Source organism: Phoenix dactylifera, chromosome 16 (genome assembly GCF_051530095.1).
Source record: "Phoenix dactylifera cultivar Ajwa chromosome 16, Ajwa_hap1_PhDact_Kaust_v1.1, whole genome shotgun sequence".
NCBI lineage: Eukaryota > Viridiplantae > Streptophyta > Magnoliopsida > Arecales > Arecaceae > Phoenix > Phoenix dactylifera.
Window position 1 is genome coordinate 21,406,051 of NC_143205.1, and position 286,466 is coordinate 21,692,516.

A 286,466-nucleotide genomic window follows, 5' to 3' on the forward strand; every position below is an offset into this window, starting at 1 on the left:
TAGGACCCAAAATGGATGAATTTCAGTTTTGAAGTACAAAACCACTGAGAAAATGAAAGATGCAGAATGAAATGAGAAATTTCTTCAGATACAATTAATAGACCATTAAACTACCTGCATAAGGAAAGAAATTTCTTTCCAAATGAGTGTGCTTAGAGACATCCATTATCAGTAAGTAGTCATGCTGTCAAATTTTCTGCTTCTATCTTTGAAGTTGGAGATGTTGAAAATGCATCATGCATGCAACGGAACTGGCATTGGCAGAATTAGCAGAAGGTTAAAAGATTCTTATGAATACGACATGAATTTCACCAAAAAAAAAAAAAAAACACATGAATGGAACCAAACATTCTAAAAATCTTTAGGCAAAATATTAATATAAACTTACATCAATATTTACCCGCAGATTTTTCTTTCTAACATTTTAAACTGTACAGGCATAAGAAGATATTTCAGCAGAGTAGCATCCACAGATTCACTTTTGACTTCCGACAAAAAATTGCAGACTCCACCATTAAGGCTTGAAAAATCGCCCTACATCCTATCTTTACAGGAGAAAGTCATTATCAATAATGAGATAATCCTATGTGAATGCGATATGGAAGTATAAACAATTCAGTGTGACCCCATATGGCCAATTATGCATAGTCATTAGTCATACCAGTACACACCAAACCACTTTAAATATAAGCATGACCATACCTGTAGATGGCGCAAAAATAGGGGCAACTGTTCTAATGCCTCTTATCCATAACCACAGTTTCTTTGTAATGGTTATGTCCATGGAAAAGAAAGATGATTATTTCTCGAAGATTATGGATAACAGAAGGCAATTTGGATATAATTATGGTTTATTCAACAGCCAACATTCCACAAAAAATTATAAAATGTGTATGAACTTGGTCAGCTTGCATTCAAAGTCCGGTATACAACCTTTTAGACAAACTGATCCTGTATATGTGGTAAAATTTCTTCGACTAATAACCAAAATATTGTAGGCACCTCGGTCTAGCATAGCCACAGAACCCGTACTTACAACAGACACCACACGATGAACAGCACAGCGTAAAATATAAATTAATGACTTAGGATTCAAATTCCTGCCAAGCCTATGTATTGCTTGTAGCAGGAATCTCCGAGAAAGACATAAAAGCTTGATTGCACAGAATTCCTAAATTCTGAAATGCAACAAAGCCTCCATTTCAGGCAGCATTCTCCTGCTCCTTACCCTGCCTTGGGAAGCAGCACGAGCAGAAGGTGCTACTCTGAAGGCCGGCCATGGCCAGCAGATATGCCTCACTCTCCTGCGGCTACCACTTCTCTCCCTTCTGCCACGATCAGCTTCTTCCTCTAACTGTCTTGTCAACTCCTCAATTCGTTCCCTGAAACCAGCAGATCTGCTGTCTGCCAGCCTGAGGGTGACTTCTGCAGCAGCCTGAGCAGCCATTGCAGTGGCTGCTAGCTTTTCCTTCAGCTTCAGCTTGTTATTTGCAGCATTCAACTCTGCCTTTGTCCTCTCGAGCTCTTCCCTGAGCAAATGAACCTATGAAAAGAAAACAATTTAAATTCTATGATCAAAATTGGGTCAAGGTAACAATCCATTTACTTGACCATAGATATGTCCATTTTTTGGAAATAATGGCTACTACCTTGATCTTAGTTCTTTCTTTACAACTATAATCCTACGCAAGGAGACAAGACTGCATAGCTTATTCTTAATATATGGTGTCAATAAGTATTCATTAAGTACTATGACAATAACTAAGATATGAAAAAGTATTGAGACCTCAGAAGAAACTTTTTGATTAGGAGGTATAACTTGCTATAAATATTATTTCTGTATTTCATGTAGTATAAAGATAAAATTTTGAATAAATTTTTATCAAGATCTATAAAACGAATGCTTTAACGGCTGAAATTTAATGAGACTGTCTCAAGAAATGAATTGAGTCTAATTCACAATGTCAAGTAGCTTTGAGGGAATAAACAGTTCTAGACCAAGCCCAATGTGAAAATTACATGACCAAGCAAAGCAGGGTATCCAGATTGTCACCTCCTTCTCACGTTCTTCAATTGCAGCTTTTCCAGCTTCTACCTCCAATTCACATGCCTCCCTCCATCTTGCAACCTCTTCCCCTGCTTCTTTTATCTCTGTCATGAGCTCTTCAACCTTGTAGGTGGTAAGAAGAGAAGTAAGATACTGTTTGACCTAAAAAAATGACATATATAGATGAAGTGTGTGATTACACTGTGTGCCAGCATATTCACTCTTTCTTCCAGATCTTTAATGTATAGTTGACTCTCTGTTAAGTTCTGAGCTTGTTTATCAACAAGAGTCTGCAAATGCTCGTTATCTGACCTGGTAATGCATAGATAAAAAGACATGAGTAGCAAAACACTAAGAAGAAAAGAGAATTTTTTTTAGAAGAAGTAAACACTGGAATGTATGCACATGTAACTTGCTGGTTGTGTGCAAATTCAAGGAATACATAATTAGCAGCACCAAGTACATAGTAATTATAGTAGAATAATATTGGAAATCATGCTAAGATTTACGGACAAGATTATTAAAAATGATTACTTCAAAAAATTTGGTCCTGAAAAGTAGGGAATCATAAGAATACATATTGCACCATGTCCTAGCTATATGGAGTTGGTTGTACTAAAGGATAAACACATTGGAGAAAAAAAATAAATGAAAGGAGTTAGGATGCCCGTCAGTGCAAGAAACAACTTCTAGTGAGAGAAGTCTTTTGAATAAAGTATAGGCTACAATACACCATCATCACAGGGATTTCACTAAAATACATTCTAGAGTTAGTTTCGCTTATATGATTTCATCAGTTGACAGCTTTGTAGAATGTTTTGGTTTCTATTGTAGATGAGTGCGCTTCTAGGCTATGCATGAAAAGATGCAGCTCAACATATCGATATTGGTAAGCTGTTAATGGTATTTTCATTCCCTTTGATTCAATGTATACTTCTTATTCACATGGAGATCAACATAATCATATTCAAGCTTTCTCTGCCATGCGTTTGTAAATCAATACAAATTGATGCCAAGAATATATGGTAACACTTAGAAAAACACATGGATGGCAATAACCAACTATAAGATCCAAAGCTGCTGCATGAACAAAGTACCTGGACTCATCCAAAGTTCGTCTTAATTCAGTTATCTCACGCCGTAGATTCTTCATTATAGTTTCCACGGTTGACGTCTGATCAGAAAAAATCCAGAAGCAACAAATCTGATGGTTATCCCACAACATAAAGTCAATTCATAGTGACAAACCATGATATGAAGAGAAAGTTAATTGTTCTTCATAAAGGATCAGGAAATTTCTAGCAGGCAGCATGATTTTAATGTTTTGTGCCTATCTTTGATCTTGTGGAAATTAATATTTCAATACACAAATAGAACATACGGAAAATTTTTCATGTAGTCAGTTTCAAGGGCAGAAATATCTTTGTGCCTGAAAATACATTATTCCTGACTGATAGTTCAGCTTGAAGGTATTTGAGACATAACATCTAGTTTCTCCAGCACAATAAGATATTTTTGTTTTAAGGCCAAAGTATGCTCAAGGTTTATTACAAGGAGAATAGCAAAACCAGCTGCAACATATGGATGAAGGTCGATCAATAAAGATGGCTAATGCAAATAAACCCCAGAAAATGAGGGTGTTAAGGTTAACAAAAAGTAGAGACATGTGCAACAAGTGAACCTTAGGATTTGTACTGATAAAGAATAAAGCAATAGTGAACAAATGTGGCTTATTTGATCGATTGTAGTGAATGCTCGAGATAGTCTTCATGAAGAGGAAAATTAGATAGTCGATTCTAATCAATCAGACTCCAATTTCAGACTATGCAGGTATGACTTCGAAAGGCTATGGGATACATATAAAAAATGTCACTTTAGAAGTAAATACATAATTAATATTACACCAGATATCTTGAATAATGTAGTGAAGTTTCATTACAGTTGGAGTTTAAGTCTTAGAAAAGAAGTTAATGTGTTATCCATACTTGGACTGCATGTTACATATGTTACGAATGCCCAATATGTTGCGTCATAGTTAGATTGATCAAGGAAAAATTGAAAAATAACCGATTTGTATCCTTTTGTGATGATATTTAAGTATAGTCATATTTATGCAGACTGCCACTGCCTTCCACTTCTTCAATCTAGAACTATACACACTAACAACCATAAGCTATGAAGGCAAGTTCAACTGACACAAGCAGAGACAAATTCCAGTAGTTCGAGGAAAGACCAGAAAACAACAAAGGAGTAGATTTCAAGTGAAAAAAACGTTACCCCTCCCCTTCCACCAATGTGTAATTTATAATAGTTTCCCAAAAAATAAATATTGGAATAACCCTATTTCGATGAAGTTCTGAAAATGCAACCTTCCATAAGGGCCCATCCATACTTCCCAATATGCAATTATGACTAATAATATTCTGGTCAATCAACTTTTAACAGTATGTCCTCAGCTTGCTTTAAAGATTTGCTTATAGTAGCTTAAGAAGCCCGTTCATTCTCTGCTTGCTTGCATTACTAAAAATATGCTACTCAAGAACAGGCTAAGTTTTATGAAATTTGCCAAAACGAATTAATGCTAAAAATTTATGAGATAATATAAGATGCCATCTATAAGTGCTTGATTTGTAACACTTCAAGATTGGGTATATTTTTAATTAATCTTTAAAATTTGGTAATCATTGGTAATAGAAAAGGTGTTTTGATATCATATAATGAACTAAGTTCTAAAATTCCTATTCACTAATTATACCACATATTATCTATCCAAAATTTACAAAGATAAAATTGGGAGAATTCCAGTATAGTCAACAGAAATGCAGATTTGGGCTCAATAAGACACCATCCTTCAAAACAGTTTTCAATAATTCTATTTTGATGCAAACAAAGATAACATCAGCAAGCAGAAGAAGGGGAAATGAAGCCTTCTAGCACTTCAGATGCTAACAGATTCAATCATGATTACACTATATAATCTTATTAGAGCTTTTATATCATAATTAAGCTTCATGCTTAAAATTAACCCTATTAAAAAAATAATCATCAGGAGGAAGCAGATTCAATTACCAGACTGATGACCTCTTCATCACATTCACTACCATCAGATTTCATGCTTGCATTAGAACTAGTTATCTGATCTGTTTGCGAGTCCCCGCCTGTCCCCCCCATCATGAACCCAAACCCAACTTTCTGCAGTCCCTTCTCAGCTATCTGCAGGATTACACCCTTCTTCTGTTCTGCACTTCCCCTCAGCTTATTAAGGCTCTTTTCCACTGCCTCCTTCTCCATTAAAGCTATCCTCAGCAGGTTGCCGATATCCCTATTCTCCTCTGTCAAACTCACAATGCTGTTCCCCAAGTCCTTCTTCTCCTTTCTTATTTTCTCTTCATATTCCAAAAACTTAGACTCCACTGTCGTTCCAAGCTTAAGCATCGACTGGGTTTCCAACATTGAAACCTCCAGTGCATCCTCCAAATTGGATTTCTCCTCCGGACTTTCCTCCAATTTCTTCTCGCATATCCTCTCACCAATCCTCTTCAAGCACTCTTTTGCCATCAGGATAGAATCAAGAATTCCAGACAAGGCTCCATCTCTCTTGCTCCTTTCCTCAAGCAACTCGGAAACCCTAGCCCTAGACACCTCAATTGCGCAACCAAGTTCCAATCTTTCCCTCAAATTCGCCTCCTCCTGCTCCTTTGCCGAGTCCTCCGCCTCGAGGAGCTTGATTCGGAACGAGTCCCTCTCCCCCGATACCTCCTCCAGAGCCTGAGAGAGATCAAAGTTACGGGCACGGAGATCTGCTTGCGTTTCCTCCAAGGCCATGCATCTAGGCTGGAGCTCATTGTACGAATTTCGAAGGGATTCGAGCTCGGACAGGAGGGCATCGCCCGGGCGAGCGTCGCCATTGGGAAGAATAGGGTTCTCGATCGAGGAAAGCTCGGGGTCTCGATCATCGGACGGACCTTCCATGTCATCAAGAATCCAACCGAGATATATCTAGGGTTTTGGGTCGCCATTTACACGGGGGAGGAGAAAACCTTAGAATTCGGGGAAGAGTAAACCCTAGCTACCAGTCAAAGAGGAAGGGGGAGGAGGGAAGAGACGTTGGGATGGAGCGGGGCCGTTAGGTTTGAACTTGGGATGGAAGTATTTACAACCGTTCATCTGGTGAGCCCCCGTCTCCCGAGGGAGGAGCTTATAATTTGATTAGTCAGATATAAGCTAATCGTATTTAAAGCTTTGAATGGCACTGATCAAAAGTTCAGAACAAATTTATATAAAAATTGGGCTTGGGATTTGATGGAGGCCCACAAATGTTGGCCTTTTTATACTCTCTTCGCCTAGTCATTCGATTAGGCATGTTCAGAATTTTGCTCAAACTTTTCGCAAAAAAAAAAAAAAAAAAAACTTAAGCTGAAGCATGGACCATCCCACAATTGGATTATGAAGTGGGGTGTGCATTTTAGGGTTTGAGGATTTGTTTTTTTATTTACAAAAAATTGGTGTTTTTCAAACATAAAATTGAAATTTATTTCACTAAATCCGGTAAAAATCATGATACAAGATTATCTTCCTCGAGTAAATCTTATAAAGCATCTCATATCATCCACATGCAATCCCCTTCATTTTTTCGGAAGGCATCTTCTTCATTAGATTCATTTTTTTTTTTTTTGTTATTGATCGTCAAAATGATTTCATAGGCTAACATTTCTTTAAAATTTGTTTGCATGGGATAAGCTGGGATCATACTCTGAGTTGAGCTTCAAGGATGTGCCTCTTGGGATCAGCTCCAACACCAGTCTTGCCACTCAAAAGTTGAAAATACAAGATGGCAATAATCGATTGTAGAAGATAACAAGATTATTCAATCATTTACTCTTTTATAAATGGAATTCTATCGTTTACTTTCTATGGGTTCGATCTCTTATGTGCTCTAGGCATGTCTTGTTTGTTTTTGTTACAAATACTTGATCATTACTATAAATCGCATTGAGGACCTGACAACATAAATCTTTTTATGTATCTAATTATCTTATTGTCTGACTGAAAATTGCTTATGGTATTTTGTATCGTTTCTCTTTTTCATGAGCATTTTTCTTCAAAAACTATTTATAATACTTATAATTACATCCAATGATAGTACAAATGAATCAATTTAGAAGGCCGTAGTAGTATTATTGTGCTAATCATGATATTTGTGGCATTGATGAAATTAATGCATCTTTATTTCTTCTCATGTTTGCGTACTGCTTGATGAGATTATCTAAAAACCATTTATCAAGTTAGCCTTAATATTACTAATCTAGTTGATAATGGGTTTGTAATGTCCTCCCTTTGAAAAAATAAGCTAGGAATAAAAATAACAAAGTTGCATGGCAAAGCAACAAAAGAGCTGGCATTTTCTACAAGGTTCGCACTGGTGTCATGCAAGAGCAGTACCAAGTTTGCACTCATCTCACATCTTTACTTTCTTATGAACTGAAGGGGTGGAGATCAAATTTTAGAGAAATTCATAATTTGCAGATGACAGTTAAATTTATTTTCCCAAAGTTGTTGACATGTTCCTTGCAAGTATTTAGATTATTGCCTATTTCCTCTTTTAATCCCTGATAAACATCTGACTGACGATGAATTTCCTGCAAAATTTATGCTCATCTCCAACAACACTAGTCTTGGCAGGCTAGGCATTTATGCTTTAATTTGAAGCTGGTATCAAATAAAAGCAGGACTTATATTGGCAGACTTTAGTTGTTTAATGGTAGTTTTAGAATAAAATGTGTAGTTTACCTGCCATCACTTCATCTCTCCTTGTTCAATTCTTGCGAAGAAGTTTGGCAAATCATCTAGCTAAACGATCGCTTACTGTAATCTCCTTCGATAATCTCTTAAAGTTGGTTTAGCTTCTGATTCTATATCTGCAGCTAGCCTATGCAGATCAAGACTGATTAGATCAACATGGTGTTCTTCTTGGTCCGCTACAAACGCCACCATCCTACCATAAACTAGTCTTTGTTCTTGGAAGATAAGAGCTAAGCTGATCCCCTAACTAACTTCTCCAAATCTTTACGTAGCATTTGGCTAGAATTTACTAGCTTTTATAATTTAATTCCATCTTTCAAAGCACTGTTGATTATTTTATTGTTCTCATGCTTCCTGCAGTCAACTTTGCTAATCCACAGAATCCATTGCTGAAAGTGGATTCAAGATAAATTCAGATGTTTGGGCCATGCGCTTGCCCAACTCCATTGGAAACTCCTATACATGGATGCTGCTATCTCATCAGATATTCTGTGAGGTTAATTTAGTATGTCCATCTATATGACCATCCCAACAAGAAGGGTTGATGGAACAGTCCAAGCTATACCAACACAAGTAATCTTTGACCCTTCAAAATGCCACTGGTACACGGCACAAGAATATTTGTTGATTGGTACACAGATCTTTCCATCTTCCATCCTAGGCCTATGAACCTGGCCGGTAAGGAAGATACCTGGCAACTGGAATGCACCTTCCATTTTATATGACCATCCACAAGTCCATTTGCTGGGATATTCCTGGGGCCATGGATAGGGAAGGCTGCTCTGAGAATCTTACAGCAGCGAAAGTGCTCGGAGTCTTCTCGCGGATGGAAATAGTTCAAGTCCAGCCTTGGAGGCCAAGTATAATTGGTCATCTTAGCAGGGTCAGAAACAAAGGGAGATTAGATTCTCTCTAAGTAAGCTTGAGGCAGGCGTCACCATACGTGGTGTTGTCTTATCCATAGAGGTTCTTCATAATACCTGGAAGTCAGTGCAGATATATAGATTCTTCTTGAGATCTAGAAGCCAGTGGGCCAGGTCCGGGATATGCCCTGCCAATTGACTGAAAGGAGCTGGTCCTCAGACCTCAGAGATCTTCTGAAATGAGTTTAATTAATATGCTTTAAATCCTAAACCGTGCGAACTTCTGATCTACATACGCCGTACCTTTTGTAACCAGATGACACCACAACAGGCGTACCTTGTGATGATCCTTGATGGCTTTTCGAAATAAAAAAGGTTTGTGGTTTTCTTTTTTATTATTATTATTAGAAAGCAAACAGTGTAAGCCAGCATGGCTGCATGATGGCTAGTTTCAGCATTAGCATCACCAACTTGTAGAAGCATGGACTTATTCATATAATTCCAAGAGACCATCGAGAAAACGAGCAACAGCCTAAAAGAGTTTAGGAAAAATACTTAGGCAACTGCCTAATATTTAAAGAATTGTACACGGACTAAGACTCATCCGCAAAAAAAACAAAAAAAAGAAAAGAAGAAGATTACAATGCCACACAAACTTGATCATTTGAGATTGATTTTGGCTGCCACTCTTGACTGGCATCAACGATTGTCATGTGTGCCCTCCCTAGATGAAACCGGCCACCTTCCTTTTTTTTTTTTTATTTGAGACGGCAACAAGAATTATAACATCTTGAATAAATCAATAGGATGTATATTTAGGAAGAGATGGGCCTTTTAAGGACTTATTTGGTTTGGAGGATGAATTTTTCTTCACTTGATGCTTAAATATATAATCTAAATGAGTGATTTTTGCTTGCTTGGTTGACTATAGAAAAGTGACACATTTTAGAATGACTTATCTTTCTAGAAAAGATATGTAAAATACCTGTTATGCCTTTAATAAAGGAAAAGATCTGACCATTTTCTATTTGAAAGCTTAAGAGCACTTTTAGAAAAAAAAATTGCCCCAATTCCAAATTGGTGAAAATTGGACTCTTAAATATTTTACATAGATTTTTTTTATAAAATATGAAAATTTTATTTCATGAGAAAGCTACTTTCTCATATATTTTTTTAAAAAATTCCAACCAAGTATGAAATATTTCATCATTTTTTTTTTTTGTTGACGATAATTCTCCCTCCCTCTCCCTCTCTCTCTCTCTCTCTCTCTCTCTCTCCAGTCCCAATTGGATCTCCTAGTTGTTGTTTTTTTTAATTGTGGGAAGGGTTAATGCTAGAGGGGCCCAAATAAAATGGTAAAGAAAGAGAAAGGTGGTATGTCATGCGTGTAAGGTAGAAACTCTTTTTAAATAAGATCATTGTGAAAAAGACTGCACTCGCTACGAGGGAAGTTGTTACTTTATTAAACATTCTCATGCCTTTGATAACGATCTAAAGAGCCCTGGACCAGGTGCATCGGGGTCAGAATGTCGTTGCATGGTAAACCCTTTTTGATGTCCCTTTTCTGAGACCACTACCTTTTTGAAGTCATTGATAGTAGTTGGATCAAACTAAATGATTATAATTTGATGACATCAATTACACCACGAAAAAGGTGGAAAGGAAACATTTTGCTCCAAATGCCTCCGAATCATCAATCTTATCGAGTCCTAATAAAAAAATCTTTAAAATAACCACTAGAGGAACATTGTCATGTAAAACAAATTGACAAAGGAGAAAAAGCATGGCAAGAGACATGTATAGTAGAGTTTTCCATTTAGCAAGTAATGTTAAGATAATTTAACAGTTAATCATTTGTTATCTCACCAAAAAGGAAGAGCCCCTTCTTTGGTTCATTTGTGTTGGAAACTAGGCTATGGAGATGCTAATTTATCAAGTTGGTGAAATATTTGATAGATGAAGGTGCTAGCTTAATTTCCAAGCTGCTAAAGTTTTTGACAATTGAATTGAATAACTTGAGATCAAATCTCATCTTTATCGGAGTTTGGAGGGTTAGGGATTAAAAAAAAAAAGAGGTTATCATGTGATAAAAAAGATTTGGGATCAAATCCTTATTTTCATTGGGAGGTCAGAGAGATTCTTGGCTACCTCCTTGGCCACTGAATTCCTATTATTCAGATATCTTGCTGAGCTTCATGAGTGCTAAGAGCCTAGGATGCCTCAATAGAGGAGCTCTAACCCAATCCACTTTTGTACCCATCCTATTCCATCTATATCATGCCCAGTCCTCCAAGCAGAACAAATCAAGTTCATAAAGTTGGAATTTTGCTGATAGGAGGGTCGAAGCAAAGATTGATGGTATTAGGAATCATATATTTATCTTATCTTTTGTTTGAAGAACGAGAGGTAATACCATCCTAGCAAGCACTCAATGGCTCGATATTTTGTTTTACTTTCTTATCGACAAGCAAGCAAATGCTGTCATTTTTCTGAATCACTTTTTAAACTTTTTACCATGTAGATCACTTCATTATTTTTCTACACGCATTGAGTTTCTAGAATGACCTTAAACCACACCGGCTCGTAAGACAGCAAGGATAAGAAGGCTGTCACCAATTCATTTCTAGTATAAAACTTCAGGTTATCTATTTGGCTTATCTCACCACATCTTTCAAAATTCTTGGCACCAACCATCTTTCAAAAAAAAATGAAAGAAAGAAAGAAATAAAAATCTGCATACAAGTCAATATATAGTAAGCGGATCTTTCAAGTAGCTACCATGGCATATTCCCGTAGCTTCCCTCATTTGAAAATGAAAAATACTATAAATGAATTGGACATGGTTGGTCGTCCTATAATTATCTGTTGGTAGTTGGATTCGCAGGTCAACAAAAGCAGGAAGTTTTCATTCTCTTGTACCATGTTCATCTGAAAATGCAGCATACCATACTATACGCTGAATTCACAGATAGTATAAAGTTTTTCTCAGTCTTAATCCAATTATTCTAATTTATGTATGATATATATATCTTTAATAACTCTCTTCTCCTATCTTCTAATCCATTATTACAACCACTCTTGGTGCAATAAAGTTTATAAATAATGACACTTGTCACTAACCAAATAAAACATCTAAATTTATGGCTACCTTTCTTCCCAAACTAAGTGGATGTGGGCATCTATATAGTCTTCTCCATGACTAGAAGACAGAAAGATGTAGATAAATTTGCACCGGCTCGGCTAAGGATTGGATGTTAGACACGCCCTTCTAGATAATTTTTTATAGCAAGAGCAGCAATACATGAAAGAAATGGTTGCTCATGTAATAATAAGTAATGAGACACTACCTGCCTTTGTCCTAAACTAACCATAGTTGCAGAGCTTGGATGGATATAGGATTTAAAAGCTCTTCGACAAAATGATTATGAAGGCGTTGAAACAAGAAACCTTTTATAGATATTTCCTTCATCTGTAGACACACAGTAATATAGAGACATTAATTTATTTTTAATCCTTCGTGCTGCTCTTTTTTGTCTATCATGACATGGCATGACATGCATGGATCTTTGTTTTGACATGCTGGAATCTGCCAATCAGCGAGCCAGATATTGGCATCGGGTGCCAGTCAGTTATGATTGAGGTGGCCAAGAATTCTTTTTCCAAAGCACGCACGCATGCATAGAAAGAGAGAACAAAGAGAAAAATAATATCTTCTTCATGCCTACCTTAGGGTTTTGTCAAGTCTAATTACAAAATGTTTCAGAGCACCCATTAATACACATGAAAGTTGTTGGCTTTGCAATTCAATATCCAACTATACCTACACTCGATGTATTACATCGATTCCTATGAATGATGCTAATCCCCTCGCCACATGATATACGGATCTATTTGCTACATCCAATGTTTTAGAGCTCCAAATTCTTTTTTTTTAAAAAAAAATATATAGCACTACCTACTAGTCTTGCTTGATAAAGACCAACATCTAAGACTTGAAGCCAGAATCTTTCATTGCTGAGCAAAGAGAAACGACTATTGGGGCAAAGCTCCAACTCACAAAAGCCAAACTATTTTAATAAAATATATCCTTTATCACTTCTTGCCATGTAACATTTTTCCCACATACTATCAGTAAGTTAGGCGGGCATGGTCGTCACTTGCATGCCTGGAGTTTAGTTTGAGTTCGTTTCAACTCAATTGAAATACGTCAAATCCAATCGACTCTAGTTTAGAACGTGTAATAGACTCTCTTTCGAGGTTCTTAGTTTATTATGTCGATTTTTTCTTTCCTCTCTCTCTCTCTCTCAAAGTAAAACACAAACTATAGTATCCATCTACCTTCGCAGCAAACATATGCATCAATCCATCAATATGCCGTCATTGTATGGCACGAGGGACATCGACCAACAAGTCAAAGGACCTTACAACGCCTTAGTTTATCTCAGTCATGAGTCTAAGACTTCAGCCCAGGAAATAACATCAACATTTAATGTTTAGGACTCTTGAATGCCCAAGCATGATATTGTTGCATGAAATCCCACTTAGCTTGGGATTTCACCATCCCTAAAATATCAGAGTACAGTCCTGAGTTATTAATCATGCTATCCTACATATCAATGGATCGAAGACCCAATCCCAAAGTTCAAATAGAGAAAAAAAAAAAAAAAGACCCCAATCCCAATTAATAGATTCAAACTTCCCCGTGTTCGGTTTCATGTTTGGCTACATGCTAAATTCAACAGCAGACCAGGACATTCAAGCACCTGAAGTAAGGTGGGTTATTGGCAACCATGCGTTCAACTTGTATAATAAAATTGTTGCATGTTTAAGAATTCTTAATGGAGAGTGCCGTTGCCAACTGGGTTGAGGTTGTACCTTTCACGCGATGGATCTTCTTTCACAATATTAGCTGTTGAATCGTATCTTGCACAGGTTTCAAAGCACTTCAATTTTTTTTAATCTACCTGCAGAGCTCTCGAAGCAGCTATTGTGTGATCCAACAGTTGATGTAGCGAAAGAAGAAGAATCATTCTTTCGCGTGAAGGATGTCACCCAAATCTTTTGGCAAGCATTTTTCTTGGTGATGCCAACAAAGCAGCAAGCAAGCACCTACTATTTTATAATGCGGTCGATGGCCGGCTCACCTACATTGTAGCCATCTATTTGCTTTGTATATGGGCTTGTTGCGGAGAAAGAAAACATTTAAATTGCTAAGTCTTGAGCATATGGATATTTGGTTAATGGTATATTCTGTTCACTCCCTAAATCGAAAGAACATGATATCATATAACTGTCGAAGGAAACTAGTATTAAAATTCAGTTGATGTACATTCTTCATTAAAGAAATGAAGTTAAGCAAGATGTTACAAGAGAGGTGACCTCAAAGGAGGATATGGAATCATAAAGTCCATTCTGTGGAAAAAAATGGATTTCTGCAAAGTTGTTTAATGGTTAGGTAATCAGATTGGGACTCATTCTAGGGTATTGAAATGGCCTGCACATTTTGAAGACTTGGTTCCCAGCGTGGCATTCGTAAGCTACAAGTAGACTAAAACAAGAAAATGGTTGTACACATGCAAGTACAGAGCACAAGGCTAGTTTTGATGTTTCCATGATCCCAAACAATTAGAGAGCGTCAAACACTTCGCCCTTCAAAATCTTTTGATAATTGTACAATTAGGTCTAAAATCTTCTAATCCTATATTCATAGGCATCTCGAGGGTCTAGGGATATCAAGGAGCAGTGCCCTTGTTGTGTAACTCGTTGACAAAAATAACAAACGCAATAGCCTAGGTTACGATGCCTCCACATCTTGAAAGTCCAACCAAACCATATAGATGTGAACCAAAATTTCAAACCCTACCCCAAATTTAGTATACCGAGGTAGAGCCCACCGAATTTAACCTAAAAAACTCAAGTTAGTTTGAAAACATAGCAACGATTTCTATACCGTGTGGCAATCAGGTTGGATCGAATCAAATATAGCAATCTATCAATTTAAATTCAACTTATTTTTTAAACGGATCAAAAAATTTATACTCAAATGGGTTAAGTATTGACCTCACGTCACACATGCGATGCATGGATAGATTTCGTGTAGATCCAGAATTCTAACGTAATTTAACCTACCACGCTTGGAGTGATCCGGTGGGCCCAACGCTTTAAATCCATCTCACGTAGACGTACGACAGCGTTGTCGGTGCGAACGCGACAACCCTCCAAAGTCTTCTGCATGGGCCCACGGAGACGGAGAGGAAGCAGGGTGAGCATTGGAGTCCTGCCGCCTCTCACTCTTGCCCATGAGAGTAACTGCAACAAATGAGAAAGTTTTGACTGTAGAATATATGAACATGGCGTGGCTCTACTTATCTATTATCAGATAGATGCAGCCAGGGAGTCATAGCAACAAATGAGAAAGTTTGATTGTAGAATATATGAACAAATGAGAAAGTTTGATTGTAGAATATATGAGCATGTGAATGAGTGTGATCATTTTTATTTTTTTTTTGCCATACAGCCAGGGAGTCATAGCAACCCCTGAAAGAAACAAGAAACTGAAGCTCGTAAGTCCTACTTACTCCGGAGTTAGGGAGCATATAGTTCAAAGATTGCGAAGCTGACAGGACATACGAAATATATGGTACAGAGAGTTTCAAAGCATTTAGCCCAGGGTTTGTATCATCAACTATTGATTGCTTGACTTCTATTTCCTCAAGTCTCAATAGTAGAGGCAGCAGTGGTTTTGAGCTATGAGTCACAACTTTTTTTATATCGATAGCTAGTCATTTTTTAAGATCATTGGCAATACAAATATATATAGTTTTAAAAAGCAAGATTTGTGACAGAATTATGGACCACTAGAAAAAAATGATGAGGGAAGGTGATATGATGTTAGATATTTTTCTCATCAAGGATAGTAAGATGTGCATATCTATCAAAAGTATGATAAAAATTCAGCTCTCATCTTTTGCACGAAAGAATGATAATTTTTTTAATATGCATCATTGGGTCTGCTATAAAATTTATGCATAAAAATAAAAAAATAAATATTTTGTGATCCGTACAAGATATAGTTAATGGTTAACATTGCGGAAAAAAATAATTATTTTTTTTAGGAAGATACAATCTGAATCTGCCCATCACATGGTCATGCTATATCATTATCGATGGACTCCAAGGATGAAAACTATATTGACATCATTGTATCCATCTGAAAACTGCTTCAAAACTATTGGTGTGGAATTCCTTATAATAAACTATTTATGCCAAGGAATTTTAATAGCATTATTTCGAGTTTGAAATTTGTGTTGTCACCGACATGCCCTGACACTCGCCTTAAATGCCATCATTAATAATCTCACATCTCATCATAAATGTGCAAAAATTAAGCACCTGCTGGTTTGTCCGCTTAGCATATCTATTTCTGTGCCACGCCTGGAATTCTCATGGCAGTGGACTTTTCTAATTTTATTTTTCTTTTTCTCAATAAATGATTTTAAAAATTTAAGATAAATTTTTATAGAATCTTTCTATGCCTATTAAACTGAAAAAAAGAAAACTAAATCCCTATTTAAAATTTTTAAAAATAAAAAATAAAAAATCATCTGAAATATTTACAGTTTTTTTAGAAAATTCTATCTCTCTATCTATACTGTTAAATGGAAAAAACAGAAAAAAAAATGTAGAAAAAATATCTCAAATATCCATATTTTTTAAAAATAAAAATTATCTTAAACATATATTTTAGAAGAAAATATTTTAGGAAGCTGCAGATATCTAAATATATTAAAATCACTATGCATAAGAAACAAATATTTTAGAAAGTGAAATCTTTCACTACTAGATTAAGAAAGTAGGTCTTCATTTGTTAAGAAAAAAGTATTTTACGAATCCATGTATATCTATATATATTGGAAATTACCATACATAGGAAAAGAATATTTTAGAAAGTGAATTCTCTCTCTATTGAATTAAGGAAGATGATCCTTTATAAGATCCAACTAATTGTTAGAAGAAAGAATGAAGATTGTAAAATTCTCCATTTTCTATAGAATCTAGGTAATTGTAAAGTTCTTTTTTGTCAACATATGATCCATCCTATATGTTATAATTTAATTTAAGAATAACGATTTAAAAAAAATCTGCTGAAATTTTACATTGAGTCTAATTTAATGATAGCATTTAAATTTAAATGGCATCTATGATCATTCTAGAGCCCATCGCTATTCCATCAATTTTATGTTTGGTAAAAATGGTTTTGATTTAATCTTAGCCTAGGCTTCTTTCGAGCTGACCACTCGAAGAATTAAGCTTGACTCGGGCTTAGCTTACCATAAATAAAATCATATTTCTTGTAATATAATTTCAAATAACAAAATTTGAAATATGAAAGTAAAGCATTATTTAAACTTTTTGGCCAGGAGAAAGAGCAAGGGCTAAAAAGAGGAGAAGATGTCAAAATATGGGAAGAAAGTGGAGTAGGGAGAAAACTTAAGTATTTAGTTTTCCAATTGAAAAAATATTGCAGGTATGAGATGAGAAAATTGATGGCGATGAAGAAAATTCGATAAAAAAAATATCACAATTTTAGGATCTATGGAATTTTGTCCTTTTTATTTCTGAAAAATAAAAGGAGTCCAACCTTCTACATGGCCACACATCTTTCTATATGACTTCTTCTTAATTTCCATCTTATTTTGATTTTGAATTTTTTTAACATAAATAGAACTGCTTGGTATATTAATTTTATAAAATAACTACTCAAATAAAAGTTCTATTTATTTTGTTTTTATAGTTGTCCAGTTTATAAAAGTTTGAATTTATCTTCTTTAATAAACGTTAATTTTTTTTTGTTAATGAGACGTCTCAACCAAAATTATCAAATAATTATTAAATATATTATATTTAAAATTTTTATACCATTTTTTTAAAAAAATATTTATTCTTTTATTATATAAATTTGTATTTTTAATTATTATTCTTGTCGTGCTGTTCGGATTATTTTTCTGACCGCCACATCGTACCTTAAAGAAGAATCTACATTCACTATTTGCATAGATCTCGAAACGACCGTTGCACGATCCAACGTGGATTCGTGTAAACGAAGGTGAGTCCATCCTTCGCCCGCAGAATACCACCTTTCTTCCCCTCTCGCATATCTCATAGACATGAGCCAAGGGAGGAGCGGAGGAAACAACGAGCCGTCGACGGAATAAGGGAATATTCCCCCGGGTGGACCCATCCATCCGTACGTTTGACTAAGCTCACGTGGTCCCGTTACCTCCCGGCTCGGCACTTGGGAGGTGACCGGAACCCAACCCCACCCCCCAAACCTAAAAATCCAGCGTCCAGGGCCTTAAAAACGAACGCAGAAGGTAAGATTTAGAAAGAGAACAAAAAAAAGAAAGACAGAGAAGTTGGTGGTGCTGCATCGCGCGAAGCACGACAAGATACTCCTTTCTGCTTCCCTCCACAAAAGCGTAAAAGAAGGAGAGAGAGAGAGAGAGAGAGAGAGAGATCATAAAGAGAACGTAAAGAAGGTCTCAGTTGTTGTTGAGAATGGAATAGCAGTAGAAGCGGAAGAGCTTGCTCTTTCTTTGTTCTTTCTTCTTCTTCGTGTCTGGATTCGGTTACTTGAATAGAGCGATGGCGTTGGTGAGCTCGTCGGTGCCGGTATTTCTCCAGCAGCAGCAGCAGATGGAGAGGAGGGGGTACCGGCGCACCGCGAGCGTGCCGTCGTCGGGGGGCTGGAGAAGTAGGCTGATGGAGATCGTGGAGGAGCCTGCGGTGGAGGAGGCGGCGGCGGAGGAGGAGGAGAAGGTGTACGTTGCGGTGGGGAAGGAGGGGAAGGAGGGGAAGGCGAATCTCAATTGGGTGCTTGAGAACATCTCCAGGAAGAAGATAAAGATCGTCATCGTCCATATCCATCGTCCGGCACAAAAGATTCCAATGAGTGAGTTTTTTTTTGTCTTTTTTTCTGCCCTAAGAGCTCCCAAAGAAGGGGGGGAAATCGGGGTTTTCCCCCTTGTTTCTTGGAGGTTTTCTTCTTCTATTCGATTCGGCGAGAACCAAGAACAAATGCCTTGTTGCTCGATTTCATTTGAAGTTATTAATTATTTTTTTATAGACAAAGGAACAGCTTTTGCTAGGGCTTTATTTGTTCTTCTTTTCTTTCCAAAATTGGTTAAAGCTCATGGCTTGGTGATCGATCTCAGCTGGGCTGGGCAGGAGAAAAAAAAAGAATATATTTTTTTCCCTTTTTTTCGAACAAAAAATTATGGTTCTAAATAATGGAATATAAGTCTCCGTTCAGGATACTTATGGAAGATAATTTAGAACTCTCTTAACGGGCGATTTGTCTATTGTCAGAGATATCTATTTCCTTGTGTCGGAATGGGGTTTTCAATTCTGCAAAGAACTCACTTCTGAACGTGTGAGAGAGAATTTTTCATGTTATCATGCACACCTCCATTCTTTACATTGATTATTCCATTTTCACCAACTTGGCCCGCGTATATTTTTTGAACTTTTTTCTTAAAAAAAAAATTGTATCATATATTGTTCTCACCATTTTTGCTGCGATTTTGATTGCAGTGGGAGGCTGGTTTGCTGTGAACCAGCTAACAGCGCGTGAAGTCAATGCATATTGGCAGGTTGAAAGGGAGAAGTTGGACAAATACCTAGATGAATACATCGTGATGTGTGCACGTTCCAAGGTGAATTTGCTGCTTCCAAGAATTCTCTATCCCTCATTTTTTTTTCTCACTTATAAGTTTGTTAGCTTCTGAACGTCTTAATGCAAGATCAGCATAATGATATGGGCTTATTTTTTTCAATCAAAGCTTCTGTCGTTCTTAAAAAAATAAAGGGTAGAATGGCACGTAGACCCAAGATTCTCGATCTTAGTATTAGATCCCGTCCCAATATCATCTTGTGTCATTAAACTCCGTCCGAGATTAGTTCGGCATACCAATACTTAGTACACCCCATACTGCATATCTATTTGATACCGATATGATGTGTTATGCCTGTTATATGGCGGCATGGATCGGTACAATATATCATGTTTAGACCAAAATTTTGATGTTGGAATATAATTTTGAGAGAGTTCACTCAAAAGGGAAAAGGCAAGAAAATAATAACGAGGGAGGCTAAAAGGTGGTGATGTTTCAAGTGATGTCTTAAACAATCTTTGTCCTACAGGTACGAGCTGAGAAACTAGTAATTGAGTCAGATGACATTGGCAAAGGGCTTGTGGAGCTCATAGCACAGCATGGTATCACCCAACTGGTCATGGGAGCCAAAAAAAGGAAACTGGTCATGGGAGCAGCAGCAGACAAACATTATTCAAGGTGTGCTTTGCATACTCTTGTATATTATTTCATTCCAAACATAAATATCACATTCTTTGCTGCACTTACAAAAATTTAATTATCTTATATGCCATTTAAATTTAGAGCATAATGGTATGTGTTCCATTTCAAGGTAGAATTCTTGAAGAAGAGAGGAGTTACAAATATATCTTTGCATAAATTCGTAGTCCGGGCACATCTCTTATTTGCAGAATTTCTTAAATTCTATTGTTTATTTAGAATTTTGAGGAAAAATATTGAATATTTGCAAGTCTTATACTAAGTAATATTCTTGGGGTGAGTGAATCTTATAGTTGTGCCAGTTTAGTTATGCAATTTTTTGTTTTATTTTGTAGGACAAATAGACATAAAAGAAGGGCATTCTTTATTTTAATATTAAGTGGATATAACTGTTAACTTCCAAATTTAATTTGAGGCCTTGTACGCATAGGAAAATGAAGGAGCTAAGGTCCAACACAGCACTCAGTGTGCAGCAGCAGGCTGATCCATCATGCAAGATCTGGTTTGTTTGCAGAGGGAACCTGATCTGCATAAGGTATGTTCAAAGCTAAAGAAGCATTTTTGGTCTCCTTTTCTTTTCTTAGTATACTGGCTTCTACTTTATTTTGCCTATCCAACTTGGTGAGTTCTGATGTGTTTTATTGGAACAAAGTTGAATCTTATCATCTAAGCCTTTTCACACTCTTCATTCAAAAGCAAAAGTTATACCTCTATCATAAAAGATTTATGGATTTCGTTTGATTTATATAGAACTGCTGAAGTCATTATTTGTGCCTTGCTTTTGTTTATTCTCCATTAGACAACTGTAGGTTGAATCTGCCAATAAGATCCAAAATTATTGTTTCAGATGCATTATTGCAATCCTAGTTTACATAATGTGTGCGCATTCACTTAAATGTCATGCTTGTTTCGACTATTTGCTGTATATCTCTTTATGAAATTCCTAGTCTACCCCCAAAGTTATATGCTGACTGTATACTTTACTGAGAATAAGAGAAAATGTAGAATTCGATAATTAATTATGTTTTTGTTATTAACTTGTTATAGATTTATTTCTGAAAATAATCCATTTAATCTCAGGTGGCGGCTTGAGTTGCATATTTTTTTGCATGAGTCTACAGCATTCTTTCTTGCTGGACAGATACCTCTGGGAAGCTCTCAAAGGAAACATTTTTTTATTGAGACATGAAATTCAATCGTCGATTCTAAACCTTAAATGTGTATTATTTTGTGGAAATGTCTAAGTATAAAATATAGCAAGCAAGAGTCATTTAGTGCACTGAGATAAGTTCTAGGAAATTCTGCTGCCTACCTGATCATAGTATGAAAACTAGTTAATTATTTCAATTGCCTCATCAAAACATAGGATATTTTCCCACTCATTTATTTTCGGCTAGAAACACCACTGTCTTGATAAATCCAGAAGCCTGTAGAGCTTCAGTCATCCCAATTGGCCAAAACCACCATAGCCACTTCATTTGTATTTTGTGCAGTGAGCCAGCAGGTATATCTATTGGATTTTGTTAATTTTCTTTGACTCATGTTTCCATTATCTTTGATTAGATTATAGATGCTTATTATCTCTCATTCCTGCACGCTTTGGGATCTTATTTTCAGGGAGGGATCACAATATGCCGATTTCAATTCACAGGGGGAGGCAATGCCCCTAGCTTTGCCTCATGAAGACCTCGGTAGAATATCAAGTCCAGGTCGCATTAGGAGGAGTGTTAGTGATCCCTGGGAGGGGATCTCAAAGAGCTCAAGGTGTTCAGACCAGAGTGAAGAAGGCCCAAGCAACGTGGTTTTGGTCCCAGCTCATAAGGATGAGGGGAGAGAAGAGGGATCATCAAATTTGCCATCAGTTCATGAGTCTAAAGAGAATCATGGGTTTGCATCTTTACATCATGATTTGGTGGGTACATTCTTCCAATTAAACTATATTCTGGCATTCGAAAATTTGAGGAAGATGACATTATTATAAGGTTTAGTAACATTAGTTCAAATTCTTTTATACTATGCATTAGATATGTGTAGGCAGAATTCACTTCTACCTTAACAGTCCCAAGTTTTTTTTTTTAATTAAGGAAAAAATTCTTCAGCTAAAATGCTAATTTGTTTCAGGATGATATCGTCCAGTGAGTTACATATACCTGTCTTACAATCAAGATGAATATGTAACTGCTCGCTAGTACCTTAGCAAGCTATGAATCAGGACAAAAAGATGATAGTCCTATCTTGTTTTCATATGTAAGGAATAAAAGGAAACTAAGATACAGCGACCTTTCTGGTCATGGGCAGGATGATGATGGGATAGATGATGATGTATACGAAAAACTGCAACTTGCACTCGTGGAAGCAGAGACTTTGAAACGTGAAGCTTACGAAGAGTCTTGCAGGCGTCAGAAAGCTGAAAGAGACTTATATCAGGCTACCCGAAAAGTAAGACCCTGTTATAGATTTTTTGTAGTTTCGCCTTTACATTATGATTTGTTACCTGTCATCCTTATTCGAGCATAGCCACCTTGATCATTAGATAAATGTGAGATTAAAGAGAATATTGCAGTCATCCAAGTGGAGATTAAAGAGAAAAATATCAGGAAAACAATCTTTTCATTCCATACCTGCATCCCGTCATACCATCTCTCTTGTGCAGGTCAGAGCAGCAGAGAATTCATACACCAAAGAGATGAAACAGAGGAAAGAAACTGAGGAAAGACTGGCAAGAGAGAGGACGGAATTGGAGAAGTTAAGAAAACAGCGAGATGATGACTTTGAAGAATTCCACAAGCTTTGTCAGCAGAGAATGGAGTTGGAACTCCAAATCGCTGATTCCGGCCGCATTGTGAAGGATTTTGAAGAAAAACTATCAGAAGCTCAACATCTCCTCAACTCCCTGCGATTAGAGCATGAAAAGTTGCGGGGAGAGCGGGATAATGCGGTTAGGGAAGCTGAAGAGCAGAATCAAAAGAAAGTAGAGGTTACTGATGGCACTCATGGAGCAGCAAGCTTCTCAGAATTCTCTTACGTGGAGTTGAAACAAGCGACTATGGACTTCGATGATTCATTAAAGATTGGAGAAGGAGGATATGGAAGTGTGTACAAGGGTTTCCTTCGCCATACGACAGTGGCCATAAAGATGTTGAATCCTCAAAGCAGGCAAGGACAGTCAGAATTTCATCATGAGGTAGGACACATAAGAGATCAAAGAACGGAAGGTTATTTGATTTGCCTGTCAAAAATGATGATTATAGCATCATAGTTCCAACTTTGGATTCTAAACAGTTTGTTCTTTGATGTTGACGTGAAGCTTTCCTTCTTTGGATACCATCGCAGGTTGAAGTTCTGAGTAGAGTGAGGCATCCTAACCTTGTCACGCTAATAGGAGCATGCCCAGAAGCCTGGGCTCTCATCTACGAGTTTCTTCCAAATGGAAGCTTGGAGGACCGCCTTGCCTGCCGAAACGACACCCCACCTCTCTCTTGGCGGACTCGCACCCGCATTGCTGCAGAGATCCGCTCTGCGCTGCTCTTCCTCCACTCTAAGAAACCCCACAGCGTGGTCCATGGTGATCTCAAGCCAGCGAACATTCTCCTCGATGCCAGCTTCACTTGCAAGCTCGGTGACTTCGGCATCTGTCGCTTCCTTGTCCAGTCCAACACCACCGCCACCCCCTACTGCCGCACCAGTCCCAAGGGCACCTTTGCCTTCATGGACCCTGAGTTTCTTACCTCGGGGGAGCTCACGCCGCACTCCGATGTCTTCTCCTTTGGCGTCACAATCCTGCGCCTTCTGACGGGAAAACCGGCGCTCGGAATTATCGGTAAGGTGAGGGACGCACTGGAAAAAGAACGCTTGGATGAGATAGTGGATGCTTCTGCAGGGGGCTGGCCTTATGTGCAGGCCAAGAAGTTGGCGCAATTGGGATTGAAATGCTGCGAGGTCGAAAGGAAGAGACGTCCGGATCTTGCGGGGGAGGCTTGGAGGGTGCTTGAGCCCATGACGAAGGCTGCTGCTTCTTCCATGGGGTCATCTCGTTCATCAGTAATGTTGAAAGCTTCAGAGGACTGCATCCCATCCTACTTCATCTGTCCAATACTTAAGGTTAGAATTACTTGGTATTCACTGTGCATGTCTTCAGGTTTTTCACAATCCAACCTTTCAGTTTTACCCACTTGATGTCTTATGCATGCTATGCCACAAGCATAGTCATCCTCCTTTTCTCCGATCGTTACGAGGCCTCCAACCACTGATCATTACAAGTTCTTCAAAATCCTTTCACATTGCTTCCGACTATATTATGTTAGGTCCTTCCTTTTTCTTGGATTCCATTAAGATGATGAAATGAGAACAAGGGGAGGGTTTGTTTCAGTCTTCATGGCACAGGCCCATACCATATCAAGTAATTCTCTGCCATTTAGTTCTCACCAATGTTTCAAGATAAATCCACCTTATTGTTTGTGTATCGTCGTGCTCATCGAGTTTTTATATTGCATGCTGTATAAAATCATAGGCCTTGCTGCTTTTCTATAGAATTTTCCATAAGAGTCTCAAAGGCACGTACCAGTTATGTTTCCCAGAGTATCTCCCAATTTATCCAAGCCTATTCTTATTTATTCACAATTTTTAGTATTCAATACTTTCTTGCAACTCCTTATTCGCTCTCTTTAGCAAAGCTCCCGGTTCAATTTTTTTGTATTCTTGAATGATGTTGCAGGAGATCATGAAGGATCCACATATAGCAGCAGATGGCTTCACATATGAAGCTGAGGCAATAAAAGGATGGTTAGACAGCGGTCACGATACATCACCCATGACCAACCTCAAGCTTCCCCACTGTGAACTTGTTCCCAACGATAACCTTCGTTCTATGATCGAGCAATGGTTGCAGCAGTGAAATGATTTCCCTAATGTTTCTTCGGTTGCATGTCGAACCCTACTTGAACTGGTTGCACCCCACTCCACATCAGAGATGTCCTAGGTTCTTCCGTCACAAGTATTTGGTGATATAATCGGTGATTATAAGCATTTTTTCTCTCAAATTAGTTGCGTACAAAACAGTTTTAGATTTGTAGTATCTTGTATATGTAAGTATATATACATAGAGAGAGAGAGAGAGAGTGTTGTCCTTATATTGAAAAGATATAGGATGTATTGTACAAAAAAAAAAAAAAAAAAACAGAAAATATATGGGATGTATGAGTTTGTTTTGTGTTTCAAGTTCATCAAAGTAGTTCATTGCCTAGTACATCTCCCTATTAATTGCATGATATATTAAGCTAGAATGGATTCTCTGATCTATGAAAATGTATGCTATACATCTTCTTCATTCTTTCAACATAATGAAGTTTGCATCCAAATAAGAAATGGCTAGTATCATAATTTTACGTACTTCACTCCATGTCCTGAGGAGAACTCATAGCAAGAGATCTGGGTCGGGGACAGTGAGAACTTCTCATGCACAAAGTATTCTTTGATGCAATCTTCACGAATGCACAAAAAACTTCTCATATGTGTTGACTAACCATTTAATCTCAAAATTTTGAAGTGGTTAAAAATCAGTCAACAATGTATATATACCAAACTTAACAAAATGAATCATCTTGAGCCATTATTAACTCGACTAATTTTATTTCAGCTAGTTGGCATTCCTTGCCACTTGGAAGATTTTCAGGTTCAAATAAAAAAAAAACCTTTAATAAGAAATTTTACTTGGCCTCTCTCTAACAAAAGGGATCCAGATTAAAAAACTTTATTTCATATTCACATATCTTTTTTTTGAGGTAATTCATATTTATACATCTTAGAATGATCATAGGTCCTAGTGCAGTAGCATCTCTAAATTGAACTCATTAGTGGCCTCCAGGTCCCCCATGTTTCCTTGGCCCTCATCCCGGCCGCAATTATTTGCATCAGACTCACTGCTAACAAAGCTAGAGTGAATTCTCTATTCAAACCTTCTGTTCCAATCCGATTCCACTGAGGTCCATCTTTTCTTACCAGCTGAATAAAAGTTTAGAAATAGGGAGTCCAAAGAACAGTCAGACAACCAAGCATCTTCCCATTGCCTAGTTTATATTTGAATCGGTTCCAGAAGTGAGGCAGCAAGGCTACCATATTCTTCCAGATTGGAAGGACATTCATGGGAGCATGCACTTCAGTTCAGGCTCTGGATTGGGTCTCTTATGATCCAAAGTTAGCTCATAATTGAAATGAGTCAATTCTTCAATAGCAGGTGGAAACCAAACATAACAGGCAGGCTGAACCAAACCAAACAAACAACCCAATTCACTATTATTCAGAATTGATTCGGGATTGAGTCGCGTTTGAATTGATTCTGAATTTAGAATAGTAACCTCAGCGAAAGGCTTGCCTGTGGACTCTCATGGCAGGACTGCTTCTGTGTCATCAATGAGCAGCGTTCTGCCCTCATCTGCCTTCACTCCAGCAAGCTTGATGCCATAATTCATGTAGATATAAAATTTGGAAATATACTCTTCGATGCTAATGACATCATCCAGCTTCGAGATTTTGGTACTGCTCGGCTGATACATGTATCAGGACCTATCACAGGAAGCAACAATCTGCCATGAGACAAACCCAAGGAGAAAATTTGGATACATGGACCCTGTTTTCCTCAACACTGAGCAGCTGATTCCCGAGTCTGATGTCTATTCTTTTTGGATCATAGTCCTTCAGCTGTTGGCAGGACTGCCAGAGTTGAATATTGTGGAGCAGGTGAAGGAGGCATATGATAGGAGGGTGGTGCACCAAACCTTCGATGAGTCCTCCGGGCATTGGCTATTTCTGCAGGCTGAGCAGGTTCTCTGTCTTACACTGAGATGCTGCGAATTTGAGCGAAAGAAAAGGCCAAACCTCATGTCTAAGTAATGGAGGACACTTGACATATTACAAACAATGGCAGGTAACAACTTCAACCATTTATGATTGCAAAACAAAGGAATTTTTGAACTTCCAAAAACAAGGTGCACAACAAAGCATGAAGAATATATGACCGAACACTGATACTGCTGATGAGCAATTCCACTATATGAGTCATTGATTTTATAGCCTCAATTAACTCTCACCATCAGGAAACAACAGATCACCAGGGTGGTAGTGCTGCCAGTTAAAACTTGGCTGCACCAAACAAATTTGCTGAATGATTTTGTATAATCAGACATAACGAACCCAAAATATTAAAATAACTTCCTGGAGGAAGTAACTAGTTTGTTTTTAAAAGACTCATACCCGAACAGTCTGCTGGACATTGTGTTGTACGTCTAGCATCATATCTATTAAATACTATAGGCAGACTATATGCCTGCCTTGAAGTTCAAATGATTCGACTACCTATTTTTAAAGTGATAGTACGCCAGACAACTTTCGAGTGCAAACAAAAACTTGAAAGTTATCCTGGCTATAAGAGGAGATGGGAGTTTCTGGCTGACTAATGTACCAGTGGAGAGTTACCTGGTGAGACAACAAATGCAAATTTACCACCACAAAATCATGTATTGGGAGTTATGGTGACACTGAATACAAACATCAGACATGTAATGTGATCTGGTTAACATGCAGAAGAGATCACCAAGGTGGAGGCTTGCAGAGGACATGTGCACATTTAGGATATGACCTGCATATGCTTCTCTCACTAATAAGATCACCCAGTTTGCCTCTCCAACTTGCTTAAGCCTGAACCTTTGCCTTCAAACAAATTGCAAAAATGCATCAAACATCTCTCCACCAAAATTACTGGTCTCATCATCGGCCATGGTTATGCTATGTGCTATCTAGAGTATCTAAAAATAATATGGCAACCGAAACCTACTTATTTATTATAAAAGATATAAGCAAACCATGTCTCAATATAAAATTTATCATGTAGATATTTAACACTTTGATGCAGACAAACTTTTTGTAGAGATAAGACCTACTTCAGATGGTATATCTTTTTGACGAAAACTATATTTATCTTACTAAGAATAACAATTCCTTTCTTTCTGGTAATTTGAATAAGAAGTTTTTTTTAGCTGGTAATTTAGCCGCATGCATATGAATAATTTAAATATGATCACACCTTGTTTTCCTGAGTTTCTTCTTTTTCTCCTTTGATTTGCAGGAAACCAAGAAAAATTTGACAGTGCAGATGCAGGAGAAGGAAAAGATTAAACATCAAAAGGGAGCGCAGCCATGAAAAGCATCTGGTAATCAAACCATGCCTAAGGTGTAAAAATATGTTCAGACACATAAAGGTGCAGGCTAGGGTGCCATTTTATTAAGGTATTAATATGCTATCTTAGTAGTTTTGTTCATCTACTTCATTCTATTGCTATTAAATGATTGTCTTGATATTTTGCTAAATATGTTGGTCTTTCTGTTTTGCAGCTCATGCTGCACACTTGTTAATCTTAATATGGAGGCGATGTCTTAACATATGTGACAGAAATATAACCACATGATTTTTTCTTCATAGGACAGATCAACAGACATCTGTGATGTTGTTAATTGCTAAATGGAATATCATTTAATTGGTGTTCTAGTTTTGTGGGAAATATTGCCAAGAAACCAAGAAATATAAAGAATGGTAGCATGAAAAACTTTCACAATTTGGAAACACATTTACAGGGCAATCTCTTTGTCTTCTTTAACTAAGTCATAGTCAACCAATAGTGTAGGGGCTACATACAATACTGTACCTTACCAATTGTAGGAGTCCTCTCAAGTTAATCTTCAAATTAATAAGACAGCTAGAATACCATGATTTGCACTATGTGATCAGGTGCTGCTATAATGGGCACTCTGGAACTCTATGTAGTATCATTTTGTTTTTTGTTGTGGGTTTGCTGGATGAGTGCTTCTGGCTGTCATGTTTTGGATTCTTTTCATTTTTGTTTGTCTTGGAGATAACTTAGGTTCTGTATGATACTATGGAGTTATTTGGGTTTCCATGAAGACAGGCTGATGCTTCTGTAGCATGTTGCTTGCCTCTTTTAGGAGGCAACTTTGTTGTTCCATTCAATTAACTTGGATAGAAGCTGGATGGGGTCCTCCCATCTTCTCTTACATATATATAAAGTGATATCTGATATTATCTCAGAATTCATTCTCAAATCCTCTCTATGGCTTGACAAAATTTTTGTCAGAAGAATTCCTCTTGTTACCTCTCCACCATTTCTGTGCCTCCCCCTTTTTTAGGCCTACAAAAGCAGCAAGACTATGCAAAAAGTAAAATTTGTATTTATCATTTACTCATGAATCAATTATAGTTTTTTGAAGGCCAAAGGTAAAAGAACCAAAAAATGCATAACACTAAACAAAGATATTCACGATATGTATAGCTTGGTTAACACAAAGCACATTTCTTTTTAACTTTGACAAAATGGTGCAGGGAGTCCAAAATTTCCAAAAGTAGTTACTTCTAAACAATAGGTCCACTCACATTGTTGAAACCCCATGTTGTAGTTAACAAGGATTGCATGATAAGAATGCTTTGAGGCAATTTGGATTGCTTGAAGGCCATGAATGGCTAGATAAGCACCTATCCCAACCACGCATCTAATAAAATTTTTGTGATTAGACTAATAAATGATCTAGATCATCCCACCTATCAATTGACTTTCCTGTCTCAATTAAAATGTATTTAGTAGAACAACAATTTAAAAAAGGCACTTTTAGTATGTCACCAGTTGGCTAAAATCTAAATGGCAACTAATACACTCAGGTTTGCTAAATATTAACTACATAAATTTACACCAATACACAAATTGCACTTCATTCGTTACTCCTTCAGACTATCATTAAAATTTATGGATTTTAGGGAAAAAAATAACACGGCTATCAAATTATAAAAATAAAAAAGGGGACTTGATGGACATGGAGACCATCAAACGTATTATTCTAAGCATTAAGTTTCTGGAAATTTAAAACAAACTGGAACCAAATAGAACAATAAAGAGAATGATAGACCGCCATATTAAGCAAATTCATCGATGGGCATGCCATACCAAATGAAATTTTTCCCCAAAAAATGCTCGAAAAAACAAGAGTAAGCCACAACTCCACGGAGAGAGAGAGGGGGGAGGCTATGGAGCAATATTAGTGAAGGAGTGGGAGGAAAAGGGCTTCATTACTCGATATGACATAGAAATGGAAGCTCTGATCCTCGCAGCCGCGGTCTTCATTCCCTCCACCGGATTTTCCACTTGGGAATCCTTTGGATCGGAGATAAAGCCCCCTAATTTTCTCCTCCTCTTCAGAGACTGGAGCCCTACGAGGCGAGTCCTCGTAGGCCTCCGGATTTAGGAAGAGCGGCGGTCGCCATGGATTGGAGGAAAGTGGACGAGGGAGAGAAGGAGCCCCTGTTCCTCGTTCGAACCGCAATAGATCTAAGAGATACGGGAAACGTTACACGCAGCTCCCTGCATAACTGTATATTATCCAAAGGTTCTACAGTCCGAGTTTTTGAAGCAACGACAGAATCTTTTTTAGATCGAGGGAAAATTACAAAAAGCTCATTAATTTAATCTCTAGGTTTTTAAAAGTGGTGGGGCTAACAGTTTCAGTGACCTGAGAATGGTTCTGCGACGTCAGTATGTTAAGACGAAATTGTTAAGAAGCCCTTAATTGAACCTTAATTAGTGATAGGTCATTACCAAGCAAAAATTACTACTAGATCCTCCATTAGACCTTTAGTTACTTGCAAATTATTAAGATCAAGTTTATATGGAGCCTTCCAATACACTGCTTTGTTAATCCCTTATTGTGGGCAATGAAAACTCCAATAATTTATTGGACAAATTTATACATAGTAGCAAAGGCTGAAGTCGGTTGGGCTTACGACTTCATTCTAAGATAGACTTAATTGGATCGGGTCTCACATTTAAAATGATTAATACTTTGTCATAACATTCGATCGTTTAGTTTCTTCAAAAAAATCATAGAGAAACACACCTTCCTCAAGATCAAAGAATTTAAGTTAGGAAGAAAGAATTTATGAGAGTACTTGCGCATAAAATATTTGTCGTGTAAAAGGTCTTAAATAAAAAATGCTTGCAACAGTTTGGAATTCGGCGACCACGTTGGGTTGCAATTTAAGCCATTGTCGGCATGTAATATGCCGACATATAGGATATGCTGTCCCAATATCGGCGAATAATGCATGTAGTAATATGATCAGATTCCGAAATATGTAGTATGCTTACAATGGTCCAGGGAGCGAAGAATCGCAACTTATATTATTCCGCAGGAGCAGTGTACTGCTAGTTCCACTCCGCCAGTCCGCCTCCCGGTTTGCCCACTCACGCATTGGGCCGTCCCATGGAATATTTTTTCTTCCTCGTTTCCAACTTTTCGCCTCCCCGCTATATAAGCTTCAGCTTCCGCCCTCGTCATTCGTCTCCTTCGAGATTTCTCCCGTTCCCTACGCTTTTAGGGTTTCCTCTGCCTCCCCCTTTCCATCCTCGACGCTTTTTCTCGATCGCCGCGATCCTCTGCCGCACGTCTCGTCTTCTTGGAACGATCTATCAGACCCGTACGGACGCCGGCGGAGTTCGGCGTCGCTCCCACCTGCGGCGATCCCAGATCCCGAGATTTGGATCACTAGAAATTTCTGTTGCTGGCCGGGTTGTTCTTGATCGTCTCTGCTCGTATTGGGTTTGGTTTTGGCTGCGTTCCGTAAGTCTCGGCCCGCCGTTTCTTGGTTCGCTTTTGAATTTTCTTCGGCTCTGGGCTTTATTAGATTTATATTTGTCTGTTTTTTCTCGAGGAAATCTGCATTGGAGTTGAATCAAGAGTTGTCAGTTGGTCGCAGAACGTCAAAAAGTTTTAACTTTTGATGGTTATGTGTTCTGTGATATTTAATTTATTTATTTTGATGCGAGTTAGGGCGTTTGTTTCTTGTTTTTTCTATCTGCTGCGGAAAATCTTTGTTTGTGTAGGTTCTTGATGTTGGCTTATATTTCCTTTCTAAGATTGATGGATTGAACTGGCTTCATGGTCATAGATCTATAGTACGGGATATCAGTGGATCGAGAAAAATCTACTTGGAATCAGAATTGATTCGTTGATATTATTAACTTTCCTGGATCTTGATTTCCATGAAACTTTTCTGTTATAATCATCCTTTAGTTTCTTGTCCCTGTTGATTTGCATTGGTATTGATCTTGTTGCAATTTTCTTTTCTTTAAATGCTTCTGGATTTCGATTTGTTTATAAGAGACTTTTTTTGCTCGCGATTTGGAACTGTAAAAAAGTTCACTATAAGTTCTTTTGTCATTGTAGTGCTGATATTTTCCTCATTTGCTAGACGTTTGCTCTTTTTAAGGGAAGTTCTTGCTGTATGATCCTTATCTCCTCCCCCCAACAAATTCTTCACCTTTTCTTTTTGAGGATATTTGTGCATTTAGAAACTGATGCTACTTCCACATTAGGATAAAAAATTGAAGAAAAATAAGGGCATTCTAAATGAATTTTCATTTTAGATTTAATGGTCCAAAACAACCTATATGTCCTATATTGGTTTATGTTGCATTTTATATTCTTTAATGTCTGACGTAGAAAAAGTCTTCCTAGTAGTGTTTCTGAGATTTTTCCTTTAAAAAAGAATGGGTTGGGAGCATACAATTTTGAGAGATTTTTGATGTCAGTCACTAAAGTGAGAGCTTGTAGCAGCTTTGGTGGTGCAATGACGCCTGAGCAGAAGATTGTGAAGCCAGAGAGGGAAGGACAAGATCCCCTTGACAGTATCATCAAAGAAGCAATAGGAAAAGAGCCATTACTTTCATTCTCTAGAGCCGGTGATAGCCCTGTTCAATGGATACAGTTGCTCCATGCACTAGACCAGCAAGGAAACAGCAAAGTTTCTAAAGGTTCATGGGTGGACAATGGTGTTGGAGGGAAGGAGCACTCTCTAGAACTCTGCAATGGTTTGAGTTCTGAAATGAATGGGGTTAAGGAATTCATTCATCCTCTGAAAGATGGTGGAGCCCCTGCAAAAGGGAAAAAGAGCACATCTGAACAAATGCAAACTCTCAAAATTCCTGAAGCTGTTGTTGCCTTTGCTCAGGCTGCTGCAAAGGCGAATGGTGAGCCTGAAAAATGTATGTCAAGTGTCAAAAGCAGGTATTTTGGGTTGTAACTAGTGATAGGTTTTTATTTTACTGAAACAAAGAGGTTGTTTGGGTTGATAAACAAACTTGCATCTTCTTTTGGCAGATCTTCCGGGATGGCCCTTGTTGTCACCATCTAAGGTGCAATTGCTTAAATGCGACAAGTGCTCTCGAGAATTCTGTTCTCCAATAAACTATCGACGGCATGTACGTGTGCACCGTCGGTCTTTGAACATCGATAAGGTCCTTTTCTTCTCCTCCTTTTTCTTCATGCTTGATGGACTTACCAGTTTTGTTCTTGCAGCTTTATTCTCTACCATATACTTAAAAAAAATTAGGAGATGTTATGATTAATTTTATGTCCCTTTCCTTTTTGGAAAAAGCAGATGACTAATTATAGCAATCAGCATGCCATGCATCGTATATTTCCTAACCAGTGTATTGATTGGAAGGCATGATTGTTTTACAATGTTAACTTGAACTCATTCAATTTCTTCATGTTTTATGTTTTCCACCAATATTCGAAAAGAATTACAATCTGCACATTTTGTAAGGAGTATTAGGTTGTTTAATTTTAAATCTAGCCATAGGGTTCTTGACAGGTGTATGGCGGTCCTGGTGACCTGTTTTGTCGCATGAACTTCCTTTTTGTCTTTTTTTTTTCCTGTTGTTTTTTGAGCAAAGAGCATCCGTCATCACTTACAAATTTTCTGGTTTGAGTTACCAACTACTTGCATAGAAACATGCAATTTTGAGTTCAAGATGGTTTAGAACAGCTGATTGGCATTTACGTTTCTTTAATGGAGAATTGTTAAATTCCATTTATTTTTTCTTTATTCAGAGTTAATTTTTACTTTCCTTCCTTTTCTATAGATATTTGTGCTCATAGATTGCTGATGCTTAGCTGACTATTTGTAGGACTCTTCTTCTAAGAATCGGGAATTCTTGGCTGCATACTGGGATAAGGTAATGCTTTGCCTAAAATACAAGTAACAGAGGATGTGTTTGGTTGAAATTTATCGTTCCTGGAAGACTCACCCCAACAATTGAACTTAAAAATGATAAACCAATTAAAGAGGCTTTAGGCCTCAGCCAAATTTCCTTGCAAAGATCTAAGTTGGTTAAGTCTTGGACCATGCATCAACTAGATTCACTCCATCCATTTGCAGTGCTTATATGCTTTGTTTATTCTTTATTTAACAATAACTTAGTTTTTTTTTTATATTTCAGTTATGCCTGGAGGAGGCAAAAGAAATCACATCATTCACGGATATGGCTATAGAGGTGATGAATTAATTGAAATTCTATATGTTTAAATCCAATACGTAAAGAAATAAAATTTAACTGTAGACTTAGTGTGCTCTTTATAGTTGACGCTTCTTGCCTAACAGTTAATTGTTATTTCCAAGTCATGTTATCTTTCTAATTGTTCCCAGTATGTTATCTCTTCTATGTATGTGGCTATATAGAAGTGATGATCTCACTACATCAATCATTTATATCCTTGACTATTTTGTTGGTATCCATTGCTACTAAAGTAGGAAGGAGCATGATTATACATGCTAGAAACATCTTTTATCTAAACTTGGGAATTTCTACATATGTGCAAGGCCTATATTGGTTAGAGGCACTTTCTTGAGAGTAGTAATTGTTTTGTAAATGAAGAACATAAAGGAATATAATGAGTTGCAAGGCCATAATGTTCCCTACTTCTTGTTGGGTGAATTAGTTTTATTGCCTCTAAAAAGTGTTGGTGATACCCTTGTTACCCTATGAATTGAACTTCCAGTTCTACCACATTTTTACCCTTTTCAAGATATGGGTTTCATAAGCTCAATTGCGTGTGAAATGACGGATTTTGAAAGTTCCTTTATGATTGAATGCTTTGCTCTGTTTTTGAAGTACAATGAGTCACAACATCTTAGTTGTTACATCCACCTTTTGACTGATCCTGCTTCCTGGCAATTTAAACATATGAGAACATTTAAAGAAGAGTATTACTAAATTGTGAGCTTCATACTAGTAAGCATCATATTTTCAGGAAGTTGCTGGTTCTTCTATCATAAAAGCATTGTCATCTTGGATTCGAAAGCCAGGATTTTCTTCTCTACCACAAATCTATGTCAAGGCTGGTTTCACTCTTTTGGTAAGTGGATGTTTGTGTATAACTTGTAGTATTTTTATTGATCTTTCATGATGTACATGGTATGCTAGACCATCAGCCAGTATGGAATCATGAAAATTTTATTTTCCATAATGCAGGATATTGTTCAAGCTAAGCCTTCCAGGTTTCCTATGTCATCAAGGGAATTATTCAACATTCTTGATGATGCAAGTGAAAAGACCTTTTTGTGTGCTGGCACCGCCGTGTCGCTGCAAAAGTTTGTCTTTGATGGAGAAGCTGGGAAGATTGCTATGGAGATGAAAAATCTAGTTGCGTGCATTAGTTTTCTGCTTGAACAGAAACTGGTATAGTTAAAATTCTCCATAGTTGCATATTGAATCTAAATAATCTGGCTTGTTGAGAAATTTGTCATTGTGATAATTTAATGTAATACAATACATAGGTTAAGGCATGGCTTGCTGACAAGGATGCTGAAGCTTTGAGATGCCAGAAGTTGCTTGTGGAGGAAGAGGAAGCTGCTCAGAAAAGGTATTCATGTGGTGTAGCTAATGCCTAAGAGTTACTTTATGTTTTTGATTTTTTTTTTTGATGAAAAGAGTTATCATAATGTTGATTACCAGATTCCATAACAAAACAAACACCAATTACTTGCTTATCTTTTTGACTATTTTCTTTTTATTTTGTTTTCTTATTGGAGCATGTGAATGTCCTTTTAGCGTTTTTGTTTCTGTTTATATAGCTTGGCATGTAACTGTGACTTTTCAAAAAGGTGTGTTATCTTTTGTTTGTTATGTTTTTAGTTTGTGTTGAATGATTAAAAGGGGATTCTGTCAATTTATAAGGCTACCTCATACAAACTTTTAAACCACATAACCTGTGGGTACAGTTTTTTTTTCATATATTGTTCTATAAGTAATGCTAAGTTCTCTATGTTTACCCAACTTCAGCATAAATAGTGAAGAAATTTTTGTGTATATGTTAAGATCTTTGCTGCACTTAAAACTGTGAAGAGAAAGTAACCATTACTGCTGTTGCCTCTTGACTGTCTTTCTGGAAAACTCTTCTCCTCTTTGATTCCCATCTTCATGTAGACTTTTTATGAAGGGAGTACCTGTGAGGCTGTAACATCTCTCGAGAGATGCAAGTATTTCAATATTTTCTGATCCTTAGTCCAAGATCTGGCGGGAAGACTATTTGTTTCCAGTGATATGCTACCTTAGACACTTCACTTTCGAGTTTCAATACCATCTCAAAATTTGGTATTTTTCTTAATAAAACTTTACCCTGCACATAAGAAAAATAAGATTTGCCTTCTATATCCAATGATTATTAAACATCACTCAGCAATGAGAATACTCGCACATAAACCTGATGTATGTTATGGACTCATGCATTCATACTTCATAGTGGTCTAGAGAATTACATTAAACTATTTTATTATCATGTACCATATAACAGGAAAAGGCTTGTGTTTGGTCTCATCACGTCTTTTGTCATCATTTTTTTAATATAAACCCCAATCTTTGGGGACTGAGTTTCTCCCATCGGTGCATCTCAATAATGTCTTCCATTCTCTCTCTTGGGAATTTCTTCTCTTGCAGTTCTCTTGTTTTGATGGGAAGGAACAGGAAGGGTCTTGAGTATGGGTTCAAGTGGTCTTTTAGATGGATCAGTTTCTTTAAGGCACTGAGTATGCTTCTCTTTTATTTGCATGAAAAGTCTGTCTTCATGTGGTCTTCAGCTTCGTGTGCCCTTCAAAGAAATGAGAGTTCACAACTATTCATGCTTTCTCTCACGTCATAGCACGTGTCAAACACTTAACATATTCCTTGCCTTTCTGTGTAGGACACTTTGCAGTTATTGCGAAAGCAGAAGATGCTGTTGTATTCCATAGGAGTTGGAAGCATTCTTTTAAAACACAATGCATAAGGTTGTATATGCATATGCAGTCCCCTACCACTGTGCATACCTATATGCGGCTATCATTTACGATCAGGCCACATATAGGCTGCAAAGATAGTTTTCTTAGCACTTTAAAGACATATACATAGCAGTATCAGCATGCGACTACATATGCAGCCTACCTATCATTGTGCAACAACATATGTGGCCCTTTTAGCATTGCCCAACCTCACTCTATGCAGGCTCATGCGGATAAGGCATGTTCAAGCTAATGGTTGGGTTGGATGTGGCTTTCGAGCTGGTTGGATATGTCAATACGAACAATGTCGGTATGCTATATCTATTGCAATTAAGAATCAATTTACTAAGTAGCAAGCACTAATTGTTAGATGTTATTATTATTATTAATAAAAATATTGCTATTATTAATATATAATTATTTATAATTTTATGTTTAAAATATTAACTGTATATGGGCCTGTAGGTATGCAGCCTGCATAATACATATGTGCAATGTGGTCCCTTGACTGCCCACATAGCACAGCTGCCGTTTAAAACATTGGTTAAAAGCATGTTTTCCATTTCTATGTGTTATTCACAAGCTTGAATTAAGTTTGAATCAAGATTTCAAATATCGGTATTGAACCTCATACTATTTTTCCATGGAAATGGTATGCAGTTTGGTACGATACCAGTGCCAACAGTATTTACAGAAATTGAGATATTTCAAAAAATTGGAAACCATCGATAACGACCGGTACCTGTAATAGAGCGGGAGAGATTGGTACAGTTGGAATGTACCAATACAGTTGTTTCAGCATCACGGCACCCATACCTATGCCGGTTTTGCGCTGGAATGGTATGGTATCAATCGTATCATCCAGTTTTGGCATTTTTTGAAACCAGAATGGTTCTATTAAATCGTAAAGCCTTCTTTCATTTGATATAGTAATGATTGACTAATTTGAAGGCACAATAGAGATGTTACTGACATGATTTTGATTGATTTCTACATTCACATACATAGCATGTGTCAAACAATAATCAAAGTATTATATGGTAAATTTGTTATCAATGAATAAAGGTTGTTTTCTGGGAAGGTGAAGCCGTTCCATAAGAAACCTATACTTACAGATTTAACATGTGTTATGTTCCCTGCCTTTCTGTTGTAGCAAGGATACTTTGCAATTAGTATGAAAAGTAGAGGATGCAGTTCCATAGGAGTTAGAAGCATGATTTCTATTTCCAAGTGGTATTAGACAAGTTTAAGTTTCATTGGTTCTATTATTCATAAAACCTTCTTTCATTTGATATGCGTTGTTTCAACTTTCAACTAATGATGGACGAATTTGTAGATGCAGTAGAGATGTTACCGACATGATTTTGATTGATGTTTTATATCGTATCGTCCGCACTTGTATGCTAGACCTGTGTTCCTCTTGGTGATACTTCTGATATGTCCTGGAGAGTCAAGCTTCAATTTCAAGTAGCCTTGAATTTTATGGTTGTTGAGATTTGAAAACAGAGTTTTGTTTCAATTCAACAGGTTTGATTTGGGTTAGCTGTAAAGGCATTGACTTCTAGAGTTTACTTTAGGCAATACAGTAAAGTTCTGACTGGCTGGTATCACTTTGAGTAAAGCTATCCAGATGTTTTATTTGGTATTCAGCTTAAACATGATCTCAATATTGACATTTCAATATTCAAAATACTCCTAATGATATCCTAAATTATTTTTAATTTTTTCTTTAAAATTTGTTTCTTAATTATTTTATGACTTGAATGAAATTGTGCATCTTGTTTTGTAAAGCTTCGTTTCATGTGTAGTTCCTATTCTTCTTCCCTTTAGGTCGTTTGGGTAATTTGGCAGGATTGGGTTGGATGTTTTGCTGGATTCATAGATTGGGCTGCCCAATCCATGAATCCGACAAGAAATTCAGTCTAATCCTGATGGATTATCCAAAAAGGCCCTTAGATGCTTGAACAAATCTATAGATGGGATAAAACTTGATGCTTTGGTGAAATTGAGTATGACGTTAACTCCTCGGTTGATCCTGAGATGTTTTGACGGCAATTTCATCGAAACAACTTATTTTATGATTCTACTGTCTGTCTATTGTGGCATCTATTTTCACTGAAGTCACAACTCAACATATTATGTTGGGAAATTCAATGAAACCTAAATTATCTTTCATTATTTGCAGACTTTTTTTTTTTGGTGTGTGTGTGTGTTGGGGGGGGGGGGGAGGTAGATCTAAATCTTTTATTTGAATTTATTGATATCAGGTGATGCTTTCAGCTCCGGTCAACTAGAAATTTTTTAAAACAGCACATCTCCTCGTTTAATTTAAAGTCATATTTAAATTGATTTCTTTGCAATTGCAGACAAGCTGAGCTCCTGGAAAGAAAAAGGATGAAGAAACTTAGGCAGAAAGAACAAAAGGCAAAAGACTTTACTGATGTAAACAATAAGGTTTCTTTTCCTGGTACTGTTGAGTGTCCATCTGGTTCCACTGGAACACCAAGTCCAAGGGCTCCATCGGAGTCTGAGTTGTACACTCAAGAAGCATCACTTCATGAAGACCCATGTTCTTTGGAGCCCACTGGATCACCTGATCCTGATGCGGAAGCAAACTTCAGATTGAACATGCACGCTGAGGATCCTGATCAAAATATGGATCACCAAAAGCAAATGGAAAATAGCATGAGGCAGCCAACCACAGTCCAGCGTCTACTATCTAAACCGGCAAGAACTTTTCGGAATGGTTTCAACTCAGGTCAGGTTCCATCTTCAAAGTGTTCCATTTCAATGAAACATGGCAACTACAAGGATCCAAAGGCTGTTGCATCAGCCAATTGGCATAAAGTTTGGACACGGAAATCCAAGCCTGATAATGAAGAAGGTTCCTCTGACAGAATAGACAGAAAACATAGAGATCAGCCAGTTATAATTGATAATTCTGAAGTTTTAATAGGTTCTATCAGTGTCATACTTGGACAAAGAAATGATCATTGCCAGGACTCGAGCTCTGTGAGATCTAGTCATTATCAGGAGAAGTTGGCTAAGGCTGATTCCATTATGACTGATATCAACCACTCGGGAGCAAAATTGTGGAAACCAGTGGCTCACGAAGAAAATTGTGATTGTGCCACAACAAGAAGTGGCAAGAGAGAGAACGAAATGGATGGACACACCGCTGAAACTGCTAGCCAGATTTCACCTGATAAGAACTGTCCTGCTTCTGGTGGAATGGATGACAGTGGTTCTGAGAGGTGCAAGGATATGTTGGTGGTGCACAGAAGCGCAATTTTGTCAGGACCCATGTTATTCTCAAGCAAAGATGCAGAGGCTTTTCTTGCTCAGAGTAAGGATCCCTCTCACTGATGTTTCCCTTTCTGAAGTATGCGATAAGTCTTACCATAGGTGCTCTATTGCCACCACCAGCAACTGTTTATCAATGTGAACCCTTTGATCTGTAGGTCACCTGATGAGAGCTTTAACCTGAAATTGTCGATGTAATTGGATTATCATGACAGCTTGGTGAGTGGAGCGTTTGGAATCATTAGCTTTGTACTCTTATGACCGCAGATACCATGTTCAGTTGTTTTTGAGCTCTCGTCTGTTCATTAGGTGGCTGAAACATCATCTGGTTCAGATTGATAGAGCTGTTAGTTGGGGTGCTACAACGATGTTGCAGCCTGTGTGGGTGGCTAGGTTGTCTGCTTTTAATTGGATAGGCAGAAAGGAAGTAGCAAGGTGTTGTACTATACCGTGAAATCAAGATCTAACGGCGCTTTCATATTATGCAGGATGGAAGGAGGCCACAGCATCTGATCATGTTCAGCTAGTTTTACCTCCAGAAACTGAAGCATCTTATGGCTTCAACAACCCTGAGCATAATTGCGCTGGGGTACCAATGAGGTCTTCTGATTCCTTTGGACGGAGCATACTTGGTAGTGCAGAGAAAAAGATGGCTGGGGTGGGCTCAACCGAGCTGCAATCTGGTGCTTCCAAGCCCAAATTCAGATTAAAGCCTGAAAAAATTTGCAAGCTAAAGTATGTTCCCAAGCAGAGAAATAACGCTTTAGGAGAGTAGATTCCACTCATTCTCGAGTTTCCAGCAGAGGTTCCAGTTTTAGCAGAGGTCTTCTGTGATTACAAAATCGCTCCTTTTTTCTAGAATTTGTTTGATTTCTGTTCTCTACTCTCAGACCTCACAATCAGCCTTGATTATTGCTTACGTTTTTGTCTGTAATAATTTGCGTTCTGGTGTTATTATTCTTGTTCTTTATGCATTTTCCCCTCGTCTCTTATTTTATCAGAAATTCTTTCGTATTTGTATAGCGTGGTAATTATCTGTATTTCTTTTTTCTGGTTTGTGGTGCTCTGGCTGAGTTTTGACGATACAGATCGCTGGTTACTTATTGGTCTTTAAAGTTTATTCATTGGCAAACAAAGAAAAATTCAAACGTTCCAACAGCGCAACATCAGGTGAGTTTCTTGCCCGCATTGTTGAAGAAAACATTGCCAACGTCCATGTAATTACTACCTCGAGGCTCTATCAGCTTATCATCACTTAATCCTGTATGTTGCACCCAATGTCTGTCATGGGTTCGTTTCTTAAGCAACACTGGTTTCTTCAGCTATACAAATTCTGATATCAGGCAAATCCGAAATCTGGATGTTTTGTGCCACACTTTAAGCACAGAACTTCATGGGTAGGTTACATGGCAACTGTCTTGATGCAAATCGAAACGTTCTTCATATGGAAGGTAACATTTAGAATCTAATTCCTAAATTTTGCCCCCTCTCAGAAAGATCCTTATGTTGTTTTGGTAGAAGAATTTGCATCTATAATCTGGTTATGGTTTTCGCGATATTCATGCTATCACTTTTTATCTATATTTCTCATGGGTATGATTAATATTAATTGCTTTTGTTTGGCTAGGATTGGTTTCTAAATATCAGAAAATCGATGACCATGTTCGGGTTTGTGATTTCATGTGTTAATTTAATTTTATTAAATGTCGAGAGTTGCCACTTAGGCCATTGAAACCTAGGACGAGTGCTGTAAACCGGTATCATGTTGGTCATATGGCATTGAATGCACAGCTCTTTCTTTTTTTGGTTCTCATTGCATGCATGTGTGCAGGCACAAGCAGCTGCGTGCATGGATTTTTTAATAATTTTTTGAACTAATGTAGAAAAAAACTTGTCTAAAATCAGGCCATAGCTTGACTCAGGCTATTGGTTTCCAAAAATTAATGACTTTACCTGCTCAACGAGTGAGCACCTTTAGTACCGTACGTTGATTGTTACAGTGTATGCTTATTAGGTGCGAGAGGATTTGAATTCAAATCCTCTAAATCAGACTGTAGCTCCACTTTATATAATACTTATAAACATTTAATGCCATTACATGAAATTATCATAGGCAAATAAATTTTTGAATGTACTTACTGAAGTCCAACCTATAAGTCCCAATTTTGGTTCGATAGTATGTCCTAATGGAGGACAGCAACTTACCATTTTCAACTTTGATGCCATGAGGCAGGCTTTGAAAAGTTTTAGAATAAGAAGAAAAATTTACAGATCCTCGGAAGGTAGAGCTTGTAGGTCTTTAAACCAAACACATAATCTACAATAAAAATAAACATGTTTGTAATAGAAGCTTCGCCAAAAAGATTTGAAGGATAAGCTACATAAACAATATAACTGATTTTTTCACATAACGACGATTTCGATAGGGTGGTATCATCCTTTGTAACAGTCAAGAGACAAAAGCTATAGGTTTGAGCCCTATTAATCCTGAACGAGAATACGATGAATTGATAAATTTATCTCTCCATTTTCAGTAAAAGAGAAGAAATGCAGCACGATTTAATCCCGTCGTCGAGGGATTCTTATTTCATTTGTTTTTTGTTTCGTATTTATCATCAAATAAGTGTGGAAATTTTAATTTTTTTACTAGTACCAACCGATAAGGAGATATATATATAAGTTAGTACAATTGGTGGTATTAATATATTAGGTATTATATCATACTCATCTGACTTTTTTTTTAAAATTATTCTTGAACAATGGAATATAAATAACAGCATGACGCGAACACGTCCCAAAAGAAGAATGTCCTACATGTAACTATGTAAGCCTACTAATAAAGTAACAATTGATAATTATTAGATCTAAATTTAATCATTTTACATACGATCAAAGTGGATCGCGAAGTAATCATTTATATTTTTCTGAGAACCAGGAGAGGATGATATCCCCTTTCTAATCTTGTCAATTCTAATTTAGGCCGTAGTTCAGAGTCCTAGCCTATCAAACCAGTTCTCGTCAAATCAAGAATTTTACAGGTTAAGTGAGGGCCTCGACCATGGAAATAAAGGGTGGGCCCTCCGTCAGCTCATCTTGCCATTTAGCTTCAAATCACTGAAATCATAAGACTATCTATAGCCACCAAACTCGTCCATCTCATTCTCAATCCTTATCAGAGCTCCATTAAAGCAATTAATTAACATATCTCACCATCGCCATTAAACCAATTAATTAACATATCTTACCATCGCATTCTGTACTGCCCCCCTCCGTACCAAGCTCTTGCATCCGGCCAAACCCTGCTGACAACCTATCCCAAAAAAAGTTTAAAGAAAAAGAAAAGGCTAAGCATCGCCCGTCATATCACCGCTTTTCAAGAGCTAAATAAAAGTCGGCAATTGGTGAAACATACCCCAAATCTACCCGGTGAAATGCACCGGTTCTCGGCTGCCACACAAGACGGCCAGCGCAGAGTGATTTGAACGGGCGATCCGTAGAAGGTCTCTCCGATACCCAGATTCCGCCGTCCAACCCACTAGGGCCACGACACCCCCCCCAAGAAAGCAACCACCGAAATAAAAAAGCGGGAGTGAGGAAGGGAACAAAAGAGGGGGAGGGGGGGGGGGGGACGAGGGGACTTCATTCAACCCATATTATACCAGCTGCGAGATCTATTCCTGTTCTCTATTCCCCTCAATCTCATCCTCCCCGCCGCCTTTTCCCTTTCTTTTGTTCTTGTTCTTATTCCAGTTTGATTCTGCTGAGATTAGTTGGAATTCGTGATGGATTGGGGGAGTTCTTGGGGGGCGCTGTGGGCGCTGCTAGTGATGTCGGTTCTTCCCGGGTTGGTTCTTGGGGGGGATATAGTCCATGAGGATGAACGGGCGCCGAAGATCCCCGGATGCTCGAATAACTTCGTCCTGGCGAGTCTCCTCTTCGATTCATCTCGTTTCTTGAAAATTTGCGGTTTCCCTGATTGGAATTTTCTTGTTTTGAGGGTTTTCTTGATTTGTAGAGGCCGTGAACTATGCTAGGTGTGGGGGTTTTCTGATTCTTTTTGTCGCTTATTATTTTGTATGGAAACTTTTCTATTTTTAGGGCGGCGGTAAGGGGGATGTGGAATGGGAAAGATAAGCTCTGCAGATATAATTTTTAGCTTAAATGATTGAATTTTTTTCCAAGTTAGGGTCGAGCAAATTAACCCTCGCCCCATTTTTCTTGATGTAGTTCTTGATTGATTGCTATAGGAGGGTGGGCTTTCGAAAACCAGGAAGTATAATGCTGACCGTTAAAGCGCTTGAACTACCAATTTACATGCTGAAAAGAAGACGAAAGAACGAATTTATTTGTCCGGTTTGAGCACTAGATTCTTGGGACTGAGATTAAGTTGCTTGTCCAGGTCTTCAACACGATATGCCAAATTGCAATACGTTTTCTTTTCTTTTTTCAATTAATGTTTCCATGGGTAATAATTATTTATCTTTCTTTGTTTGTGCAATCTTTTCTTATTGCATTTTGATGAAACTTTTTACCCTTGTCGTTACAGATTATGAGCGTTCCTACTGTTTCTTTTCCTTTGAATTAGGTCTGATGAGAATTTTTGATTTTTAGTTATGAACTAAGGTTAGTCTATTAATTTTGAGCTGTCTGACTCCATTAATCATTTCTTGGCTTGGGCATGTTTTTCTATCCAAGGAAGAGAAGTTTTGTTGAATATTGTGCTGTCTGTGAATGTGGATATCTGGAGGTACACTGAATGCCATTGAAATATTCTTTGTTGAGAAACACATTATCTACTTGGCATGGCAAGCATAGTTTCGTGCTGCCAACTTTATTGCAAAGGTACTGAATTTGGGGAGATCCACATGGAAAAACCTTCCAATAATCTGAGCCAAGGAACAATTTAGTTGAATTTGAAGTTTAGGACTCTAATGGACTTCTTATACAAAAGCATTTGTTGACTTTCCTAAAATAGGGATTTGTTTTTGTGGCGGCATTCAGATCAAAGCACAATTTGGTGGAAAATGCCAACAATTGCTAATCATCCACATAGAACCAATTATTAAGTCTTCAGTCTGAGGCCTTTTTAATTTTGTTGCCAGCTTACAAAATTTGCATGATTGGGTAAGAAGTTTCTCAAGCAAATCAAAGGATAGGGATAGAGAGAGTGACTCTGTTTTTACCTTTTTTTTGTTTGGCTCAACTATAATAATTTTGCTCCTCTTCAATATCGGATGATACTGGTTTTCATCTAGTGGGTTTATCGTTAATGGGTGTTAGAATCTTGAATTGGTTCATCGCTGGATCCCATTTTTGCCTTGAGTAGAGTGGTTTCGAGAAGGATCTTATAGCTAGTTTGTATATTCATTCATCTGCTCAACCAAAATATGTTCCCCTTTATTAACTTTCTCGAATTTGCAGTTGCAGTAAAAATGACCCATATAAATATTTGTAATCGCTCCTGATCTTGGTTTCATTTTTTATCTTCTCAGAGAAACCCGGGGGGTTTCATGGTTTGCTTTTTCACACCACATCATTACTGCTAATGGTGCATTGTGGCTAGTCTCAATTTTTGTGCTTTGTTTATTATTTGCGGAATGTCGCACATTCGAGGTACACAGCTAGTAAACATTTGTAGTGGAAATATGTTATAGGATACTATTTATGGTCTTTAGTCTTTACTCTTTACCTTATGCTTGGTTTGTAGGGATGGGGAACAATCTCAATTTCATAAAAAGTATCTCTTACCAAATTATTATGTTGGACTGTATCTATTGTTGGGTCCCTATGCAGGGAATATGTGCTTGCCGGCTAGCTAATATTCCAGGTTAAGGTCTAGTAGTTTTGCACAAATTAGTACGGTGTCAAGTTGTGGTCTGCCATTATATCAAATCCTGATGTCCAAGTAGGTTGGTCGGTTACATGTCCTGTATATCAAACATCTTGAAGCATGTCCAGCCTGAAGGAAATACTGATTATTATAACATGTTGGTTGTCGCATAATAAGGACTTGTGCCAAATTGCAGAAAGTTTTTACAAGGTTCTTGCATTGCCAGTACTCAGGGGGGCCATGTTTGTTTGTTGCCCCTTTCTACCCTGTTGTGTTGTAAAAATTTTGTTAAGGTTTGCTTGTCTTCTAAACTGGTTTATGATCCATTTTCTCTCAAGATTTCAGGAAAACCCTGAGTGCCCATCTTTGTTGTTAGGAGTGTGCTAGCAGCATTTTGTGTTTTGCTCTTTGCAAGGCTTCATATTACGTATGCTTCTTGCCAGGTAAAAGTGCAAACCTGGATTAACAACAGAGAAGATGCTGAGTTTGTTGGTGTTGGTGCTCGATTTGGCACTACAATTGAATCAAAAGAAAAATATGCCAACCGAACTCGGCTTTCTGTGTCAGATCCTCCTGATTGCTGTACTACGCTTAAGAAGAAGGTTCTTTTTTATGTTCATTTCTTGCAGTGTTTTTTAACATTCAGTAAAGGTGTTTGAAACTTGAAAATCTGTTCCTCTTGTTAGCTTGCTGGAGATGTCCTATTAGTGCACCGAGGACATTGCAAATTTACGACCAAGGCAAAGGTTGCGGAAGCAGCTGGTGCTTCTGCGATCCTTATTATAAATACCCATAAAGGTATGGACTTTTCTTGCTCAGTAGATTGTGGTTATATAATCTAATTTGAAATATTAATCCTGCTAGTTCAACAGTATCAGAGTAGCAGTTGGCTACTGCACCTATATGTAAAATTGCGATTCAAATGTTTCAGCTGTAAGTTCTATCCATTAAATTTTGTTCTTTTTTAACATAATATGGCCATTTGCTGTAAGGAAAAAACGATTCTGTACAATAATCAGAGCAATGCTGCCATTTCATCAATACAAAGATGATAAGCTCATTTCATCCTTTTTTTTTTGTTTCCTCTTTCTCTTTTTTTTGCTGGTTGGCTCTTTATATTGACAATTTACATGGTATTGGAGTTCTTGAAGGGCCAGATTAAAGGCACTATCTTCAATACATATTCCTGCCATTCATTTTATTTGCCATTCCCTTTTGTACCTACATTTAGTACCATTTGTTTCAGGGGAACTTAAAACCCTTCTGTATTTCGTCCCTTTCTCATGAGCAATCATGACTCCTTGATTTCTGTCACAGTCCAATTAAATTTTTTTCTTTTCCTTAGCCTGTCTTAATCTCTTATTTTACTGTTTTCTCATTGAGCTCTAATAGATGTCTTTCTCATTTTTCATCTCCACTTTGATCCCTTAGGTTTGCTGAATATTTTAGAAAATACGATAAAATTAGTCACATGTCAGTAGTTCATGTCATCATTCTTTTAAGTTGTCGTAGTAGCTGACTGTCAGTTATTTTATCAAAATGGATTATGTAAATTCTCTTTAATGTAATCTTTCACAAGCGACTGGCCCCAGCGACTGTCAGTTCTTTTTCCTGCACTCTGCAGTTATATGTCATCTCAAATTCAACTAATTAAGCATCTTCATTTTTTCTTTCAAATAACATGTTGACGTATCCCATGGATTTGGTAAACCTCTGTGTAATGAGTATAGTTCCACAAGATTGCTCAATAGAGGACCAATTTCTAATCTTTCCATGTAGGATGTTGATTCTTTCAGTTGTTTCTGCTTCACTTTGTCACTAGGTTTTTATATTATAATCTGTGTCTATCCTGCAGAATTGTACAAGATGGTCTGTGATCCCAATGAAACAGACTTAAACATAAGCATATCTTCAGTTATGCTGCCACAAGATGCAGGTGCAAGCTTAGAGAGCAGCATCAAGAGTGGTGCCTCAGGTGAGTCTTCTATATGGTGCATGGTATTTAAAGCGCATATTTTATTTCACAACAATGATCTTTGTTATTCACTGATATAATTTTATTTGAACGATTCTCTTGTTATTTTTTCTTATATGTGTACGCTATAATAAAGTAGAATTGGAGCTTTTACTCCCTTCATATTCACTGTTTATAAGGGTTTGCTGACTCTTGACCTCATTTTCCATTTAGAGAATTTCATATAACTTTTTGTTTAGTAGGAAAGGTGGTTCATGCATCTGAGTTACCTTAAATGCATAAGATCTCTGGATGCTAATAATTGATTTGTGATATTTAAGACATTACAAGTCATGAAGTGTTGGAAGCGCTTGCTTCTTTGATGCATTCATATAAGAGAAAAAGCATATTTGCAGTTGTTCACCACCAAATCTAGGCCAGAGAAATAGCCATCTACAAATCAAATGAATTTTCTGGTTGAGATCCTTTGCACGTGAAAAGTTCATAAACTTAAGAAATACTGAATAAGGACAACTCTCCTGGCTTTGTTTAAACATGCCATTGTGCAAAGTGTGCTTGATGTGAAGGAAATATCTGGGTGAAAATGCTGCCTCTTAGGCTCTCAGATCAAAGTGAGTGCGTGATCAGATAATATGATTCTCAAGCACTTTTATACAGGCAAAAAGAACACACTTGTGGTTGTTCTTGCTGATTTGAGAAACAAATTTTGCAGGTGGTTGTTCATTAGGCTGAAAAATACTAATACTCTGACAGTTGGATATCCCACCAGCAGTTATACATGCCAGTACAGTGATTATATGGTATAAGTCCATATGTTATGTGCAGTTGTGGAGCACTTGGTGAAATGAAGTTATCTACACCACATCCTTAAGTGCCTAGCATGTTTGGGAACCTTGTATTTGTTCTGGTATTTCTTCCTTCTGAGCCCGCTGTTCACAAAAAAAAACTATTTGATGCTACTAGAATTGATTAGGATTAGCATCATTTAAATCAGTTCGCATTTTTTTTTCCTTGGTCATTTGTTATAGAGTCATGGAACTCTTGGTTTTAAATAATATAAATAACTTTGCCAATTCACTATGACATTATACATGCATTCTAAACCTGCTGTCTTGACAATTGGCTCTTAACCTGATGCCCACCCTCCTCTCTCTCTCTCTCAACCCGCCCCCCTTCTTTTGAGTAGATATTTGTGTAAAAAGAAAAAGGTTCTATTACAGCTGTATAGCTATCTTGAAAGAAATACATGGTAGGTTCCAATCAGGTCTTGGTTAGAGGTTTCCATCATTTTATTAGATGTAGTTTACGTCCTTGAAGATATAGACAAAGACACCTCTTGGAAAAAGGAGTTGGTTGGATGAAATACACGTGCTTCTGTAAATTTCTCTCATGCTGGTTACTGGTGAGGGATTGCACAAAACAAGAATGAGTATGGTATAGATCAGACTGCAGGCAAAAGAGAAGTTAAAGAGACAACAGCACCCTCCCTTCCTAAAAGGAAAAAAAAAGGAAAAAAGGTGCATATATGGCTAGCTGCATTGAAAGATTGGAACAGTAGGCAACAAAGATGATGCACGTATGAGCAGGAAGAAGTATTGAAATGTGAGTAGGGAATTACAAAGTTAAAATTGAGTACACTAGGTGGAGACCATGTGGAGCCAAGGGATATGGTTTAGGGGATTCAGATTTGGTTGAGATGACATGATAACTGCCTAGTAAGGTTTGGAGCCTAGGAGATCGAGGAGGAGGAGGCATATCAGATAAAAATCTTGAAGGAAATTTTGAGGAAGTGATCAACAATATAAAGTTTTGTTGCTTGAGGATTTAACCCATAGTCGTGAATGGCAATAAGATAACGGATTTGTAATAGGCTGCAATACTTGATGGTTAAGTTTTGATGATCCATGTAAGCTCCTCAGATTCCGTGAATAGTGCCTCTTTATTAATTGTTCAAGTTTCTGATCTTATGTCTTTCCTTCAATGGGTAGTTGCTTTGAGACACATGGATGAATAGACATCTATCATTCATGTTAGAACCTTGGCTTTAACATGCATTAGATTTTTCTCCTAGCAAAAGGACTTTGTTAGCCACAAATTTTAACTGCATGGTTATATTTAAGCGGCTTAAGTCTAATTAAATTCTGGCTCACCTATCCAAACAAACATATGTTTTAGAATATATTTGAAGTAACTTTTTGCCTCGACAGGGGCATACCTCTTTCTGCACTCCTGTTATGTTGTACTTACTATGACATTCTACTGCTGTATTGGGTTTTGATGATCAGCATGAGTCGTGATTCCTCTTTCCACCACCATAGCTTTGAGCATAAGAGTTTCTTTACTGCAAAACATTGGTTTGTAATTTAATTTTCATGTGTCTTATAAGATGATGTCATGGCAACAAATCTACTATGCACAACATGAAGCCAAGTTCTACCTCAACTGCAATTCAGGTTTTCAGAAACTCATTAGTTTTAGTTACTTTTCCAAAAGAAATTAGTAAAATATGTTCGATTGATCTCAATTCTTCTCTAAGCAAGGATGGCTGAAATTTGGTCTTATGATGCTTCTCCATCAACCATGATTACTTTTAATTTTAAAGGTTTGATAATTAGGACTGTCGTAAGACATGCAGATTCAGACCTGATTTAAATCCAATGATGACCTCTTGACCTATGGGTTGGGCATGGGTGCCAAGATGGACCTGTAAAATTTTCAGGTCCATCTCTAGTTTACTGTAGGTGAACTTGACTTTGACCCGACTCCACTTGATCATATAATTCATTAGGTTATGTGACTGATTTTTGGGAACCTGACCCGGATCTGATGGTTTACTCACAATATATAACAAATATAATATATTTGTAAAGTTTAACCTTATATCCTTTGGATTTCTTATGACATTTATTAATTTGTTTTGAAGATATGTCAATACGAATTGTTTGAGGACATTAAGTTATTTGGTATCACCAAAATTGGTGCCCGCTTGGACCTTGTCCTGATCCAAACCTTGTAAGTGCTGGGTAGAGTATGAATCTTAACATACCCAGACCTAACCTATAAACCGGTGGGTCTTTTGAAATCTCATATCCCTGGATGTAGACTCAACTTGTTTTTGGATGGGTAAGGGCCGAAGACATGACTTGATAGTGATACCCCCCTTCTCTCTTCACCACCCTCCGTAGATGCACTGGCTTTGTGTGTCTGACTTTCGCAAATGATGGTTGACTCAGTGAGACAGAAAGGGGGAATTTAGAACTTGAGAAAGCATACCATAACATGTCTTAGACCTGCCTCCCTGCACTAGCCAGGCCTTAATCCCATCTTCTTTCTTATAGTCTACAAGAAGCACCTCTCTCTCTCATGCACTCACATTCAGCGTCAAGGTATGCCAGATCGTACCAAACTGGACGGTATAGAGCTTACCGTACGGGTTCGGTGCAGATATGTGGAAGGGGGGACGTACCAACACTCAGTACGCCTAATTGGCCCCTATATTGGGCGTACCGACATAGCAACAAGGTAGCACTGGTATGGGGTCGGTACCAAGACAGCGTACCTTGTTCAACATGGTGCATTTGATGATCGGTTATATGACTTGATTGCTCTTTTTAATACTTCACAACTTCTTCAGCTGCGGTGCAGTTATACTCTCCGGATCGTCCTCTTGCTGATACAGCCGAGGTGTTTCTGTGGCTTATGGCTGTTGGTACCATCCTATGTGCATCTTATTGGTCAGCTTGGAGTTCTAGAGAAGCATCTATTGAATATGAAAAGTTAATAAAGGTCCTTATTAATTGTTCGCCCAAAAGGCACTTGATCATCTTTGCAGTGTTCGAATATTGCCAAAAGTTTTCATTGCAACTGACACATGGATGATGCTTATAGGATGCCCCAGATGAGATACTCAACATGGAAACTACAGGCACCAGTGGTGTGGTGGATGTAAACACAATGTCTGCAGTATTGTTTGTTGTGATTGCATCATGCTTCTTGATCCTACTTTACAAATTTATGTCCCACTGGTTTGTGGAGCTTTTGGTGGTTCTATTTTGCATTGGGGGAGTCGAGGTGCAAATTCATCAACTTTAGCCTTTATTTCTCATACGACTGCACTTAGATGTTACATTGCTTAATTTCAAGTTATATATGAAGTCTTAAATTGTATCAACAGATCTACTAGTTTTGCTATGGACTATAATTTTGACATAGGAGAGCTTAGAAGTCTCATTAGATGCTCATGTTACAATAGTGCTGAAGCATGTCTTTCTACTATTGGTTAAGAACTTGATATAAGCTATGTTGCTGATATGGTTTGTTAGTGAGCAATAATTTAGCAATGCATGATTCTTATAGTGGAAGTTGTTACTCAACATAAGCAATGTGATGTCTAGAATCTCGTGTTTTTATCTTTTTCTCAGCATGAACAATACTTCCATATCATTCTGACTTCTGGTGGTGTCAAGTTCACTCCTTAGTTGCAGGATATTGATAACTTTTTTGTTAAAAACATCAGGATACATATGATCTGCTTACTTGTTCTAATGATCTCACAAAACATTGTCAAATATGTCTCCTGTCCTTTGGATATATTATTTTTTCTATTGCTATGTTCTTGAAATTCAAGTCTAAATTACACATTCTCAAAATTCTATAGGGCTGATGAAGCTTAGGGGTTTTTTCTAAATCTCATATTGGGAAACATTTTGCTTGTACAAGAACTTATTACTTTTTCACCAAAGAAAATCTGTTATGTGATACTACAAATCACTTAGTTATATGAACCACAAGTTGTGGTATAAAAGATTTTGCTGTGATGCTTTTCTTTTATGCTTAACTATTGAATACAAGGTCTGCAATCTTAGTACTGGGTACCGTATCGGTATCTTATCGGTTCGGTACGGTATGGTATAGTAAATCTCTGTGCCGAAATAGCTCTCTTACCTATTTTCTCAATTTTCATCTCGGTACACCTCAATATGGATCAGTACACACCTCGGTACGCTTCGGTACAAATCGTTTTGCCTCGGTACAGGGGCAATACGCTTTTGTACAGGCTGTATGGGGCTTGTACCGACTTGAATGTACGTGTCGTACTGGTCTTTTTTTGGTATAGTATGGTACACCTTGTATCGGGCTGTACAGGGTGTAGGTAGACCTTGATTGAATAGTTCAGCAAATGTTTACACTACTCATACTACTATTTCTTCTTTCAATAATTTTATTAATTGGACATTTTTGTTGTACTTCAGGGCCTACAAACATGCTTGGTAGCTATAATATCACGGTATGCCAAATGTTGCATTTTCTTTCCTGTTATGCATATTTTTCATTGCATTGCGTATTTTTTTTTAATAAATGGAAATAAATAATTGTCATAGAGGGTTTGGGACCATTTTGTAAGATCCCATCTTTGTTGCATCAATTGCTAACTTGTTGACCCAACGTTCTGGGAGTTAGCAGTTTCTCTATAAACATAAGATGTAATATATTTATGTTACATCTAAAAACCCTTCTGTGGCTTTTTAATAAAATGCTTCTTGACATTTACACTGAGATTCAATTAGTGTTCAAATGCCACATGTCTTCCTACCAATACTTTTTTGATGCATGCTTGAACGTGCGGATGATGATGTTGGATCACTAGTTAATGCTTATGCCCATGAAGATAAGCATCAAAGTGGCTTGCTTAAAAGGATTAATCATGAACGTTAAGCACTGCTTTCCAATTTTGATAATGAGAACCTTCCAGCAGGTGTCTTGCAGCCGCTTCAAATCCTCCCTCTCACCCACATCTGCACCTGGTTCCATAAACAGTTCCAGTAATCTGTTGAATGAAACCTTTCCCTTTATGTACCATCAAAGCCAACTGTTGGAGTGATATAAGTAAAATATACAGCTCAACTCAACCAAAGCTTTAATCCCAAACTAGTTGGGGCCGGCTACATAGCTGGTCAACTCTGCCTATGTTTTGTACATATCTGGTTCCAAGCCTCGATAAAGGAGGGTTGTGGTAGGTTGATGGCCAGCATAAAACCATAGTCACATCATGTGATCATGGATCCGGAGAAATAAAAATATATAATATCAACTTTTTTTTACCATATATCTTTTGTGAATAACATTTGTTTGTATTTGGATGCTTTATTGGTGATCGACTTCATAGGCTTAAATCTCTGATTCTTCACTCCTATAACTGCTTCCTTCTTGAACTAAAAAGCTAGCTACTCCGCATTTATGAGATACACATTATGAGACATGTAGAAGAATTTTTTGAGATGTATGAGAGCGTTGACTAAATTCTTGATCCTGGTCTTTCACCTCTAGGTCAAGATACATTACTTAACATGAAGGTGGAACTGGGTTCAGATATTGATAACAATGATAACATGCTGTAATTATATACACAACCTTGCAAAAGCTTGTGCTATCACTTTATTTGTGAGTACGTTATTTCTGCTAATAGTTGGAGGAACAAGTATACTATAACATATATATGTATATATTTGTAAATATATTGAAGTTTAGTAACTTGGATCACTTCATTATTTATCCAAAAGCTCTCTCTTAAATAGTATTTGTCTGGATCATATGCATCAAGATCGGGATCAAGATTATTACCTATATCCTACTTTTTTCCATGTCTTCTGTTACTATTTTTCCCTGCTTTTCTGCAATATTTGGTCATTTTTTGTAATCCACAAGCTTTCAGCTTGATTTTGAGCATTTGTGACAATGGATGTTAGTTCCATTTACTTGCTTCCTGTCACTTATTCCAAGTTGGGAGGCAAACTCTTGGGCTGCCAGGGACTTCTTTTATGCTCCCATGTTTTCACTTTATGATTCCTGGTTATGCTGCTGAGTTTGGCCTTAGTTCAAAAACTACCACCAGAGATGTGTTACCCCTCCACCCATGATATCCTATTTTGTAGATTGCTTCTTGACGTGCTGCCTATCTTGGACCATTACATGCTTAAAAACTAAGAGTAGATGATTAGAACTGTTAGTTCAGTAAGTTCCAGATTATCTCATGTATGAATTTGCCCCTGCTATGCATTTCACAGCAAAAGAGTTGACCTATCAAAGTTTGAGAGGGCACGATGCTTTTGGATTGTTACTAATAATTGATATATGGATTTTGGCAGATGGTTTAAACGTACTGGGCAATCTTTCCTTAAAGTGCCCTTTTTTGGAGCTGTTTCATACCTTACAGTAGCAGTCTCACCATTCTGCATTGCTTTTGCTGTTGTATGGGCTGTTTATCGCTCCATATCCTTTGCCTGGATTGGCCAAGATATCCTGGTAAGAAAAATAAAAGTCTTCTGCTTTGCGTACTACTCAAGAATCACCATATGTTCTAGATATGTGCTGCATTGATAATTGGCACATATATTTTTTGAGCTATAACAAGATTGTGCATGAACTGCATTGCAAATATGGTACCTATTCTCATCTGTCGATTTTGTGGAGGCACACTTGAAACTAATCTTCATCCCCAAAATCATATACTTTAATGACAATAATTGAGTTATTTTAGTCCACTAAACTGAGTAAAACTTTTTAAAATTTTCTTTGAGGTAAGCAAGTTGGAATCATGTATTACAGCTTACTTTCTCAATCAAAAATTAGCATCCACTTCTACTTTAGTTATCCCCATTAATATTGTTAATTGTTTTGGACAATAAACATTAGTTTGTTTTAACATCCACAAGCAGTCTTGTTATTAGTTGATAAGGACCTAAGACAGGTTTAAATGATCTTTAAATTGGCTTTGATGATGTGGTATCCATATGCGAAAACAAATATTTTTTAAATAAATGCAACATTGGAGTTTGGGAAAATTCATCTAAATGCAAACAAGTAAACATAATGTTTCTGTACTATTCCAAGAAGGATAAAAGTCACCTCTGCACTAAAACAAGATGAGATGCCTCAATATTATTGAATTACACGGTTAAGATATATGCTATTTCTCAAGTGATGAATTGTGTGGCTTATGAGTAATAATTTGTAAGTTTCAAATCTTAAAATATGCAATATACTGTAGACTTGTCAGCCATAAAACTGATGCTTATCCTTGTGAGCGCCCCTTGAAATCGGGAGTACTGTCTGAAAAATTGAGAACTGGTTGAGATTACCATTTCCAATAATGACAGCAAGGAGCCCCTCACTTGAAAAGAGGGAAGTTCAACTAAGCAATTAAAGTGGCATGATGTTCTTAGAGCGAGATTGTGTTATCTTTCCTTATAAACCATCTCTATCAGACATTTGAGCATTATGGATTGTTCTGTGAAAGTCAGTAGAGCTAGATGTTGGCTTATGTGTGCCACCCTTTTTTTAGAAAAATTGAAAAAGCTGAAGTATGATTCGGTTGAAGTCATATTTGATGAACTAGCATGTTTGAGTGGATATTACTCCATTTCTTTTTATTCTTGGTATTGGCAGCTGCACATGTAATTCTTCTGTCCTGGATTTTTTGTAGATTAAGTTTTACCTATTATAATTTGTTTTGTTAACCATTATTTTTTTCTTGCTACCTGCCTTTTTGATCAGGGTATTGCTTTGATTATTACGGTTCTCCAAATTGTTCGAGTACCCAATCTCAAGGTATGATTTTTCCCTTCCCAGTGCTCCAAGAGCTATATTAGTGCTTTTTTCATAGGTTATTGGCTTATATACTCTTAACCATGGATTGAAGTACGATACATACTGATCCAGTGGCTGTACTACAAGTAAGATACTGGTACTAGTATGACTTTCAGTAGAATCAGTACTGTACCGTGCGTACACATGATTCCATATTGCATATTTGCTGTCTTGGTATGGTACCCCACCATACCAGTCCATACTATTATTGGTAAAGTACTGGTCCAGAAACTTTAGATCTTGCTCTTATCTAAGGCATACTAGCTGCAAAATAAATCAAGTGTATTCTGAATCTTTGGAAATCTTTAGTATGCTTATATCCTTTCATACTGAAAATAATCTTTTTTCAAAAAGTAGAAAGTTGTGTGATGTTTATGTCTGCATTTTTCTGGCATATCAATATAAAAATTATATGCAGTAGTTTATATAGTCTGTTATTTTTTTTGCAAATGTGATTCAAGGTGTAAACTTGCACTTTAAAGTTCGCCGAATCGGTACCTGGACCCATACAGGTTGATGGGCAGTATGGTATGTTACGGATTGGTACCATGCTATTTCGGGAGGCACCTTTTTTTCTGCCAATTTCAAGTGAAGTCGACAAAGCATTTACTGACTTCAGTTCGAAAATGGTAAAAAAAAAGTACAAAGCATCCCCTGTTTCAAAAGACCCCTCTGTCGATGAGATGAGAGCTTTCGAGCACTCTCTTTCTCTGCCTCTCTCCTCCCTCTCTCCCTCTCCCCTTCCCTTCCTCCCTCTCCCTCTCCCTCCATCCCTCTCTCTTTTCCTCTTCTCTCCTTCCCCATCTCCCTCCATTTCGAACCAATGGACTAAACCATGCCGGTATTGGACCAGGCCAGGACGGTACACCCCAAACTAGCCGGTTCGGCATGGCTTAACCTTCCATGCTTTAAACTTTATATAATACAATGTCCTTTTCTAGGATATAGTATTATACTATTTGCATAATTTTCTGGAAATTGATGGGAAAAGCTTGTTAATTTGTTTATTACAAACTTAGATGCATTTCATGTAAATGCTACATGAAGAATTTTCGATTGGTGGCTTGAGATTGTTCGCTCCAAGTTGTGACTTGAATATGCTCATGATTCATGTGTGCAATTAATATTTTTCTTTTGTACAATATATTGTGAACCTATGGGATTATCTGGTAACCATAAAAGAAGAAGAAAGATGTGAGCAAGCAATTACGGCATCTCATAGACCAAAGCGCTGGGGAAGCAGTTCCAGCGAGGAAGACAATTAAGAAGGCATCTCAACTGACCCCGACAAGACGGGGGAATTCACCAGAGAACCCATCACCTCTATGCAGCCTATTGAAATTACCAGGCTACCAGAGGGCCTCATCAAGCCTTTGGCTAAATTAGAGGTTTCTAGAGTTGCGGAGCTAAAGACTTTCTATGTTCCTCCTTCAGGAGATAGTGGACGGGGAATACTATTCTATAGGTCGGAAGCACAACCCCTATGGCGCGATGATGATATCCGACTATAAGATCTAGATGAAGAGATCTTCAGGGATGTCAGGATCCCCAGGTACTACCCACCAAAGATGAGGAAGTTGTTGGAAAAGTCCGGATGCAGCTTCAAATAGTCTCGGGCTCAATACAAATTAATTCTTCCAAAGGATGTGGAATCCACCTCAGAGGCGGGCGTCTAATGGTCCCATTGCATATGGACTCGACTCGCACCAGTGACGCTGTGCTATGCACATATCCGAAAGCGGTGATAGCTTTCTAAGCTAGGAGAATTGACTTATGTTGTCTCGCTTTGATACCGCTTTCACCCCCCCTTTCCTTTGGGCATGGTCGGGGTACCATTATCTCTCGTTATCAATTGAATCAGTCAAGAATACAAAAAAACGTTTATCGCTTTTGATCGCTCCTTGCTCGCTTTCGAGGCGAGCCTGCACTCTCGCTTGCTTCCTGGTATGAAGGCTATGCAAGAGTTTTCTTTTCCGTGGATGATGAGGCTTTGAGTTCCTATTACTGCAGCTAGCTGAGACAGAGACCAAGGACCTGTTGCTCCAACCATTCTAGTGGACCGTTTCAGCTATGATCAAATCGCCTCTTTGCGAAAATCTTTTAAAGTTAGAAAAGAAACTTTTGTTTGGGGCTTTGCTAAATCCAAATATCCATTAAATTCCTATTTCTATTTGAATAGGTTGGCCAGTGGAGTATAACTTCTATTACATTAGATCTGAGTATTCTTGTAGATTTGCAGCTGGCGTGGTATGCACTTACATGACCTGGAGAATATGCTACTAGGATGCAAGTATTTATTAAAAACCTATAGGCTTATTATATTATATTGCCATCTAGCTGGATATACATAGCATGTGAATGCGCAGACATGATTGCTGATCTTCCTAAACACTATAAATCAAACCATTTCATTGCTTATTAAACCATCCACAGCATATCTCTTAGTTATGTTTGTGATATGGTCATATGTCTAAACTATAGATGCGCCAAGGAGTACAATGTGAACAAATGCTTTGATCGTAGATTAGATTTGCTAATGATGAACCTAGAGGCAAAGAGAAGTGATATAATGACAAAGTATGAGTGAGACGATGTTAGGTTGGAATAATGCAATTTTCATTTGATGAGTTGTAACGATGCTTAAATAAACATGATCTTGGTAGATGTGATGTTAGTGAGCAGGCATGTCAAGCATACTGGTAACCAGTGCATAATGAAGGTGTCATAATGAAGGCAACTTGATAGAGTTCACCTCAAGTGTGGTCCACTCCAAACTTTGGAGGTCTCAAGTGCCTATGCAGAGAGCTGAGTGACATGCTGAATTTACAGTATCAATGATAAATAATTATTGAATGATGAGATTGACAAACTAAGCTATCAATTCGGTGAACTGGTTGACAAAGTCAATTGGCAATGGTAGCCTTTTGGTTGTGGGGACAAGGTGAATTGATGTTTGATGGATGGAGCCCTCATATGTCACACATAGCAAGAAAATGTAGCTAGGCCTCCTTGCAAGAAGTTGATGAGCAAGAAATGGCTAGTCTGGATGCTTTGTGGGCCTTGGAGTTAGAGCTAGTGAATTATGTAGTCGCAAAGACAAAATGTGCATTGAGCCTTATCATGGACTGGCTTGCACTGGAAGTTTGAAAATCATATGCCATGCGGTGTGGAAAGTCTTGAGCTGTTTAGAAATAGGCTGCTCTTGGACTTGCAATGGCTGGTTCATCTGGCTCTTCCATACTTCTGAGTTGGTATTGGCATTATCATAGTTTCCAAGTCAAAACCAATTGCATGTTAGAGCTTGAAAATGCAAGGCTTTTAACTGTCCACTTTATTTTCCAAGAAGTGGGATTAAGATGCAAGCAATCTGCAAAATCCGCTCAAATGCTGGACAGGGAAGAGTCTCAGTCTAACAAATACGTGCTTCATAATCACATATTGGCCTGGCTGTAATCATTGCTAAAATTTTGAGGATATAAGGGGGTTGGGTTTTAGGGTGCTTACATTCCAAGGGAGTAGGTTGGACCAGGCCTTTACATGACTTCAACTATGGATCAGTTCAGAGAAAAGCTCGGCTTGGCTCAAATTCAGTCCTTTGTATAACCCCTTGCAGCATATTTGCGTTTTATTTTTCCATAAGATAATTCCACAATCTTAAGAATGAGAATTTTATAAACTAGAATTCCAGCTACACATTTTTTTAAATTTAATTCTATTACTACTGGTGAATGCTAAAAGATATTGTTTATGTTCAATAATTAGGACAGTCCTTCTTATAACTCAGCAAATTATTGTATTTAATACTTGAATTAATTGTTGCAGTTCCACATTTATGATGTTTATATATTTTTGTTCATTGACATGTGTATGTCATGTTCATTTTCATTTTTTTACTTCTTGGTTGCATCAGGTGGGTACTGTGCTTCTCAGTTGTGCATTCCTATATGACATCTTTTGGGTTTTTGTTTCAAAGAGGTGGTTTCATGAGAGTGTGATGATTGTGGTAAGTATTACTGTATTAGTAAGTGGTCCTATTTTTGTTGGACAATGGTGACAATTTGAAGGATTAACATACTACATATGCTCTATTTTGTAGGTTGCACGTGGTGATAGGACTGGTGAGGATGGTGTACCCATGTTACTTAAGATTCCACGCATGTTTGATCCATGGGGTGGTTACAGCATCATAGGTTTTGGTGATATCCTCCTGCCTGGGCCACTAATTGCATTTTCATTAAGGTCAGAACCTCCATGTTCCGACTTTGGTTTTCTTTTATTCTTTCCATGGTTAGTGTTTTACTTTTTTAATTTTAGGTATCCTTATCTTTTCTGTTGCTTAGCGTATCTCTGATTACTGGATAAAATATTACAATATTGTTCTGAAGGTAGACAGCTTTATCTTGTGGTATGGATATCAGGTATTAGAGCTTGCGCACCAAGATGTGTGCATGGCCATTGGGAAATATTGATTGCATATCACAATTGATTTGTGGATGAAATATAACAAGTATGTCAGCGTATTGAATTCTTGTTTGCATTCAGTGCTAAATGCTGTTGCAGGATAGGTGTTTAAAAAACTTGACACAGCTTCTCGCTTATGCTGGGCTTTCATCCTCTTTCCTGATCCTCTGGTACAAACTGAAGTGCTCATCTTTATTGGGATTCTATCCTATCATTGCACTACAATGCCTCTGTGATCCCACATGGTGCTGTCTCCATCATTTGACTCATGAGCCTCTTATAAATGCTCATGTTTTTTCTTATCCTCCATGGTTTTATCGTATCTTGGCTTAAAAATTCTTAACTATATTAAATGATCTTATGTGCCTAAATTGTAACTGTTTCCTGATATTCCAATGCGTATTTTAAAAAGCATTGTTGCTTGGAGATTTTCCTTATAGGTTTGTCACAATCAGACCATATTCTTTGGATGGCATTTCATCCTTTTTCCTATGTAGTATGTGATTTCCTTCTAGCAGTCCAGATGCTTTGTTACATTTATCAATTTGAAACATCTTGTTGTAACAAAATATTTTTAACAGATTGTTGGGCATGTTTCGATGCCTTCTGCTTGTGCACATGGTCCTGTATATCGACTCAAACCTCCTGTTTTGAAGCTTACCGAACCAAACCGGCGCGGAATCACAACTAGGGCAGAACCAAAACCAATCCAAAACGTTATTTTAATATAACACCACTCCTACCCCATGAGCCCTAATCTCTCTCTTACGTTTTCTCATCTTTGAAACTATAGCCTTCCTTCACTCTGATGCCATCGCCGCTGACCTTGAGCAACTCCTTGGCCAGTCGCTCTGCTGATCTCTCTCGTCAAACGCCCTCGTTGGTCACCCTCACAAACCCCCTTTCTGGTCGCCCCAATCGATATCGATCACTCTACCGATCCCCCTCCCTCCCTCCCTCCTCTCTCTCTCTCTCTCTCTCACTTTCGGGTACAAATATCTTACTGGTATACTATGTATCAGTACCATACCGACTTGCTTCTTGATCAATATGGCACTTGGTACCGATTTTGAGAAACTTGCTTGTGCATGTGTAGAGTATGAACCAATGGTTGTTGTCTCGTCTCGAAGCATCCGGTTTGAGGCATACTCACCTGTACTAGATTGGAACTAGGAGGAGATGGGGTTTTGGCTCGGTACATGCCTTGAACCAACCCATACCGGTTACTGCTCTGTATTAGGGTGCATATCATATTGTACCGTACCAACCCGTATTGTCCAGTTCCAGACGGTGCTAAGATAAAAAAAAGTGAGAAAAGAGGTCAAGAGTTGTTTCGGTACGGGGTGCGTACGATACCGTACCCGACAGTATTGAACTGGTAGTGTACCAATACAGTATTCGGTACTGAAATTGTGGAGCTTGGTACCAACCTTTTTTTTGGTACAACGGCTGCTCACCCTACTCTAGTGTAGGTGCAGCCAACCGAATCAAGAACAAGAACGTGGCACAACGGTGCAGGAGGGACCCCATGGTGAGTGCAGAGGATCTCTCCGGAGTGCTGAGCCACATAGGTACCAACCTTTCTAATCTATGACACTTTCTTTTAAAGGGCATTGATTAAACCCTGTTATTGCCCTATCTTTGTAGTCTGGTTCTTTGAAGGATCTGTGACATCAGTGACCTGATTCAAAAGCCTCAGCTTGACCAATGTTATGAAAATAAATCGGTCTGTGTTCTCTATGTCCTATGATGTTTTTGTTACCCTTCATGTAGAAATGAGCTTCTCTTCCAACTAAGGGCCAGTGTGGTTACCATAGGATCAGCCCAAACCCCATGAGTGAAGAAAGCTAGTAGCATGAGTGGGAATAGCTGTTCGCTGGTATGGATTCAGATAAAAATATAACAGCATTGAGAAAATCTCTGGGAAATTAAAAATTGCTCTCCAGCATTGTTTTTTCATTCCATTGAAACCAGGCCTTTGTTCGTGCACACTTTAGTGCATGATTTGCCCTCCCCCCCATCCTCCTCCCCCCCCCCCAACAAAAAAAAAAAAGTTGTCTCATCTTGGTTATATCAATCTGTTGCCTCTGACCTATCATCCTTCTCCCTCCATCCTCCCTCTGTCTGTGTCTGTGCGCGCGTGTGCATAAGCGTCTGTGTGGTTGGTTGGGTGGGTGGGATGGGGTTGGGGGAGGAGGTGGGCGTTTTCTTGCACATGTGCCTAAGAACTATGTGGTCCTTCATTCCAAACAGTCCCCTGTTGTTCTCTATTAGCAGGTTGCAGCTTAAATGGGATTTTAGGTGTCATCCCCTGTGTGGAATCCTGTCTATGCTACTAAAAGGGCATTTTAGTGCATGAGGCTCCGGGCACTATGGTTCTAGGGGGGATCAGATGTATGCAGCCTTACCCTCACATGTGGAGAGACTGTTTCCGTGTTTCGAACGCATGACACTCTAGTCACAATGGAGGTTACTGCTAAAGAATATTTTTGCATGCCTTTTGATTCTTGTGAAAGTTATTATATAGAATTTTTCTTTATACCTTTGCAAAAGTGCAAAACAGTTTAGTGAAACTGTCTGTTTGTTGTCTGCAGATATGATTGGGCTGCAAATAAAAATCTACGAGCTGGCTATTTCTTGTGGTCCATGGCGGCTTATGGTTCTGGTAAGACAAATTAGTACTTATTCTAGTCTTTTAGGAAGATTAGCATGGAATGTCAAAGCTAATGTTGGAAGTAACCAGAGGATAATCTCATTATTGGTAATGTAGCTTCATGGATTAGTTACATTTATTGATTTGTTCTGTTTGTACTTGCACCTCTAATAAGAATCGATGTACATTTATAAATTGATTTTATTGCTTCAACTCTTTGAACAAAGAAAGATGATCTTTGCAGATAACACCTTCATGTTATTTGTTTCTGCAACAGAAACAGTAAGGGTGGTTGTTAGTGCTCATTTTAATGGAGCATCATGACTTAAATGTTTTTGCTTCTGAACTTGATAGGTCCACTTTATAGTGACACAATATACATGTGTTCTAGTTCTCATATGCAGATTACCAAGATTAAGACATATCGACTTTTATCCACCATCGCAAAATGATACAACTACTGAAATGGATATTTGGACAATAGAACAAAACATTTTTCTGCTGCTATCAGTCATTTCTGAGCATTGTGCTTGAATTTATTTCTGCAGGTCTTCTTATTACATATGTTGCTTTAAATCTAATGGATGGACATGGTCAACCAGCTCTTCTCTACATCGTCCCCTTCACATTGGGTAAGTCGTGATCTGATAAGCGCATAAAAGATAAGGGGAGAAAACGACTGGAGGAATATATAACTTGGAGGGGAAAAAACTGATCAGGAGTTTGGTAATAGATAACTTGCTTTAAAGGGGTGATTTTGGCTGAGCTGATGGCTCTTATGATTCAAAAGCATATAAGCCAATCATCCCATCTTTAACACTTTACTTTATCTTGAATTTGAATCATGGTAGCTCTGCAAAATTTGTTGAAAGTCTTTTGCTTATAGAATGCAGTTTTTGGCTCCCACTATCCTCTGTTGATTTTTCTGAATCCTTTGCAGGCACCTTCTTGGCTTTGGGGCGGAAAAGAGGTGAACTGAAAAATCTATGGATAAAAGGAGAACCAGAGAGAATTTGTCCACATATTCAACTTGCTCAATAGATCTCTGTATTTTGACATCAAATAAATAAATAAATCTCTGTATTTTCATCCAACATTAAATAGATAGGCAGCAGGCTCAGCTTTCAACCTGTAAGGGTTAATAGTCCAGAACTGGTGGAGATTTGGGAAGAGATTAGCTCTTATTGTGCTTTTGCTCAATGTTGCATTTTACCGTCTGACTCGGTTTCAAAAAATAGCGAGCTATTTTCTTGTTTCTACGCCTAGGAAAAGAAAAAGAAAAGACAAACGAAAATAAAAGTCATATGGCGTGCGTGCTGATTCGTAAAGCATGTTTTCTTTGGACCTCAAAACTATGTGACTCCGATTTCCATACGATACAGCAGGTCAAAATGTTCATCAAAATCGGTCATCAATACTTGGCGATCCAAACCTTAATTGTAAAGTTTATATTTATATAGTTTGACTAAGGTTTGGTATGTATGATGTTTGTGTGAAATCTGAGTGATAAGCGGTTGAAGTATTGTACCCCTATAAATTGTTGCTTGTATATTGTGGGCGCAGTTCTGAGGCCTCAGGATGTTACTCGTTCATATGCTGATACAGATATAGTTACTAAAATTGGTCCTCGATTATATAGAGATAATTCTGAGATGCTCCTACTAAGCTTTGGCCGACGAAGAATCCTATTTTCTATGAAATGCTTAAAGTTATAACTTGTCCAATCGATGTCCTGCTTATATAACGATGATGTATAGCGCTTTGCACATCATTTTGCACCTTCATTGTCTGTCTGTCTGCTGCTGCTGCTTTATTCTTTTTCCCCCTCGTGTCTTTGGGTGTTATTGCCGGCCTCTATGAAACAAAATAAACCACTCCTTTATCTACCCTTTAAATATTTATGTTTGCTACACTCAACACAAGCCGAGCAAAGAACGCACAGCGTTTCAGCATAAAAAGCTTCCATGTTTCATGAAAGATGATATATACTAAAAAAAATTCTCATTTCAGTTTTTACTGCTATGTACCAATCCGTTGACTGCTAAGAAGCACCTGCAACAGAATATTTATGTGCGCACATATCGCCATGCACTCTCAGACGGGTGTCGTTTTGCCATCGCAACTCTTGCGCCCATTTTATTCGCAGAGAATTAGATCACATGCCTAAAAAAATTAGATGTTCCGGGACGTGTCAGCGAACAATTGGTCGGTCCGCTATGCCGACGCGCAGTGGTGATGCGTTGGCGTAAAATGAGGTGCTGGACGGTTGGACTGAGGTAGGTGGCTTGGTCCGGTCGGTGGAACTTTTGTGGGTTTCTATTTTTCCGTCGTTTCCATCTGGCTTGCGGCTTGGCGTGGGGCGGGGGAAAACGTGTGGCGTGGAGTAGCGGGGCGGCGGACGGCCCTTGGAAGAGAGTTTGATTTTGGAAGGCTTCTCTGGGCCACAAAATAGAGAATGGCTTCGTCTCCACCACCTCCCAATCATGTTGGGCCACTAGAAATGGGCGAACGTAGACAATTACCAAATGTCCTTGTCGTTGGCCATCACAATGTGCACAAGGGCGACATAACATACAGTCAATAATGTGAAAATTGGACTATGGCGACTCGTTTAGTAGACTTCGGATACAAAATAGACGAGTATGGGTTCAATGAAAATCCAGGAAGTATTTGCTGTTCTTAGCTACTTACTTTTGGACTATGATATGTTCATCATGTTGAGGAATTTTAATAGGATATACCTCGAATTCATACTATGTCACGTGGATTTAAATGTTAAAGTTAGATTTCTAGCACTCTAATTCAAGCCTAGCTGGCCAACTTGGCTAGTAACATATCAAACTCATTAAAACTATTATATCTAGCTGGACTAAGAAATGATTCCCGAAATTATAGATTCAATTATTGATCACCCTAAGCAAAGTAATGTCAAGGATGGAAATGCTTGGATGTCTTGGATCGATTGAGCAACCTTGAAAGATGCATGGTTTATAAATTTTGGTAAAATGTATGCCAAGATAATGCCACATCAAATTTTTGCCAAGATAAAACTAGATAAATATATTTATTTGATATATATGCGCATACATATAAGTTAAATTAGAAATTTATCACATGTATACAACACAGTGCAAAGTGTCAATAGAGGGAAGCATTTGAAGAATCATGCAAAACTATGAAAAAATGGTTCAAAATAAAGAAAGAAAATTGACCAATATTATCCTTTGTGGTGAACAATGGAAAAACACACCTTTTAATTCTCATTGCCAAATATTTACCATATAAATTATATTCATATGTTCTACCAAAAATTATAAATTATATTCATCTTGTCTTCTCATCGGCTTCATTGCAAAAGATCGACTCTGAGTGACCACATAAGAGTCAGCACCATTTCGCCATGCATGTATTAAGGGTAACTCATCTTTCTATTGAAGTACATATATCAAGGAATATGGTCTAATTGTATCTGACATTACCAAGTACTAATTACTAGCACTATGCATACATATATATAAATATATTAAAGCTGTGTGCCTGAATTGTTTTATTGGCTTTTTGTGATGGTGACAACACCAAATGAGGATGTAGCTCTTGGCCGCGTGCGAAAGCGAGCACCAACTTTTGTCACGAGTCCTCTCACAAATGATTCGATTCCAAGCTGTCGCTTTCCATAACGGTCGTCTTCGCATCGCATATATGACCCTGCTCTCCGGACTGGTGTCCTCACCGTCGGTAAGCGTAAATGAGCTTGACCCTTGAAGTAACATTCTGGCATTTTGGTGCACCTTAATAATTAATTGTTCGTTTGTTATTACTAAACAAATACTAAACGGAAGCAAATACTAAACAGAAAGCTTCTGCCATTCTTTCTCCCTCTTCTTGGGTGGAAAATAAGTTGAACAGTAAAAAGAATAGTGAAGTATGCAAAGAGAGATAGATGATAAGGAGTAAAGGAGAAGGAATTAGGTAGGTTAAGAGGAAATATGGTTGTGTCACAAACACCTTTCTAATATACTTGTGAAGAAATCTGTTGCTTGGCCTTTTTATTAATGAATTAGAAAAAATCCACTTACTTTTATAGCCATTCATGTTGCAAGCATAATATTAATGGCTTTACTTCACAGTCCATCTCTATGCAAAGATAAACCTCTGAGATTGAATCAAGAGTCAGATTAGAGCAGCTGCTGGCCTTCATTGATTCACTGCAAAATGTCGCGCAAAGTATGGTTCTCAATCCAAGTAATTTGGACTCCAACAGCCTTGAAGTTGGGTGCATGGCTGGCATTACAATTACTGATTGTCATATGAAAGCATGAAGATGGATAAGAGTTCTATAGAGGATCCTGTATAATAAATAATACATCAATAACAATTCCTCAATGCAGCATCATTCAGATCATATTTGAAAAGCAAGCATTTGATAAAAAGGTTGCAAGCAGTTCATGAATCAGTCTTTTTTAATTGAACCAAGGATCTAAGATGAATTTTTGTCTGTCAAGGTTGGAACCGTTTAGTACACTAGGGAAGTGTCCTGTCCTTGTATACCCAGGGCCATCAAGTGAAAAATCTCTCTTCTCTTGTTCTCTTCTTAGGTTATACAGTAAGTGCAGTTGTATAGAGTGGCCGGTATGAGACAAGATAAGGCCAAGCCACCTCCCTGTCCATATTACGTAGTATATAAACCCTTTCCAGAACCATCTCTAAGCCACCCCCAGAAGCCAACTTGTATTTTAAATTAACACATAACCCTATCTATTAAGCCCTTATAAAGAAATAATATGAGTTAAATAGCACACCACAAACTTGAGCCATCTGTGTGTCTATAAAAGCCCCCACCCATCCTTGGATTCCACTCGAGTCGCAGGCTTTTCCTTCTTTATTGCTCACATTTTAGGAGAATAGAGTTCTTAGGGAGAGAGGGAGGAAGATGGAAGGGAAAGAGGAGGATGTTAGGCTGGGAGCCAACAAGTTCTCAGAAAGGCAGCCAATAGGGACGGCAGCTCAGAGCCAGGACAAGGACTACAAGGAGCCCCCACCAGCTCCCTTGTTTGAGCCAGGGGAGCTCCAGTCATGGTCCTTCTACAGGGCTGGGATAGCAGAGTTCATGGCCACCTTCCTCTTCCTCTACATCACCATCCTTACTGTCATGGGTGTGGTCAAGTCCAACAGCAAGTGCTCCACCGTGGGCATCCAAGGGATTGCTTGGGCCTTTGGTGGCATGATCTTTGCCCTGGTCTACTGCACTGCTGGGATCTCAGGTCAAGAAACTAGCCCCCTTCCTTCTTTTTCTGTTTTTCTTATCTTTTCTCCATTTTCTTGGTCTCATCTTGGCCTGATAGTGTCATGTTGCCTATTCTCAAGTTGGTATCATCATTACAGATTATATAGGTTGTAAGTTATAATTTTCAGTATTAAAAGGAAGGTTTATATTTGTTTCATATGCCTTTTTCAGTTCTATGGTTTTATCCCTTTCACTACAGTAGGCGCAGGTTAATTTTTTTTTAGTTTTCATTTTGTCAGGAACAAATGCGAAATATTTTTATAAAAAATAAAATGCGAATATATGGCTTTAGTAATTTTTCTCTAAAATCATCTCACCGCTTTTTAATTTTTTAAGTTATTTTTTCCAAAAAGAAATATTGCTTGCTTTCCATTTTCTCTCTTTTCTTTCCATTTATATTATTTATCATTTTGCCAACAATTAATTTTTTTCCATGTACCTCATTTCCACTCCTGAAGGCTTGAACCCCTAGTGTGTGTGTGTGTGTATATATATATATATATATATTCCTCTGGCCTGTTGCTGTAGTTTGGAGCACTCCTTCATTGTTTGAAGGCTGGTTTTGATTTAGTTATTTCCTTTTGCTGAATTGGCAGGTGGCCACATCAACCCTGCTGTGACCTTTGGGCTGCTGTTGGCAAGGAAGCTCTCCCTGACCAGGGCTGTGTTCTACATGGTGATGCAGTGCCTGGGTGCCATCTGTGGTGCTGGTGTGGTCAAGGGGTTCCAGAAGGGGCTCTATGAGAGCAATGGTGGAGGAGCCAATGTTGTGGCTCCTGGCTACACCAAAGGTGATGGCTTGGGTGCTGAGATTATTGGCACCTTTGTTCTTGTCTACACTGTTTTGTCTGCCACTGATGCCAAGAGGAATGCCAGGGACTCTCATGTGCCTGTAAGCAACTCTTTCGATCTCAAGACATGTAGTCAGCCTTCCATTTTCTTTGTAGTGCTATCAATTTATCCATGCATATTTTATCTTTAACTTTGCAGTACTCTTCATGTCTTTATAGACAAATCCTGCTTATATGTATCCCATATTAGTGCTTAAATATAATGGTGCTTAAAAATGGTCCTCTCTTGTTTTGCTTGCTGGGATTCTGTAGCTTTTGAGACTTATTAAGATTTTAACCGTTGCTTTCAAAAAACTATTTGATTCTACAGTTTGCTAATTTTCTGAAACTACTAGAACCTCACAGTTTGCCAACTTTTAAATTTATTATATAAAGATGCTCTCTCCCTGTTTTATTTGGTATGTCTTTGTTTTTTCTTCTCCCCTCGAATTTAAGCTAATAAACTCTGGTGAAATTTACGCAGATCCTTGCTCCCTTGCCTATTGGGTTTGCCGTTTTCCTTGTTCACCTGGCTACCATCCCCATCACTGGAACTGGTATCAACCCTGCGAGAAGCCTCGGGGCTGCCATCATCTACAACAAGGACCATGCTTGGGATGACCAGGTAAGCAAGCCCCTCTTGGTGTGATAACGAGTTCTGTATACTACTTTGATGATAGCTTAGACAACTAATTACATATTCTTTCTCTCTTCCCCAGTGGATTTTCTGGGTGGGACCATTCATTGGAGCTGCACTTGCTTCTATCTACCACCAGGTGGTCATCAGGGCAATCCCATTCAAGAGTAGGCCTTGAGCCATCATCACCGTTACTTATCTCCCCTGTATCTTGTGGCTTGCAACTTGTCTCTCTATCTTCCTATGTATTATTCCAGTACTTTGGCTGTTTATTAGAAGTGTGTAAATTAAGTATGCTTGCATTGCTATCTTATGGAGCAGCTTCTGGAGCATATGCTGCTTTTATTCATTCTCATGTTTATCTTCTTCCAATACACTGATATATCCACCTCTTAAGTCTTATCATAATCCTTTGATAGAGTAAACTAGTTAGAAGTAAGCTTGAAGAAAGATATAAAATTAAAAAGCTAAGATTATTTACAGCTATGGTGATGATGGGGGTGGTTGGTGATGCAATGGAAGGACAATGATGGCAGGCAGAGGATGGATGAAACTTTGGGTGGGTGGTTGGGTTGGTGGTGGGAGCCCACCATCATCATCACATGGAGACTGTGGTTGGAGGATTTCTTTGGCCGGCTGGCTTTGCACTTTTTTGGTGTGCTTTGAAAGTTTCCTCGAGGCTCGAGCACCCTTTCCTCTTGGATAATCTTGCTTAGGCTTTGGAAACTCATGGCCACAGGCCATGTGAGGGAGGATATCTCTCATGTTTCCTGGTTGTCACACAGAGGAGGGCCATGAGACAAGGCTCAGAAGTTTGGTTCTTGTTTCCAACGTTTATGTGTACATTTGGTAAAAATAAACTACTACCTAATCTTTTATATGTTAGTTATTGGAGTGCAAGCGAAGCATCGCAATAAAAGCTTTTGTTGCCCCATTAGACAGCCAAACAAGGGGCCAGAACCATACAATTCGTTTCAAGCTGCAAAAAAATGATTCCAATTTCTAAACTTCATGCCTCTCTCTCTCTCTCTCTCTCTGTGTTTAATTGGATTATTCTCTGAGACCTCCCGTTCCCCTTACCAATTACCAGAATTTCTCATTCAGTCTGTCTGACATGTGATGCTGCCAAAGTCCGGAGCCTAAACAGTTTTTCACCCAAGTCTTAATGGAGCAGAGAACGGCCATCCCTGCCACATTGCAGACTTTGATTCAAGGCGCTGCCCGCGTCTTCTCCTTTTGTGTTATGGAGACTCTCCTTTTATCCTTCATCTCAACCTTTTCCTCATTTGTGCAAATCTCGAGCGGCGAGGGAACCTCAAGAAGCTATGTCTCTGTCAAGCATTTTATCGAACATTTATCGTGCCTCGCAACCCTAGAGAAATAGGATGGGAGATGGAGCGGCTGCGCACGTGGGCACCAACCAGCTCATCCTCTACTAACCTCACCCCCGTGCGTATGTTAAAAAGGGCATGAAATGCGGCAGTCCGCTTACCCTTTCTATGCGGATTTTCTTTCTGCATAGATGCTTTATGCCATGTTCCGTACAGAAATATTTTGGGAATATTGTTTGCGGATTACCGCATGTAACTTCTTATGCGGATTTTCGTCCGCATGGGAATATTTATGCGCGTCCTCCTGTGCCGCCTTCCTACGATGGATCATGCGTGCAAATACCCATATATAGTTTCTATACGGATTTACGTCTGCATACAATATGTATGCGAGAGCTCGCACATGACCCAGTTCCCTAAAATTGTATGCAAATGACCGTATATATGTTTCTATACGGAATGTTGCGGTTTTTTTTTTTTTTTCTAGCAGCTCGCGACTGCTCGCAACAGGTGAACGGGACCCGATAATAGGACCACCCATGGACGGTGGCGAGTTTCAACTCCAACGCCCGTCACCGCCGGAGCGCCGTCAATCGCCTCATCACCTTTCCGATCCCGTTGTGGCTTGCCGGCATCGCCATTGCCATCCTCTCCCTCCCTCCCGCCTCCCCATACACACACACTCTCGCCGGCTCCCGCCATTACCGAGAACTGGAGATCTCGGATCGATCAAAATAAGGGGGATTTACGGAGTTAGGCTGTCTCGGGCCAGGCCAACGAATTTGCCCTGGACTTGGGCCCGGCCTAAGCCCAGCCTAACCTGCTCTTTGCCCAGGTTGCCACGTCATCACGCAACTGATTAAATCAAAATATTACAAAATTTTATTATTTATCTGAAGTGATAATGTTTATTTCCGTAAACTGTAACATAGAAATGAAAGTGCTGTTTTTTATTTCCCAGTTATTATCTATTATTTCTTTTAGTAGTAGCTAATGGCAGCATTTATATATTTATATTATGATCTTATTCCCATTACTTCTGTCATGACAGAAAATAATAGTGTTTCTTGAAGTCTGTTATTTGGAGTATTGACTCAAACAAACCTTGGGCATCTAATAAAGATGTGAACCCATTACTAATAATATGAACATAATATGCATGAGAAAATCTTTATCACTAGATCAAACCTTACTCCAATCACATCACGAAATTAGATTCCAAGGAACAAAAAAAGGCAACTAATAGAAGTAAGGTCTCCCACTTCAACATTCCCACCAAACTGTGGTGAAATCCATGACACCGTATCTTGAAATTTGAGGTTATTTTCCATCCATGAATCGTGTACCATATCTGTTAATGGACACATGCATTCTCTACTTTCTTTTTAGAAGGTATTTGTTTCACTGGATTTTTCGAGAATACCATATTCCTTTTATGTATGATTGAGAAGATTCGTGAGCTACATGTGCATGCACCTTCAATTTTGGTAGTCCCTATAACACCATTATTCAATCATGATATAATTTATGTCATTAAATGAATGATAGCATGCAGGTTTTTTCTTCTTATCTTTAATTGGTTTATGAATACCTCGTAGAATTATGTGTTTTTATTACAAAAAGGACCACCAAAGAAATTTATTATTAGAGCAATTAGTTTAATTTTATGACCCGGAACCTGTATTACCATGTTAATAGCAACTTAGGAAAACCTGGCTAATGTACTACAGATCAAATTGATGTAATAAGCAGAAAAATAGATAGGGAAAAATATCTTGAATTTGTTTTTAGCATTTTAATGGTGGCGCTTGCTTCAAACTTTTTTGTTTTTAATATGGTTATTTGTCATCGTATAAGAGAAGTAGCAAAGATTAATTTTGGCTTGAGACTTGAAATATTATGTATCTCGGCTTATTTCAGAATTGAACAACAAAAGAGGAGTTTTCTATAGATTGAAATGCACTAGATATACTGTGTTTATCATATTTTGTTTAAAACATGGTGTGCATCAAAAAATTAGCCATGGCCTAGCAGTTACATACTCTCTCCAAGGATAAATTATACTGTACACCATATGACGGTGCACCACGCCAATCATATGCCTCGGTTCCAGTGGGCTACATGCATCATGCGTTCGTCTCGAATTATCCCCCCTCGCACCTTATCTCCAAGTGATTTTTGTTGTTCAAACAACGAAACATGTTTCCTTGAGTATCGATCCATGTACATTATCAAGTGGCTAGTCACACTTTCCTTCCATGTGGATTTTGTGGTCAAAATGTGGAAGGTGTTTCCTCTAGTCTTTGATAATTCTCATTATTTTCTTACTTAAATGATCGATAAGATTCTGATATTTATCCTTGAAAGCATTAAAAAAAGAAAAATAAAAGAAAAAAAGATCAAGAAAAAGGAGCATGGCATATGCCCACAAAGAATTAGGGTTCGATCCTAGCTTATCCCACCATTTTTTTTTTTGAAGAGACTAGACTTCAAACAATTAAAGAAGCGGTAGGGAGGAGAGAGATTATACCGATGATTACAAGTCGCAAGCAAAGGCTTTTACACCATCTTTTACCCCTTTTTTTAGCGGGAAGGCTAGGATTGAACCTGATTCTCAAGCTACAATAAACGTAACCTTATTTAAATAGTTACATACTATGACTTAAGAATCAGGGTTCGATCCTAGCTTATCCCACCAAAAAATATTTCACATGCATAAAGAGGAGTAGGGGGAGGGATGACAATCTTGGTTTGGACATTGTTGAGTAGTATTTGAAAAGATAGTGTTTGCTAGCTAAGAGCTTGGATATTTATAGAGAGAAAAAGGTAGAGGGTTTCAAGAAAAATAAAAAAGCTATTAATGCAACGAAGTGATAAGCACAAGTGGAGTGGCATCAACAAAAACAAACACAGTCTTGTTATTTTAACACCAGGATCAGTTACAAATTTGCTGGTTTTGGCTTTGATGGTTTCAGAAAAAACAGGAAAGGCTTTTCCAGTGGGCTAAGTGTATTTAATAATGACATCTAAAATACTATTTCTATCCTTTTTCTAGTCTAATATTATTCTTTTTATTTGGTGAGTAATAAGGTTGCTCTTGGTAATATTTATTTATGTATTTTTTTGTTAAATTTCACAAAAAAGTGCGCTAAAATCTTAGAAAATCAAAGGGCAATAGAATTCATTAATGAGTTCTAAGTTGTCAAAGTTAATGAAAATATTATTTTTTTTTATTTTATGGTTATAATTTTTTTTTTTATTTTATGGTTATAATGCAATCAAAGATGAACAATGTTATTTGTTAAAAGTTATCTTCAATAGTTTTTAGATTTTGCAAATGAAGTGACAACATTTAGTTATAACTATTTTTAAAAATTACTTTGGTGGAAGTCAACATTCTTTTAATAATTTTTTAGCATAAAATCCATCTGTTTAGTGTGATTGTGATCATGAATAATAGAAATTTTAAATGCACTAGATGATGACTTCCTTATAATTTGGAAATCAATTTGTAATTATAAGATACAAATTTATTTTTAGAATGGATAAGTCAAAAAGATTTGTCAATCATTTGAGATATGAAAACTTGATTTTTTTTAAGAAATTATAAATTATCAATTATTGAAACACGACAAGTATCGCCTTTGAGAATTTTTATTAAATCTTAGAAAGGATAATGTTAACATCTAAGGATAATAATTGATAATCATCTCAAGTTACATGATTCTCTAGCATCGATAGGGTATATGATCGATAGTGGTTCATAGTGTATACTACAGCTAACAAACACTGATTCTAAATTTTGGAAATGATGAGCGACAAAAAGCGACAAAAATTGCTTTCTAATTTATGATGCATAACATATATTGTAGTTTGTTTTCCAATGTACAAGAAATACATTAAGACAATTCTCAAGATTTTTTTTTTAAAAAAAGTACATTTGTCGTGTTTCTTGCCCTATATAAAATAGGAAAGACTATAATTGTCACTTTTTGATGCTTCATGATTCGCAAATCTTCTTCCAACTTAGACTGGGTAACTTAGATATTGGTCGTGTTTTATATTTACAGTTTATTTTCCAATTTCCAAGGAACTCATCGAAACATTTCTCAAGATTTGATGTAGACTAGTTTTAAAAAGTACATTTTTGTCGTGCTCTGATTCTTTTCATTTGGAAAATATATATAATTTGAAAAAAAAAACTATACTTTGTCGCTTTTGACATTTCATTATTAGCAAATCTTTCTTAACTTGGGCTAGCTTAGAATGACCCATATTTTCTAGTTATTGTCAATTTTTCAATTTACAAAGAATATATCATTAATGTATATAAATTTTACTTTGATTCCAACTTGACACTACGAATAGATGCAAGTTTCATGTGGCATATATTTTTTCAATGAGATAATAAATTTTATTAATGTGAAATATTTTTCTCAAGAATAGTTTTAGAAAGTTTTTAGGCCTCATTCTATCATTTAATTATTCAAAAAATCTAGGATTACTCATGTCAGGTTCAACTAGTTACAATATTATTTGATGATTTAAAAGTTTTCATTATTTTTGCTTAGTATTATTTCACACATAACAAAAAAAATTATTGAAGGATTTCATATTTATAATTGCCAAGAGTTGATTCTAGCTACTCTGTCGCTAGATGTTGTAATAAAATTTTAACATATTAATTTTGAGCACATCCTACTTATGCAGTCTAATATTTATCTTCTTATTTTTCTTTAAAAATTTGGAAAAGATAAATTGCTATGTAAGCCCAAGAAAATCACTGTGTCCTCGGGGCATGACTTGACAGCCTAGATATTTAATCTTCCTTCTTATCTAACTTCGCCTATTTAAATGCATTTCTTTTTTTTTGTCACAATAAAATTATATTTTCAAGAAAGATAAGAAGCATACAATACAAAGTAAATTGAATAATATATTTTACAAAACTACTCCATGCAAATATAATCTTTGGATTCATAGTCATCCATCAAATGTGTCTAATTTTTCGCACACAATATGCATTGTACATGCTCCACACCATTTATTTATAATTTTATTTCAATAAACTAAAATGGAAATTAATATTATGATAAAAAAGAAATAAATAATAGTTCAAAACCATCCTACTAGATAAGCTCGGTCCACCGGATATTAAATGATTTCAGCCCATAGGAAAAACTTTTCCTGTTTTTCTAAAACCGCTATAAGTAAAACCAACAAATTTGTAACGTATTGTCATGCTAAACCTGAGGGGATTTTGTCTGTTCCTACACCATGCTGCTCCATTTGTGCATATCAATTTGTTGTATTAATAGCAGTTTGCCTTTGTGTTCAACTTTTTATTTGTGGCATTCATAGCTTTCTTTTTTCTTGCTTAATATTTTTGCCTCTTATTCTTTATAAATACCTGAATTCTCGGTTGGTGAGTACAAGCTTCCCAGATCACCTTTTCCCCTTTGCATCTTAGCTCACTCTTAGCATTTCTCCTCCTCCTCCTCCTCCTCTCTCTCCTCTTCTCTCTCTCTCTCTCTCTCTCTCTCTCTCTCTCTCATGAAGGTCTTTTTGGGTGGGATAAGCTGGGATCGAACTCTGGGCCTTAAGCTCATACGTAATGTGTATTGTGAAGAGAGATCACATGATTCCGTAAATCTTAAGGCCCAAGTTCAATCCCAGCCTTCCCACGTCAAAAACTAGAAGATCAAAGAAGATATTGACCCATGCCATGGCACGACGAACAACAAAATATTAAGATCATGCGTCTCTCTTGTTCCCTCTATCATTAAAATGCATGCGGTCACCTTGGCTGCATTTTAGCATTTTTCTAGCATTGGTGTATTTGTATTTATTTTTGGTAGAAAAAAGGCATCAAGTCTGGGTGGGATATAGCACACGAGAGAAATGGCCTGATCTACTCACAGGACTTTCACAAACTAACACTGGCCAAAAGGTAAATGAGGATGATGTCGTCATTAAGTTTATGGTCATCAAAAAATTAACCCCATGGTCTAAGATTTTATGCCATAAGATTCTCTTCGGGCAAATTTTACGTCGGTAAGAAGCTAGTGACTTTTCTTGCAGCTGCAGATGGGGGAGCATGCATGCATGCATGAGCGGGAGGACCATGATGGAGGAGGTGGCAAACCACATGCAGAAGGTGATGATTAATTGGTACGGGAAGCTTGGAGGGAATAATGGCAAGATGGTGTTCCATGAAGTCCTTCAAGAAGGAACCTTGAGGGAGACATTAATGGATGCTTGTGGTCTGACAGATGGTTGGATGGAGAAAAATTTTGGGTCTCTTTGCATGTGATTGAGATCAATGTACAGTGCCTGATTTCAAAGATTGTTTGTATGATCTTTAGTATATTTTTCTCAAATAGTTTCTTGTAAAGTTTCCTTTTTTATCAAGACGACATCTTCAAACATTTGAGAAAATGATTTTAAGATGCAATATTCACTCCGTTATTGTGTTTTATCACTTAGAGAGATCGAGATTTTATTTTATATTACATTATTTTTTTTACTTCTCGGGTACGTACGTATGTATAGGGATTTAGAGTTCTTAAAAAAATAGAAAAGTTAAGAAAGTACAAAAAAAGAATACCACAGATGGTTCAATCGAACAAACCACCCGGGTCAAAACGGATCTTTCTTGAGATACAAATTTTGTTATTTCATTTGAAAATAGATACTCCATAAAATGCGCATGTACTTGGTGGGTTATAATTGAGAATTGAGGCAAAATCTACCTATCTTTAGGATGAATTGCTCATAAATTGGAAAACAAATAGTAGCTATGAGACATGATCCGTCGTTGAGCTAGTTCAAATCAAAAGAAGATTGTCCGCCCAATACGTTTGCCTTTTCCACTTTATGATCACACAAAGTATTATATGGCCAAGTGCAAGTTTCTTAAATCCCCCCTTTATGTATCTCTGCTGTCTCTCCACTACTGTTCTTCTTTTCTTATTCTTTTCATATGTGAGGTATGAGAAGCCACTGTGCTCTCGGCAAAACCCCCCTCCACAATCTTCAAACAATATTGTTTGCCTCTCTCTCTCTCTCTCTCTCTCTCTCTCTCTCTCTCTCTCTCTCTCTCTCTCTCTCTCTCTCTCTGGGTATCTCTTGATTGCCAGCCTTTTAGGTGGGATAAGCTGGGACTGAACTCTGGGTTTTAAGCGATAGTAGTATGTGTTTTCTAAGAGAAATCACATACAATGAATCTTAATCCCCAGGTTGACTCCCAACCTTTAGTTTTTCTTTACCTGTATTTGTATTTTTTTTTTTAGTACAACGGCGGCTCACACTCGACGGGTGTGGATGCGGCCAACAAAATCAGAAAACAAAAGACCAGATAAGGGTTCTGGCACTGTGCCGCGATCCATCCATACGAAACTTATAGAGTAATGAACCGCAAAGGAAGCAATCCAGTTAGCAGCACCGTTTGCTTTCCTGTAGACCTGCATGGCCTGATGGAAGCCATACTCCTCCAGTAGTTTGCGAATATCGTGGAGCAACAACATGCCTTCACCTGCACGTCTCCAGCTCTGGATCCAATCGATCACTGTGGTGGAATCTCTCCTCGAGGAGTGTATTTGTTTTTAGTAGGAAAGACTTCACTCCTGCGTGGAACAGCTCACGAGAGAAATGACTAATCTAGTCACCTTGACACAGGAATGTTGGTTCAAATACGAGCACCGTATTCTAATGGTCTGACCATCGACTTGGTAACTGCGAGTAACTTTGCCCTAACTTTTTTGACTTAACCAAGCTCAAGCACACGTGTTTGCAAGTGAGGTTTTGATTTCCAATGTACAACAAATTCTTCGTCAATGCAACTATCGTGACTCATGACCATGATCTACAAAAGTATGCTAATTTTGTACAATATATACTTGCAAATCAAACAACAAACTTCATTTGTTAAGAAAAGTATATTTTGACATTCTATGAAAAAAAACCTTTTGAAAGTAACTTTTGTATTATTAAATCATTTCATCATTCACAAATTGTAATACTCATTCAGGTAAAGTTTAGGGTCCACTGTCATTCAATAGTTTTAGTAGAAGTATTGCACAAAGCCCTCTAAATCTTTGAGATCCATGGGGCCTAATGATGTAAGAAAATATTTCTCAAGATTTGATATAAATCATTTTTAAAAAAGTAGCATTTGTGATGCTTGGATTCTTTATCAATTGTAAGGTATATAGTTTTGAAACATTACAAGTTGTTGCTTTCCAGGGCTTCATTATTAGCGAATCCTCTTAAGATTTGGACTAGCTTAACTATTGGCCATGTTTTTATGGTTTCTTTTCTAATTTACAAGGAGCTTATAAAAATATTTCTCGAGATTTGATGTAAATCATTTTGAAAATGTCATTTGCTGTGTTTCGATTCTTATCGCTAGTAAAGCACATATTTCTAAAATAATATAACTCGTCACTTTTCAAAGCTTCATGATTGGTGAGTTTACTTCTGATCCAAACTAGATTAATAATTAACCAAGGATATAGTTTGTTTTCTAATGTACAATAAATACATTAAGACAATTCTCAAGATTTGATTTAAATCATGTTTTTAAAAAAAGTACATTTGTCGTGTTTCAATTCATATTACTTGCACTATATAAAATAGAAAAGATTATAATTGTCACTTTTCGATGCTTCATGATTAGCGAATCTTCTTCCAACTTAGACTAGATGACTTAGATATTGGTCGTGTTTTATATTTATAGTTTGTTTTCCAATTTTCAAGGAACTCATCAAAATCTTTCTGTAGATTAGTTTTAAAAAGTACATTTTTGTCGTGCTCTGATTATTTCCATTTGTAAAATATATTTAATTTGAAAAAAAAACTATACTTTGTCGCTATTGACATTTCATAATTAGCAAATATTTCTCAACTTGTGCTAGCTTAGAATGACCCATATTTTCTAGTTATTGTTCATTTCCCAATTTACAAAGAATATATCATTAATGTATATAAATTTTACTTTGACTCCAACTCAACACTATGAATATATGTAAGTTTCATGTGGCACATATTTTTTCAATCAGATAATACATTTTATTTATTTGAATTATTTTTTCTCAAGAATAGTTTTAGAAAGTTGTTATGCCTCATTCTATCATTTAATTATTCAAAAAATCAAGGATTACTCATGTCAGTTTCAACTAGTTACAGCATCATTTGATGATTTAAAAGTCATCGTTATTTTTGCTTAGTATTATTTCACACATAACCAAAAAAATTATTAAAAGATTTCATATTTATAATTGCGAAGAGTTGATTCTAGCTAGTCTGTTGCTAGATGTTGTCATAAAATTTAAACATATTAATTTTGAGCATATTCTATTTATGCGGTCTAATATTTATCTTCTTATTTTTCTTTAAAAATCTAAAAAAGATAACTTGCTATGTAAGCCCAAGAAAGTCACCATGTCCTCGGGGCATGACTTGACAGCCTATATATTTAATATTCCTTCTCAACTTACTTCACCTATTTAAATGCGATTCTTTTCTTTTGTCAAAATACAAATTATATTTTCAAGGAAGATAAAGAAGTATACAATACAAAGTAAATTGAATAATATATTTGACAAAATTACTCCATACAAATATAATCTTTGTATTCATAGTCATCCATCAAATGTTTCTATTTTTTCGCACACAATGTGCATTGTACATGCTCCACACCATTCATTTATAATTTTATTTCAATAAAATAAAATGGAAACTAATATTATGATAAAAAAGAAATAAATAATGGTTCAAATACCATCCTACTAGATAAGCTCAATCCACCGGATATTAAATGATTTCAGCCCATAGGAAAAACTTTTCCTGTTTTTCTAAAACCGCTATAAGCAAAACCAACAAATTTGTAACGTATAGTCATGGTAAACCTGAGGGGATTTTGTCTGTTCTTACACCATGCTGCTCCATTTGTACATATCAATTTGTTGTATTAATAGCTTTCTCTTTTTTTTTGCTTAATATTTTTGCCTCTTATTCTTTATAAATACCTGAATTCTCAGATGGTGAGTACAAGCTTCCCCCTTGTATCTTAGCCAACACTGTGCATTTCTCCACCTCTTCCTCCTCATCTTTCTCCTCTCCTCTCCTCTCCTCTCCTCCTCCTCCTCTCTCTCTTTCCCCCTCTCTCTCCCCCTCTCTCTTGTGAAGGCCTTTTTGGGTAGGATGAGCTGGGATCGGACTCTGAGCCTTAAGCTCATAGGTAGTGTATTTTGAAGAGAGATCACATGATTCAATAGATCTTAAGGCTCAGGTTCAATCCCAGCCTTTCCACTTAAAAAAATAAGAAGATCGAAGAAGACAGCAACCCATGCCATGGTGCCGCCAACAACAAAACAAGAAGATGAGTCTCTCTTGTTCCCTCTATCACTAGTCTAAGATTTTATGTCTTAAGGTTCTCTTCGTGCAAATTTTACCTTGGTAAGATGCCCATGACTTTCTTGCAGCTGCGAATGGAGGAGCAGACATACATGCATGGGCTGGAGGACAACAATGGAGGAGGTGGCGAACCACATGCAGAAGGTGATGATTACTTAAGCTCGGAGAGAATAGTAGCAAGGAGGTGTTCTGTGAAGTCCTTCAAGAAGGAATCTTGAGGGAGAAATTAGAAGCTTGTGGTCTGATGGATGGTTGGATGGAGAAATATTTGTTGGATCGACGCAGGGACTGCTTGTTGGATCTTTGTAGTATATCTTTCTCAAATAGTTTATTGGAAAGTTTTTTATTTTATCAAGACAACATCTTTAAAATTTTGAGAAAATAATTTTAGGATGCAATTTCACTATGTTATTGTGCTTTATCACTTATAAAGATTGAGATTTTATTTTATTTTATTTTGCAAAGATCGAAAGTCCTAAGAAAAAAGAAAATTTAAGAAAGCACAAAAAAAATATTATGGAGAGTAATTGAATCTAGAAAACCATTAACCTAAAGCATTGAATCGGACTGTTTAATGAACAAACGGCCCGAGCAGCGGTCGATTGATACCATTTTTGAGGAGCTCTGTTCGAGAAGAAGCACCAGCTCTTATCGAAATTGATCTTTTGCCCATTACAATCAGCTTCTTACTTCTTTCCAGAAAGATTTTCAGTGCGTACCCAATCATGGTGGTAGAGGATATCTAACCACCATGGATTGAAGCATATTATTTATGAAGCAAAATGTAGAGATCATCGGTTGAGCTGCATTTGACTCGTGGTTGAACTAGTAAGTCATGATCAGACCTCCTAATGGATTGGTTCATTAAAACACTAGTCACACTCAGAGCATTCTAATCCTTGTCAATTAAATCTATCATGACCTGCAACTAATCTTCAATTTGATTTTCTTCCCAATGAATATGTGCTATTTTGACAGGCTCACTGAGTTTTTTATTTTTCAAAAGGCAAAGTAGATTGTTTTGAAAAAGTATCACTGCTTCATGATTTGTGAATCTTTTTCTGACTCAACGAAGCTCGATCATGGGTCATATTTTCAATTAAGGTTTGATTTTCAATTTATAATGTAAAAAATTCATTATCAATAAAACTAAGATTAATCATGGCTCACGATTATTACAATCCACTGCGAACATATGAATTTTGTGTAATATCTATTTTTTGATAAAATAGTGCACTTAACTTATTAAGAAGATAGATCTCGATATTCAACAAAATAGATTTTGAAAGGTCCCTTTATGACATTCAAGATTGGAAAAGGTTGGTTGTAGCTTATACCATCATTCGACGGCTTTGTGGAGTTACTACACTAATCATTGTCAATGTTTGAGATTCATGTGATGTAATGAATCTAAGAGTACATTTTCTAGATTCAAAATAAATCACTCTAAAAAGTGATATTTGCCATGTTTCAATGCTTTATCACTTGTAAAATTCATAATTCTAATTAAAACTATAAATTGTCGCGTCCTATAACTTCATGATTAACAAATCTTCTTTTGACTTGAACTAGCTTGACAATGGATCATGTCTCATAACTTCTATTTGTTTTACAATTTATGAGCATTCATCCTTAATATAGATATATTTTGCCATGATTCTCAATTATAACCCAACAAATAAATGTTCATTTTATACAATATCTAATTTTCAAATGAAATAACAAAATTTATAGTTATTAAGAAACATTTTTATCAAGAAAGAAATATTTTAGCTTTCAACAAAATTACTCTTTTTTTCTCTATATATCACTTTATTATTTAAGCAAAATCTAAGATCAATGAGTCGGTTCCCACCAAGTACAACATAAGTCATGGTTTGATAGAGTTATTACTATGTAACAATAAAGCCATTTTCCAATAATCTTGTTCATTCATAAAGTCTAGTTCATTTTTCTTAGTGATATTATGACTACAATCAATAAAATTATGAAAGGGATATCTATCTTATTTATAACTTCAAAGAGTTGAGTCTGGCCATTCCTGGCACCAAGCACCACCATAAATTTTTGAAACATTAAGCTGAACATGTATCATTTGTGAACTCTAACATTTCTCCACAAAATTTTTATAAAAAAAATAAAAAAAGAGAAAAGACTGTAATCTCGAGACAGTCGTGATGGCTTGAATTGTTATAGCTTGGGGATGTCCAAGAATATAGTCAAGATATTTAATCTCCGAGTTCATATAATTTTTCTATTTCAGTACACTTCCTTTTTGCTAAAATATCCCTTGTATTCTATAAAATAAAAGATGCACAAACTAAATGAAGAATATATACCCAATTCACTTCAAGCAGATAAGCGATGGAATCTTAGTCGTCCATCGAATGCCACTCATCTTGTGCATCCATGCATGTGCATTGCATGTGCATGCTTAGCACCAGCCATGAATAATATCATTGCACTAAATTATTGGAAAATGTAATGTTATACTAGAAAAAAGGGAAAGGAATTATATTTTAAATATTAATTCGCTAAATAAAAGTCCACAGGAAAAAACTTCTCCTGTTTCCCTAATACCACCACGGCTATTCTCAACAAATATGCGACTAAACCTCACGCTAAACACAAAAGGATTTCGGTCCGTTCTTGCACCATGGCACTCCACTTGTCCATGCATTAATAGCTTTTCTATTGCATTAATAGTGTTTTCTCTTTTTTTGGCTCAATGCTTGTCGTTTGTAACATTAAAATCTTTTCTTTCTTTCTTTCTTGGCTCAATATTTTTGCCCTTTTTACTTTATAAATACTTAAACTCTTGGAGGACTATAGGTGCAAGCTTTCCAAATCTCTTTTCCTATATGCATCTTGGCTATCTCTTACGTTTTGTTATCTTTCTCTTACTCTTTTTGAAATTCTACATTACATCTCTTGAAGGCTTTTTTGAGTGGGACAAGCTGAGATCGAATTCTGAACTTTAGAAACATATCTTTTCTAAGAGAGATCATATAAAGTAACAAATCTTAAGGTTCGGGTTCAACCCCAATTTTCCAACATTTTTTTTAAAAAAAAGAAAACAAATAAGAAGAAGATCAAACATGATAATGATCAACAAAGTAACAAGGTGAATCCCTCTTGTTCCCTCTAGCACTAAGACAAGCTTAGTTTGATTATATTATAGCTTCTACGTGACATTGTGTATTTTTTCACTTTTGGTACATGAAAAATTTGATATGGTCACGAGAGGTATGGGCTAATATAGTCGATTTGCTCCTTGACAGACTAGCAATTGAAATGTGAATAATTACAGCATCTTCTGATGATCTTGTCATTAAGTTTGTAACTATCAGGAAAATTTTTTAGTCCTTGTGAGACTTTATCTTATTCGTTCTCTTTCATTGTTCCATAAAATCACAAAAGTAAAATATTTTATGTATTTATTTATCTTTTTTGTTTATTTTGGTAGAATTCATAGGTAGTGGACTACAAAAAATGGAGGGTAGTCCTCTCTCATAAATCTCCTAAACCTCCAAACTAGACTATTACTATCTATTTGCCATTGAGGCATAAAGATTGTAAATCTTGATTTTTAAGGTAAAAAATATCAAGGGCAAAGCTTTGACCCCACACCAACCCCCACCCTTTGTAAATCGCAGTAAGTTGGAGCAATACTCTTCTTTGAGATTCTTTTTGGGGGGATATGCACAACGCTAACCATAATAAAGATATACCATAAATAGTTCAACTCTTGCTTAGAAGAGATAAAAGATGAGTGCATTAGCTAAAAGCTTTAGTAGAAGGCATTTATCTTATGAAGGATTACAACTGTTGCTGCTTTCTCTTCCTTTTTTTTTCTTTTTTTTTTTTGATAAAAGCGGCATTTCATATAATTCTAATGTGAGTACATCCTGCCAAATCAAAAAAAAGTAAAAAAAGCTGCTTTCTGGCCATCAATTTTTCTTCTCATGTTTACACATGGGCCCCAAATTAGATCATTCCAGGATCAAACGAGGTCGGACTTGGGCTCCTACAACCAGGACTTGCCATTCTTCATTTAATTAATTGGATGGTTGCCGACTACACTAAGCGCCCAACTAATTCGAAGGTTCACTGTGTCCCCGATTTGAAGTCAATCAGATGGTAGCATGACTCTTAAAAGATATCTATAAATGGCATGTTAGAACCAAATCTTGTTGTCGCCGACGTAGACAAAGACTTTAGGACAAATTTGGTTGAAAAAAATTGAACTTTGTAATGAAAATAAAAAAAAAGTGATTTCCATTCTAACTATTTGTTGGAAGGAGTCCGAGTATTCAGTCTAAAGACTATTAACTATAAATGCATTAAGATCTTCAAAAGGCTATTGAGCTGTTCTTTGAAGGAGTCTCCTTTCTATTTTAATTTTATGGGATAATAGAAATGTCTCGATCCTTCAAAATTTAATTCTTGCTCTTTCTCGGTATTTATAAGCAATTTATTTCAATTCTGATTTGGCTTTAATTTTGATGGCAAATCAAACAAGCCATTAATGTTTCATTTATGGAGATATCTACACCTTAATTTGGATTAAAAAAAATCATTCTACAGTTGTCGTCCAATAAGCATTGGACCCAACCCGTTCGGTTCAATAGATCTTGATGTCATCCATCACCTCACCTCATTAAGTGCTAGCTTCCTCGACTCATCGTACCCAAAAAAAAAAAAAAATCGTTGGGTTTATATCACCAACCGGAGGCTGGGTCTTGTTTCTTGGAGAGAAAGAGAGAGATGTGGCCGTTTAGCAGGAAGGGGCCTTCTGGGTTCTCGTGGTATTCGACCGCAGAGGAAGTCACCCAAGGATTCGATGGCTCTGGCCTCAGCGCCATCGTCACAGGTCTCTCTCCTCTCTTTTTTTTTTTTCCGATTAAGTAAATATTTTGGAGTTCAGATTTTGGTCGATTGGTTTTGATATGATCTTGGATTGAGTTTAATGATGGTCGTTTTGATTTATCTTTAGTTCTTCGATTTTAATCACTGGGAGGACAATGCTAGAAGTTCGATCCAACTGTTGTTTATGAGTCTGAGAGAGAGTATTTATCTTATGTCGGTGGATTGGATTTTAATCTTTTTATTGGGTAATTTTGGCCACTTTATAGTTGGCTTGATGAAGATTTCACTCTGGAGTATTTTGGGGTTTTTCCTGGGGATTTTTGCTTGTGGGATTTGGGCCTGACTGGTGCCGGTGGTGGTAATAATTAGATTTTCGCGAGTACGGAATTTTTGTGATCTAGATTCATTTTACATTAAAATATTCTCTCTTCCTTGTATATCCATGGTAGATTTTATTATGAGTGTTTTCTAACTCGAGGAAATGAATTGTTTTATTCATTTGTTCGTTCGTGTCTTTGTAAGGTTTTGAGAAAGTTTTGCTTTGAATGCTTGTAGGAAGTAAAGAAGATACCGTGTGGAGAAGGCTTGACTTTAAGAACTCATTAAAATTGATATGCCTATATGAATTCACAATATTGCCTTCTTTACTTTCATGAATGCAATATGTTCTGTATTCGCGTATTCTAGTTCATCGACTTGATTTGAATGTGTTTTGGTGGAGCATGAGAATTACTTTTGAGGCTATAATAGCCTTTATGGATTATTCATCCTAGTGTTTTATGGATTATTCATGCTAGTGTTTTATTCAGTTAACCATCATGGTTTACAGGAGCATCAAGTGGAATCGGCTCTGAAACGGCCCGAGTTCTTGCACTGCGTGGTGTTCATGTAGTCATGGCAGTCCGGAATTTGTCTGCTGGCGCCAGTGTCAAGGAAGCAATAGCGAAGGAAATTCCTGATGCAAAAGTTGATGTCATGGAATTGGATCTCACATCAATGGCTTCAGTGAGAAGATTTGCTTCGAACTTCAATAACCTGAATCGTCCACTGAATATCCTCATGTAATATGCCTCTGAAACATAAATTACTAAGAATAGTGATTTTTGTGGAAGTTTGTCTTTACATGAATTATTAGGTGTTTTCTACAATGTCTAGAGACTTATACCTTGGTAACTCCATCGATATACAAAATGACAACTGATATGTTTCTATTATTGAAAGTAACAATGCAGGAGTTATGGCGACACCCTTCATGCTTTCACAGGATGGTATAGAGCTGCAGTTTGCAACAAACCATGTAGGTAAGAGACAAAACATCTCACCATCCTATATTATTGTATGCATCATGAAAAATTTTAGAATTTTCTAAACTGTTGTTCATTGATATAGCCACAGAGGTATCTCTCTTAGACAAAATACTAGTCCTTCTGCATAATAAACCAAAAGGCTTTTGTACTCATTCATTTAATAAGTTTTTTGTTTTAGCTTTACAAGTTTATTGGAGGCTAATGCTAGAATAAGTTCATGATGTCCCTTTGGTTTCATATGGAGGAGGAATGGAGAATATAAAATATTCACCTTCTGTTGTATTCATTGCATAGAATTTTGTCACTTGGGAGAAATAAATTGTTCCTAAAAAATATAAAGTGGCAGTTTAGGAAGTCAAAAAGATTTAACTAAACTACATGTCTTTTTTGTGGAAGGGAATCTTTATACATATTGTTTGCATATTTGAATGGAATCATGCAATGTATACTCCTTGCATACCCCAATCATCCAATTCTTCATTTTCTCTTCTGCTTCCCCTGATTTTTTCTCCTATTTAAGCTGGCTTGAGAGATTCTGCATATGTTATTAGCTTTCTTGTTAGGTTGTGTTTGACGTCAGAACATTGAACCTCCATTCTTTTTTTTTTTCTAATTGTAGGATTGAGTAGCCATTGCACGATTTACATGTGATTTTTTTTTAATTGTAGGAATTTCTTTCATCATCTTTTCACTGTTTGTGTTTAATGTGATGTCTGAATATAGATGATAAGAATATCTCATGTTTTGCAGGTCATTTTCTTTTAACACATCTTCTGTTGGAGAACATGAAGAATACATCTCGCGAGTCAAAAATAGAAGGAAGGATCGTTAATGTTTCATCAGAGGGACATAGGTTTGCCTATCGCGAAGGAATTCGTTTTGATAAGATAAATGATCAATCAGGGTATGTGTCCTAACCATATTGTTCTGGTAGGATCTTTATTGGTAATTTGCCAAATTGATCACAGTGGTTTCAGTCTTTGTTATTTATGCATTCCCTCTATTATATTAGTTTGTGATCAGGTTACTGCTCTGTTCTCGCAGATGCACAACTAAATTTTTTCCAACTTGTTCACTTACAGGTATACCAGTTTTGGTGCATATGGGCAATCAAAGCTTTCAAACATATTGCATGCTAATGAACTTTCCAGACGTTTTAAGGTATTCACTATGATGGGCATTGCATTCAATTTTCTGTTTCATGGCTGTGACCTTATGTAACCAGTTCTGTTGCTGTTGTTTCTGGGAATTACTGTTTGTTGATCCATTTCTGTTTTGAGACATCCAACAACAATTGTCATCAAGTTGATTTAGAGCATTCTTACTGGCAATCTGCTAGTGGTAGCTTTTTTACAATTATAAGTAGGCCTTTTGTTTTGCCCATTGCTCAAGCATCCATATTACCATTTCTGCTTAAGTCTAGTGGATTCAAAAAATTATTTTTATAAATTTGTAAATTTTCCATTGTTAGACAAGGAAACAATGTCTTAGATCATGCATTCACTGCTGCACCAGATGGGTACCAATATCAACAATACCATATGGGTTCACTTGATATATGCAATCCTGATCCAATGCCCAAAGCTAAAAAGCCATATAAACATACAGATTAGAAATAAAAAGGCACTATATGATATTTTATGTACCATAAGCTAATAATTTGTGAAATTGTCATTGTTTTATTGATCAATGCTGCAAAGTAGAAGAACTTGTAGATGCCATTTGAAGGAGCTGCGATAGATTTTCCTGAAAAAGTTCACTAAATCTCTGTGGTAAAGGTCACCAGGTCACCTTCAAAACACATCTTTTTCATCCTTTATCACAATGTTGCACTGCTGTCTTTTGATTTGCCATAAATCTATAATCTCTTACTTATTTTTAAGAAATAGGGTATTTAGTTATTTTTAGCCAACAAAGTGGAGGCTGATTATACTTATTTTTAGTTATCCATAGATAAATTTTAAATTGGCTTGGAAGAGAGTTATTGTACGCTAGAATCTTTTTGACTTCAATCTAGGGTATTTAGCCAACAAAGCTTGGCTTCAATTTGTGGATATACATGTAGGGTGGCCGATAACAGTGAATTTGTAGGTAACTTTCTTGACCTGGAGGTAGGCTTCTTGTCTTTCTGGACTATCAGTTGCTATAAAGTCCATGAACAGCTCGCTATTGGAGCTCTCTTGGTTTTATATTATTGTGATCAGATTTATGATTTTTGGTGTCATCTCTTATTTTAGATTCACTACTTTTTCCTTTTCAACTTGATTTGTTTGAAAAAAGATTAATTCTATTATCTTCTTGCTACTAATAAAGTTGTCCCCTTTACCAATCAGAATGAGGAAAAAGAAATCAAAGCTTATTTCTTTTAAATGATTCAAAGTTAAATAGTGGCAAGTTGTTAGAGACTTGGCATGAAATTAAGTCCAACACTATAGATGAGCCTCCAAAATGGTAGATTGTAGTATCATCTTGTGCTGGTCCATGCACTGAAGATTGCCTTTGGTTTCTTTCTTAGACTGTACTGGTTCTTATATAATTTAGAATTCACTTACTCGAGTTGGTTTTAATACTGTTTTCTGCACGTTATTATCATCAGCATTTGTTTTGGTGTATACTTCTGCTGACATCCCTGCACAGAGATGACAGTAGGTTATTTGGTTTGAACAGGAAGAAGGTGTGGAAATAACAGCAAATTCTCTTCATCCAGGATCAATTGTCACAAATCTTCTGCGCTATCACAGTTTTATTGATGGTAAATATCTGATAGTCTAAATTCACTGCTGTTCAAGCATTATCTATAGTATTAGATTTGCAAATGGCATGTTTTCTGATGCATGAGTGATTTCTGTGTGTCACTGCTGTTCAAGCATTGTCTATAGTATTAGGTATGCAAATGGCATGTTTTCTGATGCATGAGTGATATCTGTGTGTCTGAACTGCCAAGTTTTAAAAATCAGCTTGTATCTCCTTTTCCTATGTTCTTACATCTGACATGAGTGATATGAAACTGTGATCATGAAGACCCAGCACACTGCTTACTGTGCAAGAATATTGTTTGATGTGATTCTCTCATACTAATGCATTACCATGCAGTTAATTGATACTAGATTATGTTACTCATTAGTAACCTAATTTGTCTATTACATTGCATGGCCGACATATTTTATATTAAATTTGGTTTTTTAATATTGAATATTGTATATCATCATAATGAGGTGAATATAGTGGCATGGTCTTCTCATCATTGAATCAGCTTGTGCCCATGCTTCGGTTTTGCTGAATGACACAAGCACAACATTTAGTTGCGTGAATCACTGCTTAAAGATGATAAAACTCTTGATCTTTTTGGTAGTAATTTTTTTAGATCTATTTGATCATTCCTAGATAAATTTTGCACAGCAGATTCTTATATTAATTTTATGCATTCATTTGGAGGATTCTGCATATGAGGTTCTAGCTGACTGACATTCTGCATTTCCTTTAATGCAGTTCTTTCTCGAACAGTTGGGAAACTTGTACTGAAAAATGTTCAGCAGGTGAGTTTTAAAATCAGTAACGTTTGGTCAGAGTAAACTCTCTATGAAACAAACACTACTGATCACCTATTAGTTGGATCATACCATATGCTTTGATGTGTGTCTTGGTGGTTGAACCTTGGAAATGTTGGATGCCTGAGGTTCTCTATAGTTTGTGCACACAATCACAATGCACTCATCTCCATATGTTCCCACATATATGTCTGGGAGTGGGGCAGGCCCTGATTTAATTTACTTTCAATCACTAATAGATTTTTCTTAAAGACTTAATCTACTGTAGACCATTGTTGAACGACTTCAAGTTTAAGAAGTTAAACACTAAGGTTAGCACTCTATTAACAACCAACTTCTTTGTTCTTATCAAATTAAAGATTTACTTCTGCCAATGCTCATGGGTGTAAGCACAGGAAGTGTCGTTGCATAAATGGAAGAAACCTGCTTCCAATACTACAACCCTTTGCTTTATGTTTTAGGCATGACTATCTCAGCCAGCACATTAGCAAGTAAAGATGAAAACTGGAATTATGCACCAGTGTGGCAGCTGGATTTGTTTCTTGTGCCGAGCTGCCCAATGATGGCAATTCTTTTTCTTAACAGGGGGCAGCAACCACATGCTACGTCGCATTGCATCCTCAAGTGAAAGGGGTGAGTGGAAAGTATTTTAGCGACAGCAATTTAGGGGAGCCAAGCGCAAAAGCTAAGGATCCAGACCTGGCAAAGAAACTTTGGGACTTCAGCGTGGATTTGATTAGCTGATATATCCATATTGTTCTTGAAACTAGACTGCCTTCCGATCTTTCCCAGTACACATGATGTTTTTAAACAGGTCAATTTCCTGAGAATGTGCTCATGATACTTGGATTATTCTAGGTATCAGGTGGCTGGTATTGTTTGGTGTTTGGCTTTTCGTGCTGGAGCTTAGCTGCATGTAACTTTTCTGTTTTGGTATATAACAATTCTAATATTGTTTGGTGTTTGGCTTTTCGTGCTGGAGCTTAGCTGCATGTAACTTTTCTGTTTTGGTATATAACAATTCTAAGTTGTGTAACCTGCTTTCCACCAGAGATAAACAAAGGCCTGTTAAAGATTCTACAGGAAAGCTTTCTGATGCCTCCTTGTACTCTCCAATGGGAAGGATGGTTTGAGGTGATTATTGCCTTGATTAGTGAGAGATTGAGGTGCTGTTCGTACCTATGCTGTCTGGACTCAATCACATGAACCTGGGCTCTCTTGCGAATCAAACATGAAAATCCTACAACTGAACGCTTATCCACTCACGATGCTCTGATTTGAAAATGGAACCTCTCCTGCATTGGAGAGAACTCGGAGTGCTGGGATATTGCACCAATGGTGACCTTCATGAAATTGCTGAAATACTCTTGCAATGAAACACCAAACGTTGTGATCTTGCCAATCCATACTCTTGTACCCGCTATCAGGTGATGGTGGATTATATTTCCACATTTTACTGCATCCATCAACAGGCAAGGGAACAATAATTCTCCGTCCAACCATCATGGGCAGGTGGAGAATGTTCAATCCGTAGGTTAAAACATTTAGGGAATCGATACAGTGGAGAAAAGCCATATAAGAATCGACCACCGGCCGAACTCAAAAACTTTTTTAAACAAGTTCGTGCAGAACTTCGAACTCTGAATCGAAGCCTAGTCTCGAACTAATCCCGATTCATGTTCGGGTTACCTCCAATGACCCGTGGGGACCGGGGGCCAGGCAAGCCACCCCGCTTGGGAGCACCTGTGCCGAGGAATAAGAGTCTTGAAATCTAGTTGGTTATGCTTAAAAAAATGTCGGATCTTAAGAACATGATTATAGAATTGGATCAGAGAACCAAATCATTCTGTAAGCAACGTAATGACAATAGTAGTTCAAATTCCCGAGTAAATGCAAAATGCGGGATGTCATTCCAGTTTCCCTGATGTGATGTACAATGAACAGCAATGAAGTAAAATTTGCAGAAGCATTTAAATTAGAAGCCAGAAATCAAATTTTACAGAAGCGTTTCTGCCCAAACTGACAGCAATGTATTGGCCAAAGATGATGACCAGCACTGGATGCCCAGGGCTCTTCCTGAAGCAATATTTGGACTCATCCAATCTTCTGTCCTACTTACAATGGCCTTTGCACAAACAAGGCAACTTGTTGCAAGTCCTAGTATTCTTGTATCCTGCTCTTTTAATTTATATCATGATGTCAGATATACATTATCCATAGTCAGGATTCATTGCCAATGGTGTCAAAAGTTGTTTGCTCAAAAATCAAAACAATCACCGATTGCCTTTGTCTCATACAATTCAACATCAATATCCAAATGTCAGCAGGTTGACAGTCTTCTACTCTGGAGATTAGCTGTCAACAAAAAGTCAGAGAAAAATTATTACCATGTTAGTTTCTTAATCCACCCCAATTCTTCAGTTATGGCATACCCTAACATCGTGTTATAGAAAAACCTTACAGCAGGAAAATGAATTCAATGAACTTTGGAGTTGCTTTAGTGAAAGTACTTCCACAAACAGGTTAAGCATTTTTTTTCAGGAGTAGAGTTGCTAAATCCACTCCAATGATTGGTCCAAACCATTTAATTAACCATATCTCAAGTTGTGCATAACCCAAGAAGCACATTGATATCGTCATTATCAATTCAAAGCAATTGGGTCCACATTTGATATAATCTGACTGAATAAAACCAACTGTTCAGATAACAGCCAACCATCAATTAAATCTTTTTGAGAAGTGGACTGAGTACCTCAATAGGTAGCAGTACAGGCAAACCAGCAATTACCAGCAGTATATTACTGGAAGCACTTCTCATCATTTTAGGAGCTACATTGTTATAGATCAGTATTTGGTCAGCCTTAAGCATCCGTGATGCTTTAAATCGTCGTCTAGAATAAGAACAATTGGTACATCATCAATTGTATCATCAATTATTGAATTAGCATGGAGCTTACCAATGTGAAGTTCAAGTATGGAGTTGCAGGTGAAAATGCCCACTTAGCCACTTCAGCCTCAGCCTCCAGCCAGACAAATATTCCATGGGTCTCCACTTTGGGCTTTATTGTACAAGATTCAATCCTCAGCTGCTTGATGGGGAGACAAGGAACCAATTGAATAATCAAAGAAGCTCTCAGGGAAAAAAAGACTTCCTCAGTGACCAGCTCTTTCTCTGAGTCAGGTACCATTTGAGCAGCCAAGGACTACGAGAACCAGGATGAAAGATTTGGCTTTGAGTTTAGCTTCACATGATCTCTCAACAGTTGATGAGACAGCAAATTAAATTGCCCATTGCATGGTTCTCGGCGATCTCGATATGCTAGTCTTCCAAATGGAGGGCTGAGAATGTCAGTTTCAGAAGACATCACTTCCCCCAGAGAAGGGAGCCTTTCTGCGCTCCCCGGAAAATATCAAGCTCGGGGTCATAAGTAGAAGCGCTAGCATGGCGACTATTTAGGACCCTTGGTGCATGTGTGAATCCCTCGTGAAGGGAAGACAAGTACTTTGGCTGACTGACTGGGATAGCATCACCACAACCTGTTATAGGAGTTGATGAACCTGAGGTGGCTATAGGGCTTGATAGTCGAGAGGATATCCTTCCATTGATATGCCGTGAAGACCTAGCATTTAACATAGGACTTCTAATGGGGGAGATAGGACAAGACATGTTCCTTGTACGACTATCCCTGCAAATTGGAGCAATTAAAATCAGAGAAATGTGCAGTTTAGACTTATAAAAAAACTCTCAGCACAAGCAAGAAATTTGATAACAGGAAACGGAGAATTGCAGGAAGATTTACCGGCTTACTACAGTAGGAGTGACACCTCTGAGCTGATGCCCAGAACCCTACAAAATATTGTGGAACCGATTATTTTTACATTAAAGAAAGCAGCATAAGGCAAAAGTAAATAACACAAACAAAGGTAAGTAAATAACACAAACTTAAGAAAATACTGCTAAATACGATGCAACAAATGAAAGCAATTTCCCTTCCATCTAACGTAGGCCAGTTCTATGGCACAAGTAAACTATGTTGGTCAGGTTTTTCTTAAATTTAAGGCTTGAGAACATGTGAAGGTCTATCAAACAAACTCAGATGATCCATGAATTACAATAATACTAGAGCAAGGATGATATTCAGTTAACAAGAAATGCATGGAAAAGACATTTATGACTAAAAGGACATTGCTTGGATTCATTAATTCTTTTCTCATACTGGATAGCAACAATCAGTTAATCCTGATGCATGCTGAGGACAGAAATGAAATTACCATGCCAGACACACCTTGTACAAGAGAAACATGTGCCACGTAATTGTATTATTACATAATATTAAAGCAAAGATTATTTATTTTAACTACAAAACACCAGTTAGATTTTTTATCCTCCTATTCAAAGATAAATGATCAAGCTTATGTCATTGCAATACTGGCTAAAACAACCGTCAACCTGATTTCTACCCCATGCTAAATGCATATTCCAAGTATCACAGCATATAGTAGAAGTGGAGAAATCGAAAAAATGATGAACACTGAACAAGTATCTGCAGATACCTTGAAGTTTGTTCCGCATGGAACAGATGTTGGCAGTGAAAAGGGATCGGAAACAGAAACAGATTTTTCCATTAGGGCCGGATTTTTCACGAATGGGTGCTGCAGAAGCTCAGCAGCTGTAGGACGGTTCGATGGTTCACGCTGTAGACACTGCCTAACAAAATCCTTTCCATCAGCTGAGAGATGATCAGGGATTGCCGGAAGTTCCTTGCTGTTCCCAATCTTGAACAAGGCTGCAATCTGGAAAGAATTAAGCCAAAACTTTAATAATAAAGCAAAATTAATGGTTTAACTGACATTACTTACTAAACCAACAATAAATTCAACTTTCCCTTTATAGTACCATATGCATGTTATTACTAGTTTGAAGTGAATATCCGAAAGATTCAGAGAGATGAGAACACATTTTAGTCAATAATCACCCATTCCCAGAAACAGAATATCTCTTCTACCAAATATTTGCTAGTAATATATTCATTAATTACCCAAAACGTTTTTTTCCCTTTTATTTTCCAGAAAAGGTGAAAACATCATGTGCACTTTCTAGCATGCGAAGAACACCATAAAGTTTGAATGCACAAGGCATCGTTTCTATCTCTGTCAGGATCCTGATCAAGATGTCCTACATACATTTAACAATAATATAATATACTGATAGTATCAGTTCTGATTATTTGGCCGATAGAAACTTATATATCCCAAACTGCTGGCCAATATCATATCAAGACATCAACCAAATTTTTTTTAGCCAGTCTATTGCAACTTTATCGGAGTTTTTTTTTAGTTGATAAATGTTAAGATCAACGTGTAAGATGATGTTTATGTCACTTTCCCATATCACAGTATATCCATATCTCACTTGTAAAATTTGCAGCCTTGCAACTCAACCCAGAAACCAATATTTGATTTCATTTACAGTATCAATAACCCCATGAAATAACTGAGATATTCAAGATTGAATTCTTAGTTTGAGGTTCGTAAAGTTAAAAAAAGGAAGGCCTCCACACATGAACAACATATCACGTCTCTCAAAAAGTTGGCTAGCAAGAACATGATATGCACCCATTAGCAATAAATTCAACAATACTAGTTGTACTGGACATGGAATGGAGCTTTAATTTTGTGAGGTAATGTACTAACTACCCTTTTAATGATAACTTATTTTTCCACTGAAATGCTTATTCTGATTTTGACAATAGCATTAAAATGCATCTCAAGCAGAGATGACTAGCTTATAGTATAAGAGTTAATATGCCTTCAATTAGCCGACCCCAACTAGTTTGGGATTAAGGCCAAGCTGAATTGAGGTGTGTGCTTTCAAATCAATCTACCACAAAATAGATTGGTAATATTAGCCGATGAAAGGACATGCTAACTGGAATGTACTGCTGATAATGAAACATGTAGCTCAAAGTTCAACCACCAACCCCTTCATACTGGCTCCAAGGTGGTTTTGTGGTAGCCATCTCCAAAATGGTACACCCAAGGCTCCATATATCCACAGCAAGGTTACAGCCATTTGCATTTTTAATAACCTGGATGCACAACCTCAATAAGAAGTGTCACCATGAAGCATTTTACAAGAGGGAAAACAAAACAGAAAAGAGAAGTTTTCAAGGCTTAAAACAACTTGACCTCAGGCGCCATCCAATATGGGCTTCCTTTAAACGAAAAGGGGCATGACTGCCCAGTAATCTGAAACAAAAAGCCAAACACAGAGATGGCTTTTCAGTAATTATAATAAGAATTGAAGATGTTTTTTCATATAAACATCATCTCCTTATAGCATAATATCATGTTAAAACTTTAAACAGAAAAGAACAAAAACTGCAGCAGATGTTTTTGCTGTTTGCAAACACATAGATGACATCTATGAGTAATTTCTTTTTTCATTGGGAAAATTAATAATTTCATCTTTGCTGTAAGCATGTGTTCGGTAACTTTGAATTCTAAACAGGTCTGGTGCACCAAATCAGGAGGCAACACTTCTATAGTAACTTGAACAAATGGGAACAACTAATCAGTAAATCAAATTAGTTACTTTCTACTTCATGGTTTAACTTAAAAATATGTTGAATATGTATTTGCCAAATTTGAATATGTATAGAGGCACTTGAAGCAGTGGAGGCATTATAAACTACGAAGCAAGATTCCAGAGTGGCAGCAGAATTGTAGGTGGATATTCTGCCTATTACCAGAAGTCCATATGACAAGAGAATGGTTTAGTCTTAACAAGTTGTCATGCCGTTAAAAAAGTTTTTTTTTTTTTGGCTTGCTATAGCTTTAATTCAGATCTGATTTTTTAATAGTATACCGGCTCTCTTTAAATGAAAATGGTGAATTCCATGGAGCTCTTTTTTTCTTCTTCGGTCCACTTAATTGTGAGCTTGAACAACACCCTTGCTTGCTTCATTTTCCAAAACATATTTTAAAATCAGGTCAATTATTGATTATTCATAGAATCCCAACATCTATTTCACATCCTTGGCGTCAAAACAAATACTCCTGAAAGTTGGATGACTGTTACGTTACTTGGATCTACTTCAAAGGAACAACAACAAATTTATGCAAATATTTAGGACTTGTGTAGCTGAAACATTGTATCGAAATACAGAGGACTTCATTTTTCTCGCTAGTGCTTTTAAATGTTTCTCATAATGTAAAACACATACTCCTTGCATGAAGGTAACAGAAAAAATGGCTCCATATGCTGGAAAAAAACCACCAGATTGCAGAAGCATGTAAACACAATCACAAAACCATGAATATTAGTCCCAACCATTTGGGTTCACCACTTCATCACTCATTCCTATCAAGGGCTACGTGAAGGCATGCAACTTTTGTAACTATCAGAAAACTTCAACAAATTCAGCAAATTCCCCTAAAAAGGATGATAACAGTATGGCAGCATCTCAGGAAAAAAAATACCAGAATCCAAATGAAAGTAGCAGGTTTAAAATTTTACATGTTTTGCCATCCCGAAGTCCGCCAATCTTACACGTCCGTTTGGGTCCACAAGTATATTTGCTCCTTTTATGTCCCTGCACAAGCAGCAAAAGTTCACTGGAAGCATGGGCAGAGATAAAGGATGAGGCAATTAACAGAAAGAATTATTCTAAATAATTGCCTAATAAACAGACATAACCCTGTACCTGTGCACCGTATTCTTCGCATGCAAATATGCAAGGCCTGAAAGGATTTGTTGGGTATAGCTGCGAATAGCTACTTCTCCAAACTGTCCATATTCTTGAAGAAGTTTGTGGATGGAACCAGCAGAAACATACTCCAGATAAATGTAAAGTTTGTCATTTATCTGTTTAATTTATAAAGTTAAACCAACAACGTTAACTACCATGCAAAAATTATGATTTCCGTCATAACTCCCATGGCAAATTCCCAGACAGATATATATAACAAAAAGCAGTTTAGTGATACAGCAGTTTCAAATAGTTAACATACAAAAATTGAATCATGTTATATTATCTTAAAGAATCATATGCCCACTTTTGGGTTGCTTCAAAAAAAACTTGAATGACAGAGCATATTGAAGTTGTTTGAGATGCTAATTGTATATCATATTCCCAAATACTCCGCATGTGTTTTACAAAGGGGCATAATCTATTATTATTCTGTAGATGACTAGATGGGATTAGTGCTCCCATGATTTTGCACCAATGCATAGACTCCTTAAAACTTGTTTATCATGTGTGAGGTTATACAAACTGAACGTCATCATTGGAATTAATGGCCAATTGAATGCTACCTAACGACCCCAAGTAAATAATGGTCAGCTAAATATACTTGAACAATATCAATTAATAGATTCAAATGTTAATAAAAATTCTAGGTTGTGTGCATTTAGTGGGTGTCTTCCCAGAATGGAACTCAGTCATTATCAAATCAATACCAACAACATTGTGAAGCATAGATATCTATAAATAAAGTCAATGCTACACGGTTGACAGTGGTGTATCTGAGGATTTTGAGATGAATGTGTGGTAAAATTAAGAAGGAAAACATAATTAAGCAACCAGGAGATGCCTTAACATTTATTCCAGGAGAGGGCAAAGTTTTATAGTACAGATCAAGATAATTTGGTCATGACTGACATAGGCCTGTGACTCTGTGAGATAGACTAAAGATTACATGGAAATCATGAAGGAGGATTTTAAGAATGTTGATACGGTGAGATTGGTTTCTTGAGAATGGTGAAAAAGAATTCAGGGGATCAATTCAAAAGAGAGTGTGAACAAGAACACAGTATTAGCAGAAGAAAACACATATACTTCATTTTTATTCTAATTTTTTTTAAATTCCAAGAGCACTGTTATTCTTTTTTTTATCACTCCTAATCCCTTTGTATAGCCCAGCCCTACCTGCCAACGGGACTAAACCAAGATCATTGGCATAACCAGGGTTCTCGTTGTTATTTTACATTTTGAGAAAAGTTGCTTTAATTTAATCAGTAAATTTACATTGTTAAAAAGCTCAAGCAGATTTTACCATCCACAGCCATCACAAGCATCTGCAATGTAAGGTTAAGCCAGCAATATAGATATATAATGTCTGCAATGGCATATTGAACAATTATAGGAAGTGAAGTTCATAGAAAATTGGAATAAGAAAGTCACAAAATGGAAATCTTCAGAAATTGAAATAATAAGCTATACCATTTCAGATCCATAATACTGCACTATATTTGGGTGCCGTAACTGACTCAACAGAGCAATTTCCTGTGAAGATAGACAGGTTTATTGAAAACTATTTTTCAGAGTTATTAAGAAAACTAAAATAAAGTTCAATATGCATGTGTCAGGGAGAAAACCATCCAGTAAATCTCACAAGAAAAAAGTACATACTTGCGCCAATTGCTTTGCACTTTCCTTTGACTTAGCATCATCAGAGAAAAGAGTAACCTCTTTCATAGCACACATTTCACCACTCTCACTAAAGACAAAACAAAGGAATGATAAATGCCAAAAAACAATAAACCATCAACAAGATTGAGATAAGGATAGGAAATAACTACCGACAAGATCCAATAAAACATCTCAATCTTATCCAGAGATGAATATGACAACTTAAATCAGATCTAAATTTAAGAACTATAATGTCATAACTACCAAGAAACAGACCTTCTCATCACATAAATATAGAACAAAAGAATAAAAATAGGGAGATAAAACAGGAATCAAACAGTCGACAAGATGGCAATAAACTCGTGGATTGTTTATGGTCGTGCTTAATCGAAAATGATTCGTAGATTGAGATGATAGCATGAATCTGCCATACAACCAAGAATCATTATTTCAAAATCAATCAACATGCCTTAGCACAACTATCATGGTCAGCATTATCGGTTCTTTCACTAGTCACTAGCACTAGACCAAGTCCTTATCATGGAAAGGCTTCAAAATCTTAATAGCCATTTTCTCCAAACTACAACATCTTTCCCACCACATCTCAGCCTTTTGACCTTAGACAATCCACCAACTAACCCTACGCTCTTACCACAATCATGTACTCTCAAAATGTTATATATTAGAAATGTATAATATTTAGAGCGAGAAAGAAGTCTGACCACTGCCAGTTTATGTGGTACTGCAGGGAGTTTTGTAACTTGCATATATTTCGGCATTTCTTTACAGTGTAAGTGGTAAATACACTGCTTATAATGCAGTACTGCAATCTCTCTCTCTCTCAACCGTTCAGATTTAATGTCCTTTGCTAGTGTTGCACTGCACATGAGAGATGGTATCATTGGTTGTGATTGCCTAATCTGATAGACATTTTTTTATCATTCATGTAACTTGATACTTACATTCCCAATTTTGGAAGGTCCTCTTCTCTTGTTTCTCTCCTTCGAAGTAAAAACCAACAAAGTAGGGCAGTATATCTATTAAAGATAGGAGTAGTTATAGTAATGTGAAGGACAGCACACCAACCTGGAGCCTCAGAGTGTGGCACTTGAGAGTTCAGATTTAACATTGGAACATGCAACATATGTAGCAATATTTTATTATTCATTGTAGGTACCTGTAAAAGGACAATGTCAGTACCTGTTGAAGCCAACATAAACAAGTCCAAATGTGCCATGCCCAATCAGCTTCCCTTTCTTCCATCGAGGCCCAGGACTTGGGGGATTATCTGCCCTTCCAGGGCTATGTATCAAGGAAAGAGTATTTAACGCAGAATTCATTGACAAAAAAGGTGAGCTATTGGAAATATTTATTCGTGGCAGTGGCAAACGGTGGGACGGTTTCTTCGCCTCATCAGCCCGACTTGTAGGGGATTCTGGTGTTGTTCCTCCAGCCTGTGGATGCAATGGAGAAACAGCTTCACTATGTATCCTAGAGCTGGGACCAGGACTTGTCATTCTTGGGCTCAGAATTGGCGAACACTCTGGGCTACCCCTGCTGTGTTGCCAAAATAACTGTCCAGACATATCCCCTCCCATTGAATTATGCCCAGAGGTCTGACCAGAACAGGGACTAGAGCACTGGCCAGATCCAAGGAAGTTGACATCTGGGTAGGGCTTTGCTGACCAAAAAACAGAAGTCAGAATTTGCTCAGGGCAAAATACTCTCATGGGACTTCGAGAAGGACTTGACATCGAGCTATCTGGAACACTGCCAGGAGCACTGTGGTAAGGAATTTGATTATTGGACTGGTAAATGCCCAAAGTTCCTTTCTTAGGTGATGAAGAGAGGCTTTGGTTATTGCATAGTGCACTAGCTGACTTTGCTGTCTCCTTAGAGCTTTTAAGATTGTTGATAGGAGAATGATCTCTATGTGCCACACTTCAAAATTTAAAAAAAAAAAAAAGAAAAAAAAAGAGATGTAAGAAGATATGGGACAATGAGGTCAAAACACACACATCAAAAATAGCAGTCAATTTCATATTTTGAACAGATTGAAAAGGAACATACCTGGAAGGGTAATGCATAATTCTCCCGCTGCCATTTTCAAAATCATTCCCCACAGGGCTATGAAGTTGAGAATCATCACTATCAACGGAGCAATTGCTAGAAACAGATGCAGTAGTCAAATCTCCATAAATATCAGCAGTATCTAGTCTTACAGGAACATGATTAGGTGTTGGAAGAGGCAACAACAGCTGCGCTTTGCCACGTTTTTCTAGCATTGGCTTTGTACCACCATGTCCTGAGCGTCTACATGTCATGCTTGAGTGCACCCTCGGAAGTGGAAGAGGATGGGCATGAGGTCTATCTGCAAAACTTTGACAGCGTGATACCTGAGTTGAGGATGATGTAGACTGTGATTCTGCTTGTGATAGAGACCCCTTCACTGAAGCTGTGTCACCACCATGTTTTCGAGATCCTCCTGATCTAACATTTCTTTTTTGTTCAGTTGGAGTTATGAATCGATGTAATGTATCGATCAAATTGTCCTTGCTTGACTTCTTCTTTACATCTTTAGAAGAAGACTTTCCCCACCATGGTGGCATTTTATTTATAGAAAAATACACAATTATCACGACAAGCGTTTCTATATATACTCAATCTCTGATTAGGTTCAAGGGTACAGAGAAAAATAAATGATGTTAGAAGTCAACCAGTAATTATGATAATCCCATCTATAAGCCTCTTCACTGATTAGCACTTTCCACAGCTCTCAAGTTATATGACAGACTGGAGGTACCTCCTATGCCAATATGACCAAAAAGGCAGGATGGTACTTCATTAAGCAACCTGCTTGAATGCAAGACTCTATTAATGAACATAATTGTGCAACCTTTTCTCCAAGAACAAAACAAAATCATGCAACCACAAAGAGAATTTATCGATCACCATCAAAGCATTTAATGCAAGGGTTATTCATAAGCAGACATCTATTAAAAATGCACTGCAGAATGTATAAAATATCAGTTCCAGCTTGGGCTGATTATAACTTTCAGAGAGAAAAAAAGCATTTTGGGTGCTACAGTACAATACAATCATTTCACCATTGGGTGTCAAACTAGAATTGAACTTTGAGAATTATAGGGAGCAACAGAAACTTGAAATGCTATTGTTCACTACAGAGTAAGCACTGAAACCATAACTGGCCTTCTTTTAATACATAGATACGAAAATAATGTTTTTAATCATTTATAACCCTTTTGACTTCTAGTTAAATTTAAAACAAGTTCAGTAAATTCATTAGAGAATCAAAACAAACTGCAGCATAAATCGGAACATAAACTGTAAGTTCTTTCTTGATCTAAGGAAACCCTGGTCTAATATGTTGTGTTTCTCAATTTTGGAGCCAGATAACATAGAGTAAATATTTTAAAGTATAAATTTTCGTCTAAGCTCCTATCATTTATGACTCGTTGGTGAAAATGGGAGTTAAAATTTTTGCAGTATGGCTCCAGGTACTCTGGTTGATTCTTTTAAGTTTAACCGAACTGTAAGTATTAATGATCACTAAACATGTCCTTGTGTTACTTAAAACTGCAGTCGTTTAAGCCAAAATGACTTGTAATGTCAACAGACCTCGACACCGTGTTAAAAAAACAAGAGAATATAGAGAAACACTGTGTTGATCCTTGCATTTCCATTCAGAGACCATCAGATCAGAAATCTATTGTGATTCAAGAAGAAAGAACAAAGAAATTGGCCAGGAGCATCATTATCTATCTACTTCTCCAATCTACTTACAGATATAAAAAAAGTTTCAAATCCTAAGTCATAAAATTACATGAATCAGAAGAATTAACAAAAAAAAAAAACAGAAGGAAAATGAGACCTTTCACCAATGATCTCAAACTTTATCGTCGATCCAAATCACGAAGCCTCATGGTCGGCATTACACTAATATGGCGTGTAAAATTTACATGATGGAATCCAAGCGAGAGGCATGTCGCTTACTTTAAGAATACCGAAGTATCACATGGAAAACAGCGATCTCAAGATTAACTCTTCAGTAGCACCCAAGAACTCTAATTCTCTACCAGATTCAAGAACCAATAACCAAGAACCAAGAACCATCGATCGCACGAGGAAAAGAACGACGTACCTCTCTTCTCCCAGCAATGCCCTTGGTGGGCGCTCCGAGATCCCTCCAGCTGAACTCGAGATCGCTCTACAGCAGGAGTAGAAACCCTAGAACTGGCAGAGTCCAATTGGTTCGGATTCCGAGATTTTGGAAGCAATGGCTCGGGGAATCGAGGGCAGGAAAGCTGAGGAAAGAGGGGAGCCGGGCCAGGTGGGGTGCGGGGAGGGAGCGATGATTGGAGGCGATGGAGAAAAAGAGAGAGAGAGTTTCATGCGTCAACCGAGAGGCAGTGTGGGCGAAGTCAGTGGAGCGGTCCAAAAGGCGCCAAGAAAAGGTTAAATAGGAGAATATCAATTTAATAGTTAGCAATTAGGCTACGCGTCAAACCGAGAGGTCGAGACTCGAGTGGGCGAAGTCAGTGGAGCGGTCCAAAAGGCGCTAAGCAAAGAAATCAAACTAGTGTTCCCTTCCCATAAGGATATTTGCTTTCATGCGTTTTTGATGCATTTAGAACTGTAAACAGATTAGACTCGAGATGACTCCATAATCTATTTGCATCTAAAACCGATGAGAAAAAATCAAGTTCAGATATGGGTTCATATTCGTCAAAATGAGTAAACTCTAAACTTCCACTAAACCCAATTAATAAAAAAAATTCGATTTTTTTGGTTTTAATTTAGTATTTGATTTAAGGGAACCAACTAGCCAATGATTAACAATTTCTAAAAATCAATATATAATAAATATTTGGCAGACTTCAACAAGAAAGGAGCATGACATAGGAACTAAATGACTGGTTTTGAAAAACAAACAAAAAAAAAAGGTCCAATCACTTACAAAGTGTGATTAAATTTTCATTTATATTTATTTTGATTGAGATATAATCAAAATCTAAATTTCAGGTGGTATTTTAGAACCGAAATGGCAATGGATAAGAGTTAATTAGAGAGAGCATGCATAAGAAAATTGTGTTGGAGAAAAGTAGCTAACATGTTATGTAACTATCTGTTTCATATTCCCATATTTATCTATATTTATATATATGTATTGGGATTATTAGGTTTTACGGATACGAACATAGCTAGATTTGAGTTTGATTCGATAAGAAACCAGATACTGTACGTAGAATCCTAGTTCAATTTAATTAGAGTATCAAAAACTTAATTTAGATCGATGTCTGATTACTGTAGCATGATTGTCTGATTACCCTGGGTTCATTGCAACCTTGCATGCGATGGATGTGTCATGCATTCGCTCTCTAATTAATATCAATTAACGTATTTGTTCCTATTTCCAACTGTTCTCTACAAATTAATGGATTTTTAGTTATGCATCAGGATTATTGGTTATGCATGAATTCATTCATGCCTCATCACTTGATCTTGATTTTTCACATGTTCAAACCAATCATCCATGTAAGCTGCAACTCCATGCCTCATCACTTGAGCTTGTTCGTATATGGATATATTTCGCTTTTAACCACATAACAGGGAGGTGTGACTTGTCATTCTCCCGGCTAAAAGCTTCCACTACCTGCAAAGTTCCATCTACCAGTTCTCTTTATTACTAGCAAGATTCTTGTTCAAATACAGACTCAGTAACGACGCAACAAAACCATCTTGAACGTCCTACTAATCCAAAAGCAAGAATAATAGTTGTTATCACAGAATCCCAAGCCGATGCCGGAGCTCGGGTTAAATGGCTTTGAGGTCGGTGAGAATCAAACTGCATAGGTCAGCCGAGGTATGGATGAACTAGTCTCCTCCAGGGATAACCTGCAAAAAGTTTGTTTGCCAAAAGTTTCCAACAAAGACTCTCCGATACCTAAGTCATAATAATAGGGCAATACTATTGAAGAAAGAAATTTTTACAGAGTAAAGTCTCTAAATAAGTTTACCCGAGAATTTCTAGACTGCCCATTTATATAGGGTAGTCAATCGATTCGTTACCTAATTTTGCGCAACGTGTATTTATTTGCCAGGTAATGGCTAGCTGCATATTTACAACGTGAGAAATGGTCTGTGTAAGCACTGTACAGTGGTGATCACGCTGATCGCGTGTTGACAACAGTGTTGCTATATTTGCCGGTCTTTACTAACACGTGCCGATTGGCTCCTCCATTTTTGCCGAAGTTGTTTACCTCGGTATTAAACGAGGTGAAGAAGATCGATCTAATTCGAGGACGAGATGTCTAATATTTTTATTCACTAAAATTAAGGGTTCTGGAGCCTGGTAGAAATTTTTCTTATAAAAAAAAATAAAAAATCTTGACCTCAAGAGAACCAACCTTGCCAACATGCTGGCTCAACAGTTTTGATCAGACGTGCAGGACTGGAATGGTATATCAAACGAAAGCAAAACATCCACTAATTTAACGGCTATAATCACATCATGGTCTGTTGAATGAGTGGCCGCTACCGTGGTCGGTGGTCCCATCTCCAGACCGCAACAGCATCTCGAACCAGGGACCGTCGGATCGAGACCTCAACGGCTGCAATCGACCCCTCGTCACGCACGATCATTCCTCCTCTCTCATTCCCCGAAGACACTTTCTTTTCTTTTGGTACGACCGAAGTCACCCTTCAGCTACAGGCTTTTTCCCAGCCCTTCGTTACGGCCGAGGAGATGCTCCCAGATCCGACGGCCCCGAAATATCACGTAATAATCCAAGCGTTACGTTCCGAAGCTGGAACGCGACGTGGGCACGAGCCCGGCCCCTCATCTGGGCTTTATCAACAGGTGGAGATACCTCCAGCGGGCAACGTCCGACCTTTTTCCCGCTTCTGAAAGCCAGACATGCCGTGTGTGCTCGAGAGGGCGCACCACCGTTTATCCTCTTCTCCTCCGCCTTCTTGCTCTGCTCCGTCGGAGAAGAGCTCGGCGCGAGGGCAGAATCCGGACCTTTGAGTTCGGTTTAGGGATTTTTTTCCCTACTCTTCTTCTTCGATTCGTTCTCGTTTTGGCGGATTGGGGCTTCTTGCTGCTCTCTGGGAGCTCGAGTCGGGTCGGAGATGGCGATGGGAGCTGCGATCTCGGGCAGAAGCTTCGGATCCCCTTTCGTATCAGGTTCTTTTAAGCTTTTCATGGTGGTGGATTCTTGACCTGTAGTTATCCTTCTTTTCTTGTTTTGTTGAATCATTAATTTCTAGCTGGAGTCCGTGGAATTAAAATTTTGTGAGATTATATGCTGCATTGGTGCCAGTTTCTTTGATTATTTTAGTTGTCGATTCTTCATCTAATATTGTCTTCTTTCCAGAATATATCCATTCTGTTGGTACACTTTCTTATTTATTCTTTCTTTCTTGTTTGGATTGTGGTTAATTTCTTGATTTGGAGTTTGTAGAATTAAATTCAGGTTCTTTGATCTTTTTTTTTTGCTTATTGGTTCTTGATCTGTTTTGGTATTTTCTCAAGAACATGTTCTGTTCGTGCATTTTCTTGATTTTTTTTTTTTTTGTTGTTCTGGGTTGTCATAGTTTTCTGGGTTACCAAGAACCTTCTTTTTTTTTTTTGCGATTATATGCTGCATTGATGTATTGGTTATGCCAGAGATTTATTTTCAAATGCTAGGGAATCTAGGAATGTAGGGTATGGGTGATGGTTCTTGGAGGAAGTAAATGACTCTAAGAGCTGTGGGGATCGAAGTAATTTGTATGGATTTTTGATTTATTATTTAACCTCGTAGTTCCTTGAATCCTGTGATAAGTGCTTTCCATAAAAATGATAATATTACCTTTTTTTTTAAAAAAAAATATATTGGATATTGTGTTTCTTGCTCAATTCTCATTACAATTTGGTTCTCTTTCATGTCATGGTTTGTTTGCTAGGCCGAATGAAGATAATATTAACAAATAAATGATATTCCCAATTTGTCCATAAATGAGATGATTTTTCACTGCATGCGCTTGTCTGTGTCAATCTCATGCCTTAAATCAGTCACAAGATGACTTGATTGCAAGATCTTCTGGTATGATCTATGGAATATTCTCCAAATTATCCTGCTTATTTTGATAAGCAGATAGTTCAGCAGTGTTTCTTTGCATTACTTTTGGTATATTTCCTAATTATTCTTTCAGTTTGATGTATATGAACAAGTAGGTTCTACTTAAGGCATTAATTCACTTTGACTGCATGGATTCAGGCAAATCTATGATACAAAATTACAGGGGAATTGTTAACTTTGGTTGGGGTCAAGTGCAATGAGCCTGCAATGCCAAGGTTCAACCTGCTAGTTTGGTCAGTGAAGTTGGTTTCCCAACCCTTGTCTTCAGGCCTTTCCTCGAGGCAAAGTCGTGGGATCTAGATCCTTGGTTTATACTGTCCATGAGCCCTGGTTGAGTTAATGTGACAAGGCGAGGTTCAAGAGTATTATTCATTAGTTCTAAATCTCATATAATAGTGGTTTGCGTTTGAAGAAATAACCTAATGAAAGTGGATAATTTCAATGTGAATCCTTGAGGACTTGTACTCAATGCCATCCATTCTTAGGGCCCTGTTATTAGCAAGTCAAATGATCTAAATGTGTGTAGGAGCTGTCCATTGATCTTTAACATGCGATGTGCATGATCTTGCAATCCTCAACAAAATTGACGTAATTTATAAATTCTAGAAGTTAAAACTTGTCCTTTCTATTTTAAATCCTAATCAAGTGGAAGACATTCATGCGAAGTATACTTGGTAAAACAAGTTAAACGAAACACCTAAATTACGCGGTCTTAAAAGCTGACATCTTGTATCTATAATTATTTTGCTTCAATGAAAACATGAAGCCATTTCTTCAACCATTGCCAATTGCTAAAATTTAACACCATGCACATGTTTCTTAAATTCTGTGATTGTTCTTATCAAATTTCTTTTTTCTTTTTTGATATATATCAAAAGTTTGATTCTAAGATTCTGGGCATTGACATTCTCAAAATATTTGTATAATGAAGCTTAAGTTCTGTGTCCCTTTACTGATAATCTTAAGATGATGTGAACGACTCCACTGAATCTTGCAGTGTTTATCAGAATAAATGGTTTTAATGATATCGGCAGGAAAAAATTATCAAGCAGAGCGGCCTACTGCACGCGACAGAAAGGTGCATGCAACATTTCCTGGAGAGCAATTGGCATGGGGTGCAAATTTCAGCTTGTCTGTTCAAAGAGAAAGTTCTAATGTTGTTAGGTGTGCCTTCTTCACAACTTATTTTAACTGTGGTTTAGATAAGATTACCATGGTTAAGAGAGTTGCATTTCTTGGGGGGATGGAACATCCTCTGTCAAGTTCTCTGGCGAACTTTTCTACGGGAAGGTTGAGCATCATTAATCTCAAGCGAAGAAGTCCTGCAAGAACGGAATGCTTTCTTTCTTCAGACCCGCTAAATAATGGTTGGTTGCAGCCAAGAAAGTTGGATAATATTGGTATATCAGATAGTCCTCGTCACAATTCAGAGTATCATTCAGCAATAAAACCCCATGCTGACTTCAGATCAGAGCAATATGAAATAACAGGATCACAAATGGATTCATTGAACTCTTCAGAAGTGCCCAGTGAAGCAGTTTTATTAGGAGGAGATGTGAGGAAAGTTTCTCATTGGTGGGAGTGGTTTCCTAAGCGCTGGTTGATTGTGCTTTTATGCTTTTTTGCATTTCTTCTCTGCAACATGGATCGAGTAAGCTAGTCTCTGTTTCTATTTGTAGCAGTCACTTTCATTCTACCTCAAATGAAATATCTCTTTGTGTTTTGCAGTCCTTATGCATGCATCCATGCCTGTGTGGTTCTGGATTTTGACTATAATGTCTCTGTGTGTTTGCTAAACTGATGTCATGTAATTCAGGTGAATATGAGCATTGCGATCCTTCCAATGTCAGCAGAGTTTAAATGGAATCCAGCAACTATGGGCCTAATACAGTCATCTTTTTTCTGGGGTTACCTTCTTACTCAGGTCTGTCTTGATTCTTGGTTTTCTTTAAACAGCGACATAATTAAGAAATTTTCTTTGATATCAATTACTTTTTCCACCATAAAGTATAGTGCAGTGAGACTTCATAAGATGATAGTCCACTCCCTTTGATTCATTTTATCATCTAATTAATTTCACCATTGTTGTATTATTTGTTGAGATAAATTGTTGAACATGCTTACCTTCTTGGATGGTGCATGAGAATATGCAATGCATGATATATTGATATTTCAGTATGTTCAAATATTTGCACTTTCGCAGTGTGTTCTGACAAAGATAGGCTATATGGATGTCGATACTATTTTTTTAGTTTTATTTTATGATTGTGATTTTTTTTTTGTTCTCATGGGTGTTGTGGTTTGATTTTTGGACTTTGGTTAAACCTTAAAGTTAATAGGTCTCATGCAGACTCTCTCTCTCTCTCTCTCTCTCTCTCTCTCTCTCTGTCTCTCTGTGGCAAGAGATTTGGACTACTAAGTGACAGATATAATATATGCGATGTCTATTCTGGATGTATGTTAACTTGTTCAAAAATTCCAAATCATACAAATATGCTAATTTTAAATATTGGGTGCATTCGGTCTGATGTCAATTCACATATGTAGGTATTTTTATAAGAATGATTATGCAATGTTCTTTGGTTGAGGTTCTAGGCGTTTGCTCTCAATATCTGCTGGACTTGAACAGATGTCCATATGCTATAACGGTTTGTTTACACTGAAAAACTAATCTAATCTGATGTTGCCACATAAGTTTATTTATTTGAGGCCCCAGATCTAGGAATAGCCCTAATTAAGTTTCTAATGATATACTTAAAAAATGTAAAAAAAGAGGAAAATGAAAAAAAGAAGAATAGACAGAAGAAACAGATGGAGAGAAGAGAAAGTGGATATAGCAACCTCTGCTGCTATCACCTTTTTCATCCACCCGATCCTTTTGGTATCAGGTCAACAAGAGGTAGACCCCCCGTTATAGAAGGTAGGCCTTCTTCCCTTTTTAAGCTTGCTAGTAAGGGCATTAGATGGAATAAGGGTTACTGATGGTGTGGATGTGGCTTGAAGGTAGTAAGCATTAGAATTGGTTTGGTGGTAGAAGGTTCAAATTGGTGAACTATGCACTAGGCTTTTAACTCTGCTTATTTCTTTTTCTCCAGCTAGGTGTCTTTAGTTGGAGAGAAAGTAAATGAATGGTTAATTCAAACTTCCTAGAGGCTTTTAGTGGGATAATAATGCTCTGCAAAGATCAGTGAGGTTACACAACAGGTGATAAATATATCTCCAGAACTTGTTTAATGAGGCTTATAAGGACTGCAGAAATAGGAGGCACACCATGGCTTGGACAGGCTGCATGCTGAACTCTTACATAATTTTACTTCCTTTGCATAGAATTAGAAGGACTATTTAATATCAGACTGGAGAATGCTATATGAGTAGTAGTTCTGTTTTCAAGGTTCTTATTATGTAAAATGAACTTAATTTTGATTCTTCAGTATTAAGTTCTCAGAATGTTAACACTTCATAAATACCTACCAGAAGCCTGTGATTTTCATTCTTTAGTGTCAAAACAGATTGTAATCCTTGAGCGCCTTTTCTGTGGAAGATACTAAATTTCAGCATAGATTGCCAATGTGAGAGTTTGGTGCTAATGGTGCTTGTAGAATAAGTTTTATTGTTATCCTCAAAAACATCATCTATTTTACGAGCAATCATGTATCTATGACAATTTAACACTTTGCCATGTATAAGAAAGATGGGAATGACTGAAAATGCGTATAGAGGGTGCATTTAGCTAATATGTATATGCTGTAAAATGAATTGACTAACAGTTCTTCCTAAGGCATCTAATGTCACCTAATTATATATAAGATCACTACATGACCAGGACAGGTAAAGGAAACTGTAGGTAACTTTTTATCTGAGCTTGAATGCATTTGACCAGTCACTGACAGGATTACAGGAACATAGAACTGATACTGGCTTGACCATAATTTATAAGATTTATGCATGTGTTTTTGGTGACTATGTATACTACATGGAGATGGACAAACAGTTGGAAAGTTTGCTCAAATTTCATTAAATTACTGGTGCGTGCCTATACAATACCTTAGCTTGTTACATATAGGTGTAGTTATTCTTGTTACCTGCTGTAGGAGAATGCTATAAGGCTTCATCACATGCTACCTGACCTTGTATAGCTTATGTAGATCTATACTTAGTAATATATTCAATTGACATGAGGTATTGTTTTGTACGTGGAAAGTGGTGAATTGAGATGGTAACATGGGGGCTGCCCTTTCCTGAGGGTTTTAATAAATTACCAAAGAGTGCTGGTCTTAATTCCTTTTATTGCTAAAACCACTCTTATATCTTCTCTTATCAACCCAAACCATATTTCTTTAGCTAAGTTAAACTTTTATGTGTAAATAAAACAATCAATCATATTACATTGATTAAAAATATCTCCTAGATATATTGTTCCATTTGTTCTTCCGACGTCCAGTTCCTACTATTTTCCATCACGCAAATAGCATGGACTTGGATCATAGACTCTGGAGCTTCAAGGCACATGGCACACGGGAAATGACGTAAGCACGAAAATAATTCTTTAAATAAAGAACGGATACACCGAATACATCGAAACTCATTGCCCATGGATAGTTTCGACAAAAAAAAAGAAAAGAAACATGGTTTAGCGGATTCGGAATAAGGATTGCTTGTCCTTTGGGGGATGAGACACCTCTAGACCTATCTCAGCACGTTGTTCACATTGTTTTGTCAAGGAGGCCGAGCCGAGATCGATGTCGGATGAAGGAAGAGGACGATTGGCCGCACCGGTTGAGGAGAAGCGTAAGTAGTAAAGTCCGCGGGGCGATTTGAAAAGGAGTCTATCTTTCTTGTAGTGCCTTCCATTCCTCGAGAAAGAATCTCTTCCGGGTTTCATTAGATTAAAAAACGATGCTTCCTTGGCCGTGTGGAACATGGATGAGCATTATGTCATTCCTACAAGTGATCCGACTGGAAGAAGTGTTATATGAGGACTTCGAGATCAAATAGAGAATGTTTCTTTCCATTCCTCGTGAGCCACTTATTTCTCCGAAACAAGAGATCAAAGTGATTTTCCTCCTTTTTCCCAAATAGTCGACGGTCTTACACCATTGGGATATAACTAAAATGCTCAAAAAAAAAAAGAAGCCTATGCAGAGTGGGTTGCTAGAGATGAGGAGGAAGATAACCTAATCCACATTCAGCACATGAAGGGACTTGCTCAAAGCCTCTGATATATAAGTTCTTGACTATTTTTTTTTTTTTGTGCTCTTCTTTCAGTCTAAAAATAGAGCCTTCTTCATCATCCATGTGAAATCTTTAAATTTTTGTTACAGGTTGCTAATGACACTTTACATAAATTTTTAATTTGAGATGTTAACTGAATCTTTAATTATTGCATTGAAGAAAATGTGAAGCTTACATGTTTGCAACATAAAGAAGGTAAGATTGCTCCATTGTGACCTGGGGTTACGGGTTTGAAACACAGAAACAGCCTCTCTGCATGCGGGGGTAAGGCTGTGTACATCTGACTCTCTCCAAAAGCCGCAGTGGCAGGAGCCTTGTTCACTGGGATGGCCTTTTCTTTTACATATTTCCAACATAATTCACTATATAGGATTTTTCAAATAAATAAAATATCACATAGTATCTAATTTATGGGAACCATGCTCCTCTGACTTTCTCTTATTTTGACCTTTCCCATGCTTGCTCTGACATGCAGATTGTTGGAGGTATTTGGGCAGATAAGATTGGTGGTAAGTTGGTACTGGGCTTCGGTGTTATATGGTGGTCAATTGCAACAGTTCTGACACCTGTTGCTGCTAAAATTGGACTTCCTTTCTTACTTGTCATGCGTGCTTTTATGGGGATTGGTGAGGTTGGCTTCTTCTGATATATAATTTTTTCCCCTCTTCCTGTTGATCTTTGAAATGATTTTAGGACTTAAGTAAAAAGTGTGCTAATTTTTGCCCTAATTTATTTTATTCCTCTTGTCTTTTTACATGTTGATGTTCATTGTGCGTCATCTCAGTTACATTATTTAAGGGTTGCTTTTCCAAGATATCTCTTTCCTGTTATATGCTGTGATCATATCTTGGTATCAACTGTTTGCCAACATTTATCAGTCAGTTGAATTGCAGAACCATTAGTCTTTTTGGGGAACTATAGAACCTTTCATAGCAATACTCTAGCACTATCTAGATTAGCATCATACTATACAAATAGGATATTTTTATCCCCTAAATAGTAACCACAACTGGCAGTCTCATCAATAAGTACATTTTTGAAATAGAGGTATTATTTATAAGGTCTATCTCGCCTGCAGGATGGTACCAATCAAATTTGAAAAGTTGAGCATATCTATGATTTTTGAATTTGTTGGTAGTCAGAGCTTGCACTATGATCTAGAAGTTAGCAAATTGTAAGTGAGCTACGGGCTCATGCATATTGTTGTGACTCCATGTTTTAATCTATGAGGTGATTGTAAATGCAACAAAAAAAAGTCCATTCATGAGAATAGAGAGAGATATAATGGATAAGAGGAAAATGATAGTGGAGAGGAAGAAGAATGTAAGTAGAGAAAATAGAGATAAAGGGGAGAAGTGGTTGCAACATTAATTGATCTATGTACTCACCTCCCTGTTATGTTAGCAAAGGATAGGTACCTACAGGGCTAGATAGAGTAATCCCCTCAATAAGTGGCTGCTTGCCATTTTATTTGAATAAGATTAGCAGCTTTTTGTAACTTAAGCCTGCATGCAACATATGCCACAATAGCTAAGAAAGGTGTCTAAAGGTAGAAATATCCTGCCAAGATAACATTATTTGGGACCTACAACTATACAGACATGTAGCCACTTGCTGTGCACGGTATCTTACAAATGTTTTTTTGGGCATGCACATTGATATATAGATAATTACATCAATGCATATGTCTAGTGTTACATGCAAAAGCACATGAAGCGCAGATCAATAGAGAAACATGTAAAGCCTCTCCACTCATTTGAATGGACTATCATAGTTTTATTCTCATACAATTCTAGCTAACAATTGTTGAACTAAATTGATTTTGTCTTCCACTAATCACCATTATATGGATTAGTATTTCATTGTAGTATGGTACTATAGAGCTTTTCTTGAGAGCGAGGAAGGGAGAGCCACCTGCGCTATAATTACGCAGACCCAGATAATTGAGTGCACTACCCAAGACTTGAATCCAGAACATCTGGTAGCTAAGTGGAGGGGTGTGACCATTGTGATATATGCCAACTAACCATTGTACCATAGAGTTATGTAACTTGATTTGTAATCTGTTTCAAAATTATCTTTTACATTTATTGTGTCAAGCGACATGGATGACCCCTTTTTGTTGTGTATATATGATTATTACCTTGTTTTTTTTTTAACTGTAAATGCAAGAAGTTTGTACCCATTCCATGATATAAAAAATCTTATTTTCCTTTATTCTGATATATTTGATTTTGTAATCAAAATTTTTCTTGTCATGTTATTCTTTCAGTTAGTACTTACTGCTATATCTATAAGCTTTTATCATTATCTGCTAGCAATTTTAAATAGCTTCATGCAGACATAATCTTGTTTTTTATTGGGACTTTGCTTAAATGTAGTGATGTTGTCTTTTCAGGGTGTTGCTATGCCTGCAATGAACAACATACTTTCTAAATGGATTCCAGTATCAGAGAGAAGCAGATCACTTGCCTTCGTATACAGTGGGATGTATCTAGGTTCTGTCGCAGGCTTGGCCTTTTCACCTATTTTGATACACAATTTTGGTTGGCCTTCTGTCTTTTATGCATTTGGATCCCTTGGAAGTGTCTGGTTTGCATTGTGGCGAAGCAAAGTAAGCTGTCTTTCCTTTGAAATTCTAGTCTCTCTCTCTCTCTCTCTCTCTCCCTCTCTCTCTCTCTCTCACACACACACACACATACACATACACATGCATATATGCATGTTTTTGGCTTTCGGAGATTCATCTTGTGCAACTTCTTTGAATGTGTTCCATCGAATTCACCCATTTGTTATTTTGCAGTTTTAGTTTGGCCAAGATCTTAAAATGGATGAATTATCCTATTCAAATGATCTGCTGTATTAACAGTAATAGTGCTCCACAAATGATCTAGGGCATCTGCTGGTTACTCCCTAGTAGTTTATTTTGACTGCATCTTTTTTCGTTCTAGTGGAAGAAGGTTTGCTTGGGTAAAATGGACAAAAGTAGTATCGCAACTGGAAATGTAAATTCTATATATCTCCATCTTCACTTCGCATTATGGTTTGCCATATTGACCCATACCACTTAGTATCAGGTGTGCTGTACCTAACCAGTATGGTACCAAGTTCAATACCACGTAGGGGTCGAACTGGTTTGTATGGGGTGGAACGACTGATTCTGCTCAGTATTGTGTTGCACCTACATGCACCATCTGGTTCTGGGCAGTACCATGGATGGGTGTGAGAAAAGGTCTTCTGAACCTATGCTAGTATTGGGGTGCAACATATCATATTGGGTATACTGTACTATATGGTAAGGTACCGTATAGGGAACCTTGATTCACAGCATCACTGCAGCATGCATTTTTTCCCCTCTTTTTTTAATTTAATCTCTTATCAGGCTCACAGCTCTCCACAAGAAGACCCAGAGCTTAGATCGGAGGAAAAGAGGCTTATCTTAGGGGGTAGTGTGCTGAAGGAACCTGTTTCTTCCATACCATGGAGGCTAATTTTATCAAAGGGTCCGGTTTGGGCTCTGATAATATCCCATTTTTGCCATAATTGGGGAACCTTTATCCTTCTAACATGGATGCCTACATACTACAACCAGGTATTAAATATTTCATGATTTCATATGCATGTGATGTATTTTAGTGATGAACTTGTGATGGCTATTGTACTTTCGTTACTATACTTGATATTCAGTTACCGGGCCATACAAATTTATGGGCAAATATGTAAGGTGAAGGAAGCCCTCGACATAATGAACCTAGGGACATCAGTTAAAAATCAGTTGTCCAGTAGCATCTCTTGATGTTTCTCAAAAGAAAAATGTTTTTACTTGATCTATCCGTAATCCAATGACTTGAGTCATTTCCCAATCTCTTCTCCTCAGGTACAACCTTCAACGTCAGGAATGTTGCACTCTCCTATCATATTACTAAAGCAATCAAGAAACTCCATGCTAGGAAAACAAGATATGTTAGTTTAACAAAGTGGCATGATTTTTATCGCTTTAAAACAGTTGTTAAGATTGAACATGTATTTGTCTGTTACTAAATCATTTGAGATAGTTGTAAATTGAACCTGGAAATTTGGTTCATGTATTATTCATCCACTTTTCTATGTTTGTTTACTATAAATGCCAGATTAATAAATATCGACTTATAGATATTGAAACCAGTTTGATGACATGTAACATGTGATATTTCCAAGAAGAGGTCCTTTTACAATATGGCAGGAAAGCAAACAGAATGATACTGTGCATACCGCATAAGGAAAACATATAAAAACAATAACTTATTCTACTTGTAGGGGAAAGTAGGTATTTGTAGTTTGATGGTTATGACGACACTATTAGACTTAAAGCAAATCCTTGTTGAGGCATTTCTTGAACATCTTTGCCTAGAAGAGACATCTGTACTAGCCCATTTAAAGGTTTCATAATTCAGAGTTTGGGTGCACTCTGCATCTAAGCTAAGATAAATGTAGTTTGAACTTTGGAGCAATTTGGAATGCTGGTAGAAGAGAAATTTAATACACTGATCGGCCATAGAACTGACACCAGTAAGGTTGATCGAGTATTTTATGTTAATGAGACTGCCATGAGTTGTAAGAAGTTGCATAAATAAAGTAGCTTTAGTACATCTTATGATTCTGTTATATACTAAAAGTGTGGCTTCTTCAGACTGGATTCATGAATGGAAACTTCTGCCTTATACTTTTGCTTCTTTCAGAAGTTTTCGTATTTCTTCATGTTTCTTTATTTTACGATACCATGCCTTGTGTGAGTGTGCATCTGTGATGCAAAGAAATGTGCAAAACAATCTCAATTTTCTCAGTGTTGTGCGCAAGTACAAATAGATACTTTTATATGGATTGATATGAATTTCTATATTCAATTGGTTTTCTGCAGGTCTTGAAGTTTAATCTTACAGAATCTGGCTTGTTATGTGTCTTGCCATGGTTAACTATGGCTGTGTTTGCAAACATAGGAGGATGGATTGCAGATACGCTTGTAGGAAAAGGGCTTTCCATAACCACAGTTCGTAAAGTAAGTTTTTGACTTTATGGAATGTTCACATCTGTGCAGGCAGGGTTGATAATGCTTGATTTCGGCACCTTGACATGATATTCAACTTCCCTGTTGTCTTACCATTTCTTTTGCATGTGCTTTTGTTCATGTCATGCATTCTTGGATATTTTTTTGGGGGATAAAATATTTCAAATTTAATGGTTACCTAGTGCGAGTTATTTATTGACAATTTGACATTACTAGTCATAGCAAGTCATTGATTACAGACAGTTTTACAAACGTTGAAATTTATGATCCATTTTAATCAACACCAAGTAATTTGCCCCCTCTCCCCCTCCACCGACCATTTTTTTTGTTTCTATTGTTTATCTTGGCTTCAATGTCTTAGCGAGCATATCAGGTTAAAATATAAATACAAATAATTTCTCAAACCTTACAATTACAGCTGAAGAAAAACATGTCACTTCAGATTTGTATTGAACTTGAAACCCTTTTTTCCTGATGGTGCAGATTATGCAGTCAATTGGCTTTCTTGGGCCAGCCTTCTTTCTCACACAGCTGAGTCATGTCCGTACTCCTGCCTTAGCGGTGCTATGCATGGCATGCAGTCAGGTTTGACATGCTTTTCTGCCGGTTTATCTGTGTTCAACATATGGTTAGCAATTTACCTGCTTGTTTTTTTATCATTTTCCCTTTAGTGTAGGTGCTTCAGATTTTTTATTAGTTTCTTTCTCCCCCATCCTTCATTTTCACCATGGCCAATATCTTTTATAATGAACCAAATGTTTTGATGCAAGCTTGAAATTGAAAGTATTATATTCATTCTGCATTCTTCCTGCAGACTACTTCAACTTCTTTTGTATCTATCATTGAAATTGTTCTGTACTGTAACTGACATGAGGTCACATTAGTTATGTCTTACAAATCCCTTGGAAATAGGATATCTTGATAAAGCGGCATGTTTTAGTTAGTTATTTGAATTCCTTTTTGTTCCCTTCTCTTTTCAGGGCAGTGATGCCTTTTCACAGTCTGGTCTGTATTCTAATCATCAAGACATTGGTCCACGCTATGCGGTATGCTTCCTTTACCTTTATCCTAGTTATTGATTAGAATACAATCCACTATCTGATTATGATGAAGTAGCAACTTTTTATCGAACAAAATGATTTGGAACTATTTCTTTTTAGTTCTGAAAAATAAAAAAGAAGGCTGGTTGGTAACAAGTTATCATCTGAAAAGCCAATTTGCTGTCATGAAATTAGCTAAACCTTATTTTATTCTCTGCAGATGACCTTTTTCTTTTACCAGTCATGATATCTAGTATGGCTAGTTTGTTTACAAACATACTGATAAAAATAAAGTTAATATTTATGCAAATTATAAACCTAGAGTGTGGTTAGATAAGAAGTGTATGTGACTTCCTAAAAACTGGCAGCGTGAAATGTAGAGGAACGTAAAATAACTACATTTTTAACTAACTACAAAGAAATTGCGATCTATTCTTGAAATGCTTGCCCTTAATGAATGCTAAAGATGTGATACTCTGCTTTAGTATGTGTGTGTCTTTTTTTAAAAAAAAATAAGGTAACAGTTTGTTTCTCGCCTTCCCAGGGCATAAGAAAAGCTTAGAAGCTAATAGCACATGGAGATTCTTAAGATGGTACAGCCTTTAATCTTTGGGATGTGTCCTAATTCTCGAACCTGTATAAGGGTTCCACATAACACGAGAAAATATGAATAATATTGTCAAGCAAAGACCAGTTAGTTCCGCAAGAAAACAAGGAGGTGTCCTGTGTTAGAGTAACAAGCTTTTGAGGGTAGGAAGAGTAATAAGTTAGACCACTGGAATTGAAAGTGGTAGTTCATTGTTGGGAAATGAGGCAATGGGACTAATGTTGTAAATGTGGTAGGGGAAAGAGGATTTATCATTCTCAGTCAGCAGTATGGGTATCTGAGGAGATAATAGTATCCAACAAGAGTAGAAGTATTTAGGTCCTAATGCTGTATAGCACATAAGTAATTATATATGACAGCAACACGGTATTGGTAGTTTGGTACCTATTGCTGTACACTAGACAAAAAGAGAGTTATCTGAGCAGCATAGTAGTTATACTTTGAATGACTAGTTGCATCTTGTAGCACTCACCATGTGATCATGCTTTACAAAGAGGGTTGGACTTGGAGGTTTGCTTTTATTGAGGAACTTGGAGTCAGCAATGATGGTCAGAGATGGCTCTTTTGCAATAAACACACTACTGATGGAGAGGACTCGTAAGCAATTTCCTTGAGAGAGGAGTTACCTGTGCAATTACCTTCGAGAGAGGAGCTACCCTAAATGACAACTAATAGTAAAACAGTTTCCACAAAGACAGCCCTGAATATAGGGCGAAGCTTGGAAACAATATTAGATCAGCAACAACAGTTGGCATTTGCTCTGATGTGCCATTTCATGTTCTTAATGAATTGGTGACAGGCCCCAATCTTTACATCAATAAAAGAAAACACGAAGAAAAAGAAAGGAAAAGAAAGAACAGTTGGCATGATTAGGACTGTTAAAACCTTATTCAATTGTCATTATATAATTTATATTGGTGTATATATTCATAATATCTGGATGTTCTTTTACATATCAGATCAACGACTAGCTTTTGTGCATTTACTTGGTTAACCTTAAAAAAAATCTCTTTTTCTTGTACTCGGTTAAAGTGGAAATCTATTTGGAACTACAGGGAGTGCTGCTGGGGTTATCAAACACAGCAGGGGTGCTTGCAGGAGTCCTTGGTACTGCTGCCACTGGATACATCCTTCAACGAGGCAAGCCCAGCAAAACAGTCATCTTTTAAAAATTTTAGTTTTTATCAATATGCAGCAATTTAAGTTGACTTATAAGCTTCCAATTTTATGCTGATATCTATTTTCTTTTATTCAAACTTTGAGTTGACAGGCTCATGGGATGATGTTTTTAAAGTGTCCGTTGCCTTGTATATCATTGGTACATTCGTCTGGAACATATTTGCAACTGGTGAGAAAGTACTTGAATGAAAAGAAGGCAGCAAATGCAGTCACTACCAAACTAAATAGTTCTGTTAAGATATAGAGATTAGAAAGCAACATCGTCATGTTGGAGCAAAAATGCAGCTAAATTTGCCATATCCGTAGCCATATGACAATGCAAGGTCGACTCACAACAGCCATATAATCATTCAGATGACATGCAAATTCAAGAGAATTGGAAAAAGAAAAATACAAAATGCTAGAAACATTGTTGAGACTCATCTTTTTTTCTTAAAGGTTTTTTTGGTTATTTAAGCAATCCGTCTTTCTTGATACTCTATCATGCTCCTTTTTGTTGTTGGGTGGCCCACCATGCATTTTGGCAGTAATTCGCAGTTATGCTGTGAGATGGTGAAGCTGATATGTTGTATGTTTATGCGCACAGCGATGAAAGCTTTCGAAACTGTGTTAAGGTTGTGTACAAAGGTTATATTACATCGGTCGGTATCGATGTGTACAAACTGTACCATATTATACTAGTATGGATCATATTGTACCATATTGGTACTGAAGTAGTATTCAGTACGGACGGCTTATTGAGTATGCCGAAGCGGGTATCATATCAAACATACCAACCCTGTAATATAATGGTATCAGTATAGAATTTGGTACCGAGACAGCGAACTTTGATTACCTATAATCTGTTGTTGCATATTCTTAGTTCGAGGATCAAATATTTGTTTAATAGCAATTCTGTGTGGTATTATAAATCAAATGGATTTTGGTGATGAGATCCAGAATTATACAAATACACATTAAATATGCATGCTGGCTGCTGCTGGTGACCAGCCTTGAAGTCATCTCTTGATTCTGTTCGTCATGTCTTACTTTGTCTCTCTCTCTCTCTCTCTCTCTCTCTCTCTCTCTTGTATATATGATGGCCAAGACATAGGAATCCTAAGATTATCTTTTTCTGCTGATAAAAGGTTGCCCTATGTTTCGGAATCTTACTTAGTGACGAAAATTTTCGATACATGGTTGGTGGATTCTCTAAAAGCTAAACAATCTAGTATTGGCATGGTACATATCATGCCAAGCAATTTTAGTGCTTGTCATGCTTGGTAAGCAGTTGCCACGTAAAATGCCAGGTACTAGCATGCGGTGGCAGTGGCACGCCACTAAGGGACGACATAGCAGGTATCTGTCATGCTATCTTGATTGATGCTCGAGTCTACCATAGCAAGAGGTAGGATGCCCTGCTTGTGCTTTTTCATGGTTCCCTTAGTATCCGTCATAATCCTATGTTAGGATTTATACGAGTTTCTCGTTTACTAAGTTTGTAACCCACAAACTTAGTAAACGAAAGGGTGATAACAGTTCACCATATTGGCTTTCGTTCTAATCACAGCTACAGATAAAGTTAAACCGGTTAGCTAATAATTTTAAACAGAAAAGATTTAACTAATGATCATATACTGTATTTAGATCAGAGGTGGCAATCGGGATGGGTCGAGCAAGATCTGAATCAGATCGGATACATGATAGATCAATCATTTGTCGATTCGAACCCGATTTGTTTAATAAACGAATCAAAAATTCATATCCGAACTAGACCATTTTATTTTTATTTTTTATTTTTTGGAAATAATTTGACTATTTTATCAAACTGATAATCTGGTTCGATTTATAATGGATTGAAATAAGTTAAGCGGGGCTGGTAATTTTCCCGAAAAGTAAAGCTCCTGGACGTCCAGAACTGCCGTTCGTTATTAGCATCATTGCTGCAATTTTTTTTTGGCAACCTCGCAGCTCGAGTTTGAATAGAAATATGGTCACAGCACAGGTAAGAAGGCACGGGGATTTACTAAATTATGCATTAGCGTGATGCTGCTATCAAATGATTAATTTTTGATACAACATAGAAAGCATGCTTGTGCTTCGCATAATTTTTGGGGGCTTCAACAACGACTCCACATCCTCCGAGAATCCACTAACCCCGAGTAGTTCCAAGGATGCGGTGGATCGCGCTTAGCAATAATTTTTGGCTTCTAGGGGGGAGGATTCTTCCTATAATTTCCACGAGGGTGACCGGTCACTGGGGGACACAATCGATAAACTTGAAGCAGATGGGTGACAGGTTACCAGACACATGCATGCCTCTCGGCCTCATGCAGCCAGACGCATGCAGCCCGGAAAATCCCCGGTCCCATCATTTTGACCGTCTTCTTCGAGCAAACTCGAGTCAAACAATACTCGTGTTTTGCTGTGGATTTATATTCTCTCTTTCACTGCCTTTCTCCTGGTAAGTTTTAATCGAACAGTGCTCGTTCGCTGCTGCAAATTCTCAACCCTACGTGATTGGTAGTCCTGTTACAGTTCAAGATTTGTTTAGTGATCAATCATCAAGTCCCATGCATTCATTACCGAGTGTACTTTGTAGAGTGGAATAAAAAAATCTATCCTGAGATATTAAAGTACTGATTGAGAAACTTGTATAGAATCTAACCATCATACGAATGATTTATGCTTTGAATAAAGAAATATTGAAAGAAGATATAAAGAAATCAACTTCAGAATGAGAGTCTACTACTCATGTCCCCTTGGAGGTGGCTTTTCGTTTCCCACGACACTTGATTAATGTGCTCTTGCATGCTCAACGCTGGTGGTTGGTGGATTGCTCAATTGTTTTAATAGACCACCGGATTTGCTGGAGTGTAGAGTCGCAGTTTCTTATATATCTATTGGTAGGTGCTGATGAGAACTTGTTGAGGAGATGATGGCGGATGTAAATTTTCTGATATCAACGACATGACAACGAATGCTGGTGTCGAGTCATGCAAATGACCAAAAAGAAGTGAAGAGGAGTCATATTTTTGGCGAACACATTTTTTCTGCTTGCATTATAATGAGAACAGCAACTACTGCAATAGGAGGAGATGTCTGGCCCTGTAATAAAGTAGAGCTAACAAGAAAAAAAAAAGACCTGAAGTCATTGCTACTGTAGGATATTGCAGTCCAACCAGAAGAACTAAAGCAAGAAGAAATTAGTATTCTAAAAGAGCAAACCGCGATTATCTCATACTCTACCCTTTTAATTGAGTGATGGTCTTGAAGCTACCACATGATTGGAAATATCAATATTCCAAGACTTTTATCATGTTGGAGACTACATATTTAGATGGATTCGAGAATCCTAGAAATATTAAAATTGGAAAAGCAATATATCTTTCCTCCCTCTTCTCTTTATGTCACTCAGCAATTCACAAGCGAGCTGGAGTTCCACCTCCACAATGGATATCTCCATCAAATTACCTCCTATATCTTGAGATCCACCATTTACCAAGATTCTTGTACAAGTCATGGGATCACTTCTCCACAGCAACCTTTCTTCCATCAAATCAAAATGTAGATGAACAATAACAAGTAGGCCCATACACCACCATCAATAATGTACTACATTATGGTGATCATCCCATGCCAACCACCCCTCTCTCTTTCTCTCTCTCTCTCTCTCTCTCTCTCTCTCTCTCTCTCTCACACACACACACACACACACACACTATAAACGTTATGTCACCATCACAACCCATAATCACCCATTTGGACCTTTAATCACTTCTTCCCTTGCATTTGAAACAGCCAGTTCAACCCCCTCCAAAGGCATTGACGTAAGAGTAAGAGAACCGCTTGCCCGGCAATTCATTTATTAGCCGTTTGGTGTGAGTTAAACCACCACATATACCAACCTCACCTCCTTCCCTTCCTCCCCAGGTCGAAACGTCTCTCACATTTGGGCCAGTCTGTACCTATCCGGCTTCCCTTTTCCGGCCGCTACACCAAGAAAATCCTCCTCTCACAAAGCCTTTCGACCCCAATCGCACGGCTCCTGGCTCCTCGGCAGCAGAAGAATCCATCTCTGATGGCTCTATGCAACCAAACTGTCACTGCTATTGCATCTAAATCATTAGCCATTCGTGGATTGCAAAATAATGTATTGTTGAATGGACAACTCCAACCCCATTAGAGACCAGAGTAATTTCATAGTATATGGTTGATTAAGATCTATGTTTCCTGCAGCTCAACTCTGATATCTATATTTTTAATAATGCCCATGTTCTTAATTTGTTATAAATCTATCTAAAAAATAAAACTCAGATATATATTCAGTTCCACGTCGATTATTCGTTCGAAAGATGTTGAATACTCATACAGGACTAAAAAATTTCAATACTAGTTTTAAATAATAATAGTTATAATATTTTAAGTGCATCATGCTATTGTAATAAGTTTTTTTGGAAAATGTGTTCTATTTTATATATTAATAATTAAAGTCTAAATAATTATCATTATTTAGCAGTTTTTTATGAGTTAAAGTAAAATAACAATTGCAAGATTTTTAAAACATAATTTTTAATAAACATAGTATATAATTTTTTTTTTCCATCATCTTGTCATAGTCACAAATAGCGAGAGTTATAACTATAATTACCCTACTCAATTAACCTAAGTCTAAGCAAGTTAAAGCGAAAAACCGGCATCACAACAGTTATAACGGCGAATAAAGATTTATTTAATTTTTTCCCATTCCTCAAATACAGCAAATTTTCTTCTCGCAGCTTCGACCCTTCAAGTAAAGGGCAATTTAGTAATTTCATGTAAAATACATAGGAGAGAGGGAAGAAAGAGACAATTCCACGTGGCGGGATGTCACGTCTCATCCAGATGTATGACGTGGACGGCGTGATAAATAGCTCGTGGCATCACCCCCCATACGAATTACCTCCGGAGTTGATATTCCTACCCTGATATTTTTGTGAGATTATCCTCCACCCATTTGACCTTCATAGAAGTAAGGAAATTTCCGTACACGTTCCCCACCGACAACATGTCCTGATGTCGGGACTTTCTGATGCGAGACTCCACCAAATCCTTCCACGTATTTATTTTTCTAATTACCTCCACGTGGACGGCGAGATGCTGATCTTGCCGGTTAGTCTAAAAAATATTTAAAATTTTTCATATTAATCCTTCAAAAAATGATCAGCTCTCTCTCTCAAAAAAAAAAAAAAAAAAATTGCACCAACACTGCTCTACAAATTTAATATTTACATACAGAATTTTCCAATAAGTGGTTTATATATTTGACTGTTTTTCATAAAATACAAACGCGATTGGTTCTTTTCAAAGATGAAAAAAATAATTAAATTCTTTCAAAATTTGCATATTCCATATTTATTCTTTGAGGTTTATAAAAAAATATAAAATGATATTTTCTCCTAATATTTTACTTTAAATTTTGCAAAGCCCATTACTATTTTGACTTGTATTATATATGTATCAACTATTGGGATATCTATATGACTAAGATAAGTAAATACATCTGCTTAAGAATAAATATGATAATGAAAAACTTTTTTGCAAGTATTTTTTAATTATTTATTCATATGTAAGAAAGTTTATTATCTAAATGGAACTTTTTTTGCAAATGCAATTTTTCTTCAAAAAATAATAAATTATATATCATTTAAATTTAAGTATCTTTGATATAAAATTATAATATATTTTTCATAAAGTAAAAAGTGAATAAAGTAGCCGAATTATATTTATGATGAACTATATATATTTTTTTTTGACCGATATAGTTTCTTTTTAATGCATGGGTTTTTGTCTGTGAAAATATTTTTAAGCATATAATTTTAAGTTTTTTTTATGACGTACATATTTTTTTTCAAGAGGGGAATATGGAATATGTCCATGAGAAAGTCAAAAGGTTTTTTTTTAGAAAAGAGAAAAAAAATTCTGAGGGTAACGTGAGCAAAATTCGTGAAAAAGTACTCCGAGCAATGACAAGTGAGAGGAATACGAAGGCAATAAAAAGAAAGAGTGAAAATATCAGTCCCTACCATATCTCTCCTCTTTCCCTCGCTCTTTCTCCCCTCGTCCCCTTCCATTCGGATCGCCGTTGCGTCTCTTCTCCCTTCACTCTCACGAGAAAAACAGCAGCATCAAAGAATTCCGCCTTCCAATAAAAAAAGAAAAAATCCCCTTCTATTTCTATAACACCATCTCCTCCGTTTATTTCCTTCCGATCCCAGGGTTTCGGTCATCAAGAAATCGAACGCCACCATAGGTCTAGGGTTTCGATCGCGGCCATGCCCCTCTTCTAGGGTTTCGATCCGGCGATCGTTCAAGAAGCGCAAAAAAATGACGGACTTCCTGCAGAAGGACGCCGATCTGGAGTTCCGGCGGGGACTGGAGGAGCTGGTCCGCGGACACCTCGACGGCTGCATGACCGCCCTCTCTTCTTCCTGTGGAGGAGAGGAGGAGGACGACACATCCGCCGACGGAGGCCCCGACCAGCTCGCCCGCCGCCGCCGGCGCTCGGATTTGGAGGGAGACGACCTTGCCGAGTCCTCGGCCGCCGCCCGCCGGCACTCCCGGATCCTCAGCCGCTGGGTCGCCCGCCAGGCCGAGGAGATGATCACCACCATCGAGCGGAGGAATCGGGAGTCGGAGCTCATGGCCCTTGCGGGGCTGCACACGGTTTCCATGCTTGATTCGTCATTCCTCCGGGAGTCCCGGCGGTCGCCTTCGTCGGTGGAGCGGCCGGTGGCGGCGCGGGCGTCGTCGATTCTCCAGATGTGGAGGGAGCTCGAGGATATGTCTTCCACCAGGGAACGGAGGAGTGCCTCCGCCACCCCTGCGGCGGGTAACCGGAACCGCGTTGAGAGCCGGGAGCAGGAGCGGGAGCTCCGCGGGAGCTCGGAGGATGCGAGCGAGAGCGACTATAATGGCTACGATCGATGGGCTCATGGAACTGTGGGTTTGCCAGGAAGACCGGGCGAGGAGGAGGAGGATCGGGGGTCTAGCAGGGAGCAGTCGCCTGATCTGGGGGACGGGGAGAGAGCGAGGGTGAGGCAGATCTTTCGTGGGTGGATGACGGAGAATGGGATGGGGGACACAGAGTCGAGAGTCACCCCGCGGAATGAAAGCCCGAGGGCGGAGTGGCTTGGTGAGATTGAAAGGGAGAGAGTGAGGCTGGTGAGGGAGTGGGTGCAGATGGCGAGCCAGCAGAGGGATGCCCGGGCTAGCAGGAGGGTCGAGAGGGAGAGGGAGAGGGATGGATCAGTCACAGATCTTGAGGAAGGGCAGCCGGAGCATGTGAGGAGGGACTTGCTGAGGCCCCGAGGGCGGCAAGCTCGCCTTGAACTGATTATGAGGATGGCGAGGGAGAGACAGAGGGAGCTTCAGAGCTTGTCAGGCCTTCGGACAGTTTCAGATTTTGCTCACCGCAATCGGATACAGGTTAGCAGATGATCTTGTCAAATTTTTTCTTTTATAAAGATTAATTCTATGCTTAATAATATAGCAATCGACCTGAAATCGATACAATGTATGTTTTGTTGGAAAGATTCCATGTGTCCCCAAGGACCTCAACTTTGCATTTTTGTTTGATATAAAGATTAATTCTATGCTTAATAACATAGCAATCGACCTGAAATCGATACAATGTATGTTTTGTTGGAAAGACTCCATGTGTCCCCAAGGACCTCAACTTTGCATTTTTGTTTGATAGACAAATTTTCAGTGCCACAGGTTAGGTAAACCATTGTTATGTATGTTTGAGTGTTCAAGCTCAACATGATGCATACATTTATTCGAGATAAGATGCTAAAAGGGCTTTTATGCAAGAAATATGTACAAATTTATTTTATATGATGTGAAGGAAAGCAATAGTCCATTGTTTATTTCACAAATTCTTGTGATGATCATATGAGCATCAATATGTATAATTTAATGTTTTTGATATGTAAGAGCGAGATAAAAACGTCACAACTATAATAGCAATTTATGTAGAAGCTACTACACTGAATGATTGGCAGAAACCTTGTCTTTTGTAAAATTTGAAATCTGACTTGCTCTATTTACATTGTTGAAGCAACATCGTAGAACCTGCAACATGTTCATGAATTAAGACACCTTGATGTATCTATTCTATTGGTTTAGCCTAATGAACAATGTGATGAATTTTGTCGTTCTTGGTTTCCAAGGGCTGATGCTTTTATTTGGTGCAAAGTTGAGTCAAGTGAATGATACTGGGGATGCATGGCATTTGGAAGTTGGGAACCCAACATTTTTATTAGTTTAGGGATGGGGCCTTCTTTCATGTAGGATATGCCTCTTTGCAAATGTAATGCTTAAAATATTGGAATCATTCTCCAAATTTGGATCAAATTTTCACATTAAATGAAGTGAATCTTTTAAATTTGATGCCTGTCCTCAGATATTTGTGTGTTCCACTGAGGATCTAGATTTGTGTTGACACATCTCCTTGCTCTTTGATATCGTATTAAAGAGATAAATTATTAGACTACTATATTCTGTTTATTTCAGCATTTAATGTTGTCATAGTATGGAATTGTATTAATGTTTACCTCTCTTTTATTTTCCAATGAGAATTACTAGCTTCTCAAAAAAGATATATTAGCGTTTGTTTATGACTAGGGCATTTTCAAAATAAATTTCTTTGCATTTGTTTATTATCATCTTATACATGATGAGGCATTTGTCTTTATGATTATTTTATTGCATTCTAACTATATGCATCTTGCAGTCATTACTCAGAGGTAGATTCTTAAGAAATGGAGGACCTAGTGAGGAGAGGCCACCTTCAGTGGCAGCAAGAGAATTAGGTCAGCTAAGACAACGCCATCCTGTCTCTGGTTTAAGGTAAGCATTTTTTTTTTCTGCTGCAAGTTTATTGGATACCCTGAAGATTGGCTATATGAAAGTCCATTTTTTTATGCTCGATTTTTGTGGGCACAGCTGGGCATATATAAACGAGGATCAGCCAATTGATGTGCTTGGTTATGTGTGTAGGCTAAAGATATTTGTTAACGAGTTGGTTTAGATTTAAGGGTCAAGGCAAACGAGAGTGTGAGACAAGTAGTCCATTTTAAATGACTTCTTGTTAAAATTGAGATGAAACCAATGGGAGGGTGACATATCCCGATGATTTAATGTTTTTTGTTGCATGTTTAAAAATCAAGAGTGTTGATGTTCTGATCTAATAGTCCAACATTAATCATTATCTTTATTCTCATGTTTTTTATAGTCTTTTCAATCAATTGGTTACTTATATTAAAGGTGAGGTTATTTAGTGCAATATGTGCTTGTGATATATATTTAGACAAACTAGATTCTTATATGCTGCTAGGTATATGTCTTTGGTGTACAAAATTTAGTTGTCATCTTTGGATTTTTGTCCATAGATCCAGCACTTTTTGGTTTTGAAAGTCATCAGTCAATATTATGTTTTTGCATATCCAAATGAGAAATCTGACAGGACAATATGAGCAGGTGGGTGGATTGATCAGAAAATGTCCACAGAATTTTCTGACTTAAGGATAAGATTCTAAAAATAATTATTTAAGAAATGGATGCTGGAGATTGCTGTATTTTGTGAGAATGTTTACTATTAGCCCTGCAAATTGCTACAACTTATAGGAAACCTTGCCATTAGATGCCTATGAAAGTTAGAGGACACTGTGGGGTTTATACAGAATAATATATGTTACCATATGAGTCATGTTTGGTATAATGATTACATGATTAACGAATGAGATACATGATCCCCTTGCAAAAAATGATAAGAAGATACCAGCATAATATGTTGTTCATCGGTCGTTACTTCTTTCTTTTGAAATCTTCCTGATCTTGCAAATATCTATGATTCAATCTAATTTCTTTCCAAAAAAGTATGGTGGTCACTCTGCAGAATGATGGAAACCTACCTACATTGCATATTTTAGTGCCCCCCTATAGAGATAGAGTATTATTCCGTTCTTCACTTGTTAAATATATATATAGAGTAGTATGTACACACAATAAAATCAAGATCAATTTTACGGCATATTCTACATGATAGGCTTTTTTGTTATGTGATTCCATTGCACGTAGACAATGAAACATGTAATGTATCTGTAAAACACCCGCATCACTCCCACCTATTTGGTTGACTATAATCCTTTTTCGCATTCATTTCAAGCGAGCATAATCATACAATTCTTCAAAATATTAGAGAAATTCTTGGCATATTTTAAATTTTTTTTCCATGGGCATATAGTACTTTTTTCAAGTAATTGATTAAATAATGAACTATTTGATTATTGAGAAGTAAATCAAGAAATATTTGTGAGTTACAAATTAGTTATGCTATATGCTGCTGCTGGTGGTGTTTTTGCTATTTTATATTGTTGTCTCTTGTATACAATTTTTACATTATATACATATCAATTATTTTACATTCTTCATATCCGTTGAAAGTTAAAAACTTCTTAGCTTTAGTGATCTGAATTCTTTCTGAAATTTGACGGTTTGTCCAGATCGTTTTCCAGATCTCAGATCTTTGCCCCTTGCTGAATTCTTCTAGAATGCCAAACTTGGACAATTCTCATCCAGTTTTTGATACATATCCTCCGTCTTCTTTTCTCCAGCTTTAGGATTAATATAGGCCCTGCCTTATTGAGGCTTCTGTAGGTTTCGTTCAATGTGATTGTGCCATCATGGTTGATTCTTCATCACATTGCTCTATTAGTGCAAGTTAAGCTTCCTTCACGAAACTTATTTATATTTCTAGCCTTCTTTGGTTTCATACTAGCTCAAATCTGTGTGCTTATATGCACAAGCGTCACCAACATACTGACTTAAAATACATTTTAGTGTAATACTACCTTATTGGATATAACCATAACTCTCTTTGTAAGAGGATTACCGAGCACCATTATCTTATTTCATCAGTCCCACTGTAGTATACCGGGCATAGGTGTTAAAACATAGCCACAATAATAGGACTTAAATGCAAATTTCGTGATTTGCACTAATACTTTTTGCTTGTTTATACCATTGAATGTATTGTGATAGTGAGGCAAATGCAATTCTTTAATATAAATTAACAACGTGTAAGATGTAGATATGTTTAGAATTTATTGTTCATTAGCTGAAGATAGAACAAATTTTGCATGGAGATTGGCAGAGTTCAGATTCAGATACATATCCATGTCTTTGATTTGGCTGAAAAAAGAGATAGTTGCAACACACAGGGGGGAAATCAATTTTAACATTTAAATTATGTTTCATTGATGTCTAAAAATACCATAAGATAACATTTATAAGGTGTCAGCTTTTGTATATGACAGTGTATAAGGGAAGCGCTAAATATTAACAATTTATTAATTCATTATGTAAATATTGAAAATGTAATATGCATATCTAACTTGTTGATACATTTGCATGCAGATTCTTTTAGCTGGATGCAAGAGTCTGGGTAACACTAGATGTTACAAATTATCTAGTCTATCCATTTTCTTAGACATGCTAAATTAGATTATCCATGTGATTATTTCATCATCTCCTGAACTCAACCGTCCATAATTCTCATAAAACCCATATCATATTTGTATATGTGGTGTTAATACATGCAGCATCAATTCTTTTATGTTTCACTAGTTCATGTTGTCTCTGTCTGTTGTATACTCTCTCTTTCTCTCTCATTTTGTTGTGGTGATTAATTTCTTTAAAATTGATTTCACGATTGTTGTTCATAAACTGAAACTGGTTTTGAAGAAAACTTCTAACGAACATCATAGTTTTTACCTGTTCGAGTATGTTTGTGAGTTTATTGGATAGAAATCTGTGCAGAACTAGTTCAAGTAATAATTTGAACTATTGCTTGTAAGCAGAGAGGGATTTCGCTTCAGATTAGAGAATATTGTTCGTGGTCAAGCAATCAGTCAATCTGATAATTCCGCTAGTCAAAACGTCAACGTTTCTGGAAATAATCAATCTCAACTAAGCACTGAGGTGGAGCTACCTGATGATAACCATGAACAATCTCAACTTATGAGTGAGAACATTGATATGCATCAATCAGCAGAGACACATGAAACAGCTGGGCTGGAAAACAGTATCCTTAACGAAAATATGGACGTGCAAGAATCGACAAATCAAGTGGAGAATTGGCAGGAAGAAAATGTGGACCATGAGAGAAGAGACTGGCAGCAGTCTACTGAAGGTGGTTACAGTGATTGGCATGAAGAGACTGGAGAAGAATATGATGAGAACTGGCATGAAAATGTAGAACAGGAATGGCTGCATGAAGCACCAGAAGATGAAGATGGAGAAAGCAGTCATCTCCCAGAAGTGCATGAGGAGTGGCATGAGGATGAATCTCATGTTACTGCTGAAAACTGGCATGATGAACATTCAGATCCTCCAAGAGGTCAACGGCCCATTCCCATTAGAAGAGTCAATAGATTCATTCCTCCTGATGACAACAATGTTTACAGTATGGAACTCAGGGAACTCTTAAGCAGGTAGCTGTATATCTGCAACATAAGGGTTTTTTCTTACTATCATTAACAATCACTTCATTTATTTAGTTATTATGAGTTGAAATGGTTATGCTTGTTTTGCAGGAGAAGTGTTTCTAATCTTCTTCGCAGTGGCTTTCGTGATAGTTTAGACCAGTTGATACAATCCTATGTTCAGCGGCAGGGCCATGCTCCACTTGATTGGGATCTGCAAAGAACCTTGGCTAACCCCACTTCACCAGAGGAAGATCAGGACCGGCACAGGGATGATGCAGACCAGGATCTTCAGGATTCTGTTCCCAGGCCGCCTCCTCCTGTGCGACCACCTCCACCTTTCCCACCTAGACAACCACTATGGCACTCAGAACTGCATCATAGTAATTGGACCAGACAGAATATGCATCGTTCAGAAATTGTGCGCCACCTTTCCCGTAATGTTTAAATTTGGCATCTGAAACTCCAGCAGAATTTATTTCTTCCCTTCTCGATTAATAATTTATAAAGCTTGATTTCGTAATATAAGATAAGAAATAATATAATAATTTATACATGTTAAGGATGCCAGAATGGAAATTGGTTTTCTGCTTTTTTGAAGCTGCATCTTGTATAGCTTTCAATGTCTGTCATATTTTTCCTATTTGTTTATTGACCTGTGAATGAATCACTTGCTCTCCTGCCTTAGTAATTAGAACATTGATGCATTTTGGTTTATTAATGCCATGCCTGATGCTGCTGCTGAGGCTGTCATCAGAATCATAGTTCATGTGCCATGAGTGTATTTGTTGTTTTGGCATTTAAAACTGTTGTTATTGTTTTGGTGCAGGAATGGGATATTATTAATGATTTAAGGGCAGACATGGCTAGGCTTCAGCAAGGGATGAGTCACATGCAAAGAATGTTGGAGGCTTGCATGGATATGCAACTAGAATTGCAACGTTCAGTCAGACAGGAAGTTTCTGCAGCTTTGAATCGTTCTGCTGGAGGACAAGGTGAGTAGTAGTTTGTCTTTGATTTTACTATTCACAGTTTTAAGTAATAAAAAAAAATTATGGTTAGGAAGTGGAAATGCTGTAGATATTATTATAGACTATGGTTTCTTTTACCTTTGCATGGCTCTTTTACACTTAAAAGATTTAATACCTCCTGCAAATTCTGTTCCAAGGTCCATAGCATGCATGACGAGTCAATTAATACCTTAAACTCATATTTTCTATTTTGATCTTTAAGTGCTCTTATTTCTCTTAGGCCATATTTGAATGACGGGTCAGCTTATACTTGTAATTGGTGGGAAGGTCTAAATATATGAGATGCAAGGATGAGGAAGTCAGTGGGATGATGGGAGTCCAAGACCCCCACAAGTCAAACATTTTCAGAAAACAGGAAGTCACCTTTCTTAAATGAAATCTGGCATTTTTAAAACATGAGATTGTTGGAGCAGTGGCCTCCACAGATTTTCTCCCCATGTCTATTTTTCCCCTTTCTCTATTGCAACTCCTTATGTACATCAGAAAGGTCTTGTGGATGGCGTGGGCATCCAGTCAGTTCCAAATGCCTATGGCAGATTCTAGAAATGCTTGGCTGATTAAATGCAAGACCAGTCTCAAATCTTCTAGCAAGGCATACAACTTACAAATGAATGTGTTTATCCACTAGTTCACAAGGACAAACTATTTCTTGAAGGTCTACTGCCCTGTAGTCATGCCATTACCAATTTACTCCAAGGCCATAATGATGCTTACTGTCCCAGTGGTGATAAGATGTATCATATTTCCTAGCACGCGATGGACCACATAACTCCATATGAACCTCTCTCTGGTGCCAATAGATATATTTTATCTATAGTTTATAAATCGATTAGAAGCACTATTTCTTTTTTCTAAAATTGTGACTAGATACTTATTTATTCTGCTATTCTATTAAGGCATTATATCATTATTATTGATGAATTAAAGTAACCTCCTCAGGTGTGGGTTAGATTACCTTGAAAGGGCTAGTGGCAGCCCGGATCTTTGCCAGTGTTTCATGGCTGTCTCTGACCTTTCAGTTGAGAGTTGAGACTACTGATACATATGTGCATCAGGTTAAAGCATCTTTTCAAACATACGCATTTCAAAGTTAGTCTTCTGCAGGAAGAACCCTAACTTTCATAATATGTAGCCTCCAAATATGCTCTCAAAAAAAGTGGGGTTGCTCTGGGACCTAGTCTCATGGATTTCCAGGCATGCTTTTTCTTCTTTTTGATCATTGCCACATGCGAAACTTCATGTAGTGCAAGATGAAATGCCTGCTTGACTCTTAAGCCCTCTAGTCCTTACGAGATCAACATGGACTATATTTTGTTCTTTTCAGGGATGAGCCAGGAAATATCTGAGGACGGAGCCAAATGGAGCCAAGTGAGGAAAGGGACCTGCTGTATCTGCTGTGACAGTCATATTGATTCCCTTCTATACAGGTGTATAGCTTTACTTGAGATGCATAACTAGGTTCACATTTACTTTTGTTGTGATGCTCATATATGCTCTTTTGCTGCCTCAGATGTGGTCACATGTGTACTTGTTCAAAATGTGCTAATGAGTTAGTTCGTGGTGGAGGCAAGTGCCCGCTATGCCGTGCACCCATCATCGAGGTGATCCGAGCATATGCTATACTGTAAAATAAAACAAATTTGACAGAACAAAAGGTAATAAGCTGCTGGATCCTCGAGTTTTGTCGGTGGGAACTATTCTAGGGGCACCTGCACCGTGTCTATATAATTGTTCATTTTTTTCATTGCCGCCGTTGTTCTTGATGTTCTTGGAGCATTAACATGTTTCGAGTGGAATGACAAATGGCAGCTTATGTTCATCATTGATGTTACAGATAAATATCTAATGAAATTCTTTCCCTTGTATCTATTTCGTGGAAGATATTGAAAGCCACCTTGTGATGCTCATTCTGAGTGCCCAAGTGTGGGCTAGGAATTATGATTTATCTGACATCGTCAATATTCCAGCCAACTGTAGAGGTACAACCTCCATTCACTATCTATTGTTGCTTTAGTATGTATTCATCAATGATTATTTGATTTCTGATCTCTGGTGATCATTCCTTTATCGTGCTGCAGTAGAGGCCTCATCTTGGGTGCACATGGTTCAGGGTTGGTCCAGGTTCACCTTATCCTTGATCCAAGATGACCCATCTATTTAACAGGTACGAAGTTAGGGTCAGCTTTGTTTGGGTCGGTTGGGTTCCCTCGCCAGACCAATCGATTTGGGATGGGAGTTGAACCGCCATCTGGATCTTAGATTCAGGTAAATTCCTTGTAGATTGGCTTTGTCTAGGCCCAAGTCTTACACAACCACAAAGTGACGACCATCGACGTCCATGGTAACGATCCCGGTGCTCGGTCTTGCAAAGCTTGGCTGGTCTTCTTCCATCTAACTACTACTGTATTGACAGCCTAAGTCCGGTGAATTAGAGACAATTTGGGGGTCCTAAGGTTCCCCCAGTTAGCTGAGCACAAATTGATCTTGGGAATCGTCTGTCCATTGTTGCGGTCTCTTTTACGGCTCCACTGGGAGACTATCATACGCTTTTCGACGTTGACGTGCTCATCCTTTTTTTTATATAAATCCCTCATGTTAAACTTGAGAAAGTGATCGTCGTCCATATCTAGCCGTCCATCCATTGCAAGTGGCTTCCGGTGGCAGCCCCTGTTTCAGATTACAGCGCATGAAGGGGCTGCCCATCGAAGAATCCACTTGGGTAACCTTTCAGTGATTTGGACTGGCAGGTGGGAATGTCCCACCAGGAACGAGGAAGGTGGGACAGGTCACCTTCCTAAGTCAATCGACCCAAAGGAGGAGATAATAATAGGCACATGAACCACCACTAAGTTTATAATGCAAAAATAATCAAGGCAAGAAAAAGGAAGGACAGCAGGATACGAGATTCTAGGAGCAGTACAACCTTTGCGACAAAATATCTTTGGGCACCAGGCGGCTCTTAGTAATGAGAAATTTTAGTTTGGATTATTCGCTGGAACATAAACGCGTTGTTACTTGAAATAGGTTGACTTCACCGAGTTTCGCCCACGGCAGTTCGACTCCTTAGCTCAACAAGCATGGTCCTGGCAAAATCAGAAACAGCAGCAACAGTTGTTCCACTAAGTTTCTACTACTTCTGTGTGAGATATTTTTAGCATCGCTGCTGGGCCCAACCCATGTTCCTAAAAGTCATACAGCAGAAAGCAAGGATTGGTGTTCCCTGTGACGCAATATAATTAAAAAAAAATCAAAAAAAAGAGTGCGATGATATGAACAAGCAATATCCTTGTGACGCAACAGTTGCTGGGAACATAGGAATTCCTTTTTTTTAACGGTAGACCTGTAAGTGGCGAAAGCTTCGTGCATCTCAACTACGGGGCCGATTTCGATAGACTCCAGAAATAATCTGATCGACATCATCCAAAGTAAGCAGCTCGACAAAACAAACCAAATGCTAGCCTGAATGCAGAATTTCCTTGGAAACTTCTGCCTGGGGATATTTACAGAATGAGAAGCCAACTGTTGCATGGGCGTACACTTGTTGAAGATAGATGCCTACCAACACAGACACGTACAGAATCTTCTCTCTCAAAAGCTGCAGGTGCGCCGCAGGAACACCACCCTCTCGCCTTGTACCCACAAACCAGAAGAACTGCTGCTCCTCCCCAACTCCAACACCTTCTCCCCCTCCCCTCCTCTCCCCCTCACCTCCTCTTCCCCTCCCCTCCCTGCCCCCACCTCCACATCCACTCCAAACTCTTCTCCACCATCTCCGACGACCAAATCCAACCTCACCGCTCCTCTCCCAGCACCCGTCGACCCGAACAGCTCGGAGCACCGGCAAATCGGGCACGACCATTTGGACATCAACCATGCATCTATGCATTGGGGGTGGAAGACGTGTCCGCACCCAGGAATCAGCTTCACCTTCTCCTTGTCTTGGAAATCCGCGAGGCAGACCACGCACCCTTCTTTCCCTCCCCCGCCGACGTACGACAGCACCGGCAGCTGCCGCACCGCCGCCGGGTCCAGGCCGCGCGCGGCGGCGGCGGGCCAGGAGCTCCCCCGGAACCGTCGCGGCGGCGAGGTCGCCGGCGGGCGGCGGTGGGGGGCGTCAGCGACGTGGATGCCGGAGAAGAAGCGGCGGGCGACGATGGCGAAGGAGCCGAGGAAGAAGAGCGCGACGAGGATGATAAACGCCGTGAAGGCCATGGAGGACGGGTTGGACTGGAGGAGCGACGGGGCGTCGGCGGCGGTCGCGTTGTGCATGTGCACGCCCGGCTGGAGGAGCGGGCCCGGGGCTTCCCCACTTCGGAGGAGCCTTCGATTGGTGGGTATCATAACTGGGCTACCGTTCTTGTGGGTGGCTCTAATTCTTCTTCGATGGCAGGGGATAAGAGATGAGAGGGAAGGGAAGAAGGGTTTCGGAGAAGGGGAGGAGGAATGGAGGAGGGGTCGAGCAGGGATAAGGGAGAGGTCGGTCGGTAAGATTTGAAGGGGGTGAAAAGAAATAGAGATCGAGATCAGGCCGCCTAATATGTGGGCCCCTCTACAGGATTTATTTTATTGTTTTATTTTTTGCAATTAAGTGTTTCTTGGAATTATTCTCGTGAATCAGTTGGTCACAAATTTTATAATTTATTACCGTTTCTTTTTACAACCATTCTACATAATATGTTTTTTTTTAAGTACATCGGCTTCTCACACCAAAATATATATACAGCTAAAAAAAATCAGAAAAAAAAAGCAACTCAAGTAAAAAATATCCGCCTGATTTATTCAAAAAAAATTCTTCAAATGATGCACCAATTCCAAGTAATATTTGGTGTAGATTATGACGCTATCTGTTATTCTCAGTTAGGCCTTGCTTATTATTGTTGTGGTCCCTTTTGGACTTATTTTAGGATAGAAAAACATCACTTTTTTTATTGTTCAGTGACCTTATATATATATATATCTTTTTATTTTCTTAAACATTTCCAAGAATGGAAGTCACGGTGGTGCAAAGATACCAAAGTTACGGGTTAGAAGCAATTAAACCAAAATAGTACAGGTCAAAATGATGTATAACGGACGTAGACTACATAGAATTGATATTGTTTTGCAGAGGTTATAATAACACCTTCAAATGGCTCCAAGCCTCCGATTTAAATAGTACGGTCGTTAGTATTTTATAATTCTTCGATAGCGTACGTCGTGCGGGTTCCAGAATAACCCTTGGATGAAATCCGGGGGATGGTTTCTGGGAAGGCACCAAAACCACCTTTGGGCCTCATCTTGATTCTTAAATAAGTAATAGATAACAAAATAAATAAAGACACATAGGTGACAGGTACCTTTGACGGGGACATAGGGTTGTGTTGTGGAAATTTTAAATCCACGAATATATGTATATGATCTTCTTGGATGACCACAAGCCAACATCTCTAGCTGCATTTTGATAAAACACTCATCTGAAAGTCTAGAAAGTTTCGCACGCAACCCTGCAATAAAACATTCGGGAGAGATCCTTTGGTCGTATTTTGTAGCCATTCTTTCATCCTTACGTCATCTTTTTTTTTCTTTTCCATCGACTCTATTGGCTGCACTCATTCTATAGCAGTGTGAGCAGCTGTTGTACCAATAATAATAATAATAACAACATTTTAGCTATGAAAAAGACTTCAAACTGAAACCCAGATACCCTGGTAATGAGGTTAGCTGCAAGTCTAACACCTGTAGAAAAATTAAGGTTGGGTTCCTGCCTATTTATCTTGGGATTCAGACTTTAAACTTGAACTATACCTCACTTTTAAAACCAATTCAATGTAAAACTAACTCTTTAACGTACAGCTCGAGTTGTTATGTAATGGACATTGATCCTTGTATAAATTAGAAGAAGATTAGATGCTTGTGTAGCTGATGGAGACTTGGTTGAGGATAAGCGATGAACCAAACATATCTGAAATCGAAAACTATGATTGTATCATAAATCGAACCCTTTTTTTTTCGGAGGTTACTTGCATGATGAGCTGGTCCCACTCGAGGGATTGGAGGTTCGGTTACCTATGGCGATGCTTTTACCTTATTCTTATTGGCGTACATGATTTGCTATTGGGCTACTTACAGCTTGCTGTCCCTCATTAATTAGAGTGTGGTCTATAGGCTTGTCATCCTGCCTCGATCCATCGTAGATTCTCCTGAGCTTGTCCCCTGTGGAAGCATCAGCCTGCCGCCAGGGTCATCCGAAGCTATTCTTGCTGAGTTTGGAAGCAGCATTCCCATTAATGCAAAATATGTAGGTAGTATTTGCTTGCAGAGCTTCGGATAACGAAGCTGTTTAGTGACCATATTTTTAAAATATTATGAAATATTAATATTTATTTGATAATTAATTTGAGAAAGTATTTTTAATATTAAAAAAAGGCTAATAAAGGATACTGCACATTATTGCTTTCAACGATATAATTATTTATACTTTCAAAAAATATTATTTTAAAATATTCCTAATTTATAAATATTTATTTTTTATTTAACCTAAATAATATAAAATAAAAATTTTAAATTATTATAAATATAATAGTATTTTTATAATATTATTGTAAAATAATATTAGTGTTCTAATATAATTATTATTATTTTAGTATACTATGGAACTTCTATATTTTAATATTATTATGCTATAATTATATCATATCATTATAATATGATTATTATATTTAATAGTGAAAATAATATGATATTATTATAATATCATATAATAGAATAAAGTTTTATAATATTTTCATATTTCCCTATTAAAAATTGGTACTGTGAAGTATTATCAACTCATAAATTCTTTTTAAATTATTCTTTAAAAAAACCATCATCGAAACTCGAATCTGCTTTTTTTTTTTTTTTTAAAAAAAAAAGCTTTCTAGCTCATCTCAAATAGAATTTTTGCCTAAAAACTCCAAACTAGTGCTCCTCTAGAAAATCTTTTTCAGCTTTAGGAGGAGGAGTGAGAAATTTTTTTTATCAAATATTTTAAAATTATCCAGAAAAGCTTATGGTACTTCAAAAAGTGTGCTTTTGGGCCCTTGAAAGCAATGCCAACGGCCCAACGGGCTTGTTAACCCTGGAATCCACTTTGGCGTCGACTGTCGACCAGTGGGGGACAGCAATGCAGGTGTTTGACATGTAGATATCATAGACGCAAGCGAATCTCAATACCCAGAAAGATAGAGAGGCACTAATCTCAAAGCCCAAATGGAATGGTATATATGAGGCCAGACCGCGGACACGACGAACCGGACCCAACGCCGCTGACGGTATTCATTTGCCGAACCCTCTTCCGGTTCTTCCTCTTTCGCTGTTATATTCCAAGGCGTCCCCAAAGGGAATGTAGACCGCCTCCACGAGAACGAGGAGCAGTCGTTACCCCCTGCTGTCGATCGTCCTCGCCGGAACCCTAGCGCCAGCTGCCGCCTCCTCCTCGACGCCGCTATTCGTACGCCGGCTTCTTCCGCAGGAGAGACCGAGTCCAATTCTAATCTTGTCGAGCGGTCGCGAGGCAGGTGGAGTTCTTTTTTTTGAATCCCGGTGCATCCGTTTCTTTCTCTTTCGTGATCCCTTGTTCGCTCTTTCTTGACTTCTATCTACTGTTTTCGATTTTCTTAATTTCTTTTCCCTTTATGGGGTCGTTTATTGGACTGGTATCGCGAAATCTTGTTCTTGGTTGGCTTGATCCATGTTTCCGATTTATTGCTTTGTTTTTGTCCTGAACACTTCTTGTGGTGGAATTACTCTTTCGGTTATAGGGTTTTTTTTTCTTTTTTATCGCGTGATTTGAATCTTTGTTTCTCCATTTACCACGACGAATATTTTGTTTGGAGACTTTGACTCGTTTGTTTATGTAGTGCTTTGCAATATTGTCCCTGATTGAGATTCTTAAATGTTCATTTCCTTTTGGAGTCGATCAAGAGCCAAGCCACTTTTTGATGCCTTCTTTTTTTTTTTTTGATGTCATGTAGATAAATCTCTGGATTACCACTGGCTTTGATTAGTAAGAGCAAAACATGTTAAAAGGTGGATATATAGTTTCTTGAAATGATAAAAAGTGTGAAACATAGTTTCTCTGCATTTTAATAATTTTCCAACATCTTATGAGGACATATAAAGAACATCGACTGCGTGTATTTACTTGGTACTTCAAGTTTCCGGCCTAGTATTTGTCGATTTGAAAGCATTATTTGTTTGTTTGTTTCTTGTTTGAGAAAGACTTTTAAGGCACTAATTGAGCTGAACCAATTAGATGTTGGCAAGACAGGGTGTTCTATGCATACTATTTACATTTGACAGTTGCTCAGCATTACATACTTTCTTAGTTGTGATTTCAGGTTATTGTGGGAAGTGAAAATTCCTGAAGTGTTTATAATATGTGTTTATATCGTGAATAGTGAAGGACTCTAAAGTGATGTTTCTTGTGTGAAGGCATTTGTATTCCATATAATCCATATGAAAATCATTTTTCTTCTTTTTTGGCTGTAATAAGGTGCTTTTTGACAAAAGCTAGTATATAAACCTGCTCGGCAGTATGCTAACTAATAAAAGCTTTGTTCCATCGTTTTTGCAGGTTCTGCACCATGACATTGGACCGTGCAGGTGGATTATTCCAAACATACATTTGCCTTGCATTGTTGATTGATTTTGGAAGCATCGCTTGATTGACACTGATGAGTCTGCCACAAGTTTATAGTCTTGTTACTTCGAATTGTGCTTAGCATCATGTATCTTTGACAATCTTATGCTTGGTTTTTGCTCTGTTCTTTTTGGCATTTATTGTTCTAATTTCACATTGTAATTTTTAAGCCTATGTATCGTATGCCTTTTTTTGTCCCAATGATTGAACATGAAGGGGTCTGTTTGTTAAAAATAAAAGTACGTACAAAAGGCAAGAAACTCACATGGCTTCATGTGGAAACTCATGAGACATATTTTTCCCTTCTTATTTAGCTTTCACAGGTCCCAATTGGCAATGTTAAAGCATGGAAGAACTTGAAGTTCAGCATGGTGCTGGAGTCTGAGTATTTAGTTGGGGTCAGCAGGTTGTGCTAAGCTGGTCTAAAATAGAAAATGTTCTTTTGTTATATTGCATTTTAAAAGTGCATTGCAAAACATATATGAAAAACATAGTTGGCTGAGATAAATTGTAAATGTTAGCTCATATCAATGTACTTGGTCCTTAGTTTTGAAATATAACTCTAATATCATGTAAATATAACATATGCTTTGTTACATAATCTTTCTTTTTCTTTAAGATATTGCTATGAGCTTACATTTTATCATCAGATCAATGCTCTGATTATGAGACATTGCTAACGCAAGATGCTATGAAGTTTTAGTTTTTTAAGAGAAGAGGGATATATTATGAACTACTCTATCATTTTAGTAACACTAGATTACCAAGGTTTCATGCATAAGTCTATATATCATGTATAGTAGTGTAATGCGTAATGTTAATTTGGTGGTAAAACTCTGTCTCACTTAACGCCTTCTGGGTCCAAATCATAGGGGCAGGCTGTCAGGGATTGATGATATGTGGTGTCAGCCTGTTTCATTTGCTGTTCCCACTCCTGTTGTGACACATGCTTGGATTTTGGATGATTAGGGTAGGAAAGGAGTGGCTGAAGACAAGACCCTGGCATTCTTTAATTGAAATTTTTTATATAAATTCTGTTTAAGATTATTAGCATACAATTTTTGCAGGGGATATATGTATAGGAAGATGATTTTTCCCTTAAAAGGCTCAATGAGTTGTCTGTGGGATCTGAAAAACACTGACATGATTAACTATGTCTTGTTTATCTACTTTGGTTTGAAATGTTTATGAAGTGGCATCCTGTAGCTTAAACTTCTTCTTCTGTATCTTCTTCTAGTGCTGTGCAAGAATGCAGCAATTTTGGAGTCAAAGGAGCTCAAAAGGATTTCATTTGATTCTGTATTGGTTCCAACTCTCGAGGCATTGCTTCTTGATGTTTATGCCATTCTGTGTCCAAGGCCAATTGACTATGAGCAACGGAGACACCTAGTTCAAACCTTCAATTCGACCGCTATGGATATCTTTGGTAATATTGTAGTTTGATATCTTGAATATGCTGTTAATTGGAGGTGTATTTTTGTTTTGTTCTGGATTGTGCGATATTAAAGTACATTATGCTATTGATTGGAGATAAAAACGTGCTGGTTTATTTTCTTTCCATTTATGTAGATCTTGGTTGGCTTAAACATTTCTCATTGATAACAATTACCACCTGAACATATAATTCCTACCACTGTGGGAAGTGTTTTAAGTTTAGATATGCTGTTCCAAAATTATATTCTGATGGGTTAATTAAGTGTGAAAGAAAACTGTTTCTCTGTGAAAGTTCTAATCTTTTTGTTGTTGTTGTTTCAGGTTAGTGAAAGTGTATGATATCCTGAAATATTGCTAAGTTCTTTAATCTTTTGCAGTCAACCTTTTGATTATTTTGAAGTACCATGGTTTTTAGTTGTTCATGTCTAAATAACCATCCAGGCTCCCCCACCTCCCTTGCTTACTCTCCCTCTAAAAACTATGTTCTTTAATTTTTGGTTTTGGTGGATGCCTTCTGTTTTTCTTTTCTCCATTTTTAAAAGAAAACCTCTTGCTGCTTTATGGTTTGTCATTTGATGGATAATGCCTTACTTGCTCAGGTTTAAGAATGTGAGGCTGTTACCTTTTAATCAAATATTTTAAAATTGTGGTAGACACCTGTAGAAATGTACCAGTCATTGGTTGGTATGGTACGCTTGTACTTCATCAACACGGGGCATGGGTTGGCACCTGTTGAGAGTTGTAGCTGGTGATACGAGGCAATATGATGCAATTTGCTTAGGAAATGGTGCCAAAGTGTGCCTAGTGCTGGTTTCTGGTCGGGACAGCACTTTACCAATTGGTACTGGCTAGTATGCTCGACTCCCCAATCCTTGCTTTTAAGAGACTTACCAGGTATCATATGGTTGATGTAGGCATGGTGTCGTATGACAACACTTCATAGGTTCTCTGTCTCAAACATTGTAAATATCAAAAGGTACAAATGGGAAGATGTATCTTTTATAATACGGGCCTGTTTGGCAATATCCCACAACAAAGGCCCTGCATCAGTTTCTGCGTATGGTGAATATGTCCACATTATATTAAAAGAAACAAATGAGAGTTTTAAATGTCAAGTTTTATTTTTGGAAAGTCATTAAATTTTGTTAAGCCAACTTTGTTATAAAAGATAATTTCTGTTATATAAAACATAAGTATCTTAAAAACCTCCCTTCTTTCAATATTGCACGAGATCAACCTATATAAGCCTATCTTCTCTCACCAAATTGATAGTGTAATAGAGAATCCTATTTCCAAGCCTCACCAAATTTTGGAGCTGATGATAGAGACCACAGTCTGGATTAAGGTTTGTGGAATCGTCCTGAATCGTCTGGTTCGGAGCATCTTGGGCTGTACCGGCGGCGGATCGGGATGGTTCCACCATTGAAACCGAGACGCCTTGCTGGAGGAGAAGAAGGAGAAGAGGAAGAGATAGAGAGAGCGGGGAAGAGAGGGAGAGGGAGAGGGAGAGGGAGGGAAGAGAGGCCGGCTGGGGAGCCTTTGCACGAAGGAGGCGGAGGCCGGGGAGCCTCCGCCTCCGGTCCTTGTTTCGTTCTAAATAGGGGCCCGAAGAGGGCCCCTTTTATTTTTGAGTTTTTTTAAGTTGAAGTCGGCAAATCCAAAAATTAAGTGAAGTCGGCAATAGGTTTGTTGACTTTAACTTAAAAAATTCACAAATAAAAAGGGCATGCTCCGGGCTCCTATTTTGAACGAAACAGGGGACCGAAGGTGGATTCCCACCTTCGCGCGGAGGCTCCCTGGCCTCCGCGGGCCGACCTCTCTTTTTCCTCCTCTCCCTCTTCCTCCCTCCCCTTCTCTCTCTTTCTCTCTATCTGTCACAAACACACACTCAAACACTTCACCAGTCAATGCTTTCATTATCCGTCAACCTTCTCCCAAATCGTGGTTTTAGGAACATTTGATGTTCTCAAATACCAGATCCATCTCATTATGATATAAAAAATGGCTGTTATCTGCTTAGTCAATCGTTAATTGGAGTTTTGGGAATAAGAAATGACTGTTATAACAGCTTTATTTGCACTATAGTAGAAATAAGGAACAATAAAATTGTTCATGCTACTGTTCATAAAATGATATATATATATATATATATATATATTTGTTGAATTGTCTATATTAAAAGATTTTTTTTATATAAAAATGTCTAGATATTCGAATTTAGAACATATTATATTTGTTTGATGTATATGAATAAAGTAGATTGTGGCCATTATTTATGTTATATAACAGCTTCTATGATACATAAATGCTCAATAAAAGTTGTTACTTAAATCCCCAATATTAATATGCATCAATTTTTGGTTTCTTGTATTCTATACTAAACTTCAACTTCAGCATGCTCTCATGGGGTTGCATCATCGTAGCTTATCAAGCCAGTCTGAGGTGCATCATCACTAATGGTGTTTGGGGGGGAAAATTTAGTTCATTATTCATGCTCTTTTATAAATTCTCTCACTTTTTCTTGAAAGAGATAATTTGAAAGGCAAGTGAACCAAAGAGAGCATTTAACTATTCATATAAGTAATGAAGGCATAAAAAATTCAAATATATCAACAGTCAAAAAAAATTCAAATATATCGAGCAAGTTTCGCTGTCTCGGTACCGGACTCCGTACCGATACCACACTAGCATTGTGTTGGTACAGTACGGTATGGGATCTTTTCGGCGTACCGAGTGTCGGTACGCACCCGGTACGCCTTCCGTACCGGATATCCGGTATCGAATCGGTACGGTACGATACGCTCTATACTGGCCGGTTTGGGCCGTTACGATAAATTATCAAGAGTCCATGGGATTACATTTCTATGTCAAATATTCTTCATTATGTCATATTCTTAATTTTCTTCTTAACATTTTTATCTTGTTTTTGATTTTTTTTAGTTTATTTTTCATTATGTTTTATTTGTTTTTTTCTGTATTGCATTTTTTATTTTATTTTTTAATTTGTTTTATATATTTTATATTATTTTTTGTTATTCTTTTGTTTATCATCTTTCTTATGGCATTCATTTGACTTGCCAGTTTACTAACCTGTCATGTATATTGATGCCGATGTGTTGTTTGCAACTAAAAAAAGAGTTATTTGGAATGTTAGCTAGATTGGCATACCATATTAAATTAAAAACTTGATACGAAATATAATTCTGAACATATGATACAATTATTTAATAGGTTCAATTATCAAGTCAGAATATATCGTTGTAATAGACAATACCAAGATTAACTTGTGATCTAGAATTAAAATACTAATAGATACTGTATTTTAAGATATGAATTTTATTGCTGGCTCGTTGGCTAGATACTTGTAGAGTTCCATGCTATGAATTGTATCTTCTGCTGTTGCTTTGTATGAGTTAATAACACATATGACTGACAAACTGTGATAGGGCTCTATTGCTACGTCTATTTCACGTTTCAGTTGATCTTGGACATTCTAGAGCTCTTTGAATGGCCAGACTAGTCTTTAGGGTGTGACAATGCTCTATCTTGGTTTGAGGCTGCAATAATTACATTGAGTTCATGAGCACTAACTTGAGTCTAGGTAGCAGTTGTTGAAGTACTAATAATCAAGCAGAGTTATTCTTCATACCTGGTATTGATTTTTATATCCATTTCACTGTTAAATGCATATATGAGTATAAATATGTATTGCAAATGCTTGCAGTATAGTATGTCAGAAGTGCATTTCAGTTCTCCCATAAATATTATTTGTTTACTATATTTTTTATCAAGTAGAAACCTATTGCTTTTTCTTGTTCTGGTTTTACATTAAATAGACTAATGAAAACTAGAAACTTTTGCTTGTTTCATTTTTTCCTTTCAGGTAATAAAAATGGATTTCCAGTTGTGGAGGCATTTGGTTCTTTTATAATGGACTTATTTACTGCTACAAGTGATCTGGATCTGTCTGTCAACTTTAGTGACAATGATATGATTGACTTCCCACGTGACAGGAAGATTTCTGTTCTTAAGAAGTTCTCCAGAGCCTTGTATGCTTGTCAAAGTAATATCTTAATGTTGAACAGTTTCTATTTCTCATTTTTCATTGCACGTGTTTTTATAGTTTACATTCCATTTTGATCAAATAACTGGAGGCAGTAATCACCAAAAAGGGTAAGGGAAAAAAAGAGAGGAGGCAGTCAACAAAGAGGATGTGGATGGAATTAGTGAGAAGATACATCCACTTTCCATGTTAAAGGATTTGACATTTGATAGGAAGCAATATGGAGGAGAATTTAAACCAACCACAAATAGATGGAATTATATTTTTTATGTTTTCTACAAAAGAAACTCGTAGCATCTTTGGCTTATTATGCTTGTATTAACACATGCATAACATTGTTATATTTCACTCTTCACTCATATTATTTTCTAGTTGGATCTTTTGTTAGCCAGCAAAATGTACAAAATAATCCTTCATTAATTGCACAAAGATGAGAGCAAAGAAAAACTTAATACAAAATCTGACACTCATTGTTTTATGCCATTCAAATGTTACATAGAATTTCCATTTTACTGATTGGTAAGTTTGAATTTGTTATATTTTTTTAGATACTTTGAAAGAATATACATAATATAGGAATTTTTCTATTTTAATGTCCTTCTAATATGAAAATTTTGTGTATTATAATTATTAAATGTGCCTCCCCACTAATCTGAAACTAGAATATGCGTGCGTGCGCACACACATATATGTACATACATACAAACATATATGTATATATATAATATTGCAACAATTGCTTTCTGCTTAACTTTTGATGTTTCAGGGCAAGGACATGTATCTGGGGTACTGCCAGTATTGAAAGCTAGAGTTCCGGTTTTGAAAGTTGTGGATTGTCGAACCGGAATTGAATGTGATATTTCAGTTGAAAATAAGGACGGCATTTCAAGATCTGTATTTTTCTCTCTTGTTTCTTCAATTGATGAAAGGTTTCGAATATTAAGTTATCTGGTAATACGGATTAGTTTTGGCTTCACTAGTAATTTTTTTCACCCAATTTCTCTTATTGTTTTATTAGTTTTATACAATACATGTCAAAAAATTAGGTGTAGTAGAAAATTTAGAAAATTTGTTGACTAATATAGTAGGTTTCTTGCTTCTTTTGCAGATGAAGTTTTGGGCAAAGGTACATGACATTAATAGCTCAAAAGATCGCACTATGAACTCTTTATCCATAATATCGTTAGTTGCTTTTCATTTGCAGGCATGTGAATATCTTGCTTTCAATTGAATGTTACAATATGATGAATTTGTCATTTTTACTGTATAAGTTGATCCTTTTTTCAGAATAACCTTAAAATATGCTTACTTGCTCATCTGAAATTATCCATATATGTTTTTTGCTAAGATTGGTTATCCAATTTGCTTGGCCTAGGTCAATCATTATGATATGTCATCAGAATCACCGTTTTTATTTGTTCTAGAGCTTATATCCAAGTTGTCATATTCGATCTCTCCATTTGTAGTTTTTTTTGGTTTGCCTCTCCATGAGCAGTTTGAGGTTTATGCTTCTCTCTTCTATATCAAATTGCCGCAGTTTTGTATTAAACATTTTTAGGTAGATTAAACAAATTTAAATGTAATTGTTATGAATTAAGGAATGCTAATCGAGTTATTGACAAATTCACAAGGAACCTAGGAGCACAGACTTTATAGGTATAGCGATTTCTTGTTTCAGCTAAAGTTCAAATAATATTATCTATGATTGTCCATATCATTTTCACCAATGTTTGCATACTGCTAGTATTCGCATTATCATGCTAATTTTCATTCATTCAACATGTTAGTGTTATGCTTGTTGATGACAACAGCTACCCCAAAGTTCCATAATTCATCCAACATATGCTTGCTCAATGACTACATTATGGTTTTTTTTGTTAATCTTTGTTTCTTGTATATATGAGAGACGTGTACTAAATGAAATTGATAGATTTAGGCTATTTTTTTATTACAAAATTAACCTTTTTAAACTTATAGCAAGATTAAAATTAGGGCTGGCAATTGGATTGGGTTAGGTTGGATATTGGTTTGGTCAAAAACCCGTTAACTCAAATCCGAGCCGTTTATTAAACAGGTCAAAAATACAAATCTGAATCTAATCTTTTTATTAAGGATTTTTTGCGTACATACTCTCCTAAATATTGAAATTTACATGAATAACCTCCTAAAATTGATATTTGCATGTGTACCCTTATAAAATACTTGTTTTGCGTGTATATTCTTTATTTTTTTTTCTTGCATATGTGTCCGCACCATCTAACACTGTCAAAAAATTAGCGGTTTAAAATTAAAAATGATTGAAATATCTTTAATAGGTAGATATGCAAAAAAAATATTGATAAGGGTATATATGCAAATAATATTTTGCGAGGATATTCATGCAATTTCATATATTTAGGAGGGTTTACATGCAAAAAATTCTAATTTTATTTTTTTCTATTTCAGCCTATTTTAATACTCAAATTTGTCTAGGATGGCCTTCTGCTACATGGCCGTGGAGGTTGTTAATAAGTCTGAAGAGTTCAAAGTCCAATGATTTGCATATATACCTTTATAAATATTTTCTTTTGCATATCTACCTATTAAGAATATTTCAGTCATTTTCAATTGTAAACCGCTAATTTTTTGGTGGCGTTAGATGGTGTGGGCATATATACAAGAAAAAATAAAAATAAAGGGTATACATGTAAAACAAGTATTTTATAAAGGTATACATGCAAATATTAATTTTAGGAGGATATTCATGCAAATTACAATATTTAGGAGGATATATGTGCAAAAAGCCCTTTTATTATATAGGTAACCTAGCCCGACTAGTATAACCTGTTTAATAAATAAATTGAATGAATTTGAACGGACTAAATGGATAAGTGGGTCTTACATGGGTTAAGTGGTTGTTAAATAGGTTTAGCAGGTCTTTCATGTTAAATGAGTTGAGTCTTCAACTGACCCAATAATTAAACGTGTCAAAACGGTTTAAATGGGTCCAAACCTGAATCCAACTTGTTTAATAGATGGGCCTAGAAGGTTCGACCCGTTAATGACTCAGACCTATTTATGTTAACCTAAACTTGCTTAAACCAAGTCAGTCGTGGGCTCGGGTTGATGGGTCAGTTCTTAAATTGCCACCCCTAATTAAAATAATGTTATTGTGAGGGGTCATCAATTGATTGGGTCCAAGTCAAGCATATAAAAAATTTTATATAAGCTTGACGCCTTAGCCCAAAATTCGGCACAAAACTATACAAAATCTGGCCTGCAGGTTGGTTTGTTGACATTCATTGTGATTTCCGTACATGCAAGAGTTTGTTCATTAGGCGCATATGGTCAATGCTGGATAAATGAAATTTTAATTTCAAAATGATATTTATGCAAACCAAGAATGCATACTTTGATGCATTTTCCAAAAAGAGCCCAAAGGATCTTTATGGGTTGTCTTTAGGACATTTTACACTCTTTTAGACCAGGCCCAACGGTTAGCCCATGGATTTAAGTGTCTCTTGGCATGACATGACATGATATGTACTGCACCAATGCCTTACTGGTACACGACACCAGTATACATTTGGCTGTTGCAAGCACATGGAATGCTGCTGTGCCAGTGCATGCCAAGCAGTGGCATGGAAAAACATGATATAGCATTGGTCTCATATGATCAACTGATTTCTTGTCTTTTGGCTTGCAGTGCAATGGGGCAAACAACCATCAGATTGTCGAGATTTGACACTTGAGTAATTGATTGTTAAAATTGTTTTCATATAGATTTGATTGATGGAAATGCTTTATTAATGCTTGTAACTTGATAATGACAGAAGGTGTTGGATGCAACAGATGTAGGGTAGTTATCCAATAAATGGAGATTAACCTAACAACCAGAATGTGTTATATAGAACAATACTGTCTGCTCAGAGTTGTTAAACATATAGCTAAGCATAAGCATGCATGCTGAGAAGTTGTTTTCCAACTTGATGCATTATGACAGGAGAACAAAGTAAAGATGGTAAGAATGTGTTATTTCCAGCATTTGTATTTATCATTTCAGCACGAAGAAGTAACCAATATTCTGATTTACACATTTGTAATGTTGTCTTCCTCACATTGGCATTAATTTATGGCTAATGTTCAGCGATCACTTTTACATTTTCACCAAACTATTTAGATTAAGTCAAGGTCCAAAACAGTTAGCTTCACTTATATATATGTCCATTGTGAGGCAAAATATTAATGTAACCACCAATGCTTAGTTGCTGATTTAGTTCCTGTACTTCAGAATTTCATAATGTCTTCTAATTTCTTTTGGAATTGTATAAATGCAGCACAGACTCGGAATCCTCCCATATTGCCTCCTTTTTCTGTCATATTAAAAGGTAATTGGTCTTAAAGATACATACTGTAAGCTTTTTGAGAAAAAGTAAAAAAAGAATACATCCTTCCAGCCTTCTTGACAAGAATTAACTATGATGTTATTATACTTTTGTGATCTTCACTATTTTGTAGTTAGAGGTAGTGAGGTTCATTTTTTGAGATTTTTGTATGGTCATGTGCCTTACCATCCCTTTTCCAGTGCATTCAGAAACTGTTGACATTGCTTGTATTTTAAGTAGACAATATAATGTAACAAATAGACTTGCTGACAAGAAGATAGACTTCTGCAAGTACATATTTAATGCTTCCTGTTTTGTTTTTAAGTTTTTTATTAAGTTTCCTATTTTGTTTTTTAAAAAGTTTCCTGTTCTCCTCATCCTTTTCCTGCTCTATTTTCTTCTTCTCTTTTCTTTTTTTATTTTCCCTTTTTCTTTTGAGAAAGACAGTGGGAGTTCTCACTTTCCCTAGTTGAACTCGAGACCTCTGCTAAGGAGAGAGGTGTCACCTGTCTGACATAAGTCTGGTTCGCTGGCGAACGCAATATAGTTTAAAGTCCTTTGCTATTGCTAGTTATTTGGTCTGTGAAAAGATTAGTTGTTTGCATCAATGAGTGCATAAAGACACAACAAGATTAGTCAATTAGATTCTTGTACAAGTTTAGATATTTTATAATATTCAAGAAAGGAAGTGAAGGGGCTTTGTTGACTTGGGGAGGAAGCCCTTGATAGGAGTAAATTGTTGTATATGAGTGCCCAAAGATACAGTAATGGTTTAGATTCTTGTACAGGTTATTTATTTTGAAAGATTCAAGAAAGGAAATGAAAGGGCTTTTTTTGACTGGGGACGTGCCCCTTGATAAGAATAAATTGTGAGACATAATAATGAATCTAGTGATATAAATGGATAAAGCTTGTTTGATTAGTTGGTCATTGAAAAGTAGCTGATTCCAGTAGTGAACTTATATTGGAGTAATTATTTCTCTGGTAGCATGGTCAAAGAGGCTTTGATTACACTGAGGTCCAATTCTTTTTGCTGTCCTACTCCCTGTTTTAGTAAATCTGTTACTCCATGACAAATTATGGAAAGTTGTAAGTTCATGCTTCTCCAATATCGCTGTACCCTCATGATCAAAATGACAAATAGTGAGATGGGAAAATATATGAATTCTCTGCTTGCAATCATCCAGATTTGTCATATAAATAGAATCACATTGAATTAATATACCACTCTTTATATGAGTTCTTCCCGTGATAACTTCTGCTACATGTGTCTCTTCTTTTTGTATCAGTTTTCCTCTTTTTACATGGAGTTGAATCATTATTCATTTAGTAGATTAATTTGTTAAAAGTTTCTTTTCTCTACAGATGGGACTGGTATCTCAAGAATACAGAACATTACCAATGGATTGAAACAGTTTGGTAGAAGAAATCGAGAATCTATAGCTGAACTATTTGTAGCATTATTGGGTAAAGTAAGTCATTTCTTTCGTTGATTTGAGATACTCCTGGTCCCAAGGTGGTGGGTTCATTATGAAGAATATATACTTAGAAAAAGTGTTAAGGAAATGAAAAACATCAGCCTAGAGTTTTTCCAGAATTTTTTAGCTAAAAAAAAGAGGAATAACTTGTGGAAGAACTATCGCTTTTCACTGTTTTTGATTTAACCAAATGCAATCTAATTGTATACCCTAATTGCATACTGGGGATTCCTCATTTTTTCCCTCTTCTCATTGGGAGTTTATAAGTAGTTCAGGCATTGAGAATGAAGTAAACATTAGGTTTAACTGGAATCGGACAATTGAAAATTTTTATCCATATTAGTTGACATTCTTTTTTATGCAGAAGGATGTGTGTGTGTGTCTATACACACATACACATACATACACACAGACATACACAACATACATACATACATATATTATATATAGAATAAAGATAAAACTGAAATACTTTAACTCCAAGGTAAGATACGTATATTTTCTGGTGTTAAGATGTTTACAAATTTGCTTGATCAAATGCTAGCAACATTCCTTTTTCCTCTCTTTCTTTTTTAGCCTTCCCCTTCATCCTCACTTTGGAATTTCTACATCATGTCATGATCATGGAAGCCTGTAACGAAATCATCTGATAGCTGACGAGACCATATCCCTCGTCTTTGGTCAGGCAGTTATAGAAACTACCTATTCTAACGTACTTCTAGATTTCTTCATTGTCATTCCTTTTCTCCCCTCATAAATAAAGGCCCTTTTCTGTAAGGGATCAAATTGCAAGCTGGGATCAAATTGCAAGCTTATCGACATTCACTTGGTGATATTAATATCACATTTGCTTAGTGATATTAATGTCACATTCACTTGGTGATATTAATGCTACATACACTTGGTGATATTAATGTCACATTCACTTGGTCTTGATCAGTGATTATGAGCAGCCTTCTATAGCTTGGTAGGTTTACTGATTTCTTTTCTCCCCACTTTCTCCTCAGCTGTCATCAGTGGAGAATTTATGGCGGGATGGTCTCTGTGCCAGTACGTATGAAGGTTCATGGGTTTCAAAGACATGGGAATCAGGAACTGGCAATATGAATGTAAGATCTTAACTAATTGAATGTTGAATAATGTAATGTGTCCAACAGGTTTTCTGTTTCCACTTCTGGTTCAGGTTGAAGACTTTCTGGATCGATCTCAAAATTTTGCAAGATCAGTTGGAAAAATTGAGATGCAGAAGATCTACAGATGCATTCGGGGTTCCCTTGGTAATCTATCAAGTTTCTTGATGGGTCAAATTGAAGCATCCAAGTTGAAGACACTCTTGTTTGGTTCCATGCATCTGGATATTCCAAGTGATCAACTTCTTTATGGTGAAGGGATGAAGCATAAAAGGAGATATCCCTTCTCTGACTCTGCTGCTTCCCTCAACCCAATTACAACAAAGAAGATGAGATACACTGACCTTACCAGAGAACCATATGGTTATGAGATTCCAACTGCTCTACCTAATCCTTCCATTCCCCTGCTTCCTCTTCTTCCATCCCATCCTAATAATGGTGCATATCATGTAGGACCATCGGTTATTCCTTTTCACAAGGGTTATGGATTGGAGTATCACCCACAATATCTAACTGGCTCTTCTCAATTGGCTTATGGTTTACAACATCAGCAGCAACTTCCATTTGCTCAATTAGGTTGGGGATCAACCTTTCAGTTCCACCCTGGATCTCAGCTTCACCAGCATGAGCAAAATCTGATGCATCGTAGGAGATGAAATGACAGTCATGGAAGTTGGTTCACATATAATGTGCTTGCAACATAGTCGATATATATTTCTATGTCATGTATGTAAGTTTTGATTATCATCATCCACAATTAATGTTCATCTGTGTAAGATCTCTTTTGAGAAAAACTGAGCACTCAATGGAGTCAAGCAATCTGGTTAACTGCCAGTAACAGCATTTCATCAGTTATAGCTGAGGGAAACATTAATTTGTATGACTTTATCGGGCAATTTTTCTTCTTTCATGTATTTAATTTTCATGATGTTCAATGAGCTTGAGATGGCATTTGTGATCTTTCTTGTTTTAAAGGAGAAGTTTAGTTCTACTGTTGGAAAATGCAGCAAGAAAACTCAGTTTATGGTTAACTAACTTGTACAGAGGTAATGTCTGAGGATCAAAGGTAATGTCTGTCTGGCAGCCTTTTGTACTGCATACTGTGAAGTAGGTTTTTCGTTTGATCAATGAGGGTGTCTACAATCTTCTGCTTGGGCTTCCTGGAGTGACGTTAAGAATTTTCATCCATGTTAAAGTTTTGCCCTGTAGGATGTGCCACATTAGTGTATTTATCAGTATCCATGGCAACATTGCCTTGTGATCTGGATGATTTTGTGTAGTGCTTCTTTTTTTCAAATATTAATTTTATTTTGCTTTGATTCAGTGTTTAACAATTTGATTTTGCAAATTATCTGTAGCCTTGAGGATAGGGCTTGCCATAACGGTAACTCTACTGCGATTTGAGTGTTATGGTTCAGTTTAATATGGAGACAACCTCCTTGCCCACCAAGGGACCTCTGGGGTGCCCTTTTTTCGAAATTATGTGTAGCCATACTTTTAGAGCAGTTTCTACGGTAGAAGACGTGCCATCTGGTTAGAGCCGTAGCATTGTGCATTTAGCCATCTGGCGCTATCATGTATGTTTGACTTTGTAAAAATTTTCAGAACTAGAGTTTAGGCAGCCAGTTGGTATCATGTTCAAAACTTCAGTTATTTTTCCGTGCCTATCCTCCAAAAAAATGATAAAATTAGTCAGATTTTATTTTATTTTATTTTTGCTATAATGACAATGTTCTTAATTGGCATCAAGAGCCATGTGAATCTGCCAATACCTACATTCGGGGGTACAAGTTAACTTGAAAACAGGAAATTTCATTTTATAAAAATATTTTTAAATTTGGTTTTAATAAGTCTAGATTGGCTTGTGATTTTAAGGATATATTTTGAGATGCTTGACATGAATTATACTTTCTTATTTAAAGGATTTTAGAGAGATTTTGGTTTTTTGCTATTTTTGGCAAGTTTGTAAGAAAATGGCTGTGAAGGGGTAGGGACAAAGATGGGGAATTTCATTTAGGACTCCTTATTTTATTTTATTTTATTTTTTTTGCGCTTAGGAAAAGGAAAGAGGGGAGAGAGGAAGACCTCACCCGCGTAGCAACCCCCACTGGGCTCTCTTTTCGCTGGAGAATGTTCGATGCGAGTAAACAAGTTTTATTCATACCCTCTTCATCCGTGGGTTGCCTTACGTGTGAGTACATCACACCAGTACCATCTAAGTACCGGCAGACCAGATAGAGACGGCACCGGGCGAACCAGGTGAAGGGCATCTGGTCCTCGCATTTAATCGATGCCCGCGCATTTCAAACCTGTGCCACCTCGGTGAAATTAAAGCTCCGTTCCCACCGTGCTACCATCTCAATGGTATTTAGGACTCCTTTGGTTTGCAGAAGAAAAAAAAAAGAAAAAAAGTGTGATCAATGAAAAAAAAAAGAAAATGAATTGATTGGAGATTTCAAAGAAGAAACAAAAAAACCAGTGGCCTTTTTATTGGAATTTTTTTTTCAAAAAAAAACCTTGTAGGGTATAGAAAAGTTATTTTCCTACGGGCCGGCAATTAATAAATTTTTTATTTTTTAAAAATATTTTTAAACCATCATATTAAAATGGACTAAATTTGGCCTTTTCAAATAGTTTATGCCGACTAGTCTTCTTCCACCTACCTGGTCGATTCATGTGTTCCTTCCTTTTCTCTTAACAAATCATTCGTCATGTAGTTGCACCATTTTATAAAAGAAAATAATGGTCAACTAAAAGATTTTCCAAATATTTGTTAATCATTTTTAATACTACAAAAACCCAAATTTAAAAATCTTATTTAACGTTATAAATAGTACTAGATGCAAATTATAATGTCCATAAATGAAACTTCATTATGTGCCTACGTGCAACAATCTGTGGTATAATTTGTTACTGGTTCGTAGCAGCATAAATAAGTACGTTATGGCCATAGTAGGCAACCAGGTGCTACACTGGATTCATATTGGACCCGCAATCTGTTAAACAATGCTGAGAACCAATTTTCCGTTGAATTATGAAAAACAACACCGACCCAGACTCTTTCAGGCGAGCTACGTTGGCCGCTGGTCCTATTAATATTCTGTCTGCAAAATATAGAAATCGGCCATCCTGCACTTCATTTTTGGCAGCTGTGCCCCCTTGGTAACCCAAAATCCAACCAGAAAACCTGTTATTATGGCAAAATAGAACCATAGAACTCCAGTCTCTCCATCATATTCATCTTCGAGTCCTGGAACCCTTCATCTGGCAGCTTGTCGTCTTGGCATTGTTTGGCTAGAGGAAGCTCACAAAGCTTATAATTGCCGATGTAAATGGAAGAAGGTTCAATATGAAGCTTCGTTCGGATCCGAACTCGCCTACCACCCGTTTGAGCAATTGCCTGAGGGGCCTTTGCACTAGCCTGCAGCAGTCCTCCAGGAAGCCCACAAGCCAGGCCCGCTTGGGACAAGCCGAGGCCACGGTCAACGCAGCACAGAGAAGCCCAGTCTGCAGAGAGTAGCCCAACTAGCTGGGTTGCCAGGCGAGGCCACAGAAAGCCAACCCAACTTCATCAAGACTCCCAAAATAAATTATTGCCATTCAAACGGAAGAAGCATAAGAAAGCCGACGACGCCTGAGAAGAAGGAAAAATCTGTCTGATGGAGGAAGGAGTAGATGACCGCTAGAATGGGCCGCTCTCATTTCTCTGACGGCAATCTGGGCTTTTGTTTGAGGTTGGATATTTGCCCCACCCTCTTCTCTTTCCCTATCTCTATAAAATTCTTGCCATCAAAATGATCCTTGGACCTTGGAGTTATCGCTCTAATGGGCCGGATTCAGCCCAAAGCATATGGGGCCGGGCATTATAACTGGACCTCAATGAACCGGTTCAACATATGACATGGTCTGGCCTAATCAGAAAATTTAGCACATATCGAGGGATAAGGTGTATTTTACAAAGATCTGTTCATTAACTTTATTGTTCATTTCATGAATCTTAGTACGTTGACCTTCAACATAAATAAGAACATATTCTGATGTTATATTATACAAAATTTTAAAATTATATCTTTATCAAGAAAAACCTAACTAGTGAAACCAAAAAAAAAAAGGGGAATTGAACTACATCACTAGGTATTGCCATTGATGAACAAGAGAATGGAAAAAAGATGATTAGATCGCAGATAACTTCTTAGCAACTAAAAATTATATGGATGGGCTCTACTTGATAGATTCATCGCGTGACCTTGGACCATTGGCCAATTTCTTCATGCACTTGTTTGATGCTAGACAAAACAAAATAGGGGTGGCACGGCGTGGCGTAGGACATCACGCCATATCCACACGTTTGTAAGTTTCCATGGCCATGTACATGATCTAACTTGTGCAAACTCATAGATAATTGAGTTTCTAGTTATTAATTATTTTTTGGTAAAATAAAAGGGAACAAATATAGATGTCCAAGTTATGCATGATTTTTTCTATATAAATGACTTGCAAAGGAGTTCATGCATGTCAGCTCCCAATCTTGACGGGCAATGCAGCGGGACACAATGGTTCGCTATCAAGATGCTCTGCTGACTTGTATCCAACCTTGCACAAGTACTATAATAGGAGTCAGGTACAGGTGATAAGGATTCCTTCAATTCTCAATTCTCATCCATACCACACCCACTCCATAGCCAAAAAATCGTACATGCATATATATATATATATACACACACACACATATACATATACGTATATGTATATGTATATATTGTGAAGTTGGAACACCTCAAACTTTTATTTGCAAGGTGTAGGCTGGAGATGATGCTAGTTTGTTGCTATAGTTGTTGCATAGCAGCTTGGTGTTTCAACACTTAATGACATCAACTGCTGATCGGATCCCCATCTAGAAACGCACATTTATGGTGGAATCTACCTCTCCTGGGCTTGGATTGCAGTGCCACGAAGAAGCTTGGGAGATCGCCGAATATTAAGACTCCAAACTTCGAGGAGGGTGATGCATGCATAGCATGGAAGATTTGACTCGTGAAAACTAATTGAAAGAAATCCACGCAGATTGGCCTTGAAGAGAGCAGGAGCGCTCTCTAATTTCTCCCTCGACAATGAAGGCGAGCACTTTTTTCCTGGATTCCACGTCAAGGTGAGCCAGGTGAATCGCATGAGGTTAGACAAATAGGTTGCTCAAATTATAGAAAACGGCTAAGAGAAGAAAACTTATTTCTAGAAGCACCTTAGAGACCAAATTCTCGTAAATGTTGAACCATGCATGAGCTGAAAAATGGAGACTAGTCTATTTAATTATATGCATTCAATCAGTACGTGTTCAACCGATCGTAAACTAGGAAACTCATGGACATGGACTTGTTCGTAGCTTCATCTCTTATAGATCTGTTCTTTTTCTTATCGTGATGACTTCATGGCGCGCGTTTAAATTCTGCGCTATATGATGGCGGGTTTGAGAATGTCAAGTCTAATTAATGTGTGCAATTCGACTGACCTGCGCTTGTTCAATCTTGGTTGCTTGACTTTTGAGACAAAACGACCCTTTCAAAAAAAGACTCCTGAGACAAAGCCGACATTCGCAGTTGATTCGTTTGGTTCGTTGACATCTCCATTCTATATGCTTTTCCTTCCTAGTTTCCCTGCCTATACATGTCTTTTGTCAAAACATACAATGAATGTTGAAGTTTGTTAAGTCGAGCCGACGCCAATAACGAACAAGAGTCGACGGATGCAAGCTTTTATGATGTTGGATTTGAAACTTGTATTTCAGTCCAAGTTACAACTGATTCACGAGGCTTTCCAAATGATTACGTATTTTTTTTAATATAATATGTATGTACATGTATGCATGCATACATACATATAAGTATATATATGTATGTATGCATGTACGTATGAGAGAGAGATTTCAAATTAGTCATAAAATTCATTTAATCAAAACACTAAGCCAGGTTCCAGGGAAAAATTCCATCATTAAATTGCGACTAATTCGAACCAAGGAGAGTGACAGCGAGAGAGAGAGAGGAAGGAAGGAGAGAGAGAGAGAGAGAGAGAGGATCTAAGTAGATATGGGCATTGGAAAAAGGAAACGAAGACTTAAATTATTGGGTGGTTGATGCCGATTCTAACCATGCAATGCAACGAATGAGGAACGAAGGACAAAAGCATCCCAAGGAGGGCAGTGTTCACGAGCCCCAGCCATGGACCCATCTCTTTTTATTGAAATCGACTTGGATCCAATCTTAGGTCTCGTGCTCGCAGAATAACTTTAATTTTAAGGAGCCTAATCCACCGGTCCCAGAAACCAAGGGATCCAGTTCACAGGAAATTTTTAGTTAGGGAACAAGACAAGCCCGTGTTATAGCCATGGGATTCTTATGGGTCATGCGTCCTAATCCCCCAACTATTGTCAAGTTCATTGTACTTACCTCGACAATATAATTCAACAACTGTACATCTGAAAGATTTGTGATAGTGCCAAATGAAGAAAAGCGTCCAATCCCCACAAACCGAGCCACCGAAAATATCTAGTTCGTTTTGAGATTTTTTTATTATTATTTGAATAGAACATTGTACCACCCTTTATTTTATTAAATAAGAATTATGTACATATTGGATTGCTTCATCAGCGATATGATCTTGACCGAATCTATAGATATATTTGTGGCTTCTAGGACACCTTCGTGGAGCTTCCATTTTTTTATTGCCTTCATCCGTATATATGTGGGGCAAGGCTTATGCTTGGGGATGTATAATTTATGTATCAAGAGAATTACATGAAGCATATGTATTCGTGCACATAATTTCCTTTCTACTAAAGGTATAGCTAGAGAGGAAAATGCATCCTCAAGCAAGAGATTGTAGTTTTAGAACATGATTTTCCATATATAAAAGGTAATTTGAGTCTTCTACTCCACCTCTCCTTACAAAGAGGGAGCTGTTGTCCTAAGCTAGCTCATGAAAGCTCAACCTTTTGAGCAGGACAAGCTCTATCACCACAACCACAATGAGATGAAACTCTCTAGGTTGAGGTATTTGCAGCAATGATGTAAGCATTGCTTCTTGATCTTCTAGAAAAATAAATCAACTCTGTCTCTATGCAGTGCTCTTGGAGATTTTACAATGTACATGCTAATAGTATACATGCAGCTGGCTTGAGATACATACATAAAGCATTGACTTAAGAAGAACTAGAGAAGTAAATGATAATGGCTGGCATGATTAGTTTTCGTTCGAACTGATCAAATATTTTAAGCAATAGATTTTTTGCATAAATATATTTCTAAAAATTTAAATTTATCTGAATATTCTCTTAAAATTTATTTTTATTTCTGTATCGTCATAAAATAATGTTTTTGCACAAATGTCTCGGTTCTTCTAACACATGATTTTAAAATTATTTTTTGTCTCCCATCACGATCGTGTTATAAATATTTTTTTATGCACATCTACCTATTAAGGATATTTTAATTATTTTAATTTGAATCCATTAATTTTTTAACGGCGTTTGATGGTGTGGGTATATATGCAAAAACAAGGATAGAATAGCAAAACAAGTGTTTGACGAGGATATACATGCAAATATTAATTTTGGAAGGATATCCATACAAATTCGATATTTAGGAGGGTATTCATGTAAAAAATTCTAAGCGATGTGACGTAGCGTTTCTTAGAAGTAAATCATCAAAAGGAAGTGAAAATTGTATGTTTACATTCTTTCATCAAAAGGAAGTAAATCATCAAGAACAAATAAGTTCTCAGAAAAATGAAGATCAAACTTTAGAAGTTCGAGTTGATAGAATTTTTATGTATCGTATGCCTACATTCTCGCTCATCTTTTCTTTCGATAAAACATCATATAACCCACACACAAGAATGATGACAAGCACAAATCAGCAATGATCCACATGCATTTGTCATTTTTCAAGACAAAAAACACTAGTTATATGTATATAGACAAAGTATACTAAATGTTAAATGCTTTATAAATTATTTGTATTGAATTTATATCATCATCCATGATCTACACTACTGAAAATTCCAAAAAGATGTAACTAGTGATTTTCTATCTATTTATCTAATGGTTGCAATAAGAATAGTGTTAGCTGCACAAGTGTGCTATAGTGCATGACATAAATCGAACAAATGCATCAGACCATGATTTACCTATCTTAAAAGATGTCTGAATCGAATCTAATGAAGTTTGATGCTTAAATCATTATATAACATCACATAATTAATATCAAAGGTTGCCTTTGCATCCACGATATATATTGCATTCATTAAAGAACTCTGAAAACTTCATGTAAGGGTGCAAAAATTGGATTTTCAAATCTCCAACAACTCCATTAGAAGAAAAAAAACTCCAACATTTAAACTATATTATTCTTGTTTGCGAGCTCCTTCAGAAACAAAAGTAGCATATATTGTCCTTCGACGACACGAGAACATGTAATGATCACGCTGTTTTTGGCCCCCAGAGTATTCGGAAGGTGACAAATCCGGGATGCATCCGATGAATGGACAGTGGACAAGAGTCAGAGAAATCGTTGTCGGCTGGTCTGGCCTCTTGAGAGAGAAATTATATCTATATAGCCATGTCCGCTGCTAATTACAGTCGCTCGTTGCTATAGATCCTATTTATCAAGCACCCATCTTAATGTAGTACTACAACAACGTGCGGCTATAATTATTGGCACGCATGATTATATGGTGCAAGATATAATTTCTCGTCTTTGGAACCCGGCCGGCAAATACCTCCCATCCAAAACCAGCGGCCCGGAAGATGGAATCCAATCGTTGTCACGAAGTTTTGTTCCTCCTTTGATCTTCCATCAGTATACTAAAATGCCAAATCTTGAGCAACCCAGGAGCAGCTGCACTCGAGCCAGGCTCAAAGATGCCCAGGCTTACCACATCTATATATGGGTCCACCAGGACAACGCCCTTAACCAAGATCCAGCGTGGATGCAGTGCATCTCCCACCAAATCTCTCGAGAGATCGTAGTTTACAAAGAAGGACAAATCTATGGTGAAACAAAAGCCAAACAACAAAATTTGGTTTGTGGTGAATAGTAGAGATTTTGTTCCACTAGATCAAGACCGATGCGAGAGCGAAACAGATTCCTTGATACCCATATCTTTGAGGCATTGGCTTCTTATAAGCAAAGATCCGGTTCATCTTCCATCGCGGTGGATGTTGTTCTTTTCTACTAACAACTTTGTAACGATGCTATCCCGTCTCCACGGGCTGGTGTTTTTTTGTGTTTGTTTTTAATTAGGGAAACTCATTGACCGGTCCCTCGGCAGATCATACTCTAACAATAAGCCCCTCTTGACCATATAAACGGATGTTTTTCGACTCTCAATCATTCTCAACTAAGATTCGCCATCTGGTACCAGATTTGTACCGATGCCATACAGCACAATATCGATATGGTACCAAATTTTTTTGGTATATCGTGTATAGGTACGCCATACGTATCGGATATCGATACCGAACTGGTACTATATGGTATATATACTTCGTACTATGCGGTTCTGGCCGGTACAATATACCATATTCTCAATCATACACAGTGCGGGTGAATAGAAGAGGACTGCAAATTAAATAACTAGTCAACAAATCTTTATCCTTACACGCGAGTCTGCAGAAGGGGTGTACTTCTCGGATGCTGAGCGGGATAAGGAGTCGACTGGAAAATTCTTTCATTACGGGCCACCCAAATCAACCACGCAATGCAAGACTATACCTCTACCTCTCGTTCCTGCCTCTACCTGGGGCATTAGAGATATATTGTATTAAGGCCAGCAAAGACTATAAGAAAGAAAGCTATGCCTACCTCTGCGTTACAATTGACCCCAGCAACTAGCTACAAAAAGAATACTGGATAATCACATGTTCCGAGTCTTCTATCATTGACTCGCAAAAAAGACATCATTTATGATACCCCTGCAATGCAAAAGTTTTTTACGAGGCAACCGGTCCCATAATGTACAGTCTCTACGTACCACGAGGTTTTTACCCTCATTGGCATATTCAATCTCTAAATCCATCTGAAATCATGTAGAGTTTCAGCTGGTACGTAAGGCACAATCAATCCATGCATATCTTTAATAGTGACTTGATATTAGGCCTACTAGTTCCCCTACCAAGCTGATCAGACTAGCTTCCCTGCGCAAGGGGAATGCAATAAATTTGGGTCATCATCTCAGCAGAAAACATAAGAGGCCAACAAGTTGCGGTTCCGTAAATGGTCAGGGCCTAAGAGATTTTGCACATGAATTTTTGAGTTGCACTATTCAACATTCAATCGAGTAGGCCACATCAAAAGGGGAGCAGTGGATAGCTGGGGGTCCCTAAGGACATTTATGCTCGAGCCCGTCCTTGTGGTCCATACAAAATGGGGCTGAAACAAAGAGTTGCACTCGCCAATTCTCCTCCAAATAGGGGAGCGCCTTGGTGGTTTCTGATCTGAGTTTGGTCCTCTACTATGTCCCCTCAGCTCATCCGGCCGGAGTCTCATGATTCTATTCTGCCTTCTTCTAATAACTCTTGATTTATAAAAGAATTTAGTGTTAGCATTTTCGTCCTTTAGCCATATGGTCCTGGCCTTTTATCCGTAGAATATTTTCTACATATGAAGGTTTCAATGATAAGCTCTCAGCAGGGATATGAGGTGCATGTGTTGCTATTCAATTGTCTGCAACATATGTGTCTCCTCATATAACTACCACCCCTTTTTAACTAAATTACCTAGGCTTTTCTTCTAATGCTTAATAGCTTGTTTTGTGTTCCAAAGGAACCTTATCAACTCAACTCCCGGGAAATGATGACCCTCACAATGCCAAGCTCGTTTAATAACCCCTTGAATGTCTTCATAGAATAGCCAAATTTTTCAAATCTAAAAGGTATTGGCCCTCCAGATCATGTTTCCCCAATTCCAAATACAGTATAGCGCACTGATCAGAGGTATATTTGGTTAGATGAATGAGACACGATTCAGGAAAGAGATCAATCCAAGTATCAAAAATAAAGGCCCTATCCAACCTTTTCCATACCTAAGCAAGACTCATGTGGTTATTGCACGAAGTGTAATAATTAGACCCCTAGTAGCCCAAGTCTATAAGGCTTGCTTGCCACCGAAAGAAGATATGAAATTCACAAACTTCTCTATTAATTTTAAAAGGTTGACCACCTTTCTTATCTTCAGAAGAATTATGCAATTGAAATCACCAATAAGAAGGAAGAGTAAGCCCAAAGACATAACCATACTAGCCTCAGTCTAAAGGTGTCGGTGCTCAATCTTATAAGTACTAGCATACACTACCCCTAGAATCTAGGTTGGCCTTGAGTGTAGAGTGATGACATCAAAAGCTACTTATCTCTCAAAGTGGATAAAGGTGACCAGCCAACATCTTTATACTAGCTTACAATAACATCCTCTGAAAGGCCAAGTGCCCTATACACATCCCACAATGAACCCATCACCCTTTTGATTCGATTCATGGCATTTTTAGAAAGTCTGGTTTCCAACAAGCAACATATAAAAGGACCGTGTCGCTGAATTAGAGTTTTAGTGTGGTTGACAAAATGGGTTTTGGCTAACCCCCGATAATTCCAAGCTAGAATTTTCACGATGACTGTGAGGATGGAGGGTCTACATCCTTGCCAACCATCATGGGTATTTTAACAGCCATATCATTAGCCTCTTCACATTGATTACTTGAAGAGGGGTCCTCAAGTGGAGGTGACACTAGAATGGGCTCACCCTTTAGGTTCTCATTATAATGAAATATCAACTTTAATTTCTGGACATAATTATCATGAGATAAAGGAGCATTACTAGATACAATGTTGGAAGAAACAACCTCCTTCTCTTTTGCAGATGTGATCTCTGAGTGTATCGGTGCCTCCATGGGTCTCTATACTATTTTCTGAGTATGCAATATGGAGACATGTTGTTGAGGGGTAGAAGATGTTGTTGCTTGCATTCTTTTGGCCTCCGCTCTCTTTTGCAGATTCCTCCTGCATAAGTACCTTGATTTGCGGAGGACATTTTGATCCTAGAGGGAAAATTGTCTTTTGAGATTTAGTTTGAGATCGTTTCCTTTTTTTCCTTTGTTGATGGAAGAGCCACAGCCTCAATAGCTACTATAGATGCCACTATGATTTCCATATCTTGAGGATCTGACCCCTCTTCCATATTTGCAACTACAAAAGGAGTAAATAGGGACCCTAAGTCCTAAGGTGGAGACTTTGACCCTAGCGGCATATTTGGTAGGGAATTCTTTCACACCAGTTTTGGTTGCACCCATCCTCTAGTTTGTTGGCCAGTCGAAGGGCTCGGAGTCGGTGATCTTCTACTCCTTACTGGTTGAGATGTAGTGACAGGAACCCTGGACGCATAGATAAGGTTCTACTGCTATAAGTTTCTTCACCCATTCTGGCAATTCCTCATAGGTGAACTACTACCATGGAACAATATCATCTACTCTCACTTTGACACTCGGGCAAATGGGCTTGGTGTTGTCGATGAGTACACACATCCTGGCGAAATCCATTCGAACCGAAGACTTCGTTCATTCGAACCGAAGACTTCGTTCATTCAAACTGAAGACTTCGTTCATTCGAACCGAAGACTCCATCCATCCGAACCAAAGACTCTGTCCATTTGAATTGAAGACTCTGTCCATTCGAACTGGAGATAGTCATTCGAGGTCCATCTCAGCCGATTTTCTTCCTCCGATGTTCTCGCCAAAACCCTCACGATGGTTTTACTCGAGTTGAACATAGTAGACTGCCGAGACTTCCATTTTTGGTTGAAAAGCTAACTTGAGAACGTTTAGTAGAAGAAGTGCATATCTATCGATATGCCCATAGATAGAAGTATGCAGTGAAATATTTAAAGATGTGCAAATGAATGTTTGGTATTAGGCCTAAATAATCAACCAATGTAGTCTAAGCTTAAGACATACCTGACCTACTAATTCAAATCTTGTGCCTCGGTCAGCCACAAAGATAATCATATGTATGTATGGAATCCCTCATGTATCTACATGCTTAGAGAAAATAAAGAAGCATAGATGCAAGTCCGGTCCTTCGTCATACTAAGATCTACATTATCTTACTGAAAGTTTCATTCCTATAAAATATGTAGAAAATAAATGTTACAGAAAATATAAGTATTTCCTGCTAGCACGCATGTTTTGCCCAATTCAATCATCATAGGGGATACATGGGACACTTATGTGGTGGCAGTAGGTGAATAATTGAATGGGTTTTTTACATATATACTCTTCTAAATATTGAAATTTGCATGAATACCCTCCCAAAATTGATATTTGTATGTATACCCTCATCAAATACTTGTTTTGTATGCATACCCTTCTCTTTTTTTTTTTCTTTTTTTTGCGTATGTACCCATGCCATCAATGTCATTAAAAAGTTAAGGTTTAAAATTGAAATAACAAAAATATTCTTAATGGGTAAACATGCAAAAAGAAATGTTTATAAGGCTATTCATGCAAATGGCAATTTTGGAGGGTATTCGCGCAATTTCATATATTTAGGAGGGTATACGCTCAAAAAAAATTCTTGAATTTTTGTATAAATACCTTTCTAAATATTAAAATCTACATAAATGCTCTCCAAATTGATATTTATGTGCATGCCCTCACAAAACACTATAGCAATTCAGCGAATATAATTAGCTAAAATTATATTTATTTAAATCAAAAATTAATTAAAATTATGAAAGTACTTTTTATTTTTGAAGTGAGTAATAGGTTATTGGTCTCACTAAAAACTAATATCTCTACCTCTTTTGAGAAATTTTTCAATCTCTCTCGCCCCTCTATTTTATTTCTCCATTAGAAATTAAAAACATATCCTCGACTTCCTTCTCCACCATAGACAACCCTTTATTGTATTATTTTTTACATGAAGATGGTCAAGTTCTGCCTTTAGCTTTATAAATTATTTAAAAAAAGTGCTATAAGAAATATGCAATATTTATCTTTTAGTGTATGAGATGGGCCCCATATACTAGATTTTTTCTTCTTCTAGAAAATTGAAGCTCTAAAAAAGTGGCTTAAGGTATACAACATAAGGGGTGATCTTCTACCATATGGTCGCGGAGGTTTTTAATAAATCTGAAAGGTTCGAAGTCCTTCAACAATTTTGCTTGGAGATGATTGATGCTGTTCTTCCACCCATGAGTATAGCAGTAGTAAGGAAGCTTGATTATTGCAATCTATTGTATGTCTTTAAGATATTTTAATACATATCCTCGTATATATATCTATAACAATAAATATTACAAGTTATATTTTGATAAAATAAGATATACTGGTTGTTATAAATAAAGAAAAATAAAGTAGAATAATCCTATAATTAGTAAAGGAACTTCCATAACTCATTTTATTATCTAATTGTTGAATCAATATTTTTCTTAAGCAATATTTTTACAAAAAACATTGAGGAGCAGATACTAGACAAATTCGAGTGTTAAAACAGGTTGAAATAGAAAAAAATCATTTTTTTTTTTTGCATGTAAACCCTTCTAAATATATGAAATTGCACGAATACCCTCGCAAAATGTTATTTGCATGTATACTCTTATAAATATTTTTTGTGTGCAAATCTACCCATTAAGCATATTTTAGTTATTTTTAATTTTAAACCGCCAATTTTTTGACAATGTTAGATGGTGTAGGCACATATATAGAAAAAAAAAGAAAAGTATATATGCAAAACCAATATTTTATAAGGGTATATATATAAATATTAATTTTGGAAGAGTATTCATGCAAATTTTAATATTTAGAAGGAGATGTAGACAAAAAAACCCTAAGTGAATCATCCAGCCAATTCAAGCACTAGAGAGATAGAGGAATAAACCATAGCCAACGTCCACAATTCCTTGTGTTGAACATTAGGAAGTCAACTATCTTCTACATACGTAGGAGCCATAGATTTAAGAACAAGCTTGTCCATAAAAAATAAGTTATTGAGGTTCCTCAACGGACTTCATTCCGTGCATCACATTTCAATCCAAATCAGCGAATCGATCAGGTGAAGGCATTGCCATGAAAGGGGAAAGAGATGAGGTGTCAGCCGCCAGATCAAATGAGAGGACTGAAAGCTGTTTGGTACCAAACAGGAGATCTTCTGCTCGGTAATACGAAGTCATCGTGCGGGGGCCGGGCTCGTGGTCTGACCAAATACCGCGTCAACGGATTCACGGCACACCGAGAAACCATCTCCGGAGCCCGTTTTCCACCAGCTTCCCCCTTCTCCACCTATACATACCCCTCCTCTTCACCACTTCCTCCCCATCCTCTCACCCACATCATTTCTTCTCTCCAGTAGACTAACCTGTTTCTTTCTCATATCCCTCACGTTTGTTTCGCTCTCTCTATATATATAATATCCAAAGAAAATGGTAATGGACCTGGTGATGGAAGGCAAGAAGGAAGAGGAGTCGCTAGAGAGCAAGTACATGAAGGGAGTAAGACACCTTTGTGAGAGTGGCATCACAAGAGTCCCAGGCAAGTACATCTTGCCGGTCCCGGAACGGCCCCAAGTGATGGGAGAAGAAAGGAGGACCAGCAGTCTCAACCTTAAGCTGCCGGTCATCGATCTCGCTCGCTTGCATACAGCCGACCGGCCCCAAGTTCTCAAGTCCCTAGCGAAAGCTTGCGAGGAGTATGGCTTCTTTCAGGTAGTTGTCATGTGTCCGTTTTCTTCTTTTAATTAAGAACATTTTAGTGGATGATCGATATATGTGTACTTGGTGATTAGCTTAATTAGTTCGGGCTTTTATATCTCTAGGTTGTGAACCACAACATTCCTTGCAATGCTACGAGGAGAATCATCGATGTGGGGAGGAGGTTCTTCGAGATGCCTTTCGAGGAGAGAGCAAAGTATATGTCGACCGATGTAAGGAGTCCGGTGAGGTATGGAACCAGCTTCAACCAGTGTAGGGATGGAGTGTTCTGTTGGAGGGACTTCTTAAAGTTAAGCTGCCATCCCATGGAGAGCGTTCTACCATACTGGCCTTCCTCTCCCATGGACTTGAGGTGAGGCCTCGACTTCTCTCTAGCTTTTGGAAGTCTTAACCGTGCAGAGTGTTTATTCTTTACGGCACCCTAGTGATGTTGCGTGCATGCCAGCCGACACCGTTCGTTTGCTTAACATTGCGTTTTGTTTCAAAAAATAAGACTGTAGATTTAGGTAATTATAGGAATAGAGTTAAATGCATGCGCCATATATGGTTGTAGTATGGGCTCTACAGCCGCATGCAATGGATCGGAAAGCTATCTAATAATTGTCCGAGAATCTCCCATGCTGCATTCAATTCCACCATTGAAATACTTGTGTCATAGATCCTAGTACAATCTGTAGCCACAAAAATACTACTGGCACTTCTAATGATAAAGCTTACTGCACCACAAATACAAAGATAACCTCCTACACTTAGCTAGAAGAATTGACCAATCGAACAAGTGGGACCTGGGTGGGCTCACTACTATTTATGACGCATAGGCATGGAAGGGTTGGCTATTCAGTTGGAAGTTGTTGGATATCCTAATTATTATCCAATATCACCACAAAGTTGGTCAAAACAAGCTACATCCTCTTCCCATCTTTATAGAAGTTGCCAGAAGTCGTTCCATAGCCATTCGCAAATCCGGCACCAACAAACCTTATCTACCAGCGATACATAGCATGGAGCCCATATGCCAGATTGCGAGTTGCTAAACTAATTTGAGATAAACTGAGAATAAGTGTGATAAGCGAGCGCATGAATAGGCAAATAATCTTTCATCTAAATGAGTTCCTGACCATTACAGAAAAGATTAAAAAACAAAAGACAAAATTATATTCCAATTGCACACATGTTTCGCTGCATCAAATAATTTTGTTTAACCTTTTGCTTGTCATGTTGTTCTTCTATTAGATAGATAGTTATATTTAAGAATGGGTGACGAAGTGTCGGCTATAGAAAGTTGCCATGGTTATTGGATATCTTCTCAGCAAAAACTTGTTGCCGTCATCTGGCGTTAAAGGGCATGGTCACGAAGGGCAGCTCTTTGGACAGCAACAAAAAGAGCCTCGAAAGACAACTCAACCCCCATAACAATTAGGAAGTTTGCTTTGGGCATATGACATCATGCAACCTAACAGAGAGTGGACTAGCTATATATATCTTGGTCTCATTTGTGAGGCCAAGGCATTTCCCGTAACCTAAAGGGAACCATGATATATATCGCCCACTTCAGCCTATCAAGGCATGCCACGTCTCTTCCTTGCAAGATATTCCTCCAGTCTGTTACTCCTTTAGTTTACTTTGATCGAGTATTACATCACACTGTCTTAGTCGAGGTTCGAGATATTTCCTTCCATTTTCCTAGTTATTTGTTCTCCTCCTTTTTCTTTTTTTTTTCAAAAAAAAAAAAACATGGACCACACTTCATTTATAAATAAGGTTTAAGTGACACCCTGTAGATTCTGCTTAGATCCACGTGAGGATTAGGCCTGTAGATTCCCACTTTGTGAACTTAGGACCACCAATTCATTAATTAATTAACCTCTAATTGTACTCTAGTAATAGCTTTTTCTTCTTGTTATCCTTTGAAACTTTTGATCTTGCTGCAGGGAGGAGGCCATGTCATATGCCATGCAAGCGAAATCCTTGTTCTTAGTCCTCATGGGGGCCATCTTTGAATCCTTGGGTGTAGACGCTAGCATTCTCCGAGAATTCGACGATGGGTCGCACCTAATGGTTGTGAATTGCTATCCGGCGTGTCCCGAACCCAATCTTACACTTGGAATGCCGCCCCACTCCGACTATGGCTTCCTCACCATCCTCCTCCAAGATGATGTAGAGGGCCTTCAAGTCCAGTCTGGGGGAGAATGGATCACCGTGGAGCCCGTCCCCAACTCCTTTGTCATAAACATTGGTGATCATCTTGAGGTCGGTAATTGATTAATCTTTTTATGCTTTCTAAGCAATAGTATATCTCGATATGGCGTAGCTATCAGCTAATACGTGAATTATACGTAACAGTCATGTAGGCATGAGATAAACTATTTAATTGCATGTTGCTTTCATGAAAATGAATGGTTTGTGTGATAGGTCCTTTGAGTCGAAAATATGGGATACATCTATAAATTTTTGTTCTTTCAATGCTTATACAACGTTGATATAGTAGTTAAGACCCAACTTCGGACTTTCGATTAGACATAACATAACTATAGTGCCGCCTACTTTCACTATCATAGCCTTCATATGTTTGATTAAACATGATGTAATTATAGGCCTGCTTAATTTTTCTGGTGGTGTTTGGTTACCGGAGAAATATCTCTTGCATCATTGAAAGAACGGGTCAATTTCACGAACAAGAAGTGTCTTACTATTTGCTTGAGAAATTAGTATAGAGAATAGGAGGAGAGAAAAAATGACATCTAATATACATTGAAATTTGCAATTGTTTATACTTCAATACAGAAACCAAATTGTGTTTTTAAAGTGGATAAGGACAAAATGATAATTGAAGAAAATAGGAGCAAGCTTATTACATCAAACTTATACCAAGGCAGGATACTGTGGCAGAGGGTGATAATATCACCCACCATGGTATCGGCCCAGTTCTTTTGCTGTTTGGCAAGAATTTAGGAGGAAATTCCCATATTTATTCCATAACCAAACACCTTAAAGTCTAATACTTGCAACAAGGAGGTTATACATTTATAATCTCACATGCAAACCATAGAAAAATTTTGAAGACTGGATCAACCTTCTCATGATGAGATGGCGGGGTTCTCTGGGGTAATTTTTTTTTTTTTCGGTTGCCTGTGGTGGTCCACACGGGCTTAGGTCTGTTCAGCATTGATTCAAGATAGTCATTCAAAAAAGAAATTTCCAAGAGATTAGTGTTTGCTTTTGGACCTTGTGATGCATGCGATCTTAAACTCGAGGAATTGAGCCAAATAACTATATATATATATATATATATATAAGTATTTCTCTTCAACTTGGCTTGTTTCTTTTTCGATCTCTTGCTTGTTTTTAAGACTCAAGACAAATTAATTTCATGTATATGTTTTCTGATTCAGATATTCAGCAATGGAAGGTACAAGAGCGTGCTGCATCGAGTGCTTGTCAACTCCTCAAAGTCTCGGATCTCGGTCGCATCGCTCCACAGCCTACCGCCCGAGAGAATGGTAAGCCCCTCGCCTGAGCTGGTCAACGAGGAGAACCCAAGGATGTACGAGGACACAAACTTCGCTGCTTTCCTCGATTACATGTCCTCCTCTGAGACCAAGAACAAGAACTTTCTTGAGTCCAGGAAGTTGACTCAGGGAAAGGAACAGGCCAAAAGTCAATGACAGCTGACCTTTGTGCGAGTGATGGCAATTTGTACTAGTTTTTTTTATTTTTGATGAAAAGGGAGGTGTAAGCCGCCCACAATCTGTAGTAGTTTGAAAAACTAGAAAGTCCACAAGTATTAAATGGGCTGGTGGGGATTCAAATAAGCCCCACCACCTCATCTCCTCTTATATAATTCTGCCTCTCTCCTTCACCTCATCTCCTCTTATAAAATTCTGCCTCCCTGGTTTAATTTTTTACCTAGCTAGGTTCAGTGCAATTTATGCATATGTGATGATATCAACATGAGGGAATGATATTAGACAAGGCTTGATCATTTCGGTTGACCTTACGATGGATCGAAATGTTGTCGCTTCTAGCTATCTAGTTTGTGCCGTAAAGATCAGGCCCATTGGGAGTAGATTTTATGTTCAAATCTGGGAGAAGGCATTGCCAACATTATTATTATTATTTTTTTTTGATGAACATATTCACTATATTTATTCCCAAGAAATTGAGAGGATGTCTAGGACCACTGCCATCCTGGTCGTATTTCATAATATTTTATTTTCTAATTTTTTAAATGTAATTATTCTTGTATGAGCCCTCATCCTATTAAAAAAAAATATGGCTTACATTTCATTATAATTGAATATGTCACAACCTAGGACCTCGACAATGAACAAATCACAAACCTAGGATCTCATCCAAAAAAATTAGTCAGAAGATATTATTTACATTTTTTGGTCTTATATAAAGACAAGTCTGCATAAGTCCCTACATACCTCCTCGTTTAAATCATGGCATCCTCTTATAGACTAAGGATCCAAATCCATTCAATTCTAATTGTAAGTATCACAAATTCAATCCAATTATCATGATCAATACAAAGTCGACCAAATAAGTTTTTGCTACAACGTCCCATAGTTCATATGGGCTATAGGTCTGGTCCGCCCTCATACTATTTGTCACAATTAAAAATTTCATCCAAAAAGACTAGCCAGAAGATATTATTTGAATTTTTTGACCTTATATATATGTATTTAACATAATCCAGTACATAGCCATTGAAGAATTAAAGTTATATCTCTACATGTCGTTGCAGAGCATTTTGCTTTTTTCTTCCTTTTTTGAAATAAGAGAAGGCTGAGGGATGGCTAGGCCACCTACATCCACCCAAGTTTATTAGAGGCAATGATATTCCCCAAAGAGGTCAACAGAAAAGGAACTGAAGAATGTACATAGTAAATAATAGGAACTGAATGGATGATACAGGATAAAGTAAGCTCCAAAAACTAGATAGATAAAAGAATAGACCAAGATTACTCCTCAATTGAGCCCAAGCTCGAGCAGACACCTTTTCCCATACTTTACCAAAGCCTGGAAATCCCTTGTAACCACAGAGAACAAACCGTTCATTAAGGAGATAAATCTAGCATTTTTCTCATTCCAGCAGCTCCAAATAATAGCTGCGATAAATATAAAGATGACACGTTGCATGTTTTGTTAAAAATGAAGAAGCCTCTGGGAACACCAAACCCGAAGTATCAGGACATTCAGAAAGCTTTTAGACATTAGTGCAGGTTTTGATGGCTTGTGGGCGTAAAGATTAGTGTCCAGTATCAAGTGGTTGTTTTATAGATCCTTTCTCACGAACAACTCTTAACCGACCAAAATTCAACTAATAGCAATTAAAATATAATCTTCAAATAACCTATTCCATTACTCTTATTTAAGCCCAACATAAAACTCAATTGGATCAAGTGCCATCCATGTTGCATTAATTAGACATTATAAATAAAACTAGTCTAATTATTCTTATTTTTTTGTCCCTTAATATTCCATGGTTATCCAAGCATCTCCTCCCCCTTCCACTCTCATCTCTTGAATGAGCTTAAGCAACTTTTTAGCAACTCATATACTATTTGACTTACGAGATAGAATTTTAACCACGCATTTCTAATCCTTTATGCCTAACTCTTGATGCAAGTGATGGTCTCAATCCATCATTCTTGCATAAATTCTCCATTCATAAAGAGATTGCAAAGGGCAGGAAAGGCCTAAAGCCATCCAATCCTTATTACTTGAGTTCCGCTTTTTATTTACCTAGTATTCCTTCTCTTTTTAATAATCTCGGAATTTTTTCCATCTATTATGAAAATACCACCTTAATCTCACCGAGCAACCATAGAGCTTAAGATACTTAGCCCCTATAACGCCCCTCCTACTTTGTACCCCCTTTTTTAAGTCCAAATATCCTATTCCATTTAACAAGAAAGAAGTTATTAAGGAGGGTCTACCTTAATAGAGCTTGGAAGGAACTCCCTTCTAGTCTTAGGGATTGGGATTCCTTCCAAGCCGAATGGCAATGACTCAAGTATAGGGGGGCAAGTTTAATTAGTAGGTTTAGGTTTGATATAATTTGATTTGGGTTATAAACGAGTTGGCCCATCTCAATCCAATTATTAAGTGGTCATGTATAATTAGACTTTAGGCCTATTTAACCTATTTTGACCTGTTTAATAATTAGATGAATTATAACCGAACCCATTTAGCCTATTTGAGATCTGTTTAACCCATTTAAAAATTGCTTAACTTGTTTCTATCCTTTTCAACCCAATCTGTTTATCCTGTTTAACCTATTTAAATTCATTTAATCTATTAAAACCTTCTTGACCTATTTAACTCATTTAACCTTACTCGACCTGTTCGATAAGCATATTGTGCAGGTCGGGTTGAGTTATCTATATGATAAATAAATTATATTTAGATTTGAATTTTTAGCTTATTTAATAAATAGATTAGGTTAGGATTGACAAATTTGTAATTAGACTCGCATTCGATCCGACTCATATCCGACCCAACCCAACCTGATTGCCACCCATACCCGAGCATCGGCTTTCATAAGGGATCCAACATCGTTTCGTCATGATTGGCATCCAACATCCTTCCCTTCACCTCCCTTTTTATTATCTATTTCTTTTCTTGCTCTCTTTGCCTCTTTACTTTCACCCTTTCCCCTTTGGTCACACTCGCTCCTTGTAGATGCCTTCTATGGAGCTCCAAAAATCATCCAGAAATCTCACAATGCCATTCTATCTTTTGTGAAGATGCATGCAATAAATAAGGTTTTGCTCCGAGATCTGCTGAGTGGATCATCCAGCAAAGCCATTCTTCGCAGATTTTAGAGAGAGGATGATGGGAGGGCGGACCACTTCCAGCACTAGATGTATTCAATCACTTGCAGGTTCTGACTTCTGAGAGAAGACGTTGCAAATGGTCAACTAAGCTCTTTAGATTTTAGACCATTATCGATCCTGACAACTTTAAGGTGCCTTGCTTCTTCCTATTCCACTCAAACGAAAAAAAAAAAGGGACCATTATCGATCACCTTGGACCGGCACCTCAAGTAAAGCCCAATGGGTAAGACCACGAGAGAAAGGCTGGCTTGCGGTCACGACAGGATCAGCCCATATCCAGCAACATTAACCTCCGAGTGACATGGGCCGTCCTAGTGCTGATTGGCAAATTGCGCATGAAATCCAGGTTCCGATTTTAGGCCCTTTTTTTCCGGTTATAATGGGGACTCACATACTACGTGTGCGGGTATAGCCCATAAAAGCAGAAAAAAGTACCGAATGCAAAAGAGAAAGAACAGATACATGATTTTTCCATACAAAATTGCCGGACTGATGGGCCGCATAAGACGCCACCTAGTCCGCAACACTTTTCGCCTCCTATAGACTATGTAGCCCGATAGACAGAATACGATAGATGTCGGAGAGCAGCCGTATCCTACTAGCTGCATGCCCCCCCGCAGATTTTAGGCCTTCGGTTTGGCAATTTGTGGCAAAATGAAGCGGCCCGAGTTGGGCCAGACCAACAAGCAATTGGTTCGAACAGGTTGCCTCACTTTAGATAATAAAATAAAATTAGCAAGTTGATCTGGGATATTTTATCTTTGTCAAATCAAGAAAATAATTTAGAAAAAAGAACTTTGATCCTTATTGGTCGCAAAAGCCCAAATAATTGAAGGCATCGGTCCTTGCCGCTGGACCTCTCCCAAAATCCAAGCTGCCGTGCGTTCGCTTTCAGAATGGTCCTTGCTCCTCATTGTCGCCGGTACCACCATGTCTTCGGCCGGAACCATTTGCAGGTACGAGTCTGAACTCTGAACCGGGCCGTATCGCTTCGTTGCTCGGGCCGCGAGGCGCAGGCCCTGTGGCTCTAATCATTTCCGCTGAGCCACCTTTTCCCGTGTCCCAGCTTCCAGAGGGAGCAAGGCCCGCGGGATGCTCCTCCTCTCCTCTCCTCTTTGTTTTTTAACCTCGAACGAGCCGTGACCCACTCTTCGCAGAGAAGGGAGAATGTTGCAGCTCCCAAGACGCAGCACTGGGCCATGGCCAGACCTTTCTCGTGACGCCGACCTTTTTATATTTATCACAGCTTTCTTCAGAGAAATTAAATGCGGTAAAACTAGCTACTGTCCTTGTATTCAAAGAGAAACAAGCGCAAGCATTAATTAACGTAATTGAATGACGGAATGGAGCCATGTTACTTTACGGTGGACGTGATTCCAGAGTTCAATGGCAAGCACACGTCTTCTTCTTCTTTTTCTTCTTCTTCTTCTTCTTCTTCTTCTTTCTTTCTTTTCTTTTCTTTTTTTTTTTTTTTCTGAAAACGGATATTTCATACAGTACGTGTACGAATACATCCAATAAAATCAAAATACAACAACTCACGGAGAGCCTGTAGAAGCTCCCCCTCTCCTCCCCACAGAGTGTACCCTGAGTGGTGGGTCGCATAGGTCGCCACCCAGTCGGCCGCCCCATTAGCTTCCCTAAATACATGCTTAACCAAAAAAGCCCTCCCATCTCCCATCATCATCCGTATATCACGGATCAAGGGGTGGTCTGTACCATCAGCCGTCTCCCCCCTCTGGATCCATCTGATGACCGTGGCCGAGTCACCCTCCAAAAAGATCGAGCTAGCCTGCAGGACCATCCTCGCATGGCGCACACCCGCCTAGGCAGCTCGAAGCTCTGCCTCCGGAACTGATATGTCAAACAACTGGCAGCCACCTGCTGCCACTACCCTAGAGTGCGGGTCTCGTATGATAAAGCCTGCACCGCCTCGCGTGCCACCATCCAGCACCGACCCATCAAAATTAACCTTGAGGAAGCTTGGGGGTGGGGGCTCCCAGGTGAAAAACACCATCTGATGAGCTGCCGAAGCAGAAGGGGGGCCCCAGGTGCCCTGAGATGTCAAAGGCCTATCTGAAGAGTGGGTGGGCATGATCTCTGAAGCCTGTACACGAGCACGCTTCGCAGCAAATCGTGGTGACACCCTGCGGTCACCGAGGGTCCGAGCGTTCCTTGCCAGCCAAATCTGATACGCTGTGCAAATCGCTCTAATGGCCTCCTGACTCGTCCTCGTGCTGGCTAGCCACTGCCGTATCGTGTGAAGAAACTGTAGTCGCTCACTCCGAGCCTCCTGCGGGACCCCGGCCCACTGCCATGTGAGCCTCGCCCATATACACTGGAAGAGCACATGGTCCACTGACTCCACGGCCCCGCATGTCCCACACTCCGCGGGGATCCCCCATCCACGCCTACTCAGTGCTGCTCTCGTCGGCAGGCGGTCGATCCCAGAAAACTTTCCATAAGAAGAGGGCTACCCGCGGGTGGAGGCCGTACCTCCAGATCCAATCACCATCCGGCCCCCTATCCTGCTCTGGCTGAATGACACGGGTGAGGTCTCCTAACCTGACCCTGGCCCGGCTCGAGGTGCCCCATACCCTGACATCCGATCCTGCACATCCTGGTAACGGGATGGACTGGATCCTCGCTGCTAGATGTACCCCAAATAGCTGTCGAAGTCTAGCATCATCCCATTCTGCTCCACCTGCCGCCAAAAGGTCGCAAACCCGTAGTCCCTCTGCTGCCTCTATACTAACCATGGTCGGCCACCTCCCCAATGGGAGGGTGTCCACCCACGGCTCACTGGTCACATCAATGCTCCTGCCGTCACCTATCAGCCATCTGGTGTTCGCTGATGCAGTCAGCAGATACCTCCCAATCTCGCGCCACATGAAAGAGACTCGGCGACCCCACCCTACTCCCTCTAGGCCCCCACAGCCATATCTAGCTGCCATCACCTGACTCTATAGGCTGTGTGGCTCAAGCAAGAATCGAACCACATCTTTTTCTCCCCTAGTATATATAATACGAGTTTTATTGAGGCACTGCGAAGGATTGAGGATTATTGGCCTAAAATTGGGAAACAATGGGTTAGGTAATGTGTTTCGCAAGCTACGATGATGTATCAATAGGTAATGGCTCATTTGCATCATTGTTATATTTATGGAACGCGTGCGGTTTGAGATCCCCTTGGGCCATTATCTTATAGGGGAACTGAACTTGATCGTACATTGTAGCATAAGCCACTTAATATATGTTTGAAAAGTACAAGATTCATGGCACCGAGCATGACCCAAGTCCTACATCCAATAAGGAAATCAATAGGTTGTTCAAAGTAAACCAAATTTGAAATAAATATTTTTCCTATTCTTGGATGACTGAGTCATCTCAACTGCAAGTTTGCTGAAGACTAATACCAGCCATGAATGTTGTGTAACCTTAAATTTCCTAACTTTGTGTGTGTGTCTCCGTATTTTGTTACATTTACATTTTTTTCTCGGCATTTATAGATTGCATATATAGTTCAAAAGATCATTAGCCGTGTGATTGTCTTGTTAGGGTTTATGTTACTTCACACTATGATGTAGTGCTTTCCAACTAATTAGGCTTGGATAGGGTTATAATTGCCAAGCCCACATGAATAAATATGTGTTGTCGCAGAGTCAACGCTAGCTTGGAGTCTAGTTAAAGGTACTCATTTGACATGCCTAATCAAAGTACACAGAGTTTTTTCAAACTTAGTTTTGGATTACTCTACCCAGTCCATCAAATTAAATTGATTTAGAGCAATATTGCAAATTTAACCAGCCTGGATTCCTTCTTATCCTAAACTTAAATCCTAAAAAATTCCAAATACAATCCCAAAGCCCAGATTCTAGCCGCACCTCAATGGCATCATGCCCTAGGTTCGGGTGGTATCTTCATGATAGACGTTCTTTCACGAGGTTGATAGTTAGGATTGCACCATGCATAGATCTAAAATGACTTCAAACTCTTTCATCTATCTACCTACTACGCATAACTTGCAATGTACGCATCAACGGCGAATTTTGGTCTAAATTGGACGGTCGCTGGGTAATGTTGCAACAAATTGAAAAAATATAGGGTTGATGTAACAGCAATTGAAGGTGCAAGAAAGTATTTGCGAATCGAGATAAAATATTGGGCATAAGCTTAACATATATTTATTTACTATTTTTTATTCGTTTATTTGCATGGAAACATCCTTTTTCTCGTCACTATCACGAATAGGCGAACGCAATCCACCTTGCTTGCTGAGATCGAGAAGCGAGCAATCCAATTTTTAGCAGGACTTCTCGCATCCCACGTGCTGAAGAGCATCGTAAATTTTAAAACGGTAAAAGAATGAACAGGTCCACGGGCCGGCATTTAAACCCCCAAAACGGCATCCGATGCGGATCTGTTCACCGATGGGCCCCACCCCGTTACAATCAGACGGCTGTACGCCCCTGTTCCGTTCCCCTCTCCAGAAGCCTCTTAACCACCCCAAAGGTATCCTATGAAGCCTGTCGGGAAGAATAAAGGCCCATCCCCTTGGATATATGAACCTACTACGGCTCTACTTCGCTAACCTATACCTAACCCCCCTTGCGGTCCCATCTTCGGTGATGAGCTGCCACTTGGACGACCGCCAGTTTGTGGTCCATGATAGGCCAAACTCGACAGAGATGCAGGTTAACACATACGTTCTCGCTATTATATGAATTGGGAGGGCATGGGATGTAGGAAAGACAGGAGATAAGACAGCTTCCAAAGGGCCCATGCAAGAAAGTAAAAAAGTTGAGGAGATCATCATGGAAGAAAGCGTTTGGAAGAGAGAGACTAGAAGGAGAGGGTAGTAGGGGGTTAGATGGAAAAGAATTGCATATAAACATATAAGAAGAGTAGGATACCAACCACCAACCTTTCTTTCCAAATCCCTACCTTTTCATACAGTTATATATTTAGCCGGTAGTTCCATTTTGGTGATCTCCTCCGCAACCATGTCGGCCTCCCCTGAGCTAACCGGGGTGACGCCGGAGTTTGTCCTTAGGCCCATCGCGACGACGGGCCGGTCAGCCGAAGACCGAGGAGAAAACCCTTCGCCTTCAAAAGATGCCGACGAGGAGTGCCGCACACCGACCTCCAAGGAGAGCAAGCTGCCTTCGATTCCCAAGAGCTGTCCTCCGGCGCCGAGGAAGCCGAGAAGGGTGCCCTCGTGCAAGAGGAGGCGACTGCAGGAGTCGGAGGTAATCGCGGTTGGAGCGGAGGAGATCGAGCGGTTTTTCCGGAGGAGGGGTGAGCGACATGTCGTGGCTTCAGGGCCATGCCATGCGGAGAAGCGAAGATGTTGTCATGGTCCCGATGACAAATGAGATCGATCTATGATTAGATTCTCTCTCTCTCTCTCTCTCTCTGTGTTGTCGAATAGGGTCAGATCTATAGGGTTTAGTGGATGTAAGATAGTTCTTTTTAATTTTCCTTTTAAAGTTTTTTCCTTTTGTTCCACTTTGGATATCGATATGAATAAGATTAATTTTATGATGAAGACAGTAGATAGGAGTTGCATGGTGTTTCAGTCGTTCCTTATGACATGGTTTATAAGATTTTATTGTGACAGTAATGGGGCACCTACCTCAGAACTATATTTAGTTGTTGTACATTTAAGAGATCGCTTATTAGGTGTTACAAATAGGGTTCTTCTCTTTCCAGTAGTCAAAAATTGTTACGAAACTTGCTGCACTAGGAATTTGCGAGCAGAGAGAGAGGAGAAGGAGGAGCTATCATCCTCGCTGGTTGAAGGTGATGGGAAGGTGGGTGGTTTTGGCCGCATCCAATGGTCGTGTTTCATGCAGCTTTGACATTTTATGGGTTTGTTTAGAACTCAATGAAGTTGGAGTGAACGACACGTCTCTTTGAATTGTTTTAGAGAATAACGCATCCATCTTCTCGCAGGGTAAAGTCTCAATTCAAATCCTGTACCCTCTCCATGCGCACCTATATATATATATATATATATATATATATATATATATATATATATACAAAATGTTATTTTATAGGCAGGCCGGCGCGCAAGGTTAATTATAGAGTAGGTGAGATATTGTATAATTCTAGCAAGATCTTATCGCCTCAAATTCTTCAATTGAATGGTTGGCGATATTCTTGCAGTCAATATCTAAGGAAATACGGAGATGTTTACCTTCCAATAAAATCCGAACCTAAATATAGAGTGTTTGGCTTGCACTGCACCATCAGCCATTAGAGTTTATTTGTTAAGATAAAGAAATTAACCTTTCACAAATAAGAATAGCAAGTGTCTATTTTCTCACGTATTGGTAGATCATTATATATACATAAATATATGTATGTATATATAAGACTATGAAGACTGGAATTAATGGATTTAACCAATCATAGAAGAGAAATAACCTATAATGGATCAAACACATTTTCAATATGATTCTTGTTTAAAGCAGCGACACTAATAAATGGAAGTTAGGCATAATTGAAACTAAGGAGTTCAACGATAATGCTATATGACGACTTTTTTTCTTAAAAAAATAGAAAGAGATATATAAGAACCCTCCCAAGCAAGTCAAGATTATTAGTTCTTGGCCAGCATAATCGGTTGGCATCTCTCCATTAGGGGCTTGTCTTTGTAGGATGTCCAGAATTCAAATCCCAAGTATTGCCTTTTCCTAATAAAAAAAAAATTAAAAGAGTATGGTTCATGCTACAAGGATTAAATTGGGAACTCTAGACACGACGACCGTAACTGTAAAATTCTTGCTTAAGTAAGAGGATCTTCCATATGCTTCATTCAATTTATTAATGCCCTCTCGATGAAGTTTTTTAATTATAAGCTGCCTTGGTTTGCAGATACATCTTAAGCTATGCAATAGGCACCCAAAGGCACAGTTATAAAGGAAACCCTACTAGACTATCTCAGTTTTAATTATTAGTAGCCTAATATAAGTAGGGTTAGATGTATCAAAGAGCTCTCATTTACAACTATAAAGCTTCAAGGATCGATACAATAGTAAAAAGTTTCAACATCTGGTAATCTAATGGGCTTTGATTGTTGGCGACAAAAAGCACTCCCTTCTAAGATAAATTAACTGCGAGAATCCGACATGAGCTGGACTATTTGTTCATCTTCTCAAATCAACGACCTAATTCCCTGCGGAAGTATCAGTGTAGCGGAGGAGACCATGCTATGAACCAGCTCTTGCAATGTGAAAAAAACTGTCCATTACTCCCTGTATTCACTCCAACCTGCGGAGCAAAGACCTAGCTATATATGATTGTACATGATCCCTGCAGCAGTGACAGAGTTTGTCTATGGGCATTTTTGTGCTCTAGGTTCCCTTTTCTTGTGAGCTCATTCATGGCGATCCATCCTGTGAATTTGGAGGAGTGCTTTGATAGTGGTGCCCCGAGAAGTAAATATAATATGATATAATAAACCATGGGAAGCAGAAAGGACCAGTCCATGGAAGTTTCGCTGGTCCGAGATAAATATCGCAGGACGCTACTGCAGCAGGCTGCAAGTCCTTCCTCTTCCTGTGCGCACACGGAAGCACGGATCGGGCCCGATCCAAGACGGTGGCTGTGAGCGACGCAAGCTTCGCGGGACGCAGCCAACTAGGATAAGACCTGCTGCAGTTCTTTGTTGCGGTTGGAACCCGACACCGACACGTGTGCGAGTCCAAATCCTCATAGATCACGACGACCGTCCGTCTCATGGAATCCAAGGAACGGGTGTAAAATATAAAAAACAGTACCGTAGATCCGGTTCGGCAGGTCCAGGATCCTGCTCGCCCAAACCGCTTCTTCTATCTAACAAGAGTGCAATCTCGGCATGTCTTACACTACATGGAGCAACATTATCCATCTCAAAAATGGATAACTTTTCTTCAAATTATAACGCACTGCATATTATACTAAACATGGCCATTTTTGAGATGAAGGATAGTTGTATGCCTTAGAGATGGATGATGTTACAGCTATTTAGGATTGTATAGCTCTCTGTATTGCAAAGCACACATCGTAGAAAATCCGAACTTGATCTCTTTGATACCTATATTTTAGTAGTACAAATATTCAATTCTATCTCAAATGCACTTTGTAGTTCTATTCTATTTTATAGTTCTTTTGAAATATTTTTAATATTTTTTTATCTTAGTTCATTAAATTTATTTGGAATTTCTCGAGTCTAATGTACACTGTTGATAAATTTTCTATTATTAATTTGAAAGCTTGTAAGGTCAATAGTCCATTAACATGATTCTATAATTGAAATCTTACTTCTGCTCTAGTATCCGTAGGTGGTGATCCACATCATAGACAAGGGACAAGGGTCCACACATGCTCGCAAAATTAAATCAATTGGAGGCTCTTTTCTTCATGAGTAAAACTATTTCACGATCTCGACTCGACAAGAAATGCTTTGTGATGAATCTGAATTACTATGTACAAGCTAGAAATATACCAAATCTGTAGCCTAGGAGTAGACCGGTCTAGCCCCTCTCAAGTGTTTGCTAGGGATCTATCAATCTTGCATTCTTTCTAGATGGTGTTGCTGTTCAAAAGAATCCAATGAATTGTACATTAGGCAATCCTCATGTAAACTTACTAGTTACTTCATCTGTGTAACAAAACTATTTGCTTCCTCCTTGCGGATGGACCTCTGAGTTTCGTGGCATCCCTGTGGCTTCCTCACCTCTTTGTACATTTTCCCACTGCTACTACGAAAAAAAAAAATTCATCTTAGACCATAAGCTACTATTGTGGATAAATCTAGTTACGGGGGAATAAAGCGAGGTAAACTTTGCGGAACCCAGAGAGCGCAGATCAACAGATACGACTTTAAAGAAAGAAGGGGATTGGCGGGCAAGGCCGCTGCATAAGCGTGGACTTTTCTCAGAAGACAAAATTAGTCATCGTCAAGCTGCCGAAAGATCCCATAAGCAACCAAAACAATAGAAAAAGAATACAAACATGAAAAATGTTTTAACTGCTAACTGCTCCCACCATGTATGTTTTATCTTCCCAGAAATAATGCATTAGAAGTCATTAGCTCTATGCTTCCAAAAGTACTCCAACGCATCATGCAGATTAATGAAATTTGGTAGTTGTAACTTTGTGATGATCTTCATGAGGGCTTCCAATTTCTTGTATAGTATAAACTCATTGTTTGCCGATATATGAATATATATTTCTTTCTTTCTATTTTATTTTGGAGCCGGTGTATGTGAGAAAAAAACAAATGGCGTAATCCAGTAACAACCAAACAATAATATGATGGGGGCAGGCCAATTGATGGCGATATTAGTTATGTGCAAGCATGCACTAAAAAATTAAATGTTGCATTATGCATCATAGTGCGCCCTAAAGTTTGTGACATCAATCTCTCATAAACTAAAAGGCCATAGGAATCAGTAAATATAAGTTTCCTATGATTTGGACATCGTAAAGTTGCAGTCACAAACATACTTTCACTGGGTGATTGATAGGCCCACGTCCAGCTCTACTTACAGGCCGGCCCGAGAACAAAACCGATTTCGCAGTGGCTCGGGACGCGGAGTCAGATATGGGCCGGTCCAGGTCCTGCAATTGACCCAAAGCCGCTTCCTCACCGGCCTTCCACGTGCCCTCTTCCCACATCTCTACGCGCGGTTCCTCCATGTCCCTCGTCTTCCCCTCTCCTTCCTCCTAGAGTCCCAGTCCAACCAAGAAGTAAAAGAGTTCTCAATATTTTCCACCAAAATTCAATTTTTTTTTTCTTCTAAATTTCTAACTTTTTAGAGAGGAGAAACTATAAAAAGAAAAATGGCATCGTCATCAGACATATGGCGGCGAACTTAGAACCTCTACTCTGATACCATGTTAAAATTACTACTTATCTCAGAAGCTTAATTTTATAGAATAAAGTAGATTTATTTATATATTTTATATTTTCTTACACTCCTCTTCACAAGTGGGTCGAACTTTTCTTTAATGAGTGAGCCCAACATGTAAAAGTTTTAATAATGAAATTAAAGAGTGCAGAGACATGATTCAAACTTAAGATATCCGCTTTGATACCATGCTAAAATCACCACTTGTCCCAAAAGCTTAAGCTGATAGAATGGGTGACCTCCTCTTCGGCTCTCTCCTCCACATCGTCACCTACCCCGCCCCCTCTCCTCCGAAGATTAGGATAATGACTGTACAGATATGGTTGCGGCGGCAGCGAGCGGCCGTGCCACTCTGGGTTGTCGTAAAAAGAGATGTTTTTTTGATAAAATTGGAGAAGAATAAGCGGCTGCTGGAAGGGAAGGATTTGCCGGGGTCATGATCTCATCTCCGACGCTGTGATCGCCATAGTCCGAGGTGAGCTGGTAATTTGGTGGTGGAGTTTATTCATACACAGGTTTATAATTATTATAATTACTAGTAATAATTAAATAATTAAAAGGACTTTACGGTAAGTTGTTGTTCTACAAGAAGTGGATGTGATGGACTGCGAGTCTCTTTAGCAAATATCTAGCGGTTTTCAAAATTCCTTCACACTTTTGGTATAATTTTGTCATATAAAGAATAGAGGATTGAGATCAAACTTCCACCTGTGAAAGGGCAGATTAGAGAAAGAGATTAGGATAAATAATTTTAAGAAGAGGAAAATTATACATGTTCAGAAAACAAAGAACACAAGAAGCATGGTCCTGAACAGATGGCTGATTCTATGGGTGAAAACTAGAGGAAGGCCGTGAAAAGACCTCAAAATTAATTAAAGCCAGCAACTTTGTTTACATAAAGACCCCCCCCCCCCCCCCCCCCCCCCCCCCCCAAAAAAAAAAAAAGTCGCACATTTGCTGTTTCAAAAGACTTCCTCCTGTCCACCCTCTAGCTTGCACCCAAATTGATAAACTTGAACCAGAACATTTTAAGGAAGAAATGAGTACGGAGCTGAAAGCTCCTTTCTCTGCATGGAGATCTAGCCGCATAACAAATTTTTTTTAATATTTCAAGAAAGTTATTGATTTTTATGAAAAAATTTACGATAGATGGAGATTCCATCATGGAAAGGTTAGATTCGATCCATTCTTTATCTCGCAGTGGGAGATGAGCAGTTTACCAGTTTGGTTCGGGATATTTTCTTCAGTAGGTGGACTTTGTTTCTAGACCCGCTTTAATACAAATCAATTGTTTGAGCCTTCCATAGGGTTTCCAATATTTTTAGTCTCATGAGACGAACCTTGAAGCCTGGCTGAGGAAGAGTCATAGGGAGTAAAATACAAATGTGCTAACTCCAGACTTGGTAACTATATGTAATCATTGAATCATTCATAATAAATAAAAAGGAAAAAAAGGTCATTCCATTTGGATAAAAGACCTATCACGCCAATCCCTCAAGCCCCTTATCTATTCTCCTACGCTCGAACCGATGATTTTCCTTCCTTCTAAGATTTCCGTTTCTCTTCTCCCTCTACTTTATGCTACAGTTCCTCTTCAGCGCTTTAATGGCTTTTCAGTGCCACAAATAAATACTTTACCAGCCAATTAAAGCACATCAAATTTAATTAGTGATATTGGGATTTAACTCTATGCGGACGTTCAGATTCCCCTAAAGTTTATTCATTGAATTCAAAGGAAAACGTGCATCAGTGTCCTTTAGATCATTTTTATGACAAGATTTTTTTTTTTTTGGGATGAACAGGGAGGCTCCACCCATCTGTTGACATAAATTTACAGAAGAGGTTACAGGGGTAAAATAGGCGTCAGGAAGCCTGGTAGATGCCAATCTAGAACTACAAGGGACCCAGTGAAGATCTGAAGGAGGCAAGAATCCTGGTAGATGCCAACAAATCTTTCTGCTTGCAGAGGAGAGACTCCAGTCAATGAAGAGACTCGAGGCTGACTTCAGAACAGAGTATTCTGTGGACTGAGTTTTGAGGAAAACCCTAGCAGTGCGTTGCTTCCAGCATGCCTAACGAAAGAAACTGCAGAATTTTTTTGGCACTGCAGAACTCCAGGACGTCCACAATGCAGTGAAAGAAACTGGAAAAGACTGACCCCGTTGCAATGAACAGCTTCGACAAAATCTTCCGGATATACCCAAGTACCCAACAAGTGGTACACAGAGAATGCAAGAGCTTGTTAATTTGATACCCTAGCCAAAGCAAGAGCTTGATCTTCACGGGGGAACAGAGAATGCTATGGAACTTGCATCAAATGCATGGATGGAGTATGAGGATCTGTGTGGTTGTGTGTGTTTAGTTCCATATAGGCTATGCATTAGAGAATTCTTGGGTACTTGTATAACACCAAAAAATCCAAATAATACCTTCCGGCTAGTCTTTTTTAGTGAAATCTTGAGTTGCGATAAATGGTATTAGAGCGAATTCAGTCAATGACCTATATGGACTAGAGGATACTGGCTCACGAGCCGATCGTGGTACTTTTGATTAGATTCGAATGGATTTGAACCTTAACATGGCAAGAACGCCGGATTTAAATGGGGGAGTGCGCCGGGTAGATCTTGGGTACTTATGCAGGACTAAAAAATTCTCAAATAGTACCTTCCGACTAATCTTTTTGGATGAGATCTTAGGTTGTGATATAAGGAGTGCAAATCAGGAGATTTTTCATATGACAGGTAATTTCATTCAATGATTTATGTGTGATAGTTGAAGCTGCAGGTTATGCATGCAATCACTATTTCTATGTTAAAATACATGGCAGCAGGTTAGCAAAGATCTAACTATGATTTTGGAATGACATTTCACTCTGTAAGTCGCATCGCCCATGGACTTCTTTTCTAATGCAGATGCTTTTCCCTGCGTTTCAAGCATGCATCTTCCTGTGCATACAAGCTACAAGCTTTTCTTACGCCATTTTTGAACAAAATATTGCCATCTTCTAAGAATGCCGTTTGAGGAATGAATAAACCCAGCCACCATGGGACTGAATCTTCTTTATTCTGTCTTCCAGGGCCTTGGCCGGTCATCAGTGGTGGCATCATCTGCTGTACTGTCTGCAGCTCATACAGTTCAGACTGGAACCGGGGAGCTGACCTCCAAGGTAATCAGGTCGACTGAAATCTTCACTTTATTAGATGATCGCTCACTTTAACTGAACTACAGACACTTTAGCGTAATGACGAGTTTTGTTCTCAATACAAACGCAGATAATCCTATCTTTCTAGAAGTAGTTGCAACTTCTGCATGCATTATACACAAAGCTTAAAAGAGGATGAGAAATTTATGATCATTTCCTCATAACATAGTTTTATGAGAGCCAATATCACAATTATAATAGGCGACAAATATATTGTGTATGTTCTTGTTTTAATTTTATCAGTGTAGAGGGGCAAAAAGGAAACTAATTATATTGGCTAATGTCATGTTGTGAATGAGTAGCTGTAATTTGTAAGGTCATGCCGGGAATTTGACTATGAAGCAGAATTACAGACGTATGTGCTATGGTGAGAATTCTTTTGTCAGGCTACTAGCAGCTTGAGAGAAGACAGGTCTGTAGATTTCTCTTTCATCAACAGTAGGAAATGTTCAATGAGGGGAAGGGTGTGAGCTTTTCCGCCTAGAGGACAGAGCTATAAACTTTGGCCAAGATCCTCAATTGAATATGCTGAATCAGAACAAGAAATTTAGTATAAAACTTAATGACAAACGGCATGCCAAGAAATCAATTATATTGCAGGGAATTAATAGAAGAAGATGAGACATCTACGATTAAAGGATAAAAGCAACGAAAGACCTTTCCCATTATCAGGGAAATACGAAGGGAACAGAGGTTTGAAGTGAAATCCTTCTTTGATGGTGAAAGTTTCTCCTGTCAGCCCGAGATGAAGGTGAAACAGAGACTAAGCTGAAGGTTTATGTCAAATTCCACTGCAACATGGTGTAAAATTCTTCTAGAAAGTAGAGATGAGGAGAATATAATTGGATACAATGAAAGAAACCAAAGTCTTTTACAGGCACAAAAACATCACATACCCACCAAGACCTCCTAAGATCCTTAAAAGTAAGAGCCATGCAGTCCTTCACCCACATAAAAGACTAGGTGCCACTCACAGCTGATAGTTGATCGAGGCTTTCGTCCCCTCATAAATGTCATGCTTGCGGAGCTCGCCGGTTAGCACTAGGCGCACTGCAACATGGATCTCCCTTGACGACGGCGTACGTCGCCTTCCTCGTATACTTGGATAGCCGTGCAGCCTCGTCCACCGGCGTCTCGAACATGTCGGTCATCATGCCGTCGAGCACCACCATCGCCCTCAATGATACCCCCATTGCTGTGTGCACCTGCTTCAGCACCCCTGACGCATTCCTCTTGTATCCACCTCCAACACCCTCCTCACCATTCCTTTCTCCCTTCTCTTTCTCCTTCTACTCCTTCCTTCCTTCTTTCGTTTCTCTTCTCCTTTTTGGAGGCTCCACCTTCTCTTCTTCTCCTCTTGCTTCTTTCTCTTGTTTCTCATCCCTCTTAGGAGGTTCCTCTGCTACCTCCTTGGCAAATTCTTTACTCTCTTCCTTTCTCTTGTCGGCCAGCCTGGCCAACGAGGGAACTGAAGTTTGGGACTCTTGCGCTTTTCTTCTCCTCTACCACTGTAAGAAAGTGTGTGGAAAAAGGAAAACAGAGAGCTCAAACCATGGGAAATTCCTTCATTTCTCTTCCCCTCTTTTAGCTGTTTACAGAGGTAGGCTTTATATAGAGTTGGATGAGACTATAACTAACTAACAAACTATGGTAACTGACTAACGTCCTGCCAGTTCAGCTGAAAAGATTCCAGCTCAGCAAACAACGTGGCTAAAAACTGAAAAAACAGAATACCAATACAGGACACAGTAAAGAACAGAAAAGAAGGAGGAGAAAAAGAGGAGAAGAAGCTCGAAAGAAGTTCATTCAGCCTTTCCCGCTCCTGTACTTCACTTTGAATGCAGCTTAAGGTTGAGACTGAAGCTGATCTGCTGCTTTATACTTCAATACCCCCCCGCAAGATGGAGAATAGAGATTGACTATTCCCATCTTGGATAAATGGGATCGAAGAAGAAAGAACGGCAAAGCTTTGGTAAAAATATCAGCTAGCTGCTGCTGTGTTCCAACATGAAAGGTTTGGATGCTGCCTTCTTGAATCTTATCTCGAATCAAATGACAGTCCAATTCGATGTGTTTGGTGCGCTCATGGAACACCGGTTTGGCTGCAATGTGAAGTGCAGCCTGATTATCACAAAAAAGAGTGGCCGCTTGTGGATGAGGAACTTGAAGATCATGTAAAATGTAACGCAGCCATGTTAATTCTGAACAAGTAGTGGCCATGGCCCTGTACTCTGCCTCTGCAGAAGAGCGAGAAACAATAGATTGTTTCTTGGACTTCCAGGAAATCAGAGAACTTCCCAAGAATACACAATAGCCAGTCACTGATCGTCTAGAATCAGGACATGAACCCCAATCCGAATCACAATATGCTTGCAATTGTAATGTAGATGAAGAAGAGAACAGAATGCCTTGACCAGGAGCTGTTTTGAGGTACCTGAGAACCTTGTGGGCAGCAGCCATATGTGTTGTGGTAGGCTTATCCATAAACTGACTTAGAGTTTGAACAGTATAACTAATGTCTGGTCTTGTTATAGTCAGATACAATAACCGACCAATAAGCCGTCGATAAATAGTGGGATTAGAGAGAAGTTGGCCTGTATCTTTGCTAAGTTTCAAGTTTTGATCCATGGGAATTTTGAGAGGTTTAGACCCCAATGTACCAGAGTCTGCTAAGATATCAAGTGCATACTTTCTCTGACAAATGTGAATCCCTTTAGATGATCGAGCAACTTCTATGCCAAGAAAATATCTAAGGGACCCGAGATCTTTGATCTTAAATTTATCATCTAAGAACTGCTTCAGAACAGAAATTGAATCTAAACAATTGCTGGCCACAATAATATCATCAACATATACCAGCAAAACTGTAAAAATATTGCCATCCTTCTTAGTAAAAAGACTATAGTCGGCCTTTGATTGTGTATAACCAAAATGAAGAAGAGAACTAGAAAATTTAGAGTACCATTGCCGAGAAGCTTGTTTGAGACCATAAAGACTCTTGAGGAGTTTGCAAACTTGGTGAGGTTTTCCTTTTGTATAACCTGGTGGCCTCTTCATATAAATCTCCTCTTCTAAATCTCCATGTAAGAAAGCATTGTTGACATCAAACTGTTGCAAATGCCATCCTCTTACTGCTGCAATAGAAAGAAGACATCGAACTGTGACTAGCTTGGCAACAGGGGAAAAAGTCTCATGATAGTCAATCCCCTCCTGTTGAGTGTATCCTTTTGCCACTAATCTAGCTTTATATCTCTCCACAGTCCCATCTGAGTTATATTTAATCTTGTAAACATATTTGCAGTCAATGGGTTCTTTCCCTGGAGGCAAATCAACAATTTTCCAAGTATGATTAAGTTCAAGAGCAATAATTTCTGCTTCTATAGCCTTGCACCAGTCAGGATTTTGAATTGCTTGCTTATAGCTTTGAGGTTCAAGGTGAGTGGAAATGGAGGAAGAAAAAGCTTGAAAAGCTGGAGAAAAATGCTGATATGACAAAAAATTAGCTAAAGAAAAAAGTGTACCTGAAGAAGAAGAAGAAGATTGCATCTTGTCCAACGAAGAGGCTGGTGAAGTGAGATTGACCTGCTCACAGTGATAATCCTGCAGATATTGAGGTGCTTTTCGAATTCTAGTAGATTTTCGAGGAATAGCAGGGTCAATGTGATCAAGAGGTTCAGTTTGGACAACATGTGGAGAGTCAGAAGTAATGTTATCATTGAGTATCAGAGGAGTATCAGTGAGTATCTTTTCTAATACTATTGAAGGGGACTGAGTATCAGAAGGAGAAGGGGTCCTATTAGTGGCTGCAATGTCATTTTGTGGAACAGTATGTGGAATATCAGGAGGAGGAGCAAAATTGAACATAGGAAACACCGGTTCTGATGTATTTTGTTCAGAATTGGAATTGGAGAAAATAGTGTGAAAAGGAAAAATAGTTTCATGGAAGACTACATCTCGAGAGAGAAAAGTAGTATTGCTATTTATATCAAGAACTTTATATCCTTTAACACCAAAAGGATAACCCAAAAATACACATTTTCTGCCTCTTGGATCAAATTTCTTTCGACCATGGGACAAGGTAGAAGCAAAACAAAGGCAACCAAAGACTTTCATGTGTGCATAGATCGGTTTGGCATTGAAGAGCAGTTCAAAAGGAGTTTTGTTGGCTAACAAGGGGGTGGGTGTTCTGTTTATAATATAGGCAGCAGTCATGATGCAGTCATTCCAAAATTGAAGTGGAATTCCTGCTTGGAACCTCAAAGCTCTGGCCACATTGAGCAAATGTTGATGCTTCCTCTCTACAATGCCATTTTGCTGTGGTGTTTCAACACAACTTCTTTGATGAATGATCCCCTTAGAGGCAAAAAACCCATGCATTTGAAATTCTGCTCCATTATCACTCCTTAAAATTTTGATCTTCACTCCAAATTGGGTCTCAACCAAATTATAAAAAAATTCTAAGCACTGCCTAGTTTCGGATTTGGTATTGAGTAAGTAGACCCAAGTACTTCTAGAGAAATCATCAACAATAGTTAGGAAATACCTAGAACCATCATAAGCAGCCACTGAACAAGGTCCCCATATGTCACAATGCACAATTTCAAATAAAATGGAAGATCTGTGTTGACTAACAGGAAAAGGAATTCGATGCTGCTTTGCCATGGGACAAATACAGCAAGGTAATTCATTGATAGAAGACATTTTATCTTTTACAATTGGATCATCAATAAGCCGTAATCGTGAAACAGAAATATGACCAAGGCGGCAATGCCAAAGGTCATAAACTGATCTGTCATTCATAATAGATGCAGAGACAGAAAAATCTTTATGTGAAAGCTTTGAAAGAGTAATTACTAAAATTGAAGAAGCAACTTCCATCCTCAGCAGGTGATATAGGCCATTTCTCACTTCACCCATCCCAATCGTTGTCCAAGATGAAAGGTCCTGAAGGAAGCAACGATTAGAGAAGAAGATAAGACAGCAATTAAGAGATTCTGCAATTTTCTTAGCTGAAAGCAAGTTGAAGGAAAATGATGGAACACATAACACATCCTTCAAGATGATAGTACTTGTCACCTTAACTGTACCAATGTGTGTCACTGGTACTTCAATACCATTGGGTAATTTAACTGAACAAGAAACAATAGCCGTCACAGTGGAAAAAAGTTCAGTGTCACAGATCATATGATCTGTGGCACCCGTATCTATTATCCAAGGAGTTTCATGAGGAGTTGATGGCTTGTGTGTGTAGGTGGAAAAGCAAATGGAAATACCAGACATTTTGGAAACATTTGGAGTAAGTGATGCAGGGGTGACAATGGACTGGATCTGGTTGGCTGAGTGAGGAGCAGTGGAGGAATCTTTGTGCTGAAGCAAGGTTAGTAGCTGCTGATATTGCCCCTTAGTCAAAGCCACTTTGGTATCATTTTCTTCATCCTGACCAACAGGAGCAGAGATGCTCGACTGATTTGCAAAAACTACAGGACTCTTTCCTTTGTTGAAGAATTTGTGGCCTGGTGGATACCCATGGATTTTATAACATTTCTCAACAACATGACCAGTCATTTTGCAATGTGTGCAAAAGGGAGTTTCAGCATTTCCAGCCTTGAAACAGTTCTCCAGTAGATGTCCTTGAACATTACAATGAGTGCAAAAAGGTCTGTCCCTTTTTTGAGTAGTTGTAAATTTTGAAATAGGTTTAGCATTGCCATTGAATTTTCTGGTAGCTAGAGCCATGGAATCAGGAGAAGGTATATTAGAAGTCATTTGGTGTTGCCTTTCTTGTTGTTGAATCAAGGAGAACACCTTGTTCACAGGAGGTAAAGGGTCCAATAGCATGATCTGATCTCTCACATTAGTAAAAGAATCATTCAAACCCATTAGAAATTGTATAACACAATCTCTTTGGTACCGATCAAGCAATATTTTCAACTTCCCACAACTACATTCAGGCATTGGATCATATACTGAAAGCTCATCCCACAGAGTTTTGAGCTTACCGTAATAGATGCTCACCGAATCACGTTCCTGCTGTAACCCAGCCAGAGTTTTCTTCAATTGAAAAATTCTTGGTCCATTTTGTTGAGAAAACCGTTCCAGGAGCTCCATCCATATCTCTGAAGCATCATCAACAAAAACTACACTTGATTTGAGTATGCTGCTAATAGAATTCTGGATCCAAGAAACAACCATATCATTACATCGTTCCCAAGCTTCAAATAATGGATCCTCAGTATTCGTGGGCTTGGGAATGGCTCCATTAATGAATCCAAGCTTGTTCTTGGCTCTCAAGGCTCTACGCATCGCCCTGGACCAAGTAGCATAATTATCTGTGGTGAGAAGATCTGCAACTAGAGTCATTCCAGGATTATCACCATTCTCTAATCGGTAAGGATTTGCAGGGTCACTGAAGTTTAAAAATCTGGAAGTAGTTGATGAATTTGATGATGGGTTTTGAATGGAATTGGGTGTTGGGGAGTGCTCTGTATTTCTTGGAATTTCCGCCATAGCTGATAACTCTCATAGCTCTGATACCATGTAAGAAAGTGTGTGGAAAAAGGAAAACAGAGAGCTCAAACCATGGGAAATTCCTTCATTTCTCTTCCCCTCTTTTAGCTGTTTACAGAGGTAGGCTTTATATAGAGTTGGATGAGACTATAACTAACTAACAAACTATGGTAACTGACTAACGTCCTGCCAGTTCAGCTGAAAAGATTCCAGCTCAGCAAACAACGTGGCTAAAAACTGAAAAAACAGAATACCAATACAGGACACAGTAAAGAACAGAAAAGAAGGAGGAGAAAAAGAGGAGAAGAAGCTCGAAAGAAGTTCATTCAGCCTTTCCCGCTCCTGTACTTCACTTTGAATGCAGCTTAAGGTTGAGACTGAAGCTGATCTGCTGCTTTATACTTCAATAACCACCACGGCACTACCTCAACCACCTTGGACTCTTTGGGAGGTGGTTGTTCCCAGTTCCCTTTTCCATCTTCGACTGAGACCTGGAGGGTCTCCTCTACCACCGTCTTTGTGTTCTTCACGAGGGTTCCCACCACCATTGCAGGGCCACTTCTTTCTTATTCTTAGCAGGGTAACAAGTTTGGTAATGGGAAAACAGTAAGACTATCTTACTGCCATCATCATTCCTTAAAGAAGGTGTGAGGTGGTAGCCTTGCCAGCTTGACACTTGGGTACATGCGTCCTGGAGTTTGGAGGCAATGGAGCCGCGGGGAGTTATTGGGTAACTTTCTGAAAGAGTTCGGGAGGGAGAGTTGGAATCATTTTGGACTCAAAACACTTTGCAGGACCCATAAATGCATGTGCGGTCGCAGACGGGAGATAAGGATTTGGAATTGGGGTGACTTTTCGGACCCATGGCTAATCAATTATTAGTTCCGATCTCGTCCGGGATCCCGAGCCTCTGAAATTTGGGTCAGCACGCGCGGGTTCGGGCAGGACATGGTACAAGTAAACGTGATGGGTCCGACTATCAGTTGAGATGGGAAATTATAGGAGGTCATTTCAGGACCAGACTAGTATTACGATATCAGTTGTATTCTGGTATATCCGGCTACTAAATTTCCAGCTTACAAGTCAAAAATGAAAAAGAAAGTCTGATTGCCAAGTAAATTGGATTTGAATTATGTCCTAGAGCGGAAACTTTGGTTCCATTGGAAATTTGCATCACATATAGAATGTCAAAATAATCATGTTTAGCATCTCAAGTGATAAATTGCACGAATTTCTATGATACAAATATCATAAAGCTCTAGTTGATGAGGTTGTAAAAATTTGTGATAGGTTTTTTTTTTTTTTTGAGAAAATTACTATTGTAAAGCTCGACCCTTTAATTTGTTAATTCCTATCTAACATGGTGAGGAGATTGGATTGATATGAGTAACTCAATTTGCACACTTGCTTAGTTTGAATATTAACCCAATTAGGCTCAATTTGAACCTGACTTGAACTTGGATATTTAGGACAAGATCATAGCTGATCATGGGCTAGCCCGAAGCCTGATTAATTAAAAATGAATAAGTTTAGGCCCGAGGCCCAGCTCTAGACAAGATTAATTTTGAGTCAAATTACATGAAAAACTTAGATTAGTATGGTCGTTAGGATGCTAAGTGAGGCTAAGGGTCTATTTATTGGATTATTCAATTGTTCAGATTAAGTCAAACTTTGACTTGAGCTTGGATAAACTGGAAATTAGGTTTTATTTTTTTTTTAAGAAAAGAAAGAGCAGAAGCTCCACCTAGCTTCATTATGAAAATAAAGCAAGATACGACTTAACCCCTCTCCTGGTGAGTGGAGGGGAAAATGAAAATAAAAGTTTGCATCCTCAATCCATTCTGTAGAGTATTCAAAAGGAGAAAGAAGCTAGTAAAGGGCTTGAAAGGAAACGACTCACCTCCCTAAAGAGAATTTGGTTTGCTTTTTCAGGGTTAAATGTCCTATTTGCCTATAGCAATCAAGTGCCATGCCAGATGGAAAATTAGTGTGCACTCCATCATAACTTTTTTTTTTTGACAATATGATAATCGTCTGTCCCCATACCAATAACTCTCCAAGATCAACGGGCAAACAATAGGAATATTCCTTACCCAAATAAAAAAAAAAATCTCATCGAAAATAATCATGCATAAAGACTAAAAATCCTTTGCAAGGCAGCAAGTCAACAAAATAGATTAATAAATTCTCCAGGAGAAGAATCTTAATTCCGATTGATGGAGATCTAACAGCCTTAACAGGGCCGTAACCTTGTCGTAGAGAGCAAAAAAGGCGCATTTCAAGGACAGGCAATATCGTGTACCAAAAACAAAACAGGACAGGCAATATCAACTAGATTACTCCATGGGAAAGACCAAAAGCTACCATCACCATTCTGTTTAGCACTCACTTTCCATTAATCCTCCCCATTTCCTCCTCTTTTTCTCAAGGTCCCACGGTGGTCCTTGAAAGGGATATCAACCTTCCACAAGCCAGCCAGTTCATAAAACATAGAAAGAGGAATCGAGGAAAGGAACAACGCAAAGCAGCAGCACGACGTCACCCGCGGAGCCACCCATCCGCTGCTACGAATGAACAAATCCCCTCCTGCCACGTCGGATGGAAAGTGGAATGGGTGACGACGCGATGCTGCATGGAATTATTGTTGGGGAGAGGGCCCCAAAAGAAGCGTGGGTTTCTCCAACCCAATCAAACAATCCAATAAAGTTGGCGAAGGGCTAGTGTGCTGAAATGAGAACTTAGGAGCCCCACCCTCGACCCAATCACCATCCATGTGGTGGTTCTGGGGCCCAGCTATATTTATTCCAGCTTGACACAACACCACGCAAGTTACAGTCCCCACAATGCCCTCCACTCTTTATTCATTCCTTCATTCATTCACAAAGTTCCTTCTCAGAGAGCCACAAGAGAGAATAGTATAAGAATAATATAGAATCAAGTCATCCATCCCATTCTGTAACTCAACTTACGTTGTTAATCAAATGTAACCAACCAACCTTATAACTTGTTTTTTCCCTGCATAGAAGGTGAGGGAGAGGAGAAATCTTGTGACCTTTTTCGCTGTCAGGAGCCAAAAGGGGCGCGGTGGGGAATTCCTTTTCGCCTTCTCGAGCTGGGGAAAGACGACGACGATGACGACGAAGAAGAAGAAGGCGCGGGGAGTCCGATGCCGTGCCGCACCACCTCACGCGGTCCCTCTCCGCGGTCAGGTGACCCCTTCGTATCCTCCGCCGCCCTCCCGCTCTCTCTCGCCTCCTCATCATCGTTCTCCCCGCCGCCCTTCAGCACGAAGCTCGCGCCCCCATTCCTCTTTATCCCCACCAACTACACGGAGCGAGGATAGAATAAAGTGAGAATAACTAGGAGATGAACGCACGAATCTTGGCGAGGAGTGGAGATCAGGGAAACGGAAAGGAGGGAGAATGGGGGTAACCTTGCAGCCGAGGGAGCAGAAGCGGAAGGGGTCGAGGAGGGAGCGGGCGCAGATCTCGCACGTGTGGGCGGAGGCGCCGGCGGCCTTGGCGCTGGCACGCGGCTGGGGACGCTCGTTGAGGAAGAGCACGCGCGCGCTGTTGATCACGTACGTCTGCACCCCGGTGATATCCAGAACCTTTTGGATCTCCGCCACCCGCACAACGTCGTGGTACGACGATCGCCTTATCTGCGTCCCCGTCACCGCCCACCATCCTAGTCGTTAAATCTCAGCAGAAGAAGAGAAAAGAAGACCGACCTGGAAACCTGAAATAGATCGGAGAATGCGACGGACCTGGATTACCCGGTGGCCGGAGTGGCGGTCGGTGCGGCAGTAGAAACAGAAAGCGGCCGCGGCGGCGCCAGAGGAGGAGGAGCAGTCGAGGCAGTACATGTTGCATTCGCTGCGGGCGGCGTCTGAATGGGACGGGCAGGCGGAGAAGAAAGGGGTGGTCAGTAGGGGCTCCAGCCACGGCGGCACCAGCGACGCCGCCACTCTCCTCATCATCATCGCAGCCGCCGGCCGGCCGGCGATCGCAATGCCGGCAATTAATGCGACGAAGAGAGGGAGAGGGAGGAATAGAAGAGAGGGTGAGGCGTGGGGGATTGGAGAACTTAGAACTCAACAACACAACAACGCCTCGGCCAGGGGGGGCGGACATTATAACATTAAATTAATAATCGATGGGAGGGAGGAATCAAAAAGGGGAGCGGGGTGCAGCGGGTGGACGGCTGAGATGGAGAGAGAGGTCGGATACGGAAGATGCGGAGAGGGGATCGGGAGTGGTCCGTCTTGCCTTACGCTTCTTGGGGTGTTCTTTGCGTCGCTTCGTAGGCGCGACCACCACCAGGTCGGCGTTTCCGGTACGTAAGTCCAATGGCACGGATCGGCTGTTTTCCGGCGCCAACGGAGAAGAATGCTGTTTGGATACGTTGCGGGATCTGATTGGCGAAGATGGTGAATTGTTTGTGGGGCCCAGGGTGTATTTGAGTTTGGTGGGGGGAGGATCGCGTGGGATTGTGTTTGGGTGGAGACAGACGAGCACCGCGAGGGTTGCGGGGTTGGAAAGGCGCACTTTTTGCGAAGGAAGGGGGCCCACGTTGATCACACGTGGACGGGGTGGCCACATGTGGCGCGACATTAGTGGTCTCCATTGAAACGGACCGAACATAAAACCCAACATAAAATGACAATTTTGCACTTAGATTTTTAGATATTACAGGACTTATAACGGTTTAAAAAAAAATTTGGGGAGCAGGTTTCGTCATTAGGCATCCGAACTCCAGGGTCGTAGCAGCGGGAGGCTGTCAGTTATTTGACTGCATGGTTCCTGGAGCAGAGCTGAAAGCTGCTTGGGTGGGTTTTCAACACGCTCGGCGTGTGCTCTCAGCTAGTTCAATCGTTTTGGAGGATAACTCGGCTACGGTTCTCAGCTGGATCCAGAGAGGTCAGAGGATCGGTGTAACCGACCATCTCTTGATTCGCGATATCTGGATGATGATGAGGAACGAAGGGGTGGTTCAAAAAAAGCATGTGTTTAGAGAAGCCAACGGGGCTGCGAATTGGGTGGCCATGTATGTAGCTAACCATGCCAGTAGTACCCTATGGGCAGGAGACGGGGAGCTGCCTCGGGAGCTCCGTGATATTTTGTTTTCCAATTTTATTAGGTGCATCCATACACGTGTTGTATAGATCACTTGGTCTAGCAAAAGAAAAAAAAAAAAAAAGATTTGGGGCGCCATAGGTCTTGCGGGAAGCTTTCGGACCCACTCCAATATTTTGATGGGGCAAGTTGTGATTCAGACCAGAACCCGGCTTGTTACTTGATGCTCATGAGCCATACCAATCTACTCGTACCATATGGCTCGAGTCACTTTTTTATGTCGTTGACGGGGTCCATATGATATAACTTCCAATTGGGGAAAGCGATCACTATTCAAATACACCCTAGTTATAAATATATGCTATATCTGAGGCTATCCCAAGAAAATCTCAAAGATTTATATTGGATTAGATTTGATTCTCACTTTGAATGTCAAACGACATACAAATGGTACAAATGGTATTCGGGATTATAAAGATGTATGATACTCGATCACGTTGATAATATATACTCATTAGCATCGGCTTTCTAGCACGAATTTGCAAGTCATACTAATTAAGTGAAATTTTTTCTTTAAAAAACTTGATGCTTGACCCTTATTTTTTGCAATAGAGTTTGCTTTTGAACGAAAGTTTTCGTTACAATTTGTTTATTCCATAACTTTTGACTTAGACAACTATTTTGATGGGGTGGCAAATTCACTTTAAGTCATCTAAAGGCACTAGCATGTGCTCATGTGTCTCCGAATACAATAGCATCACTCTCATTTTAATATCTTCTTAAGTTATAATGTTGGACTATAAAATAATAAGAGACAAACATATAGATTTATTCTTTACAAATAGAATCACTCTCATATGAATATAAAATACTTGCTAATTTTTAGTACTAATAGTTGGAAAGCAACTTTTTTGAGTTTTAAAAGGTTATATAAATGAAAAGAGTAAAACTAAAGATTCACCAACCATGCATTTAACTAAAAATACATGAACTGCAATGGGTATGGAAAAAACTGGTCGATGTTTGCTTTAAAGGATATGTCGCTCGTCGTTCGTGATTTTTGAACTTTTATCAATAGGAGATCACTTCATAAATAAGATCAACACTATTTTCTAAGAGATATAAAGAAAAGTTAACGAGTAAAACTTCAATGAGGTTCTATCCGATCTTTTTTCTTCTCCTCAAAAAAGCGCTAGCACGAGGGTCAAAATGAAATTTTGGTTCTGCTGATTAAAATTTTGATGGATTATGAAAATCCCTTGAGAAAGTAGAACTGAATTTGAATTTTGAACATTTTTGCTCGACTACAAATATTGTCAATTGATTATAAACGATTAGCAGATCATGTGCAAAAGATGTATGATAGGCAATGTTCAGATATGCATTCCTTCCGGCATGCACTTCCCATCATAAGATAATCTCATATTGAACATGAAGCATGTGATCAATCCAGTATGTCAAGGGCAACAATGTAGCAATCTATCTGGTGCCTTCCTTTTGGTTGGCTTGGGGGTTGGGATGAACCAAGCACAGGAGCCAAGATTTATCCTTGGAGCAAGGTTTTGTTTGATTTGGGATGGTACCAATAAAATTAGGGCACTAAGTTCATCCTTATACTCTGTAAAGTGGAAATCTTATCTATTTTTTGTTCATATGTTGTAAGAATATTTACTTAAATAAATCTAAATTATCGAGATGGGCATTATCCTTTTTTTTTCTTTAATTCCTTTTCTCTTTTCTTCTTTTGATCTATTCTTCTTTTCTTTCATTTCTGCGTTTCTGTTTTAGAGAGCTTGCTTAAAGTCTAAATAACTACCGTAGAGACACAGAACACCAAAAAAAGGAAGAAAATGTTAAAAGCAATGACTTGATCCCATGGTCGTACCTATAAAATTAAAAGTCAAAGCAGGTTTCCACACAGAGATTGCTATTTATGAAGCCCTACGACTTCGAGCCTATTTAGATAATCATATTGGATCCTCAAAATTAGAAATATGATTTCTAGTATTGTAAAATACGAGACCTGGCTTAGCCCATATCAACTGGACCTCTCCCTATTCATTCCTATAGGATGTTAAAAAAGATCCGGTGGTGACATTCTTTTGTTAAAATTCGGGCTAGCTCACTCCGAAGAAATTCGGTGAATATAGGCCTAACTCAGCTTATATTCCTATGAACCTTGTTAGATTGTACAAAATTATCCGAACAAGTTCTTAATAAACGGTCCAATCCAAGGATCCAGCCGAAAACTCAGCCTAATCCTACCGTATTACCTAAATAGGCCCTAAATCTAATTTTAAAAATAGAAGGTAGTGTGCTGGTTTAGATGCTTAAGAAGTGAGCATTACTCTTGACCAATGGATGCCTTCAAAATCATGTCCGCCTCCTTAACTCCTGCTTAATGAAGTCCATTGAATGAGATAATTACTTGATCAGTTAGCACTAGTCTAAAGTGCCTAGAATTCTTCGGCATTAGAAGAACAAAAAGTCAATGCAACTTAACCTGCCCACAGGGCCGGCCCAACCCTTAGGCAACTAAGGCGGTCGCCTAAGGCCTCGGCCCAAAGAAGGTCCACCGCAGAAAATGCCTCAAAGATAAAATGGAAAAAAAAGGCCCCCTGTGAATTCGCCTTAGGCCGGCCCACTGTAGGGAAGGCCTCAAACACAAAACGGCCTTAGGCCCCCAAATACATTGGGCCGCTCCTGCCTGCCCACCAACAAGTTTGTCAACAACGAAATCATTCCACTAAACCTAAAACAATGTCGGAGGTAACGTAGACCCCCGTGACATATAAGAGCCAGCATGGCACTAGCGAACAAATGTATCTGTTGCTGGAAATTGGACCCGGGGGCAATCTTCGGTCGAGGAGAGGGAGCGGATGTGAGTCCTCACGGCGGGGCGGCGGTCCGTCGGCGGGCGGCGTCCTCCGTCGGGGCCGGTCGGTGAGAAGGAGCAGCAGGTTCTCACTGCGGGGTGGCGATCCGTCGGCTGGCGGCGTCCTCTGTCCGGGTGCCTGCACACGAACCGGTGGCCGGATTTTCCGGCGCCGGCCCTCCGACGGTCAAGTCAGTGAGGGGGGCAAATAGTGTGGAGAAGGAATATAAACAATGATTTTTGGGGTACGAATGTTCCGATCCCCTCTTGAGAGGCCAAGGCTCCCTTTTATATGCGGGGGTCGGTTTACCTGTGATGTAACAGGGGGAGGCCGTAGTATGGCTTGGCATGTTGTTCAGGTCGGCGCTCGGTCAGGCGAATCATTGCACTGATGTCGGCGGTATGGCCGAGATCAGAGACTTATCATAGTCGACTAGACCCTGCTGGGTCGATTTGCCGTGGAGAGCTGGGGATCCGTAGATGTCAGGAGCCACGCGCATTTATTATGGAGTAAGCCGGAGATCCGCATTAATGGTGGAGTAAGCCGGAGATCCGCATTAATGGTGGAGTAAGCCGGAGATCCGCATTTATTGTTGAGTGTGCCGGAAGATTACAGCGGCCATGCGCAATAAATGCCGGAGGGATGTTAGAGTACGGTCCTCGGACATCGGGGTTTCTCTTAGGTCGGAGGTCTTGGGGTCGGTCGTCTTGTGGCCGAGCGTTCCGAGGTCGGACGCTGACTTCGGCTGTCCGGGATCGGAGGTTGTACGGCTTCTCTGGGGCATTTATGTCATTTGGGGGGAAACTTTATTCCCCCCAACAGTATCCATCTCTATTTTCCATTGTAGCTAAAAAGATTGGCCACAAATTCAAGCTGCAGTCACCTTGTTCTGCTCGTGTTATGGTCGAATGGGCTCGCTCTCGAAATTCTCATGCATAGCCAGGTGGCAAATTAAGAGAGGTGGTAGCCTGTGTGGCCTACAACAACAATCGATCGTGATGAAGAGCCCAATATTTTCACCCCCTAAGAGGCATGCAATGTGGCCTGATTGGGATATGATGAGAAGAAGATCGCACCCGCTTGATAGTTAGGAGTTAAGTTCAGCTTTCTGTCTGACTGATTTTTTATTCAATTTAGATTCATATTAGATTGCTTCTCTCCTTCGTTGTGACGCTCCATCAAATGAAAAAACAAGAACGGGATGAGCTCGCCAGTATTGCAAGGTCGGTTTAGTTTAGGGTCGTTTTGTTTGTACGGTAGAAATGAAACCTCCGAATGGCAGGCCATTGATAAATGTATTTTTCTTCTTGGTTTTATTGCTTTTGTTGCCATGATGGTATTAAGTAATGTAAATGGATCATGAAGTATGAAGACATCCAGGTTCATTTCTTTGACATTTTCGTAATGCCTGGTTTTTCTAATGCGTGTCTCGCCACTTCAGTAGATTTGGGCCATCGAATATTACCCTTCACCAAAGCACATCCGGTGTCCTTAATTCCAACTTAACTTTACCGTATCTGAAAAAAAAAATACATATTTGGTTGAATATGAAAAGGTGACCAATAGCTTATATTTGGTTAAGCATCTATTTTTTTGAAAAAAATATATAAAATACTTATTATTCCTATTCTATTTAAAAATTTAAAGGTATTTTTAGAAAAAAAAAAGCTTACCCTAATTTTTAGCATGTATAAAAGTCAATTTTTTATGCTCTGCTCGAATTTTTCTTTTCTATGAAATATGAAAATCTTGTTTCTTTAAAAAAATTATTTTTTTATCTTTTTATTTTTGAAAACTTCAACTAAATATGAGTCATTTTTTTATTTCTTTTGGTGACTATACATTTTCTTCTCCTCCCTCCGCGAACCAAAGAAAGTCCTTAAGATAGAGCGGTCATCTTACTCCATGTCAACGTTTGTACTTTGTAGCATATATATCTATCTATCTATATATATATATATATATATATATGTGTGTGTGTGTGTGTGTTTATCCAGCCAGCGAGATGGAGACGGAAAAGTTCCACAGAGAAATGTAAGCCACGGTGGAACCTTAGAATTTCTAGATCTTTATACCAGTCAAATATTTACCCTAAGCATATCATCGGAGGAGAGATTACAGAGACTTTTGACCGGATCTTACTGCAATTCGGTTGTGAAGAAAAGCAGAGGTAATCACTACGATCTTGTTGAAATGATCTTATTGAAGTGTGAAACGATCTTAATGAATTGAAGCCAAGCCATAGAACCCAAAAGGCTAACCAGGTACTAGGCTAGGGCCAGGTGTTGGATTTGAATCTTTGCAACTTGCTTCCTGTAAATAATTTTGGGTGGTGGTGCTCTCATTGTTACTTCTGTTTTAAAACTAAAAAAAAAAAGAAAATGGAAGAATTGTTGGTTTATTAATTAAAATAATTCAAAATTTTGATATTCTTAAATTAGTCCTATATTGGATATACAGATAACTTGGTTTGTTGAGTGAATCATGTTTAATTTTTATCTTTATTTCTCTCTGCTCTCTTAGATGATTGAATCTTACGAGATTCAATAATCAAAAATTAAAGATTAAACTAAATTTACGAGATCTACAACAGAAACAAGTTTGCCAACTCCAAGCTAGAGACCAATCTACAACAAACCAGAGCCATCCCAATCAAAAAACAGAGAACACTGAGGAACATGAACACCCAAACCTAAGAACTTTGGCGCCCATTGGAGGAGCTATAACTACAATCGTAGTTTTTGATACCTTGGTTGACATGGTACATGACATCAAGTACTACTTTTAGGCCTAAATTTTCCCCTCTTTAACATCATATTTTCAAAATAATGGCTTTTATAGACTAAAATTAAGTCCTTGAGTCAAGGTCGGGAGCTTGAAGCTCCTGTTATTTTCAGCGAGGGGCATAACTGGGACTAAGCTGACCTTGCAAAATTAAGCAGCAAGAATGTTCTCTACTTTTAAGAATGCAAGACATCTGTGCAATCACAAAGTGAGTGAGTGAGCAACATTTTTTTTGTTTTGTTTTTGAGATGTAATGGAGGAAGTAAGACATTTTCCCAGCCTTTACTAATGAAAGAAAGATAGTTTCAAGGGTGTATTTGCAGAGGTGAAGAAGGCAAAGGTGAGAAGAGCATACAGATTACAACACTGATGTCAAGGAGGACTAGTTTGCATCAGGAATAGTGCTGAAAGAAATGGAGAGTTTGAGGAGAATGTGTTGATTGAAGACTTGTTTCTTTAGGAAGATTCTTGTGCTCTGCTCGTGCTAAATGAATTTACCAGCGAATTATTCCTCTTCTTTCTCCAGGTGGGCTACAGGAAGATTTAGAGGCCAAGGCATCGGGTTGTATAAAGGATCCACTTTTCTTCGTACAAATCTACACAATGGTTGCTTCGAAAACTGTTCGAGCAGATGAATGGAAAGGTTCGAAGTGATTTGAGATCTATGTGGAGCATTATCCGATGGATGATGTTGCGAAAGAAGATCCATCATTTTTTGACATGAAAGATATATTCGGAACCTGAGGGCCAGTGCTTTGACTTCAAACATCTTTTTGCACATATCTCATGAAATAGCTACAACTTTGTCCAACCAGTCTTCCTTTTTTTTCTTTTTATTGTTTGGAATGGGTGGAATAAGAAATTTCAGCCAATGACACTGAACCACCATGTCCATGATGATTACTTTGCACCTAATTCAGGCCAATTTCATGCATGTCCTTCTCGCTATTCCAAAGTTAGCCTGCCGTCCGCGCATGCTCATCCGAGAATCGAATATATTGCACGGCGAAGCCTCACGTTTGGCCTCAAGGTCCACGCCAAGCCATGAAGAATAAAAAAGAGCCACATATTAAGTTGACACTTCCTAACGCGGACGTCTGAAAGTATAACACATTTCTATTTTCTTTTTCCTGCTTGACTGAAAGAGAAGCTTAGCCACTCCTAAAAGTAATACGCCATAAGAAAACACTCTTTGTTAAGATCGACGTTTGGTGTAAGGAATATTTGGGATAAAGTTGCCCTAGTGGGTTAGTCCCACAAATGGACTGGTTTGGACCAACATGAAAGCCTCCACTAATCCAGAATTATACCCTACACCAATGCACCACATCAGCGGTGCACGATGCTAATTAGATTATTTGTTTCTATAGACTCTCTACATCATGCAGCTCATTTGGATTTGTCACCTTCATCATCTTATCTCGGATTGCTTCTGTGGTGCACTAGAGATATGGTGCATCTGGCCTAGGGTATAATTTCTCCCACTAATCACCATTAGATTGATTGGTAGTCTCAATTTGAAAGTCAACTTGCGGGACCTTTATTGCTTGTTGTGGGCTATTAATTTTTCATCATTCCGAAAACAACCTACACCTTCCAAAGTAATTTAAAGCACCATCTCTATCAGTCCCCACTCCCCACCACCAATAACCAGCATGGATATGGATTTCATTTGAAAGAATACCATGTCTATATACAATTCAAACATTAGAAAGTATTCAAGTCTATAAAAGAGTATTTATTTGTGGATAATGGAAACACTCCACGTTCTCTGGTCTCCACCAATTGCAGACTCGAAAATAGTCTCCAAGTCATACCATAGAGTTCCTATGTTACCGAGGCGCTCTTGGTCCAATTAAAATATAAGAGATAGAGACACCAACAATGAGGCTCTGTTTGGATATTTTTGACTGAAAATTCTGTAGGAATCAAATCTATTGGCCTATGTACTGTACTATTAAGTCTAATCCAGATTCTAGCCTTTGGGCTGCAGAAAGAATAATGATATTTGGTTGATATAGGATCATATTTAAATAGATACTTCAATCTACAAATTTTATAGAATTTTCAGCTTAATTTTTTTAAAAAATATTCAGACAAATCTTGAGGGATTTTATTTTTCCACCATCCATCTTGTGTTCCATCCTCTGCCCTTTGAATTTTTGAATGAGAGGGTAGGATTTGGTAGGAAATATTCCCGGAAGGCAGTTACTTCTACCTACTTTGGACTTTGGAGGCTTTCCCATCCTTGGACCAATTTTTCTTTGCTTAAAAGATTTCTCTCATACAAAGAGATACGCTGCTGCAAGCCAACCCATCAAAAAGATAGAGTGAGAAACAATAGAAGATTCTTTTTTTTTTTACTTTTGTTCACTTCCATCCATTCCCGTGAGCCTTTCTCTTTACTACATAATCATCACCATATGAAAGCTATAAAAGCCTTTTATTTTGTGTTCATTTCTTTTTCATTTTCAAAAAAGTCTAGAAGTTATAAATAGATACGGACTCTGGCTTTCCTCCCTCATCCTTGGTTTTGTCATCAAGGTAGGCGCTTCTTTCTCCTCTGTTCCTTCTCTTTCGCTTTCTGAAGCGATTTTATCGCTTTGTTACCGATAGAAACGGAGTTCTCTGATTTCCATATTGTCATCCTCCATCCCTTTTTCTTTAGTAGAGGTGGTCTCGTTCGTTCCTTCCTTCGTTCACTCATTCAATCTGGTTTCCATCCTAAGCAACTCTCGCAATGGGGAATTCCTCATCTCTTCTTCCTCTCTTCCTCTGTTCTCTTCTCCTCTGCCTCTCTCTGTTCCATATTAAGCTCGCCGATGCCTTTGGGACCGCTGATGGATCAGAGGAGTGGGGCTATGTTCAAGTTCGGCCGAGTAATTTCCTCTTCTTTCTTAGTTCATCTTTATATATCTGTTGATAGTTTCCTGCCAAAGAATTAACTCTTACATACTTATGTTTCTCTATTTGTTTCCGAGTATATAATGCAGAAGCCCACATGTTCTGGTGGCTTTACCGAAGTCCGCAAAGAGTCGACAGTGCTTCAAAGCCATGGCCGACAGTACTGTGGCTGCAGGGTGGACCTGTAAGTCTCCTTCATCATAATCTAAATACAAATGAGCAACACATGCACACAGCTAAAGCTAGTCTCTTGTCCACCGCTTTATATCTGAATTCCAATCTGTGGTTGTGGCCATCAATGGCAAAAGGGAGGCTCGGGTGTCGGCATCGGAAACTTCCAGGAGATCGGACCACTGGATACCGATCAGAAGCCTCGGAACTCGACATGGCTGCAGAAAGCTGATCTCCTTTTTGTGGTGAATTGCCTGTCCTTCTTCCCTCTACATCTACTTCTTGTTTGTGGCTGTTCCTTTTGACACTGAATCGAAATATTAGGACAACCCGGTTGGGACTGGATACAGTTTTGTTGAGGACAAACAAGCTTTTGTGAAGACTGATTGGGAGGCAGCAACTGACCTGACCACCCTTCTCAAGGAGATCTACAATAAGAATGAGACATTGCAAACGAGTCCACTCTACATTGTTGCAGAGTCTTATGGTGGGAAGTTTGCAGTGACTCTTGGCGTATCGGTCGCCAAAGCCATCAAGGCTGGAGAGCTGAAGCTTACATTTGGAGGTATCCATATATCTCATATTTACTTTATCCTAGATTTCGATTAAGAAACATTTTTCTTTTAGATAAAGTTGCCAGCATTTTAGCATCTTATGAAATCCATGTTAATAGGAGTTGCTTTGGGAGACACCTGGATTTCGCCAGAAGATTTTGTGGTTAGTTCTGAGAACTTTGTACTGCTTGAGCAGAGTTAAATTAGCCAACTATAGTTTCAGAATATGATTTTTCTTATTTTTAATTTGTAATGCAGTTGTCATGGGGGCCTCTGCTTTTGGATGTATCGAGGATTGATTACAATGGCGCAGACAAATCAAACAGGTTGGAATCTCTTCTTTCTTAACCAGAAAAAATCATAAGGGAACACTTCCTCCATTGTTCCTAAAAAAAAGGAGCAAAACATTAGTTTATATTGTACTTTATTTAATTTATTTTGATCTGATGTGCCTATCTCGTATGCCAGCTTAGCTGAAGAGATTAGACAACAACTGGCATCGGGGCAGTACGGGGAGGCCACGGAAACTTGGAAATACCTGGAGGAAGTGATTAGTTCGAGCAGTAACAGTGTTGTAAGTGATGTTAATTTATTTATTAAGAAGAAGTTGTTGATTTTAAGACCTTGGGAATTGGTTTTGATCATATAAAGTAGCATTCAGAACAACTTGCAAGTTTTCTTTAAATAAATTGCAGGATTTTTATAACTTTTTGCTGGATTCCAATGACGACCCTCTCTCTGCAATGACAATGGCATCATCAAAGAAATTACAAATATCAGAGAAATTAACCATGAAGAAGAGATACTCGATGTATCTAAGTTCCAAGGCTTCCTCCTCTGGTAGTCTCGATGATCTCATGAATGGTATAATTAGGGAGAAGCTACAAATAATTCCCAAGAATGTAAGGTGCGGAGTTACATAGAATAACTATTAAGAAGAGGAGATCTCATTACATAGTATTAACACTAAGATCAATGCACTTGTTTTTACTGAGCTCGTGCATTATTGAGGATTGACTTTATCTCTTGCAGTTGGGGAGAGCAGTCCAATGATGTATTTGACTCTCTGGCGAATGATTTTATGAAACCCAGGATCAGTGAGGTAACAAAATTACCTCAACGAGTACCTAGAACTTTATTTTGCTTTCAATATTTTGAAAGCCTTTTTTTTTTTTTTTGAGAAAAGAATGCAACAAGTACTACCTTCTATGAGGATAAAATTCATTTAGATTTCTGATTAAGAATTACTTGTAAGTAACAGCTTTTGCATTGATATACTTTTTTTTTTGAGAGAGAGAGAGAGAGCTTTTGCATTGATATCAACTACTTTTTTCTTTGATTCACTGGGTGTTACAATAGCCCTTGTGTAGGCCCATCAAGGAAATACTAATATCAGAGGATGGCATTTGCAGGTTGACGAGCTCCTTTTTCTGGGAGTCAATGTCACTATATATAATGGACAGGTATGAGACTTACCCATTACCCGAACTATAGCCTTCACTTGGTGACCCACAAAAAGTTGGCCAATTCAATATGATCTACAGAGATTCCTTGCATTTATTCAAAATTTTCTGCTGGGTGAAAGAGACCTTGGAGATCCTAACATCCATCCAATTCCTTCTATTGAATATGACAGTAGCTAAAAATCACCATTCAGAAAGAAAAAAAAGACAGCAGCTAAGAATCAAACTCACTTGGTAAATTTACTAATGGTTTTAGATGCTCTTGGGGGCCACAAAATGTCAGTGTGGTTCTAAAATCAATATATCCTTTGGTTCTGCCTCTGTTTTATCCCCCAAAGTGATTTTACTAAATATTCCTTTCTCAAAAAGAACATAAACATTTCACCCATGAAGGTGCTCCTGCCTTCACTAACACTTCATGTTTTGTGATTTTAAACCGAGACTGTTATTTCATACCTCCTACTGCTTCAGTGATGCAGATAAATTATAAAAGCTGAAATTCTCTGTTCTGTTGCGAGACTTATTTTCTAATGTTTTTAGCTGTGGACTGAATACCTATAATTTGAAATTTGCTCATACAGATTCCTGTTTACGTATTCACAACTTGCCTTCCCAACTAAAGGGGCTTTACAAAATATATTATTTGCTAGATTCGTAGGCTTGCCCCCTAAAGATGGCAAATCAGTATTCCTTTCTCTTTTCTTGTTATGATTAGTGCAAGGTGTTAGTATTTTATCAATACAAAACATACTTCTAATGTTTCTTGAAAGCATGAAGCCTAGAAAAAGAATATTTTAAGAGCCCTACCATCACTCGAGATCCTTCAACAGATGTGGATGTAGAGCAAGTAATCAAAACCGTGCTATCCAAAAAAAAAAAGGAAAAATAATACAAATGCAAGCTACTATGTCTTTAAGATGGACACCTTTACTAAAAGATTTGAATATTCCAAACTAGCTATTTACATATACCATGGACATGGGCATTGATCCCATAAGAAGCCAAGAAAGAGATCAAAGGAACGTTAATGCAAGTAGTGGGAGAGGACATGAAAAGGCTTGTCATATCTCTTAATAAGGGTAAAGAATTGGTTGCACAGCCCAAATTTCATGCTAACTGGACCATAGTGCATAGCTTTCCAAGAACAGAACTCTGTTTTGAGGGAATTCTACTACTTCCACTAGGGACATGAAACCATAGTAAGCTATGAGTTCATCAGCAAAGCATAGCTCTTAAGAGAGAGGTGAAAGGCCATCCAGTCTTGGTGTGGATATTCTGATCATTCTTCTGCCAACTTTGGCTCATGTTCGCAGAGAGAAGATGCCAAAGCTTTTGACCCCCTGCAGTCCTGGCAACAACTCACGTGTCCAACTAACTGGACTTTTATTGATTGGAACAATACGAACTGGTCTTAAATGCTCAGAATATGGGACAATGGCCACTGGCTTGTGCCTTTAAGTGCTGGATCCCTCATCCCTGTCGGATAATCTTCTCGGAGCCTTGCTCATAATGTCAATCACTTGGTTTATTTGCTATCTTTTTCAGTCACGTACAACAAAATCTAGGAGCAATTGGAATACATTTCCTCCCAAAGTTTTCTACTCTGTTACTTCCTTTCAAGTAGGCTTATGAAGTAGGTCTAAAAATTCACTTAGTATTCCATAGAGCGACATTGAGTTCTGTTGCTTGTGTCAAGGTTGATCTGATTTGTGCAACCAAGGGCACCGAAGCGTGGGTTCGGAAGCTCAAGTAAGGATCTTAACCTTTTCTTTTTCTTTCTTTTTTCGCCACTTGCATTGTTTTAGGCTAGCTGAGGAACAACACTGTCTCGTGTGTTGCAGATGGGAGGGGCTGAAGAATTTCACCAACTTGGAGCGAAAGCCTTTGTACTGCAATAATGATGGAGTTACCGGGGGCTTTGTAAAGTCTTATCGGAACTTACATTTCTATTGGATCTTGGGAGCAGGACATTTTGTAAGTATTTTCTGAAAACTCCCACCATTCCCTCATTTATATATAGCTAAGATGAAATAGTCATCAATATAAGGTTAGTTTTAGTTGCACGAAATTGTATGGGACCAGCAAACTTTGGCCAACCGACACCATCACTGCTTTCCACGTTACGTGACAATGGTATCGACCTAGCAACTGGAGCACGGCCCCACCAGGAATGGTGACTTCTAAATCTTGCTTCCCTGTCAAGCAGATCACTATATAAAAGAAAATAGTTTTAAAAAACAGACCAGAGTGGTTCCTAAATCCGAAAAACGATATTTTTCAGAGTTTTATAGGTTAATTTAATCAAGGATTAAGATATAATTAAGTTCCATGATGCTTGCACTAAACACTAGCTCTGGGTTTTCCTCACCATAACTCAACACACACCCATTAAGTTGAGTAGAAATTTGAGACATCAAATTTGAAGTGTTCCCCCAAGTTTATTAATAAAGAACAAAGAATACAGTCATAGGAAGGAAGATATAAAGGGAGCAGGAGATGGAGTACAATGAGTTTGAGAAGTTTGACTAATCTTTGGGCCTCACAATTGGATCAATCTTCCCAGCTAGTATGTTGTTCCTACTTGCAAAACCATTATTTCCATAATATAGCTTTAGGAGGCATGCACACCTCATAACTTTTGGTGTGTCTCCTTCTAGTATGGCCCCTGAGTTACTTTGAGAAAACTTTAGCAGCAATGGTTCTCACCGGGAGGATGTTCTTTTGGGGAGACCTGTGAATACATGTGCCACTTTAATGGCGAGAATCATCCACAGCAGACCCATGGCAGACTTGGTACCAACTACCAAATAGTAAACTGACACATTGATGGGACTGGAAGATTTTACCAGGCCTTGTGTGTGCAGTAAATTCACCACTTTCCCTTGTAAGAGCAGCTCTGAAATCTGTATGCAGCTACTGTGCTCGTTGCCATGCACAAGAAATGTATTAAAGTACAGGCCTGCCTTTTGAGAAAAAGTGACTGCAACAGCCTCTTGATGTGAAGAGTACAAGCCAAGAACAGAGCTTTTATAGTTTTCTAATGTTGAAATGTCTTTCGAATTTCGACAGGTACCAGTGGACCAACCTTGCATTGCATTAAAGATGCTGGGTGACATTGCTCAATCTCCTGCAGCTGCTTCTTCGTAAATAAGAAATAGAGAAGGAATCCCTTGCAATAAAAGAACTAGTTTTTGAGTCCCTTCTCATTATTTCTTTTTGATATCAGTTATTTTCTTTGATAATTGGGTAAGATTGAAAAGGAAATAGAAAGGATGTGGTGTTTGCCTGGTAATGCTTTTATGGTGGGTGAGTATGTGGCTGTATATTGCTGGGCAAATATATATATAAAAAAAACAGAATACAATAAATAGTCGGTAGATGGTCCCTCCATTTTGGTACTGCTTGATTGCTATGTCATGGCAGTATTTATTTATTTGATTCTTATAGTCTCTTCTCTCGCTCCCTCTCTCTATGTTTATCCAACTTTTTTTATATAAGTCTGACGCCTCACACCGACCTCGCGTTAATATCCTAGAGTGAGAGAGAGAACGCGGCGGCAAAAGATGTAACCCAGTCTACTAAATATTACAGTGGATATAATAGCTAAGAAAAAAAAAACCCCTAGCACGCTACAGAGAGGGACGATCCACATCACGAGTTCACTCCCGGACCTAGCCAATCATAATAGTTGTCACTCTCTAGATAGATGAGTCCGCCCGCAAGTAAAACCTTACGTAAATGGCGCCCGCTCAGGCAGCTCTCAACTCAGCTCGACAGCCTTCAGCTCAGCTCCAGAAACAGTAAAATCATGAATCCAACTCAACCGGCAGCAATGAGGGAAAAATCGGAACCTCTGATCACAAAGCTGGCACCTTGTCTACTACCACTAGCACTTACTATCGTCGAAGTTTATTATCTTGAGGAAGCTCAAAAGTATCTATGTATTGGATAGAAAAGATTAAAATATTTATTAATTTTTCAGAACCACGTGTATGATGTGTGTGTGTATATATATATATCATTTTTTAAAGGAATTTGATGGGAAAGAGTAAGAAGATACCAGTACCCATATATTTTCTGCAAATATAATAGAACAGTCGCTGCATTAGACGACCACCAAGTTTCTTTTAATATTTAAGGCGCATTGGAAAGAATCCTGTCATTCTACAAAGGAATTTTATCAGAAGTAGATGATATGGTGGCATTTACTTGCAAATTATCTTTTACCATGATTTTTACCCCATCCGTGCTCTTGCCTATGTAGAAATCACCACTTATCCTAAAAGCTTAAGCTGATAGGATGAGATAGATTTATTTATATATTTTATATTTTCTTACACTCCCCCTCACATGTGGACCGGACTTTTCTTTAATGAGCGAGCCCAACATGTGAAATTTTTAATAATGGGGTTAAAGAGTGCGGAGACAGAGTTCGAACTCAGGACCTCTGCTCTGATACCATGTAGAAATCACTACTTATCCTAAAAGCTTAAGCTGATAGGATGAAGTAGATTTATTTATATATTTTATATTTTCTTACAACCTGGGTGAAGCTAGATGAGGTTTAAAAGGTATTCAATTGGGCCGGAGCTCAGGTCACCCACCCAAATGGGCCACAACGATATCAAGAATCACACAGAAACCCAGCTAAAAAGGTTAAAAAAGGATGCAACGTATTCAAACCTCCGAAGTAGCTTTGGTACAAGGAGCTTTGTTTCGTGGTTCTCCTTTGCTTCTTCCTCCTTATAAAAAACTTTTAAAAAACAAAATGTGTAACCTCTCCATATATATATATATATATATATATATGTGTGTGTGTGTGTGTGTGTGTGTGCAGATCAAAACTTTTTTATTCAAAAATTTTCACCATATTTTCCTAATCAAATACTTTTTTGTTATGATAAAAAATAAGTACTCTATTTTTTTCCCATTTCGCTCGTCATTTGGAGTCACTTGTGCTTCTTAGATCTTAATTCTATCTAAAACGCAAAGATAAACATGTTGAGTAGGACAACTTGTGAATTGTGAAGTTCAAAAGATCAATTAAGGAGAGGGAGGAAAGAAATATGATAAAAATTTCATGATGGTTCATGAAAAGTTAATTAGGATCACAATCAATATTTTTTTGTGGCAACGTAGGTTTTGATTTGCAAATATATATAAATGAGTTTGTATATAATTAGTTGATAAAAATATTTCAAAAGATCACATATATATATATATATATATATAGACACACTAATAAAATAAAAATCATCATCAAATTGTGAGAAGGCAGTAATCTAAACTTGAAGCCACAATATATATCGTTATTCAAAAAGCCCTAAAAGCCAGCTAAGTCATCCCACATACATTAGGATCGATGGAAACCCGCCTAAAGTCCTAGCATTTAGTGAATACACTTAGTCTTCAAGCCCCAAAAAAACTAATACAAGAACTCAATTAAAAATATAATATGTCACGGCCATTGGAGAGAGAGAAGGAGAGGTTTTGCACTGCCCTTTCTGATCACATGAGAGGTAGGCCTTATCCACTCCATCGCTCTATAATAGTCTGGTACTTTTGTGTGCTTTTGCTGTTACTGTATCTATGAACTATTGTTGTTTTTGTGCAGGACTCAAACCAAGGTCTAAGGTCATTGGGAGGGGATTTGAACTTGCAGCGAACTAGTGTAATAAATAATTTCTTTAAGCGAAAGGATATTGGATCCGGTTTGACTCAAAATCCGAATTCGACGGCTCGATTTATTAACTGCAGATCGCTCCAGGCTCGGTAATGGACCGGATTTTGATCAGAATGTAAGGGAAAACCCAACACTGATGTTCCGAATCGGATCGGGTTCTTTGATTACAATTAGGATCCGAAACAAATTTTCCGGAAGAAAGCCTCCGCCGCGACTAAGGGCTCGTTTGGTTCGCGGGAAGTATTTTCCCTCCTAGGAATATGATTCCTGGGAATCAGATTCCTAGGAAGATGATACCTAGGAAAGTACTTTTGGCATGTTTGGTTAACCATGGAAAAGTGACAAATTTCCAAAGTGCTTATGTTTGCTCGACCATCCACTTTCCTAGGAAAGTTAAGTATAATTTCTATTATGCCCTTAATAAAAATTAGGTCTTTAATGCCTCTTTAATGCTTCCTTAATGCTGAAGGGTCTTTTTGGAAAAAAAATAAAAAAGGAGTGATTCCCACCTCATGAGAAAGTAACTTTCCCATGTTTCTCATGGGAAAGACTTTCCCATAAAATGTGGGAATCATATTCCCATGGGAATACAACTTTTCCATCTCTCTCCTTTGAAAACTCCAACCAAACAAGAGGCATTTCATTACTTTCCCGTTGACTACACTTTCCCCCCTTCTTTTCCTGCGAACCAAACGAGCCCTAAAGGAACTCATCTTGGCCGGCTCCTTCTCTTGCTTCCTTCGTTCCCTCTCTTCGTCGCTCTTTCTCTCTGCCCTCTTTTCGGAGATTACGCCGGAGATCAATTCGACCGCCATCTTGGAGCGATCGGATCGAACGGAGAGAGGCACGCGATTGCGATTTGTTTGAGTTCTTTTCTTTGCGTTCTTTTTTCCTTTGTTCTGATTCTGTTTTCTTTGTCTATCCATTTTTTAAGTAAAAATTGATCTTTTCTAGTTCTTGATTGGTTTTGGGGTGGGAGTTTCTACTATTGGTGAATTCATCTGTTATCTCTCACAGTTACTATTGAGCTTTTTTCTATAGGGTTCTTTTTTTTTTCGATTTGTTTTCTAGGGTTTTGCTTTTACTTTTTTTCCCGGACCAATTGATGATGAAGAAGTAGGCATCGGTTCCATCTTCTTGTGATGAGACAACATTGCGGTCAAGTTTTCGTTATCTTTTTGTGTAGATTAGAATTAGGGCTGGAGGTAGCTGATTGAATATGGAATAATTGGGGAAAAGCCTCGCGCTTTTATTTTAGGTGGACATGGAAAAACTGCCCACACCCCAATAGTCAAATAGCTCAGAAGGGTCTCATAAATTGGCTGGAACGATGTCATGGAACGAAAAGAAAAGAAACCAAAAAGGAGTTCTTGATAAAGGGGCTGATTCTCTGGCGCCAGCACTCAAAATCGGAAAGGATAAAACCCGATTCTTGTTGGAACAAAACTATAGGAATCTAATTTTCTGATCGAACATACACGCCAAAGAAAAACATGGAATAAATATATGTTAATGCTGCAAAAAATTTAAGTAAGTCAATAATAATGTGTAACTGTACTTGCATAGACAAATCAAGAATCACAAAGGGCTTTCATGGACATGTCTAGGTACAATGGATGTATCATGCATACATCATTTAAAGAATTCTAAATTTTTATAGCATGCACGTATGAAACTTAATCCAACGCTTCTTGATGTGAAAATGTAATGCCTAGAAATCACTCGCTGATTGCATCATATCAAGGGCATTTCTATGTGTACTTGCAGATGCTATAAACTTTAGCAATGTTTATTATCAATTTTTGAGTCACCTGGGGTGACGGAAGTGGATAGCTTTTTTACTGAAAAAATTCAACTTTGCCAACATAATTAACCTCCTGACTTGTTTTTCCATACAACCCAGGTTTAGATTAGCTGAATGCTTATTTTTGGCAATTCATTTAAGTAATTCCTTATAGAAATCTTTTAGGAAGGGATGAAACATGCATCTGAAGGAATCATGTGACATTTTAAAATCTGCTTAGTATATCATTCGTTATGAAGAGCAGTCTGGAATTTTAGTGGTATTCTCTACGGTCTGACTGTATCTGGGGGAATAGCCTATATTAGTCTTCTCAGTTGCTTAGCATCATCACTGATAGATTTTAGGCTGTGAAACTGAGCTTCATGATGGAGCTAGCTACTCACACTTGGTTATTTGATTTTAAGGAACAACAACCCTGTTAAGGCCAAAGACATTTTGACATGGATTTGTCCTATAAATAAGAAACTGAATTCTTGCAGTATTCAAGTACACATGGTACTTAGCAACATGAATCCAAATTTAATAGACATCTTTTAGTTATGAACATAACTAATGAAAATTTATTTTCAGACTTTGCTTTTGTATTGAGTAAATTTGGTTCTTCTGTAAACAATATTGGTTTATCTCCAATCTATAGCTAAGTGGGTATCAATAACATTAGTAGTAGCTTTAAATGTTTGAAGGCAGGGGATTACCATCAGGAAAGTTTATCGGATGAAAAAAGACTGTAAGAATAATGGGATGAAAGGAAAATGCTTGGGAAAAGAGGAGATGAAAATGGAAGTACAAGGAACTAGAGGAAATGCACATTACTTTAATTTAAATATAATATAGATTTTAGAGTTTAACCTTTTTTTGTTATTAGTTATTTTTCCTCAATAGTTAGGGATTACAATTACTAAGTCCTGTTATTTGTTCCAACAACTATAGCAACTTGTAGTAATAAATTGACGATTATACTTTGGTCATATGATGCATGATAGAGAAAGTTATTGTACCAAGTCATAAAGCCAATTTGTTGGAAGTGTGAATCATTTTATGTGTGTGCTTCTATTTTGAAGATATTATTTTCTTATTTGAATTGACATAAAATTTAAAGTGACTTTATTATATTCCCTGCAGCTCAGTAGCTTCTATGATGAACTGGAAGTTTCCAATCTTTGGGTAAGTTTTAATCTTTGTGATCTTTAACTTGTCTGTTTCAGATCTATCATATGCCTTCAGTTTCTCTTGAATTAATGAACTGCTCATGAGCCGGCTTTCTTACTGAATTTAATGGCTATCCATATAATATTCTTTGTAATTTTTTTGATAACTAAATGAACTTCCGGGAAATATGCAAGGTCATTGTTTTCACCTACGATAACCTTGAGGATGCTTTCTTTTTTCCATTCCATGCATTCACTATGGAAGTTATTTGCACATATAAATAAGTGAAGGCTAAATTTTTTGGCAACTTAAACTGACAGTACTGTCACATAACTTGTGTTTATTGGACAAATCCATGTCACCATAACTTCTTTCTTGATGAATTGATTGGACTCTGTCCAAGCTTTGTTTTAAAAGAAGTCCAATTAATTTTGGTGTTTATTTTGTTTTATTAAGTTTTGTAAACCAATACTTGCATGTAGGGGTGCCCAACAACAGCAGGCTCAGTCAAATTTTCACAATATTCCTACACAATCTTGGTACCCTCCATCAGTGGTTAATTCATCTTCACTCCCTTCCACACAAAGCAGTTCTTCTGGTGTCGGTACACATCAAAGAGCTTCAGATCGCCCTCAGTCACCATCACAGGGGCAGCCTTCACCTGCTGAGGCAGCAGGAATAATTTCTCGCTTGAAGGATAAAAGGTAGTTTGTGGTTATCTCGATTCTAGTTTGTTATAGCATGTCACTATCAAAGTTAAAAAAAAAAAGAGAATGTATTTGATTTTTCAAACGAGGAAACTGCAGTCTTAGACTGAGCTGCGTCTATAAGAAACCATTCCTTAAGCGGGCCTAGCATCCGTCATCAGACTAGCGGTTGTTTTAGTAGCACTTTAAGCAAAGGTGTTTGATGGTGGTTTCAATGGTTTTGGGGGCTGTAGCTCTCTGATAAGATTTTCAGAAAAGAAGGTGCCACCTCACATCGTAGCAGTAGTGGCAATTGCTTTGAGGAGATCAAGAGATATTTGGTTTGATTTGGTTTTGAGATGAGGAAAAGGTAGTGAGATGTTGTAGAGATGGAAGATTTCATGTGTGAGGGTGTGAGAGAGTGCCTGGTTTTTATGATACAGAACCGCTATTTTCTGCTGGATGATCGTTTGCATGGAAATCTATCATGATTATGATTATAGTTTTCCATAGAAAAAGTGAATTTTAAAGTTATGCAATGCATGCTGTCATTTATGCTGTCGAGGAGCTTCACACATTGGGGATCTGTTTGAAGGTGACTTGATGGCTGTGGTTAAATGCATCTTGCATCATCAGGCTCTGCCTTTGTTACCAGAACTGGGAGCAGGTTGCAGGTGTGGAGAAGGGGATGTTTTAGAGACGCATGTGGTAAGGAAGCACTTAGAATCTTGGTGCTGGTTCAAGATTCTAGGAAGATTCCAAAGCAGGTGCATTACTCTGGATGGAAGATTTTGGCTGCTAAGAGCTCTGCCTCATCATATCACCTGTGCATTCTTGGCATCTGCTCCCTGGCAGAGTCTTTGGCTTGGTTTCACTTGTCTCACATCTATGGAGAGGGCAATCAGGTAGCTGATGCCTTTTCAAACCTTGCTGTTAACCTTGATCATTCTTTGTCCTGTCTGAGGACAATCTCCCTCCCACTTGTCCGACTGTTGCTAAGCAGTTTTCGGATATCAAACGGAGGCAAGCTCAAAAGCCTTGTCCTTGCAGATAGAGGGGAATGTATCTTTTGTAGATTAGTGTAACTTGTGCCTGATATCAACAAGAAAAGGTTATGCAATGCTCTTCTTTGACACATGGTTGACATGTCAAATGCATCATGTGTATAGGTCTGCACATGCTTTTGTGTTTGTTGCTAATATTTTTTTCAGATTTGATTACCAATGGTTTTAGTTGCTTCACATGTTTGTGCTTATATATAATCTAGCTTTAATTCATGCTCTCCCATCTACTTCGCTTGTAATCCTGGTTATGTGCAGTGTTGATGAGTTGAGAAAGCTTCTAACTGACAAGGAGGCATACAATGCTTTCTTTAATTCGCTCGACCAAGTGAAAATTCAGAATAATGTGAGTTTGAAAGTTAAACTGTATTTCTTACTCTTCAGACCAGTTTTCATACATATTACTTATACAAAATTATCCTTTATCTACGAATCTCTTGCATTATTCTTTCCCTCCTCTTCTATGAGTACAAGTTGTTAGAAAAGTTTCCTCAGGTTTGTTCAGTTAATTGTGCGATCTTTCACTATAGACACCATATGGCAACATCATTGTTGTAGCTTTGCAAGAAATTGCTTGTCGTGAATTGTTGATTATACTTGGAAATTGCCTAGTTAGCAACTGATATTTTCATATGAAATATGAAAGTGTGTTGTGGTTCCTTGATCTTCACCTTCATCTCATATTTTTTGTACGATATGATTCCCTTAAGGTGGACACTTGTAACTGATGAAATTTATTTATTCTAAACGTTTATTTAGCTTTTTTTTATAAGGAAAGGTTTTTCTTTTTCTTTTTTGTTTTTAAGTAAATATAGGGGTGTAATCGAGCCGAGCTGAGTTAAGTATCTAGGGCTGGAGCTCAACCTGATTCAAAATACTCGGGCTTGAAACTCGACTCAAGATCGACTGAGTCTTAATATCCAAGCTCGAACTCGACTCGATCAAAAAAAGCAATACTCGAGATCGACTCGATCAAAAAAAGCAATACTCGAGATCGATTCAACTCGATTCGAATATCAACTGAGCCATACTCAAGTTTGAGTTTGAGCTCGAATTCGAGCCTTGGTCATAATTAGAAAATATAATTAAAACAAAATATAACATAATATTACATTTAAAATATTAAATTAATAATATATTTTGTAAATAAAATAAAATATTATTAAAAATATATATACTCGACTAGGCTCGCGACCTGCAAGTCGAGTATTTTGCTACTTGAGCTTGAGCAGCTCGCTTCATTTACACCCCTAGGTAAAAGGATATTTTCCATTATAAGGAAGGCTTTTTATTATCTATACGAGTGAATCAATTTCATTTTGTTGTTATCTATTGCATGCTTTCATTGTTTACTGATATTCTGGTTTGAGACTTTTGCTTGACTTTGAACTATCATTTAACTGTTTTTATGCAGCTTCGGGATGAACTTCGCAAGGAAACATCGCAACTCGCGAGTGAGTTGCTTTGTGTGCTTTATACGTGTATTGTTTGACTGTGCCATTTCACCATGAGTCTAAAAGTATGGTTCATGTTTACTTTATAGGGGAGAATTTGGAGAAGGAACCTAGAATTTTAGAGCTTAGGAATCAGGTAGGCTTCAGAGGCTTTTTCTCTCCACATTTACCATTGGACGTTCTATGGTAATAAACATTGTAACTGATAGCAGATTACTGATTTCGCCATTCTATAAGAAACATCTTGTGCTTTCTCTCTAACCTGCCAAATGTGTGATTCTTATTTCCAAATGATCAGCATTATGCTCATTTTTGCTGATCCCTGATTGATGACTCTTTGCTTCAAATGAACGTGCAGTGTACTATCATTCGGACAACTGAATTAGCTGCTGCTCAAGAGAAGCTAGCCGGATTGGAGAGGCAGAAGGAAGAAACTCTGAAGTTGTATTCTCCAGCTTCGCTTCTTCGGAAGCTTCATGGTAAGCATATGCATACATTTTCGGGCAGCAAGAAAATGATGAGTATATAAATTTAATTCCTCCACTTGTGTGAATGCTTCGACAAGTGGTCAGCCTATCTACATTACATTTGGATACATAAATATAAGCAGGAATTTTCTGTTTCGGGTGGTCCACATGCTTCGGAATCTCCTTAAAAACTCATCCTTACACCCTACCTCCCTACCTTAGCGCTTTCTCCTTAATTTTTATTGCGAGACCTGCTTCCCTGTGCCTGTATCCAACCCATTTCCGGTGACTACGGATACATCACATGAACATGTTGCATACATGACATAGATGAACGCATGTGCATATCTGTGTTGCGTCTGCTGCACATCCCTGAATAGACATCAACTGGTTTATGATACAGCAAGAAGTGAGACTTATATATAATTTCTGATACGTCTGCAGAGGCAATGATTAAAGTGGACGAGGAATCTGAAATACTGCATAGGCAGCTCCTCGGCAAGGAGATTGACCTTCAGACATTTATACAGAAGTATAAGAAACTTCGCAATATTTACCACAGATGGGCACTTCTCCATCTTGCTGCCAAGACTTCGGGTGTTCATTACTAGTTCGTGCGGTGTCCTGCGTGATGGGACACGATAGAATGATAACTTTTGTTGTAATATTATCCATGCAATACACTTGTGCTGCTTTTTGTGCAAGTCCATTTTTTGCTTGATGATACGGCATGATAGAGAAAGAAGGAAGCATCATCCGGGAGTGCAGGAGACCAATGCAAAATCGCATTCATGGGTGGCTTGGCATGCTTCGCCTATTCTAAGCCTGACGCGCTGCAGGTGAATGGTAACTGTTGAAAAACTCCCATCTTTATTGGCATATCCTCATGCCATCATCTCTTTTTAGGGCAGGATTTTTGGCTGTGTGAGTTGTGTCGCTCAAGCAAGGCCACAAATATTAGATTCTGGCTAGCGTCTTTTGTCAGGTCGGGAATTTGGCAAGCCGGCGATGAGAGAGCGATTGCTGTGCAGCGGGCTGCATGGCGAAGAAAAGGAGCACTGGGGTTTTTGGATTATCCTCCATTTCATCTTGGAACCGGTTTCCTCATCAGAGTGCGCCGGAGTCGTCGTGTCTTGTAGCTAGCTAGAGCTGTTGGGCCGGACGAGGTGTCTGTTTGCTTCTGAGAGGGAGCTGGTAGCCATATGGAGGGCATCCGCTGACCTGAGAATGTGGAGCAATGCCACTGCCGGTCAGGGGGGGGCTCTCAAGCAGGTATTGGCTGCTACTCGGGATGCAATGGAGACCGCAGATCCATTTCTCTAACATCTTCTCTTAGGCCAACTGCAGGACGGATTCATCTTTTGCACCATAGAGAGCTTTGCATGCTTGAATTGCCGTCTCGAAAACAAAAGGGTCGCATGCTCTCTCTATCCTGCATGTTTAGCAACTATATCTAATGTTCTCGCTCTTTGAGATGAGGAGTTTTCTGTCTTCGAGATGGATAGTGTGGTGGCGGACTGACGATGCCCTCCTCAATGACCCCTCCACTCTCAGCAGTTGAAACAGATAGCATTCCATTGTGTGCTCGGCTGAATTGTGATGGCGGGGTGAGACTGCTTGAGCTGATATTTTGCAGGCGTTGGAAGTGGTTGACCTATCGTAGAAGAACTCGGGGTAGGGTTTATGCTCGTTTGGTAACCTCTGGAACGCCGCATTATCATGTGTCCATTGCAATGTAAGTCATCAAAGGACTGACTAGTTGAAAAGATTTTTGTGCTGAAACATGATTACCATCTATTTATTGAATTAATGGGCTAATAACAACAATAATAATGATAACAATAACAATAAGAAGAACAAGAATAAGAATAATAACAACCAAAACAACAATAACAATAATAACAATGACGACGATGACAACAATGATGAAGGTAATAATAATATAATTAAAACCGCAATAATAGCAATAGTAGCAGTATTAGTAATAATAAGAATAACAACAACAACAACAATAATAATAAAAATAATAACTTTTGAAAAAAGAAATAGATCTCATTATTCATTGTTGATAAAAGGAAATTTTTATTGACTATTTTTAGTGCTATTTTCCAGATATACTAAAAAAGTTATTTTTTAGTAAGATATGGCATAAATGATCCTTTTCTCATGTTCAGCTATAACTAATATTGCATAAGTAAGCTTTTTTCAGTTCAGATTTTGAGAAGCTGATATTACATTGATTTCTTTTGTTCCTTAGTGTCGAGCACTGACTGTTGATAATGCATAGTACAAATTAGATTTTATCTTTCAATATAGATGGAAGTAATCGGATGGAAAATTGGTCTACGAGAGCATGAATGGTATTAAACTCAATTTGCTTGATTGTTTAGATGATTCAAAAAAAAGCAAGAAAATGCAAATAGATTTAAATGATTATTTTGGGATGATTTGAATGACTGCATTTTGAAAAGATGGATCCAATGATTATCAATCGCACGGTTTTTCTATTTAATTGAACCGGCCTTCGAAAACCCGCCTAGAAAGAGAAGTATATTACACTAAGGAATTTTATAAATGTTGCAAAAATTTGCATACAACGTAAATTTACATAAAGAAGGAGAAGTATATTACATTAAACTGAAGAATAGTTTAAGACATATGTATTCAAAATAAAATTAAGACCAAATTTTATTTTTGTAAGTAAAATGGAAAGAGAGCTCCCAACCCATGTCATTGATAAAAGGAAAAAGACTAAAGCTAGCCATAAAGAATTCATTACAGAAGAAATATTTTGATCTCTTCCCACGATCAAAAGAAAAGTCGGTTGTTAGAAGAGAATTAGCATTAACATAGACGATTTGCACGCACATCTTGCAGCTTTGTAGACGTATATAACAATACATATAGCGATAGTTTGATGGCTTAGAATTCAAATGCTAGAGCTGCAATGAAAATTTTGAAAGACAGAAAGGAAAAACTGTAAACCCTAAAAGAAGGAAGACGAAAAATTGAAAAAAGAAAAGGGGGCGATAATTTGATGGCTCAGAATTCAGATGTTAGAACTGCAATGAAAATTCTGAAAGAGAGAGGAGCAAAAGAGGGGAAGAACGATGACTCCTAAACGAAGAAATATAAAAAAATTGACAAAAGAGAAACTGTGGCTGCTGGGATTCGAGCCCAGGTCTCTACGGCCACAACGTAGAATTCTTACCACTAAACTACAGCCACATGCATTTTCAAAAGTTAAAGAAAATAAAGAAAGTGATTAGAGAAACGCAGCACTTATGGAACATAATGCAAAGCAATTGGGAATATCCAGGCAATAGAAGAATAGATTGGTAAGTTGGTAGAACTTTGAAAACCTAGATTAGGCCAAATAAGAAGAAATTTCTGATTGACTAATGAAATATGTTTGATACTCAAATAATGGTTGTTAGAAGTTTATAACATATGTATGAAAAATAAAGTTGAGAGCAACATATTTTTTTTTGTGAAGTAAAAGGGAAAGATAACCCCTGACCTATGTCATTGAGGAAAAAAGAAGAAAGCTAACCATAACCGATCTGCAGTCATCCAGCAGGAGAAAGATTATAGAAGAAATCTTTTGAACTCTTATCCCTATCAAAAGAAAAGTCAATAATTAAATGAGAGCACCATTAAGATACACTCAGACGACAAGCGCCCAACCTAACAATACATATAGCTTAGAACTCAGAGGGTATCTAGATGGACCCAGGACTCTTTTCTTTTCTCTGAATCCACAAAGAAGCTTTACACCTTCAACATCCAGACAACATGTCAGAAACGAACTCAAGCCAGTTAATATGATTCTCAAACAAGTATCTACCTTCTTCTTCTTTTGCTAATTATCTACTTTTGATGTACAATCATCTCTTCTTTCTACCACATATACAAATGTTACATGAGTTGTATTCTTTCTACCTCTCGCTATCTTCTCCTTTTATATGATATGCCAGCTAAGACTTGCTATTTTTGCATAACCCTTCTGTATGAGGGAAAGCAAGTAAAACAGGTTAGCTCATTCTTTGATCTCAGTATACAGCCAGTAGAAAAATATACAGCATGGAGTATACTGTACAACGAATATGCTGAAAATAGTTCTTTGATGCTGAAGACTTCAAGAATTCCAGAACAAGAAAGAGAGCACAAGTTTCAACGCAAATCAGTCCCAACCCATTAACATCTTCGTCACTCCCTCCACAATCTTGTTCCTTGATGCTGCAAGCTCCTGATCATCACCAAGGTATATTCTGTAAACCTCCCATTCCCTATCGCCGATAACATGCCTCCCAATCTCAGCCTGGATATCCGGATTCAGATGTTAGTTGGAATGGGATATCGGGCATTGATAACTTCAGTTTGAATCAATTCTTCATGGTATAAGAATAAATGTGCAGGAGAAGTTCTAAACTTAGAAGTCTCAAGAGAAAAGGAGAGAAGAAATTGGAACTTTCACAGAAAAAATGATAAAAAAGATAATGAACAATTAATAAGTTAAAAAATAATATATTTCCTCATTAAATTTTTTGAAAAAAATTTAGTTTCTAATGAATAGATAGCAATCAAGACATAGGGTGACATGAACAGTAAAAAGGGCAAAGATTTACCAAAAAGATGCGAGTGCCGAGCATTTTGAGGGCAAAGGTGATATCATAGAAAACTAAAGGGCGACCCTTGCCAGATAATTCAACTGGATTTGCAACTAAAAGTTCTGTGTCAGGTCCACGGCTCACCACCATCACACGGAGTGGACGAAACAACTCCATTCTCAAGCGATCACACAGTGCCTTCTGCTTGTTTGGGTCAACAATTTTCTTCCCATCTATTTGCATCACAAACAAATCTATTTCGCAGTTTCCATTATGGGAGGCATAGAATCGCCCATAAGAAATCTGACAGGTACAAGAATTGGAATTTAGATATGCATACAGAAAGACAAAAGGTCAAGGAGAAATTATCAGTTTAACATGTAAATTGTTGTACAGGCATACTGTGTATATGCCTAACATAAGGAAAATGACCAGATGACAGTGCAGCAAAAGAAAAGGTGTATGGTTTTTCAATTCGTAAAAGGTGTTTGATATAAATAACCATGAATGGTAGCATAACTGCAACATTTAAAATGGTTCCGCTGCTTAACAGGCGCTCACTGTATCAACATAACTGGCAAAACTCTTTTTTAATGGTCAGAAGACTTGGGAAACATCAAGAATCAGTTTCATTCTGTTAGGGCAGCAGAGCCGTCTCATTGTTCAAAAAACTACCAAATCAAGATTAATGGAAGTATAGGTTTAAGACTTACTGGTAACTCATTGTATGCACTAGTCATATAACAATCCTTTATCACAGTCAACGTATGCCCCCACCACAGAGGGAAATTTATTAGACAACTCCCAGTTGGATTTTCATGTTATTACCTGAATGTTGTAGTCCTTCAGGGTTCTCATGATGTCATAGAGGAGGCCCTTGTGATCATGACAATAAAGTTGAATAAGTGTATGAGCAGGGCTGAGAGAGTTATCCATTGTGACTGAAAGACTATTAAATGCCGGAAAAGATCCTGTGGATGGTTCATCTGGAAGCTCCACACTGAACATCTCCTCTGTGATTGAATGGGGTAGAGAAGATGAAGCCTGCAAACATGCAGCGATCTCTGCGCTAGCTGGTTCAATGTCGCAACTAGTCATAGAGTCCCCTAGAACAGCTTTCAATTGGGCACATGTCTCATCCTTTCTGCTGTTTGTGTGAAGAAGTTCTCTGAAACAGATGAGGAGAATAGAAACATTATGGCATAAGCTACCACAAATGTATAAACATCAAGAGAAGATCAGTAACTGCAAGGATCAAATCCATAAATCTTGACAGATCCATGCCAACAGGATACAATAAAGCAAGACCGAGAAAGAGGACATATGTGCTACAGTACTTGGTACACTAGTTCATGTCTTAGAACCAGTCTCACATATATTGAAGTAAATGCAATGACATATATCAGATATGAGCCTAAGGAATATTTATTAGAATAATGACAAATTCAAAAGAAATATTAAACAGAAGAATACTTGGTCCAAACACACATAACAATCAATGAGAAGCTTACTGCTTGCACACAAGGATCAAGTGACTGAAAGTTTGCCAACAATGTAGCTCTCCTTTTATAACATCATATACAAAATGTAACAATAATCCCATAGGTTTTATTATTCTCATCCCCATACTTTCAGAAATTTCAACAAACTTCCTTATACTACTTGAACATAAAGACAAAAGCCCATAATATTTATAGGTCCTTTTCTGAGTAGAATACAGTCGTAGGCTTCGAAAACCAGCTTACAAAGATATAAAGCAACTGGCCTTCAAGGTCACTTCCATAAGCAGCATATTTTTATAGCAATTTATAGAACAGAATAGTCTACTTTCAGTAGACCATTTAACTGCATTATGCGAATCGCTTGTCACTGTACCTAAGTCCGACAATCCCACCACCACGTATTCCATTGCTCATGCTACTGAATCTGCGCATAGCAGCTTCCTTATTTCAAATAGTCTTTAGAGCTTCCATTTTGTGGCATATGAATTTTAAAGTCATCCAAGGGGGGTGAATGGCCCAGAAGTTAATGAAAAAACAATAAAGCATTTTTCAAGATGTATGTAAAAATGGCATTTCATTAGCATAATATGATATTGTGCAACTTCACATAATTAAATTAAAGTAACAACTACCTAAAGTTGATAAAATTGACTCTTGAAACAAATATAAAGTATCAGATAAGGGGGATGGTGATCAGTATGCTTAGAACCTATTCATGGTGCATCATTAATGTTTAACAAAAATAAATATTTGAACAAAACCTAATGAAGCATTGCGTAGCAACTGTGTGTAAATAATTATATCCAACATGTGGAACTAAAACCCAGATGTGCAATCCACATTCAAGAATACAGTCATGCTAAGGTTAGGATACAAAAGCTGTTGGATAGTATATTTGTACATAAAGCTGGCCCTATGAATGAATTATATGTCCCTGCACAAGCAGGCAGCCAGCTTCCTCCTTTCTTTTGTACAATTAAAAAGGACATGCATCACCATCCAATACACCCAAGTGACACAACCCTTTTGCATGTAGAGGAGCTGAAGTTCCACACTCAATATGATGATCATTGATTTAAGTTAGATGCTTAAATATGCATAGCTACACAGCATTTTTTGGTGTGTGGATGATACAAGATTCCAGAAAACACTGATCTAACATATCTCTATATCTTTAACAGTACAAGTCAGGGGTTTTCTGTAATTTAGCATTTAGGACACAAATCCTAAAGCTTCCAAAATTTTAAGCAAACAACTAAGCAGCATTTGATATGAACATTGCAAGCATCAGATGTTTTCTTTGTTTAAAATCAATTTTGACACATGACAGAAATCAATAAAAGAAATTGCCTAGTATAGATAAAGAAAGAAAAGAATTTCATGTTGAAATGGCACAAAGATGCAGAGATAAAGTGATACCTCGTGTCAGTTATGAAGAAGAGGTCCATAACTCTCCCATCTGGAGTGGTGGATACGTTCACCCTCCTGATTGTGAGCTCAAGCTCACATAGCACCTGCGTCACATCTACCAAACCCCAAGACAAAATAAACTTTATATTCTGACCAGTGAGATTTTGTCCTAAAAATTCAAACCATATCCCAACAGTCTTGAGAGAACTTAAAAGCTCTAAGAAGGGAAGAGGCCGAATGATAAAAGAAAAGTAGAACATGTATACGAACTTCAGTATGAGAATCTAAAAAGAAAATTGTGGAATGAAGTCGAAGAAATTTCAAAGAAATTCGTAAAAGCATTGGAAGTGTCAGATTACCAATGTTAAATATATCTCTGTCTACATTATAAATGATTAGATAGGAGGAATTACTTAACAACTTTTTTCCGAAAAATGTTATTCATTATTTGTGAAGTAAAATAAATTCCAAATAACTAGGAACTCTTAAATTCAGATCTCCAAAATATTGTCCTACCCCTTCTCTTTCTCCTAGAAAATAGGAACACTTGACTTCAAACATGTTTTCCTATCTTTGTAAATTTAAAACAAAAAAACAAAGGATTAAGAAACACGACATCCTAATAACTTGTAGGTTCCAAAATAGATCAGGATTAATAAAAGAAGAATAAGATAAAGATTCTGTACAGAAAGAAGGTTTACAAGTCTCATAAATAAAAGAATCTTTGAGATTCCACAAAAAAAAAAAAGATCCCATATTCCATGTCTAAAAGAAACTATTAGATTCCATACAGAAATCAAAAGAGAACCAAGAAGCAAGAAATTAAAATTCCAAAAGCAAAAAGAAAATGAGAGGGAAAACGGGTGATCACCATGCAAGAGGCCCAAGTGATCGTAGCACGAGAACTTGAGCAGAAAAACTTGAGGCTGCTGCTCTGCATCCAGCTGCCTAGAGAAGTAGCCGTCAATCCCCAACAGCAAAGATGGCACGGGGCAAGCCCCCAGTAGCCTCTTCTTCAGCAGCCCCCACCTCGTCGCCTCCCCTCCCCTCTCCACCACCCAGAACAGTATGTAGCACCACTTCCCATCCGTGCTCACGTCTAGAAACCAGCAGCCATTTCAATTTCTTCACAAGAATCGCGCTTAAAATCGTTTCTTTGTTACTAGGAACGGCGATAGCCAAACCAAGATCGGATTTTTACGCAAGAATCGCATCAGACTCGAAAGGAGGAGAGAAGAGATCGGGGGAAAATACGCAGATTGGGCTTACCTCCCCTCACAATGCTCAAGCCGAAGAGTAGGATCACGCGGCAGAGGTCGCAACCGAGGCCGGTCTTGTCCGGGCAACTGATGGTGATAACGCTCGGCTCTCCGGGCCTCTCCGGCTGCCGGATGACTACAACGTCGTCGTTCGGTAGGCCCATCTCCCTCTCCCTTTCTCTCTCGCCTTTTCTGCTCTTCTTGGCCTCTTTCTTTCTCCTATTTCTACGGAAACTACTAGCCTTCTTTTGCTTTTCCCCTCCTACCGTGGTTTCAACTGGGAGAAGAGACATCCAAAGAAAAGAAAAGAAGAGAGGAGGGTGGTCGCTGGTCTCGATTCCGGTGCCGCCGCTTGGACCGGAATATCCATTATATAAAAAAAAAACGAGGCGAGAGGGAGCGAGATCGGAGATGAGAGGAGGCGGACCTCTCGGTGTGCCTTCTTTCTTTTTGGTTCTTGTTCCTTGTTTTCAAGAAGTTAGATATTTATTGCTCCTAAAATTTTGCTGGATTTATTCTTATATTCTTGATATCCTCACCCACCGGCATCGGGAACGCTCTACCGGTCTTTCTTCAAAAAAAGTTCCCTTGTATGTGATAAATGTGAGAGTAAATAAAATCTAATAATTATAATTTTATTATATGAAAGCTAAGTCTGCAATCTAAGAATCTTTTCGCCATTGCATTTATTTCTTATTTTTTATTTTAAAATAAAATAAATCGAGATTGATGCTATTAGTTTTATTTTGTATTTTTCAAAAATTGCTTTCATTATTTCTAGAAAGAATAGAAATAAAAAATTCCTTCTTCTAATATTTCAAAAATAAAAAATTATATTTTTTAGCACCATCACTGTGGACCTCTACCAAATTGCTAGTACCTTCATCTCATTAATATCGTTACCATCTAACCATCATTCTTATAATTGCCATTCCATCGTATAATTGGCATTTGATTCTCTCACTATCGCTCCTACCACCTCAACTACTATTGTTAGCTTTATGATTTTACTAATGCTCCTACCTCCAATACTATAACATTTATACTGCCTCCTTTGTTATTAACACCACCTTTACAATAATTATCACATTTTAATCTTAAAATAATTAATTATACAAAATATATTATATTTCTAAAAATTTTAAAAATAAAAAATAGATTTTTTATTTTTATTTTTGAAAAAACAAAAAGTGAAATGATGCGAAGTAACAACTAAACTTTTCTTTATAATTTTTTCATATCTTGCACTTAAGATCTCTCATCTTAAAAAATCTCAATATGGTCCACCAAATCAACATTTAATGTGTCGAATTCTCCAACATAGACTCCAGCAGATAAAGATCAAAGGCGACGGATTAAAAATTCCAAAATGATGAGAAGAAAGAAGCTTAGTCATCAAGAGAACCTAATTCCACTCTCATTTTGGGGCTCATATCATTGCCACGTGACAAAGTTTTCCAATCTCTTTCTAAATCCTCTAAAAATAACTCTAAATTCCTCATTTTCTATGGCAGAATTCACTGCCACATCTTTTTCACTACTACGGTGGTGACTGCATCGTCACCATAACCCTTTGGCTCCATTGCTACCATCCGAAAATCCTCGCACCCAACCTCCTCCTTACCACCTAGAATGGCTACCCTAAGGACATGTAATAACATAAACTTATTAGGCTAGTTAAATGACATTATTGTGCCACGTGGACAGACCATCAAAAAATAAAATAATAATAAAAAAAAGCTGACACTGCATCAATATAACACCCATTTTATCGTGATATTTATTGAAAAATGCCAAAATGGTAAAATGACATCATCTGATTACCTCCACCTCTGCTGCGGCAGTTGGCATCGTTCCAGGTACAGCGGAAAAAAACATGGAGTGACAATAAAAGAATTTCATGATAAATTATACGGGAAGGTAGCTTTTCCTGGTCCCCACTCGAGCCCCTCGTACAAAAGATGACACCGAGAGATCCGGACCGTCCAGTTTTAAGCCAGTGGAATGCGGATCACGGTCCTGGGAATCAGGACCGAGGTCCACCTACTCAACGGTTCAAATTCATGAGCATTTACCGCAGTTTCCATAATTAATTAATTCCCCCCCAATGGTTCAAATCGGACGGTTGCTATAAATTTTTGTCAGGCACGTGATGCAGGGTATGTCCCTTGCGAGGTCAGAGATTCCGTTGTTTTAATACTATTAGATTTATGTTTGTCGAGCGGTAGAATCGGTAGATGGATGCCATTTCCTAACAAATGCCTCACGCGAAGTTCCTTGCATCATTATTAAGTTTTTTTTACTTTATTTCATTTTTTTAATTTTTAAATTTGTTTATTATTGTTGATATAATATAAAATTTCTGCATTCCTACATTCAACCGTGCGAGGCTCATGCAGCAAACAGCCATCTGTGCTGATGTGTCAATCTGCTATTGCTCAATAAAATAGGCTCCAAATATGCTAACTAATTGGCCCTCGACAAATCAGCTCTATTGGCTGGTGGCTGGGATGTGAGACAGCTGAGTTTGGCTGCTATATTACCCTAAAAACCCCTCTCAGGATAAAGAGATCAGCTTATATTTCATGGTTTGGGCAGGAGGAGGGTTTGAACATATTGCAGAATAAAAGATGGACCTTGGTGCAATGATAAGATTGTTTTATTGTAACATAAAATTCACAAAAATATAGAAATAAATCATGCAATGGCAGAAATCTCGGGTCTTGAAACACTCTTTTTTGAATATATTTCGGGACATGACTCAAAGTTTTTGGAGCAATTTGTCTTATAAAGGCCTTCTATGGAATATGAGATAGGTAGGCTGTATAATTTTAGGTAGCAGACTTCTTTACAACATATCTTTTTGTAATATGAGTGGTAAATGACATAAGCTGAGCTGACACAATCTTAAAAAGTAAAGGCTTATAAACACATGAAAGAAGTAAAGGCTTCCACTCAATTAGTCCACGAGACGGTAGGGACTGGACTTCTTCCACCATTTCATAAAAAAATTGCTTTGGTATATAAAACTTAAATTGCATCCTCCACTTCTAGATAATCTAATTAATTCATGGCTTGTTTCCTTATCCTCTCTTCATTGTTTCTTTCACACAGAATATAGAGGCCGGCCAGACCTAACGTTCTAGGTTGTGCTTGGTCCGAATGAGATTGGTACTCTATTGTAAAGTCGTAGTTCTTGTCAAACACTAACCCAGCTAAGCTCGATAATTAATTTGATTTAAGAGAGTCCAATTTGGTCCAAGATGCTTTGAATTATTCTATTTACGGTATCATTAGGTCCAAGATGCTTTGAATTATCAAGTACATAGCTCCACATTGCAGATAAACAAATAGTAAATCTCGGGGTGATCATCCTGTTTAAGTCACAGCATCTTCAAGTTCTAGATAAAGATGATGATCCCTCGAAATTTAGCAATTAATTCAACAAGTATTGGCCAAAAACAAAAAAAAAATACTAGTCCAAGGATATTCGATATTTATACATATATATTTTAAAAAAATTGTACTGATTATTTAAGGTTTTGATGAAGAAAAAAAAGATAAAAAATAAAAATATTTACAAAGTACATGGCTGGTCAGCTAAAAAATAATACAAGATGGAATAAGATCGATTATGCTCTCTCAGTCACTTTCTTTGTCAATATCGATGGATATAATCAACGTCGTATGGAGATGACTCCTTTTTTTTTTTTTTTTTTTTTGCTTAAAAAATAGGGGAAGAGGGGGGGAAGGCAAGCCCACCCCCGCGTAGCAACCCCACACTGGGCCCCCACCCCGCCAGGAGCATGTTCGATGCGGGCAGAATGACCGTTTGGTATAGGCCCAGCTCACCAGACCCCAGCCATATTTTACTCATACCCTCCCCACCCGTGGCCCCGGTTCAGTTACCCCACTGGGCCCTGGCACGAGTACCCCGTGTGAGTACGTCACACCTGGCACCACCCAGGCTACCAGCCGACCAGTAGCACTTCCAGACTCCGTGTCCAGGCGCGGGGCATCCGGTCCCCAGATTTAATCGACGCCCGTGCGTTTCGAACCTGGAACCACTTGGTTAGAAGCAAACGCCCCGTTCCAACTGGGCTACCACCTTGGTGGTGGAGATAACTCCTTTTAGCTTAAAATATATACCTTAAGCTTGCAAAGTAGGTTGTTGAGGACTTATGTTAGTGGTTAGCACATTTCTACGTACGTGGTTCGACTGAATCTTAAAAGGTGTCCTCAAATCGGTAATAGGACTATAATAATTGCAAGGTAAGTGATGAGGACCCAATTAAGGAAGAAGGAAAGGTGGTTGCCGCAACTACCAATTAAAGGGACGGAGAGTAGGACAGGCCTCGCATTAGCAGCGGTCCATGTTACTTTCTTGCGAAGTCGAAGTTAAGATTAGTATATTAATGAGGCACCTCTCGTGGGTCTTACTTGGATTATAGTGCAAGGCTACTGGAATCTTGCTCCCCGTCTTCTCTTCACACGCGAGCTATTTGGCCTGGGGCAAAGATGCGTGGACCTGCAGATAAGGATAGCAACTTATGCCCCGACCGGCTAATTTGATTCGTGAATGACCCGGTTTAAGTAAGTTTAGATTTAACAAAAATAGATTTAGATTGTAAATGGATTATTCCATCTAAACTTGTTTATTAAATGGATTAAATTCAGATTTAAACATTTGACCTATTTAACTCGTGTTGATCCTATATTTAATCTAACTTGCTTAATCTATTTAAATCTATTTAATTTATTTAATAAATGGATTATGTAGACCGGATCGGATTACTTGTTTAATAAACTGATTGGATTCGGATTTAAAATTTTAATTTATTTTAATAAACAGGCCGAATTTGGGCTTGATGGCTTGGACGTGGACCATGATCACTTGTCTCAGCATGGCCGGAAAAACACACGGAGATGCACAATCTCCTATCCCTTTAATTTTTTATTAATTCATTCTTTTATTGACGTGCATTACATGTATCCGGTTGGTTGTACAAATACTATGTAACTCTATTATTTCTACATAGGTGATTGGCTTCATATAACGTGCTACAGGAGGGTTACATCCCCATCATGTCATGTTTTTAGATAGCATACGAAGCGATCTGCAAAAAAACCTTTAATTTTCTCGATTTGCGTGCTACGCTAAAGATGAGAAATTTAGAATGAAGTGGAGCAAAACGACTGTACTCAAGTATTGATTCTATTAAATTAAGAATATGTTAAAACTCACACAGGTGCACTAGCCTAAGAGGTTTAGAATTAGCGTAGCCTAAGTCATGCGTAGAGCGAGGTCGCTAAAGGTAACACATAGCTGGAGAGGGGGTTACGGGCTGCCTATCTAGCTTGCTATTATTGTTTAAATAGGAACGTCTGAGTTTTCAAGAATAGTGGCTCTCACCCGAGGGTAGTGACGGACAGAGCACTACTACATGTGAGAGGGTTCGTCGGTATCACTGGAGTTTCACCTACAGGGTTAGCTAAAAAAATCTGGAGCTCCCACTCAGCCACTACAATGCTCAGAACCGTGTTTGTTTCCTGGATGCTCTCTAGCTTTCTCAAGATGAATTTTGACGGCAGTGTGGTTGAGGGAAGGAGATGCGGAGGCGTGGAATTTGTCATCCGAGATCATGACGTCGGACTAGTGGCAACAGAGGGCAGCGGATCTTCGACACGTCCGTTGTGTGCGCTGAGCTCAGAGCAGCATGGGAGAGCGTTACTTATGCGAGACGTGTCCTGAGTGCAGACTGTATCCTTTTGGAGGGAGTCTCGACCACTATGATCGGGTGGGTCCAAAGTCGGGGATGCACTGCAGAGAAGAGGCTGTCGCTCCACGACATCCGCGGACTTCTGGAGGAGTGTGACTCCTACCTGGCCATACATGTTTACAGGAGGGCAAACTGTGCTGCTGACTGGGTTACCTCTTTTGCTGCACATCACTTGCAAGGTTTTATTAGGTGGATCACGTGTCCGCACCGTTGAACCAAAAATAATAATAAAATAAAAAAGTGACGCACAGTTTGTGCAGGTGCTTAGCGTGATCATTAATGTTGGTTGAGCCCAATATAGAGGACCTTTAAAGCAGCTATATGCCCTCAAGAGAAGTCTTCGTAGCAAAGATTAGTGTAAGAGGAGTCCTAGACATGCTGCATGATCTAAGTTCACCTTCCTCTTAAGTATGACCCATGTCCATTAATGCAAGCCCACATATTAAGCAAGCAAAGCCTTAGTTAAATCACATGTAGGTTTAGCCTTTTTACATTGATTAATTTTCAACTTTTGACAGTGATAGATAAAAAGCAGAGTATTTTATCAGGTTGTTTCTTCCGAACAACCATAGAAAATTCGCACACTAAGAAAGCTTGTTAGGACTCAGCTTTAACTTTCCGTTGAGGTTAAGCCATTCTCGCGGACCGGAGCAACCAATGGGACGGCCTGGACCCTCCACGATGCTGACATGGTGGGCCCGGCGCTTGAAAGGAACGGAACACCCGAGAAAATTGCCAGCCCGTCCACGGAGACCATTAAATGCCACAATGGACGGCTGTGATCCAAGTGCTGGTGCCACGGTGGAGCTTCAGCGAATTGGATCCTGGAGCCGATCTCACCCGTGCATCATCGAGGATGAAGCATCGTTTTCTATCAAGATCCAGCTTAGATTTTCTTGGTAACCGTGTACCTCCCCTCGCCGTCATGAATGCTTGCTTTCGGATGTCGCTGCGTATTAGATTTTTTTTTTTCCTGATACGGACCATTCATACATCAGGGCTACCCATACATCCAGTAGAATCGACAAACAAAAAGCCTCGAAATGCACCATGCATCTCACCCTTCTCAATCTATAAGGTGCTTCTTGAGTGACTCACTACATATGCCGCCATCCAGTCTGTCGCCCTGTTATATATAAATGCTACGTATTAGATTTCCAAAACATATTTGGCATATTGTTAAGTGCAATAATCCTTTGTAACATAACATTATAATGACCATCATAATGGTGCTACCATATTTTTGTTATTTATTATAAGACTTTTATGCATGTAATAAAAGTATAATGCTACAAAAATAAAATTACAAAATGTAAATAATGACTTCGTCAAATAACACCGGCACCGCAATGTAATGTCCCATGTCGATGTCTCGGTGTCGTTACAACTATTGCTACAAAAATTGGAACAGGCGAATAATTTCTGTCATTTTCATGATAATAGCAATGTTCATGATAATTTATGTTATGTAATGGAAATTGATGAAGCTAATGCTGCCTGATTTGGTATTCAGTTCTAGGTTCTTCATCAATATATGCTCTTTTACTGTGATTACACATCTTAGCCACTTATGAGTACATGTGATGTCTTGATTATGATGTAGATAAATTAAAATTGCATGCAGAAGAATCATGAAAACACTTCTCTTCAAGGTGACACATATTTAAGGGACCTACATAGCCTCAGGACAGTTCGATGAAACAAATTAAGCCTATGTTGCAAACCTAGAGATTATCTACTATTTATTCTTCTGTGATTTCAGCAGGTGAGGGCATCATCAGAGCAAAGTTAGAAAAGAGAGAGAGCCTCATATCCTCAGATGAGCATTAGCTTAATTAATTATCACAGATAGTTAGTATGGTTGATAAAACTGGATTCGGTGTAGCTAGATCACAGGACTACTTTGCGGGTCGATCAATGATCAGTCTTATTTACATGTCATCGAAATTACCGAAAGATTTCTCTACAAATTAATAGCACCCAATTACTGGTAAACTCAACTTCATTTTCCATTGCGAACCTCTACAGCTGCTTCAGAAGAATCTTTTATCGCCATCCCCAGGTCAAAATCATCTACCATGGTCCATATTTTTCTCAAATCTAAACGTGCCTTGGGAGAGGACTTGTTCATCGCAATTCAAGCAAAAGGGTGCATGGTCGGAGTACTGTCGAGGTGCGCCGCCGCCGACCTTTCGCCGATGGATAATGGGTCTCCGAATCAACAGAAATCAGTAATCTGGCTAGCTTTGCAAGCACTGGCATTTCTCTGAGTGAGAAAGATCGCCCTCTAATTGGAAAATCAATTAAATTCAGATGCCTAATGACATCAGAGAATTGTAACACATCACCCTTGAATCCTGCTTACCTTTCACTGAAGAAACGGGCTATGTTGAAGTCTCCACCCAATACCCAAGGATCCGTAAACTGACATCCAATGCCTTCTGACTCAAGTCGGCCCAGAATTCCAGTCATAGTCTATACAAAGCCATTCTTTTTTTTTTAAGTCAAAGTCCATACAAAGCCTTCTGACTCAAGTCGGCCCAGATATCCACCTTGATAGCAATCAACAGGATAAATGGTTTAGCCAAAGGACAAAAAAGAAAAAAACTAGGCCTCTACAAACAAATATATATAAGATTTAGCTAAAGAAAGCATAAATAAAAGGTTTAACACTTCAATTTGCACAACACTGGATTAAAAAAAAAAAAGAGAACCATGCAAATAAGCCACCGAAGAATGCTCGGTGTCCATATAAGGCATTCCATATGCGTTCGGCACACTATTTGCCGAAATTAAGACAAAAACTTGGGCCCTCTCGTACTCCTTGGTGTTCTTTGGGAAGAGAAAGCTCTTATAGTTTTCGATATCTTATCCCACCCAGCAGCAGCTATAATCTTTAGCTACTCGCTTATGTACGCTCTCTTGCTAGTTTTCGAAGCTTTGGCATTGAACATGTCGGAGAGGAATCTGATTTCTGGCCTTTCAGCTCGTCTCCCTGGAAAATATATTTGTCTTTTGAGTATCTTAATTGGCTTTCCTGGCTCTGAATATTTATTTTGTTAGAAAATTCTAGGCGTATATAGTTCTCAGTGTAGCACATTAGATGTTTGTCGATTTGCTTCACTTGTATGCCACTCCATTTGTGAGATGTTATTCCCCCCTCCCCCGCCAAGTAATCGAGGGACTGTGTTTTCCTTGTACCGGCAAATTCTGAGAAGCCTCAACTCCCCTGATCTCCCACTAATTCATGCCGCCCGGTTGGCCAATAAGACGGAGGTCTTGTTTGGATCAGAGGAGCGATACCTCCATAGCATTGTCATTGCCGATCTCGTTCATGCTGCTCGCTGCTCCCTATCCATTCTTGAAAAAGGCCACGTCCTTTGACATATAAGACATAATACATCTCCTGTGAGGCTTCTTATCTCTCACCTTAATTTCCTTTAATATCTAAGGTTTTTTTTTGTTTGACTTGCAAATATTGGGTTATCATGGCGCTTTAACATGAAGGCTGTGTTGATTTTCTTGAGTTTATATCTCTATTCCATGTGAATTATTATCTTCTTTCTTTTCCAATATTTTCACAATGAGAAGCTTAAAACTATTTACCTTACTAGACCTAATGATAGTATAAGGTTCACAATCTCGGTACCACACCCGTAATTATAGTGTTAGTATGTTTGGTATGATGCCCAGACACTAGGTGTGCCCCTGTACTGAGTATTGGTTTAGTACCATTAAGGTATGGTATGCTTGACACCGAGCAGTATGCACTAGTAAGGTGAATCTTGCTTGAATGCATAATAAAGCATATGAACTTATATCCATTTCTTCATTTGGCTGAAAGCACCTTCTTGTTCATAATTCTTGAATCAACGGGAATGGATGAATGGGTGCCTATTCGAGTAAATAATGAAGCCAGTGATAAGAAGAAAAGAAGTTATAGTCCATTGTTGAGGAACTCAGGCTTTGTTTTGGGTGTCTGCTTGAATGCATAATAAAATCTGTTCTAAGAGAATATACATGAGAATATAGAAGACTTATGATGCGTGTTCTAGTAATTTGTACCAAAAATTTCCATGAAGTCAAATTTTATTTCTGATTCTTTCAGGATTTGATATTTAAATATGGCAAAGGTAATCAACCCTTTATTTATTTGGACAAAATGCATTTCAAGTGAAACTCAGAATATCTTTAAGTATAGGCATTAGTCAGGCTCTCTCTATTGTTATCTTATGGACATGTTATATGTAGGCCTTCTGGGGCGTTAGCCATTCAATGCAGCCATTATGCTACACCCATATGGTTGCAGTGGATATCGGTGAAAGGGTGTTAAAATATTCTCACCGAACCTAGGCTCAGATTAGAGAAATTGTACTCGATGTTGTGTTGCTACTTTTGTATGTATATAATTGTGGTATTAGTGTTTCAGGATGATGGGGTTTAGATCTCTTAGCTAGATCAGAATCAGTTCAAAGTTATAGTTCCAAGTGGTGTTTTCTCATGATATTTTTGACATTGTGGATCCCACCTTGATATCGCATGTTGAATTGCTATCGTCATGCAAACTGATACAGGAAGAGGTTGGGACAGGAATTATACCACATGCAAGTCATATAGTAAAAAGTAACTTTGTAAAATCATTAGATCCCAATTATTACATTTTTCAGTTTATCAGTAGCATGGCAATAGGGCTAAAAAAATTCAAAGCATGAAGATTTTTTATGTTTTCATTCATGAACACAATAAGCCCATCAAAAGATACAATCTGTTATCCCAATTGTTTATGTATAAAAAGTCTCTTTTTGTATACTTTTTTGAAACATTGAAAGTTAGAAGTTCACATCCTATCCTGAGAAAGGTAAATATATCTCAGAGCTACAGAAATTCAGAGTGATTCTCACTTTTAGAACAATAAAAGATTTAACTACTGTTATAAAAGAGTGAAGAACACTATGAATTAGTAGGATTTCTTTCTGGGACCTGTTTGAGATGAGTTTACATTGCAGTTATTTGAAGTAGATGGATTATCCCTTTTTTTATTCTTTTATATGAATGTAGGTGTCCTATTCTGGGTAAAGCTAAATGTGAATTCCGATGAATTGTCGGTATCTTTTTGATTGAGAAAGATGAAAGTTTTCTCTCCAACTTATTATGTCACCAGTAAAATGAACATGAGAATAGTTTGGTGTTCAGATGTAGGAGAGTTCACAAAGTATTGCAAGATAATTATGCTTTCTTAACCTATCCATATAATTCAGTGATGCACGTCATGTGTAGTATCCATCTATCTTCAAGTTTCCAAACTGCATGCATGCTCTAGTCTAGTTTCAACCCAAATAAATTTTCTTTTACTACCTGTGCGTTTGATCTAAGATTTCCTATGTTTTCTGTGTCTTATATCCTAGCTATCACAAACTTGTGAAATGCCTCAGTAAAAAGAAGAAGAAGAAGAAGAAGAAGAAGAAGAACAACAACAACAAGAACAAAGATGCAAGCAAACACAATTAATCTTTGCTCTTACAAGCAAACAATGTGCTCCTACAAAAGCTGTCTCACTTTGTCCATTATCTCCAGATTCTCCATCCTCTACCTTTTATTAGGCATAACCCTCTCCATGCAAACTAGTTAGGAGATTCCCATTCATTGGTTTTGGCAAAATTAGAATGATAAAGAGAAAAAAACTAGCAGACATTGAACTCCAAAATCATTTTTCTTCCCATCAAGAAGTGGTCCTGAGCTAGTGTGTCGACATGTATTAAAGCTACTTGTATATATTTTTCGACTTTTTCCAAAATAATTGTGACAGTTATTGTATTCTGATCGATGATGTATATCAAGAAGAATAAAAAGGTGGCCCCAGCTTCTGGGGTGCGCAGGGTCCCTTAATTTCCGAAGGATAGTGCCATTTTAGCTAAGAAAAATGTTGTTAGGAACCCAGTCCACATGGAGGCATGCATTCAAGCACCATTTTCTCTGTGACATCACTGTTGGGTTCAGGCTGGCGAGCACCAGACGTTGCTGTAGACATTGTATGAGCTCCTGTGCTCAGTGATAACTGGGTCATGTGTCATGATCTTTAAAGATTTATCTCAGAATTTCTGATCCAAGAGGTAGTTAAAAATATTAAATTCTTCTTATTTTTGGTAGTTGAAAGTGTGATTTCAAGGCCAACAACTATTTGCTCTATCTCACTTTCCGAGGGCAACAAATGAAATCTTGTAATAGCATGCTCTATTTCACTTTCCAATAGAAGTACTTTTCATCATTTTTTTACTGTACTACTTTGCTATATATCCGTGAAACATCTAAAGATAATATCACTTTCTTTGTACTCATTTTGCTTCCCCATCCTCAGTTTTTCTTTATTGGGCTGCAGAAAAGGGAGATGAGCAAAGGAGGGGCAATGTACTTCAGTATAGAATCCCCCACTTGTACAAAGTTACTGCTCGGAGGAGCCATCCAAGGTGCAACTCCTGTTTTTTTTTTTGCGGTTCATTATTTTAGAAATTTTATATGAACAGATTATAAAATTGAGCTAGAAGGAGAAGGCGGAGGAGGTGGTGCGAACCCCTGATTGGTGCGAGCTTAAATGCTCTCGTAGTCTGGAGCTTAAAAATATGAAATTTGCCTAAAAGGCCACCGACACCTAGGAATCGGGCCAACTCCTGGAATCCCGCCAATCCTCTCATGCAACCAATCTCTTCCTGCCGCGTAGGAGTGGAAAAGATCGGACGAAGTTGGTGCTCCATGTACCGAACGATGGTCCCCATTCCATGCACCAATTTAATCGTTTTCTTGCTGCGGTCAATTATTGATCATCATTGTCCAGTCAACCTCAAGCGCGTAGCCTTACGTGAAATCGTATCTCATAGCCTGTGCTCCAAAAAAAAAATCATATCTCATAGTCAGACTGTCAGAGCTCGCTACACACTGCAGTCACTGCACCCATCAATCTTCTTTGCAAATAAACATCCAATGAAATGGCAGGGATGCTTGGGACTGTCGAGTCACCCGCTCATCCACGTAACTTCTACTTCTCTGCAGCTCAACAGTTCAAAATGAATGAAACATCATCTTCTCTCGCCGTCTATTATGTACTTATCCAGATAGAATTAAAGCCAACCAAGAGGAATTACATTAGGCACGCCATGTTTAACCTTTAATAAGATCACCGCTAGTAGCCGGCAGTAGGAAAAAGAAAGAAGAAGACACGCTTTAGATATGGGGAAGACATATATGGCAGGGGAGATGAATTGTATCAATAGATTTAAGGGTATCTTGGAATCAGCTCCGACACTCAGGCGTCAGGGAATGGTCCCTCTTGGGATCCCAGCAGTAGTTGTAGATCATGTAATGCTTCTGGGCCCACCGCATGGCCATGGTCTGCCGGGAGCTGAGCCCGGCGCCGGACGGCGAGGAGCGCACCGGGCGGCAGCGGTGCGAGGCGTAAGCGGTGCAGCCACGGACGATGAACCGCGCGAACCTTGCGACGAATGGCTGGTAGCGGTAGTCGGCCTTGTATCTGCCGTCATCGGTGGCCCAGGAGGATGCATCCCAGATGGAGCCGTACAACCACAGTGGCCGGACAGGGAACGTGTAGACGCTCCTTCTCGGGTACCGGCGTATCGGTATATCATCTACAAAGAATCTGTCGGCAGCCGTATATATTAGTTTCATGCCATCACCTATAAATATAGTGCCCAACTTCAAATAAATAATAACTCTTTTTTGTATTGTTTTGATCAAATTCTGTAGTTCGATTTGAGAACCCTAAGCAATGTAATTGTCTTCGATTAAGGGTTCCCATGCAATTGTAATAAAATAGAATGCCTTATATCAATGTGATTTCTTTGGTATTAAGTACTCATTGTACAGAACATGGATGAAAAGCCCACTTGTAGGTGCCTTAAAAAGGCCTAGACCACTGTATGAAGCATCTAGGTAGGCCTCATTTATTACCCACTGTTAATGCCACACATGCATAGAGTTGCTATGTTCCTTAGAAACCATAAATTTACAAGGATGAATGATATCCACTGATTCATGCCCAACAGTTGCTTTGATCCAGATCTACAACTTTTGGCCAATGGATATCTTTGTTTAATTGATTTCTTATATATATATATACTAATATCTACTGGCCAACTGTTGGACGTTTGATCAAAGCCACTGTGGGACATAAATCGGTATGTTGAAATATTTGAAGAGAAAGAAGAAAAAAAAAAAAAAAAAGAGAATTATATTTCTGCCTGTATATTACAATGTACAGGAGCAATCTTTATATAGAATTAGAAGGCTGACTAAGTTTGGCACAATCAATATATCACAAATCAATCAAGATGAAATTTGGTAAGGCCGGCTATATTTGGCACAATCAATTATAAATCAATCAAGCTCCTAATCAATTATATGATTTTAATACAGTAAATCTATTAATATTAGAAAGAACGCAAACTCAGTGGAAAGAAAATAATGCCATTTTTGTCTTGATGTGGTGAAATCTTTTTAATATCTTCTACTTGGATTGTGATGTCAAATTGGCTTCAATTATTGGATAGGGTAATAAGTTAGATCTTGCTATCCTTTCTCACTTGACATCGTTGCATTACTATACTAACTTCTGCAGCCTAATTTATAAGAACAAGCATCATTCTTATTTCCTAATTAAGCCCAAAAGTTAAAAAGGGGAAGGAACTCCAATACATCCTGATGCCTTACATGATCTCTCTAGGACTCCAAAGTATGGCATAGTTGTGGAATCCGGCGGTCGGATCGAACCACAGATGAAACTTCATCTCCCTGCCGATGATCCTGCCATCTCCACTCCCCCTGATGTACACATTAGTCTGCAGGGTGTATGGCTCGCCGGGCATCGTCCCGAGGAACTCGATGTCGACCTCGTCATGGAAGCCCGGGTGCGCCTCATTGTTCGAAAGCTGGAATTCCACAACACATTAAAGAGGAACTATATAATTTAGCGACGATTGCATAAGATCCTAATGCAATGCACCAATGTTTATACTGATCACTGATCATAGAAAAAGCCTATGCTAACAAACAGAGATGGTCACCCATGTAATCAGTCTAATGTTCCTTACGTAGAAGGCAGTGATCACTCCTGCAGTGTAGCCACGCTGGAGCTTGATTGAAGTGCTAAAATATCCGTTCCGAAATGGGCGATTTGACTTAAATCCACTTCCTAATTTTTGTCGAACATAAGATATAAGGTCATCAGGAATTGACAATAGATAGAGTGAAGTGCTGCTATAAATGGACTGCAGGCTCCAAAAGAGTTGATGGAAGTAATACCTGAGTTCCTATCAAGCCAGATTGTGGCTGAGGACTGGTCTCTGGAGACGTACTGATGCTCAGGACCCCAAAGGTTGCTGAACCCATGATAAAACCGCAGAGGCTTAAACCTGTGGCTTGGGTAGTATCCAGGGGAGGGCTGAGCATTGCTCCCATGGAGCAGGAGGAGGAGAAGTGATGGGAGGAGGAGGAGGAGGAGAGCCATCAAGACTAGGGAAATGGGAAGGAAGAATGGTTAAATGCTGGAATGGAGGAAAGAATATGGGCTGCACAGATGGTATAAAATAGGAAGATCTAGGGGTCCTACCACTAGAAGGCTGATAAGAAGGGCAGTGATAAGAGGCTGTGGTTGGAAATGGAAATTATGAGGGCTTGGGTAGAAATGAAGGCAATAGGATCCAAGGCTCCAAGAGAACTCAGAGAAGTTGGTGAGCAATGTGGTAAAAGCAAGGGCTGTTGTGCTCCCAACTCTCCATCATTTCTAGTTTTAACCTACCGGCTACCCGGCCAGTTAATAGTTGCCCTGCAACAAAAATAAAAGGATGACAGTGAGGAGGGCCATGGGTGACTCCACATTGGGTTGCTAGCTTGTGGTGAAGTCCTGCAAAACTTATGCAACATTGATATCAGTCCAATCATTAAAGTGTGACTTGCTTGAGCTATCAGATTTTTCCTCTTACCACATTTCTCTTGCGGGCCAGGGTCTGTACCAGGGAGCACATCCCCCTCCAATCCATCTCTTTGTTTTTTTTCTTAACTAGCCTTCAGTATTTTTCCTCAAAAAAAACTAGCCATGAGTCTTACAGATGACAACTCGTTAGGTGTTTGACTGCCACGTAAAAAAATTGGAACAGTGACGGGGTTGCTGCCTTTTTGATGGCACCAAATTACGCTAAAGACAGCAGCCGAGACTATTGAAAATCCCGTAGTAAACGGGAGCGTTGTGTCTTGGCAGTGGTCCAGTCTCAAGTCTCAATTGAAATCAGAGTCTTAATAAGCTTTACTGCGTAGCAAATAATATTTTGGATAAGGCAAATCATAAATTCAACTTCTAGCCCAAAATTTGATTAGAAATTCATCCTCCGGCATGCATGCAGCTGAGGCATGTTTTGGATATCATGGAAGTAATTCGTAGCGTTCGTAAAAATGATTGCTGCAACATTCCATTGGCTCTACTCGTTTTGATTGCATGCAGACTTCCTATTCTACTACCAATCATCTCAAAATAAGTGATGGTGGTACTTACCTACATCAATTTAAATATAGAACCTCCTCCCAATCATGGAGTGCGGCCATTAAGGTAGGGCCTAGTTTGCCATTAGTCATTGTGATCGGACTTGGCTATTTATGCGGAGTAATTGATTCTTACAAGATATTCATAGATCCCTAGGCCAATGTCATGCTTATATCGGTATAATGATGTGCTATCTCTGATACAACCACATTTATTCTTATGAGGCATGCTATTTGCATATGCTTGCTGTGCATGTATAAACATGTACTGGTGGCAATGTTGAAATATGTAAAAATTTAAAATTTGGGGACAAGTGGTGATTTCAACATGGTATCAGAGCAGAAGTTCTGAGTTCAAACTCGGTCCTCGTACTCTTCAATTTTATTATTAAAAAAAATTCGCATGTTAGGCTTACTCATTAAAGAAAAGTCCGGTCCACAAGTGAGGAGAAGTATGAAAAAATATAAAATATATAAAAAAATTATCTCATTTTAGTAACTTAAATTTTTGAGATAAGTGGTGATTTAACAGGCAAAAGAAACAACAAATTGGGCACCCATGGCTGGAGATATGGATATATAGGTGTAGGTCTTTTGTTACAATTGAAGTCAGTATGTATAACAAATGCTTTGAATGCAAGCATGGCTTAGAACTCACATCTTGTTTGCTTGCATTAAGCAAGATGAGTGAGTCAGCTCCATTTGGTGAGATGCGATGACAGCTAATTATATGTACTTGAGATGCGGCAATGGCATTAAGACCCCTTGTCCTGGCTGGACCCACATAGGTTACAGCTAAGGACGGCGAATCTGTCTCTCTTATTGGTGCTCGTGTAGCTTTCGTGGGCTGTTTGTTTGGATTGGCTCGGGGTTTGATGGAGCCTTGCATGCATCCCTAGTCTCGAGTTATGTCACATGTGCCGCATGCGAATTACCGACAAATAGTGGTCTCTTGGTTACATTGCTTAAGGAATAATTGGGGCGACAAGAGCCTTTTTATACTGACGAGGAATTAATGGCACTGCCTTGGAGCTAAAAGCATGAGGAAACTCGCCACAACTAACTTAAAAAAAAAGCAAATGATCAAAATTATATCAAGCATATTCTATGTACAATCAAAGAAAAGGTCATGATAATATGTAAGTGAATTTTCTTTGCACTCGATCTAGATATTATTCATTTATCATTCAAGTTACAACTTTTCTAGGTGCTCTATGAATAAATCTTGGGCTACTCATGAAACGCGTGCAGTATCTTAATTAGCTGAGACTATTTTTTTAAAATGATATCGCTTAGATTCAATTGTCAATCCAAAAGGATTATCCTTGGCAGAAGAGAAGCACTAGCCATATACCTAAATCCCAATGTCTAGTTTACTTGTCTTAAAAGATCCTCCTATAGATATTTCTTGAGAAAAAAACATCATCTCATATGTAACCTAAGTAAAATATTTTGATTGTACCAACTAGTGCAGTTGTAGAGTTTTTGAAGGTTGATACCCTGGATTTTGGTTTGAGCTCCGCCCTTAGCCTAATTTTGATTTAAATTTTCTTTCATGCAAGTTCTAGAAGGAAAAACAAAAGCAAAGGATCAACGGAATGCATGTAAATTAGTTATGAATTTAGATTCAAACCTAATAAGTTAAACAAATTTTATTGGCTATTATTTGTTCATGTAAAATTTATCTAAACTTGATATAATTTTATATGATTTTTAGATGAAGTTATAATTAGAGAATTGCAAGTCTAAGTCATGTCAGAACTTTACATTGTCACGGCATTGTTTTATTGGAGCGCACTAAATAAAATGTTGCTCATGTGATGCAATACATAAATCTCTACGATTCAAAAAATCTTAACATGCATCAATTTTTATGATTCATCGAAAGAACAAAATTCGACCATCTAAGAAGAAATGATCAATTAAGCAGAATTTTTTGAACCACGGTAATTTCACATTATTCAGTGGAAGATCCTGTTCCCCCATGATTAAGAAAGTCTCTCCCCCATTAATCTGCATCTAGGATGTGAATATAGCCGCTGCAAAAAAAAAAAAAAAAAAAAAAAGTCATCCGAAGATGGGAAACAAAATCATTTAAAGCAGCCAATTTTTTTTTGGTGAAAAATAAAGCAGCCATTTGGTAACGGTCCTCAAAGTTGCTAGCTGTACATCTAATCATGTGAAGTTGTAAGTACTCATTTTTTCCAGGGAACCTCAGGTTCCTCGCCATGGAGTGCATCATTCTCCACAACGTTCTTGGATAGGACGTGAAATGTAGCCGTTGGAGAAAAAGCATCCAAAAATAGGAAACGGCATGGTTTAATACGGCATACTTCACCATGTCAAGTTGCTATCGCCTCGAGACAAGGAATTCAAGTCACGACAGAAGAGTCGAGCGCCCGGAGGACCGTTCGTCCACCACGACTCCGTGTCTTTCGAAAGGACCCCGTGGCCGACAATCCATGAGCTTAGGGGATACCCCCCTTCCCAACGCCCTAACGTTGCCAATTTGAAGGAATAGGTCCCTACTTTGAACAGGCATCATCTGAAGTTTGGGTCCAGTTTAGATCCGTTGCAGAGATGAAATTGGCTCTCTAATCAAACTATAGTAATTTATACAATAATTTTAAGCGATTATGGCTATCACAGAGCCAGCTTAACCCTTAGACGACTGGGACGGTCGCTAAAGGCTCCGGCCAAAAGAAGGCCTACTACAGAGAAAGCCTCAAAGACAAAATAGGGAAAAAAAATCTCCTTTAGTAAGTTCGCCTTAGGCCGGCCCACTGCAGAGAGAAGACCTCAAAGACAAAAGAAAAAGAAAAAAGGTCTTTCTTAGTGAGTTCGCTTTAGGCCCTCAAATATATTGAGTCACTCATGGACTATTGGAATTGAAGGAGTTTCTGTAATACTTGTGAATGCTACTGGGTAGGCTTTTGGCTCATCAATAATTCATATTTCTTAAGTTAGAAGAAAAAAGAATTATAAATAAATATTTTACTAATATAACGTAATGGCAAAAGATGGCACCAAATATCTAAAACACTAAAATTGAGAAAAATAGTGGGGTTGAAAACAAAGTAATCAAAAAATTGGAAAAAAATAATAGAAGTAATGGATCGAGTCAAGTTTGAATTGGATTGAGATATAAGTATTAAAAAAATGGCAATCTGGCTTCAATCTATTTTATTATGCAGGTTAAGGTTTGAGATTAGACTTCAACCCTTTAATAAATAAATTAGGCAATTTGTCTCTAAAGAAAACAAGTCAAGTTGGATCAAATATGCAATGATCTGTTTACCTAATTCGACATGAATAAATGAAAATGTAAACAAGTTGATCGAAAGTAATTTGACTATTAGTCGGTGCAAATAGGTTAAATAAGTTGTACCTTTATGCTCGAACTTGATATATTTAATAAACAAGTTTAATCAAATCAATGCATCTACCATCCAAACTTCGTTGCGTCAAATCTAGACTTATTTATTACAGATCTGATATCTCAGTTGGCTGGTCAGTCATATACTGCCACCTTTCATGATCTAAAAAAAATAAATTTTAACTCAAGCATGTGATTCAGAGACACGGATATGTACCTATTAGCCTGTGAACTAAGATTTTTCCTATTTTTTTTGTGTGACTTGCATGTTACTAAAAAGACATTGATAGACACATTTCATCTTGAAATCATGCTCGTCAAACACCTAACCCCACATCTTAAATGATTTGGATATGCATTGCTCTCAAATGACTGGATGCATCATTATTGTTGGAATTTTTTTTCTATAACAAGGGAATGCTAGATTTGCAAGTTAATTAGACTCCGAACCGGCTTAACTCTTAAGCGACCGCTTAGCCGCCTAAGGTCCTGACCACTTAATGCATTTATTATAGTGAGTCTTAACATGAACGTCCAAATGCATTGAGACCTTCAAATGCATTTATGTTGGAACATATTTTTTATCTAAAAAAATTTATTATTATTATTTATTTATGCATTGAGGTCCTCAAAATATTTATGTTGGGATTTTTGAGCTGTTCTCAAATATATTAAGCCGCTCCTGGGTAGGCTGAGCGGAGGTAAAAGATTATTTATATTTGTCAGGCTCATGGTTGAGTAATTAACTGGATTGCAGCTTGAAAATTATTGAGAGTACTATTTTAGTCCACATGAGGATTAATCATTAGGACGACATCACAGTCCCCAGCAACATCCTTTTAGCTTGGGCATCAACTGATGAGAATCTCACGTGAAAGGTTGATCGGGGGCACGAGAATGGCTTTGCTTGAAAAAATGGTTGCCAGGGAGGAAGAAGGAAAGCCGGGGAGAAGCTTTGGTTGCTGCGAGTCTTAAATCCTTCCAACTATGCCATTAATGCATTGAATGATGCCAAGCGAGAGAAGAGCCAAAAAAGAGCCTCTTCCTCCGTGCTCAAAACCGACCAACCGTACGTCCTTGCAACAGACCCTGGGAACAGTCAACTCCGTCCCCACACGCTTCCTGCCGACACTACCCTGCTCTTCGGAGCTGTGACTGCATCAAGATCAGCGACGTGATGATCCTTATGGCTAGTGTATGGCTTCTACACAAGATAATGCAGCGTCCCTAGCCACACTTGGCGTGCACACGTGAATAAGTTTGTCCACACGAGCGCAATGGATGAATCGTTTGTGCTGCCGATGAGTACAAGTATTCATATCACAGCTAAAGGCTTACATTATGCCCCCACCTTCTAGCTTCCTCAAGATCAATTTTGATGGATCGGTGCTGGATGGTAGCACAAAAAATGAAGTGGGTTTCGTTATTAGGGACCCAAACTCCAGAGTTGTGGCGGCGGGAGGCTGTCAGTTATTTGACTGCACGGTCCCTGGAGCGGAGCTGAGAGCTGCCTGGGCGGATCTTCGACATGCTCAGTGTATGCTCTCAGCCAGTTCAGTTATTTTGGAAGGTGACTCAGCTACGGTCATTAGCTGGATCCAAAGGGGTCAGAGGGTTGGTGCTGCCGATCATCCCTTGATCCGCGATATCTGGATGACGATGAGGGACGAAGGGATGGTTCACGCGAAGTATGTGTTTAGAGAAGCCAATGGGGCTGTGGATTGGGTGGCCATGTATATGGCTAACCATGTCAGTAGTACCCTATGGGCAGGGGACGGGGAGCTGCATCGAGAGCTCCGTGATATTTTGTTTTTTGATTTTATTGGATGCATCCGTACACGTGTTGTATAGATCATCCGATTTAGCAGCAGAAAAAAAAAAAAAGAAGAGCTTACATTATTACACCAAAAAAATTAAAAAACAATTAATACTTCCATCGGGTTAAATTAATAATTTTAATGAAACAGTTTATCTCACGTAAAAAAAATAAAATTTTTCTTAAATAAGATGCTATATACCGTATATTTCCATATATCTTTGAATGATTGTTTAAATTTTATTTAAAATTAACAGTTCGGCTAATATTTTATTAAATTTAGTTTAAAATATTAACAAAATAAATTTTAAAAGATAAATATAATTTTTTAAATTATAAGAGGTAAGTATAATTTAATTGTGATCTTCAGAAGGGAAAAAAATTTGACATGACGTACGGAAAAAATGTACAGCCTAGCAGTAGGCATAGGCAGGCAGGCGTAGTGCGATCTGAAAACAGATGGGGTCGTACATACGTTACATTAGCAGATAATTAATTGAATAGTTAACAGGGTGCTTTTTTTTAAACAAGCCGTGTATATCTGGTGCTCTTCTTTGTTCCACATTTGGACAATTAAAATAAAGTCCGGGGACCTAAAAGAAATGAAGATTTATTGTATTGGGCCAACAGGCAAACAGAAAAGGGTCAATGGATTATGTATTTTCTCCAAGACAAAATACTCGAGCAAATAAGAGCTCTAGTTAAAATTAGAAAATTATTAATTTTTGGGCTAGAAAAGTTAGCTATCTTTCTAGAGATAATTGCTGAAGTTATGCATATTCTTTTGAGCTTTTACTTTGTAAATTTTTATACTATGAGGTTTACCTGGTTTGATTGTTCTGGGATCAAAACTAAGTTCATGCTTTTAATGTGGCATCAAAATGGAGTTTTGAGTCTAGTTAGGAAAAATATTTAGTAATTTGTGGGCTACATACCATATCTTCGAGGTTTGGACAATGAGAACTAGTAAGAAGAAGTTCTATTTTTTTTTTTTGCTAGAATGGATAAATTATATATATCGGATACGAATACATCCAAAAAAATCAAAAGATAATGAGTCCCAGAACGCATCGGGTAGTCAAAAGATAATTTCTACTATTCAAATTATCTATTTTGTCACTTATTTAAATAATTAGGTGAGAGATCATTAAAATATATAAATTTGACTTCTTAGGTATAAATTATATTTAATGAATCATTTTTAAGAAGAAAATAACTATAATAAGCTAGAATTTTTTAGGCTCGTGGGCCAGCCTGGAGTAGCCAACGGAGCTTGCTTCTGACTAGCCCAGCCTATGGGCTTGTGGGCCGGCCCAAATAGGCCATGCCCAACCTCAACCAAGTTGCCCAATTAGCCAACCTGACCATGGGCCGGCCCGGAGTGGCCAGACCCACGATCCCATGAGGGAAGACGCGCACGTGAGAAAAATCAGGGAAGAAGAGTCCTAACAGAGTTTAAGAACCTTATTGCGCTGGAAAATCGGCGATTCAAGGCGAATCAAACAAGTACTCTTGCCTATTTAAGATTCTCCATCCTCATCCTTGAGATCCATTGAAGAAAAGGCTAGAAATCCCCTGATTCAAGCTTTTCTTCTTGGAGCCTCCTCCTCGATTCGTCGTGTCAAAAAGGTTGCCAGAACCTTGCCGGACCACAGTGAGAGTACTTCGCCTTATGCCCTTTTTTTCTCAGACTTCTAGCCATTGTTCTTGGCCTTTTTAAGCCAATATTCGTTGGATTTGCATTCAAAATAGGGTACTCTTTTTTTGGTTCTCTTTTTCCTATTTCTATTGTTGCCAATTGCCAGTTTGGTTGGGGCTGCGGCCATAGTCACCGTTGAGAAGGGGGGAAGCCACCATGGCTGCCACTCCCTTGGTCTTGTGAGGGGGAAGGGATGAGGGTCGGAAGAGAGGGTTTTTCTCTTCTCTTCCCTCTTCCCTCTCTTTTTTTTTCTCTTTTCTCCTTCCATTCCTCTCTCTATTTTCTTCCTCTTGGTGTCTCTCTCTAGTTGACTTGAGTAGGTGGTAACAGAGCATGAGGGACCTGGTAATAGACGACGGTAGGCAATCTAGGTTATTAGTCCGCTAATTGATAAATCAGATGAATAAGATATGGTTTGGACTAACCTCATCATAGCGCCATGGGCTGACACTTAGAAAGCAACCATAGGCTATAATATAGAAGCCACTACGAGTGGGATAGCTGCATGGAAGCTACTACGAGTGGGATAGCTGCTACGAGCTTATATGTAGAAGCCACTATGACTGGGATAGCCGCCACGAGCTTATGCGTGGAAGCCACTACGAGTGGGATAGCCGTCATAGGCTTATGCGTGGAAGCTACTATGAGTGGGATAACCGCCATGGGCTTATGCATGGAAGCTACTATGAGTGGGATGGCCGCCACATGCTATAACGTGGTATGGTATTAGTCATGGACTGAGTCAAGACCTTGGTCAGTCTAAAGCCGGAAAAGAAAGTAATAAGAATCTCGAAAATCAAATTAATGAGAATGAATAACATGACATAAAAAATTGTTGTTGAACAATTGGTTATATATGATATATATCTATATATGTATATATATATGTGTGTGTGTATATATATATATATGTGTATATATATATATATGTGTATATATATGTATATATATGTGTGTGTGTATATATATATATATATGTGTGTGTGTGTGTGTGTATATATATATGTGTGTGTGTGTGTGTGTATATATATATATATATGTGTGTGAGTGTGTGTGTGTTTTTTGAAAAGACGACAATAAAAACTTATCCGTATATTATTTATGAGTTTTTCTGACTATTGATATGATATTTATATATTTAGTATAATTAATTGATAATTTTAATTACTTATTGTGTAGTAGTTTGGATTTTTACTGGGCAGAAAATTAAATTTTATAATCAGAACTGTTTTGTTATCTATTATAAAATAAGATTATTTTGGTTTATGAATATTGAAGTTATAATAAATTTTTTAGCTTTGCATTGTCGCTTTCATTTCCAAAAATAACTATAATGAGATAGGGTGGAATCAGAATCGCCCACCGTTTGGAAGAAACGGTGCGTACCGGTTTTTTATTTCGTTTTGGATAAATGCGGCGCCGACCGTTTGAACGAAAGAAATAGACATTAGAGCAATCCACCTTCCTTTAATCTTATCCGATGGACTGGTAATCGAGATTCTCCAATTCCACGAATAGCACGCGCAGCGTATATACCGACTACCCCGTCCGCTGTAACCCAACCCTCCGCTCCGGCATTCGGCGTCCTCCGCACCCCGTATCCGGTCCCTGCGCTGCAAAAACACCGCCTATCCCACCCTCTCCTCCAACCGCTTCTCCCGACGAATCCCCGGCCGAAGGTATGGAAGACCCCTCCTTTCTTTCTCTTGTTTTGAGAATCTCTTGTTCCGTTCTAATTTCTCAGTTTTGATCTCGTGATAGCGTTCTAATCTCGGAATGTTTTCCCAGTTCTACTTGGTTTAGTTCTTGGCTCTGTTAAACGATGAATTTGGTTTTATTGATGTATTTTCTTTGGACCTTTTTTTTTTGTTGATTTTTATATGCTCGTTATGTTTGGATTTCGGTATGTGTGATTCTTTATCGTGGAATAACTGCGATTTTCTTGATTCTTTTTATGGGATTCGGTTCAAAGATTAATAGAATTCCAGTGGGGGATGATTTAGTTGCAGTAGTTCTTATTGACTTGCTTATGTTTAGGTAAAAGCCTATGTTCATTACGTGAACATGGTATTAGGTTATTTGTGCCTGAAACTGTCTGAACTGTAATGCCAATCTGGACAACATGAAAAGTACCGAATTTGTATAGTTTAGGCTTTTCCTGTTGGATTAAATTATTGTATGCTCATTTACTTATAGTTGCCCAAGTAGTTATATTATGATCAGCAATGGTGGTTTAGGCCTAGGGTGTTGTGTTGTGATTATGGATCTGATCGAGAAAGATTTTCTTTGACATGCTTAACTCGAATCTTTCTGATTAAAAAATTGATGTGCATAGCCTCTATTTATAATGGTGAAATCCGTTCTTACACAATTTGGGAATTATGGTAGGATTTTTTTTTTCTAAAATAGACATCATTAGTAGCAATCTTCAAAAAAAACTAAAATTCTTGAGGCTGCCTTCTGCCGCTCCATCTAAATTTTCTCGGATAAAAGAGCTACGCTCAGAGTCTTATCCGAAAAGAAAACTGTTGGTTTGATCGGCTCGTTTCAGACCCCAAACGATGGAGTTTGGGCCTAATCGTTAGGAGTGCCGCTCCCTATAGGGTGGGGCATCATAGTGTAGATCTCAAAAAACTATTCATTTTTTTTTTTAAAAAGATCATCTCAATAGGACATCGTATGACCAAATTATGACTTTCAGAAGTTTGGTCTGTGACTCGACTTTCTGATGTGGCGGATTTTGCTCTCGGACCTTGTCCAGCCGTACTCGTAGCGACCAAAATAGTTCACATCGATCTAGGGATCCTCTTAGATCAATTATAAACTGAAATTGATGTTGTTTTGGAGCGAGAACATTTTTGAGTACAACTTTTGAATTGCTATTATCACCAACAACTATTGTTATTGCTATTGCTATCACTATCGCTATCGTTATTTTTATTGTTATTGTTATTGCTATTGCTATTCTTATAATTGCTATTATTGTTATTATTGCTATTTTTATTGTTATTCTTATTATGGTTATTATTATTATTATTATTTTGCTTTCAGTTGTTTTATTGGAGCTGAAAAATATTACATATTAGATGATTATCATGCAGTCTATTCTTTTTTAACTCCCCCTTTTTTACCAGCATAAGAATATACTGTTAGTATCTTCTGCTAGTTCATTGTGGATGAAAGTAGAATAGCTATAAATGAAGGCAACGTAGATTTCATTTTATGTGCTAATCAAATCTGAAAAGCAGGGCATGCTTTTTAGCAGTTTTCTGCAACCCCAGCCAACCCCCCCACCCCCCACGTGCATGAACTCAACTTGATGATAACCTTAATGATGGTCAGAAAAGCCTTATTGGTAGAGTAATATTAGGCCACATCTATCACATAATGGTTACTTACATCTATGTCATGCATGAGAAATCCTATTCATTAATTTTCTTGAAAGGAGGAATCCTGTTAAAGTTATTTCAAATGTCAAGTTGTATTGCAAGAAAGTCATGGATTGAGATATAAGAGGCAGATTATAGCCCATGTACATGGCAGCAAGCTGAATTGCTTTTGAAGTGTTGAAAGGTCCCACTCTGGCTTTTGTTTTGCAAAGGTGGTTAATACAATAACCTCATGGCGGGGTTGGGGGGGAGGGGGGCGCGGGGGGTGTTATGGATGCCCAAATAACAAATGCTTTGGATCAGAATTTCGTATGAGAAGGAGATAGACACCGGCGAGGAAGAATTATTGGGATCGAAAACTCTTCTGAGTGCACAATCCTTAAAAAATAAGGATTACTTGTTCCATCTAAAAGGTGATTTACCATAGCCAGATCCTTTAGGAATTCTATGATCATAAGATCTCTCTATTTAGAGAAGTTTCTCTCTTCCCATCCTAACATCTTTTGAGCACCAACTATACAAGGAATATTCATTGAATAGCCTGTGCAAGCATCCAAACAGGCTCTAAATGTTTTTATTTGTGAACTTAGGCAAGATGTAAGGATGTGAGCATAAAATGCCTACTGCAACTGAATACAACACAATGAAAGGAAAATAATGTTTTTAAGTAGAGACTGATAAACAAAGTTTCAATCTAGCAACTGCCAGGGAGCCCATCTGAGGTTAAATTACCTAATTCATCCTTGCTACATAATGAAAGTACAGGCTATCCGACATAATGCTATCCTTGATTCATAAATGTAAAGTACAGGTTAAACATGCTGATGTAAATGTTGATACATAAACATAAATTAGAGCCTTTTTCCATCTATATGAGGTTGTTTTTGTGTATCATACTTCTGAAATGACTCTAATCAAAGTCCAAGACGCAAACGGCAAAATGTCATAAACTCATTTCTCCACTTCATCTATGTTGATTTTGGCACTTCTGTGTTTGATCTTTCAATAGTTTTTGAACTTCTGAATTAATGTAAACCCCCTCACCGTAAACCTACTTCATCCTTGCTACGTAATGAAGCTACAGGCTATCTGACATAATGCTATCCTTGATACATAAATGTAAAGTACAGATTAAACATGCTGATGTACATGTTGATACCTAAACATAAATTAGAGCCTTTTGCTATGTATTTGAGGTTGTTTTTGCGTATCATACTTCTGAAATGACTCTAATCCAAGTCCAAGACGCAAGCAGCAAAATGTCATAAACTCATTTCTCCACTTCCTCCATCTACGTTGATTTTGGCATTTCTGTGTTTGATCTTTCAATAGTTTTTGATCTTCTAAATTAATGTAAACCCCTGGGCAGTCTCTGAGTTATGCTGCATGTGGCCAAAGTGCCCCAAATGGTTCCTTCTATGCTCTTATCGGTACCGCTCCTAACCTTCTTATAAGCTATTACTTTTGATTTCTGTTCTAAGTTCTAGCAGGATTTCACCTTAGCATCCTTATGCATGCAACGATCATATTATGCTCATGGGTCAAGTTTGCTGTCCGTTGTTTTTATGTGGTAAAACTGGTTTATTGACTGTTTTGTAACCTCTTCCTTTAAGTTTTTATGATAAGTTACCACTTATAGGTTGCATCCTATGGCATCCACCTTTTATTGTGTCAAGTTGCCCTTTCTAGTCCCTCATGGATGTATTAGTAATCCTTTGCTTAAGAAGTTATGAACCCACAAAAAAAGTTTGTTGGTGCCTATCATCTTATTATATGCTAAAAATAATACCATTGACCTGTAGTTCGGGCTCAGTCCACTCTGTATAGGTGCTTTTTTCTTTTCTTTCTTTTCTTTTTTCTAAATTGATTTAGTTTTCCGTTGTGGATAATACTTGCTATTTTGAATTAGTAGTTGTGAATTGTTTTCTTTTGTTATTTCTGTTCCTTCTTCTCTATGATGCCTCTGCAAGCTATATGTCATTATATTTACTTTCCCAAAAATGTGATAAAAGTTCAAAAGCATTTTAAGATATAGTACTTAAATAAATAGTCACTAATCAGAGATTTAGCAGTCATTTGCATTGGAGTTATAAATGTTACTTTCTAAATTATTAGTTGTTGCTTGGTTTTCTTATGGAAGATTCGTGTCCCATAGTCTGCATGTCTGAAAATTTGCACAAAGTTTGGGACTTTGATGCTGACATTGGTGAACAGGAGGGTGAGATCGGGACTTTCGTACTAATTGGAAGTGAGAAGTCCATTCCATAGTCCTACGTGACTTGTCATTCAGACTGTACTCGGTGATATTAGATGGATAGTCCAACAGTAGACACTTTCTCTTAGCTTATATGGGGTAGGTGCTTCTTGTCGAAAGTTTTTTAGTTATTTTATTATTGTTGTTATCATTATTATTCTTAATGCACTTATCTTGTGTTTATGTTTATTTGTTTGTGCACACCCTCTTGTTTCATATTACTTGAAATAAAAGTTTAGTGGTATGTACTCATTGTACAAAGTGCACCAGCTCAATTTTGTCAATCTTTCTACAGAGCAGGTGTTGTTTGGGAGGACTAGCCAAAAGTGAATCAACGGACAGATCATTGAACGCCCACCAAGATTGGAACATAGGCCACTTATCAATCTGTAGAGAAAGGCCATGGTTATCTACTCCAGACAAAATGGAAAGCAATAACAGCAATTTTCACACCCCTGAAACATACCTGTCTTCAGGTGCCCCTTCTGTTGGCGAAGAAAACAAGTTTTTGCAGGAAAATGGAAATGACTCTTCATTTATCAACCAAGGTCAGTATTTACTGGAATGTAATACTAGATTTTGAGTAAATTATGATTCATTACATGTAACTCTAAGGCGTCATTGCTTTGTTCTACACACCACAATAATATAAATTCCAATGCGTCCTAGTATAAAGGAATGCCATTTCATCTTGTTGGATCTGTCTACTGATTTATAATCCCACTTTCTTCTAGATTTTACTTTATCTCGTATTACAGTGTAATACTGACATGGAATAGCCACCTCTTTTAATGTTGCTTTTTAACATGAACATTTAATTGGCTGTTCTTGTTTACAGAATCTCTCTTAAGGTTTTATAAAGAATAGGGAAACGAAGACCATATAGCTGCTCAACTGAGTCTTTTCTACTCACATCTTTCACCTTTATCCATGACAGATTGGCTTGACCATGGTTTAGTAACCCTTTAAACTTATATTTGCAAAAAACGCTGGTTTCCCCTCCGGGATTGCTTAAACCCATGCGGATGAAGGGGGGAAATGAACACATGCACACAAATTTAGATTGGAAACAAAAAATAAGCTTGCATCCATACATAATATTTGAGTGTTGAAACCTAAGCAGGAATCAGAGTACCAGATTTTGCATTGGTTATATATAGAATATGAAGAATTAGTAAGACTTCAATTTCCCTGAAAACTTCATTTGCAATTCCAATTAAAATTTTCTATTACTTTTGTGAATAGCGATTACAAAAAATGGTGGTGGTGGTGGTGGTGGTGGGGGGGGGGGTTGGAATTAATGTAAATTGAGTAGCAGCCATGAGTTTAGCAGACATAATCTTCTTTCTTGGGTCTTACACCATCTTCAGAATCTCTACCTTGGGAGAAAGTTTAACTTTATTGGCCATTTGTAATTTATTTCTATTTTTTTGCTGTAATTTGGTTTAAAAATACAAAATCCCTTTTGTGCTAAATGCTGTGGGAATTTGCTTATTATGTTGTGCAGCTGCTATAGCTTGGAATGAGATGAGAAGAGAATGGGTTGGTGATCGGTCAAATGGATCCCATAGAAGATCAAGAGAACCTATAATAAGGTAAGATATCTTATTTGACTCTTTCATGTTTGTACTCTATTGTTTCAATAACTACGAAGGCATTTTTTTCTCGAATGGTAATCTAATTCATTCAGTTGATCCAACAATGCAAGCTTTTCTGCTTCAATTTTTTTGTAATAATAGAAGCACTCCTATTTTCTTCCCACCTGCTTTCTGTTTGTTGATCGAACTCTCTAACCTGGCCTAATTTATGACCTTATGTGGGCATCTTTATATCATCTTATGCTGCATTATCATCTTTATGTCTTATAATGGAGGAGAATTCTTGTTTTATAAAAAGCACTACTTTTTGATGTAAATATTTATATCTAGCATTATCAATAGAGGGTGAGCCTTGGCGCGATGGTAATGTTGCTCCACTGTGATCTAGAGATCATGTGTTCAAGACACGGAAATGGCCTCTCCGCATGCGGGGGTAAGCTGCGTACATGTGACCCTCCCTAGACTCCATAATGGCGATAACCTCGTGCTTTGGGTTGATTTACTCAAAAATATTTCATAATTTTGTTAAGTGATTGAGTTCCGTAAAGATGAAATGGAAAACCTTTCAGTCAGTCCTAACTTCTTTGCTGTAGATGATATGATGGGTATTTGAGTATGCTACATGGTGTGTTTATTTGGACCCACAGAGTGCCTTTTCCTTGGAAAGGTGGGGGAGGCTGTGGTTGCTGGTTGTTCCTGCCAGTCAGCAGCAAGCAATGTTGTGTCTGCAGTGCTGCATGGTTCTGTTCTGTATTTTGTCCTTATCCTGGCTAGACAGTACAAGAAATTTTAAAATAATGAAAGTGACCTCATAAAAAAAATGCCATGAGTCCTCATTTTCCTGCAAAAAGATGTTTTCTGTTCCTATTTTCTTACATTTCTATATAGGTGTTGAAAGGTGTTAAGATAGTTGGGAAAAAGCTTGTTGGTGGTTAGTATTGTGTTACAAGATTCATGCATAAGTTCTTTGCAGTGATCCTAAGCAAGATCTTATCTGTTATCATTTATTTAATTCCTTTATCGTCTAATTCATTGCGAACTTTATTTCCCTTCTAGCTGGTGCACTACATATGATGACTTACTGTCAGTTGGTCAACCTTTTCCTCAGCCAATCCCATTATCTGTAAGTTATGGCACCTGTATTTAATATTTATATAGCTTTTCCATTTTGAATTTTGAGGTGCCTTCTTGTTGGATCTTTATCCTTTTTGACTGTATGCATAATTAAAAATAACACTTTGAGCAACTATAACTATGCAGGAAATGGTAGACTTTTTGGTAGATATCTGGTATGAAGAAGGGCTTTATGATTAGAAGAGGAATATCTACCCAGCAGTTTGATGGTTGCAGTTGCGATTCTTTATAGGCCTATCAACACCAGCAGGCAGCTCTTGTTCGCGTTATCAGAAGGAGTTACCTTTAATTTGGGTGGCTATACAAAATAAGTATTAGATATCCTCTTAACAGTGAAGGAAAGCACCATTAGATACATTCCATTACTTTGTCTCATTGAATTATGGTACAAGGACCTTGTTCAGTATTGCTTGTAAGTGTTCACTTGGAAAAGTCTGGTTAGCCTGCTATATGAGCTGAATGAATTCTGTAAATTTTATGAGTAACATATTATTAGTATTGTAGACAAAGCTCTTGAATGGAATCAAAGCATATTTCGGGGGCCCAGAATTCCTCTACCATTGAAAACAGGAAGCAAAATGTTACTCCCCATTCGATGTACCGAACTGTTTGTATGTTTCATTTGTCGATCCCAATCAGAAATTAGGATTATGTCACCATAATTTTGAGACAGGGCTTTGGTGATTTAGCTATAGAGCTTGTTCAATTGAAAGCCTCGAGCATGATTCATAGGCTAGCCAATACTTGGGCTTGCATGATAAATAGAAACTGGATTTGGCACCCATAGGCTCGTTCAAGCATTTGCACTGAGAAATAAGCTAAAATTGAGCATCTCTAGTTAAATTCTGCTTTAGTTCGAATATCCGTTACACAACAATTTAACAAGCCAAGCTTGTGCTTCTTAATCATCTTGCCTTTGGCCAGCTTTCTGTCCCACCAGGGATGACCAGCGTAGTTAGCCATAGACGAGGGCTCTAGGAGCATGGTGCTAAAAGACCATTCGCTAGTGCTGCAAATGGGTTTTGGATTAACTCGTACCCAACTTATTTAGTTGTAGCCTGATCTGATCTCTTGGATCTGTTGTTGGGTCTGAAATATTATCTCTTTGATCTGATTCCTTGGATCTGTGGGTGGTCCTAAAGAACGGTCCATTTGGCAAACTGGCTAGGGTTTGGCATATTTGATCCAACTTGGGCTTCGCTCGGGTCTAACATGGATCAAACATTAGATCAAATCTGATTTGGTCTGATCCAACTCAATCCAAAATCTCATGACTTTGAAATTCCTAACCCCTTTTTCACCCACTTTGGATCTGCATATCGAAATCGAGGTTGTTGAATTAGTTATAGCACAACGAAGGTTGAATCAGTATTAATAGCATTACATGTAGATAACCTCTTTTGATTCTCTCAAACTTGTCATCCACCTTATCGTCATTTTTCCTTCTAGAAATAGAGCCCTAGTATATTTTTATTCCACATGAACTTAGATCCAATTCCATTAGTTTAGATTTGGATCATGCTTGACCTGTCTCGACTTGAATGATTTGATGGCTCTAAAGTATGTTCCATTCCAAATTAATCTGGTCAACCAAATAGATCTAAACTCATGACCCAAAAGAAAAAAATCAGGGCATGTCTCTCTCTAAATCAGGCCAGGTGTTAAACAAACTATTTGCAAGCCTATCTTTTATAAATCCAATCGAAATCTATAGTTTATCCAAAATAGATCTTGAAACACATTGGGTAGCCTTATTAGCAGCATATAAAAGATACTAAATAAGAGACGTATCATACTGTATCGGTTCGATACTAATATACGGTATGAGGCATACTAATATTTAGTATACTAAACCGATGCCGTATCGGATGTACCAATACAATGATAGAGTGGCATTGGTATGAAATTCGATATCGAGATGGTCGTGATATTGGCAGTAATAAAATATATTAAAAAAAAGATAGAATAAAACAGGGGAGAATTCTATTGTTCAGAACGAAAACCCGCGTCAAAAGGGAGATCCAACTATTTCTCCTACATTCCCTGCCTTCGATTACCTGCCCTCCTTGCCACCTCCTCTCTCTCTTCTCTCTCACCACCCCTCTTCCCCGAGGCTCCGGACACACCTAGAGATAGAAAGAAGGAAGAAGAAGAAGTTACTCCCAGTACACTGCTGAGGCTAAGAAAGATGGGAGAAGTGACACCAGAGATGGAGAGGATGTTCAAGCGCTTCGATGCCAATGGCGACGGGAAGATCTCATCAGCCGAGCTCGGGGAGGCCCTCCGCACCCTTGGCTCCACCTCCACCGATGAGATCCACCGCATGATGGCCGAGCTCGATACCGATGGCGATGGCTACATCGACTTCAGCGAGTTCTCCGCCTTCTGCCGTGCCAATCCTGGTCTCATGAAGGATGTTGCCAAGGTCTTTTAGACTCCTTCCATTCTTATTTCTTCCCATTCTTTCCACCCCCCCACTTTTTTGCCCTTTCTTTCCGAGTTTTCTTATTCTTTTTTCTATCAAGAAATCTCTCTGGCCCTGCATGCACCGTGCATGCTTATTTGACTACGTAATGATGATTTGTGGAACTCATTAGCTTAAACTGATCTGTCATGAGAAGTCGTGATCAAACAATTGATAGTCTGGTTTGCTTAAACTAAGCCCATTTAGTACTTGTGTAGTCCATACGTGATGTTGGTCTCCTGTTGGGTCCAAACGTGATGTTGTGTAGTCCCGCAGTATCTCCTAGGCACAAGGATTAAAAAGAACAGAGAAAAAGAAATCTGTATTTTAACAACAAAATAAGAAAAAAAATTTAACCACAGCCGTTCGCGTGCATGTTTTAAGATCTAGCAATATGATATAGAGATCGGAACAGTCCAAACCCCTTAGCGTTAGGGGATGGGCCTAAAGGAGGTGGGCCAGGCTTCCGCACGAAATTTGTTTGGCTTTGTTTGGGCTAAATGCAGCCTACTCAAAAGGGCCGAAAAAAAAACGTTGGCCTGAATCATTTTGTAGCCAAGGCGTAAGGCTAAGGTAGGCCTCTAAGCCAATTGAGTCAGTCCAACTGAATCGCATAGCTTCAAACGGTAGAACCATGGAACTACCAAGCCTTTGCTCGGACGGTATCATCCCTTACTATTTGGGCAAGGGAACAGGGCAGCAGAGCGTCCGATGGACATAAAGGGTGGGCATTAGCTCCTCCTAATCTAAATAATAAAAAAATGAAAAGAAAGAAATAAAAAGAAAGATAGACCTCTGGATTCCAGTATATTTTTTTTCCTAAGAGGGACGTTCCACGCAACTTTTGTGTGAATACATCCAACAGAGTTAGAAAGCAACATGTCTCAAAAAGCCCTCGGAGAAAACATCACATCGATCCGGAGCATCCCATCGGAGTGGTCAGCCACAAAGGAGACCATCCAATCTGCTGCCCATTCGCCTTCTGGTAGATGTATCTCACTCCAAAGAAGATGCATCCTCTTGCTGAACTCTATATGTCCTGAAGTAGGAGATGCGTACACCCCTCCATTGTCTGTCTCAGGATCTAGCCAATAATTGTAGTAGAGGCCTCCTTAACCAAGAGAGCACCAGCTCTCAGAGCCATGGAATACAGATTGTTGCTTCAAACAACTAACTATTAAGTGCAACATGTTAAGACCACGCGAACAAAATAAATAAATAAATAAATAAAAGGCCTTGAGATGCGAAGATTTTCTCTCGGTGCCTGAATGGAACTCAACAGATATTTCAAAAAATCTGTGGAGGTTCGGAGATATGCTATATTCTTTTGTGACACAAGAAGGAATAATTAAATGGTTAGTTTGTTACAATCTCGACCCTTGGACTGATAGCAATGGGATTGCATGTCCTATCTTTGCAGCCAACTAGCAATCTTCTCTCTTAATCAATTGTTGCAACTGATAAATCAAAACAAATTTTTCAAGAAAAAAAGAAAGAAAGATACTTCTCTTATTCAATGCTTGTCACAAATAAATCGGCACTACTTACACAAAATGTTGAGATTTGAGATCCGACTGTTGGAATTTTCTCATGCTCGCGTCTTACTTTGATCTAGCTGACCTATTTCAAAATGGCACAAGGCTTGCAAGAATGCTACCAACCAGAACTTATCAAGCCTAGCAGGCAGCTTCACGGTTGTGGTGGGCATTACTTACCGAGTCCACTTATGATACAATCATCACATGTTTAGGGAAACAATATTACTTGAAATTAATCTTAAACAACAATCGAATTTTCTAAACATGCATGTAATTAATTGCACCTCAGAAATGTCCAAAGATATTAATGATGATATTAGTGCTCAGATAATGACTCATTGCAAGGCAATGAAGGACATCCATGCACACGGGGCAAAACATGCATGCCTTGACGTCCAATGGGTCAATTTTCTTGTCATTTAGTTGCGAAGTGGCCAGAGAATCTCTCTGTCACACGAAGAGGCCAAACAGAAGTCATCAGAAGATCTATGGTTTGCCTTGCCCCTAGGAGTCAACCTTCCAACCTCCTAACAGGATATTGGTATATAATAAATTTCATACTGAGCCCCGAAGTGGCGAACTCAATTTTATTCTGACAAAAGGCAAAAACGATTATTATGACAGCTTAAAAAAAAGGGGCTTACAACCGGTATCCTGACAGAAAGCAGCTTCACAACTAAGGACGCAAATGGGTTGAATTGGCCCATGACCCAACCCGACCCATTCTTGAAGGCCTACGGGGCTAGGTCGGTTTCAAATATTAGGCCCATGAAATGTTGGGTCTGGTTTTCATAAATTTTGATCTAACCCAATCGATCTTATATGTACACTATATGGTTCTATAATTTTAGAGTTTCCTATTAGTTACCCAATCTAGCTTGATCTGACTTGACCCAGCTAGAATTGACTAGAAGACAGTATTCCAAGTCATTTCTTCTTTTTCCATATTATGAGACAAGAACAAAATTTTCTTTTACCCAATCGAAACGACCTGTTGAGTCTAAAATACTTTTCATATACCCAACCCAACCTAATCATCCATTACATTGGGTCCAAGTCCAATATTAGGACTCATACATGAAATCGGGTTAGATCGGGGCCAAGCATATCCTATTCTGACTCGACCCATTGGCATCCCTATTCGCAACTTACCCACTTGGTTTATTACAATCACATGCTTACGAAAATAACAGAACTTAAAATAAAGTTTTAGAATTAATCTATCAAGTGATTTTTTTGGTGCATATTTTATTATGCTACTCAAATGACCAAACAAGAAGCTTTAGCTGCTTGATGGCAAATCTAAGTTCGTATATCAAATTTTCCCTCCCCCCTTTCCTTCGGAAACTCAAATCCCTGAGCAAAGCCTATTGAATAATTGGTGGCAACAAGTAATATGCAGATATCACCTCAGACAATATCTTGTGAGAATGGCAATCGTAGGGTGGTGGAAAATCAACAAAAAAAATTCTCAAGCTCAACAGTACTGTCTTGCCAATCTAATATTCAACCACCTCATGTGCATTGCACCAGAAATCATTACACCGATCTCCTCATGACATAGGGCAAGAAAATCTTAGCATCACTTGGCATTACTCGATGTCTTTACCCAACCAATCATCATGGTCTTTTAAGTGTTGATATCGCAGCCAATACTAGGATAAACCGAGTCATCAGCTTATTTCAAACACGATATAAAGCGAACGGTTTCATGATCATTTGGATAGCAAAGTAATTGAATATCCCAGCCAATAAGCAACCATCGTCGCAGTGCAGGTCACATGGTCCGAATAGACGAGCACGGAATAGCACCAATTAAAATGTTAGGGAGATGGACCCAGGGGGGGAGCCTGCATTGCTTTGAGTCTTCCAAGCAATCATCAAGTCAGCTTATTAGAGATGGAAAGCTAAGCTTGGGTCCATCATTTGGGAGTATAGGCGACTTGGTGCTCGAAACTGAGACCTTTATGTCCCTGGCAAGGACAGGGTTCAGCACTATCACAGCTAAAACTGACTCGAATTCCATCACTTGTACATGCATGTCGTCCGCGCCCACGCCCGACACCCATCAGTGCTATTCCGACTAGGTGGTGACCCTACGCGACATATCCTCCCTAATCCCAGATATCCAGAGTTTGCTCCCCATGACACTAAAGGATTGGTCCGTGTGGATTGCAATTTGACTTGACATGTTCCAAATTTCAATGGAAGTGTCGCCCGCAGAGGGGTCGATATCATGGCTCTCCAAACACTATCTCAGATCCTGGATAACGATTAACGACTAACGAGGAATCTGGCCTCGAGATGGGACGATATCCCGGCATCTTGCCTGCATTCGATCTGGGAGATTCGCATGATATCCCCTCGCAGCCTCCGGTGGAATGTGCTATCCATCTGGGGGAGGTATGATGGTACGTCTTTGGCTTAGTCTCCTTCGGGGGACCCAAGGGGATGCCAAAGTTGGTGCACCAAAGTGGCCTTCGGCCTCGGCGCTGTAGCTTTTTGACCCTAGGACTGTTGATGCGGAATTAGTCAATTTAGGGATAGATAGGGTTTGGTTAACGCATGTCTCAAACTTTAATTTGATGTGTCTAATAGGAATGCACCGCCACGAAGTGGTGGACCTATTCCTCTATGGATTAGAATGTCTTATATTTCATGATTTGCTCTTTTGACTCCTTTGAATCACATCAAAGAAAAAAAGCATCTAAAAACAATTATTGATTAGATTGAGGAGCTAGGTAGATATAAACTAGCATCCTATCCTACTTGCTTCATCAGTTGAACTACTTGGTAGTTGGCACCCCGAACCTAGTCAATAATTTTAAAATTTTAGTTTGAAATTTAAATTTCAGCCATGCTCTTGGCTTCTATTAGTGCAAACTGCACACTAGAAGTTCATGGAGCCTACTTTTTCCCGGCTTGTTCAATTTAGCATTCAATTATGCCATATGTGTATCATATCAATTCCTAGGAATTATAAAAATTCCTTACATTTTGCGGCAACTAAGGAAACTTGACATGCACATAGCAATCCCTTCATCTCAAGATACTCCTCTCCTATTATCCACTATTTCTGGGTTGTAGATCCCAATAGATTCATTTTAATCTACTCAATGAGAGATTACTCAAAGCAATTCATTATGCAAATTACCTTCTCATTTGCAATTCTTTTGGATGGGTTTGGGCACGCTTAGAGTTTCTCTAGTCTTAGTCTTCATTCAAGCCGGAATTTATCCACTTATACTGTCTAAATCAAGATACGCCATATCGTACGGAATCGAATGGTATGAAGCATATCGTAGCATACCGATTCAATACCGGTATATGTGGTACGGGGGACATACCGGTACTCGGTATACTGAACCGACCTCCATATCGGACATTCCGATACAGTAACAAGGTGGCACTGGTACAGGATCCAATACCAAGATGGCATACCTTAGTCTGAATGCTTAAATTTTTTCGAGGAATTGAAGCTGTATGCAGCATGCAAGAGGACGGGGCGAATACTGTGAGAATTTGCAAAGGTTGCATCCTTAAGATTCCAAGACATGGTTCGGAGGAACAAACTTGGGGTCATTGTCATGGCCACGAGTATTTGCGAGCATGCATTGAGGTTCAGACAGGGCAAAGCATGCTTTGCCGTTTTGCCGTCCGCTTGTCACTCTTCCACAGTGACACTGAGAACAACATCGCCTCACCGAGTGGCCCCAACCCAAAAAAAAATGTCATCAGAGGATCCATAGTGCGCCTTTCCCACTAGAATATTTTACCTAATTCCATCCATCCTCAATGACACAAGGATATTCCAAGTGCTTGCTGGTACCCACAGGGAAAAAGTATCGTCCTGCAGGTGGTGAATTTTAGATGGAGAGAAGTTCGGTAATTGCTAAATATTGTTTGGTACCACATTAGTAGATCAGCAGTATACGATGTTAAGGGAATTAGGCTTTGTTTTATCCGGGATTAGTTAGCATAATTCAGACTGGGATTGATGGAAGCTTTAGCAACAACATATGAGTCCATGCCTGGAGGATTAAACATTGTCAAACTGTACTTGATCTCAAGTTTTCATCTGCTAGGATGTGACCTTCCCTTCTCTTCACTAAATTCATAAAGAGCACCTTCGTTATGCATTGATTTGGAACTCTATGGCTGATTAACTTGGCACGCAATCTACATGTGACATGGCACTGTCGGATTGCAACAATTTGGATTACTTGGAAAGAGACCCTTACTAGTGATTTGGCGAATATTCAGCAAAGTTCGCATCCTAACGTCATCAAATCGTTTTCTTCTTTAACTTTGAATTAATTATTTTTTGCCTTGATTCTTCCTCAATAATTCACTACCGACAGAGCTCGAGAAACTTTAACCACTATACTTGGGAAAACTTCTCTCATGTGAAGGTTAGCAACCCATTGTTCTCGTGTGTATGATATCAAGTGACTTACACCAATGGTTAAAGCAAAACAAAGACATCGGTAGAACGAATCCAAGAAAAGATTGCGTACCAACCAGCACTATCAATGGCAAAGAAAGTTGCCAGATCCTATCACCAAGGAAATGGATCTGCACCCGAGTTAATAAATTTCAATGAGCTCATCTTGTACATGAATGATGCCATTCAAATTGTATTAGAATCCATCAACCAATCACCGCTTCACCGGCCAACATCCTTCTTCGTTTAGCAAGGGCTTGGTTGTGGCTGTGAGTACTTATGCGGACATGTGCTTAGTCTTATATTAGTTATTTGTTGGATAAATTTTAGGTACTTATACAGATACCTTTCGGCTAGATGAAATTCTGATTTGTTATACTAGTATTCAAAACTTAGTGGTGGGCTTTCCGCTGTATTTCATCAAAAATAAACTGGACCATTAAGGTCAAAAACATCAACATATATTTAGTGGAGCCAAGAAATTTCCATCCATGGGCACACCAAAGCCTGATTAAACCCGCTAAACAAAGAGCAAAGCCGAAAGCGCCAAGAGAAGAAAGAAAAGGCCAATGCTGCTGCAAATTAAGCTGTATGTGCTGCCACCTTTGCATTAAACAATCTCTTTCATGTGGATCCTCATGAACACACAAACACCTCACCAACGAAACGAAACGAAACGAAACACAAAGCACCAGCCGAAGAAGGTTAAGAAAAGCTTTGCACCAAGGAGAGTAGATGGGATGGATGTCAGAACTCGGGTGGAGGCTTTTCTTTATAGAGGCAAAAAGCAAGGGAATGGCAGGAGATTTAGATGCTCGACCGGCGCAATATAAAATAAGGAGCCATGGGAGGCCTTTGGAGATATACAAATGATGGCTTGTCTCGATCGGGGCGGGCAGGCTGTCCCTTAAAGCAGGAGATCGGCTCGGCACCTGAACACGGCCGCAAGCGGATGCGAGGAAAAGAAGCCCACCCACGCCCGGGGAACGACAACTTTGGGAGTGGGAAGCTTGGGGGTACCATTAAACTATGGCTCCTCACCGACCTACCAAAGTGCTGCTGCTCTAGTTCTTGATCTTCGCAAAAGAAAAGAATAATAATAAAAAAAACAAAGGTAAGAGAGGGTCTAATATGTTGAGTTGCTTATTAATGACAAAGAACTTCTATAATATGTTTAATAAAAGTTGAATAATAAGTATTACCTTGCTATCAATCTAGTATAAGGGACATTTTTGTAGAAAAAACGCCTATTATTTATGATATTTACTACGATCTATATAAAATAATATTTTTAAATTTATTTTTATTATATATATAATAATTATTTAACTTGATAAAGTCTCGAAGAATGCTGCTAATTTTTAGAAGAAAACTAACATCTTTTTTTTTTTTTGTATATCGGCAGCTCACACTAGTCGCACGTTAGCACTATCATCTGAATCAAAAGACAAAATACTATATAGAGGTAGAGGAAAAGAAACAAAACGAGTTCATATAATATCTCTAGAATGATGAGCAGCAAAAGAGACGATTCAATTAGCAGCTCAAACTGATATCTCTAGACTAAATAAAAAAAAATAATTCTTATTTTGTTAACAATGATTTGAGAAAAATATATTATTGGTTAATCTATTATTCAACATTATTTAGTTAATCACTACTCTAAAGTGGAGTGAATATACAAACAAGAATCATTATTTTTGTAATAACGGTTATGGAAGGGAGCCGTTGTTAATTCAGGGATACAGGCCGTATTTGAAAGTTTGGCGATGGAAAAAAAAAAAGTGAGACCTCGCCTCGCCCTCCGAGGTAATTCTCATGATTTCCACCAAACGGTGGCGAGCCAATAAGGGAACAGGGATACTTGAAGCGTGTGATTGATTCTCTAACAACGACAGTTAAAGCGTGTGAATTCTCTCACTGAGAAGAGGGAGAGAGAGAGGGAGAGGGAGAGGGAGAGAGAGGGAAAGGCGTTGGTGATCGAGTGTGGCAATGGATTTTAATCATGAACTGTGAAGGCCATTATGATGCGGCTCCAAGGCTGCTCTCTTTTCGGCTCCTCGAGTATTTTAACTCCATCCATACGATATTGTATTGTCCTGCGATTAAAAAAACATAAGTGGTGTAGAATGAGGTCCCTCTAGAGGTCCTTAAACTTTCGGCATTACACACAAGCTTGTCATTGTATGAAATCATATATATTTGGACATGAAAATAAGTGGTGACGATGGTATCTTTATTAAGAACTTCAGACTTATTTGATTTACGGAAAGAATATTTTTCACCAAAATATTATTTTTGAAAAGTTGATTTTCGAAAATATGATGTCTGAAAAAATGGTTATATCATATTTGGTTGATTATGAAAAAACAGTATATTTACGAGTGGCTTATGTTTGATCGAGATCTATTTTTTTTGAAAAAATATATAAAATATCTATTATACCTTTAATAAAAGCAAAAACTTTATTCATGAATTTTAATAGTTTAATAGTAGTTTTGAAAAAAAAATTCTAATTTCCAAATGATGAAAAAGTAACTTTTCTATGTCTCTCATGGATTTTTCTTTTCTATAAAATATGAAAAATTTATTCCTATAGAATGTTACCTTTTCATCTCTTTTTTTTTTTTGAAAACTCCAACTAAATGAAAAGTCTTTCTTCATTTTTCATTGATCACAATTTTTTTCTCTCTTTTTTCGCTAACCAAACGAGTCCTTTATGTAGATTTGCTTAGCTAGTTCATCATTGTAAATTTACAACCCTATAATATCAAAACTGATAATATTTTTTTATTATCAAAAATATTTATCTTTAAAGCTAAAGAATTTTTAGAGCATACGATCCCTAAATATGATATATTGATGACTTAAGCTTATTTGTCTTGTTCCATACCATATCTTGTCATCAATGATGGTCAAGAACTTAGTCGCTAGAGCTGCTCAGCATTCCACTTTATTATCCATCATAAATCAGTGTCCAGTGAGATAATGTCACCGTTGGCTGACACATATTCAAATACTAGTCAGGCCACCATCTTTGAGCCTGAACTACGCTTGACACATTATGGACATTAGTAAAAGGCAAAAGAGATGGATATAGTGTTGATTTACACTCCTACTCATGGATAGCACGATGATACTGCAATCTAAATTACACGAAACTCTTTTAAAGCTAATTACTAAATATGAAATGTCTAGGAAAGAAAGAATCTATTTTTACTTAGAAAAAAAGGAGTATTTCTTTTGAATTTTAATAAAGGAAGGACATAAAAATATTGGGCTTTTCCAAATGTAAAAGTTAAGATTGTTTAACTTGATTCAACTATAATTTAGGGTTTAGCATCTACAAAGGTGTTTACTATGGAGTAAACAAATTATACAATGAGTTGCTCATCATGATAATCTATCTATTTATCTACATATATCTATCTATCTATCCATCTCTCCCTCTCTAACAAACACACACACACACACACACACACACACACACACACACACACACACACACACACACATATATATAAGCTTTTATACCATTGGTGTAAGGTCACAAGTAACAGCTACAAGATATAGTAAGTTATTTTTTTATTTTTTTAGTAAATTTGAGCTTTGATATTATGTTAATTAACTATAACTCATATTTTAAGTCGATAAGGAAAAGATCAATCATGGAAAGTTATAGTGGAGTATCATGCGGCTGCCACAGCCATAAGAAGACAAAACTATATCTATATTAATGACTACCATGGCTATTGGACAAGATATATAATAGTGAGATAAGTTATATTTATGAGTTATTCTAAAATATATTCATATATCATGAAGGGACTCCCAAGAAATTGATGCTATTTGATCAATCAGTCTAGTCTTGATTGGTTGGCATTTCTCTTCCAATAAGTTTCAGAGTCCAAAATCTATTGAGCTTCCAGTAAGTTTAGGGTACAAAACCTAATGGACGACAACCCCATCATGTTGTTTTCTGAAAAGAGAAAAAATAGCGATCCTACCTGGCTCATATAATTAATGCTCCAATATCTTTTGTCTACAAGTTCATGAATATTAAGCATCTCATATAACAACAGTTCAAAGCCAATAATCTAACACTACTTTCGTTATGATATCCTATAAATTTAACAACCATCTATATGACGTTATATGTATCTTCATGGTGATGCCTTCAAACTCTTAGGATGCTGTATCATAAAATATTATTTCAAAGCATATATGGGGGCTCTTCTTGACCCCCTCGTGCGTGCTATCCTATTCTCCTCCTCAATTATCATCATCAGTGGCATGGCGCCGGCAAAAGGATACGATCGGCATCCCCCCTTAGTGCGCTCGTTGCTATCTTGTCTGTCGGACCTGTAAAGAGAAATACGCACTCGCCTCTGTTTCATACGCTGCAAAATATCTACTACCACACCATACTTATAATACATAGTTGCACCAGAATCTCGCCCTCTCTCTCTCTCTCTGTGTGTGACTACATACTTGAGTGTTTGTTATAATGCGTGAAAGAGAAAAGAAAGTTTTTACCCCAAAGAGAGAGAGAGAGAGAGAGAGAGAGAGAAAGAAGAATGTGGGAGACAACCAGAAAACAAACTGTTGATATAACGTCTTTTTAGAGGGTGACCGTGGGGGCTACTCCACACTAACATAGGCCAAGAAGCCCCACGCCTTCCTTATGCTCCTTTCCTCCCTCTCTCGCACATATTTAGAGACCCCCACTACTCCTCACTTCTCTACATCCTTCCTTCACCCCTCCGCACTCTATTCTCTTCCTCCCTGTCTCTAGTCTCTTGTGGTGGTGGTGGTGGTGGTGGAGAGATGGCGGATGATGCGGGGAAGAAAGTATGCGGCGTGCCGGAGAGGGTGCAGCTGCATGTGGCCATGTTGGCCCTGCAGTTTGGGTACGCAGGGTTTCATGTCGTCTCCCGGGCGGCCCTTAATATGGGGATCAGCAAGGTGGTGTTCCCCGTCTATCGGAACATCATCGCCTTGATCCTCCTCGTGCCTTTTGCCTACTTCCTCGAGAAGTAAGATAGCTTTTGCAAGCACGTCCGATTCTTATTTTGACACGCGATTCCCTATTTTGAAAAACTGTCCTCAGTTTGCATGAGCTTAAACTATGTGACCAAGAATATTCATTTTACGTTCTCGAACTCAACATCGATTTTAGAGAGTTGACGTCAGTTTAAGAGTCGATCATAAACCAGACAAACCATATATTGATTCATGAAGATGACATACAGATGATAAGACTTGCCTCTTAAAGTTAATTAATTAAGATCCTTATTAGCTCTCGTTCCGCTGTTCGTCTGTAACAGGAAAGACAGGCCACCCATTACACTCAACTTCCTCGTTCAATTCTTCCTCCTAGCGTTGTGCGGGTACGTAAGATCAGATTACCATTATAAACTGCTCTCTATTTTTGTTAATAACTCAGTTCTGATTTGGAGATCTTTCTTTGTGCGTTCCTCCATGCAAGTATAACTGCAAACCAGGGCTTCTACCTACTAGGTCTTGACAACACCTCCCCTACCTTCGCCTCCGCCATCCAGAACTCCGTCCCCGCCATCACCTTCCTCATGGCCGCCCTCCTCAGGCAAGCCCACATCACCTCTATCTCTCTTTCTCTCTCGATCAACTTGTAATCTCCTCAACACGTAACATTTTCGATCCACTCTGCTAACAGGATAGAGAAGGTCCGCATCGACCGAAGGGACGGGATTGGAAAGCTGACGGGCACGTTAGCGTGCGTCGCAGGCGCGTCGGTCATAACACTGTACAAGGGCCCGACCATCTTCTCGCCATCTCATGCCCTGAACCAACCTAGCCCTCGCTCCACGCCGACAATGCTGTGGCTGGGTGACGCCCAGGGGAAGAACTGGACACTTGGTTGCTTATATCTCATCGGGCACTGCCTGTCGTGGTCGGGGTGGCTGGTGCTCCAGGCGCCGGTGCTGAAGAAGTACCCGGCGAGGCTGTCGGTGACCTCGTACACATGTTTCTTCGGCGTGATCCAGTTCTTGGTCATCGCAGCCTTCATCGAGAGGGATGCCGAGGCCTGGATCTTCCACTCTGGCTCCGAGCTCTTCACCATCCTCTACGCGGTAAAATTTCTTTCTTCTTTCCTTCTATGGCCTGATCGTCCTCTTTTTTTCTCCCTTCTTGAGTTGTGGGGCCAAAAAATAAAAGGGAAGAAGAGGGGTGCATGGATCTTAAAGCATGATGCTTTGAAAGTCGTGCATGCTATCGGCCTCGCTGATGTCGGCTTCCCTCTTCATGAATACATCCGTTGGTAATATAAAATCTCTGAAGAAGGACTGAGAAAAATAGAAAGCATATAGAAACTGGGAAGAAAAATAGCACGTGTTAACTCCAAGGATTTGTGAAAGAGAACGCGAACTCAAGGAATGTCGGAAGTCTAAATGACTGTAGCAGAATAACTTTGGACTAAAGATTAACCTTGCTTATTTCATTTTTTATTTATTGATTACTGGGGTAAGCATGGTCATCTCCTTTTACATTTACTAAACAGTGGAGATAGCCCGGTTAGACATTCCATATTGCAGGCGAAACCACCAAGTACCCTTCCATGTAAGTGGAAAAGTGGAAGGGAAAAGCTTTCGAAGAGGTTCCGATATTATATCATTCTTTAGAATCTTTAGTAGAGTCGGTTAAAGCTAACTTTGCATATATATATATATATATATATATATATATATATATATATATATATATATATATTCTTTTTAGAGGTTAAATATAAGACAGGGTGCACAAAGTTCAACCTAGTGGTCGACATAATTGATGAACATGACCTTTCCTTCTCATTTATTCTGCCCCCTTAATATTTTTTTATAACCATTTACAGTTGATTAGGCTCCATTGAACTTAGTTGGAGGGAGCCACAAGCACATCATCAGGAGAGGGGAAGTTCCTTTCCTTCAGTCATGCCTATATTGTTTCAATAGATAAAAGAGACTGTATTCCCTCCAAACCGAATAGAAGAGAGCGAGATGAGCACAAAACAGTTGGATATATATCATCCCTGTTTTTTTTTTTTTTTTTTTTTTTTAACTCATATACTTTTATTGTAAATACATCCAAAAAAGCCAAAAAATAGCAAGTTAATTTCGAAATGCTCTAAGTAGCTCCCTCTTATCAACTCAGAGTGGTCGGCCACATACGAGGCCACTCAATCTGCAGCTTCATTGACCTTTCTGAAAATATATTTAGCCTGGAAGGCAACGCATGCACATCTCATGGTGTATTTAGAGGGAGCATAAGCCAACAAACTCATCTCTCTGACATCATGGTGTATTTCCCGGACATGTTAGGACCACATACATGGTCACAACAATTTCCTATGATTCTTTGCAACATAGCAAATCTCTCAAGCTATGAAGCCAAAGTTGATATATATTGGTGGAGTCATTTTTTGGCACCTTTATGATTCTCAAAATCTAATGATATTAGTATATCTATGATCCCGACAAAAGGATTTCTAGTCACAGATGGAATTCATTACGTATATTAACACAGACAGCTATGCTAACATAGTACATGAGTTCCAATGCAGGGATTCATTGCTTCAGGGGTTGCCTTTGCGGTTCAAATATGGTGCATCGACCGGGGTGGTCCTGTCTTCGTGGCTGTTTACCAACCGGTCCAGACACTTGTCGTCGCTATCATGGCTTCGATTGCTTTGGGCGAACAGTTCTACCTTGGAGGGTACAAACCTATCCTAATTAAGGCATAATACCAGTGACACATGCAGTTATAACACTTAGAAGCTTATCTAATTCAACCCATCGTGCAGGATCATTGGTGCAGTACTGATCATAGCCGGACTGTATCTGGTCTTATGGGGGAAGAGTGAAGAGAGAGCATTTGCTGCAAGGGAGGCTGCCGTCGTGGTTTCCTCCACTGGCGAAAATGATGGAATCAGATCAACAACTCCCTTCAAAGCTTCTTCCATTACTCAGCCACTGCTGCCGCCCTCGTCGCCGGAAAATGTGTGAGAGAATGCCCCCCTGGAGCAACCGTGGACTAATTCTAGTGTTATGCTGTGAAGAAGGAAAGAACAGTGTGTGCTCGAGAACAAAGGGTTAGATATGTTCTCTCAAGTTGCGTAGGCTATCTATTACTTAGGTTGATGGGGAGTGATCAGCGTGTAAATTAAAGCTAGCTAAGACCCATGGGGTTTGGTTTGTTTGCTATTGTTCTTAATTTCCTCCTATTGCTTGTACGTTGTAAACTTGCGGAAGAGAATCCTATCATCTATTTTGTCTTTTAGCCTGGTAAACTTTGGTAGCAAAGGAGATGCATTCAACGAATATTCATGCCAAGCCAAGTCACTAAACTGCTTTCCTACTATGCTCACAAAAGAAAAGGAAGGTGATACCTCAAGGAAGAGTTTTTAGGGTCGATTACTTGATATTAAAGAAGAAAAATAACAGCCGCGAGAAAGCATGACCTTCAATTATGGCATCAAAGTGGAGGTCCCAGAAGGCCTCAGAGTCGCCTATAGTCTCTATCATATCATGCACGACCCACTGACTTAAATAAGCTGTGCTGGTGCTCTCTTTCTCCAAGCTTGCCATGCTGCAGTTCTTTAGCTTCCATTACCTGGGAAATTAATTAAGGGTAACCTTCTTCCCTCGTCCCCAAAAGCAGGGCGTGCAAACTTTTCTCTTTCCTTGCATGGAATTCAACTTCAGCACCTTCTACGGACCTAGCAAGTTTCAGTCACTTTTTACCAGCAATCTGTCATAGATTTAGATTAGACTGTATGCCATTCTCCTATGTTAGTGTTCTACCTAATTAAAATGAGTAGAGCAAGAAAGTGGGTAGTGGCGACAAGAGTACGTAGCTGTTCCAGTGTTCACATGAATAGATGAGGAGAGGAAGAGAAAGAAAAGAAGGGTCTGAGAAACAACAAACTGGTGAACGGTAAGCCTCAAGGGCAGTTTCCCATTCGGGTCCCCCGCCCATGGGCAAATGCACTCCTGACCCACAACTGAAAAGACGTACACCACTCACCCATGACCTAACTCTGTTCAGCTTTTTCAACATATTGGCCAAATGCAAACTTGGCTACAACCCGGCATTTGGACGCCTTCATTTGGAGGACGTTCCCGATTCAAACTCTTGACAGATGTTTCTCCAGTTACCTGATCTTGGATAAGTATCTCATATTGATGGCAACCCTATAATTCTTATCAAAAAAATAGTACTGGTTACTTAGTTTCTGCCTTAAAGATCGCGTGCCTGGTGACAAGGTACTTAATTTCGCAAAAGAATTTCCACACAATACATGGAATTTGGCATACTGTGTGCTGTTTTAGTATTGTGGTTACGTGGCATACTAGGTACAGATAACTGGCTCAACATTCTTCACAGGAGGGACACAAAAGCTATTACTCAGTTTCAGGTTTGATGGGGTCACCCACTGGTTTTCATGTAAAAATAAAAAAATTAGAGATACGAGTCTCATCCAAAGTATAAAACAAACAATTATTGATCGTTATTGTTTATCTAGAATAGAAGATTTTTTCTTCAGTCAATAGTATGGATATAGAGTTAAAAAAGATTTTTTTTTTTTTTAATTTTGCAATGTAATCACCATGTTATAATGCTTACAACGTAAATATATAGCAGATGCT

At 38.3% G+C, this 286,466-nt stretch overlaps 19 protein-coding genes, 1 long non-coding RNA gene, 1 other non-coding gene and 1 pseudogene across 46 annotated transcripts; 14 read left to right on the forward strand and 8 right to left on the reverse strand.

Annotated features, from left to right (window-relative positions):
- Positions 1 to 888: 888 nt before the first annotated feature.
- On the reverse strand, positions 889 to 6,159 carry LOC103705527 (ATP-binding protein). 2 transcript variants are annotated; one of them, XM_026804047.4, is made up of 5 exons: positions 5,117 to 6,159; positions 3,145 to 3,251; positions 2,248 to 2,359; positions 2,054 to 2,170; positions 889 to 1,543 (listed from the first exon to the last, which is right to left on the reverse strand). In XM_026804047.4, exons 1-5 carry the CDS (start codon positions 6,017 to 6,019, stop codon positions 1,172 to 1,174), a joined length of 1,611 nt encoding a protein of 536 aa, XP_026659848.4. In that variant the 5' UTR covers positions 6,020 to 6,159; the 3' UTR covers positions 889 to 1,171. The 2 variants fall into 2 exon arrangements, with proteins under 2 accessions (XP_026659848.4, XP_008787489.4); XM_008789267.6 differs by having other exon boundaries at positions 3,145 to 3,221; positions 5,117 to 6,158.
- An 11,695-nt stretch (positions 6,160 to 17,854) lies between these two features.
- Positions 17,855 to 25,306, forward strand: LOC103705579 (U-box domain-containing protein 33-like). The gene is made up of 9 exons (XM_017842362.5): positions 17,855 to 18,664; positions 19,306 to 19,427; positions 19,915 to 20,063; positions 20,515 to 20,619; positions 21,702 to 21,996; positions 22,383 to 22,523; positions 22,738 to 23,268; positions 23,418 to 24,185; positions 24,799 to 25,306. Exons 1-9 carry the CDS (start codon positions 18,358 to 18,360, stop codon positions 24,976 to 24,978), a joined length of 2,598 nt encoding a protein of 865 aa, XP_017697851.3. The 5' UTR covers positions 17,855 to 18,357; the 3' UTR covers positions 24,979 to 25,306.
- A 514-nt stretch (positions 25,307 to 25,820) lies between these two features.
- LOC149751171 (uncharacterized) lies at positions 25,821 to 30,689 on the reverse strand. The gene is made up of 2 exons (XR_016398721.1): positions 30,215 to 30,689; positions 25,821 to 27,788 (listed from the first exon to the last, which is right to left on the reverse strand). It is a non-coding gene; the product is annotated as an uncharacterized LOC149751171 (long non-coding RNA).
- Positions 30,690 to 31,375: 686 nt separating this feature from the next.
- Positions 31,376 to 41,553, forward strand: LOC103705525 (uncharacterized). Of its 7 annotated transcripts, none has more exons than XM_088712704.2 (13): positions 31,478 to 31,757; positions 32,754 to 33,203; positions 33,297 to 33,433; positions 34,109 to 34,156; positions 34,421 to 34,474; positions 35,232 to 35,336; positions 35,453 to 35,659; positions 35,758 to 35,843; positions 36,917 to 37,005; positions 37,161 to 37,245; positions 37,460 to 37,546; positions 39,603 to 40,582; positions 41,028 to 41,553. In XM_088712704.2, exons 2-13 carry the CDS (start codon positions 33,059 to 33,061, stop codon positions 41,312 to 41,314), a joined length of 2,310 nt encoding a protein of 769 aa, XP_088568830.2. In that variant the 5' UTR covers positions 31,478 to 31,757; positions 32,754 to 33,058; the 3' UTR covers positions 41,315 to 41,553. The 7 variants fall into 7 exon arrangements, with proteins under 7 accessions (XP_008787485.4, XP_088568830.2, XP_088568826.2 ...); XM_088712700.2 differs by having other exon boundaries at positions 32,754 to 33,181; XM_088712699.2 differs by lacking the exon at positions 31,478 to 31,757 and having other exon boundaries at positions 32,582 to 33,181.
- Positions 41,554 to 43,954: 2,401 nt separating this feature from the next.
- LOC103705526 (signal peptide peptidase-like 4) lies at positions 43,955 to 65,304 on the forward strand. The gene is made up of 14 exons (XM_039115200.3): positions 43,955 to 44,462; positions 46,813 to 46,971; positions 47,056 to 47,167; positions 48,225 to 48,344; positions 51,979 to 52,130; positions 52,233 to 52,415; positions 53,597 to 53,631; positions 55,490 to 55,646; positions 56,898 to 56,951; positions 60,901 to 60,993; positions 61,087 to 61,229; positions 64,046 to 64,116; positions 64,653 to 64,736; positions 65,045 to 65,304. Exons 1-14 carry the CDS (start codon positions 44,322 to 44,324, stop codon positions 65,143 to 65,145), a joined length of 1,605 nt encoding a protein of 534 aa, XP_038971128.2. The 5' UTR covers positions 43,955 to 44,321; the 3' UTR covers positions 65,146 to 65,304.
- A 3,510-nt stretch (positions 65,305 to 68,814) lies between these two features.
- Positions 68,815 to 71,204, forward strand: LOC103705518 (aquaporin PIP1-1). Its single transcript, XM_008789252.5, has 4 exons — positions 68,815 to 69,365; positions 69,985 to 70,280; positions 70,703 to 70,843; positions 70,938 to 71,204. The coding sequence occupies exons 1-4, from the start codon at positions 69,035 to 69,037 to the stop codon at positions 71,031 to 71,033; spliced, it is 864 nt and encodes a 287-aa protein (XP_008787474.1). The 5' UTR covers positions 68,815 to 69,034; the 3' UTR covers positions 71,034 to 71,204.
- A 16,061-nt stretch (positions 71,205 to 87,265) lies between these two features.
- Positions 87,266 to 93,298, forward strand: LOC103705517 (short-chain dehydrogenase TIC 32, chloroplastic-like). Its single transcript, XM_008789251.5, has 8 exons — positions 87,266 to 87,475; positions 88,301 to 88,532; positions 88,693 to 88,772; positions 89,529 to 89,682; positions 89,861 to 89,939; positions 91,446 to 91,530; positions 92,268 to 92,314; positions 92,912 to 93,298. Exons 1-8 carry the CDS (start codon positions 87,370 to 87,372, stop codon positions 93,068 to 93,070), a joined length of 942 nt encoding a protein of 313 aa, XP_008787473.1. The 5' UTR covers positions 87,266 to 87,369; the 3' UTR covers positions 93,071 to 93,298.
- Positions 93,299 to 95,388: 2,090 nt separating this feature from the next.
- Positions 95,389 to 106,123, reverse strand: LOC103705516 (mitogen-activated protein kinase kinase kinase YODA-like; annotated as a pseudogene). Its single transcript, XR_015974095.2, has 12 exons — positions 105,902 to 106,123; positions 103,810 to 104,592; positions 102,940 to 103,680; positions 101,740 to 101,827; positions 101,551 to 101,613; positions 100,033 to 100,193; positions 99,846 to 99,921; positions 98,516 to 98,575; positions 98,308 to 98,415; positions 96,881 to 97,120; positions 96,127 to 96,173; positions 95,389 to 96,012 (listed from the first exon to the last, which is right to left on the reverse strand). The product of XR_015974095.2 is annotated as a mitogen-activated protein kinase kinase kinase YODA-like (transcript).
- Positions 106,124 to 108,568: 2,445 nt separating this feature from the next.
- LOC103705575 (putative anion transporter 4, chloroplastic) lies at positions 108,569 to 123,935 on the forward strand. 3 transcript variants are annotated; one of them, XM_039115201.3, is made up of 11 exons: positions 108,569 to 108,946; positions 110,918 to 111,534; positions 111,700 to 111,807; positions 115,591 to 115,746; positions 117,514 to 117,729; positions 118,498 to 118,707; positions 120,013 to 120,150; positions 120,643 to 120,744; positions 121,140 to 121,205; positions 122,862 to 122,946; positions 123,077 to 123,935. In XM_039115201.3, the coding sequence occupies exons 1-11, from the start codon at positions 108,892 to 108,894 to the stop codon at positions 123,172 to 123,174; spliced, it is 1,851 nt and encodes a 616-aa protein (XP_038971129.1). In that variant the 5' UTR covers positions 108,569 to 108,891; the 3' UTR covers positions 123,175 to 123,935. The 3 variants fall into 3 exon arrangements, with proteins under 3 accessions (XP_038971129.1, XP_088568306.1, XP_088568305.1); XM_088712179.2 differs by having other exon boundaries at positions 108,644 to 108,946; positions 110,881 to 111,534; XM_088712180.2 differs by lacking the exon at positions 115,591 to 115,746 and having other exon boundaries at positions 108,632 to 108,946.
- A 5,047-nt stretch (positions 123,936 to 128,982) lies between these two features.
- Positions 128,983 to 138,391, forward strand: LOC148699802 (uncharacterized). Of its 5 annotated transcripts, XR_015974121.2 has the most exons (9): positions 129,031 to 130,431; positions 131,741 to 131,856; positions 134,868 to 135,500; positions 135,603 to 135,912; positions 136,321 to 136,486; positions 137,462 to 137,577; positions 137,655 to 137,716; positions 137,847 to 137,949; positions 138,033 to 138,391. XR_015974121.2 is itself a non-coding variant. In XM_088712724.2 (7 exons), exons 1-7 carry the CDS (start codon positions 129,331 to 129,333, stop codon positions 138,148 to 138,150), a joined length of 2,547 nt encoding a protein of 848 aa, XP_088568850.2. In that variant the 5' UTR covers positions 128,983 to 129,330; the 3' UTR covers positions 138,151 to 138,391. The 5 variants fall into 5 exon arrangements, 1 of the variants encoding a protein (XP_088568850.2); XR_015974123.2 differs by having other exon boundaries at positions 129,007 to 130,431; positions 135,603 to 135,928; positions 137,462 to 137,716; XR_015974120.2 differs by having other exon boundaries at positions 129,028 to 130,431; positions 137,462 to 137,716.
- A 1,577-nt stretch (positions 138,392 to 139,968) lies between these two features.
- LOC108511234 (RING-H2 finger protein ATL57-like) lies at positions 139,969 to 141,004 on the reverse strand. The gene has a single exon (XM_017842367.4). The coding sequence runs from the start codon at positions 140,861 to 140,863 to the stop codon at positions 140,111 to 140,113; it is 753 nt and encodes a 250-aa protein (XP_017697856.1). The 5' UTR covers positions 140,864 to 141,004; the 3' UTR covers positions 139,969 to 140,110.
- Positions 141,005 to 143,789: 2,785 nt separating this feature from the next.
- Positions 143,790 to 158,610, forward strand: LOC103705514 (protein HESO1-like). 7 transcript variants are annotated; one of them, XM_088712731.2, is made up of 12 exons: positions 143,845 to 144,057; positions 145,116 to 145,144; positions 145,496 to 145,587; positions 146,419 to 146,607; positions 150,499 to 150,678; positions 151,445 to 151,629; positions 151,787 to 151,882; positions 155,000 to 155,045; positions 156,408 to 156,514; positions 157,528 to 157,629; positions 157,704 to 158,013; positions 158,104 to 158,610. In XM_088712731.2, the coding sequence occupies exons 4-12, from the start codon at positions 146,595 to 146,597 to the stop codon at positions 158,304 to 158,306; spliced, it is 1,242 nt and encodes a 413-aa protein (XP_088568857.1). In that variant the 5' UTR covers positions 143,845 to 144,057; positions 145,116 to 145,144; positions 145,496 to 145,587; positions 146,419 to 146,594; the 3' UTR covers positions 158,307 to 158,610. The 7 variants fall into 7 exon arrangements, with proteins under 7 accessions (XP_088568851.1, XP_088568852.1, XP_088568854.1 ...); XM_088712728.2 differs by having other exon boundaries at positions 143,793 to 144,057; positions 157,704 to 158,610; XM_088712727.2 differs by lacking the exon at positions 145,496 to 145,587 and having other exon boundaries at positions 143,793 to 144,057.
- A 14,305-nt stretch (positions 158,611 to 172,915) lies between these two features.
- Positions 172,916 to 177,489, forward strand: LOC103705574 (putative 2-oxoglutarate-dependent dioxygenase SLC1). Its single transcript, XM_039115202.3, has 4 exons — positions 172,916 to 173,387; positions 173,498 to 173,745; positions 175,325 to 175,643; positions 176,786 to 177,489. The coding sequence occupies exons 1-4, from the start codon at positions 173,106 to 173,108 to the stop codon at positions 177,056 to 177,058; spliced, it is 1,122 nt and encodes a 373-aa protein (XP_038971130.2). The 5' UTR covers positions 172,916 to 173,105; the 3' UTR covers positions 177,059 to 177,489.
- Positions 177,490 to 202,026: 24,537 nt separating this feature from the next.
- On the reverse strand, positions 202,027 to 203,970 carry LOC103705512 (protein RGF1 INDUCIBLE TRANSCRIPTION FACTOR 1-like). Its single transcript, XM_008789246.4, has 3 exons — positions 203,616 to 203,970; positions 203,283 to 203,510; positions 202,027 to 203,173 (listed from the first exon to the last, which is right to left on the reverse strand). The coding sequence occupies exons 1-3, from the start codon at positions 203,829 to 203,831 to the stop codon at positions 202,913 to 202,915; spliced, it is 705 nt and encodes a 234-aa protein (XP_008787468.2). The 5' UTR covers positions 203,832 to 203,970; the 3' UTR covers positions 202,027 to 202,912.
- A 9,049-nt stretch (positions 203,971 to 213,019) lies between these two features.
- On the forward strand, positions 213,020 to 219,109 carry LOC103705511 (serine carboxypeptidase-like 51). Its single transcript, XM_026804042.4, has 13 exons — positions 213,020 to 213,463; positions 213,578 to 213,672; positions 213,797 to 213,904; positions 213,984 to 214,224; positions 214,333 to 214,376; positions 214,472 to 214,539; positions 214,682 to 214,787; positions 214,909 to 215,120; positions 215,246 to 215,315; positions 215,626 to 215,676; positions 217,373 to 217,425; positions 217,518 to 217,650; positions 218,746 to 219,109. The coding sequence occupies exons 1-13, from the start codon at positions 213,325 to 213,327 to the stop codon at positions 218,821 to 218,823; spliced, it is 1,398 nt and encodes a 465-aa protein (XP_026659843.3). The 5' UTR covers positions 213,020 to 213,324; the 3' UTR covers positions 218,824 to 219,109.
- Positions 219,110 to 222,063: 2,954 nt separating this feature from the next.
- LOC103705510 (vacuolar protein-sorting-associated protein 37 homolog 1-like) lies at positions 222,064 to 228,684 on the forward strand. 5 transcript variants are annotated; one of them, XM_017842372.5, is made up of 8 exons: positions 222,064 to 222,220; positions 224,286 to 224,327; positions 224,795 to 225,016; positions 226,318 to 226,405; positions 227,474 to 227,513; positions 227,603 to 227,649; positions 227,872 to 227,992; positions 228,425 to 228,684. In XM_017842372.5, the coding sequence occupies exons 2-8, from the start codon at positions 224,299 to 224,301 to the stop codon at positions 228,589 to 228,591; spliced, it is 714 nt and encodes a 237-aa protein (XP_017697861.3). In that variant the 5' UTR covers positions 222,064 to 222,220; positions 224,286 to 224,298; the 3' UTR covers positions 228,592 to 228,684. The 5 variants fall into 5 exon arrangements, with proteins under 5 accessions (XP_017697861.3, XP_008787466.3, XP_088569113.1 ...); XM_008789244.6 differs by having other exon boundaries at positions 222,064 to 222,203; XM_088712987.2 differs by lacking the exon at positions 224,795 to 225,016.
- Positions 228,685 to 231,136: 2,452 nt separating this feature from the next.
- On the reverse strand, positions 231,137 to 231,208 carry TRNAH-GUG (transfer RNA histidin (anticodon GUG)). The gene has a single exon. It is a non-coding gene; the product is annotated as a tRNA-His (tRNA).
- Positions 231,209 to 231,571: 363 nt separating this feature from the next.
- On the reverse strand, positions 231,572 to 237,324 carry LOC103705509 (ACT domain-containing protein ACR10-like). The gene is made up of 6 exons (XM_008789243.6): positions 236,772 to 237,324; positions 236,374 to 236,601; positions 235,512 to 235,617; positions 233,419 to 233,758; positions 232,609 to 232,893; positions 231,572 to 232,301 (listed from the first exon to the last, which is right to left on the reverse strand). Exons 1-6 carry the CDS (start codon positions 237,052 to 237,054, stop codon positions 232,164 to 232,166), a joined length of 1,380 nt encoding a protein of 459 aa, XP_008787465.1. The 5' UTR covers positions 237,055 to 237,324; the 3' UTR covers positions 231,572 to 232,163.
- A 12,276-nt stretch (positions 237,325 to 249,600) lies between these two features.
- LOC103705508 (putative xyloglucan endotransglucosylase/hydrolase protein 32) lies at positions 249,601 to 252,209 on the reverse strand. The gene is made up of 4 exons (XM_008789242.4): positions 251,851 to 252,209; positions 251,640 to 251,740; positions 251,260 to 251,477; positions 249,601 to 250,189 (listed from the first exon to the last, which is right to left on the reverse strand). Exons 1-4 carry the CDS (start codon positions 252,053 to 252,055, stop codon positions 249,826 to 249,828), a joined length of 888 nt encoding a protein of 295 aa, XP_008787464.2. The 5' UTR covers positions 252,056 to 252,209; the 3' UTR covers positions 249,601 to 249,825.
- A 9,202-nt stretch (positions 252,210 to 261,411) lies between these two features.
- On the forward strand, positions 261,412 to 268,834 carry LOC103705507 (uncharacterized). 2 transcript variants are annotated; one of them, XM_008789238.6, is made up of 6 exons: positions 261,412 to 261,653; positions 265,578 to 265,716; positions 265,918 to 266,165; positions 267,125 to 267,212; positions 268,272 to 268,338; positions 268,476 to 268,834. In XM_008789238.6, exons 2-6 carry the CDS (start codon positions 265,712 to 265,714, stop codon positions 268,527 to 268,529), a joined length of 462 nt encoding a protein of 153 aa, XP_008787460.1. In that variant the 5' UTR covers positions 261,412 to 261,653; positions 265,578 to 265,711; the 3' UTR covers positions 268,530 to 268,834. The 2 variants fall into 2 exon arrangements, with proteins under 2 accessions (XP_008787460.1, XP_008787461.1); XM_008789239.6 differs by having other exon boundaries at positions 261,415 to 261,653; positions 265,504 to 265,716.
- A 219-nt stretch (positions 268,835 to 269,053) lies between these two features.
- Positions 269,054 to 270,820, forward strand: LOC103705506 (polcalcin Phl p 7-like). Its single transcript, XM_088712582.2, has one exon. The coding sequence runs from the start codon at positions 270,538 to 270,540 to the stop codon at positions 270,781 to 270,783; it is 246 nt and encodes an 81-aa protein (XP_088568708.1). The 5' UTR covers positions 269,054 to 270,537; the 3' UTR covers positions 270,784 to 270,820.
- Positions 270,821 to 281,256: 10,436 nt separating this feature from the next.
- On the forward strand, positions 281,257 to 285,096 carry LOC103705504 (protein WALLS ARE THIN 1-like). The gene is made up of 6 exons (XM_008789236.6): positions 281,257 to 281,831; positions 282,123 to 282,185; positions 282,284 to 282,400; positions 282,491 to 282,908; positions 284,381 to 284,532; positions 284,621 to 285,096. The coding sequence occupies exons 1-6, from the start codon at positions 281,623 to 281,625 to the stop codon at positions 284,820 to 284,822; spliced, it is 1,161 nt and encodes a 386-aa protein (XP_008787458.1). The 5' UTR covers positions 281,257 to 281,622; the 3' UTR covers positions 284,823 to 285,096.
- The last annotated feature ends 1,370 nt before the right edge of the window (positions 285,097 to 286,466 follow it).

Bases quoted from the DNA above. Each gene is read 5' to 3' on its own strand.
- LOC103705527 (XM_026804047.4), bottom strand. From the start codon at position 6,019: ATGGAAGGTCCGTCCGATGATCGAGACCCCGAGCTTTCCTCGATCGAG. The intron at 3,252-5,116 runs GTAATTGAATCT...GATAACCATCAG, and splicing joins ATGAAGAGGTCATCAGTCTG to ATTTGTTGCTTCTGGATTTT. The intron at 1,544-2,053 runs GTGACAATCTGG...TTCTTTTCATAG, and splicing joins TTGAAGAACGTGAGAAGGAG to GTTCATTTGCTCAGGGAAGA.
- LOC103705579 (XM_017842362.5), top strand. From the start codon at position 18,358: ATGGCGTTGGTGAGCTCGTCGGTGCCGGTATTTCTCCAGCAGCAGCAG. The intron at 20,620-21,701 runs GTATGTTCAAAG...TCTTATTTTCAG, and splicing joins GGGAACCTGATCTGCATAAG to GGAGGGATCACAATATGCCG. The intron at 24,186-24,798 runs GTTAGAATTACT...ATGATGTTGCAG, and splicing joins TCATCTGTCCAATACTTAAG to GAGATCATGAAGGATCCACA.
- LOC103705525 (XM_088712699.2), top strand. From the start codon at position 32,722: ATGTCAGTCACTAAAGTGAGAGCTTGTAGCAGCTTTGGTGGTGCAATG. The intron at 33,182-33,296 runs GTATGTCAAGTG...TTCTTTTGGCAG, and splicing joins GAATGGTGAGCCTGAAAAAT to ATCTTCCGGGATGGCCCTTG. The intron at 37,006-37,160 runs GTATGCTTCTCT...CTTTCTGTGTAG, and splicing joins CAGTTTCTTTAAGGCACTGA to GACACTTTGCAGTTATTGCG.
- LOC103705526 (XM_039115200.3), top strand. From the start codon at position 44,322: ATGGATTGGGGGAGTTCTTGGGGGGCGCTGTGGGCGCTGCTAGTGATG. The intron at 53,632-55,489 runs GTATGCCAAATG...GGATTTTGGCAG, and splicing joins TTGGTAGCTATAATATCACG to ATGGTTTAAACGTACTGGGC. The intron at 64,117-64,652 runs GTAAGACAAATT...TTATTTCTGCAG, and splicing joins CATGGCGGCTTATGGTTCTG to GTCTTCTTATTACATATGTT.
- LOC103705518 (XM_008789252.5), top strand. From the start codon at position 69,035: ATGGAAGGGAAAGAGGAGGATGTTAGGCTGGGAGCCAACAAGTTCTCA. The intron at 69,366-69,984 runs GTCAAGAAACTA...CTGAATTGGCAG, and splicing joins CTGCACTGCTGGGATCTCAG to GTGGCCACATCAACCCTGCT. The intron at 70,281-70,702 runs GTAAGCAACTCT...AAATTTACGCAG, and splicing joins CCAGGGACTCTCATGTGCCT to ATCCTTGCTCCCTTGCCTAT.
- LOC103705517 (XM_008789251.5), top strand. From the start codon at position 87,370: ATGTGGCCGTTTAGCAGGAAGGGGCCTTCTGGGTTCTCGTGGTATTCG. The intron at 89,683-89,860 runs GTATGTGTCCTA...GTTCACTTACAG, and splicing joins AAGATAAATGATCAATCAGG to GTATACCAGTTTTGGTGCAT. The intron at 89,940-91,445 runs GTATTCACTATG...TGGTTTGAACAG, and splicing joins AACTTTCCAGACGTTTTAAG to GAAGAAGGTGTGGAAATAAC.
- LOC103705575 (XM_039115201.3), top strand. From the start codon at position 108,892: ATGGCGATGGGAGCTGCGATCTCGGGCAGAAGCTTCGGATCCCCTTTC. The intron at 120,745-121,139 runs GTTTGACATGCT...TTCTCTTTTCAG, and splicing joins TATGCATGGCATGCAGTCAG to GGCAGTGATGCCTTTTCACA. The intron at 121,206-122,861 runs GTATGCTTCCTT...TTGGAACTACAG, and splicing joins ACATTGGTCCACGCTATGCG to GGAGTGCTGCTGGGGTTATC.
- LOC148699802 (XM_088712724.2), top strand. From the start codon at position 129,331: ATGACGGACTTCCTGCAGAAGGACGCCGATCTGGAGTTCCGGCGGGGA. The intron at 130,432-131,740 runs GTTAGCAGATGA...TGCATCTTGCAG, and splicing joins CTCACCGCAATCGGATACAG to TCATTACTCAGAGGTAGATT. The intron at 135,913-136,320 runs GTGCGCCACCTT...GTTTTGGTGCAG, and splicing joins ATATGCATCGTTCAGAAATT to GAATGGGATATTATTAATGA.
- LOC108511234 (XM_017842367.4), bottom strand. From the start codon at position 140,863: ATGATACCCACCAATCGAAGGCTCCTCCGAAGTGGGGAAGCCCCGGGC.
- LOC103705514 (XM_088712725.2), top strand. The intron at 146,608-150,498 runs GTAATATTGTAG...TTTTCCTTTCAG, and splicing joins GACCGCTATGGATATCTTTG to GTAATAAAAATGGATTTCCA. The intron at 150,679-151,444 runs GTAATATCTTAA...TTGATGTTTCAG, and splicing joins AGCCTTGTATGCTTGTCAAA to GGCAAGGACATGTATCTGGG.
- LOC103705574 (XM_039115202.3), top strand. From the start codon at position 173,106: ATGGTAATGGACCTGGTGATGGAAGGCAAGAAGGAAGAGGAGTCGCTA. The intron at 173,388-173,497 runs GTAGTTGTCATG...TTATATCTCTAG, and splicing joins AGGAGTATGGCTTCTTTCAG to GTTGTGAACCACAACATTCC. The intron at 175,644-176,785 runs GTCGGTAATTGA...TTTCTGATTCAG, and splicing joins ACATTGGTGATCATCTTGAG to ATATTCAGCAATGGAAGGTA.
- LOC103705512 (XM_008789246.4), bottom strand. From the start codon at position 203,831: ATGATGATGAGGAGAGTGGCGGCGTCGCTGGTGCCGCCGTGGCTGGAG. The intron at 203,511-203,615 runs GTCCGTCGCATT...ACGGGGACGCAG, and splicing joins CCGGCCACCGGGTAATCCAG to ATAAGGCGATCGTCGTACCA. The intron at 203,174-203,282 runs GTTACCCCCATT...CGCTCCGTGTAG, and splicing joins TCTGCTCCCTCGGCTGCAAG to TTGGTGGGGATAAAGAGGAA.
- LOC103705511 (XM_026804042.4), top strand. From the start codon at position 213,325: ATGGGGAATTCCTCATCTCTTCTTCCTCTCTTCCTCTGTTCTCTTCTC. The intron at 213,905-213,983 runs GTGAATTGCCTG...TCGAAATATTAG, and splicing joins AAGCTGATCTCCTTTTTGTG to GACAACCCGGTTGGGACTGG. The intron at 215,677-217,372 runs GTATGAGACTTA...GCTTGTGTCAAG, and splicing joins TCACTATATATAATGGACAG to GTTGATCTGATTTGTGCAAC.
- LOC103705510 (XM_017842372.5), top strand. From the start codon at position 224,299: ATGATGAACTGGAAGTTTCCAATCTTTGG. The intron at 226,406-227,473 runs GTGAGTTTGAAA...GTTTTTATGCAG, and splicing joins AAGTGAAAATTCAGAATAAT to CTTCGGGATGAACTTCGCAA. The intron at 227,650-227,871 runs GTAGGCTTCAGA...ATGAACGTGCAG, and splicing joins TTTTAGAGCTTAGGAATCAG to TGTACTATCATTCGGACAAC.
- LOC103705509 (XM_008789243.6), bottom strand. From the start codon at position 237,054: ATGTCTCTTCTCCCAGTTGAAACCACGGTAGGAGGGGAAAAGCAAAAG. The intron at 235,618-236,373 runs GTGATCACCCGT...GGGGTTTGGTAG, and splicing joins TCACTTGGGCCTCTTGCATG to ATGTGACGCAGGTGCTATGT. The intron at 233,759-235,511 runs GTATCACTTTAT...CATCTGTTTCAG, and splicing joins TTCTTCATAACTGACACGAG to AGAACTTCTTCACACAAACA.
- LOC103705508 (XM_008789242.4), bottom strand. From the start codon at position 252,055: ATGGCTCTCCTCCTCCTCCTCCTCCCATCACTTCTCCTCCTCCTGCTC. The intron at 251,741-251,850 runs GTATTACTTCCA...GACAAAAATTAG, and splicing joins CTGGCTTGATAGGAACTCAG to GAAGTGGATTTAAGTCAAAT. The intron at 251,478-251,639 runs GTAAGGAACATT...GTGGAATTCCAG, and splicing joins GAGTGATCACTGCCTTCTAC to CTTTCGAACAATGAGGCGCA.
- LOC103705507 (XM_008789238.6), top strand. The intron at 267,213-268,271 runs GTAAGATATCTT...TTTCCCTTCTAG, and splicing joins TCAAGAGAACCTATAATAAG to CTGGTGCACTACATATGATG. The intron at 268,339-268,475 runs GTAAGTTATGGC...ATAACTATGCAG, and splicing joins CTCAGCCAATCCCATTATCT to GAAATGGTAGACTTTTTGGT.
- LOC103705506 (XM_088712582.2), top strand. From the start codon at position 270,538: ATGGGAGAAGTGACACCAGAGATGGAGAGGATGTTCAAGCGCTTCGAT.
- LOC103705504 (XM_008789236.6), top strand. From the start codon at position 281,623: ATGGCGGATGATGCGGGGAAGAAAGTATGCGGCGTGCCGGAGAGGGTG. The intron at 281,832-282,122 runs GTAAGATAGCTT...CGTCTGTAACAG, and splicing joins TTTGCCTACTTCCTCGAGAA to GAAAGACAGGCCACCCATTA. The intron at 282,186-282,283 runs GTACGTAAGATC...CCTCCATGCAAG, and splicing joins TTCCTCCTAGCGTTGTGCGG to TATAACTGCAAACCAGGGCT.